Source organism: Catharus ustulatus (genome assembly GCF_009819885.2).
Source record: "Catharus ustulatus isolate bCatUst1 chromosome Z unlocalized genomic scaffold, bCatUst1.pri.v2 scaffold_29_arrow_ctg1, whole genome shotgun sequence".
Lineage (NCBI taxonomy): Eukaryota > Metazoa > Chordata > Aves > Passeriformes > Turdidae > Catharus > Catharus ustulatus.
The window spans coordinates 7,230,772-7,444,196 of NW_024879446.1; the positions used below are offsets into that span (position 1 = coordinate 7,230,772).

Here is a 213,425-nt window from a genome sequence, read left to right on the forward strand (position 1 = left end):
TGGCAGCGCCGAACTGGGCCACCTGACCCCGTCAGCAGCCCCTAGCAGGCCAAGCCTGCACAGCCTTAGTTGAGCCAGTAAACCCCGCCATGCCGTGGTTCTGTTAGTATTTGGCAACTTTGTTGCACGCGGGTCCTCGCTGCGAACGACAGAGCGGCTTATATTCAGGTGCGGCTTATTTATGGACAAAGAACGAAATATTTGCCAACACCCAGGGATGCGGCTTATACTCAGTGCGGCTTGTATTCGTGAATTTACTGTACCCTAGGACTTTTAAATTCAGAGCAGTGCAGTCATTGAAATATTGAGAAGTAATTTAATGTGTCTTGTTTTCTAAACTTGTATGTGACTGATCAGCTCTGTATCCCTTGTTTCACTAATGTTCTTGTCTAAAATCACAGAGCTCTAAATGACCATAATGGGCATGGCAGTGAGTGCTAAATCTGTACCTCATGGTGCTTGCTAGTTCACATTTTGATCAAGTGTGGGGAATATGTGACCTACAGCTAGCTAAACATATTGTTTCTCACAGGTCCAGCTGAGTCACTGAAATGTGTCTGCATGTCTCAGGATACCAAACCTGTGATTATTGCTTTGGAAAAAGTAGCCAGAGCCAATTAATGAGACATCATATAACTTCTAAACTAAATGATGGCTATAAATGATAATTTTCAACTGAGATGTTGGCAACTTATTAGAAACAACTTTGAGATAAGATAAAGTGTATAGGAATTACGTATCTGAATTTGTTTCTAAGGCTATCCTTCAGCCTGTGGACAACATACTGGTTTCAGGAAGAAGGGATTGTTTTATCAGAAGTAAAACTGTACCTTTGTCTTGCCCTTTGTTTTGCAACATGGCTTTGAGGTCTTTTTGATGATATGGATCCTCTTGTCTAAGCCCTGTAATATCCTTGCCTTGAACAATGTATGGGCCATCTGCCTCAGTGACAGTATCCTTTAAAATTTTGTGTGGTCATGGTGAGATTGCTGCTGGTACTGAGCAAGGAAATCTGTGGGTTTTCTTAATTCTTTCAGTTTGTGTGAGGAATGGAAGGAGAAGGTGGTCCTTGTATTTGTAAAACCACAATGGAATCCCACAATGACAGTGAACAATCCTACTATCTTTGTCTAATCTCCTCTTCATGCAAAACCAAAACCAGAACCAAACCCAACAAAACAAAAAAAGCTATCATCAGAGCTGACTCAAACTTAGGCCTTGGTGACAAATATTATTGTCCTCTTCTTTGTTTAGCCCACAATCCTGTACAGCTTTTCTTTTCATGTGCTGACAGACACACTCACTGCATAGTTTTAAGTCCTGAAATATGCACACAGAGATTGTTTTCTATTAAAAAAACAGTGCTAATCCCTTCATATAGTATAACTTTGTTTTTCTCCAGCATTCTCCATCAAAATTTTATCAAAAAGTTTAATGATTGATGTTAAACTTCACCCAGACAGCTGTGATGTTGTTAGTTATTGCAGGCTCCCTGGGGGTGATGTTTAGTACAGAAATCCTTCTGTACAGCCTCCCTGTGCAGTGATCTCCAACAGACCCCTTGTTTGCTCTGACTAATGACATACCAGCCTTCATTTAAGGAAAAGTTGATAAAAGCAGTTTTTAAGAAAAAAAAAAAGCTGCTGAGTTATTTGATACAGCAAATTTCTGAGCTGATTAGCAAGCCCTAGGCTATAAGCAGTGCTTGAAATCCTAAATCAACACTTCAGACATTTCATTGGATGATGCAAGTTAAGGAAAGAGGCTGTTTACTATTCCTTTGCAACCTAGGATCAATGGAAAGCAAAAGCAGAGGACACCCATCACAGTCAGAGAAACCAGTAATAGTTTTGGAGAAGGAAGAAAAACTGTGCATTAATTTTTCTCTGAACATCCTGTGCAGCACGTTTGTCATGTATCTGGATCAAAGAATGGTATAAAGAGACAATGCAGAAGAGCATGTCAATTCATTAACTCAGGAAAATAGTTGCTTATATGCTCCTGTCTTAGCCATATCTCCTTAAAATGCAACTACAGCTTTTAAAACAGGATGTTGACCTCTAGCATGAATAAAAGATCCTGCCCTTCCTTAACACTTTTGTCCTACTGTGACAGTAGTTGTGCAATGTGACCAGAGCAAAGGACAGCAAAGAGCTGGGACAGCAAAATTTCATAGAAACAGACAGTGCTACATGTCCTTGCAAGGTGCAACTCTACTTCAGAGTGATACTATGGACATTGGAAAAGTAGTATCACTGTATGATACACAGATAATATTTATTATTGAATAAAGTTAAGAGGCTGTGTTTCTGGGTCTGAAATTTTCGTCTTCCAGCCCTCTAACTTCCCTTGCCTCCTCCTTGGTTTATCCATTGCCGCATCCAAAACAGGAAGTTCTTCCAAGTGAGCTAGCGGCATATTATGCTTTTTGATCTTCCTTTTTATTTTGCAATTTAAAATCTCAATGTTCCTTAATCCTCCATAGGACTGCTCATTTTGCTGCAGAGCAAAAATTTAAGCCAGCTGTTGAGAGTAGTTGAAATGCTGCTGCTTACACAGGAAACAACTGGCAGAGAAATGCAGTTTTAGTCAGAACTTGTGCTCCTTGGTTAAAAGGCAGTTGGTCTTTTCAGGGTGCTCAGAATTGGTACCTTTGTCTGCAGTCTATAGCAGGGCGAGGGTTGCTGTAGATGTCAGGAAGGGATGAAGGTTGTTCTTGGAACACTGTGTTGGATACCAAGGATTTCATCTCTGGTTGTTTGGTTTAGTTTTCAAGCAAGCAGCATTTTACTTTTATATATATATATATATATATACACACATACACATAGTTCTGTGTGTACTACAGTGCAATCTATTTTGTCCCTGGTGGAAGGTGGAAATGTGGAAAGGCAAGGGCAGGAAAAAAAACCACTGAGGGATAACTGGCAAATGTCTTTGTCAACTAGAATGGAAGCAGCTCAATGCATGAAGTATTATTGATGATTTTCAAAAGCAAGGGCATGAGAATCAGAATTTTCTGGGTTGCCAGATGTTGGAACCCAGGACATCCCTCTGACTGCCCTGAATGGCTTGAGACCCTGGCAGGGAGCTCAGAGACCTTGGCACACAACCCAGAACCCCTGTGCCTTTGATTCCAACATATGGAAAAAATTACCACCTTTGTATGAAGAGTTACAAGTCACAAAAAATGAGTAGAGTATAAGTTAGATTATCACAGGGTGGAAAAGTAAATTTTTAAGATTTTTTAGAATGGGGATTCAGGGTCAAGACGGAGAAATTTGGGCATGTTCTGTCCTTCTTTCTCCTTCTTCTTGGCATCCATCTTTGGGGTGATGATAGCAGGTTTTGATTGGTTTAGAGCAGAACTGGACTGTACAACATAGGTGATAGCTATTGGAAAATAACTATAAATAATGTTCATGTGGTTTGTAGTATAAAAAGATAATACCACCCTGAAGGCGGGCAGTGTGCTTCTGACTGACCTGATGAACGGGCCTCGGCTGGTCGGGGAGAGAATTTGCTAGATAAGATAAAATAAACAACCTCGGAAACCGCAGGCGACAACTCCTGACTCTTTCTTTGGTGCTCGGGCTGGGTAACAGAGACTTTTAAACACACCCAGGTGGTCATCTCGAGCTCCTGAGAGGCCACTGAGAGCCAGAGTTGCCGTAAGGTTGCTGCAGGATCAGGGAGAGATGAAGTATGCGCTGGAAAACTTGTAGTGGGTTGTGGAAAACAGTTGGCAGTAACTAAAAAATAGCAGGGGCTACTTTTCCTTGTTTCAAATGCAGAGGAATAAATCAATTGCATTGTTCTTCCTTCACACAAAACAGACCCTTACTAGGTAGTTAGACTGTATTTACTGTAACACTGATTTCCAGCCTTGGCTTCCAAGAATTACTGTCTCATGTTCTTGCAAGGATCATCCCAAAAAACTAACCAAGTTGGCACAAAATTTATTTCAGCCTACTTGTGCTAGGAATTAGATAATTTCAAATGTATGCAGCTTTCCTGTCCTTTTTTTTTTTTTTTTTTTAATATGTGGGATATTATTTTCTTCCTATTTCAATTCCCAGTACTAATTCTGGACATTGTTTGCATGTAGCTGGAGCCTTCTGACTGACAACAGAAGCTGTACTGGAGCAAACAAGGTGTTGAGGGTCCCAGGCAGAACAGTGACGTGGGAGAAATTAATGTAAGAAAAGAGTTAAGAGCACACAACTTCAATGTCTTTTCTATAACCAGGGCAACTCTAGCATTCACTCTTAAGTGCATCACTGCTATTTACCAGGGTGCAGAACATCTGACAACTACTTTATTTCACATTTTAAATGAACTTGAGCAGTTCAAGAGTGTTTTGTTTTGGTTTGTTTTTCTCCTTTTGGATTTCATCCATCATTGTGCAGGGTTTGTTAGTCCTTCTCCTTGGTTACTCAAACCTTTCTCAAAGACTTATTGGCTTGAAATGTTCTTTGCTCCCTCTCTGCCTAAAAGTGTCTCACAGTCCTTCCTGGAAATCTGTTAGCTATAAAACTGTGTAATTCCACAGTTATTGGAGGCTTTGGGCCTCTGTGTCAAGCACTGGATGCATTTAAATTTCAGTTTCAGTGGGGCTCTTCAGTTTAGTATTAACTGGCTTTTCCCCATGCTGCAGTCGCTGGACTGCAAATTTTGCCTGGAATATACCTGCATAACAGTGACTACAGCAAAGTTTTTATCCCTCATTCCCAATCTTCTGACTGCTCTTTGATCATCATCATTTTTTAATTTTTTTTTCCTCCACAGTGAATTTTCTCTGCCTTTGTTTTCCCCCTTGCTTTCTCCTTGGTTAGGCTTAGTCTCTATTAGGAGGTTTGCTTCTGTTACCTGAGAAAGGAAGCAAGAGGATTTGGGACTGTAGAAAAGGGGTTGTACATTGGTTTGCATCCTCTGCCTGATTCTAACTTCTCTACTTGTTGCTGTGTGGCCACAGGGTGGCTGACATGGGGATCTGTCTTCTTCAATTCCCAAATCATACAGAAACTCTTCTTTCAATGTGCCCAGAAAAGGTTGTAAGAGCAGGAATATGTCTTGGGGGAGAGAAGTGACAGATTTCTTAGGGTAAACTTTTATTTGGTTTCTGTTTTCTTTTCCCTTCCAACAGAAATGCAGAAATTCTGGCCTTTTTAACCCAAAGAGAAGAAAAGCAATTAAAAGGTGCGAATCTAATTATTGCCTTGGCTTAGAGTGAGTTTCTGCAGGGAGTGAAACTAACCTGGCAGGAATTTGGATTATATTATTTGCATAGGACAAAACCATTGCTGCTTTGAGTTTTGGAGGAGGTGACAGCATGCCTTTCTAGACTACATGTGCTTCTCCAGTTTTGCATATTGGCCTTTCAGATTAGTCAACGGTGACTCCTGATACTTTACACCTTGAAGGGTAGCATTTTATGCAGAACATTTTCTCTTTTTAAAATTTTTTTTTCTAAATTGCTTGTCAATTATGGCCATAGACTGAGCAAAGGTTGGGTGAATAGTCTTTTAATACCTTCCAGACAATTTATATTTTACTATGGAAGAAACGAGAATTTCCATGTTCCTTCCCCTCCCTTTCTTGCTTGTATTGGCTGCTATATTACCACTTGCAAAATATTTTTATTTTTTTGCTGCAGCAGAAGTCCAGCTGAAACCAGAGTTCCATGTTCATTAGCCAGACAGGTGTGTAGATGTTGCTTTACAGGCAGTGTTGCAGAAGGACCTTTATTAGGTGTACCTGGGATAAGTGGTGTCCAGTTCCCTGGAGTTCAGAGGAGGTTTCCTTTGTCTCAAGGCTTTTTTAGTGTGGCATGAAATGACAGCAAACCTTCTTGAGGCTTTTGCATGTTTCACCATTTTCTTCTTTGAAATCTTAGGTGCTCTTTCAAAAACTGGACAGGAGATGTTACGAAGTATGCATATTGTAGACGTGCAGTACCCTAAAATACTATTCCATTTTGCTGTACATTTTGTCTCATGAGGAGGAAGAAGACTGGTTGGTAAGGGAGAAATATGGCAGAAAACGCCACTTTTTTACTCTCATTTTGCTCCATTCTTTTCACTGGACAGTATTTGCCCCGGAAAGCAACAGGGGTTTTGTCCTGAAACTTCAAAAACTCCATTTCAAAGTGTCTGAAAAGACCTTTAGTGTATAAGGTCTGTTTTAATCTGTTGTTACTTAAGCTACCTGCAGTAACATAAAATAATACTTTTTTCAGGTTAAAAAAAAAAAAAAAAAGATGTAAAAGGAAGAAGGTTAGCTGATGAAACACAAAAGAATTAAGCAGGAGTGCTGACTCACTAACTTGCTTTTTGTTTGGATTTAACCTGTAGAAGGGGGAGTGGTTGGATGCTCAGCTGGGGTCTCAGGAGTGAGCCCTTAGGCTCCTTGTGGAACACAGCAGGGAAGAGCCTGCTCTCTATCCTGCCCATCACTGCAGCTCCACAGACTTGGCACAGCTTTCAGGGAGCAGATGTTCAAGATAGCCCAAGCCATTTACAGTAATTTCACGACCATAAGGCACACCGGACTATAAGGTGCACCCCCCTGGGAGTCGGCAAATTTCTCAACTTTGTAGGTCATATAAGGCGCACTGGACTATAAGGCACACCTTTTTTTTCAGCGAGGATCCGCCTCCGGCACCCCCCGCACAGTTGCTGGCTGAGGTCCCGTGGGTCCCCGGGCCCTCCTGCACCTGGCAGCTGCAGTGCCGCGGGGCCACTCCCCTCTCACAGCCTGGCACGGCCGTGGGGCCACTCCCCCTCACAGCCCAGCACGGCCCTGCAGCTGCTCCCCCTCACAGCCCAGCACAACCCAGCTGCCGCTTCCCCTCACAGCCCAGCACAGCCTGGCTGCTGCTCCCCCTCACAGCCCAGCACAGCCCAGTTGCCACTCCCCCTCACAGCCCAGCATGGCCGCGGGGCCACTCCCCTCTCACAGCCTGGCACAGCCACAGGGCCGCTCCCCCTCACAGCCCGGCTGCCACTCCCCCTCACAGCCCAGCACTGCCGTGGGGCCACTCCCCTCTTGCAGCCCAGCACAGCTGCAGGGTTGCTCCCCCTCGCGGCTCACACTTCCAGGGTGGCAAATTTCCGAACTTTGTACACTATATGAGGCGCACCAGACTATAAGGTGCACTTCTGGATTCGGGCCAAAATTTTAGTCCAAAGGGTGCACCTTATAGTCGTAAAATTACTGTATTCCCACAACCTGCACAATGTGTATAGTGCAGAAATGTATTAAATATGTGAGAGTTTCAACTACTCTTAAAATACTTTAAACTGCTGTTTAACTACTGCTCTCTGCTGTTCTTGATTGCTGGTTTAATGATGCTGTATCAAACCCTGAAGGGAAACTGGCCAGGGTTGGAGGAATGGGACTTTATGAGATGAAAAACAGTATCAGCACAAAAAAATGAGAGGATGAATTGGGGAATAGGTAAGAAGCACCTTCTAATCTGCACAGAAGGTTCAAAAATTAGTTTCCAAGATGGATACTGGGGTATTTAAGAGCATTTATTTTGTAAGACAAATCTTGAGCAGTTTATGATTCAAACTGATGTTTCAAGCATGTGGGGCTGAAAGTCAGGATTTTTTCCTTCGTTTTTCTTCCAGTGCAAAGGTTTTAATAATTACATGTCCTTTTAAAATTTCCAAACTGTGCACACAATATTTTGTTGGCGGGTTTGTTGCAGTTTATATTGGACTTGATTAGAGTGCAGGTGTATGTTTTACGATGTTGTTGATGGATGTGTCGTAATTGTGCAGGATGGGAAACCATGAACATAAGAACATGACATTTTTCATAATGAATGACTAAACAGTATAAGAAGTGCTTGCATAAATATCAAAAAGAATTTTAATACCTTATCCATAGTAGCAGGAACATCAGAGGAGGGAGGAAAGAGAGAACATACTTACTGTGGTTTGGGTGCTATTTTGTATTTTAGCATAGTTTTTCCAGTGGATTCTCTTTAGTCTCAGAAGAGTAGATTTGATTTTTCAATTTGGTTATAAGGCATCTGAGAGCTTTCAAATGGTGCTGAAACCAGGGACAGTTGTGAAAATTGGCAGTTACCGATGGTATCCACATCCCTTTAAAAAATACATTTAAAGCTTCTGTGTCTGTTGGGTACTTGTCTAAGTGCACATGAATGTGGGAAGGAAGGGGCTCCTGTTTGCAAGAAAAGTTCTTTGTGGTAATTGGGAGGTGCAAGGGGTACAGATGTGTCCTGCATGTAGTTACAAGGGTAGTGACAAATCAACAGTCTTGAAAAGTCCTTGACAGATCAGAGCCATCACCTGACTGGGATCTAAGAGAAACCTGTAATGTTCTTTCCAGTCTTCAAACCTGAGTCTGGAGGCACAGAAGCCTTGAAATAACTTTTCATCAACCACCAGGCCAGTTCCAGTTACAACAAGGGACAGTCAGAGGAACCTGGAGATGGAAGACCACTCACTTACCAAACACATTGAGTTTGAATACTATGCCTGATACAAAGCAGATTTGTGGTGTAAATGAGCCTTCCATGACCTCAGTAGCTTCATTAGCTCCAGCAACAGTGAGAGACACTGACTGAGGCAGCCTGGCTGGGATCCCTGCTAAGGGCACTGCTTTCCCCTGAGCCAGCTTGGTGACAGCATCACTGGAGGGCCCACCCAAAACCTCCTTAGTTCCTGGATACAACCACATGTGAAGGTGATACAAAATTCCCTAAATTCAGAAGCATTCAAACCTTAACAGCATTTTTTGTTCGAGAGTTGTGTCTTTAGCTTACTTGTGTCTGAGCCTCAGAGGAGGAATGCTATGTTTAGAGGGGGAACTAGTTCATATTTTAACTACTCCATGTGGATTTAGTACTCACATAGTCACATAGTAGTCACATAGTGACTAGGTGTCACAGTAGTGATAGAAAAAGCACATCTCTCCCCTCCCCCCAACTCTTTTGTAATGCATCTCTGAAGCAAAGCTTACAAAAGAAAAGAAAAATTAAGTGGTTGACTTTGATCTTCATGAACAAGAAATTAGAAAAAGGAAGACACCTAAGATACTTACAGTAAAACTTCTTTGTACTTAAGTTTGCTTTTCTGCAAGCATTTTACTGTTCTTTGAAGCCCCATTTTACTGTTGGATTTCTGTGAAGTCTGTTCCCGCAGCTTTCGGCATGAGTGAGGGGTGTGCGATGAAGGGTGATGGATGAAGCCATGGGACCATCTGGAGAGTAGCTGACACCTCCCTGCTCTGAGCCAGAGTGGCCCTGATGGCCAGACCTGGCTGCCCACTGCACCCACCTACCCTGAAGCTGGCCTCTCCTCCACAGACAGGGGCCTCTGGGCTCGCTCGCCCCGGCCCCGTTCCTGCCGCGGCGCTGGCCGGGCACAGAGAGCGTGCCCCACTCCCGCCGCAGCGCCAGCCGGGCACGGAGACAGCGCCCCGCTCATGCCGCGGCGCCGGCCGAGGACGGAGCACCCCCTGCTCCGCCACGGCGGCGGAGGGCGGGGGCAGAGCCCCCCCCCCCTCCTCCCCGAGCCACGACAATGGTGGCGTGGGGCCCCCGTCGGCTCCCCGAACTGCGGCAATGGCGGCGCGGGCTCCCCCTCTCCTTCCCGAGCCGCGGCAATGGCGGCACGGGGCCCCCGCCTGCTCCCCAAGCCGCGGCAATGGCAGCGCGGGGTCCCCCCATTTCTCCCCCGATCTGCGGCAGAGGAGGGAAGAGAGCTGTCCTGCCTCTCTCCCGCCCCCCATGCTTCCTGCAGGGAGCCAGGGCAACAGAGTAACACTTTGTAACAATCACAAAATGCCAGCTTTTACTGGCAGGTTCTTGGCTCGGCGCCCTGGCTGGTACGTCTGGGGTTGTAAATGTCAGAAAATTATTCACATATTAGCCGCCCCCGAGTATTAGCCGCACTTCCGGGTTTCCACCAAAATTTTTGTCAAATTGCTGTGGCTTGTATTCATGAAATTACTGTAATTGCCTTCCTCTCTGCTGCAGCAGTGACAGGGTTCACGCCCAGCAATGAAATGCCTTTGACGCATTGCCTATTGTGCAATCAATAGCAAGGAAATTCAATGTGCTTGCAGTGACAAGGGGCAAAGTAATAGCTGTGGGGAGGGAAGGAAAGGTAACAGCTGTAACACCCGTAACACCCCTGGCTGCCTCTCCCCCGGGCTGCGCTTGCCTACAGGATGACCACAGAAGAAAAATACCTGTTTTTAAAAATAATGTTTGCACAGAAACCAGCTGTAAATACCTTGGGCAGCACCGTTAGGCTGCAGTTTGTCAAGTGTGTCTGTTGTGATTGTAGCTCTAACAAGAGCTCTGCTGATGTGTTTTTCATGTAGCCTTTATTGCCTTTATTCGCCCTCAGTTCAAAGACCAGCTGTGAAGATTGCACTGAATTTTTTAATAATCTCTGCTAATGCATAAGTAATGCTTACTGACTTACATGAGAGTTGGTCCTATTTCTTACTGAAAAACATTTCATTTTTATTAGGTGATGCAAAAAAACCCCTATTAGCAACGATTACGATTCAATAAAAGGTTTCACTTTCATTTTGCTGCTTTATTTCCTCTCATAATCATGTAAGTTGGTGACTACCTTCTTTAAAAAAATAAAAAGAAGTAAAAACCAAAAACCCAATAACAAAACACATGTCCAATATCCTGCCAGAAACCTCTCAAAAAAAGATTAACCAATACTTCCAGCACAGAACTCCTGCTGATTGAAGATGAAAAGATTTAATGGTGGATACAGACTTTAAGGAAAAGCCTAAATATTAACACAAGCATCAAGATGCCGTCTTGAAGAGGTGGTATGCAGGTCCTTAGTATAATAATAATGATTTTTCATGTTGCTGGAACTTTTTCCTCTAGCTTTTACCACAGACACTGGTGGACACACCTCCTATCAAATGTAGCAGAGTACAGATGACCTCCTGCATGTGCAGGCAAGGTAATGAGGAAGTTTGATTGGGTGCCTAATTCTGAGCTTCTTAATGCAAAAAGCATTTGGTGTGAAATGGCTCTTCTGCCTTGGAAGGCAAGGTGCCACAGGTGGGTTTTCCACTCCTCTGCCCTGTCTTCCCTACAACACAGGTGTGTGGCACCCAGCTTGCCCATACACTATAGGTTATTTAGCCTATCAGCCCTTTTCCTTCATAGCTGTATTTGTGCCCAAGCTGCCTGTATACCCTGCTCCATCTACTTGTAAAAATAAAATTGTATTTTAAAACTATCTGAACCTTAGAAAGCTGTTGGCTCTTTCTGGTCCTCAGAATTTGCATAGATGGGCAAATAAACAGCCATAAGTATGTAAAGAATTCTTGTTCAAAACAGCCAAAAGCCCTAAATATCTCAAACACCTGAAAATTTAACATCTCTTTTAACTTTTATTTTTGGTGTGAGTAATAACATCTGCATAATCAGAGAAGAATCTGGTGACTACAAAGTCTTTTGTTCATGGCATCAACTGCTGTCAGACAGAATGATGAAAGAGCAGTTTTTTAATATTTTACTGAGAAGATAAGGCTGGTGTTTCTTTTCAGGTCCTGCATAATGCTTCTTACTATCTTTCACTGGTTTCTTCCCTAAATAAGAATTAAAGACTAGTGCCATCTAACCAGAATTCTTGCTAAAGGGAGGAGTAAGAACCATACAGGAAAACGCATTGTTCAGAAGAACTACAGTAATTTTACGACTATAAGGTGCACCCTTTTGACTAAACTTTTGATCAAAACCCAGAAGTATGCCTTATAATCCGGTCTGCCTTATATATGGACAAAGGTCCAAAGTTTTCCAGCCCGGAAGTGCGAACCTAGAGCCGCGCCAGCCATGGGAGCTGAGCCACAAGCTGAGCCGTAAGCCGCACTGGCTGCACCAGCTGTGAGAGCAGCGAGAGCTGTGCCAGCTGGTGCCGGGGGCAGGCGGGAGTGCTGGGGCCCACACATGGGGAGACTACACCAATCCGTGAAAAATATTTCCATATTGAGCATCTGCCAGTCAATTCTGTGATCGCGTGATTCCGTTACCAATTCATTACTTTGTTGAGCACGGATCCTTGCTGAAAAAAGAAAAGTGCACCTTATAGTCCGGTGAGCCTTATATATGGACAAAGTTCGGAAATTTGCTGACACCCAGAGGTGCACCTTATAATCTGGTGCACCTTATGGTCGTGAAGTTGCTGTAATTTGTCCCTGTACTGAATATTTCTGTCCTTTTTTCTGAGGATTTGATATCCTCTCTCAGGCTCAGAAGTCCCAGATTTTCTGGAGAGCCATTCCCTTTGGCAGTGATGCCACAGTCAGGTCTCTGTGACATAACCTGATCCAAATGGCACACAACATGTCAACCTCCTGTCATTTTTTCACTTGGCACGCTGCAGTGTGCTGTTCATTCTCGAAAAAAACAGCAAAAAAAAGGAAGACTCAGAAATGTGTTTTCTGACATACAAATTGGGCTCCCTTGGGAAACAGCCTTGCTGTCGAAAGGGAGGGTGCAGATATGTCTGCTTGTTGCATGTGGAGTGTCAGTGACACTGAAGTACTATAATGTCCTTCTCAATCCTAGATTATGAAGAATTTCTCCAGAAAGAAGACAGAAACACAGAAAGAGCATACTTATTCCTAGTGAGGCTGTGGAAGTATTTTTGAAGCAAAGCAAGTTTTCCACAAGAAGAAATATCTTCAAGGTTTAGCAACAGATTGGTTCTTGTCTACTGCTGCCTTTAAAAATATATTTTAAGACTAATTACTTAGTTGTCACATAATGAACTTGTTTAGAAATGTAGAAAGAAAGCGCTTCATGTAGTTTTTGTGAATTTGTGATGTTAAAAAAATCGGTAGTTGATCTGAGAATAGAAGAAAAGCACAGTTGAATACTCAAGAAGCAGAATGCAGAAGTGGAGGAGCTACCTGGCTGCTCTCAGTATAGCGAGGGAAACAATATCGAAGCATTGCCTTGGATGTTCAGAACTGGGCTCTAGTGGCCTCTGAGAGGAGCAGCTGCCAAACCCCATGTTTGGATCCCTGTTACTTGACCTCACACCTAGAATAGCAAAAGAGGGGAGATACTCAGAGCTAAAAGCCAGGTTCCTGGCCTGACCATCTGGGATGGCTACCAGTAGAAGTCATTGTCAGTTTAGGACCTGCCACTAGAACAGCTGCTGTGTTTGCTTGGGACTGCAGCTGTTGGTGTGTCAGCAGCATAAATCTGCTTCCCAGCAGAGCCTTTCCAGCTTTTGGCAACAGTCAAGAGCCTTAATCACACTCCTGGATGGTTGCTCAAATGCTGGGAGACCACACAGTGGTGTGTTATTCCATGCAGTGCTTCCATCCTTGGCCTTGGTGTTGGAAACAGAAATTAAGTGCCAAGGTCTCTGCATGGTCTTCCTTAGTTCATGTGAAGGTGTGGTGCTTCAAGTATTGACTGAGTTTATTGTATTCCCTGTACTGAAAAGAGGGAAGTAACCACATGAGCAGTGATGCAATGGGACCATTGGATGCTACATTTTGTTTTGCATCTCTCTAGCATCAGAAGTTTAAAGTGTCCAAAGAAGTAGTTGAGTGTTAAAACCCATGCAGATAGAATTATTGGTGTTTTGCTCAAGTCACTGAAAAGTGCAGAGATGGAGCAGGCCCACAGTGATGTCACAGGGCTGGGTGTTGTGTGCTGAATTCCTGCAGCACACATAGAGCACTATTTCCATATGCTCACACAGGTGTACTTGTTCTTCTGGCTTATGTTGTTGCTGAATATTGTCTGCACAGCTTCCATCACTCTTGCCACGACTCTCTCTTCAAACACCAACACGATCAGAAAAAAAACAACCCACAGACGTCTTGGAGCCAGCTCTTAGCAGTGACGACAGTCTCATTCCCTTCTTGCTGTCTTACAAGTACATCTGTTAATAAGAAATTAAAACGTAAATGCCAGTGAAATCTTGTCAGGCACACCTAGGTGTCTCAGGAAGGGCGTGGTGCTGAAAGGACAACATTTCCTATGGACTGGAGTAGGGCAGCTGAAGTCAGATTTATTCAGAGTGTCTTGTCAGGAAAAAAATACACATCTGAGTATGAATGTGCGCCTGTAAGGATGGTGGGTTCTCTGTTTCTTACTTTCCACATTCCATTGCTTTCCTTCCTGTGCCCTTTGAGGAGCACAGGCCTGTCATGCCTGCCCATTTGAAGCATTACAGTAGCCTATCTGACCTCAAATGATGTGTCGTGGTGCAGCTTTTGCTGGTGGCTATGTAATGGATGGGTTATTCTCAATGGGAATATGAGAGTCACAAATCATTTCCACACAGAGACCTGAGAAATCACATTGTAGACTTAAAGGCCAGTGGAAAGTCAACAAAATGCCCTTGGGCCTGAGCAAACTTTTGTCCTGGATCACAGGGATCACTAAGTTTGAGAGAAATAGATGTGTCATTGGAAATTATTTTTCTGCTTCTGAGATGAAATATTTTTGTTCTATATAAAAATAAATACCTGCGATTTAGTTGAGATTACCAATTTGTTGGGCAAGCAATAGATAATGTTCAAGGCTGGAGCCTCAGGCTTACTGATAACTGTCTCCAGTGAAGGATCCATGGAGTCTGGGTAGACTGATATTCATGAGCTGCTGACCATGGTCCATGTCTTGGAGCCTCCTCCTAGCATGTGCTGGTGGTGCTGGCCATGGCTACCATGTAAAAAAGTTGAATATGCTAAGCAAGAGCCAGGCATTAGTTTATCTTTCAACAAGTGAAACAAACAAGACTTAGTCATATCAGTTCTAAGAGGAAAGCCAATCTTCTTAATGCAAAGTATATGCAATTCATTATTCATTTTGGTGAATAGCAGAGTGCACCTTGCTGTGCAGACCAGCTGCTCATTTATAAAATTGATTATGCATTCTCTAAAACCATCTCTAGGGAGTAGCTAAATTGTGTCCATTGCCACCAAAGTCTTTGATGTCCCTGTGGCTGAAGAATATTATAATAACTTATTATAATAAGGAATAACAGAAATATAGGCTATGTTCTGATTTTTGATGTTTGTCAGATTTTGCTTGCCTCACAAAGTTTCAGGAGAATGTGTTTCTGGCATAAAAGCTGCCCTTAACCTCACAGCAGGAGCATCCCAAGATGTCTTGGGATTTGAAGGCTACTTTTGTATTTAAAAAAGGTAAGAATTTATCTGCTTCAAAATTTTTCTTCCATAATAAGCAGATGCATGGATCAAATAATAAAATATTGAATCTTCAATTCTATTGTTTTAATCTGACTTCACCATTATCTCTGTGAAGAGTAAAACAGAGAGAAGAAGGAGCATTGATGATGACAACACTATGAAAAGATCTAGCAATTTAGTGTTTGCCCTATATATCAAACAGCTGGGCATAAAACTGTCGGAACTTTGACTTTTCTGCAATTTTTTGGCACATTTTTTTTCTTAAACTTTTTCTTAATGAACTATTCAATCTCCCCTTAATAAAAACTCCCCTGTACCACCGTAGATGAGCATCAGAATCTAAAGCAGATACTGCTTACAAGTGGATCATGAAGAAACTGCAGAAAAGCTTAAAAGTTGCACAGGTTTTCCCATGTCCTAGCTTTAAGTTCACTTAAACACTGCATTTCACATTAATTTTGTAATTAGAGGAGTTATACCTATAAACCTAATAGGCCCTGACTGACAGTTCTGGCATATGTTATTTATGCTTTTTAAGTCATCTACACACTTTGGCTTTCATGAACAGCTTTAGGGTGTCATTTTCAGCTCAGAGGAGGGACAGGCCTGTGGAAAGATGCAGGATGCTGGTGCTGCTAAGTCAAAGACAACTATTGGCATAGACAGCCGTTCTGAAGGAGCAGATTGAACCCTTTGAGGGGAGGGTCTGGTGTCATCTCCATGCTTAGCCAAGTGTCTCCTGCACATTTCTGAATTAAGCACATCTTTGAGCCCCAAAATGGATCTTTTCCCAATTCACTAGCCAGAGCTGGAACTGGGGTTGCAGGGAGGGAATTTCCTTTGTTCCAAGGCCTTCCCCGGCAGCCCTAAAAGCCAAGGTCACAAGTGTTGGGCAAGGGCTTTTCTCTCTGCTCCTCCCTGTTGTGAAGATATAGGCTTCATGGGGCTGGAGGAGGTGGTCCAGTGACTGATGTAAGCACCTTCAGGATGCCTACATTGCTTATTTTATTTTATCCTTCCACCACTGCCCTGAGGAGCAGTCCTGACCACCTGCTTCTTCCAACCAGCACATCTGCAGCTCTTTCACAAAAATCAGTTTCAGACTTGTGGGGTCAGAGTGTGAAGTGTGACTGCTGCTGTGAGCTGCACCCTAAGGAGATGCATGAGCACTCCCTCAGACCTGTTCAGGCTCAGAATTTAGATACCTAAACCTCTGGATCCCTAGCTGTGAGTGAAATAGAGCTGTCTAGCTCTATCGCATTTCAAGGTTCTCTTATTATATTTAGCTAGATCCAGGCCAGTTTTTTCAGTTTCAGACTCAGGGCAATAGAGTAGTGGAAAGTATTTTTGAATGCACAGGGCTGTTGTTTAGTTGAGGGAAGGTCTTTAGGACCCTTGGGGTAAGTGCTTAGTACGTATTTGCCTGACTTTATAGGGGCTGTGACTTCCATGTCTTAATGTTAACAGGATGGGCTTTCATAGCTACTGACTACAGACTAAATTTTAGCAACAGGGTTATCCTACTAACCCTTCTCTGTACTTTCTCTTTAGTGAATTGCAGTCGGCAGTGCAAGCTTTTAAGATAGAAAGTAGAAAAATATTTCAATATACTCCAGGTGTTGCTAATGCAATTTCATTTTTCTTTCAGTTGTCAGAGAATTAATCCATCATGAGTTGAAAATGTCTCTTGAAGATACATGCTTCTTTCCATTACAGCATGGTCAAATGCCAGCCTGTTCCTTTGAGGATTCTTTTGAATATTCTAAGCCTAGCTGGTAGCTTGATTTTATTCTTCTCCAACTTCTTTTTGGAACAGATTAGGTCATTGAAAGCTATGGGAGCTTAGTTATTAGAAAAATAGAGCACAGTATCTCATTATTCTGTATTCTCAAGACAGAACTATTTCTTTAGTCCTGATGCATTTCTGCACACTAGCAGCCGTGTTTTTAGTGTAGCAGACCTGCAGAGGGAGATGGAGGAGGAGATGAATAATAATGAAATTGCATTAAAGAACTCTGTGTGCTGCAGTGTTAGTCGTGTGTGCATGTGTCATCATCGACTTGTGTATTTTCTGTGGTTATCGTGTCTCTTGAGGTGTAATGTGTACAGCTGTAATCCAGACCATATCAGTGAGATTACTGTATTTTTGCATTTTTTTTATGGCTGGAACGTAAGTTCAAGGAGAACTGAACACTAGCTGCAGAGTGTGATGGAGACAGTCCTTCTAACTGTTTACCTATCAGAAGCTTATCATAAAATTCTGGCACTGGTGAATGTTCATATTCAGTGACCTGTAATGGTCCTTGTGCTCCATGCTGAGCAAGTGCATATTATTGCAGATAAACTCAGACCTATTTTTAGGGAGTAGATCTACCAAAAATCTTAAATATGGCAATACTTGGCTTTTGATCCCTCTATGGTGCTTGGCTAAGTGAGGTTTCCAGTGTGTGGAGTTGGTGGAAACATAGGGATCCAGGAGAACATTTATGGAAGTCAGCAGGCCTAGTGTGCCTCTAAATTGACTATGCAGAAAAAGGAAAAAAACCCCAGAACAACTCTCTCCCTCCCTGTTTTTCCACAAATTCTCCACATCACCAGGCTGAAGGCAGACACATTCTTCTGCTTGGTCTCCTCAGATGTGAGCCTCTTCTGTGTCTCTGAGAAAGATCATTCTCTCCTTCATTTAATAAAAATGGTATTTCTACCAAAAATCAGAAGAGGATTTTTACCCAAGTATCAAAATATCTTTGCATGCACAGTGTTTGGATCTAAAAGGGAAAAAAAGAACTGATCCAGCTTTGACATGCAAATTCTGGTTGTCTAGAAAAAGGACTCCAAAAAAGCAATGCTATCCAGGATCAAAACTTCTGTGCCCAAATTTCTTTTGTGTGGAGTTTTTCCAGCTGTACAGTACCTGCAAGGTTAGGGCTCACAAGTCAGCAAGGCATAAAAAGTCCCAAGTGAAAAACTTGAACTGAAATACAAAATGAGATGTTATGGTCATCTGGGAATTGGGGAGCATCTACCTTAGAGCATTTTCTTACTGCAGGCCATGAGGTTTTATAGGATAGGATGTGCCCGCATGGCCAGATTTGGCATCTCAAGAACATGGAAATGCTGTGATCTGCTGTTTAAAGTGGTCCTTGTGCACCAGTGTCCTTTGGGATCTTGTGAGAAGTCTTAAATCAACTTTTTCATCTTTTCAATATCAAGTCTTTAAACCGTACTTCTAAACTGTACCAAATGTAGGACTGTTCAAAGGCCCTGCTCTTCAAGGCTCCTTTCTTTGGCCTCATTCCTATTTCACTGCTGTGACACTTAAAATGAGGGAATCTGATGACCCTGTGCTGCTCAGTGTTTGGCAGTCACAGGTTTTCAAACAATGTATTTCTATTATTTGGAGGCCAGGCATCACTGAGCAGAACAGGTTTAGCTGCAATAACTCTTTCTAAAATTATCCTGCTAATAAATTAGTCTCAGCAGAATTGTACCAGATTTGTGTGCAATCCCATACTGTGCTGTCTTCTGTTCCAATACACACTTGGGAAATTCAGGGGATGAGCTTTGGACTTACACCTCATCCACTTATCATTACTGGGAGATGGTGGGGAAAAGGGAACAACTATATTCTATCAGAAAAAACCCCAGGTACCTCAGTCCCACTTAGGAACCAGACCTGTAAATTGCCTTATGTGCTATAAACTCCTTCTTTAGTCAGCAACTAAATCTTGCAAATCACAGTGCTGCGCCAGTGCGCAGACTTCTTAACAACACCATGTAATGTGCAGGTACCAAAAATCCCATCTTTCTTCCTGGTTTTGGGTCTTCAAATAAGGTGCAACTGAAGGAAGCATTAGATAGTGGAAGAAGTTCTTCAAATAGGACTGTTCATACTTAATGTTACTGACAGAATCTCAAAACATTAGCTTATATTTTTTAAGACATAATAATGTTCTCTTAACAAAGTTCTCAGCCCATTTCAACATCTCCTTGCGCTTCTATCCTCTAGGTTACTCCTTCAATATCTTCTGATATGCAAAAGGTAAACATAAAAGTAATGCAAAACTGTGAGTGAGGATCATACAGAGATTATTTCCAGAAATTAAAAAAAACCCCAAATAAATAAAAGTGGGTCTCCCCTTGCTGTGTGAGAGTATTTTGAATTGGGTCTATTCCCAAAAGCAGTGTTACTAGAGTTGGTCTTCCACTTGGTTACAGAAGAAAATGAAGAAACACAACTTGTAAGTATCAAATAAAATGAGACAGCTTGATACAAATATTTTACATTTATTGGAAGAGTACAGTAAAAAGGGGACTGCAGATTCATTAGTGGTAACTGGTCCAAAGGAGAAGACAAAGGACTATTCAAAAAAGGTCTGCAGTTCACAAGAATACTGAAAATCTGTTACATAACAGCCTAGGAAAATAAAAAGTTAGCTTGAGTTCTAAAGTGTAACTTTAAAGTATATAAAAAATTGGCAAATAAATAAAGTTAAAATGCAGATCTATTTAAAATTATAAAGGACCAACAACTGGCAATTGTATAACATAGTTACCATTTTCAGACTTGATTAAAAGCCAGATACACTCACAAATGTTGTTTCTTTTTTTTTTTTAATTTTATTTTACATGTACAGTAATTTCATGAATACAAGCCGCACCATTTTGACCAAAATTTTGCTCCTACACCGGAAATGTGGCTTATACTCAGGAGTGGCCAATATGTGAATAATTTTCTGACATTTTCAACCTCGGGAGTGCAAACTGAGTCAGTGCAAACTGCAAAGTTGAGCACCTGCCAGTAAAACCCTGCATATATGCAGTTGTTACAAATTGGTTACTCTGTTGCGCGGCGGGTGGAGCTGCTCTTTGCAGGTAGCACAGGGGGTGGGGAAGGCGGGGCAGCTCTCTCCTGCTGGCCCCGCGGCTTGGGGGAGGCAGGGGCTCTCTCCTGCTTGGCCCTGCAGCTCGGGGGAAGCAGGGGCTCTCTCCTGCTGGCCTCGCGGCTCAGGGGGAGGCAGGGGCTCTCTCCTGCTGGCCCCATGACTTGGGGGGAGGCAGGGGCTCTCTCCTGCTGGCCCTGTGGCCCGGGGAGAGGCAGGGGGCTCTGTGCTGCTGGCCCTGCGGCTTGGGGGGCTCCCGTCCCCACATGCCACCGCTGCAGGAGCGGAGCGGCTCCATCCCCACCTCCTACCACCACTGCGGGTGCCAGTGGGCTCTGTGCCCCCCCCGCCACCGCGGCGCAGCGCCGGGCCGGGGCAAGCGAGCCCACAGGCAGCGGCGGCCGGGCCCGAGCGGCCCCATCGAGTGGCAGTGCCGAGCTGGGCCACCCAGCCCTGTCGGCAGCCCCGAGCCCTCATGGCCCGAGCCGAGCCAGTAAACCCCGCCCTGCCGTGATTCTGTTATTATTTGGCAACTTTGTTGCACGCGGGTCCTCCCTGCGAACGACACAGCGGCTTATACTCAGTGCAGCTTGTATTCGTGAAATTACTGTACTTCAGGGAAGAAGGACCCATTTCCAGTGTTATGTATTATCGATCTGTTTCACAAATATATTATTTTTAAACAAGAAAGAGCATAAAAGGTGCTTTACCTGATATTGCTGGTGCATATTTTGGCACAAAATTGAGAACTGAATAGACACCTAAAGACATCTGCAAATGGTATCTGTGCCCACTCAAGGCTACTGGTGACAAAATTCTGGCTTCCGAAGGCAGGTCAATGATGAGAATTTCCCTCCTTCCCTAACACCCTTCCTCTGTCTCCAGTTGCCAACATTTACACAAAGGAATTTTAAAATCAGCAGTAATTTTAACGTCAGCAGTCCTACAAGCCCAGCACAAGTTTCCTCCCTGTAAGTCCTTTAACAGAAGGTACAAGTCAGGTTTTTAATGCTGGCTTTTTCTATAGGAGTCTGCTTGCCTTTTCTGTCCTGTGTGATGAACCTAGGTCATAGGTTTTTTTCCTATTACATGTTCTCAGCAGCTGAGTGAAAATTAAGTGGGAAGCTTGGCTGAAAAACAAATTAACTTGTGATTTACAGGTAATGGTACAATTAACACTGGAAACAGACATGCTAACAGATTTCAGTTGAGACCCAGTGCAAGATCAGTTAGCTGTACATAACAATAATGCTTATCTTCTGGAATTGGAAGTCTCAGCACTTCATAGTGAGGAGGGGTGTATAATTATCAGTATAAGTAAATGTTGTATGCTGCAGTGAATTCAAATTTCTGAAAGCAAAATGATGAAAATTAACACTATCTGAAAAGGTCTGTTAAGAAGAAGAATGTTTGCAACAACGCTTAGGTGGAATTAAGTAATTGCTGATTCTGAACATACTGTTCCAATTTGGCCTGATATTAAAATGTCAAGGAGCATATTTAGCTTTATAATTCTCCCTGTGTGGAACAGAATGCTCTGTATTGTAAATCAAGCAGTCACGAATGTTGTTCCTCTGACGTATTTTATGATGTGGACAAATCATGATACAGTTAGAGTCTGCAGTTTCATTAAAAATATGATTTGAACAATGTGCTTCACTCGGATTCATGGTTACTTCCATTTTCATACAAACACATTGCCCTAGGTATCAAAGTGTAACATCACCACAGCACTTCTGAAATAAACAAAAGCAGGAGTGTATTTGGACTTTTCTGTCACCAGGATAACTTCTTTCGGTAGGTGAAAGGGTGCCCTCTGTGGCACATGGAGCCTTCAGAATTAGGAAATATTTGGGAGATGCAACAATACAAATTATTACAGCAGAGCTCAGCTGGAAGTGTAAGATTACTGCAGCTCTCTTTAAAGAGCAGAAAAGATTCTTTGAGGATTGAGGCAACTCAGAGTCAATTGTTTACATTTAATCCAAGAATTTTGCATTTTTACTTGCATGTAACGACGTAATTCTTCATATGTTAAGAAAGACTGAGCTAACTGAAAAGAGTACGGAGCATCCTTTTTTTTAGTAATGGAGATTTCTGGCTCATACTTTCAACACCTGTAATGCACAGGGAATCACTGATCTGATCTTTCTTTTAAAAAGCCTAATTGCCTTATATTGATGAAGAGTTTTAATGGCTGGCTCACTTACAGTGTTCACAAAACTTAGGTTCTTATCTATAAATATTTGTGTTTCTAAAACTAGATGAAAGTTCTGAAGAGTAGCAAATCTGAATTTTTTCCAAGTGCTCTCTGGTCAGTGTGAATCCTAGGTTACCATACTGGTTCAGAGGCTGTATTTATCTATAAATAATAATTCAATTAACTCAAGTTGTATTTACAAGGTGTTCCACTCTCGGAGACAGAGGAAGAAAAAAATCTAGTTCACACTCTTCCATGTTTTCTATTTATGACCTCAGTCAACTATAATTTAGGGTTTCATTCATTCATTTTTTAAAGTTATACCTAACAATTTTTCATATGGAGAAGGCATATGGATCTGAGATCTCTAAATGAACTACCCTTCCATAGCTACACCTCCAAAACAACATTGTAGCTAGTGACCTAATTAGTCTTTCATCTCCCCCTGCCGCCTCAAATAAACCATCTGAAAATTCTAAGTCCTGCCTACATGTCTGAGAAAATGTGCTCTGAAACAGTCAACAATATACAACTGTCTGAAAATGAAACAACTCTGAGTTAACACCCAAGTTCTATACCTGATCATATATTCCAGCTGAAATTTTTACATCAAAGCAAAAGGGACATAATGGTAACTTAGGGTTGTTGGTGGAGGTAGCATTCCCTGGGAGAGAAAAGTAAATACATCTCTGAACCTTTCTGTGTTATAGAGTAGTAGTAAGGCTGGAAAACAGAAATTTCTTTTGCTTATTTGACAGAGAAGCAAAATCAAGTTGGATTCTAGGGCTGAAACTGTGACAGTTTAAAGACAGCGGTTTCCAGCTCCTGTTCTATGTGGTACTTATTATAATTAACACAATGACTCTGATAACTGAATGTGAAGATACCAGGCCCATCTTGCTGGAATTTTCAATGCGAGAATCTTCCCTTCCTTGAAATTGCAGATCTCAGCAAAATAAAGTTGGGTATTAGTAACACACTAACAGGCAATTCTGCAATGCATGTGAGAAAAGAAATGGTAGTAATACTTGACTGTTCATAATGTGACAAGTGAAAGGATTCTTCCATTCAACTTGGAGCTTTTTACCTTTAAACTTTATTTGTTTATAATGGGAAGCTACCCCAGGAAATAGTTAATCTTCAATAAACTTAATAGGCTCCTGAGGTTGATTCATACTCCTAGTAAGTTTTTCCTGATGATTAAGGACTGCTTTTTTGTTTGTTTTGTTTTTCAGCAAATCTGCAAAAGGAAACTGGAATAAAACATTTTTAATAGAGCTGATATTTCAAATTGAGCAGATCTCTTAAAAACACAAGGTTGTTTAGAACTTCAGGACTACTGGACTTGCCCTGTACTTGCCATGTACCTTCTAATTACTAATTGAGGTCCTGTAGTACTAGAAGTGAAGGACTGCATGAAAAACATTCTAAGAAGAATAAAAAGCATAACTTAATTGGTAGCAGGGGTATTCTTCCCTTATTTGCCTAGGAAGAAAGCTTCCAACAGTATCTGAAGGCCTTTTGTGCTTTAGGAAAAAAAAAAAAAAAGGTAAACTCTTCCTTTAATAGCAAACTATTTTATGCTTAGCCATAAAAATGTTACAATCCAAGTGCACTGGCACAAACAATTCCTTCTAGTGCCTACAAACAGGACAGTTGTTACAGAAAGTGGACTCTCTCAGCTACTTTCTCTTTATTTAATCATTATAACGAGTTATTATTTGTGACAATCAACTATTTTAAGAACTGCTGAATACCATGTTTGATGGTACCATTTACACACCAGCTTAGGTCTTCAAATATTGCACTCCCTCAAGTCTGTCAAGAGCACTGACATTTAAAGGATATGACAGCAAGAATACTGGAAACAGGGCCAGTATTTAACCACTGTTTAAATCTGTGCAGCAGAACATCTTAGAAAATTGGAGGGGAGACATTTGTAAATGCTTCTGAGATTTGGTTACACTGCAACCTCAAAAACATGTGGGTTTTTTTTCCTTCTTGTTTTCTTTATTACCTTCACAATGGGTACAAAAAGGGTAACAAAATAGTTATAAAGAGACAAAAAATGGGTAACTTCATAGTCAATTTTAATTTATGTGCTCGTAGGATTTAAGTAAGCATAACAGGTGGTCAAAAACATGAATGAAAAAATACTTCAGTATGAATAACCTAATATTTCCTTAACCAGTTTTCTCTTTCCTGTCATTATGAATGGGCTTTACCAGCTGCAGTTCTCACTGATGGCCTTCTGGTGATGCACTTTCCAATAGCAATTTCCAAAAAAGTTTTAGGCAATTCTGCAAAATGGCATAAGAAGAAATGCAATATAACTGTAGTTGATGAATGAAAAGCTACTTCATTGGTTTTCACAGAAACTAATGAAAATGCACACTTCAAATATAATGCCTGTGTGGGATGCTAACTCTACAACATCACCTTTTGCTTCCAGGTTTGTTTCGAGACAAAATACTTTTCACTATTTTACTTTTCATAAAATAACAAAGGTTAGAAAACCTTATGGTTTCACTGATGACTGGACTTGGAAGCTAATAGGTGTTTATTTTCCACTAAAAACAAACTAAGGATGCACTTTTCAATGTCAGAGCAATTTTCTTAAAATAATGAATGCAATTTCTAGGAAAAATAAGAAAATAAGAGATACCCTGTTGAATTCCCTCTCATGTTACAAGCTGAGGATAACAGTATTCAGAGTTTCCTACATTTAACAATGTAAAATAATTCAGGATTCCCTCAGGGTCCCTCTGGTTGTGACACTGCCAGTGTAGCAACCTACCCTGAAACCCATGCTTGCAGAAGCTTAACTTCTTTTTAAGTTCTCTATGATAAACACAGTACATGAGACAAATTACCAGGATCTGTCTAACCAGGTAAGATTAACCTGACAAGATTAAGTCATCAAAAGGCCATGGAGAGAGATACTGCAGCTTTGCTTTCTTAGTGCCATAATTTCATGGCATGGCAGGCTTGCTTGTGAATGCTCCTGTGAGAAGCCTACAGTATCTATGGGTATGGATTCCACTTCCTAAATTGAATAGTTTCAACAATTACAAGTCAGACATGATGAACAAATTCTGCCACAAACCGTTAAATTAATGATACAAAAAGTTTAAATAATTGAAAAGACATGTACCTGTGATGAAATTTATTCTACACCTATAAAGCCATTCTGGTATTCTCCCAAAATATCACCAGTTTTGAACTGAACTGGTGCCTACTTCAGTAATAGCAACAAATTTTTCTAATGCTGTAGAAATCCCCCGTTTTAAAAAGACTTTAAATTTAAACAGAAGTGTGATATATATGTATGGAGGTCAACTATTTCCTAATAAAATGTTAGTACTGTTTTTATCTTTCTGTGAGAGTCAGGATGCTGACTGGTTAATTTATGACAAATAAAACAGTATTTTATTTTATCTGAATAAAGCACTATTTCTTCCTGTCAAGAGGGCATGTGGCCAAGAAACAGTCCATCTCCCTGGATATTTAACTCTCCAGAAAACTATGAATGCTGACACTGTTATCCTTTCTTGCAGACTTCAGGGATGCATATGTAAGGAAATGCAGTTGGATGAATCTCAGATTTTCCCAAATGATTGTGAAACATTTCTCAAATCTTAGTACACTTGCATTAGCATACTAGCAAATTAAGGCACAGACTCTGTGTACTACTTAGAAGCATACAAACTAACAAGAACATTTCCTATTGCTCTTGAAAAATATCTCTGGGCTACTTGAAGCACAGAACTAAGTAAATATAACCAGTACACTTACAATGAAGTTTTAATTTATGCCACCAAGTTTTCCAAGCACTACACTTTCATGAGTATGTGTATATATATTCACTTCCTTCTCTCCAAGGAAAAAAAATTACTTAACAAAATGCAAGAAGCACTTTCCTTACAGCTGGATACTGACAGAACCACCTCAAATTCAGGCGATGTGCTCCCACACAACCATTCACTGTTGTAGTCAGATACTAATTCCTATGTCACAGACAAATTCTTCTACACTACACACATTTTGGTCACACATAGCCCTAAACCACCACTCAGAACTACTGCAAATATACTTTCGAGAGCAAAAGATGATGTGGACAATAGAAAAGCCATCCTAACAGGAATAAAAATGTAATGTAGCCACTGACTTCACTACATCTCAATTCCACTGTAACACTACAACATAAGGCTAATTAACATTCCAGAAGCTGTGTTACTTACAATCCCTGTTTCTTACTTGCATTAGCAGCAACTGGTATCCCTTGATCTGAACATTTTAGTAAATTCCTAGAAATGTTTTAAGCACCTTAATGCTGGAACTCAGACCGGGACATGATAACTTGTTCCTATTTCTATGCAGAGCCCTAGAAAACAATTCCAGCTGCAAAGAGGACTCAGAGTCAAAGTAACAAATGGTGCACTTCCTCCCTCTCCTATCTAGTAAATTTTTATTCTGGCTTTTTTTTTAATATATATTTATATGTATATATATACAAACACAAGGTTTATATTCTTGGTGCATTTAAACCTTGTTTATCCCCAGTCTTTTGATACTTGATTGCAATAATGTAGAAAAAATAGAAGGTTAGTATTTCTACTCTGCTGTTCCCTGTCAGAGGCTTTAAACACACTTCTTTACTTTTGGCTGTTTGAGCAACTTCCTCATGCCATACAGAAGTAGTATTTCCCTTTGGACATTATGCATGAAATGTTCTTCTGTTCAGAATAAACTTTTCATCCAGCTGCATTCTGAGAATTTTTACGAATTTAAGGAAAAACATCAGGGTCAAAAGCAAACCTAGCAACATATTCTTTAGCTGCTCTACTATCAAGAATATTTGTTATCTGCTGCTATCATTAATAAACCTCTTTTTCTTGGCTTACTACATTCACATATTATTTGGAAGACAGATAGTTTGCACTATTTCTTAACATAGGCAGTCAAGACTTTATATTGGTCTTTTTTTTCTACAATAAACATAGGTCACCATAAAAGAAACATACTACTGAATTCTGATGGCATTGAAGGACAAAAAAGGCATGATTTAAGTAGATCACATAAAAAGTCAGAAGTATTTCTATTGTATGGTAATAAATGCACAAATAATTCAACTACCAAAATTTTCTGGAGTTTTCCATTCAGTAAGCATGTTTGCATCCAGAATCTAACTGAGCTTCATGCTTAAAACACAGTATCACCTAAATATATCAGATGCAGATAGGATTTTTTAAAAAAAAAGCTTCTAGTAGAAATACTTGTCAAAACTGTCCTCAGTTTTAAGGCCATCATGTATGACAATCCCCACATTAATATGCTGCCATACAGGACAGGGATAGCAGAGTGAGAGCACAGTTTAAAGTAGAATACCTCTGAAAAATGTCACTAGCAGTTATTTGCTGTGAAACAGATAGAAGCCACAGTCCCTTAAATTTATAGTATGTGCTTTCCTATGTACATGTAACCTCAATTACAGTACTACTGTGACTGGATATATAGCATTTCGCAGTATATATCTTTAATGCAGGTGTAGACATCATTAACGATGGAACATCAGTTAATTTCAAAGTAATCCTAGAAGAATATTGCAAATAATGCTGTATAAATGCATAGTGTTTGAGGGAAACAATTATTCACTGGAAAATAAAGTCCCAGACATTGAGTTTGGCACTTTGTCATCACTACGTCACTTTCTTTTTGATTGAAGACAACTCTTTCTGAATCTCACTGAATTTTGGCCGGTTTTCAGGTTTGTAGTCCCAGCATCTCTGCATTATTTTATATATTTCTTCTGGACATTTTTGTGGTGCAGACATTCGGTAGCCTGGTACACAGAAAAAGTGGAGAAAACTTTTAGTACTGAAAACTGATGCATATTGACAAATCCAAAAAGGTAAGAGAAAAGTTCAAGATAATTTCATTTGAAAAGACCTTCAAGGCAATATGATGAACATCTTCAATACATAACCTATACAAGAGAGATAATTATGAAACTAATTAAAGCTTGGGTACCAGTGACATTTAAGTTGGGCATGCTAAACTGTCAGTTTGCTGCACATCCCTAATAGCAGCAATTGCATAGATTTCTTTCCCGTATCTTAGGGAGCAGCTACCTTCTTGTTTTCAGTTGCATTTCCTTACTTCCTCACAGTGAGGAAACTGATAATAAAAAATAAGATGGGAGTAAATTTCCTTGCTCTTTTTGAAGATGTATCAACTTTTATTCTCACATTTTTTCCCTTTTCTGGGTCCTTGAGGAAGTCCCTCCCCATTTGCACTTCAGTAATTAATTTTCCTTCCTCTGTTTTTCTTAACTTTTGTATCTTTCCATCTTATCTCAACTCTCTTTCTCTTTTGATTTGCTTAGATAGGCAGTGGCTTCCACATCTCTCTGCTGCCGTCAACCAATGGAGTTCTCTGACTTGGCAATGAGCAGGAGAATGGACAATCATTTAAGTAAATTAGCAGCTAATCATTCAAAAGTCACAGGTAAGTGGCTATTCAGGCATATCATCAATACCCTGGACCACAGAGATGCACTCACAGCAGTGAAGACAATTTCCCAATGACTAGGAAGTTGGGAAAAATGCTAGGAGGATTGTATGTATGAACAAGGAGCTCCTTGTAATGAGAGAATACCAAAACACTGTCTGAGTCTCCAAGCATGAAGTCAAGAAAGACAAAGCCCAGAAGCAATTGATTCTGGCCAGGGGTGTCAGAGACAACAAGCAGGCTTCTTAACTATGCAGGGGACAAAAGGAAGGCTTGAAAAAATGTGTGCCCTCTGCTGAATGAGGCGCTTGTCAACTCAGCAACACAGGAGAGGGACAGGGACAGGGTAGGGTACCAAATACTTTCTTCATCTCAGCCTCTACTAGCAAGACCACCCTTCAGGAATCCCAAGCTCCAGAGATTAGTGGGAAAGGCTGGAACAAGGAAGATGTACCCTTGGTTGAACAGGACCTGGTCCTTAATCACACTAGACCTGCTTAAGTCCAGGGGCACTCATGCACCCATGAGTGCTGAGAGAATGGACTGATGTCTCTGCTACACCATTCCCAATAATCTTTCCTACATGACTTTGACTACTGGGAGGACTACCCGGAGACAGGAGTAAAGCAAATGTTACTCCTATCTTCAAGTCAGAGCATCCAGGGACCTGCAGGCTGGTCAGCATCACCTTGATTCCAGAAGGTGATGGAGCACCTAATGCTGTAACCAATTTCCAAGCACCTGAAGTACAAGAAAGTCATCAGGAGTAAGCATGAAGAAAGTATGGGAAATCTGGGAAACAGTCTGTCAGGAAAGGCCCTGGGGTTCCTGCTGGACACCTAGGGCTGAGCATGCACCAGCATGAGCTCTTTCAGCAAAGAATGCTGATGGCACACTGGGCTGCACTAGAAAGAGTCTTACAGCAGGTTGAGGAAGATCATCTGCCCCCTCTGAGGCCATCTGGAGTGCTGGGTCCAGTTTCTGGGCTTCCCAGTACAAAACAGACACAAGAACAATGGAGAGAGTCCCATGAAAGATCACCAAGATGATAGAGGCAGTGAAGCATCTCTCACTTCTATGAAGAAATACTGAGTGAGTTGGAGCAGCTCACTCTGGAGAGGAGAAAGTTTAGAAGATCTCAGCAATGTATATCAACATCGGCAGGGAAGGTGCAAAGAGCATGGGTCTAGGCTCTTTCCATGCAGCACACACTGAAACACAGGAAATTCCTCCTGAGCATCAGGAAACACTTTGTTCCCTGTAAGGGTGACTGAGAACAGAGAGGGAGACTGCCCAGAGAGGTAGTGCATCTTCATTCATGGAGATATGCAAAAGCCATGTGGATGAGATCCTGCTTGAGCTGGGTGGTTGGACCAGATGGCATTCAGAGGTGCCTGCACACCTCAGCCTTTCTTTGACTGTGTGATTCCACAAATTATTTACCACATGTAGCTCTGAGCAAATGACAAGCAGCGCACAGCGATGTGCAGTGGACTCTACAGCTAAATGCTGCTCTGTGACTCCAGACCCACTGCACAGGTCTCCGTATCTCTCTTTCCAAAGAATAGCATGAAGACACTGACTTCTTAAAACAGGTAAATCTGAGAAACATTTTTGCTTCTTTCATACTGCATGCATCTGCTCTTGTAAGTTCAAACAAGAGTGGCTTGGCCTCTAGGATTTGATTTGGCCTTTAAGGAGAAAATTTACTATCACCTACAGTGCTTATAAAACTATAACAAACACTGACAATATGTGTAAAACAGCAAACCAGAGTTTTTTTGTTTGTTTGTAATTTGTTTTGTTTTAAATAATTTTGAAGTTTTACTAGCTTAGAACCTGTCTATAAATTATACAGTAGTTCTATGTAGGGAAGGAACAGTTATGAAATGGTACTAAAGACGATAAAAATAAATCAAAGTCCTGAAATCCTGTTCACAGTTATTTGCTGTTTTAAGTAAAAGCCTTTTGAATACTTTGTAAAAGAGAAATGCAGCTTGCAATGCTCAGTTAGCTTAGCATTCTTCCCCATAACTGCTAAATCTTTCTGTGAAATGATTTAGTAAAGAAGATGGAATGATACAGACTTTTTTTCTGGCAGTTTACAATATTTATACCTGCATTAGCATAATCGTAAATAATTAATTCTGTTCAAGCTTCTGCTTTGTACAGCAGTAAATCCCTCCTTTCCATCTCACCTGTTAGTTCTGCAACAATGAAAGTCAGCATGCTGTAAGTCTTCCAACCTTTAAGTTACTGGTCAGTGTATTCCTTTTTCCTCAAAAGGTCTATATATACCACCCTACTCCTCCTAGAGAGCTAGATTCAGCAATTTAGAAAACCTCACATTGTTTTTGCTGAAGTAGCAACAAAACTTGTACTTTGTTGGCTATTTTATACTTTTCCTTACAATTTATCCAGCATTTCTTTCACTCCCTATGAATAATTACCTTTTTCAACTTGCTCTCGTGCTTGTTGGTTGGTCATTCCAGGGTATGGGCATACTCCTAAACTGAAGGTTTCCCACAAAAGTATTCCAAAGCTCCATACATCACTCTCAGATGTGTATCTCCCTAAGAAAGGGAAAGCAAACCTTCAATTAACATACAGAGAAATTGGTATTTCAGATAATTATGGCCCAGATTTCCTGTAAAGGTAGAAGTGGTGCATTGGCAAGCTTCAGGCTAAACAAAGCTGTAGCTACTAATAAAACATTCTGCAAATTTCACAGTCTCCAGTATTTCAAAGAATGAATGAATTACATTAAGGCCGATACTTTGGAATAACATAAGCTAATCTTAAGTTTTATGGTTATACACAGATCATACTTGTCTGTCATGCGAGATAAGAATTTCTTTCCTTTTTAATGTACAAAAATATTTTCCTTTTAATATAAAAGGACAGCAAAAAGTCAGGGTTTCCCCCTTAATTTACAACTGCTTTCAATTCTAAATATTCTTCAAAAAATTACCTTTCCCAGTTCTCCATTTTGGCATGGCAGTGTTTATTCTGAGAGGAGCTACTACCAACACTGTAAGGTGAAGAAGGCCTAGTTCTCACGCTTTGAGAAATGGATCTCTGAAAATCAAAGTATGGCTGGATCCTGTGAAGCTGACACACTCAATTGGTTTAAGAAAAAAATCAGGCCTACTGGTTCCATTGCCTCCAAATATGCTTCAGAGGTTGCAAAAGAGATAACTGATAAATAGTGGAATTCTAAGCCTCTTCGGGGAATGATAGCTTTCTATTATAGCAAAAAGGAGACTTTTTTAGCAGGTATTTCTATTGTCTCTGATAGATTCACATTAGAAAATTATGACTTGTAGCCTTTTGCAGCAGAATCGGTGAAAATGTTACCTTAATAATTAATTGTCAACATTAATTTCAACATTTTTCAGGTTCTTTCAACATGTTCTTCTTTGTTTCATACTATTACAGTAGTTTCACGAATACAAGCTGCACGGAGTATAAGCCGCACTTCTGGTGCCTCGACAATGTTGCTGTCTTTGTCAATAGATAAGCCGCATCCCGAATATTAGCTGCACTTTCGTTCGTAGCGAGAATCCGTGTGCAGTTTTCACAAATTGGCCAATTAGTAACAGGATCGCGGCATAGCGGGGTTTACTGGCTTGGGGCGGGGCCAGGAAGGCTCGGCCCGCTCATGGTTGCCGATGGGGTTGGCCGGGTGGTGCTGCAGCTGCCGCCGGGCTCACTGGCCCCCCTCTCCCGTCAGCACCGCCTTGCTGCCGCGTTTGCTCGCCCTGCCAGCAGGGCAGCCGCCTCCGCCGCTGCCAGGCAGGCCGGCTGCCCCGCTGCCGCGTTTGCTCGCCCGGCCGGAGGGCTGCCGCTGCCACCGGGCTCGCTGGCCCCCCTCTCCCGTCAGCACCACCCCGCTGCCGTGTTTGCTCGACCTGCCAGCAGGCCAGCCACCGCCACCGCTGCCAGGCACGCCGGCCACCCCGTGCCATGTTTGCTCGCCCGGCCGGCAGGGCTGCCGCCGCTGCCAGGCTCTGCCGGTGGGGTGGCCGCCGCCAGGCTCGCCAGCCGCCCCCTCCCATCTGCACCGCCGCCGCGTTTGCTTGCCCTGGCCGGCACTGCAGGCCCCCGCACCGCTGGGCTCCCCCACACTGCTGGCCCCGATTCTGCTGGGCTTCCCCCGCTGCCAGGCAGCCCCACCCACCGGCCTTCCTGCTTCTGCCATGCTCCCCTGCACTGCTAGCCCCAGTTCTCCCAGGCTCCCCCGCCCTGCTGGCCCGGGCTCTGCCGCCCCCCCTGCCCCGCCCTGCTGGCCCAGGCTCTGCCGCCCGCCCCCCACACTGCTGGCCCTGCCTCTGCCAGGCTTTCCCACCTCAGCCGGGGCCGGCCGGGCTCCAGCTTGGCTTGGGGCTGCCGCGGGCTCTCACTTCCGTGTTGGCAGCTTTTAGAATATTGTTCATGTATTAGCCGCCCTCGAATATTAGCCGCACTTCCGGGTTTCCACCAAACTTTTGGTCAAATTGGTGCGGCTTGTATTTGTGAAATTACTGTACTTTGTATTTATGCATCTTTATTCTTTAAAAACAACACTTTTGAATGTATTCTTTCTTTATCTCTAATCATCAAAAAAGCCAAATTAAGCCACATCTGACTAGGAAAAAAAGGAAAATACATGTAAATTATAGTGACAGTTGACAACAATGACAACTGTTCTGACGTCAGGAAATTCAGTTTACTCTTAGCTAAATATCACTTCCAGATGTGCTGTTAGCTTGTGTGCCTTGTAGTTGGCAATTACAGATATTCACTATGCTCTTTGGAGTAAGATTAGTTTTCTTGTCTGTTTATCAACTCCCCACAGCCGGGCATCCAGTAATTTAGCACTTTTCACGGAAAGCATTCAGCAGATACGAGATACGTGATTAGCTGTTTTCTTTTTTAAAGAAAGTACAATTACAAGTTCTGTACAGTTAATTATATTTTCTACTATTACACTATCTGAGGGGGAAAAAGAAGATCTGTTTAGAAAAAATTCCCAAGTCCTCTCCATGTTACTATTAACATCACAAATAACTCAAAATATTGTAGGGAGAAAGCATATATACTAAATGTATTTTAATTTTGAATGATTGGGAAGTAAAAATACCCCATAATTATTCTAAACATGTCCTGGTTTTCTTGGGGTAGAATTACAGTAATTTCACGACTATAAGGCGCACCCCTTTTGACTAAAATCTTGGTCTGAACCCGGAAGTGCGCCTTATAGTCCGGTGCGCCCTATATAATGTACAAAGTTGCGAAATTTGCCAACCTGTTTAAAAGTTTCATAGAAATGAGTGATTTTTCTCTATTTTGTTAGTGTTTTGATTCTTTTAGGCTGCGTTTAAAGGCTACTCTGATATGTTGCAAAGGTTTGGAAATTCAGCACCTTTCCTGTAAACCCATGTGTTGGGGGTTGGGGGAGTTTTTTACTCTTTCCTCGGTGGAGAAACTTTTTCACATTATCCTGGATGGACAACTCCATTATCCTTTTAATTGCTCAAGATGAAGGGGTGCAGATGGATGGTTGTGGGATGTTTTGTTATTCCGGGCGACTCTTTCGCCAACCCGAACGCGGAGGAGAGAGGTTTTTTTCTCCACGGAGGAATCTGCCCTGTACTGTGACACTGTTGAAGCATTCTGTTTCTGAGCTCAGCACTGAGAACTGGGACGCAAGCGGTGAGCGGAGTTTTTTTTCCTTCACCCTTCTCTAACCTGGGACAGCCCTGGCGCTGCCACCTTGCTTTCCTGCTCCTGCGGCTGCTACGCCTGAGGAGACTACTGGGAGCGTGCATGTAATGAAATGTCCTTTGTTATCAAATCCTGCTAATTAAGTGCTTACAGACACTGAGTGCAAAGAGTTACTCGTTAGCATCTCTTCCTGTTGAGTAAACAAAGAGGAGCTCCCAGGAGACTACAGAGACAGAACAATATCAGAGGACGTGCTGAGAAAGACGACAACAGCAGATCTGAGTCGTGGGTAAGCAGCCCCGAACCGCGGCAGCCCTGAACCGCGGGCAGCACAACCTCCTCCCCACAGGTCCCAGTTCCCTCCCCACGGCTGCGGGCACTCCCGAGCAGCCCCCAAACTGCGGGCACTCCTGAGCAGCCCCACAACCACGGGCACTCCCAAGCCACCCGGAACCACGGCAGCCCCGAGCCACCCCGAACCGCGGGCAGTCCTGAGCCACTCCAAACCGCGGCAGCCTCGAGGCACACCAGCCAGCGCCGGGGGTGGGAGGGAGCGCTGGGCCTGCCCGTGCACTGGGAGGGCGCCTGGGGTTGCATTTAAAGGATACACCAATCTGTTAAAATGTTTCCAAATTGAGCACCTGCCAGTAAATGCGTGATGGCGCAATTCCGTTACTCATTTGTTTCTTTGTTTTGTGCAGCATGGATCCTTGCTGCAAAAAAAAAGTGCGCCTTATAGTCCGGTGCGCCTTATATAATGTACAAAGTTGCAAAATTTGCCGACTCCTGGAGGTGTGCCTTATAATCTGGTGTGCCTTATAGTCGTGAAATTACTGTAATTGTATTCAGAGTGGTAGGCTCTGTTTTTTATTTGTGCTGAACACAGGGTTGATAATTCAGACATGTTTTTGTTGTTGTTGAGCAGGGATTGCACAGAGCCAAGGCCTTCCCTGCTTTGCACACTGCTACCCCTGGCAAAAGGGTTGGGAGTGCCTGGGAGGTTGGGAGGGGACACAGCCAGGAGAGGTGACCCCAAACTGACCAAAGGGATATTCCAGACCATATGACATCACAATATATAAAGTGAGGGGAATAAGAAGGAAAGCATGGACACGTGGAGTGATGGGGTTTGACCTCCCAATAATTGTGCAAATGTCTCTGAACAGCACCCACAGAATCCAAGGCTCCATTTCTCAAAAACTCCAGTGGCATCTGAATTTTGCTTCTGACTTCTGACACAATGCCTTAACCACTTCTTTTGCCCTAATCTGGTTTCTAGCCTTCACAACTTGTGTTTTTTCTTAATTTAACGTACTTTAGTGACGGCTCTTAATTTGTCATATGCACTGACTTTAGCAGGGACTTTTTTGTAGCTTCTTAAGCACGTTAGCATTCATGTAACGGCCAAATGATCCCATTCCTCATTTTCCTCCAACCTTTGAATCTTGATATTCAGGACTGACCAGGCCAGTGGTTACCAAGAAATTTTGAAATACTGCAGATTTAGTTTTATTTCATTTTGATATCTTAAAAACCTCCAATCTTACCTACACAAATTATTGCATTTCTTATGATCTTATTATTAGAATGGAAAATAATGAAACACAATCCAGTAAGTTTTACTCATATCTTTTAAGGGAGTGGAAAAAACTATCCTTCCAAAACACAGAGAAATCTTTCATGATATTTTGAAAGTTGAATATTGGCTCCTGAACATATTAACAGACATTTGAGAGAGCTTATTTCCCAAACATTACAGAAAATTACTTATAGCTGCTGGAATATGTGTGTGCTTCAGGAAGCACAAAATAAGTAGATGTAATCAACAATCCCCTCTTCTGTATTGTGCAGAAAAAAAAACACACTCAGCAGTACAAAGTGAAGGTGTTGCCAGAAGAGCTTGTTTCCTGCTAAATGTAGCCAACAGGACCACATATGATTATAAGGATAAGTTTCCATAACACATCAAAAACACTGTATGCATTTCCAAAGTAACAAAAATAAAAATCCAAACCACCTTTTTTAGTGGATCAAACACTCAAGAGAGCTAAGTGTTCACCAGTGAATGCTGGCAACACTAACACCTCTTAGAATAGTTGGTAATACAGGATCAATTACTGCCACTGAATTTACTGTCAGCTTTTTAAAGGGAAGATCTGCTTTACTGTGTGTTGGGGGTTGGGGGAGTTTTTACTCTTTCCCTCAGTGGAGAAAATTTTTCCCATTAGCATGTCAAAGGAACCTGGACTGGGCAACTCTCTGTTTTCTAATTACTCAAGACAAAAGAGAGGGTGGGGATGAATAGCTGTAAGTTGCTTTGTCCTTGTGAGGAGCCACTCACGCTTGCTGGCCTGAACGCGGAGGAACTTGTTTTTTCTCCATGGTGCAACCAGGCCCTGCATTCCGACACTGCTACAGCTTCCTGCTTCTGAGAACAGTGCTGAGAACCAGGACACAAAGGGTGAGCGGAGGTTTCTTTTCCTTTACCTTTCTCCCACCTGGGACCCCCCTGCCACTGTTGCCTGCCTGCTCCTGCAGTTGCCGCGACTGAGAGAAGACAAAAAAGCCACTCCGCCCCTGCTCCACCGGGACCGTGTGGAGGAGGAGGGCGCCTGACTGGACAAAAGGATTGAGACTGAGTTTTGTTCTGTTTTGTCACTGATCTGTTCATAGCAGATATTGTTCTTGTTTGTCTTGTAGATGTATAAGTAAAGAACTGTTATTCCTAAACCCATACCTTTTGCTGAGAAACCCTTAATTTCCAAATTATAGTAAACTGGGAGAGAGGGAATTTTCACTCTCCATTTTGGGAAAAAACTCTCGCCTTTTTCTTTTCTGGCAATACTGTCCCCTAAACCAGGACACTGTGGTATGTCATTAACTGCTGCAAAAGTGCTAATGAAAGGAAGCATTCTGCTATTAATCGTAATTCACAAACTTACTATTTTCAATGCACGATTTCCAAAAAAAGGCATTAAGATATGGTAGAAATATTTATAGGCATTTCAAATGAAGACTTTAAAAACATTTTATTCTGCGTACTCAACTAAAGAACTGGTTTCGAGAAGTACATTAAAAACATGCCATCATTTATTATATCTGCTGCTTCTTCACAGACTAATTTACCTAGCAGAACTTATTTTTCTAGTTTCATATAAGCAAAAAAATCAAAGAGAAGCAGCTTCTGTTTCTGTTCTGGAACTGTTACCAATACAGTGTGGATCACTTCCCTCAGTGAAAAATAATGCATTTTTATCCCCAATATAACAACCCAGTGATACACAAAAATGCAGGTAAAGAAAAACTGCACTTAAAACAAAACAAAACAAAACAAAAGGACTATATTTTCCACCAAAGCAAGGAGTTACCAACACAGTATTTTAGAACATTAACATTTTCTATTGTTTTCAATGAGGGACCATAAATATGTAGAACTTGCCATTCATTTTGCTAACAATCATAATTTAGATGACTGATGAGAGTGTCTACAAGAATGAGTCAGCAACAGAACCAAAGCACTCTGCTATTGCTGCATAATAGCAATTCTGATGCTGCTGCCCTATTATTTTTCAGTGGTAAAACTGCTTTTTACATAAATCAGACTGAAATATTAAAATTATTTTAAATATCATTAATTTGAACAGGGGGAAAATAATTCTATGTATATACTCAAATATTGTGGCTCTGGTGCTCTTTACTGTACTTTAAATTTCTCTTTTTTTTAATCAAGAAAATCCAGTTATGTTCTTACCATAGTTCAGAGCTTCTGGAGCAGTCCACTTGATTGGAATCTGCTTTAGGCCTGATGATGAGTACACACCATCATCCTCTTGTCGGGACATCCCAAAATCGCTTATTTTCAAAATGTTGCTTTCACCTACCAAGCAGTTCCTTGCAGCCAGGTCTCTAAATAAGAAAAAGAAATAAACACCCACATTTTCACAGGTTTGAAAGTAGTTGGAAGTTGTTCAAACTAACTGAGCCACTCAGCCAAGATGGTCATGCCTCTCAGAGGTTTATTTACAAAAGGGTAAAAAACACTTCACAGCAGTTGCGGCGAAACAGAAGTGAGGGAAGGGAAAAAAAATGTCAGAAATAATCCTATGAAGAAGTGAGGGGAGCAGATGCTGGAGCTGCTCTAAGTGCTTGAGCAGAGATTCTCCTGCAGTCCATGGAGAGGAGTCACAGTGGAGCAGGGGAGGAGAGCAAGGCTGAAGGAGTGGAGCTATTACGGACAGACCAGAACCTCCATTCCCTACTCAACCCTTGGGGGAGGAGGTGAAGGATTCCAGAATGAAGAAGTGCCTCAGAAGAAGGGAAGGGAGAAAGGTACTTCAGTTTTTGTCTTTTACTTCTCACCATCCAAATCTATTTTAATTTGCAATACATTAAATTCATGTTACCCAAGTTCAGTCTGTTTTGCTATGATGGTAATTGGTGGGCGATTTCCTTGTCTTGACCTCCAGGTTTTTCTGTCTTATTTTATTTCTCTGTCTTGTTTAGTATGGGGAGTGAGAAAGTTTCTGTGTGGGTGTCTGGCAGCCAGGCAAAGTTAACCCATTACAACTGCCCTTTGTGGTCACAGAAATAAACCCTAGATTAATGAATCGGATCCTATTTAAAATGAAATAGATTTTGAGGAAGTGTCCTGAAATATATTCAGGATGTGTTCCAGGGAGAAACCTGAGAAACAGCTCCATCTTCCCTCTGCCCACTAGAGCTTCTATCAAAAATTAAAAGCTACTCAGCATAGAAAAGAAATTTTGGCAATGGATTAGAAGCTCAGAAAGTTAACTCCCTCCTTTCATCTCAAATTTGTTTATTTTCTTAGATTAGGATACATGCAGTAATACCTGATAAAAGACCTACCGTGGGTTCTCTACATGCTAATAATATATTATAAACATACTATATGTGTGTTAAATTTCAGTGGTTCAAAGCTTATTAAAATACAACATAATAAAATACATATTATTATTCCCATTGTAATGTAATAAATATAGGAAATTTTTAAAGGGAGAGATATGTTAAACAAGAGGATTAATTCTATAACATAAGGAACATCATGGCCAAAATATTTTTAAACTAAACTTACTGTGTTTTTGTTTAGCTTAAATAGCTAATATGCTCACAAATGGCCTACATGAATATTCCAGAAAAACTACATTAACTTTGATATTTTGAATTGGAGCTGTAGCATTGTTCTGAAGTGAAAAGTCCTGAGCACTTAATGCACATTCATTGGTTTTTGAAGAATGAATTTGGTGCATGCAAACCACATTTCTCTTGGAAGAAACTAACTTAGAATTCTGCTGATGATGTGCACAAAATTTGTTTCTCCAGCTATGGAATTTTGTTTCTATGGATTTTGTTTCTACAGCTAACGCAGAAAGATCTGAACCAGTGCCAAACAGCTTCCAACATTACCCATGGTAATGACAAAGGACTGAACTACATTTAACCCAAACTAAAAGTCTTGAGCCCTATTTAAGGATGCTGGAGCGCATACATCCACTTTACACACATACATACATACATACATACATACATACATACATACATACATACATACATACCAATGCATTCATATTGATATTGGGCTATTTTATTCAATATGTAGACAGAGCCTAGGTATGACCCTAAATATTATAATTGATTCTTGATTTAAGAATTTTAACACATTTGACTCAAGCAGCTTTTCTGCCATTAATAACTCTAGAGTTTGAGTGATAAAAAAGAAGTTATTCTTGTGGTTTGAGAAGATGGACCACTAAAAAATCTGAACTCGCAGGCACCAGCTGAAGATGTGCACAAAGGCATAAAACAGCTCAGTTTTATATAATTGCATTATATAGTTTGATGTTAGTATATGGTATTGTTACATACAACTACATAGGTTAAAGCAAGTGAGCTGCAAAACAAAATCAAATTGTTATTATTTATACTCAAGTATGCAAAAAGAATTGCCAAGGAACTTGAGGCATTTACGACTTAGGTTCCAATCATACTTCAGTAATTAGGCTTTTTATTGTGTTACTCAATATAGTTTAGATGTTGCAACTGATGCACATAAGGAATGGAAAAGGTAATGAGATTTTATCTCAGAGAAAATTTACAGTACACTGAAATCACAGGCATCTCCCTACCTGAAGTCTGACCTAGTATTTAAACATATTGAGTCAGGTTAAGAAATATCTGTATACTGAGTTGCATTAGGTTTATTCTTCATGCGTAAGTCTCATTTTTAGGGAAAGCAGATTGTAAATAATATGCACAATATAGCACTTAAAGACTGCTGTCAGTTTCCATAATTTTTGCCAGTTTTGTAAATAGAATATATGAGTGTTCTTTTTCATTCAGAATCATCTAGAGAAAAAGCTTTTCCTCCCTACTGAAAATTGACTAAAACACTTCCATGAAAATCAACTGGTATTTGTGGAAGTTCATAAAGACTGTGACCCTCTGTTCAGGAGGTATGTAAATTAGCACTACAAAGAACAAATTAAATGTTTGCACATTAGGAGTCTCACAGCATTGATACCTTTTTCTCCTTTCAGTTAAAACTCTCACATTTTTTATGCTATAAAATACTCTGTTTTGCTTTCAATCAATCACTTCTGTTAATAAAGTCTTGTAAGCATTTCATATATTTACATCTGACACAAGCAAATTTGCCTTTTTCCATCTTCATATGTATGATATGCTCTTTCACTTATTTAGAAAATACTTTAGATGTGATAATTTCATTCCTCAGACATAGATTTGTTCCAAAGTTAGATTATCTTGTTCGTATTTCTACTGTCATTTTACATCTGTTTTATATCTTCTGTGATTTGTTGCCTAATTTTACAGATAATTTTTAAATGTATTTGCATGCTTAAAAGCATTTTTAAAACAGTTACACTGAAAGCTACAGCTACCTCAGCTTTTGGGGTTTTTTTACTATTATTCTGATGGTTTGGCTAAGATTTTTCTGTATTTTTCAAATAAATTCTTCACTGTTCCTCATTATTTCTGACAGCTTCCCTGAAAAGGATGTTCATATTCTTCAGTCTAGATACAAGAGAAAGACACAGAAGATGCTTTTAGTCAATGTAATTTATTACAGAATTTATAGCTAGAGTCTGAAAAAAGAAATGGCATCAGCAACTATTACTCTAATTGCTTTAAAATAAAAAATGATTACAATAACTTTCTTCCAGTTTCCATGATTCTAAATAATTTATATTTTCTACAGATAGGAATTCTAGTCTAATATGGTTAAAGGGTTTATACAGACGCTTTACTCCTTAACCTTCCATAAAAAATACACACAGTGGAGTTTATCCTCCATATGTAGGATAAACAACATGAGTTAGGGGGAAACATGAAAATATGAGTACAGAGGTCTGATGACCAAAATTAACAACAAGGAGTCAAAATTAAAGATTACATCAGTGTTAAGCATTTATAGTAAACCATGGCCCTTCCTACATGGACACTAAAAAACCAAACTAAATCAAACAACTAAACAACAAACCCCCAAAAAACGACAACAAAATCCCCATACACCAATCCCCAAACAAAAAAACTCCCCCAAAATCAACTACAGTCTATTTTTCTTCTTTCCCCTGAAAAACTAGTGAGTTCTATTTGCTTTCTCTTCCTTCTACCTAATGTACCCTAAAGCTAACATCCTGAAGAAATACAGAGATTATTGCATGAAATTAGGTGTCTGTTTGGGATTTTTTTTTCTCATAAAGCATTTGCTACTTAAAGCAGTAATTCCATAAAGTCAATATTTAACACAGAAAGCAAGAAAATATTCTTATTCACATAGTGAAAGCTCTACAAATTGGGCACACATTACACTGAGGTGCTACAGAGTAAGTTCCTTAGTAAAGGAAAAGCTGACTCTCACTATTTACAGTAAATTCACGAATACAAGCCGCACTGAATATAAGCCACATCTCTGGGTGTTGGCAAATATTTTGTTTTTTGTCCATAAATAAGCTGCACCCGAGTATAAGCCACTCTGTCGTTCGCAGCGAGGACCCGCGTGCAACAAAGTTGCCAAATAGTAACAGAACAGCGGAAGGGCAGGGTTTACTGGCTCGGCTCGGGCTGTGCAGGCTCGGCCTGCTCAGGGCTGCTGACGGGGCCAGGTAGGCCAGCCTGGCGCTGCCGCTTGGCGGGGCCACTGGGGGCCAGCCGCCGCTGCCACTGGGCTCGGTCACCACGGCCTGGCGCTGCCCTGTGGTGGCAGGCGGGGATGGAGCCCGCCTCGCTCCCGCGGCGGCGGCGGTGGGCGGGGATGGAGCCCCCCGCCGCCTCCCAGAGCCGCGGTAGTGGCGGCATGGGTCCCCTGCCACCTCCCAGAGCCGCGGCAATCGTGGCCCGGGTCCCCTCCCTTCTCCCCGAACCGCGGCAATGGCGGCCCGAGTCCCCCGCCGCCTCCCCGGGCCACCGCAATGGCGTCACAGGGCCACCCTGTCTCTTCCCTGGGCTGCGGCAGAGAAGGGATGGAAAGAGCTCTCCCTCCTCTCTCCCCGCCCCTCATGCTGCCTGCAGGCAGCCAGGCTCCACCCACGGTGTAACAGAGTAACAATTTGTAACAATCGCGAAATGCCGACTTTGCAGCTGCTCGGCTCGGCACTCTGGCTGGCACTTCTGAGGTTGTAAATGTCAGAAAATTATTCACATATTAGCCGCTCCTGAGTATTAGCCGCATTTTCGGTTTAGGAGCAAAATCTTAGCCAAATTGGTGCGGCTTGTATTCGTGAAATTACTGTAATACCAAGATGTAAATTCCTAGTACTGCTAGAAACAAAGCTTCTTTCCCCCAACTACAAGCAAAAAGTGGGATGTACAGTAATTTCACGAATTTAAGGCGCACCCTTTTGACTAAAATTTTGGCCCGAACCCGGAAGTGTGCCTTATAGTCCAGTGTGCCTTATATAGGGACAAAGTTCGGAAATTTGCCAACCCGGAAGTGTGAGCTGCGAGGGAAACCGGCAGGGCCACAGCTGCCAGGTGGAGGCAGGGCTCCAGGGTTGTGGCTGCCGGGTGGAGGCGGGGCCGTGGGGCCGCGGCTGCCAGGTGCAGGCAAGCCCGGGGCCCCGTGGCTGCTGGGTGCAGGCGAGCCCAGGGGCCCGCGGCACCACTCCTGCCAGGTACAGGCAGGCCCGTGGTGTCGCTCCTGCTGGGTGCAGGGCAGCCCAGGGCCCATGGCTGCCTGGTTGAGGCGGGGCCTCGGCCAGCAACCGTGCGGGGGGAGCTGGGGGCAGATCCTCACTGCAAAAAAAAAGTGTGCCTTATAATTCAGTGCGCCTTATGGTTGTGAAATTATTGTAATTTGAAAACTTCCTTTTTAAGCACTGCTATGCAATCTCTAAAAATACAAACAGGACACCTCCTAGGGATCTCTATACGGATTGAATCTCAAGCTGTAAGACAGAGCTCATAGGACTTTTGCTAAAAATTTAACAGCCAGTTCAAGGAGGAAGTAGAGGCAATTTCTCTGTGCTGGGAGCTGTCACCACCTAGATTCACGTCTGTCAGTAAAGACATAAACCTTATAAACCTTTTTCAAAGGACATTCTTACACTCCACACCCCACAGGATCTGCAGAACAAGTATTACTTAGCATTGCAATGGAATTCCATAATGAAAAGCAAATCAAAACAAGAGAGTAAACTCCTCATTACTAAACCAGCAGCACAGACTGCCTCACTGAACTAATTAGCCATTTTATAGTCCATCCCTGGATCATACAGTTAAAATACTCTTAGGTGATAAAAGTAAGTACAGTAATTTCACGAATACAAGCCGCACCAATTTGACTAAGATTTTGCTCCTAAACCGAAAATGCGGCTAATAATCAGGAGCGGCTAATACAACCTCAGAAGTGCCTGCCAGAGTGCTGAGCCGAGCAGCTGCAAAGTCGGCATTTTGCGATTGTTACAAATCGCTACTCTGTTGCACTGCGGGTGGAGCCTGGCTCCCTGTAGGCAGCACGGGGGGCGGGGAGAGAGGAGGGAGAGCTCTCTTTCCTCCTCTGCCACAGCCCAGGGGAGAGACGGGGGGGGCCCGGCGCCGCCATTGCCGCGGCCCGGGGAGGAGAGGGGGGACCCGGGCCGCCCCTACCGCAGCCCGGGGAGGAGAGGGGGGACCCGGGCCGCCCCTACCGCGGCCCGGGGAGGGGGGGGGAAGCCCGCGCCGCCATTGCTGCGGCCCAGGGAGGGGGGGGGAAGCCGGCGCCGCCATTGCTGCGGCCCAGGGAGGGGGGGGGGGAAGCGCGCGCCGCCATTGCTGCGGCTCGGGGAGCCGACAGGAGCCCCGCGCAAGCCATTGCTGTGGCCCGGGGAGCCGACGGGAGCCCCGCGCAGCCATTGCCGCGGCTCGGGGAGCCGACGGGGTGCTTTGTCCCCACCCGCCGCCGCCGCGGCAGGAGCGGGGAAACTCCGTCCCTGCCCGCCGCCGGCGCCACGGGCGCGGGAAAGCTCCGTCCCCGCCCGCCACCGCTGCCGTAGGAGCAGGGGAAGCTCCGTCCCTGCCTGCCACCGCGGGGCAGCGCCGACCCGGGGTGACCGAGCCCAGTGGCAGCGGCGGCCGGCCCCGAGCGGCAGCACCGGGCTGGCCCACCTGGCCCCGTCAGCGGCCCCTAGTGGGCCGAGCCTGCACAGCCTTAGCTCAGCCAGTAAACCCCGCCCTCCCGCGGTTCTGTTAGTAATTGCACGCGGGTCCTCACTGCGAACGACAAAGCGGCTTATATTCGTGTGCGGTTTATCTATGGACAAAAACCGAAATATTTGCCAACATCCAGAGATGCGGCTTATATTCAGTGCGGCTTGTATTCGTGAATTTACTGTAATTAATTAGTGAACAAGATATCTGTTTATCTCCTGTGCACATTAAATTAAATGAAAACAGTCTATTACCTAAACACAAAAAAAGGGGCGGGAAGTGAAACTACAAGATAAATTGCTGGGGCTTTTGTGAACTGTAAGATACTACCACACCTTCATTTATGCAATTTCCAGTAGTGTCTAAATCAAAACACAGTAATTTGTAAATCTATTTCAGCACTTTCTTGATATGTGCCTGCTAATTTTGCTGCATGTGGAGAGTACAACAAATAACAAGTGCCTAGTAACAGACTGGGAAAATACCAGAGGGTTAGAAGAACATCCTTTCAAGTATTCTGTGTTTGCATCCCCCTTTTAACTTTGATTTATTTCTTTACATTATTTTAGCTATTATGAATACCAATGGAGCCATATTACAGTAATTTCATGAATACAAGCTGCACCAATTGGACTAAGATTTTGCTCCTAAACTGGAAATGTGGCTAATACTCAGGAGCGGCTAATATGTGAATAATTTTCTGACATTTACAACCTCAGAAGTGCCAGCCAGAGTGCCGAGCCGAGCAGCTGCAAAGTCGGCATTTCGCGATTGTTACAAATTGTTACTCTGTTGCACCATGGGTGGAGCCTGACTGCCTGCAGGCAGCACGGGGGGCGGGGAGAGAGGAGGGAGAGCTCTTTCCATCCCTTCTCTGCCGCAGCCCGGGGAAGAGACAGGGTGGCCCTGTGACGCCATTGCGGTGGCCCGGGGAGGCGGCGGGGGACTCGTGCCGCCATTGCCACGGCTCTGGGAGGCGGCGGGGGCCCTGCGCCGCCATTGTTGCGGCTCGGGGAGAAGGGAGGGGACCCGTGCTGCCATTGCCGTGGCTCTGGGAGGTGGTGGGGGACCCACGCTGCCATTGCTGCAGCTCTGGGAGGCGGTGGGGGACCCGGGCCGCCACTGCTGCGTCTCTGGGAGGTGGCGGGGGGCTCCGTCCCTGCCTGCCACCATAGGGCAGCGCCGGGCCGTGGTGACCGAGTCCAGTGGCAGCAGCGGCTGGCCCCCAGTGGCCCCGCCGAGCGGCAGCGCCGAGCTGGGCTACCTGGCCCCATCGGCAGCCCCAAGCGGGCTGAGCCTGCACAGCCCGAGCTGAGCCAGTAAACCCCGCCCTGCCGCCGTTCTGTTACTATTTGGCAACTTTGTTGCACGCGGGTCCTCGCTGCGAATGACAGAGTGGCTTATACTCGGGTGCGGCTTATTTATGGACAAAAAACGAAATATTTGCCAACACCCAGAGATGCGGCTTATATTCAGTGCGGCTTGTATTCGTGAATTTACTGTAACTAAAATGCTAATAACCTCTCCTAGTTCCTCATATATAATGCAAGTCCATCTTCATATCCACACACAAACAGTGCTGGCAAATCAGAGAAACCCAAAGTTGGATACAGTAGTGATTTCTCAATAATGTCAGATGCTCTGCTTGCCATACACAGTTTTGGATATTTGGATATTCCTCTCAACTACAAAATAAGCAACTTTACTGACCTCACATCACTGGTGACCTTCAATTACTCTTTCTAAAGCACTTTGAACTTAAGGATTTTAAATTTCTTTTGCAAAAGGAACTCAAAAGCTAAAAAGTAACAAAACAACCCCCAGTAGCTGAACATAACCGTCAACTTATTGTCTGCCACTCAGATACGACGTGAGGGACTGTACAGATCTATTGACACATTAGGAAACTTTTATCTTTGAGTTTTATTTTGGTAAGCTACTGTGTGCCCTCCATTTTCCTAGCAGGGCAAGATTTCTGTGCCAGCAATTTTAAAAGAGATAAAGAAGGGGATACTAGACAATGAGCACTTTCTGAAGATAATCAAAGTAGTAAACTATGAAGATGGAAACGAAACAATAAATTGCTGCATCATCTATTCCTCCCTCTTTTTTCCTATTTCTGAGGTTGTCTTCACAATTCCTGCTCCTGGAACAGAAACATTCCTATCAGCAGCATCTAAATGTTTTTTATCTGCATTGTTTCTCGACTGTTTTAGAACTTAATAGTTATTGCCTGTATTCTTCTGAACAGTTATTTTGATGAAAATGGCATCACAGTCATTTTGGTCTGTATCAGTCCTCTATGTATTGATATTGATGTAGATTTTCATAACCAATTTTTCCTCTGCACTGCTGATTACGTGTAATATGCTGAACAAAATGTCTAATTTTCTTTTGTCTCGTGCTGTATCTTGAAACAAAGGTTTGCAATCCAATTTCTTTTGTGTGCTCATTTTAGTGAAAAACTTAGGGTCTGGGCAGTCATAAAAATTGAAGATACCCAACTTCATGGAGATCCTAAATATAAGAGTGACTGGAAAATGTAAAAAGCCTTCTGGAAATCCTTAATGACAGGACAGACAGAGGAATACCACCTCTGCTGGGTTCCATGCAACCTTTCCTAAGTTCTTAGGTTTCATTAGAAACATTACAGAACATAAGGAAAAATATGAGTACATTTAAGAAACATGTAAGATTTTTAACAGTCCTGAAAAATGTCTTTGATATTAACTAAATTATAGGGGAAATTAAATGCCAAAAAATTATCCAAGATGTACCAGAATACAAGTTTACATTTTGTGCTTGATAAAATTACAGTGGACTTAAATCACAATCACAATCCATCCATTTCCATAACCAGTCATACAAGTAGATTGTATTACTGATAGGAAGAAAAATACCATTTTCAATCAAAATTTTTCACTGTATCATTCACAGAAGCTATTAAACTGAAACACAACAGCAAAGCACAAAATTGTGCTAACAAGTGCATTTTTATTCTAATATCATGGTTTTATTCAACTCATGTGAAAACATAAATATTGTTACAATGAGTGTCTTTGCCCTTATTTAGACCAGGAGGATCACTCAATTTAGTTCTTAATTCTGAATTTAATTTTGGATTAACTTCTTTCTTCTTCTATTCTATAGTATAATGTCAAAATGTAATTGATTTCTCAGCACAGATGCATTAAATACTGATTTAACTTCTTTACAAAACTGGAAACATCTGAAGAGGCAGACCAGATACGATCAAAGGTCGTATTTTCCAGTCTATCATATATCAGTGATAGAAAAGACTATGTGCTGGATTTAAAGAGAATGTCTAAAGCAGAGTGGCTGCTATCACTGATTATGTGACAACTAAGGTTTTTAGAAAATAAACTTTTTGTTCTATTAAACAAAGTAATTTTCTAGTGTTAATATGACAATATAGTAAGTTCAAATGACTAATAATGCAAAACAGAGCATATGGAATTGAATAACACTGCAGGTGCCCAAGAAACAAAAAAATTCAAAAGCATAATTATAATATGGATCATTTTTCCCACCTTTTCCACTAGAATGAAATAAAATAGCACAATAATACAGTATTTGCAGGGTTTTTCAAGTCCTAGTGAAAAAGGGAGTATTTCAAAGTCTTCTCAGACTAGATTTAAGTACAGTAATTTCACGACTATAAGGCGCACTCTTTTGACTAAAATTTTGATTGAAAACCGAAAGTGTGCCTTATAATCTGGTGCGCCTTATATATGGACAAAGTTCGGAAATTTGTCAACCTGGAAGTGTGAGCCACAAGTTGAGCCACGCCAGCCAGCACCGGGGGTGGCCAGGAGTGCCTGCACATGGGGAGGGTGCCTGGGGCTGCGTTTAAAAGCTATGCCAATCTGTGAAAAATGTTTGCAAATTGAGCACCTGCCAGTAAACCCCATGATCGTGCGATTCCATTACTAATTTGTTACCTTGCTGGGCGCGGATCCTTGCTGCAAAAAAAAAAAGTGCGCCTTATAGTCCAGTGTGCCTTATATATGGACAAAGTTCGGAAATTTGCTGATACCCAGAAGTGCGCCTTATAATCTGGTGCGCCTTATAGTTGTGAAATTACTGTACTTGCCACAGGTGAATATCAAAGTTCATCTGAAACAGGTAGCAACTCTATTGCTTTTTCTTCTATAAAAATCTTATGCTATCTCATGAAGTCATCTGTTTGTTATACAAATGTCCTTTCCCTGGAAAATCCAGAGTTCTATATTTAGAAACAGCCCCTCTTTTTCTCTGAGCAGCCTCTGGTTGCTCTCTGTTGAAACATGTTCACTCATGTACAGGGTTGACTACCATGGATCTGAGTGTTCCTTGTCTTGCCAGGATTCAAAGTTTCTTGGAGATGTGCTTAATTTAAACACAGGAAGATAATGAACTATCAGAAAACTATTGCCAAGATTTACTGCACTTGGCTAATATTCTGTAAAATACTAATCTTCCATTACACAGGAAGTTTGTAGGAAAACAAGATCCTCTTTGCCATTTAAGGTTACATTCATTTTAGCATTTTTTGTGAGCAAAGTTTATAAAATTACTCAAGTTCAGCTAGTTGTCTGCTAAATATTTAAAATCTCCCTGCTTAAAGAATCATGAGTAGGAAATTTCTTAGAAGGTGATAAAATATAGGGCAACAAACTGGAGTTGCCTGCTTTCATTTAACAGCTTTGTAATGATCTGAGGGAAAAGTCAAACAGTAATTTAATTAAATTTCCAGATAATATCAAATTAGGCACAGCTGCAAGCAACAGTAAGGGCAAATAAATAAAAAGAAAGAAGGAAAGGCGAGGAGAGAGAGGGGAGAGAAAGGGAGAGGGAGGAGATATACCTGCTGGAATAATATTGTATTCTGAAAAATTAAACCTAAATACAAACATTCAATAAAAAATAGTACTAGGCAATCACGTAGAAAGAGAAGACAACCTAATGAGATAAGGATTCCAATTAAATAGAAGTATTGGAATTAAACTGAGCATCAGAAAATAAAAGCTCATTATCTACTAGATTGTGAGAAATCTGTCTAGGAAAAATAAGAAATTCTGTATTATTAATACAGTTACTTAATAAACCAAAACAAGTTTGACAGGTGTACTGACCAGTGTTTGTTTCAAAGAGATGGATTAAGTAAATTAATCCAACTTTTTACTGACTTGAAGTAAACATTACAATTGTCAGATGCCCTGGAATCTATTGGTACACTACCAGGCATATAGTACACAACAAAAAGGTAGTGGTCAAAGAGGGAGAGACTTTAAAAATTATTGATTTCCTAGATTCGTGTATTTGTTTGTTTTATCCTATATGAAAACGTGAGTTTTTCAACCAATCGCACATTTGGGGAAACAACTATATTTCAAATGCAATTGACCCAAACTGCTAATTTCTATATAGAAAAGGACTACAGACTGCCAGCTGGGTACAGGTAGACTCCCATGAAGTGAGAATGACACAGCTGCTGCTGAGTCTTCTCAGATTTCCATTATATGCAGTTATAGGCATTTATTTGTGATTAGAGATAGTCTGGTTTCATGTGTCAAATGTGGTCCCACACTGTGTGTAGCAAAGCTATCACACAAATTTTGGCTTCCTCAACTGCAGGTTTCTTTGAGGGAGTACCAGTTTCTCCTTTCTTCTAACCCTGGCTGGTGTCAGCAGCACATCAGTGGCACTTCAGAGCCCAGCTCCACTTTTGGACATCTCCTGTAAAGGGCTTGAAACATCAGTAGAGGTGAACTGTGCAGTTCTAAAGAATACATTAACACCATCACAAGAAAATACTGGCCCACTGTCAAATCGTAAAGATTACTAAGCTCTGTGTAAGTTACTATGAAATATTTCCCAAAGGGGAACTGAGGCACTTCAATTTAATAGCTCCTTGATAGTTAAAAGAGTAGAAACCGTCTGCTTAAGGAAAAAACGTGTCTTTGACATAGAAGAATCTTCCATTACTTTTACAGTCTTCTGAGAGCTTTGTCTGGCTATCTCTGAAAGTTATAATGCTGCCCTGAGGTTAGAGATGCTTATTGACTTACAAAAGTAAAAACAACTGGTTTCAATTTGCAATGTAAGTCCAGCTGTGTTACAGAAAATTAATAACATATACAGAAGTTTAATAACTCTTTTGAAATTAAAATGTATTAAGAAATAAGCAGCATAGACAAATATATTTGTAACCACAATACTAATATTTCATAATTGAGTTCTGCCAAAAAAAAAAAGACAATAGCAGCACAGGAGACCCTGTCATCTCAACTTTGCTCCCTGCTTGGGATACTCAGAATTTTCATGCATGACCCCAGAAGAAGAGTAAGAAACTAGTCCAGATAATCTCATACAAGAGAGCATGGTCTGCACAAGCAATGATGGGCAGGAAGGGTGGCTTCCTGGAAGCAGATGAGAAGGCAGAGAGATCTATGATACCAAGCAGGAAGGACAGTCAAGTATGTTAGCGAATAGGCCTGGAGATGTTTATAACCAACTAACTACTAAGATGCAATATTCAGAGCAGTACAGTTCAAACCTTGCCTATTGAGCATATGTAGGCTAATTGATCTTACTGATCTCCAAGATCAAAATTATTCACAAGCAGAAGCCTATCAAATCAAGTGGTTTTACTTATATCCTCCTAACTTCTACATAAAGTTTGGTTTTTTTTCAACTGGGGCTTGGTTGTAGCAGTGGGGAGCAAAGTGACACGGACTCCCCTCCTGCAACCGCAGCAGCTCGCTTTATTGCAGAAACCGCCCCCTTTGTACCTTTAATCTCCACCGGACATCAACGGAACCAAATCGAGGCCTCACAGAACTCAACATAAGGAGGGCACCCATTGGCTGGCTCAGCCGCCGTGCTGTGGCCAACGTGCCCTTCCACCCAATCAGCTTCCCGCTCTTACGCTGTCCCTGCGTTCCTCCAGCCAATCACGATCTCACTCCCAGCTGTCACTCAGTTGACTCCGCCCTCCCTCACAACTGTGGCTCACCTGTCAGTGCCTCCTTCCCGTGCAGCTGCAGCTCGGCCTTTTCCACTGGGCCTTCTGGTTAGCACAAGCCTTCACCGCTTTAACACTTGGCCCTTACTCCACTCATCTATCTTTATTTCCCAAACCCAGAACACTTGATGAAATATCTGATATCCAGCACTGCCAGGAGCTTTTTATGTCACGCTTGAATGACGCAGCTGAAATCTATGAGCATTTACAGTAATTTCATGACTATAAGGTGCACCCTTTTGACTAAGATTTTGGTCCAAACCTGGAAGCGCGCCTTATAGTCCGGTGCACCTTATATAATATACAAAGTTCGGAAATTTGCCAACACATAAGTGTGAGCCGTGACCCGTGGGGGGAGCTGGCATGGCCGTGGCAGCTGGGTGGAGGCGGGGCTGGTGGGGTCGTGGTGCTGCAGCAGCCAGGTGAAGGCAGGACGGCGGGGCCGCAGTGCCATGGCAGCTGGGTGGAGGCGGGCCTGGGGGTCTGCGGCACCCCTCCTGCCGGGTGGAAGCGGGCCTGCGGGGCCGCGTTGTCGTGGTAGCCAGGTGGAGGCGGGCCCGAGGGCCCGCGGCGCCCCTCCTGCCGGGTACAGGCCTGCCCGGGGCCCCACGGCCGTCAGGTGGAGGTGGGCCCACAGGGCCGCATGGCCGTGGCAGCCAGTTAGTGGTGGGCCCAGGCGCCCATGGCGCCCTTTCTGCCAGATACAGGTAGGCCCGGGGCCCCATGGGTGCCGGGTGGAGGTGGGTCCGGTGGCCTGCAGGGCTGCTTCTGCCAGGTACAGGCGGGCCCAGGGGCCCATGGCTGCCGGGTTGAGGCAGGGCCTCGGCCAGAAACTGCACAGGGGAAGCTGAGGACGGATCCTCGCTGCAAAAAAAAAAGTGCGCCCTATAGTCTGGTGCGCCTTATGGTTGTGAAATTACTGTAAATACTGTAACATGACTCAACAATTCTCATAGCTCCATGTACCTTGATGATCTCCATCTATCTTCCAAACTGGTTAACATGACAGGATGGCCTTCCTTACTGTTTACTGCCTTGCATAAGGATTTTGAAATAGCCTTTGACATGGAGTAAGTCCTTACTAGAGTCAAAACTAGCAGTGATAAAAAAATTGTTCCATAAAAACGTCTCCATGCACTACAGTTCTGCTGAACTCTAGGAGAAAAGAGGCCGAGAACAGCAGAGCAATGACAAAAAGAGAACAAAACATGCATTTAGCTTTCTGTGTGTTTTATTTTACTCATCCTCAGCAAGTGTTATTCCTTTCAGACAGTTTTAACTTGATCAGTTAGCTTTATGAGAAAAATGTCCTTTTTTACAGAGAGAGCTGGAAAACAGCCTTCTCTTTATTATTTGATATGCAGAACTATATGCAGCTAACAATGCTGAATAGGATACATCAGTGGTAAAACTACAATAATGTAAAGGTTGCAGGCACTTCTGAAAAACCTCCTGAGGTGGTGGTAAAAAACAGAGTAAGGTACATCATCATTAGTACTATCTGGAAAAATAGTGGATAAACATTTTGTCAAATCTACAAAATAGGTGTAACCTAGTAAGCACACATATATATATAAATATTTATATGTATGTATTGTATAAAACTCAGAAAAGGGAAGTATGTTTTTCTTCCAGAAAACAATTTGGGACTTAATGACTTAGTGACTCAGAGAGCCACCCTAAACCTCACTTCTGGAGCAACTGCTGTAGTTGACTGCATTCTCCCCTTTCTCCACCTAATTCTTCTGCTTTTGTCTTATCCTATCATCTGTTGTTCATCATCTACTAATACCTCCTTTGCCCATTGCACAAATGGAATTCTGCAGCCCTTCTTTCTTAGAAATTAACTGCATTTCACCCACTGCTCTCCACTGTGCCAGGACTATTAGAGTAGAGAAAATATTATTTACGCTATCCAGAAGAGCTATCTGATTTCATGGTTAGCACAACAGCTTCCACAAACACTAACTGCATATCATTTTTATATTAGTTTCAATAGCCTGTAACTTTCATTTTCTCATTTTTGCTTCTTAATGAAAGAGAGCCTGTTGCTCTCTTGCAGTGAGTAGATTTATTATTCAAAAATTGTTATTCAAATTATTTTACTGAGTAATACTTGTCTAATATTTATCAACAAGAAAGTGATATTGCAGTAAATAATGAATATAGCACAATATTGTTACACTTGAAATGTTACTGTTTGTTAAACAGAATGAGATAGTCTAAGAAAATTTGCTTCAATTTCTTTCAGTCTTATTTCCTTCATTCCTAGAAAAGTTTACTCATTTTTTAGGAGTGAGCTTTCTGTATCAGGGATATCTCACAAGAAAAAGATAGATTAATTCAATAAGTATTTTTCATACTATGCAACTTCTGTGACAAGAAAAAAATCTAAATCTCCTCATCTGAAATTTCTTACAAATTGTTTACAACCTAAGAATTTATTCTCATGTAAGCCTTTTTATAATTAGGTTTTGATACTTCATGTTTCTCCTCACCATCTATAAAAATAATATTTTATAGTTAGCAAGTTCTAACAATTTAATTTTGGTTTTATACAGAACAACTGCCTCCTTAGAATAAAATAGACACACTTATAAAAGAGGAGATCATGTAACTATATTCATTATATACAACATTTTGTTACATTTTGAACCCTGTGTTGCTCTTTTGGATTCTCTGATGCTTCCTGGAACCTAGACAGGAATTCAGCATTATCCGAGATTTCAGGGAACAGATTCATTGCTATTCACTTAAACATCTAAGAGCAGAAATATCAGCTAGCAAGTAATACAATGGTACCTATGCAATACGCACTTTACTTACGCAATAATGAGAACAAAAATATTTCCTTCTTAACAAATTTTCCTTTCGTATATTTTTTCCCCTCACTTGCATCTTACCCAGTTGTGCAGTAACATCTGGACGGGTAGGGACAATGTAAAAGAAAGGCTTGAAACCTCAGAAGGAGAAGCCCTGGACTATCAGAAGGTACAGTAATCTTAAAAAGTTTAGGATTTAGGATAATTTTCTTACAAAATATTATCCCTGAAATGGCACATTTCTGCCCCTTTATATTTGGACACAACATAGGCCCCTTAGCAAGGATTTTTCATGCTCTTCCTTGTGAGACTAAGACCTCAGGTCACATATAAGTTATACATAAACACTCAATGTTTCTTAAAAATACAAGAGTCAGCTGACCAGCATGAAGAATTTGCCTTCTAATAGTAAACATCCAGTCTCTAATTGCTAACTGACAGGTGAGATGTACAAAACAGAAAGCAAAGCTAGAACCCATAAATTTCTAGTTATTGTGAAAAGTACAGTAAATTCACGAATACAAGCCGCACTGAATATAAGCCGCATCACTGGGTGTTGGCAAACATTTTGGTTTTTGTCCATAGATAAGCCGCACCCGAATATAAGCCGCTTTGTCGTTCGCAGCGAGGACCCGCGTGCAATTAGTAACAGAACCGCGGCAGGGCGGGGTTTACTGGCTGAGCTAAAGCTGTGCAGGCTCGGCCCGCTAGGGGCCGCTGACGGGGCCAGGTGGGCCAGCACGGTGCTGCAGCTCGGGGCCGGCCGCCGCTGCCACTGGGCTCGGTCACCCTGGGTCGGCGCTGCCCCGCGGTGGCAGGCAGGGACGGAGCTTCCCCCGCTCCTACGGCAGCGGCGGCGGGCAGGGACGGAGCTTTCCCGCGCCCGTGGCGCCGGCGGCGGGCAGGGACGGAGTTTCCCCGCTCCTGCCGCGGCGGCGGCGGGCGGGGACAAAGCACCCCGTCGGCTCCCCGAGCCGCGGCAATGGCTGCGCGGGGCTCCCGTCGGCTCCCCGAGCCGCGGCAATGGCGGCGCGCGCTTCCACCCCCCTCCCCAGGCCGCGGCAATGGCTGCGTGGGGCTCCTGTCGGCTCCCCGAGCCGCAGCAATGGCGGCGCGCACTTCCGCTCCCCTCCCCGGGCCGCAGCAATGGCGGCGCGCGCTTCCCCCCCCCTCCCCGGGCCGCAGCAATGGCGGCGCGGGCTTCCCCCCCCCTCCCCGGGCCGCGGTAGGGGCGGCCCGGGTCCCCCCTCTCCTCCCCGGGCCGCAGCAGGGGCGGCCCGGGTCTCCCCTCTCCTCCCCGGGCCGCGGCAATGGCGGCGCCGGGCGCCCCCCGTCTCTCCCCTGGGCTGTGGCAGAGGAGGAAAGAGAGCTCTCCCGCCTCTCTCCCCGCCCCCCGTGCTGCCTACAGGGAGCCAGGCTCCACCCGCAGTGCAACAGAGTAGCGATTTGTAACAATCGCAAAATGCCGACTTTGCAGCTGCTTGGCTCAGCACTCTGGCAGGCACTTCTGAGGTTGTATTAGCCGCTCCTGATTATTAGCCGCATTTTCGGTTTAGGAGCAAAATCTTAGTCAAATTGGTGCGGCTTGTATTCGTGAAATTACTGTAATAGCAATATTGACACTACATTTTTAAACATCTAGGTGTACAAAATAATTCTGCAGTAACATGTCAACCAATTTAATGAATGCTATCTTTAGTTTAACTCTACCTGACATTTTACATCATCATTCTAGAAAAAACTGAAATACTGAAATACTGAAAGCTCAGAGGTCTGAAATAACTGGGTATATTCCCCATTTTATGGAGAACACATAAAAGATGATAATCACATACTGAATAGGGACCACTAGAGAAACCTTTCAATAAAATGAAAATATCAGCCTCATTGAAGCTTTTCACAGACATTTCAAAACATTAATATAAAGAACTATATTTAACTGATCATACTGGATTATCCCTGACGTCATTCAGTTGATATACAGGCTGTGCTATCTTTAGACATAAAATGGAAGCTAAAGGAAATGTCAATTACGCAAAAATAAAGATGAAACATTGTAACTGCCTTTTCAAAAGAAAATACAAACATGGAAAGAAAAGGCAATTTTCCTTTATTTATTTAATATAAAGAAACATCAATTTGCCATTAGAAGCTAAGGAACAGTATAATCTAATATCCCACACAAAACTGGACTCTGGGAATATTAATTATTAATATTAGTCTCAAAATGACCACAGTTGAACAAGAACTTTCTTTTCCACTAGTATGAATAGGTGCCTTATAATTTAATATTCTAAAAGAAGAGTGGTAAGTGGTAGAGATAATTAGTACTGGAAAATCCCTGTGGCAGACAAAACCCATCCTAATAGCAGCTGAATAAAGTACCATGTTATTCCTAAGGAAAACAAAGCACCAGGGCTTCCAGATCAATCATTAATGTAACAATCATCAAGTTAATATAATACTTTGTGTAGTCTGTTTATTTAATTGCATTTCTATTTAACACAGTAACATGAAAAAGTCACAATTCAAGTATGTATTTCCTACACAGTGTGACCACTAACCCCTCTGGTAACAGAACTACCTTGAGCACACACCAGGAATACATGAAACATAGCATGGTCTTATGGCAACAGAATGGAGTGGAGATTTACAGTAAACAAAAATGTATTCAGACCTTTCTTATATCACATGCTGGCCATCCTAACCCATATATCTGTTACTCTAATTACAAGCCTTGTGAAGCTATGGAAAAGCTCAATCTGTGATGCCTAGTTGCTTTTAATATAGTCTGGGATGAATTTCAAATAAAGCACACAAGGGGAAGCAGTATCAACCATTACAACAAATACACAGCATCCACAAAGGAAAAACTGTATTTCTCTTCCTTTTAAATTCTTTTGTTTCCAGCTATGTCAAAATCCAATAGCTTAGGGAAACAGATAATAGATTAGAAGAAAGTTCAATTTTTATTCAGAAGCAGCTCTTCACCATAGTTCACAGGCTTTTTCATTACAGTATACTTAGAATTCAATAATCATTCTAATTGATTATAAAGAGTTTAAAATATACAGTGTTCATGGACTTGGATACTCATGTTTCCTGGTTTTTTTCCTTAAAGCTTTCAGATTAGATTCTTACAAGCTTACTAAAAAATGATAACCATCCTGCTCAAATAAGATCTCAGACAACCAAAAGTACTAACTCAGAACTGATCCAAATTTAATAGTACAGTAATTTCACGATTATAAGCCGCACTGAGTATAAGCCGCACTTCTGGGTTTCACAACTTTTTGTTTTTTTGTCCATATATAAGCCGCACCTGATTATAAGCCGCATGTTACAATACCGAGTGTGATAAAAGGTATCTGTTCTATCACCATCTGTTGAGGGTGGGGACAGTGATCCTTATCTCAATGGCAGATATTCTGCTAATGGGTCATCCATTGAAACCAGGCAGTGCATTGTTCTTTATCTTTTCACACCCCATCCTTCCTCCAGGGAGTCATTGTCTGCTAATGGCCCATTGAGTCCCACTGTGTGACTGATAAAATTACTGCATCCCATTGAAAGTTGCTCCAACCAGGGGGAAGAGGCCAACATTTCTTACCAAGATAAAAACAGAGGCTTTGGGACACTAAGGGAGCCCCTGTCTCCACTGGACTCCAGAGGAAAACCGGATTTCTCCACATCACCACTGGACCTCCAGAGGGAAACTGCACCTTGTACAGGAGCACTGCTCCAACTGAGCCACATCTGTCACTGCAGGAGGATGCAGCCACCATTTAATGGGACTGCTACCAACACCCTGCCTGACAGGGTGTCAGGTTGTACTCTGACTTTGTCAGGGTTTGGAGTTTGTTTCTTTGTAGTACTGTATTTCTATTTTAATTTCCCTAGAAAAGAACTGTTATTCCTAATTTCCATATTTTTGCCTGAAAGCCCCTTGATTTCCAAATGATAATAATTTGGAGGGAGGGGGTTTACATTCTCCATTTCAAAGAGAAGTTCCTGCCTTTCTCAGCAGACACCTGTCCTCCAAACTAAAACAGCAACTTTTTGTTCTTTGTCCATATATAAGCCGCACCTGATTATAAGCCGCACTTGGGGTTCGGACCAAAATTTTAGTCAAAATGGTGCGGCTTATAACCGTGAAATTACTGTAAATGGATCTCTAGGATCAAACCACACTTACAATGTGACAGTTGGGAAAAAAAAGGAGGGAAGTATGCCTTGAAAACCCATTCTTAAAAGCTGAAACCTGGTATATAATACTCTATAATATTTTTCTATATGGTAAACTTAGTGAAATGTAGCAGTGTTCACCTACTCCTCCTGGATGACAGCAGTTAAAATGCCCCATATTAGTTACTTTAGGGTTGGAAACACCTCATTTTTAAGAAACACAGTCATGTGAAAACTATAACAAAAATTTTCTGGAGCATTAGAAAGCAGTGACACATTTGTCTTTATCAATATTATGCTCTGAAATGCAGTTTTAATAGCAATGATGAAAGAAAGATCATGGCAGACCAAATACCCCAACAGCACCTGTGGAGTGTTGGCATTAGTGCGTTGAGGGGTAAGCAGCATCGCTGTTCTGGAAACAGTGCTTCCTTTATTTGTTTAGAAACATCTGGGGAGTCCCAAGAGCATCTTTACTGAACTCAGGTTTTTTTGGAAAGAGTTGGTAGACAGATCCTTATTTACCTACAATGGAACTATCAGAAGGACGGTTTTGTAATCTTGCAAATGGGTCCTCCATTAGTACCGCTTATGGCCAACAGAACAAATAAAACATGTATAAAACTGGCAATGCTTTAATTGCACAGTATCTTTATAATCTAATAAAGTCAGTGGAAATACTTATTTTTGTGGAAAGAACGTTACGAGTTAAGAGGCAACAGACAAGGTTGCATAAGGCATGTCCATATTAAGAAATAAAAGCTAAATATATGGCAATGTGCCAATTAAATTCAAAGTTTGACTAAAAAATATTTTATAGATATGGTAGAGTAAGTTTCAGTGGTTTTTTTTAACTAACAATATAGCTTATATAAAGTGGTCTGCAGAAAGTAGCAGCTATTCATCAGTTTCCATTTCTGTTTTTATCTTTAAACAGAATGGAAATATTTCTTTCATATTGAAAAAAAATGCTTTGAAACATCATTTTATATAAAGCAAAGACATAATCTTAAAGGATCAAAATGATGATTACTCACTACATTTATGGGGTGTTTCAACTGTAGGACTGACAATTCTCTGAAAAACTTATTCATTGAAACAGGATCAACAGATAATATCAATACAGTAGCACATATTTTTCTTTCATTCAGTCATAAATAAAGAAAGCTATAGAAATGGAATCTCACATCAGCGTTTTATAAAAGTAATTCTGAAGGAATCATAAAAAGATAATTAATAATGGCAAATTAATCCTTGCATTAAACCTCAGAGTTGAGGTGGTTTCCCACCAAAATGCAGTCTTTCTTTATAAGTCATACACTATCAGAGAAAATTACAGAAACTTCAATGAAGACCTCAGACATTGCAACTGGCCAGGAGCAATATTCAGAGAAATGTGCTCAAGGAGGCCAAGCTGCTGCAGAACAGAACGAAAGCCATCATTCCAGGGAGCATGGGGTTTTGTGTAGCCTCCCAATGGCATGCACAGAGAAGCGTTTAGCTACTGTCTTCCATAGGATTTAGGTAGAAAAATTAAGCAGACAGGTTGTTCCTCCTTCTTAGGAAGGAGATCTGCTCCATTTTGGAGTTCAAGCGTCATTGTCCTGCTCCTAGGAGAGTCCAATCCCTCCTGAAACACACAGAAATGCGCAGCACCTTTGCTAAACTGTAAAAGATCACTTTTCATCCTTTTTGTGGCAGCTGAACTATTGTTCCAGGTAGAAACAGAAGATTCACAGGAAATGAAATACCAACTTAACTATTTAGAATAGTTAAGTTCATGGTTATGAAAGGGTTTTGACACTTTTTATGAAAATTCTATACATTAACAGTTACCAGACTTGAGAAGAAAAAAACTGATAGCAGAGATCAGCTAAACTAGATTTGTAGCCCGGAAGCAAGCATGTTCCTAGCATTTTATATGTACTACAGTAATTTAACGATTATAAGCCGCACCATTTTGACTAAAATTTTGATCCCAACCCAGAAATGCGGCTTACACTCAGGAGCGGCCAATATATGAAAGAAGTTCTGAAATTTCCCTATCCGGAAGTGCAAGCCAAAGTGCAGAGGCGAGTACCTGCCAGTAAAACCCGGGATTGCGCAATTATTACAAATTGGTTACTCTGTTGCGTGGCAGGTGGAGGCGGGCTCCGTGCTTTTGGCAGCGCGGGGGGAAAGGTAGGGGGCTCCCTGCTGCCGGCCCCGCGGCCCAGGGCAGAGGTGGGGGCTCCGTCCCCGCCTGCTGCTGTTGGTGCTGGCGGGCTCAGTCCCCGCCTACTGCCGTGGGTGCCAGCAGGCTCCCACTGGCACCACAGGGCAGTGCCGGGCTGGGGCAAGTGAGCCCAGCGGCGGCAGCGGCAGCCAGCCCTGAGTGGCCCCACCGAGCAGCAGCGCCGAGCTGGGCCACCTGGTCCCATTGGCAGCCCTGAGCGGGCCGAGCCCGCCTGGCCCCGAGCCAAATGAGTAAACCCTGCTATCCTGTGATTCAGTTACTAATTCGTTACTTTGTTGCACACGGGTCCTCGCTGCGAATGAGAGTGCAGCTTGTGATCAGGTGTGGCTTATATATGGACAAAGATGTAGACATTGCCAACATCCCGAGGTGCAGCTCATAATCAGGTGCGGCTTGTAATTGTGAAATTACTGTAATTAAATTAAATTTTACATATCTAATGAAAATTGTAGAAATCCCGAATTAATATCCACCAAGTCAGGATTTCATAACATGAAAGTAAACCAGATTTAACAAAACACAGGGTTTTACATGGATTTAACACAACACAGCTACAAAACCAAGGCAAAAAGAAGCAGCAGCAATATGACTAAAAATGGAAGAACTGGACCGGAGAACATGATCATCTTGCCAACCAACACATCTTTAATTCAGAATATGGTACACTTCCAGAAAACAAATTCATTGACTGAAAGGAAAATTTGACCTTGAATTCAGGGACCTTGGTCCCTGTTGCCTCACACTCATAGTGCATCTATTGCAAATAGGGTCAACCTGATCTTGCAGAAGATGTCCCTGTACATCCAGTAGTCCAACAGAAATTGCAGCTTCCCCCCTACAGGCCCCCAAGATTGCTTTGAAAACTAAACATAAATTATGGACAAATGAATTCACCACATGCAAATCAAATACTGTATGAAAGGCCACTCAGAAATGCTTATTAAACCAACACTAATTATCACATCTCCATCCTTACCTTCTGTTTCCAATTAACAGAAAAATGGAACTTTCTAAACAATAGGATATGGTAATAATGAAAGCAAGAAATACTTCTTCAACTCAAGTTAATTAAATGGGGATGAAATGACTACATTCTTCTGTGCATGTTCAATCACCCTTTTTATTTTTATTTTTTTAATAACATCTCTTCATGCATCTTTTTTTTCCCCTGAAAGGGTAGTCATTTCTGTTCTTTAGAGAGAGCAAAGAACAAGTGCTATCTGGATGCTAGAGAAAATGGAAATGTAGATCAAATAATCATTCAATCATTACTTACATGCCAATGCAAGCATTTTCACCTAGTGAAATAGCTAACACATAAAAAACAGAAAAAAACTAGCACATTATTTGTGGCACTGTCCCAACTTGAAATTGTAAATTAAAGTGTAATTCAGAAAATAATTTCCAAAATCCAATACAAATTTGGGTAGAATTTCAAAATATAAAGGCTAAGTGTAGCTACTGCAGTTACAAGTTAAGAGCAGCATTGAAAATAATGTGAATAAACCCATGAGTAGCCCTAATTTTCCTTAGCAGGTGACTGTAAGGGTCAGTCCAAAGTTTCCCTGATCTGCCTCACGACCATCATCAGAGACTAAAACCCTGAGACCCCACCACTCACTCTGGACAGGAGTTTCCGGCCTGGCCAAGGTGGATGCTTGCCAAAGCACTGTTCTGCAGATGTGTGCTGTACTGTCACGGTACGCTGCGTTCGAGCAGGTATGGGCCGGGAGGGCAGTGTTTTCTACACCTGCTCCTCAGAGCAAAGGGCCTCTGCACACAATAGTCCATAAATTTCCCCACTTTTTGGCCAGAGGCCACGCGCCTTGTAAAAGGACTATAAAAAGATGACTTTCTGAAGAGACTTTTGAGATCTGTTTCTCCCCACGGACGGAAGATGCATCTATTGGTTGAAGACCACGAAGACATCGTCCCATCTGTTGGTAGCTATTCTCCATCCTTCTCTCTCTCTCTCTCCCTCTTTTTACTTTGTTTCCTTTATCTCTCTCTCTCCTTTATCGCAAAACTGAGCTGTTGGCACTCAATAAAGTGCATTGCTGTTTGCTGTTGAATAAAATCTGAGTCTCCTCTTTGTCTTTTGCACCCTGAGGTCAAACGAACCTTCACAGCTCCCACTCGTGTTGAGCAGATCATGACAGTAACCAAATACGCATGGTACTAAATTAGTCACCTAAACGACTAAAAAAAGGACGTGGGATTCTGAAAAAATCTTTTATCAGCAAATTGAATACTGTAGAAAGACAACAGCATGAAGAAAACCAATTTAATTTTACTACAATCTCTGTAATAGAAACTATTTCTAATCACACATTACTGATCTTTAAGCAATAGCAATCAAAACCTGTGGACCTTTAAACAAATTAAAAGACTTAAGTTTTTTTAACCACTGCTTAGTCCACTGTCTCTAAGCAATTTTCTCATCTCCTTCTTATCTGAGAACCACTTTCAGTAGATGTATCTTATGACAACAAAAGAACAAGTTTAACTTTCTTTCAGAAAACCACTCGTTTTAGCTTCTTCCTGCTATGAATTAAATTTTTCCATTCCCATTTATGCTGTTAAACTTACACATGACTAATCTGTCCTACCTGACCTAAAAAGGAGGGAGCAAAGGCTCCCAGAGTCCCTGTACAGATCATGAAGCCACATGGTTGCACTTTCAGTGCTTGGGAAATTCCAGCGGGGTTCTGAGTCACAACACCCAAGAACTTGCTCATGGAGCACAACACAGCTTGACTTTTCCCTGTTTTTCTGGGCATCTGTGGCACACAGGAGTTCTAGACTGCTGCACCTCCAGCCATTCCCCAGGGTGTCCAGAAATCTTGGATCAGTGCTCAAACAGGGAAGAGACCTAGCAAAATTCTGTGTATGATAAGCCTCCTAAATTACAGTGTAGCCATTGGTCAAACACATTTTGAAACTTCATGAGCTACTTTCCTAGAGTAAGCACTTGAAATCAACCTGTGTTAGTAATTATAAGTCAAACCAAGCAACACAAGTTCCTTTACAGTTACTGCAAAAATCACCAAACTTGGTTAGTTGCTTGCCTAATTCTGAAATTTTCATTATATTTGCCTCTCAAATTTAGAAGAATTAACTCATAAATAAAGTAAGCACATGCTATGGCTAACCACATAAACCAAAAGAAAATGTTGTATACCGAAGAAAGTAAGACTGTTAAACTAATACTGGAAATGCATATTTTGATTCATTAACCTGTGTGCTTCATAAAAGCAAGCAGTTTTCCTGGACACATGGTTTGCTTGCTTGGTTACATTTTAAAACTCTTTTTTTTTTTTAATTCAGAATTCCTAAAATTTCGGGTTCTTTCTTTAAGGAATAGCGTTCTGTGATAACCTTCTGTGACAATAAATAAATTTTAGTAACTTTTTAGAAATTAAAAAGTAAACAAGGGGAAAGAAATTCCGAAATGTTACCCAGGCTGTGTGCACTGGCAAATGTGTGGCACTAACAAAAAAGGTCAGATTTCAGTTTTTTCTGGACTTGGGAACTACATGACATATTTGTATTCTGATTTCCAACTGAAAACAAAGAAACAATGAAATCTTCATACAATAGAACAATACTCCACATATCTTCTCTCTGAAACACGTTCTCTGGATCACTATTAGCTTTGTAAACAGATCTTAGGAGTAGCAAATTTCTAGAGATACTGTGAAGCCATGTTGTCATCTATAGCTTCTAGAACAGTTATATTCCACATACCTGAGCAAAAATACCATTTTCCCAGTGTTAAAAAATAATTATAAAACTATTTATATTTTAGGCAGCACACTATCGTATAATGAATAAATACTGTATTTTTTTTCAGAAATTACAATTACAAACTTCAGTTATCCAGCTACTATTTTTATCTTTGGTTTAATTTTCTAAGAACACAAGAGCTTAAATAGGCATTTCAGATTTAACACTGATGTGTTACAGGAATTATTAAGCACAAGAGTATTTATGAAGCTAGTGTAAATCACTAATGCTGTTACTTGCTCTGATTTTTAGGCCATTATATCCTTGACAAACAGAGCCAGGTTGAAACACATTCTGTTATGACAGAATGCTTACAATCCTTTTCTTGGATTTCCCTAAGGGAATAGTACATAGTTTTAGGTCATGAGATACAGGGGTTTTTTTCTCTCTTTTTTTCTTTCTCTCTTTTTCTCTCCTTTTTTTTCTCTCTGTTTCTTACACATCATGATCTTGCAGAATTGTTTCAATTAACTTGATGTGCAGGATTGCAACTGAAATCACTGCTGATAAAAATCTAAGAGAAATGCCATTCAGGTCTCTGATAAATCCCAAATGAACTGATTTTGTAAGAGAGGTGTCACACAGCTCACCTACAGATGCTCCACAACGTGTAAGACATCAACATCACAAATGAAAACCTGTTCTCCATTAATTTTGTAAAATGGATCATCATTATGTATATCTTGTATTTCAGCCACAGCATTAAGCAGGGTATATATTGCACTATTCTGAGAGAAAAAAAAACAGGTGGAAAATAATTCCATCCCCTTTGATACAAATGGAGTATAAACAGCAATGGCAGAGTCAAACTGGAGAAGAAACAAGAAAAAGGAATTGTAGGAGCAGAAATAAGAAAATCCAACAGCATAATGCTAAATATTCTTCTGTATTTCAGAGAGAGCAGTCCAGACTATTAATATTTTAATACACAGAACTTTAGCTCTTCTGTATTATCTGAGAAACCAGTGGATTTTTCTTACCTTATGTGTAGGTTCAGTAGGTATTTGTAAATTTCAGAAATTACAAGAGCCTCACAGGCTGCTTCTTGCTATAATTCATTCTCACTATGAATCAGGCTCCTTATAATGCATATCATTGTGGTGAAAAATAATTTTTAACTTCTATTAATAGCACTAGATAACGCATAATGTAGTATTTTTTAACCAAATGAGTATTTTTAATTAGACAAGCAATAATGACCAGTGTTCAGAAAAAGTGTATTTTTTCTTAAATTGGAGGGGTTTGTGAGAATGAACACCTCACACCTGTTAACACCTTGCATTTCCACTGGGCAAAGGTACAATTGTGAGAAAAAAATCTTCCTTACCTATGTATACAGTTTTTAGATTCAAGATATGCCATACCAGAGGCAGCATCTAATGAAAATTTCACCAACTGTTTGGTTTTCAGTTCATCCTTCTTTTTTCTTAGGAATGACAGGAAATCACCGCCTAGAAAATCAGACAGATTGACAGTGAGATAGACTGATAGGATACTCACATTTATCTCTCATAAGGGGACCAAGACCAAACAAAATGCAGGTTATTAAATGTTCTCCTCATCCCATCAGTTTGAGGCTAGTACAAGAAAAAGGAAAGAACACATTTTCAAAAATATGTTTTCTCTTAAATATTATGTGCTTAAAAGTGAAAATTGCACAACCTGCCTTTGATATACCTATTCTTCACCAGTGTACATTAAATACAGACTCACTTAAAAAATGTTGGTAAAAACAACTGATAATCCGTGATACATATTCTTCTCTAATCACAGAGTTATTGATTGTGAATAAAAATGTTAGGTCCTATTAGCTACATGAAAGTAATTACTTTCTAACTGATCATTTACAGTGATCTTTCTCAAATTCTTTACTGATGTGCTGGAGGAGTGATGAAGTGTTTTCTTCTTGGGTAGTCTTAGCTGGACATTTGACCAGGGCAGTGGAAGGTGAACAGCTATTACTGCGCCTTCAGAGTTTTCTGCCTTGGAGGACCAAAGCCATTGTTCTTCCATCTGAGAAGTGAGAGGGGTCAGGATGGAGAATTTCCAAAAAGCAAACTGTGTTAACAAAAAAATATCTGAAAAAGTGATTTAGGACAAGGTGAGCTGGAAGAATATTACACAAACACTGGGAAGTCATGTTCTGATTGATATAAATGTATTACAGATTTTTCTAAAATATACATTTTTAAAATATATTATTTGATAGTGAGTAGTCAGTCATTGCTCCAGTATTTGCTTCCTTTCATTTAGGACTGAACTGACTACTAGGATTCATTCTTGCAAGCTGTTACACATTTTATATACTGCCTTTTCTTAGCAATGAGAAATGATGGTATTATATTAAAAGTTTCATATGTGATTTTTTAGGAGGTTATCTATATATATATTTCATAGCATAAGAAATAAAATAAGACAATATTAAAGAAAAAAATCAAATGTGTAATAGAACTGTCCAGTTACAGAAGTGTAACTGCAATGCCTTCAGACATTATATTGGAGCTGCCCTTTATTCCCAGACTGAGTAACACACAGATGGGAAAGCAAAAGGTGACTAGACTGCCTTGACTCTAAAGCCAGTTTGAAATACCCTATACTTTTAAATTCCAGTGAAAAAGGACAGATGATTACTGCAAACTGGACTGGTTAATAATCACCTTTTCTTTAATCTGAGAGGTTACTGACATAGTTTGGTAACTGGTAAAAAGTAGGTATTGCCAATGGGAAGTAAGATAGACACTCCAATTAATTATGTGTCATTTCTTGTGCATGTAAACATAATTATTCTAGTTACAGCAGACAGTTAAAAATAATTTTTAAGAAATTCACTCCTCCAACATACACAACAAGTTGGTGAAAATTTTGTTATTTATGTGCTGAGACCTCACTGCTCTCTACGCAGGAATAATCTTTTAACAAGAAAGTATGACTACATGCCTTTATGAATGTGAAGTATTCCCTTCTTGACGAACAGTGGCATTATTTGCATGAGAGCAGTGAATCAAGTTAGTTTATGAAAATATATTTAAGACCTTAAAAGTAATTTAAGATTTTAAAAAAACCTCTACGGTCAATCAATCAATGTTTCAATACTGAAGATTAAGAATTGCTGACAGCTTCCTGTAGGAAGAACTAAAAAGACAGATAAACTCAGTTTAATATTCTGGGAAAACAAAATAAATAAAAAAACAAACAAACAAAAAAGAAAAAAACCACAAACATGCAAAAAACCCACAGAAACAAATCCCCCCAAAATCATGCAAAAATTCTGTCTAAAAAGGCTTGCTATAACAACATCAGTATAAACTATAATCCTCACAATTCATATTCTTTGTATAAATAAGTTCATGCTCTTCACAATCAATAGTGAAACTATCTGTTCTCAAGTATCAAGGTATTAAAGAAAACAAGGAAACTTATGACAAACTTTAAACAAAAGAAAACCCAACCATATCCATTAAATAATACGTTATAAATTAATTTCCAATGTGCTCAGATAATCAGATTAATATCTCAATTTTCAACAATTTGTTTCTAAATGATATTAAAAGCTGCTCAGTCCCTTACATCAGAGTATGTCAAACTCACAAAGCACGTCTGTTACTTGCCAATGCAATTCACTACCATCAGGAACTGAATTAAACGTGCTGATTTTCAGTGACATGCACGAAATTCTAGGATTTCCAGCAAAAACAGCACCGTATGTCGAGCTGTATACAATGCACTTGATGCCTTTCACCAAAATAGTGTTTTAATTACATTACTTTAATCTGTTACAGAGTTTTCGTAGCTGTTCTGTTTTCTTGTATCTATCCTTGCATAGAAATTGCAAAAACATTGTCGTGGTTTTGGTTCAACTAGGCAGAAACACCAATTTCATGTAGTGGGTTTGGTTCGCCAATTTTGAAATTTCTGGGCCAATGCACCAATTTATGTCGTGGGTTCAGTGTTGGCCAAATTGCCAACAGTGCATCCACTAGAGTGATTTACTCATTTCCTGCTGTGAGATAGGATTAGGAGGAAGGCAAAACAGGCTCAAACTTTAAAGGGTACAAAGAAAAACTCTATCACTAGAAACTACAAGAAAAATTAATAAGAATCAGAATAAAACTTTCAGAACACTTCTCCTCCCTCCACAATTTCTTTTCTTTCACACCAACCATGTATGGAAACAAATCAGCCAGTTTACTATCTCTGAAAATATTCTTTTACCAATTTACTTGGGAGAGGATCTTCTCTCTTCAATCTATAGAGATTTCTCCACAAGAAAGTTTTCTCATGGTCTCTATGTCACAGTGATCAGCCACTCAGCAGAATGGAAATCTGATCACTATGTAAAAATCCCTTCCGTGAAAAGCAAGGACTGAGGACCATATCAACTTATGGGGCACACTTTAAGGATTATAAGGGTTCAAACAAAAGCCCTCTTTGTCTTAAAAAACAGAGGTCTTTCTTCTCTTCCCTGGGGGGCAGCAGGGGCCTTCATCTCTCCACTTTATTCAAACCTATGAGATCACAGCCATTTCAACATTCGCTTACTTCAGCACAAATGCCTCTGCTCATATTAACAATTAGGACATTCATGCACCCCATAACGCCTTTCTGAGTTATAGGGAAATGAGAGTCTCTTCTCCATAGCTTAAAAAAAAAGAGAAACTTCAGTCCAAGAGTGAGGTATGTCCATCAATCCCTTCCATCTGGGACCTGATTTTCTTCCTTCTGTCTGACCCTGGTGCATTCATGCTATTTTTGTGTGCATCTTCAACTTAGTCCTTTTCTTTCACTCAGGAGGGAGAGCAAGTCTCTGCAAGTCTCATTCTGGACAGTGAAAGAGTTAATGCTGGAGTAGTTGGGGTGGAGAATTTCAGGCCGCGCTGGGGGCTGGGCCAAGATAGCAGGGGCCCATCGAGAAAGGGTGGTGGCTGCTCTGGCTGCATGACTATTTTTTGGCATTTGCTATCTTCAGTTCTAGCCGCGGGCTGATAAGTCTTCCCTCCCCATGCCTGGCGGGAAAAGGGTGGGGGGCTTTGCCAGAACAGGGCCCAGCTGTGTCTCCCCCCGGCTGTACAGGTACCGCGGTGGGGCGGGCCCGGCCGGCCCAGAGCCGCTCCAGGCCAGGGAGCCTGTGCCGGCGGAGGGGAGGAAACCTGGATCTTAACAACCGTGTAGACTTGCCCTTCCCCCTTCTGTCGGGGGCCCCGTTCCCAGGGGCCTGCCCGAGCCCTACATCAGAGTCCGCCCCCCCCTGCCCGGGCCAGTGTTACCTGTACTGAGGTAAGAACGGAAAGAGAGCTTTCCTGCGGTTTGTTCATTTTATAATTTGAATTTCACAGAGGCGTGCCCATCTGTCAGCATTTTAAACAGTTGTCAGTTCTCAAAGCCAATCACTTGATTGGCTTTTGTCAGACATAGAAGAAGCCTAGCTGCACCTCTCAGAAAAATCACTTCCATGTCTTTAGTGCCAAATCAGCACAAACATCTGCTAAATATTGTTTAATATTAATTTAAAAGCAGTGTTAGTAGCAGACAAAACAGCCAATTGACACTCATCTCACTCTATAAAATATATGCAATGTTTAGGCTAAATCTCTTTAGGCCTCATCAATGTGTTACTAACATAGAGTTAACTGTCCTTTAAGTAATAGAGTTACTCCTCAGTAAATTCTGACTTACTGTGGTAAATGTTACAGTATTCATCTTCACAGCAAAGCATCCACATGAATATCTTCAAGGCTGAATTAAGAGTATTACTCTTCAGTGCAGAGCTGTGGTTAGGTAATATCTTTATGTACTTTAAAAAATAAGTTTTAATATGAAAAGCCCTAATTCACTATTTGCAGCACATAGTGTCAGAGCTTTATTTCCAATGTAATAGCTGTTGATAAAAATGAAATAAACAGAGCAATTAGACTATGAAAAAACTGCTATGAAATTAGATGACTACACAATAGTAAGCAATGCCTTCTCTTTTGTGTGGAATTTCCATTGAATTCTGCATGGCTACCTGTTATTCCAGTTAATGGCCCACACCACCGCTAGAAAATGTGGTATGCTCTAACAACACTTAAAAATTACTACAAAATTAGACCATAATATATGTATAATATTATGTATAAGCAGAGATGGCTTGCCTGTTTTGGGTTTATAGGAAGATAAATACCAGTACTGGAGTCTCTTCCTAGTACAAAAGAATTCCTTTACTAAGTAGATGACAAAATGTAGTTCATAAGCAGAAGCTCCATGACAGCAGCCTGTTACAACTGGGTTCCTGAACACAGCCCTTGATGTATTTTGTTGTGAATGGGAACTATTTCTCATTACATGCAAGAATTCTGAGTGTGAAAATAGCATATATCAGCAATTTCTAGTGTTAACTGTGCTTTACAGCATAAACTTCTTGTTGTACAGTAAGTGGCATTATCATGGCAATAAAACAGTTCACTCCACTGCACACAAAACAATCAAGCTATTGCTTTGAAAAGGAAAAATAACCCGTGATCTATGAGAAGAAACCAAAAATGCAAGTAACAACAATGAAAAATGTTAAAGAGGTTTACAAAGTATGTAGTTAGGGCAATCTCTGATGTGACTGCATTTATAATCAACTATGACCACATATTTCAGTATTTTCCTGGGCTGGTATCCACAGTGAAAACCTACCTGCTTGCTCTAGGCATCATTCTGACAACCATTCTGACACTGAACACCAGTAAAATATGTTTTAAAATGATGATGGCAAATCTCCTACTGAATTGGTATATAGACATAGGTTGTTTATAAATTGTATCTCTATCTCATATCCTAATAATATTATAAATTATTATACAGATATTAATAAAAGTATTAATACCAATTATTACAAGTGATATGGAGTTATATATATTATTATTCACATATAAATGTTAGTAAAGTAGAATTTTCTTTGTTATATAGCCTTTTTAACTGTCTATTTAAAGAGGTCCTTTAATTTTTCTTTTATTTATACACACATTCATCATGCAGATGTGTCTTGCTTGTGGCCACACATCCTAATGGTCATCTAACCCAGGGGACCTTTAGAATTCAGTATTCCTAACAGTTTTACAGGCCATTGCAATATTATTGAAATTATAGTAATTTCATGCGTATAAGGCGCACCCTTTAGACTAAAATTTTGGTCTGAACCCGGAAGTGTGCCTTATAACCCGGAGCACCTTATGTATTGAAAAAGTTTGGAAATTTGCCAACCCGGAAGTGCGAGCCTACAGCAGCCCCGAGCCGAGCTAAGTCCGCCCAGCCCTGAGCCGAGCCAGTAAACCCCATAATCACACGATTCCATTACTAATTCATTACTTTGTTGCGCATGGATCCTCACTGCAAAAAAAAAAGTGCACCTTATACACCAGCGTGCCTTATATATGGACAAAGTTGCGAAATTAGCCAACACCCAGCAGTGTGCTTTATACTCTGGTGTGCGTTATAGTAGTGAAATTACTGTACCTTTACCTGCACCTGTAAGTACAGTAATTTCACAACCATAAGGTGCTCAATTTGCATTTTTCACAGATTGGTGTAGCTTTTAAATGCAGCCCCAAGCGCCCTCCCCGTGCGTGGGGCCTGACATTCCTGCCCACCCCTAGCTGGTGAGGCGGGGCTCAGGGCAGCTGAGGCTCGCAGCTGCCATGGTTTGGGATGGCCACGGCTCACACCTCGGCGCTGCTGTGGTTCAGGCTGGCTCAGTGCCGCCACGGCTCGGGACCATCCGCGGCTTGGGACCGTCTGCAGCTCGGGGCGGCACAGAGCTGCCCGCTCCCTCTCTCCCCGCGCGGCTCCTGCTAGCCAGGGGCTGCCCGGTCCTGCCCAGCCCACGCAGCTCCTGCTGGCCGGGGGCTGCCTGGTCCCACCCACCCTGCACAGCTCCTGCTGGTCACGGCCGCCTGCTCCTGCCCCTCCTCATGGCTTGGCTCATGGCTTGCACTTCCAGGTTGGCAAATTTTGCAACTTTGTACATCATATAAGGTGCACCGGATTATAAGGCGCACTTCGGGTTCGGACCAAAATTTTAGTCAAAAGGGTGCGCCTTATAGTCGTGAAATTACTGTATTTATAAATTTGAGAATTTAAATGGTCACTATTTCAAGTAGTCTTAAAGCTATTTATTCCTTTATTGCCCAGTATCTTAATCCCATATACATGGGATCTAAAACACAAACCCAAATGGAGCCACTTACAACTATGATTTTAAAATAGTAAACATGCATCTCTAGGAAATTCTAGAAGAGAAATTTTTAAGTATGTAAGAAGCTATTTGACAAACTAATTAAAATACAAGGGTTTAAAAATGCAAAAACACTCTCATTCAATAAGGTACTGTGCCTCCACTTTTCAACTAATGCATCATTTGTGTGCAATGCAGCACTTTCCCCTTTTTTTTTCCTTTTATTTTATATATGTAGTAACAGAATCTGTATATAAATCTGTTTATTTTTCTAACTGCTTACAGAGTACTATTGTGAAATCCAGTTAAAACTTTATTTTTCCTGTTAAGCAAAGAAAGTAAAAGTTTTTATAACCATGCAAAGTGTTGGAAATGTAATATTAACAATGGCAGTGATGAGAGCCAAGGACAGGAACAGCAGCAGCAGAAGAAGTAAACACAGAGAAAACGTGGCTTGTACCAGAACTGTGCTGTGGATGACTTTTTAGCAGACAACCTTTGATGAGACCAGAACAGAGATGACTCACAAGCACAAAATAACTGCATTGTGATAAAATGAAAATGAGAAGAAGGTTACAACACATTTATATGTGCTATTTTCACTTCTTTTCAACAGGATGACAGACCACTGATATATGATAATCAAAATAAAGGAATTGACTATGCTCAGCAGTCCTGCTTTAAATTTCAGGTGGATCAAGTAAGGTAGAGCATGTAGCCAATATCCCATGTAAAATAAGTGCTTGTCCAAAACAGTCTGTCATCACCTGGTGAGACACCTGTCATCATCATGGTGAGACATCAACAGCTAGCATCCCTTGTCTTCTGTGCTGCCAATATAACACTAACCAGACTACCTGGACTCCTATGTTTTAGTACTGTGGCTGTAAGGAAACCCACTCTGTGTGCACAGATAAAACCTACTTCAGAAGTTTATTGAAAGGAAAATCATCTTTCTCCAGGAGGTCTTACATTCTTCAATAAATAATTCCTCTAACTGTATTATGCTCAATAATCCATAATTAAAGGCCTTGGAAATGATTCCAGATTAGAGAGACATGACAGCTGATGTGAAACAGAATATACCTGAAGAACAGAGGGTTTTTTAATGTAAAGAAAAACAACAAAGACGTTTTAAACACAGACACATTGAGTAGCTACTATAGCAAAAACTGTTCTAGGCAAAGGAAAAATAAAAGTGAATAACAATGAATAAAAACAATATGAATAAACATGAATAAACATGACTATCAATAAATAAAATCAATACAGAAGTTTTTGCAACTACCTCTCCTGGGTTACAATACAGGGTGTGATAAAAGGTATCCTATCACCATCTGTTGAGGGTGGGGGCAGTGATCCTTATCTCTGTGGGAGATAGTCTGCTATTGGGCCATCCATTGAAACCCATCCTTCTTCCAGTGAGTCATTTTCTGCTAATGGCCCATTGAGTCCCGCTGTGTCACTGATAAAATTACTTCATCCCATTGGAAGTTCCTCCAGCCACAGGGAAGAGCTCAACATTTCTCACCAAGATAAAAACAGAGGTTTTGGGACACTAAGGTAGCCCTTTCTCCACTGGACTCCAGAGGGAAACTGGATTTCTCCACATCACCACTGGACCTCTGGAGGGAAACTGCACCTTCTACAGGAGCACTGCTTCAACTGAACCACATCTGTCACTACAAAAGGACTACAGCCACCATTTAATTGGACTGCAACCAACACCCTGCCTGACGCTGTGTCAGGTTGTACTCTGACTTTATCAGGGCTTGGGGTTTGTTCCTTTGTAGTACTGTATTTCTATTTTACAGTAATTTCATGAATACAAGCCGCAGCAATTTGACAAAAAATTTGGTGGAAACCCGGAAGTGCGGCTAATAGTTGGGGGCGGCTAATATGTGAATAATTTTCTGACATTTACAACCCCAGACGTGCCAGCCAGGGCGCTGAGCCAAGCACCTGCCAGTAAAAGCCGGCATTCCGCGATTGTTACAGTGTTACTGTGTTGCCCTGGCTCCCTGCAGGCAGCACGGGGGGCGGGGAGAGAGGCAGGAGAGCTCTCTTTCCTCCTCTGCCGCAGCCCAGGGGAGAGACGGGGTGGCCCCGCGCCGCCATTGCCGCGGCTCGGAGAGGAGCGGGGGGGGCCGCGCTGTCATTGCCGCGGCCTGGGGAGGACGGGGGGGGGCACGCCGCCATTGCCGCGGCCCGGGGAGGAGGGCAATGGGGCTGCTCCGTGCCCGGCCAGCGCCGCGGCGTGAGCGGGGCGCTCTCTCCGTGCCCGGCCAGCGCCGCGGCGTGAGCGGGGCGTGCTCTCCGTGCCCGGCCAACGCCGCGGCGTGAGCGGGGCGCTCTCTCCGTGCCCGGCCAGCGCCGCGGCGTGAGCGGGACCAGGGCAAGCGAACCCAGAGGCAGCGGCCAGCCCTGAGTGGCAGTGCCGGGCTGGGCCACCTGGCCCTGTCAGCAGCCCCTAGCGGGCCGAGCCTGCACAGCCTTAGTTGAGCCAGTAAACCCCGCCATGCCGCGGTTCTGTTAGTATTTGGCAACTTTGTTGCATGCGGGTCCTCGCTGTGAACGACAGAGCGGCTTATATTCAGGTGCGGCTTATTTATGGACAAAAAACGAAATATTTACCAAGACCCAGAGATGCAGCTTATACTCAGTGCAGCTTGTATTCGTGAATTTACTGTAATTTCCCTAGAAAAGAACTGTTAATCCTAATTCCCATATCTTTGCCTAAGAGCACCTTAATTTCAAAATTATAATTTGGAGGGAGGGGGTTTACATTCTCCATTTCAAAGAGAGGCTCCTGTCTTTCTTAGCAGACACCTGTCCTCCAAACTAGGACACTACCAAAACACTTCGCTAATTTTTAATGATTGGTTATTTTTATTCAGTATAAAAATTGATTTTCTAGTTTCAGCTACTTGCTGATTTGCTTTTCTGCAATATTGATACAAAATATACTAACATGAAAGCCTAGCATATATGAAGAGATAAAAATCCAACCGCAGTCTAAAATGCTACAATCAAAGGAGAACAGAGCTTTGGTCCTGTTTTACTAAACAGTAGCTCTGAACCAAAAAGGATTTTTAATCACCGCAACCTACACCCTTACAAAGGAATCTGACTTTTCTTACTAATCTGGAATCCACGAAGCAAAGAGAGAGGAAAAGACCCATATGCATTATAGGGCTGCATGCAAGGCAAGGAAGAAGAAACAGGGTCTGTGTGTGTGCATGTATTGCACAAGGGCTGGTGAGGAGAGGGAAAAGGTGGACACACAAAGAGAAGGAATCCGTGGGAGGTTATCTGGGTCTTTGACTGAAATGCTCAACAAGAGGAGATGGCACAGGCAGAAGCACAGCAAATTGCAGAGACACAGAGACAAGTCAAAATAGAAGCTGGAAACTTAAGAGGATGAAGTAAGAGATAAAAACTAGAGAAGCGGACAGGTGTCTCTGTGAATAGAAACTGTAGGGTAGACAGAAAGTGCCTTCTCTGACCAGTAATAACGAGAAGATAACTTATTTAGCTAGAAACAGAGAACTGAATAGAAAAAAATGCCATCACTGCACCTTATCTCTAATTGGAATTTGACTGACCCCTTTTTTGTTGTTGTGTTGATTTTGGACAGCATGCAGTAACGACTCAGGATGTGACTGCAAGATAGGACTCAGATCTGAAGTCTGCTCAAACAAGGCAGCTACAGAGAATGTACAGTAATTTCACGAATACAAGCCACACCATTTTGATTTAGATTTTGCTCTCAAACCGGAAATGCGGCTAATATTCAGGAGCGGCTAATATGTGAATAATTTTCTGACATTTACAACCCTAGAAGTGCCAGCCAGGGTGCCGAGCCAAGCGCCTGCCAGTAAAACCCAGGATTTCGCGATTGTTACAAATTGGATACTGTGTTGTGCGGCGGGTGGGGCCAGCACAGCGCCAGCAGCGTGGGGGGAGGGAGGGAGGCAGGGGAGTTCCCTACTTCAGGCAGGGGAGAGACTGTGCTGACATCCCCACGGCTCGGGGAGGTGGTGGGGGGCTCCGCCCCTGCTCTCCACCGCCGCGGCGGGAGCAGGGGGCGCTCTGTGCTCGCCCGCCGCCACCGTGGCGGGAGCAGGGCGTGTGCTCCGTGCCCGCCCACTGCCGCCGCGTCGGGAGCGGGCCCGGGGCGAGCAACCCCAGAGGCGGCGACCAGCCCCGAGAGACCCCCACCGAGCAGCCCCACCGAACTGGGCCACCTGGCCCCATCAGCAGACCCTAGCGGGCCGAGCCTGCACAGCCCGAGCCGAGCTAGTAAACCTCGCCCTGCTGCGGGTCTGTTACTATTTGGCAACTTTATTGCATGCGGGTCCTCGCTGCGAACAACAGAGTGGCTTATATTCAGGTGCGGCTTATTTATGGACAAAAAACGAAATATTTGCCAACACCCAGAGATGCGGCTTATACTCAGTGCGGCTTGTATTCGTGAAATCACTGTACAACTGATGCAACCAATGGGTCAGATCCTGCAAACTTTACTAAAGTTTTAGGGACTCTCTAAAGAGAAGGAATTAGAAAAAACCAATGATCTCTATAGAGATCTCACTGCCTCCAGAAACAGGAAAGAGAAAAAAACACACCAAAGTAGAAAAAGCAGCAGCTGAATCACACAATGTGAAACTAAAAGTTCACATATTTCCCAGCATCAATCAGCATTCCAGGACTGTGTATCAAGTCAGTGGCACCTCAGAGAGAGAAGGTCTAATCTAAGGCTCAAGTAAGCCATAATATACATGATATACAGTAATTTCACAATTTCATGATTATAAGCCGCACCATTTTGACTAAAATTTTGCTCCCAAACCGGAAGTGTGGCTTACATTTAGGAGCAGCTTATATATGAACAAATTTTGGAAATTTCCCAGCCCGGAAATCCGAGCCAGCAGCAGCACCGAAGTGGAGCCCGCCCGGCCCTGGGTGGCAGCGGGGCAGTGGCAGCACAGCAGCAGCGCTGCCCGGCCCCAGGGGGCATGGCAGCGGCAGCGGCTGGGCACAACCCTCTCCCTCCTCCCAGCGGCACTGGCCAGGGACGCCCCTCTCCCTCTTCCCAGCAGCACTGGCCAGGGACGCCTCTCTCCCTCTTCCTGGCGGCACTGGCCAGGGACGCCTCTCTCCCTCTTCCTGGCGGCACTGGCCAGGGACGCCTCTCTCCCTCTTCCCACCGGCACTGGCCAGGGACGTCCCTCTCCCTCCTCCTGGCGGCAGCAGCCAGGGACGCCCCTCTGCCTCCTCCCGGCAGCAGCGGCCAGGCACGCAGCTCCCCTGCCTCCCAGCAGCAGCGGCGAGCAGGGCTGGGGCTGCTCCCTGGCGGCTGCCCTGAGCAGGGCCGAGCCAGTAAACCCCGTGATCCCACAATTCTGTTACTATTTGGCAACTTTGTGAAAGTTGCACACGGATCCTGTCAACGAAAGTGCAGCTTACAATCCATTGTGGCTTATATATGGAGGAAAAACGAAACATTGCGACACCCTGGAAGTTGAGCTTATAATCGGTGCGGCTTGTAATCGTGAAATTACTGTACTCTTAATATCTGCTCTCATTTATCCAAGAAGATACTTAGTTAAGCAGAAAAGATCAAGACAATATGAATATTGTACTTCATATTAATACATAAATAATACACATCTCAGTCTCAGAACTGAGTTTTTACTCATAAATGGGTCAACTGGCTCCAGTGCAAGTAACAAGACAAATGTACAACGTCAGCTACGATTTGGTGCTATACTCTGAATTATCACTGCATGCAGAAAATAAAAGCAATTCCACTAAAGTAATTTAAGATTTATTAAATTGTATCAGTTCCTCAGTGGCACCTATAATGGATCTATAGGTACTTCTTCACTTTATACCCTGGACCCCTCTTTTCCAAGAAAAGCCAAAAAGTGAGCCTGGTAGGCCCAGCAAGACACCAGGCATTCTTTGCAGTTTCTGACATAACATACCCTTTGGAAGTTAAGAAGTGCTGTAATATATAGAAAGTAGCAATGGAGTCACATTTCAGAAGAAAGGGAGTGAATAAACCAAGCCAGACCAAAGCAAACCGCAGGTAGGACAGCATAAACAGGGTTCAAGAGGTAACCTCAGAGCTTGGGTTAATTATCATAGAATTCCTTGGGTTGGAAAAGACTTCCAATTTCCAAAAGATCATCAAGTTCAACCTTCAACCACACACCACCATGCCCACTAAGCCATATCTAGAAGGTCCAGGTTTAGTAATTTTCTGAGTACAGTAATTTCACGATTACAAGCTGCACTGACTATAAGCCGCATCGCCGGGTGTTGGCAAACATTTCGTTCTTTGTCCATATACAAGCCGCACCCAATTATAAGCCTCTCTGTCATTCGCAGCGAGGGCCCACATGCAGCAAAGTTGCCAAATAGTAACAGAATCGCAGGATGGCAGGGTTTACTGGCTCGGCTTGGGCCGTGAGGGCTCGGGGCTGCTGACGGGGCCAGGTGGCCCAGCTCGGCGCTGCCGCTTGGCGGGGCCGCTCTGGGCTGGCCGCCGCTGGGCTCGCTTGCCCCGGCGCTGCGCCCCAGTGGCAGGGGGGCACGGAGCCCGCCGGCACCCGCGGCGGTGGTGGGAGGCGGGGATGGAGCCTGCCGGCACCCATGGCGGTGGCAGGCGGGGACAGGAGCCCCATGCCTCCCTGCAAGCCGCAGGGCCAGCAGGAGGGAGCCCCCTCATCCCCCCCCAGGCCACAGGGCCAGCAGGAGGGAGCCCCCTCATCCCCCCCCGAGCCACAGGGCCAGCAGGAGGGAGCTCCCCCGCCTCTCCCGGGCTGCGCTGCCTGAAGGAGGGAGCCCCTGCCTCTCCCCGGGCCAAGGGGCCAGCAGGACGGAGACCCCTGTGTCTCCCCTGGGCTGCGCTGCCTGAAGGAGGGAGTCCCCTGCCTTCCCCCACCCCCGCGCTGCTTGCTTGGAGGCCGGCTCCACCTGCTGCGCAACAGAGTAACCAATTTGTAACAATCGCGAAATGCTGGGTTTTACTGGCAGGTTGCTCGAATAGGCGCCTCGGTTTGCACTTCCGGGGTTGGAAATGTCAGAAAATTATTCACATATTAGCTGCTCCTGAGTGTAAGCGTCATTTCCAGTGTGGGAGCAAAATTTTAGTCAAAATGGTGTGGCTTGTAATCGTGAAATTACTGTACTTCCAGGGGTGATGACTCTGGGTACAGGCACAACAGAAATGGCCACGCTCATTCCGGTTCTGCCTGGGAGTCAGGACAGCTCACATCGAGCAGTGCCGCACCTGAGCTAATAGAACCTGTCACCTCTGATTTGTTTCTGCATCAGTGGCACAGGCAATCTGCATCCCAAATGATTCAGAACAGACCTCTACAGGTTACTTTATCCAGCTGCAAAGACAGAAATTATGACCTTGCTAAACTCCCCCTTGGAAGCTGGATACACATGTCTAGAAAAAAGCTGAAACCTTATTCTGACATTCTTCCCATGCTATTGGATTACCAGGTATTTCCTAGCTGTTTACATTTACAGGTGTAGCTCTACCTCTTTCCAGCTGCCAGCATTCAAAATGTATCAACATGAGGTAGATAAAACAAGGAACACAAACTCACTGCTAAATTAAAAAGTAAGTTGCTTTTTCTAAAAAGCATGTATCTATTATCAGAAAGCATGTATCTATTATCAGAAAGGATATCAGGAAGGCACACTGGTACTTCAGTGAAATGCAATGCATTAGCAGGAGAATGAAAAATGTCCATTAATAAACATTAGGGAGAGGGGGTGAGAATCAGTTAAGGGCATATCACTGCTATCAGAACAGATCACTGATACAACAGACTAAATATGGTCTGTGGCCACAGAATGGACCAGGAGACAAGAGACAACTGCTGGGAAATTATTTGGAACTGTCTGAGGCAAGGATTTGGTACAGGAAGATCATCTAGTTTTCATAATATCATAATATATAATACCCTCATCATGGATCATATTAGCATAATGCATATGCTAGAGGAAGCTATATTAAGACTCAACAGACAAGACAGACACTTCAAGTGCCTATATTTGAATGCCTGATATAGCAGAAATAAAATTATTCCAAAATATTTTTCGGGTTTTTATTTTAACTATGTTGGTTACAAAAATGCTTGAATATATAGAAATCTGAAAAAGAGAAAGCAGGCTACCAACTTGAGGTTAAACATTCTAGGTTCTAAAGGGAGCAGGTCACAAAACACATGAAAGTTTCTTTCTACTACCTTGAATCAAGCACTGGAACATACAAAGATGTTTGCATTTACTTTTAATTAAACAAATCTTTCCAGAGAGAGCTGGTGGAGGCATGATGACGGTGCTTATCTTTCACACTCTCTGCTGGAGGGACAGAGGTACCACGGGAAGATTCTACAAGGTAAGATGCTGAAATAGTTGCATAAAGTGATAACTGCACCACAGGATTGCCCATGTATACTCAAAACGCCCCATTCTAAAACACACATTTCAGGGATGTGCCAAGTTCTTGCCACTAAATTAAATTCTCCTTTCACAACTGACTAAGATTCAAGTAAATTGAAATTATCATAAAGAAGAAGAAAGAATGTTGTAGCTTAGGATTGCTTTTTGCACCATACGGATTACATTTGATCTTGATTTGCTCTTCCCTTAAAGGAAGAGGAACAAACATTCAAATTTTTAATGGGGCTCCTGCAGTTCCTTTTAGATTACATGGCAGATTATGATAAATTATAAGCAAATGAAAATGCAGTTAAATAATCCTGAGTATTGCAATGAATTATAACCCACTTTGTCATGCATGATCACCAAAAAAGAAGTTGGGGGAGAACGATGACAGAAAGAGTAAAAGAGAAGGGCAATTTAGATTCTTTTTTTCCTGTCTTTTTCCACAAAAAAATGAGTTCGCTCTGAAAAGAACAAGAAGCAGGCTCTGTAGCCCCTTCAGCATTTTCCTGATAAATCTTTTCCACATCCCAACAAAATTCAGCATTCCTTTTTCTCAGGTTGTCAGTCTGGACTTTGGCAGTATTCCAGGCAGTCTTTCTGATCATCTTATAAACCTGCTATAAATGAGCTGTTATGAAAATTCATTATGCCCCGTGTGGCCTTAAGAGACAAAAGCAAAAAGTTCTTTTGCTGTTCTGAATACCAAAGCAGCTTCTCATAATTATTTCTCTTTCTTCAGTTTTAAGGTCAACAATAAAGCACAAAAATCCCACTGGGACACAAAGAAAAAAAAAAAAAGAAAAAAGAAAAAAAATATATTAGTATAATGCTATTTTTCAGACTGACTTTACAAGTAACATTCTTTCTTACACAGCATTATAAACTCTTGCATGAAGTTCTGCTCTTTCTCATGGGGCAACCATACCTGACAAAGGTTTATCTACATTAGAAAATTCCAGTGGTTGCAAGTATGCAGCAATTCTCCCTGACCAGCTTTAGGACTCGTGTTGCACATTTACTGCATTATTTTTCAATCAGGTCAGTCAAGTCCATAGGACAATACAAACTCACAGCTCTATACTACCATCAAACTTTTGGCAAGTCTCAACATATGGGGTTTCTTTGCCCAAAATTCATAGGCAATTGTTATTTTACTTCTTTTATCTTTTTTAGGATAAACTGCGTATTTAAAGTTTATCACAACAGATTAATAAAAAGTTACTGTGCTTGGTTATGAAATAATGCAATATTCCTATTTTAGATCAGAAGATGCCAGCAAAAAACCACCAAATGTGACCTCTGCAGTAAACCTTATCAAACCATTATAAAGAACATTCCACTATAAAGCAGTAAAAATTAGGAAGACTATTACAAAGAAAACAACTTATAGCAACCTATATGGTATTCAGAGTCCTTCAAGATACTAACATGTTGCAACAGTCTGATTTATCTAAGCAACAGGTTTTTTAACAGTCTTAATATTTTCAAACTAGGAACCACAGTACCTAGAGAATAGTTATTTCTAGAGAAAGAGTCATAGGTTATACACGAAAGGGAAATCTCTGTGATAAGTTCTCCATTAACAACAAAATGTTTTAATAGAAAGACAATTTCTAAGCAGAGTTGTTTTTTCATTTCTTGGTCTACTAAAAATTTCACAGAAGAAAACCAGGCCATGGTTAAGATTCAGGGGGTTTTATCATTACAGGGTAGTGGGAAAGCCATCCAGCAACTACAGCACTGAGCCCTTATAAGGATGTGAGCTGTCTACTGTATTAGTTAGTATTTCAATGTCATTTAGGTAAAGAAGAATAAAATTAATTATTTACAAGAGTGCTCTAAAGGTTATTGCAAATTTATCCATTGTGCAACCACAAAAAATTTAAAACCATCTGCTTGGCTAAATTCCCTTTTCACAGAGGCTAGCTAGCATAACTTAAGCCTGCAAATCAGATTTGTGTATAGATCTCAACTTAAAAATACACAAAACCATAAGAAAAATAGTTTATTCATTCATTTACCATGGCTATCTTTGTAATTTTGGGAAGGCGAGGGGAGGAAAGGCAGGACAATTTGTTTAGGATTTAAAAAAGATCTTTTAGCAACTCTTTGCAAATTCCTGAATGGTGTTTTTAGGTCACATTTCTTGCATACATGTAACTTTCCTTATATACATGAAGGAAATTGCTGCTACATACATTTTAGCTTCTGTTTATATATGACAAAGAACACTATACTTAGTTTATTTTTTCAACAATTAAAAAAATAGAAAGCAATAATAAATCTAAATTTATTCTACAATAAATAAACAGCGCACACATTCTGTACAAGATGTTCCTTCACACTTGCAGAGAAACCAGCAAAAATACCTGTAGGACAAGACTCAGGAGAGAAGAGACCTGGCTCTCTAAAAACCCAGCCAAGAGCAGGGAGATCAGATGCATTTTCCTATATACGCATCCCTTAAGGAGAGATCTATATAACATACATAGACATTATATTAAGACCTTTTTCTAATGCCTTGGTAGGTGGATTGCAAAAAGGATCAAGTCCTTCCTTCTGTACTGGAGTAATCTATAATGGATTGAGACTGGGAGGACATGTACAGTGAGATCAGCATGACCAACAGCAAGTGAACAGTAAGTCAATGATATTTTCATCTCACTAATATGTAGTTAGTTGTGTTCAAGGCCAGGTGAGATGGGACCGAGCAATCTGTTCTAGTAGAAGGTGTCCCTGCCCATGGCAGGGGGTTAGAACTAGATGATCTTCAAGACCCCATCCAACCCAAACCATTCTATGATTCTATGTATCCATAACATGCTACATTGTTAATTATTCCAGTTAATCCTTCTACATCACCCTTCTTGACATTTCTTCATCACTACGATTCTTACCCCAGGACAATTATAGGACATGTCACTTATGTTAACACCCCCCACACCACCCCTCAAGAAAAGGGTCTACTGCAAAGAATGTTGTCTTCTTTTGACAACTTTGTTTCTCTGTTATTTGCTGGCAATCTTTCGACTATTTTTGCATGTAACAAGGGATGAACACAAAACAAAAGATGTATCTGCAAACTTTCTTTACTGTTTTCACTGCCTTTATCCATATGCATGGTTTTTAATTCTATTTACACTTGCAATGAAGATATCTCTGCAGAGCCAGTTTATGACAGAATCACTAACAGAGTAGCACCTCTCTATGTAAAGTTGTAAGTTTCAAAATACATTCCTAATACCCAAATAAATTAAGACTCGGAATGCAAAGCAGAATTAGCTGCTATGGAACCACACCACAGGAGTCTCAAAAGACACAGTAAGTGTACAGCCTACATGTATTTGGTATATAAAAATGGCAGAACATTTGCAAGCACTAGACAGAAGTCAGAACACACACGAGAAGTCTCTTGTTTTATGGAGATGCTTCTAATTTTATCCTCAGGGAAAAAAACTGTCAGACATTTATAAATTACATGTGTTCTCAGCCATACATTCACAGAATACAATTCTACGTGAAAACTTGACATTTTCAGTTATTAAATATTATGTCAGAGTCAAACTGCTCAAACACCTTGAAACATAAGACAAAATAATGAAGATACTGAGAAGCTTAGTGTTAAGTGGAAGACAAGTTTACCACTATCCTGTTCCTCAAAGGGCAGCACTATTCAGAATGCTATTAACACAAGTCAGAGCACTGTTAACTACAGTTTTTTGTAATCTCATTCAAACATGTCACTAGACAGAGAAAAACAGTAACATCAGAATCACTGCTTCTCTATTCATCTAAGTGATTTGACTTTTCTCTGGCATCCTTATCTTTTCTGCTGATTTGGTCAGTCTCTTGGTGTGCCAAGATGTAAGAGCGTGTGGGAGGCGTGATGGTTTGAAGGCAGTCCCGTGTTTATGAGGGCAGAGCAGAGCAGCCAGCCCTGGGGAGTTACAGACCATTGAAATAAGGCAACAATTCTCTTTGCAAGAAGCTTCTTTCTGAAGCAAATTCAAATCCAAGAATATTTGGATAGACTTGAACTGCAAAACAGGCATGAGAATCAGAGAAAAATTCTCACTCAATTCCTCCTCAATTCATTAGCATGTTTCAACAATTTGTACAAGGCTCTGAAAAACCTGAACCAGAACAATAAAGGTGTTAAAAGATCAGGATTTACTTTTATATTCAGAGATGTCTGGAGAAGCTGATTACTAAAGTACCCCTTAAAATAGAGGACACTGCTTTCAGTCCCGTTTTAATAAAGTTATTGTGCATACCACTATAATAATCTAATAAAATCGAATTCAATAAAGGCAGAAAACTCCAAAGGTCAAATACTTCATCAGTGCTCTCATTCTACAGCCAGTATTCAAGAATTATAAGCAATCTAAGTCTTCCTGAATAAAATGGCTCTTAAAGCAGCTTGTTGTATAATTTTGAAGACAAATCCAGTGATATATAAAACAAATGCACTGTTGCAAATTAAGCAGTACTGGAGGCTACCAAACCAACACATTTTCCAGTTGCTAAGAAAATCAACAAAGAGGTGAAATTGCCCAAAAGCTGTTAACACCCCAACAATTTGAACTTCACTTTAGCCATTGTTAAATAAAATTAACTCGATTCCAAAAATATATCAAAAACCAAACAATACATTCTGGTAAAGAAAAAAAAAGTATATTACTAAAGGTCACCTAAACATGAGTGCAGTAATTTCATGAGTATAAGCCGCACCCTTTTGACTAAAATTTTGGTCCCAACCCAGAAATGCAGCTCATACTCCGGAGCAGCCAATATATGGATGAAGTTCAGAAATTTGCCAACCCAGAAGTGCGAGCCGCGAGAGCCACAAAGCCCCGGCAGCCGCGGAGCCCCGCCAACCCCACCATCCCTTGCATCACCCACCGCGTCCCTGCCCGGCCCGTGCCTGGGGCCGTGCAGTGTTGCGGGCACGCTGAGGCCCTGCAACCCCCGGCGCCACTTACCCCACGCACATAGCGTGGTTGCGCACCCCAGTGGGCCTGGACTCTGTGCTCCTGCCTGCTGCTGCGCAGCACCGGGGGCAGGGGCTGGGCAGCGGCACCTCCGCCTGCAGGGTCCCTCCAGGTGGCTTTGCCAGGCTTGCAGCCCCCGACACTGGCGGGCCCAGGCTCCACGCTCCCGCCCTCTGCTGCGCAGCACCCGGGTCAAGGCACTGGCCCAGCCAGCGAGCAGTGGGGCTGCCCGGCGCTGGCACCACCCCAGCACCGGGGTGGGCTGACATGGCACTTGGGGGTCTCCGCTGCTCGCCAGGAAACTTTCCCACCTGCGGCCCCCGCCACCTCTGACATCCCGGGGAAGCAGGTCCCCAGCCTGCCCGGCCCCGCTGCCCTCGCCCCCCCTGGGTGAGAGCGGAGCCAGCAAGTTTAATAAAAGTGAGTGATTTTTCTCTGTATTGTTTTTAGTTTTTAGGCTGCGTTTAAAGGCTACCCCAATCCGTGCAAAATGTTTGAAAATTGAGCACCTGCTGGTAAAACCCATGATCTCATGATTGCTACTAATTCATTACTTTGTGGCCCGCAGATCCTCGCTGCGAACGAAAGTGCAGCTTATACTCTGGTGTGGCTTATATATGGACAAAGAACGAAAAGTTGCCAACACCCAGAAGTGTGGCTTATACTCTGGTGCACCTTATACTCATCAAATTACTGTAATTAAAATTGAGACATTACCCAGACATCAAGTTTCTTTAAATACTTCATAATATGCACTACCTAACTCTATTTTTAAAAGAAATACCATTTAATATCTCATCAGGAAAATAATTTAGCTTCTTTTTTCTTTAAAGGCTATAGTAAAATTCTCAAAAGATTTGTGGAGCTCAACCACTCCAAAGCTAGTAGAACTCAGCATTTTCAAAGATTTGCAACACAGATGACTTTCGACATCAGACACAAGAATGCAGAATAAGATAAATAGGAAACAATAAATTTCACATTATGGAAACAATGAAACCTATGTAAATATGTTGGGGGAAAAAAGCAAAAAAACAATTACCTGGAACAAGTTCCATAACGATATATATAGGCTGTCGTTGAGTGCAAACTCCTATAAGTTTTACAATATTAGGATGATCATACTGTTTGAGTATTCTGCAAAACACAAAGTAAGTTTATTATATTAATAAACTTTATTGTACAGGGTGATTAAATATTACAGAAAAAGATCTTAAACCCTTAATATTACTTTAATGGAGGATGTCACTATTGTTATCAAAGAAAAAATATGATTACTGTTATCAAAATCAATGTAACAGATCAATCACCACTGTGTTTGAAATAAAAATCATAACTGATTCCCTAATAAATAAAATTATTGTAATTTAACCATTTGTCTATGTGAAATTTATCTATATAACTGAAAAATGGCCTGACAGGTTTGCAGTTTCTTAAGAACTCTTGTATTTAATCAGAATTTCGGTGGTGGACCAGAAGCAGAACTACATCAAAACAGCATGCACAGCATGCCTACATGCTTCTCTGCTGCACTGTTCAAAAGCACACTTGTTCTAATTTCAGTTTGAGAGATTAATTAATAAAATATGTTTTAGAGGACTTTGAGGACAGCAGTTTTGAGAATTAAATGAAAACATTTACCTCTTTTGACATAATGCTTTAATAAGAACATTTTCAGCCTAGAACAGCCTTTTATGATATGTAAGTGAAATGAAGAGCAAGAAAAAAATTCTACAGAGAGCTTGTAACTTTAATGTTCCTTCTGATACTTGCTGGCTCAAAAACACTTCCTCTTTTTCCCCTTTTTCCTAGGATCAAGAGTAAAATACTAACTTTCCTGGTACACACATATTTAATGAAAAATAACACATTCAATTTTTTCCCATTAATGTCAAACTGCTTAACAAATCACATATCTCTGCCATTGCCAAGTTGCAAGTTGTTTAAAGTGATGCAATAGATAGGGTGGCTGATCTTCATTCTATAAATGCAGATAGCGTCTTTTATTTTTCAATACTGATCATACTTGTTTGAGAGTGGAAATTAAAATCTATGAAGCTTCATCGCAAGAAGAAGCAAAGTAGTTTCAAAATTATGACATGTATCTCAAGACAGCCCTCCCTCATGAGTTTCAGAACCTACCCATGCACATCAGCTGTCACTCAGAATATTTTGCACATTGTGTCATGAGCGTAACTTGAAAAAAAGCATATAATCTCATGTTGATTGATGCAGTATAAAACACCTGTACTGGAGCAAACTCTTCTTACAAAGAGAAAGTTCCTAATGGGAATTTTCCCCACTACAAAAATTAATCTGGGCAGATTTGATCACCTCTATTAGCCATACATGTGTGGCAAGAGGTAGGCCTGGTATAATCACACTTAAATTAACATCTTCTACTCTTCTTATCCCAATTCTCATGGCACATCTAAGTAGTTCTAAATGAAAGCACTTAAGATAACAAAATTTTATTTTACAGGCATGGCTTCCTTTGTCAAAAGAGATGGTTTCAGCAAGTGCAGATGCTACTGCATTCACACACTAAAATTGCCAGTGTTCAGTTACCAGGGTGACAGCTGTGGAATGTACTGAGGGAGAGAAAGGAAAGAAAAGTTTGGCAACAGCTTTTTTAAATTTTTCAGGTCAGGTTTTGTAAATGCATCTGGTGATAAAAACTGCAAAAACTGCCACAAGTAATTTTAGAGAACCTACCTGGCTTCTGACAGAAATTTTATTTTCAGTTCCTGAGGAAGATCTTCTTTGCAAGTTTTTACAGCAACAGTAGTTTTATCCTTTAATGTTCCTTTATACACCTCACCAAAATTACCCTGAAATCAGAGTAAAGAAGATCCTTCTAGGTAAATAAAATCTTAATGAATTACCTGAAAAAATAATGCAGGCAGCTATTGAAACTGGAACAGAACTTTGGAATGTGTTTAAGAAACCAAATGAGATTTTCTTCCATCGTCTACCCCAACCAAAGCCAAAGCTGTTCATTCTGACACAGTACATCTATTATATGGACACAGTGTATGCATTTTGGTTTCACCTTGCTGGAAAGAGGAAAAAACTACCATTAATTAAGTAATTAGGATTTTCTCATAAAACCTCTTAGTAATTTCTCAAATCAACTGACAGTGATTGTAGTACTTTGTTCTTCTTATTCTTACTCCTGTGCTCTTTCATTTTCACACTATTGTATTTTGTAAATAGTTTTTAATTTGCAGTCTGAAAGAGACCAAAAACTAATCTCAAAAACTGTGACAAAATAACACAAACATTCTCATATATAAGAAAGAAAAAATGGAAAATACAAATAATGAAAATATTGAATATTAATTTTTATCATAAATAAAACCCACTGCAAAATGTATTGTTGTATCTAGTAATCCAGAATTTCTTTAAAAACCAAGTTCAGCACTGCTCTATAAACGCAAATCAGCAAGGTTTCCATTTGGACAAGACTTTAGAAAACAGCACCTGTTATAACAGACATTTTAGGTAGTGAACAACATACACCCAAGGCAAGTTAGGGTTTTTTTTTCAGCTTTCATAGAAGAAAAATGAAGTAATAAATTCCATAATATAAGTGTCCACCAGATGAATTTTTTATTTAATAAAAACAAAAAGAAAATTAATTAAGGCACAAATTGAAGGAAATTGTGAGGTATAAAACACTGGCATCAATGAAAAAAACTCTCAAGAGAAGGAAACAAGAAGAAAACTATTGATCTCAAACATTTAGTTAAGCTTTGTAGTTCCCAAAGAATAAGCATAACTCAATTTTGAAACTATGTCGGATTAATTTCCACATATACTACACTTCTGTGTCCTGGTATCTGAGGCTTCAAGTGACTTCAAAAAAGTCTGCGGGATATGTTTTCCTTCCTTTCCTGAGTGATGATGATTTCATTACATCATGCAGATGAATTTTGTGTTGCCAAAGAAAGATGACAGAAGAGTGAAAAAAGAAACTCACAATATAGTAATGAGCAATTAGCAAGGAAAGAAATGTAGGGTTGAACACATCTGCGGAATTTTTTTCATTACCCTGGGACAAGATGTATCTGGCAAGTGAGGCTTAGGATCTCTGGCAGCCCTTCTAAAGAACTTCCAGAGGCTAGCACACTACCTCTCAGATCTGAAATAGCATCAGGCACCCAAGGTAAGCAGATGAGTTGCTCCCAGTCCACTTTTCTTCTACCCTTCTGATCAGAAGTATTTAACAGTGAAACCTGAACCCACCCTAAGCCTTATTTAAGTCTTGAAAATGCTTTAATTCTATATTGAAGTATTATCAGATACATGCTTTTTAGTATAACATATTCCTAGTATGCAACTTTCATTTTGTGAAGTATTATAGAATTAATGCTGAGTAAATAAACTGATGATTCACTCTTGAGGTGAAGGAAAATCATCTTTCCTAAAGCTTGCATCTTTTACACATTAAAATTTCATGGTTTCTTCCTCATCTTTTCCAAGCCACTTAAAGTTTTGTAGACTCTTTTAGATTTCTCACTTCTGTGGTGAATGGGTATACAGTTTAGTTCACATTTTGTTATACAGACGCCGTCGTTCACGTCATTCTTATCTTTTTTAGTATGACTACATCTTCTTAGAGATGAATGCATAATATTCATGCTGTGTTCCAAGAAAAATTTTTAGCCTGTTCTATATTTTTAAAAAAATATCCTTCTACAATCAATTCAAAATTCTCAGTTGCCTTCAAAGAATGTTAAAAATGTTTCATGCCAAAAACATGCAATACACATGTAAATTGAATTTACTAAAATGCTTTTCAAATTGCTTTAACTGTCTTTAAGCATCAAAAGTAATTACAGTAATTTCACGAATACAAGCCGCACCAATTTGACCAAAAGTTTGGTGGAAACCCGGAAGTGCGGTTAATATTCGAGGGCGGCTAATACATGAACAATATTCTAAAAGCTGCCAACATGGAAGTGAGAGCCCGCGGCAGCCCCAAGCCAAGCTGGAGCCCGGCCGGCCCCGGCTGAGGTGGGAAAGCCTGGCAGAGGCGGGGCCAGCAGTGCGGGGGGCGGGCGGCAGAGCCTGGGCCAGCAGGGCGGGGCAGGGGGGGCGGCAGAGCCCGGGCCAGCAGGGCAGGGAAGCCTGGGAGAACTGGGGCTAGCAGTGCAGGGGAGCATGGCAGAAGCAGGAAGCCCAGCGGGTGGGGCTGCCTGGCAGCGGGGGAAGCCCAGCAGACTCAGAGCCAGCAGCGTGGGGGAGCCCGGCAGTGCGGGGGCCTGCAGTGCCGGCCAGGGCGAGCAAACGCGGCGGCGGTGCAGACGGGAGGGGGCGGCCGGCGAGCCTGGCGGCGGCCACCCCACTGGCAGAGCCTGGCAGCGGTGGCAGCCCTGCCGGCCGGGCGAGCAAACATGGCGCGGGGCAGCCGGCGTGCCTGGCAGCGGCGGCTGGCCCGCCGGCAGGACGAGCAAACACGGCAGCGGGGCGGTGCTGACGGGAGAGGGGGGCCAGCGAGCCCGGCGGCGGCGGCAGCCCTCCGGCCGGGCGAGCAAACGCGGCAGCGGGGCAGCCGGCGTGCGTGGCAGCAGCGGCGGCTGGCCCGCCGGCAGGGCGAGTAAACGCAGCAGCAGGGCGGCCGGCATGCCTGGCAGCGGCGGCGGCAGCTGGCCCGCCGGCAGGGCGAGTAAACGCAGCAGCAGGGCGGCCGGTGTGCCTGGCAGCGGCGGCGGCGGCGGTTGGCCCGCCGGCAGGGCGAGTAAACGCAGCAGCGGGGCGGTCGGTGTGCCTGGCAGCGGCGGCGGCGGCTGGCCCGCCAGCAGTACGAGCAAACGCGGCAGCGGGGCGGTGCTGATGGGAGAGGGGGGCCAGCGAGCCCGGCGGCGGCTGCAGCACCACCCGGCCGGCCCCGTCGGCAACCATGAGCGGGCCGAGCCTGCCTGGCCCCGCCCCGAGCCAGTAAAGCCTGCTATGCCGCGATCCTGTTACTAATTGGCCCATTTGTGAAAGCTGCGCACGGATTCTCGCTACGAACGAAAGTGCGGCTAATATTCGGGGTGCGGCTTATCTATTGACAAAGACAGCAACATTGTTGAGGCACCGGAAGTGCGGCTTATACTCCGTGCGGGTTTGTATTCGTGAAACTACTGTAATATTTACTTTTTAGCAATTCAAAGCTTTTTTGTGGCTGGAACATCTTTATTTTTCTCCCTTGATACTGTTAAAGAATGTGAAGATCTTGTAGTACCTGCAATTTATGAAGGCACAGCTCATTCTGGTCATACTTTTTGTCATTGTACACTGACAAAGAGATTTTATCCCTGGTAACAGAAGTTTATGGCAGTATTTAATTCCCCCACTTCCTGAATTTCTTATTGATCTTTTTAGTGTATTTTGTAATTAGAACACAATTACTGCTATGATTTGTCTCTTCCTCATTTAGCCTTATTTTTTTCATTTTTTGGAAAATCTTTTCAAACCCTGTGTCCAGAGTAGCACCCAAAATAGTCTTTGCAGGTGCAAAGTTGCTAAAAATGTGAGGAGATTTTAAAGACTTGTAGCTCCTAAGCAGACTTCGTAAACTACATGTTTATGAACTACAGGAGAAGTAATATAAGATAATTAATTCGTATTAAAATATGATACGATATGATACGATATATTAATTTATAAGATAATACAATTAATTTCACAAATAAGATTGTGAAATTACCTAATTTGTGAATGAGTGAAAATAATCATACACAAGCAATTAGCATTTGTTTTAATAATGATTTAGTCATCTCATCATATCAAATTTTATACATAAATACATAAACATACACCTATATCCGTACATGTTTTTATTTATATTTTGCAACATTTTTCTCAGACTACAGAAAATAAAACAGACACATCATGTTTCATAGAAATCTAGTTAGCTCAAAACCCTTCCTAAAGAGAAAAATAAGCATGCTAGTCACATACTTTCAGCACAACCATTATAATGTTTATTAGCAAGTGTGATTTACATCTGTTTAAAGTATAAAGCTGTCTTGTGTATTAGTGTAAAAAAAGACATAAAACTGCATACCACAGTAATTTAAAAGAAAAGGTATACAGGAATAGCTTAATGATTACAGTAAACTCACTCAAATGTTATTTAGCTCACTCTATTACTTACTTTGCCCAGTAGTTCCCCCAGTGTGACATCTTCATGATTGAGAACCCATTTCTTATCCTATGAAAAGGAAAAAAGAATTTTCAGTCAGTGCAAATATGCAAGATACAGTTTCTCTAAGATACATTTCAGTAGAAATGGAGCTGAAGAAGTATTACATTTAGAACACTCAATCATGAACATTCCAAGAAGTTTTAAAGCTAAGCATTTATAATGCAAGAGTTTAGAAATCTTGCTATACAATATAATAGTGAGTGATACCAAATAGCAAATTTTTGTTAGAAATTAAGCCAATGTGATGGTATGTACATAGATAAGCACTACACAAAGATTCACTCAAGTTCTGGAAATTATATTTAGCATCCTGATTTAAAAAATTTGTCAAGTGAAAATAGATATGAAAACTTCATTTTAGTATACAAAGCAACTTACTCCTAAATCAAAAAAATTCCCACGTTTTTCCTCAGTGCACATGGAAATGAACTGATCTTTCGACTGCTCAACAAGACACATATTTGCATCTCTTACATCTTCTCTGGCAGAAATATTATAGGCAACTGCTTGAAAAGATAACACATGCCAGATAAGCATTTTGTCCAGGCATTGGCCATCCCCCTGTGTTGGGCACCTGCATCCAGTCTGGGCCTTCTCATTCAAGAAGGCCACTGAGGGACTGGAGTGTGTCCAGAAGAGGGCAGCAGGGCTGGGGAAGGTTCTGGAGCACAAGTGTGATGGGGAGCAGCTGAGGCAGCTGGGGATGTTCAGACTGAAGAAAAGGAGGCTGAAGCCAGGTGGGGATCGGTCTCTTCTGCCACATCCCAAATGAAAGGATGAGAAGAAATGGCTTTAAATAGTGCCAGGGGAGGTTCAGATTAGAAATTAGAAAAAAATTCTTCACTCAGAGAGTGGTTAGAAATTGGAGTAAGCTGCCTAGGGTGGTGGCAAAGTCAGCCTCTCTGGAGATTTTTTGTCGAACGTGAATTCACCAAATCAAAAAAGGGGTGGGGATCATTGCTGTCGTGGTTTCTATGCTTTTGTTCCTAAGTATAATGCCACAAGTGTGCATTCTAAAGACTCTCTGAATGCCTTTATTAACCCAAACTCCCAGCACACAGCCCCATCCCAAGAACTCCAGAACCTCACCACCATGCTGCATGATGGAAACCAATCTTTACTATTTCTCTTCCCTGTGTGGGAAACTGTGAGACTTAGGAGGAAATTCGCAATATACAGTAATTTTTTTCCCCCTATACACAAGATTATTCTTAAAACTACCACTTCACTGATCAAACATCACAAGAAATGTATTTCCTTCATCTCCTCCTTTTGATACTTTTTGCTGAATGTCTCATTCAGAAGCTGTTATACTACAAACAGATAGGAAGTGCCATTAAACTGCATACTCTTTTAATAATAATACTCAGGTTTAAGAAAACAATTTGCAAAAAAAGCTGTAAAAACATTAAACACACAAAAATGACTACTTAGAGGTATTAACATCATGGTTTTTACAATTGAAATGGGGAGGGGTAAAGCAAAAAAATTAAAGAATTAAAATTTGATTTTTTACTGCTTAACTCGAAGAATTCTGTACTTCGGTGAATACATTTTTTAATAAACTGACAATATGATATTTCAAAAGCTTGTTTATGAAGGAAAAAAAAAATCTGATTAATTATTCAGAGAACTAACCAAAGAAAATAACACCTTAAACTGGAATCAAATAATCTGTTGAAGGGTTTATCATTGCATCTGTACATTAACCATTACCAGTACTTTTTATGAAAGCCTGCAGTCATTTCTTATAGCACTTTAACTCATTTGTTAATTTATTGTGCTTTTGCCAGATTTTTCACAATCAAAGAGTAATTCAAAGTTTGATAAGCTGTTTGATGTAACTCCTATAAACTACACAAAAGCAGTTTCTTCAGCAGACAGTACAAAAAAAATCTAACAGAAGAGTAATGTACATTATACCAGTGTACAATTCTGGCACTAAAAAAGAAACAAACCAAATTTTCTAATTTGCCATGTGTTAGATACCAATCTAAATAGTGTTCAAAACACATTGTCATTCATTCAGATAAACTGCCTTTAATAAGTAAAGTATAATATGAACAGTAAGGTCAACAACAACAAGACATTCTACACTGCAAGTTTGCGGTCCCACTAAACCTACTTGACTTGCCCTGAGTTTAATATGACATCATTCAATAATCTGAATAGCTGTCAATAATTAAAAACCTCAATAAGGCAAACAAATCAATGGATAAATAAAAGCACATCATAAAAAAAGGTTATGTAATAGTCATATCTCTGTCTGATCATGAAGTTCATGATCTCCTCTAAGTGCTTAATTCTGATTGTGAATAAAATGTAAGGATTTTTTCCAGTTATCAAATGCCATTACTCTACAGATTAATTATGTGTGCAAACGACAAAAGAAATATGACAGCAAAATGGAACATACAAAATGTTCTTGAATGTAGATCAACAGACACTTTAATGCACATCAGTCCAAGTCACAGAAATTTTCATTTCAGTAGTTAGTTGCTTCTAAATCAAACAGAGCAAATCCAGCACATTTTTGTACCTAATCGAACTTATCTGAGTGACAGCGAACAGAGCTCCTAAGACTATTAATACCCATTACAATTTTATCCCGAAGGAAGCTGTTTATGATGCAGCCTCTTCTTATGACAGCACTATAAATCTCTCTTTACCTTGTGCTTGTTCAGATTTTTCTCTTGTTAATTTTGTACCTCAGAATATAAAAGCGCTTTGGGAAAATTCAGTCACACAAATTAGCACTTGAGGATACTAATTTTTAATCTTAATTATATATCTTATTTCCAAATGGAATTACGTGGGAAATCCACAAGCTTTACGACATTCTACGTAATTTCTGTCCTCTGGCTTCCCCCGGGAGGAGAAACGCAATTACAGTAATTTCACGACCATAAGGCGTACCAGACTATAAGGCGCACTCCCCCGGATTCAGCAAAATTCGCAACTTTGTAGATCAGATAAGGTGCACCGGACTATAAGGCGCACTCTTTTTTTGCAGCGAGGCTCCGTCCCCAGCTCCCCCCGCGCGCTTGCTGGCCGAGGCCCCGCCTCAACCCGGCAGCCATTGGCCCCTGGGCCTGCCTGTACCTGGCAGGGCCGGGCTATGCCCGCCGCCGCTCTGGGCAGCATCCCCAGGGCCCCGCTGTTCCGGGAGTTCCCTGGCGCTCCGGGTGTCACACACTCCCCGGCGCACTGGGAACCCCACACTGCTGGCGCACTCCGGGAGTCTCCTGGCGCTCCGGGTGACCCAATGCTGGCAGGCTTGCCCTGTGCCGCCGCTGCCCCGATTAAGGCGGCTTTCCCCCTCCCCGCGCAGCAGCCACTCCAATTCCGGCGGCTTTCCCCCTCCCCACGCGGCAGCCGCTCTGATTCCGGCGGCTTTCCCCCTCCCCGCGCGGCAGCCGCTCTGATTCCGGCGGCTTTCGCCCCCCCCGCGCGGCGGTCGCTGTGATTCCAGTGGCTTTCCCCCTTCCCGTGTGGTAGCCGCTCCAATTCCGGCAGCTTTTGCCCCCACCGCGCGGCGGCCGCTCTGATTCCGGCGGCTTTCCCCATCCCCGTGCGGGGGGGCGCCCTGATGCCGGCGGGGTCACCCCAATGCCGGCGGCTTTCCACCTCCCCGTGCAGGGGGGCGCCCCGATTCCGGCTGCTTTCCCCCTTCCTGTGTGGCAGCCGCTCCAATTCCAGCAGCTTTTGCCCCCCCCCCCCCCCCCCCCCCCCACCGCGCGGCGGCTGCTCTGATTTCGGTGGCTTTCCCCCTCCCTGTGCGGGGGGGCACCCCAATGCCGGCGGGCGCACACTTCCGGGGTGACAAATGTCGCAACTTTGTACATCAGATAAGGCGCACCAGACTATAAGGTGCACTTCCGGTTTCAGGGGAAAATTTTAGTCAAAAGGGTGCACCTTATAGTCGTGAAATTACTGTACATGAACAACACATTTCAAGCACAGGTTTACTAATAAGATGCTGGGAATCCTATCAGTGTATATTACCTTTGGAGGTATCTATACATCTGTTGTCAAACACTGAGAAACAAGTTGTCAACCAGTCAATTCACGAAGGGGAGAACTTGGTCAGCCTTGACAGTTACCCTTCCCCAATAGCCAGGTACTTGATAACACACATCACACTGAAGGTTTTTATATGCAGCAGCTTGCTAATGACTACCTTTCCAGACTCCATGCAGCTACCCAACACACTTGTCTGATTTCAACAAACATAAGCATTGTCAAAGAGAAGAGTTATTTCAAAAGTTAATTGTAACTGACAAAAACCAAACCCCAAACAGATCAGTAATTAAAGAAATAAAACTTTCATTTGTGAGAAGGAATACTTAAAAATAACCAGAGATGTCTCCTTTTACTCATAAAATGAAGTATTCTGGGTATACAGCATTCTTTTCTGGATATGTAGGATTCCTTTTATAATGTTAAGGTGTTTCATGGTTCCCTAGATCATGATAAGGTTCAAAACTTGAACAGCTAACAAAGAATCAATTGTTCATCAATCCTTACTTCAGCAAGCATACAGTGGAGTTGTGTGCAAGCCACTGAGAACAGTTTGAACAGCAGATGGTTGCTGTAGAAAATGAAATCTCATTTTTCCTCTTCCGAGCTATGAGACTGAAATGTTATCACTATTACCCTAAACATCTTCAAAGTATGTAAGCGCATTGTTTTCTCCTGCCTATCTCCCTTCATTAGGAGAAACTACATCAAAAAGATCACACATTACTATGACAGGAAGAAAACTTAAAAATTATCTGCAGTAAATTTTAACAGCTTTCAATAAAATAGAAAAATAGTCGTGAGCTAATAATTAGTGCTCAAATTCCCTTAGCATTATTTTTCTATACTTCTCAGTAACAATTTCAATCATTAAGAATTCTAAAATGGTACTTTTTCAAAATAAAAACCAGCAGTAAAGCAATTAGATAGTAAACTTAAAAACATGTTTTGAGAATTAGGTATGAATTTGAGCCTCAGTTTAAAATATTTGGTTCAAAATTTCTTACCTTTTCTAAAAGGAGAGAGAAAAGGGAGGGGAAAAAAGGCACCTGTGGTTGTATTCAGTTTCAGAGAACCATCAAACGAAACCTAGATTCTAACCAAAACTCCACAGCAAGATTTTACAGAGGAAGAGTGAGGAACTTCTGATCAGGTTCCAATACAGTATGAGTAATTAAGACCTTTATGTTATCACAGTTATTTACTCAGCTCATGTTCTCTGCCTAATTCAGAAGGCAGTATCTACAGCAAACACTGTCACTATTTTTCATCTTAATTGTAGATGTAACAAAACTGAAAAAGGATAAAAAACTCTAGAGGCTGGAAACTTCAGTTGATTTAGGAGACCCAGAAGGAATCAACCAAAACCGAAACTTACTGTTTTAAGAGAACTGAAAACATATGATTTTCCAATCTTAAGAATCTACCTGAGCACAGCATGTGGCATTTATGAAAAACCTATATATTACTCCCCTTTGCCTCATCCCAGTACAGTAATTTCATGATTATAAGCCGCACCATTTTGACTAAAGTTTTGGTCCGTACCCAGAAGTGTGGCTTGAATTCCGGAGTGGCTTATGTATGAATGATTTTCAGAAATTTTCAAACCTGGAATTGAGAGCCTGCAGCAGCAACGAGCCGAGCCAGAGCCCATGTGGCCCTGGCGACAGGGCGGCACTTCCGATCTGAGCCCATTATATTTCTCTGTATGTTTTTCGGTGTTTTCAGTCTTGTGCGGCTGAGTTGCCGCCCCACTCTCCGCCTGCCCAAGCGGCTGCCCTGCTCTCCACCTGCCCAAGCGGCTGCCCTGCTCTCCGCTCGCCCAAGCAGCTGAGTGGCCCTCTGCCCGCCCAAGCGGCTGCCCGGCTGCGAGGCTGAGTGGCTGTTTGAAGGCATCACGGATCCATTAAAAATGGCTTGTAAAACAACCACGCTATTGTTCATATCTTCTTCCGCTCATAAATAAAACTTGCAGGATATGCTGCCACAGCTACTGTCTATCTTTTTTCACTTGGAAAGAATGTTTCCAAGGTCAGCACCTGCCAGTAAACCCCGCGATTCTGTTACTAATTGGCAACTCTGTGGAAGTTGCATGGGGATCCTTGCTGTGAATGAAAGTGCGGCTTACAATCCGGTGCGGTTTATTTATGGAGGAAAAATGAAACACTGCCGACACCCTGCAAACGAAAGTGTGGCTTATAATCGGTGCGGCTTGTAATCATGAAATTACTGTACATTAATCGTTAACATTTTTCTAAAATACTTCAAAATAGAGGGATATTGTCAACATCTGAGGAGTCAAGTGCATAAAACACACATGATGCCTGTTTCTTCATGTTTAAAGCAGAAAAAATGCATTAAAATACTTTGGAAAGTATTATTTGCTCTCATTCTTCCAAGTTAAAAAGGAAATATCTGTAGTAAGAATTACTGCAGCTAGGGGCTATTTTTCCGCATCAACAAAAATGGAAAGTTAATATTTCATTTTCAATACTAAGGATAATTGGAGTAAAAGTCTTTTTATGGCTAAGAAAATCAGAATTGCAGACAATTTTCATCAGATGGGTATTCAAATCTCACTTATCAGGACTTGATGAACTAAACCAAAAAAAAAGTAACAGCTGTGTACATGTGGATAGGCCCTATCAATTTAGGAATGAGTTGTCTTTTTAGAGAAGTACTATTTTTGATACTACCTATGCCAGTGGATCTAATGCCAGTGGATCTATTGTTCATATCAATTTCATGAATCATAAACTATGTGTTCCAAGACCTACAGAAATAAAGGTAGGGGGTGAAAAAGATTTTTCATAAGAAAAGTGAGTTTTACAGGAGGGGTTTTGCAAATCCTCACTGGTAACTTCTTTAAAACTGTTTCAGAATAAAGATTCATGAGCTGTAAAAATTGTTATGGAAGCTGCTTTGCATTATTAAGCCACACTGATGAAACTCAATGTGAGCTGTAAAACAGAATAATAGCACAGACAGATTTAGCTCCTTGGGAAAAAAGTACTATTTTATCTGACTGTTTACTGTTACATAAATAACTGTGAAGTTAAACCCTCCTGCTAAACCGAATTCTAAATGATCATCGAACAGGAGGGGAGAAGTACGATTTGGAAAAGCTATTGTGCAATTTATAAACTAAAGGAATTACCTCAGATTACCTGCACAGCTGTTCTTTGACCATTTTTTGTTGAAGATAAGTAGACAAAATGACTGTACAATTCAACATACAATATCCATTTTCCTCAGGGCTTTTTTCACAGTACATCCCTAATCTTATGTTCTCTTATTCATGCAAGGGCTAAAATGATGCAGAGGATATTTCAGGAAAAAGACAGGAAATAAATAAAAACAAAGAAGTTTTAAAAACCAACTGAGGAAAAGAAAAAGACATAGAATGTGAAACCCCTGACCACAGGAAAAGGCAAGTCAAGTTTATGTCAAAACCATCATATTTCAAGCACATTAAAACACATATTATTCCTCTCTACTGAATACAGTAAAATCAGCTACCAGAGACAACATACTCTGAATTACCTGTTAACCAAATATATTTAAACAGAAAAATTATCAGCTCTGGATCAGATATGCCCCACTAAACAGTGAAAGTCATCTGTACACTCAAAGGCAAACAAAACAATGTGATAATGTGTTTTTTCATTTAAACAATCCATGTGATTTAAACATAGAGGAATGGAAAAACAGGGTCACATTATGCATGCACAACACCTTCCCCAAACACTTGAGTTATTAAAATAGGCGAAAATATTTTCCCATATGTGCAAACACATTTTTACTTCTGCCCACACATGAAAAGGTGTGTCAAATGGGATTGGGGGAACTACAGGTGTCTGTAAAAATGTCCAAGAGAATCTCCTTGAACTATCATAAGATGCTTAGCCACATACTTAGTTGCCATCCTGACTTAACTTCAAAAATATCCAGTTGTTTTCAGTTAGATGATTTCTTTACCCCAGGAAGAGAAACACTTAATTCATCCCTCAAAAATTATGTCTAAATTACAGTGGTCATCATGGAATACCTTTCAGAGTGCTACAGTTCCACATTAGTGCTTCCACCAAATTACCTTTTCTGTTCAAAGGAAAACACCAAGATCCTTCATCCTATGCTTTTCTAGCCACACCTGCTCATTTTGCACCATCTTTCATATCTTCAGATAACATGTTAAAACCACTGAATTGGAACAAAATTTCAAATAATCAGCTATATTAGCTAATTTGTAACAGTGAGAGCACAGGAAACAGCAAAGCCAGAAGGAAAGGAAACTGCAGTCTTAACTTGTGAGATTTTAGTGTACCAGTGAGCTTGGCCTGCATTCCAAGAAAGACAGATGTTGGCTTTTAATCAGAAGTCATACAACATTACACAGATGCCAAGAGTTTAAAAGAAGCATGCTGCACTGGGTTTTTTACATCAGATGCGTAAGTTCTTTAACAAGATGTTGTAGTTTCTCACATACAACTCACTCATTATTCAGACACCAACAGCACCGGACAATTTTTTAGTGACAGAAAAAAGAGCCAATCAATGAAGGACACACCAAATAGCTCTCCTAGATATTAGCAGATTCTATTATTACTTTAGTAATCTTCTGAATGTGGTCTTCAGCAATCTTTTTTCTCCTGTATTAGTGACAGAATTTTCCTGTGTGATCTGAAACAATCTACTCTTTGTTGCTGCGCTGGTTCTGGCTGGAGTAATGCTGTTCACTGTAGCTAAGTATGGGATTATATTTTGGTTTTAAATGTTAAATTATTCTCTTGACAAAGATGATTATACATGAAGCAATCTTTACGGCATGAAATGTGCACATTCGTCTCTAAAATTAAACATGAAATGTAAAACAGTGGACATTAATGTTTTGAAGAATTCACCACCTATTCTAGCAGCTGCACAAGTAGCTGGGAGAGCACACAGTCAAGACAACTGACCCCAAGCAGACCAAAGGGATATCCCATCCCATATCACACTTAGCACATAAAGCTAAGACAAAAAGAAGCAAAAAGGGCAAAAAGAAGGAAGGGAGATGTTTGTAGTGAAGTGTTTTTCTTCCCAAGACATTGTTACATGCAATGCAGCTCTGCTTTCCTGGAAATGGCTGAACACCTGTCCAGCAATAGGAAGCAGTGAATTTATTCCTTGTTTTGCTTTTGTTTTTACTTATTAAACTGTCTGTATCTCAACCTATGACTTCTGAAGTTCTGGCCTTCTGATTCTCTCCACCATCCTACCATAGGGGAAGTGAATGCTCAGTTGTGCTGGGCTTAGTTGCAACTTACTGCATCTTTTGCATCTTTTTCTAAAACTCAAAACTCTGAGAATTAATTATGCAGTGCCCTCCTCAATGTGTCAAAACTCTTTTTGAATAAAATGGCCTACAATTAAGGAAATACTATTCATACTTTTAATTTAAAATATGAGCACAAGAAGTAAGGGAAAAATCGACATCTTCATGTCATGGTGTCTGGAGCTGTGCTCCCCCAGTTGCAGAACTTTGCTCTTACCCTTGTCGATCTGCATGAGGTCACTGTCAAACCCTTTCTCCAGCCTGTTCAGGTCCCTCTGGATGGCCTCTTGACCCTCTGGTGTATCAGCCTCACCACAAAGACTGGTCTCATCAGTAAAACTGCTCGTGTCCCATCACCCAGCTTGTTAATGAAGAAGTGGATGAAGGAAGGACTGGACACAGTACTGACCCTGGGGGTACAGCAGTAGTTACTGGCCTCCAATTAGATTTTGTACCACTGATCACCACCCTCTGGGGGTGATCTTGAGTTTAGTAATACATGATCTAAATCACTGGCAACTCACGGAAGAAATCCATGGCAGAAAGGATAGAATTGAGTACAGTATTTACCTTGCAATTAAGGATTCCTGAAGCCCTATCTACTCTCACCCCTGAATTCCTCCTTAATCAACATTTAAATAAACAGATCTTCTTGAGAATTCAGACAATATTACATACATCAGACGCACAGACCTGATTTAAGAAAACGTACACTTCTTACCCTGTAGCTCCTTTTGTGTGTATCCTTTGCTCCTCCACAGCTGAAACGTCATTTCACTCCTTTTTAACATTTTGTTCCACTTAAATTGGTGGAGGCTAAAATACTTAAGCAACACAAGCTATTTCACAGTACCCCACTAAGTCTACAAAGAAATTTAAGAGCACAGCACTCATTCCTGTTCTTAATCTACACTGTTTTTTGACCCATAAGAGCCCACATTCAAGGAAGGTTATGTGCTTGTCAGCCACATACAGTAAATTCACGAATACAAGCCGCACTGAGTATAAGCCACATCTCTGAGTGTTGGCAAACATTTCGGTTTTTGTCCATAGATAAGCCGCACCCGAATATAAGCCGCTTTGTCGCTCGCAGCGAGGACCCGCGTGCAATTAGTAACAGAACCGCGGGAGGGCGGGGTTTACTGGCTGAGCTAAGGCTGTGCAGGCTCGGCCCGCTAGGGGCCGCTGACGGGGCCAGGTGGGCCAGCACGGTGCTGCAGCTCGGGGCCGGCCGCCGCTGCCACTGGGCTCGGTCACCCCGGGTCGGCGCTGCCCCGCGGTGGCAGGCAGGGACGGAGCTTCCCCTGCTCCTACGGCAGCGGCGGCGGGCGGGGACATAGCTTTCCCGCGCCTGTGGCGCCGGCGGCGGGCAGGGACAGAGTTTCCCCACTCCTGCCGCGGCGGCGGCGGGCGGGGACAAAGCACCCCGTTGGCTCCCCGAGCCGCGGCAATGGCTGCGCGGGGCTCCCGTCGGCTCCCCGGGCCGCAGCAATGGCAGCGCGGGGCTCCCGTCGGCTCCCCGAGCCGCAGCGATGGCGGTGCGGGCTTCCACCCCCCTCCCCGGGCTGCGGCAATGGCGGCGCGGGCTTCCCCCCCCCTCCCCGGGCCACGGTAGGGGCAGCCCGGGTCCCCCCTCTCCTCCCCGGGCCGCAGCAATGGCGGCGCGGGCTTCCACCCCCCTCCCCAGGCCGCGGCAATGGCGGCACGGGCTTCCCCCCCCTCCCCGGGCCGCGGTAGGGGCGGCCCGGGTCCCCCCTCTCCTCCCCGGGCCGCAGCAATGGCGGCGCGGGCTTCCACCCCCCTCCCCGGGCCGCGGCAATGACGGCGCGGGCTTCCCCCCCCCTCCCCGGGCCGCGGTAGGGGTGGCCCGGGTCCCCCCTCTCCTCCCCGGGCCGCGGCAATGGCGGCGCCGGGCCCCCCCCGTCTCTCCACTGGGCTGTGGCAGAGGAGGAAAGAGAGCTCTCCCGCCTCTCTCCCCGCCCCCCGTGCTGCCTACAGGAAGCCAGGCTCCACCCGCGGTGCAACAGAGTAGCGATTTGTAACAATCGCAAAATGCCGACTTTGCAGCTGCTCGGCTCAGCACTCTGGCAGGCACTTCTGAGGTTGTATTAGCCGCACCTGATTATTAGTCGCATTTCTGGTTTAGGAGCAAAATCTTAGTCAAATTGGTGCGGCTTGTATTCGTGAAATTACTGTACTATGAAAATACTGAAAACTCAAGGTATTATCTGCACTGAAGTAATCATGACTGCACTAGTGAAAACAAGAAGAACATAATTAGAGGACTACAAAAAGTTTACAACTCACAATCTTATATAAAATTAGGAAATTTATATAAAATTAAGGGAAAATTTGGGGATGTTTGAACTCCAAATATGCGGAAGAACTCAGAATCCATAAAAAACCCCAGTATGTTTGTTCAGCTGAAAAGCTGTTGCAATCATACACAATTCTAATAAAATTTTTTATTGTGCTGTAACACAAACTTTAGTAAAACTAAATTATTTTTGATGAAGGATGCTTTAAATTAAGTAATTTATTCTCTTAGCTACCAATTATCTAAAAACTTCCTCTAAAATATTGCATTTAAAGATTTTCACCCCTTCCTAACAACAAACCTTCTTTTTTAATAAGAATGGCTTGCTTCCATATCTTGCTTCATAAATTTATTTTTTCTACTTCCTACCGTTTCAGTTGTATTTGAGATAACTAATTTTGTTCAATTTGCACTCCCCACAGCAACATGGCATTCTATATTTTTTTAATATAAAAATTGTACAGAGAGCAGGAATGTACATGTTGATGAGGTTTCCATTTAAAGGTTCAAGGACAGAGATTTTTCTTTATGAAATTGGTCAAAAATTACATTGTGTTTGTTAAAATAAAATTCATATACTTGATAAAATACATTTTTCTTCTAGGTTTGAGTATAATGCTGACACCTTATAGGAGTGTTATCTTTCAATTTTAATCTAAACCTGATCATAGAAAGAAATACCAGAAAAACAAGACCGAACAAGAAACATTCAATAGAGCAGATATTTATTGCCATGGCCTCTAAAAAAAACCAACAGAAAACCTTTATCAGTGAATATAAAACAATCCTTGTTATTCTTTGTTCAAGTAGCCTTATCTGCCTCCATTATTACAATGCATTTTAATGAGATTTTTTTGAGACAATAAATCCTTTCAATTTTGAAAATAGTCAATATACCTGAAATTATACATAAATTGGTTCAGTAGCTAGTTAGCACAAGGAGAAAATTACTCTCTTTTTTTCCTTTTCTCTACAGGATGTCATGTCTTGACAAGCACAGGTCATCATTAAGGGTGATGCATGCCTTTTGTTACCTGACAGAAATATTGCAATATTCTCTGCTAAAAAATGTTAGAAGCAAATCCTGTGACACTTCTCCAAATTCTGAAGAAATAAGAACATAACTGAAAAACATCTCTAACATAAAGGCATGAAACTCTGCTTTTAAATGTCAATAGCTGCAGGCTACTGATTCATTTTGTGCATATTCAACACATTCATTTCCAGTAAGTATGTATTTCACAAATTATAAACACTCGCTTTTAATGGTGAATTCAATTTCCTTAAAGAAAATTGAAGATATATTTTGACATTTAAAAATGCATGTATTAGACATTAACCACACCCATAAGAATTCCAGCTTTAGGCCAAAAACTAACACCCAAAGACTACAACCACTTTGCTTCTTGGCATTCCTACAGAACACCCAGCCAAACTGGTGGGTGTCACACAGGTGATCCAGAGTGCCACAGGAATCCTCTTTGGAGTGACAAATCTAGCCAAGGTAGAGCTGCAATAACTGCATCACTCCCTGCTACAGGCCGCTTCTGCCTTTCAGATCTCTGCTCCTCAAGGCTTGTCCTCAGGTAAAACAGACTCAAGATGATCTTCCCCACAGGCAGCACCATTACTGCCACTGTTTCTCACTGCAGCATCTTAATTGTCTCCAGACATGAGATGAGCATGTATAATTGTGTGATAACATTACTTTGTGATAAACTTGGCCTTTGTAAGTCTCCTTGTTTCTATCCAGTATCTCCCAGCAGACATGGTTCCCTGAAGCTGAGCCTGTCCCGCACCCACCTTCACTTCCTCTTCATGTGCTTTGCGGGCCTGAGGGGCACACACTGCATGTACTCTGAGCATGTGCTGTCTGCAAACGTGAACCTCAGCTTGCTTCACTAAAATAGAACAACCCCCCCCCCCCAGGAAATCCACCAGCAAAAAACTGGCATCATGACAGCTTTCTCCTAATGGATTTTCATGAAGATCTTTGACTTAAATTTCTAGCTCTTCAGAATTTCTTTCCATATTTAACTCATCAATATATTTACACCTTGCAAGATACCATTAGATCTGCAGAGAATTCTCATGTAATTTCACACTTATTTATCAGCATTTATTCATATACTAAGAAATACCAGGGTGTTTTTTTTTTCTGTCAGCACTTCTCTTTCATCATTTATGATCCATACCATTTTCCTACATACACAAAATGTATCAAACCATATCACAGGCTTGTCTGTCACATAAAAATAGATCCAGAACTTAAAAATGAAAGTTACTAGTAATGAACACATGGCCTAACTCACCTGACAAAGGAGCAGTTAATTTTGTTCCATAAGCTCAGAATTTGAATTAACTACAGAGCATCCATATACCACGACTATTTCTGCACTAGTGAAATAGTAGCAGATCTCCAGAGTGAATCAATTAATGCTCAGAATCTGAAACGTGTTTAGAGGAAAAGCATTATTTCAGGCTAGATCTTTCCTGGTTCTGAAAACTGAATTGCCTCCCATGAGCAGTTTGTGCATCCTGGGCAGACTTGTGTATTTATGATCCAAGTGAAAACTTTAATTCAGGTACACTTAAATAAAAATGGTATTCCTTATTTTTTTTATTCTCTTTCTGAAGCACATTCACAACTTAATCTGTAAAAGTGTAAAAAAATGTATGTATTTCAAGAAATCTAAAAACCTCTAAAACAGGTCAAAGATGTTAGAAGGTTAAAATACATCCAGTATGGTTAAAACAGGATTTTAATTAATAAAGTCCTTGGGTGTGCTCTGAGTTACTCAGGGGATTTACATACTAGTCAGTCCATGAAAAACAACCTGAAGAACATAATGTGCATTTTTTCCTCGAAGATTATAAATAAATATGAGACACTTTTCCATTAAAGAAGTTACTTGCACATATTTTTTTAATGCCCTCGGTTTTTCTAATTTGAATTCTATTATTACAGAATCATTAAAATTCTAAGCAGGCAATTTGGTCTACATGAAATGGGACATGGGACAGGCCTTTTGTGACACAATTAAGCCTGTTCCTTTCAAGGGCAATGTCACAGAAGGCGAATATTAATTTTACTAATACAGTAAAGGAGAATGGATGACTATGGGAAGAAAGTAAAGCAAAAACAAACTAAAAAGCATAGCTTTATTTTTTTTTCTGTGAAATTTGTCATATTTAAATTTCTAAAGAGGTTATTACAGGGACAGCAATTTGCATAAAAAGATTAAAGATTACATGAAATGACAATGACTGCTATGCAGCTATGATGTGAACAAAGCAAAAACAGTCTTTGCAGATGTCAAATGAACTTTGAGGATATTATTAAAGACATCTTGGTAAGAGTAGACTATGCATAAATTACCCCCAACACTAGGTGTCAGAGTGTACATGCTACTTCTGAAAATGACTTAAAATGTCTCTACTTTCCCATATGAAAGCCAGAGTTCCATGCAAATTAAAAGGGAAAGCTCACAACAGTCTTCTGTTTCATTCTGAAGTACTTCTTCAGAATACAGCAAATAGTTTCTATCAGATGGGAGAACTAAAACAACCAAAAAATTATAGCCCAAACCAAAACAATTTAACTATTTTTGAGAACAGCTGCTCTAAAAAATTCAAATCACTAACTAATCACTAGCTAACACCCTTTTCAACCTGCCTTATTTGGCCAAATTAAGCTCCCTCTTGCTCCCTCCGGTTCAGAGGAGAACCATCAGAGCTGCTGCTTGGAGGGGAATTCGCTGCTGCTGCCACCGCCGGAGCGGCGATGGTGAAATTACCTGGAATGCCATTTGGGAATATACTTCTTACAAGACAGGTACTAGAAAAAGTATTTGGCTATAGTTATACAAGACGATGGATAAATTGAACTAACTCTATGGAAAAAAAGATACAAAATTGAACAAAAAAGGCGGGAATAAGAAACTCTCTTCAAAGTAAGCAACAGAGAATGAAGAGATGCTATTTTTTAAAGATTATGTGTTTTAGAGATTATGTATTCCAATCTAACAGACAGTAACTAAGATTATGTTATAATATGCTATACTGTTGTTTTACATTTGCTAAAACAGGGCTGGTTTCACAGTATGTACAGTCAGGAAACAGAAAGAGCATTACACATTTAAAACAAACACAGTATTAAAGAGGGAGAGAGAAATTTGCAAACAGATTTTAAAAGATCACATTTTGAGCTTAACCACCCCTTATTTGTCGCTTAAACAATTTATATGAAAAAGAACTATATTCACATATCAAAATTAATTTCCCATGCTTTCTCATGTGATCTAAAATGAATATAAGCTGTAATTTATGTTCAATGAACCATCAGTTTAGTAATCAGCAAGACAGTAACATAAAATGTGTATTTCCAATGTCAAATTCTTAAAACTTTAAAATTATATAGAATAATTAAGGGCAGATTAAGTGCAATTTTGAGAAAAAAGAACATGCTGGACTTTCTTAAGATTATTAGCAGAAAAGAACTAGGACCCTGGATCAGCTAACTAATGGTGAAATACAAATTGTCATACTTCCTAAAATCTTGTTGAATACAGGCTTGAAAACAGTCTTGAAAAAATATATCAAAAACAAAGAGTTTATCCATAATTAAGATGCAAAGATATTAGTGGAGTTGGCTTATGAATGAAATATCAACTAGGTAGTTACTAAATGCTAAACTGCTGGAAGAAGTGAAAGGAGACTCTTAAAACACTGATATAGTTTAATATGTAGCCCTTTTTATTTCCATCCTGAAAGACTCTCTCCTTGATTAAAAAGGGAAATTTTGTTTTAAATTTTCATTTATGCTGGAATATCAATACCTTTTCTTGTGTCTAACTTATTTTTCTGATATAAAACAGAGACAAAATGAAGTTGTCATAAGTCTTCCAAATTTCATGAGACCTTCTCTACTATATAAAAGAAATTTGTTACTTTATAGAAGGAAGGGCAATAAACTACTACTTTGAATTACTTAGTAGGAAAATCCAAATGTGAAACTGAAAAGTACAAGAATACTTGGTAAGAAGTTAAACGCCATTCTTTCAAAATAGCAGAAATTCATAATAAGAATCAGGATGGAGAGTTGTTTTAAGTGAATGTATTGCACAGAGATGAGAAGTTTGAAAGAGATCAGGAACAGAGTCACAAAATGAGCAAAAATGAAAAATCTTCTGAGGAGCTTCACAGGATCTTATTTGAATAATAATAGAAACACCCTAAAATTATTGTCAGTTAAATAAAGGTTCTGGAATGTATGCATTACCTTAACAACAGGATTAAGCAGAACAACACCCGACTTCTTTGTAATAACCTGCTTTGTTGTGTAATGATGTTCTATGAGCTGAGGAATAGTTGGAAAACCAGTTCCTTCAAAACGATATTGATTCTGTATGGAGGCAAAAGGAAAAATTTATTTCTCTATAAGCAATAGTTTGAACAAGAAACTGCAAAAGTGCTTTACCAAACTTTCTTCACCAGTAACAATACTGAATAAAATGTACACTTTTTTAGAGTTCTTTTAGATTCCTTTTCTGACCTATTGAATACCATTTATACTAACTTAACTGGAATGACAGTTAGGAAAATGATAAATTAATAAATGCAAAAATCACTGTATCAGTCATTTAAAGCAATATGATTAAATAACAATTTAAACTCTTCACTTAAACAGATAGGCCAGTTAAAATCAAATCTACTACAGAGTGAAATAAAAATATTCTAAGCCAGAATAAGCAACACCAACTTCTGCATTATTTCTAAATATTACGGCAAGCAAACTAAAATACCTTTATGATAAAACAGACAACAAGAGATAAACAGGAAATACATAATACTATCCTAATCTCATCTTCCTTCATTTATTGTCTCCTAAAATGAGTAAATCCCTGGCATAGAGTACAGGATGCATGATTGGTCTTTTTATTAAAAGTATTTATCAGGAGAGTCTAAACAAGCTAGAGACAAAGGTAAATCATACATAGGCTTCAACGAGAAATTGGGCAGTTGATTGTGAAACACGATAAAGGCTCTTGCTTTCGTAAGATTCAGCACCTACAGTTAGAGAGCTTTTCCCACAAGGCAATAGTTGCCATAAGCCAGCCTGACAAAGCAACAATGAACAAGTACTGCAATTTAAAAAACCCAGAGCACAGATGGTGATTCAAGTTCACACAACTGGGTATGAACACCTCTACCACTGGCATGCATCGTTCCTGCCCCCCCAGGGCTGAATTCCTTGCATAGTGCATTCTAAGCATTCTAAGGTCATTATTTTCCTGTAGGGTTAAAGCATTAACTTCCTGAAACCTGTCATTGCAGTTGGTAAGGACAATTGGGTCATGTCAGCTGTTTTTAACATTCACAGATCTCTATCATAAAAATGCTTCCATAGTCTGAACACTTTGTTGTTTATTAAATATTGACTCAGCTTTGATTGACTACTAATACTAGCTCTCATTTCTTTCAAATAAGCTCCTTCATACTTCTGTGCTGATGATCAAAAAACCATGCTGTTCTACGAGTCTCCTCAGCACAACCACCACTATTGCCTATTAGTTCCTCCTTTCAGACCCAGTCATGTGCTCATCTGCTGCCATTTATATAAAACCTTCAGAGAAGGCAGTGTCCTTACATTTACACCCAATCCTGATCCTTACTAAGATCACTAACAAACAAAAATTTTAAAATGGCACAGCCTCAAATAAGAAAAAGTGAAAACAATGGTAGCCCTGAATGACAGTAGTAAATTTTGATGCTCAAAGCTGAATGATTACAGTAAATTCACAAAAACAAGCCGCACTGAGTATAAGCCGTATCTCTGGGTGTCGGCAAATATTTCGTTTTTTGTCCATAAATAAGCCGCACCCGAGTATAAGCCACTCTGTCGTTCACAGCGAGGACCCGCGTGCAACAAAGTTGCCAAATAGTAACAGAACGGCGGCAGGGCAGGCTTTACTGGCTCGGCTCGGGCTGTGCAGGCTTGGCCCACTAGGGGCTGCCGACGGGGCCAGGTAGCCCAGCCCAGCGCTGCCGCTCGGCAGGACCACTGGGGGCCAGCCGCCGCTGCCACTGGGCTCGGTCACCACGGCCCGGTGCTGCCCTGTGGTGGCAGGCAGGGACGGAGCCCCTCCCACTCCCGCGGCGGTGGGCGGGGACGGAGCCCCCCGCCACCTCCCCGAGCCGCGGCAGTGGCGGCCCGGGTCCCCCGCCACCTCCCAGAGCCGTGGCAGTGGCAGCCCGGGTCACCCCCCCTCCTCCCAGAGCCGCGGCAATGGCGGCGCGGGTGCCCCGCTGCCTCCCAGAGCCACGGCAGTGGCGGCCTGGGTCCCCCGCCACCTCCCAGAGCCGCGGCAGTGGCGGTCTGGGTCCCCCGCCGCCTCCCAGAGCCGCGACAATGGTGGCGCGGGGCCCCCCCGTCTCTTCCCCGGGCTGCGGCAGAGGAGGGAAGGAAAGAGCTCTCCCTCCTCTCTCCTCGCCCCCCGTGCTGCCTGCAGGGAGCCAGGCTCCACCTGCAGTGCAACAGAGTTACAAATTGTAACAATCGCAAAATGCCGACTTTGCAGCTGCTCGGCTCGGCACTCTGGTTGGCACTTCTGAGGTTGTAAACGTCAGAAAATTATTCACATATTAGCCGCTCCTGAGTATTAGCTGCATTTCCAGTTTAGGAGCAAAATCTTAGTCAAATTGGTACGGCTTGTATTCGTGAAATTAATGTAATTAATTTATCACACACATAGTTGTATCAAGATTAGTTTTTAAAATAATGGTAAAACCAGAGACAAAACACTTTTACAACTAAAGGATTGCTGTTAAAACTAATGTCCTACTCTGATCTTCAGTACTTGATTCAGAAGAAAATATGGAGGGAGATCTGTCAACATCCAAGAGTGTGGTTTGACCAGTCAAAGACCCAAATCCACACTGTTTATACCAGTGTAAACAAACAAATCCTTTGTACTAAACTCTCCTTGAACTTGTCTACAAAAACATTAATGAATAAATCCCTTTCTATATGAACCTAACACTTCCAATATCTACTTCCCAGAACTTAATGAGTTTTTTCTCATTCTCAGAAAATTTATCCCATAGGAATACATATAGAGTACTGAACATCTTTAAGAAAACAAAGTGTTGACTTCCATGACTGACAAGAAAATTACCACAAGTTAATCCCAAGACCAGATGAACATAATGGTCCATTGGTAAATGTACAAGCAGATAAGTGTCTTGACCTGACAATGCTGGGACTGTCCAAGCTATGCAATATTAAACAGTTGTTACATTTAAAATGTAACTGCTAGAGAAAGTACAGAATTATGGAGATAAACATAGCTTGTTTTATTTGCTTTGGTGGAACACCCTCCCCCTATCCCACCCACTCAGAAGAAGAGTCAGCTTAGAGGTAGGTAGGCCCCAAAGTAATACTTGGAACTTGGACTTGAAAGTCCAATCCATCTTTTTGAAGATTTACTTGCCACATATAATGATTTGCACAAAATTATTTCAATTAGACAAAATACATAATGTGCATTTATTTCTGCTGGGTCAGATCAGGGAGCACTAAACATCATGTAGGACTCTAGGTAAAGGTAATTTTACTGCTTTTATTTTCTCATTTAGTGCTCTGACACATCAAAATAGTTTAAGGTTATAAAATCAAAATAAAATACACACTGTGTGTTCACTTCTACAAGGAAAATTCTAAGTGAGAACTAATGAACACTTTCCAGTATAAGTGTCTATAATCATTAATCCTAGAGAAGCATTTCAACCTCTCTGAAGTTTGAAAAATATCACTGCTTCTCATTAAAAGGAAATAAACCAGGTACACAATATTAAGTTACCTCAGGCATGTTGCATCATCTGGGAATTCAGACAATGAAACTCCCTCAGTGTAATATCATTAGGTGATTAAATTTGAGAATTTTTCTGTATATGGGAGACTTTATTACAAGACAGCAAAGAGACGGTAATACTGAATCAAAACTGAGAATGATTTCCTGCAATTTAATACATTGGTAGAAAAATTTCTACCAAAAACAAGCAATGCATTAAGAAGAATAAAAATAAATTCACTGCATGAAGGTGGATAACAATTAATATATTGTTCATTAAGTAATCAATTTTTCCTCAGAGCAACAAGGGGGTCAATTAGAAGCATACACACTGTGCAACATCCAAAAGTGTTTGTGTTATACTGAACAAAACAATAACCATAGGACTAAATAGAAAATAAGCATATCAAGCAACAGGGACTTCATTTCTCATATATATAAAAATCAACACAGATTATTTTCTTCTGCATGGCTGTTTCCATTTTTCTGGAATATGCAGTAGGATCTTTATAGTCTGAATTAGAAGTAGCCTAATTTGCATAAACTATGAAAAAGAGCAACCAAATAACCAATAACCAAATGTACATGCATAAATAAAGAGTAACAACTTCCAAATCTCAAAACCTTTACAGAAATATCTTGGGTTTTCAGTGTAAGACAAAAGATACTGAATAACTTGATACTTCATACTTTTCCTTTGCTTCCCAAAATGACCTTTACCCCCGATTCCTGCACTGATGGAAATATTTCCAACACATTTCATATTTTCACATAAAGGTTAAATCTATTTGCTATAGTAAGCTATGTAGATCCTAAATTGAATATTCAGTACTATATCAGAGACGTACATCAGCATATTGTATGATAAAGTGTCTCCGTTGTCCATCTGAAAACACAGAAAGGACATATTCACCAGGTTTCCCGTGGCTCTCTCGCACCAAGAAGTCTCCTTGCTGTTTTAACAGCTCCTGGGCTTCTATTCTTGGAATTGCACCATGATACCAGTCTTGCTCAGCCAATGGTTTCTCAGTGGTTGAGATTACATCAAAGAACTTGGGAAAAATATTGAAGAAAAACGTTACTATAATAGTACACTTCTTGAGTTTACTTGTACATGAAAAGTATCACAAACAACTGTAATTTATGTTTTATGAATCTAAACTATGCATTTCTAGTAACCAAAAAGATCAAGGCTATTACAGCTCTTACACTTGCACAAAAGTATATTGAATATTTTCTTTTCTGTTTACCTGAAAAATGAATATATCAAAAGAAAAAGTTTAAGGAATCATCCATAAAACCATGTAATTTTTTATCTGGCTTGCTATTTTTTGTAAGCCATACTGACCAACTCTTTCTTTCACATTCTGACATACTATTCACAACTGAAAATTCATCATTTCTCAATTCAGACAGAAACTTTTCAGACACGAAACCATACCAAATTCACTCATACAAAGCACTTGAATTGGATAAACTGTTTTCACAGAATTTATCAATTGCATCCCCAATCAATTAATAATTTTGAGACTTTTTTCCTAGCATGTACCCTGTAGTGCAGAACACACACCTGGGTGTAGTGTTCTTATGAACTCTATGATAAGAGTTTTCTGAAGACACAAAGATGGTAAGGAATTATTTTCACTAAGTGGAATTGGCTGCAAATGGAAGCTCCTAGCTGTAAGTAGAAGTTAATGAATTTTCATCTATGATTTCACACATTCATTTTAACATGCCTACATAATTTAAGAAAACAGTGAAGTAAACTTTGTATTTTGTCACTGACCACTTCAGATTTAGTTGTTATGGGTAGGAAGGCAAGCCCTCCTTTAAGCTCTATGTAATTCAAAAACATTGCCAGAGCTCATAGAAATTCTCACAGCCACAGTGGTAGAACTCTGAATAACGTAACAGCGCACATTTTGAGCAGAACAGGTATGTGAATGTTCCCCAGCCTCCTGAACTGCACCTAGGTGTAACATCATGGAGATCTACATCTCACTGAAGGACAAAAGATGCAAGCAAAGCACACCATTCTGAATTAACCTCTGCCATTGCTCTGCCCTGATAATACTCCAGGTTGGAGGCCATCTGTACATTTCAGGTTTGCTTCAGAAGATACTTAGATTACAACGCCTCACCTAGTCCAAAAAATACTAGGAATGGTCTCAGACGCTCAGAGTGGAAATGAGCAGACCCAAGAATGGGAATCTATGCAGAAATTCTTGTTTCCAAATATCTGCAATTCTTCAGCATTTGCACAAATTTTTAGCTATTAAAAATGCCTTTGTTGGCTTCTGGTTGCTCAAGTTACACTTCAAAGGACTAGTTTAGTCCAGGATCTTGATGGAAAACTGGAGAGCACATTTAAGAACCTGACAGACCTTTGTGTTCTCAGACATCAAGAGACACACAGAGAATCATCATGGATGAAATTCTCACCAAGCAGAATTTCAGACCTGAGATTTGAAACCAGCACTATAAACAACAGGTTCATCACTAGAAACAGTGAGTGTGCTCTTTTAAAGAGTCAGAGATAGGAAGGACTGTGTAAGAAATAACTATAGTTTGAACACAAATTGCACAGAATTTTTAGAGGCAAAAGTTGCTCTACAAGGTTATGTGTTTATCAGCACAGTGACCTGCTAAAAAGCAGATATATTGATTGGCCAAGAAGTTAGTCACATGTTTCAATTTCATCAAGAGTTAAAGGTATCTCAGGTGAAAGCTGTCCACCACTGTTAAATGACATTATGTAATTTTCTTTCACAAATTCCTGAAAGAAAGAGAACAGCTTTCAGAATATTAAACAATGTTATTTACTTGAACATTTATTGTTAAAGATGCTGAGCTTGACTTAAAAGAAAATCTAGACTTCTCCTATGTTCAGAGTAGCAAACTCTTAAACATAGGAGCAGATTCCTACTTGAGGGGCAATGTTCCTAAGGATAAAAGGACAGTACAGGATTACTAATCTAATTCATGGCCTTCACAAAAGAAAGTTAAAAAAAAAAAAACAACCTGTCATAGCTTAAGCTTAAGAAGGAAGCCACCAGATTTTAATATCTGCTTATGTACAAACTGGGTGCAGGCTGAGGCACCATTCAGACAATCAGAATCAAATCCCAAAACAAAACCTCTTAAGAGCTCTTATGACAGTGAAAGAGTTTATGGAAGGAAAACAGCATTTTAGACATAGATAATGATGGTGCTGCCTATAACTCTATAATCAATTTTTCCTCTCTTTGAAATTTGATTGAAATATTATTTATTACTTAGAAAGAAACAGTGGAAATTCCACAGTTTTCTCTGTTGATTATCCTTCACTTTATCTTTACTTTTTATCATACCAAGGTGTTTTTTTCTGATGAAGTAGGCGGCAATTATTCTTGTCCTGAGTGTTATTAAAATTGCATTATTTTTATGAATAAGTCTTCTGATTCCAACATATTTTCTCTATGATACAATACTGACCCTGACTGGTTACAGAATAAAACATGGCTGAAGGCCCAGAAAAAACAGTAACAGTGCAGGATATATATCTACTTTAATATTGACTTCAACTCAATAGTTTACCACTATTAGGACTAGTACTTCTACTGCATTTTATAGTTAGAATTAGATGATAGATTAGTCTTAGAGGAAAACAGAGGAGGAAAAAAATGAAATTCCTACCTCTTTTCTTTAAACTCTACTTAAATAACACTTAGCAAGTCAATACCACATGTTTATATTCTAGGCATTAATGTTTCACAATCTCATTTGGGGGATGGATCTCTTGCTCATTTGTATGTACACTTACAGAAGCATTCAATGATCCAACAGCCTAAATGAAGAAATATTGCTTCCAGGATTTTTGTTGATAATTTGCCTGGAATATAACAAATTAACCAAATACTGCAAAAAGAAAGGAACTCACGCTGCAGATTTCACCACCTCCTCCCTTCCCCCTCACTTTTTTTTTGCCTTTTTTTCCCCTCAAGATTTCCACTTACTGTCACATTTCACTCATCAATTATTGGGTGGGGCTGGTGGGTGTGTATATATTTATATAGTTATATATTTAATATATAGATCTTATATATTGTTATAGATTATTTATATTACTTAAACATATCTATATTACTAATCTATTTAATCACACTTTTTCTTCTGTAAGGAGATGGCCTCATGTATTTTGCCATGCTCATCATGGGTCTAGTACTGTCCTCTTTCCTTATGTTGGGCCCCTTTCTCTCTCCCTGTTTAACAATCCATTAAAACATATGCTCTTCTCCAATACTAAAAAGAAGCAGTTCTCAGCTACTTCCCTTATTTCAAGAGAAAAGATGAACAAACAGCAGTGTGTTGTTTCTAACACTGAAAAATTGTATATTATTCTTGCACTTGCATTACCAATTAAATAAAAATAATAATGGGATTGATATTTTATTACCCTAATAGTAAGTTCAGTTTTGTCTTTTTGTATATATTCTGAATGCAAATGTTCAGTAATCGCTTATTTTCCATCTTTGAACAAGCAAAACATTTTCTCAAGACATCTTTTCTTTCACAGTGTAAAAGAGTAGCACTGACACAAATGAGAATGTAAAGCAATAAATTTAGGTTGGTAACTTGAGACAATACTCTAAGGAATATTCTGTCTCTGTTTACCTGGCTCATTCCTACATGCTAATAATATACCATCTGAAACAAGCATTAATTCCACCTATAATCCTATAAACAATACAAAAAAAAATCCTATAAACAAAAGCAGATGTTTGTGTCAAGCTCAAATGTCTTGTACCAAAAAAAATACGCAGAAGGGCAGAAGCTGGCATTCATGATGCAACTTGTTCTGACTCTTCATTCAGATTATTCACAGCATTTAATTTACTGGCATGTGAAGATTACCCCCAGTGTTGTGTTTCCTCTGCTCATTTGATTAAACTTCTATATCGTGCTCTTGTACAATATTGGCTTGCATTTCATTCAAGAAAAAAACTACCTGAATCCTTAGCCTTGTTTCTTTCTCTTCAAATTATGTACATTTTTTCCTGTATTACTTCTTACTTTCTTATTCTGAGAGCATATACAGAATTACAGCATCAACACAGAAAAAGTAAAAACTTCTGTCCACTTTTAGAATGGCATGGTTTCCCTATGACTTTTTTTCAGATAACATATAAAAAAGTCGTCCTCTTTAATTCATACAAACAAAACTAAGTTTCTCCCACCACTTAAAAATACTGGACAGTGTTTTTAATACAGCACCACATTTAAACCAAGAAAGATATTGCTCCATTTCCAAAGTATTAATAAATTTAAAAATTATAGTAATTTCATAACTACAAGGCACACCCTTTTGACTAAAATTTTGGCCTAAACCCGGAAGTGCGCCTTATAGTGCAGTGTGTCTTATATATGGACAAAGTTCGGAAATTTGCCAACCCAGAAGTGTGAGCCGCGAGCAGCTGCTCACGGGGGCAGCTGGCAGGGCCACGGCCAGTGGATGCAGGCAGGGCCACGGGGCTGCAGTGCCACAGCTGCTGGGTGGAGGCGGAACCGTGGTGCCGCGGCTGCTGGGTGGAGGCAGGGCTGCGGGACCATGGCTGCCAGGTGGAGGCAGGCCCGCAGGGCTGCGGCGCCGTGGCAGCCAGGTGGAGGTGGGGCTGCGGGGCCGCGACTGCTGGGTGGAGGCGGGGCCGTGGCCAGCAACTGCGCAGGGGGAGCCGGCTGCGGATCCTCGCTGCAAAAAAATAGTGCGCCTTATAGTCCGGTGTGCCTTATATATGCGCAAAAGTTCGGAAATTTGCTGACACCCGGAAGTGCGCCTTATAATCTGGTGCGCCTTGTAGTCATGAAATTACTGTAAATATTTAGAAATACTTCGAAAATTTTTAATTAAATTAATTTAATTAAATTAAAAGAAACAATTTGAAAACAGGTGGGTAAGATCACATTTTAGACCAAACTATATGAGAGGATCAGTACCAGTCCTTTTCCAAATCAGCTTTGTGATCCCTTTTTGTCCCGGTCTCTTTAAGAAAATGACAATTTTTAATGTACATTAATATTAGTTTATAATATACATTCAATAATCACTTTGAATATTTTTTTTGATGGATAATAAGTTTTAAGTACCAGTTTATATATTTAGCAATTAAGCATGGTTACACAGTTGTCGGGAGAACAACTGACCACATTTAGTAGCTAAGCACTAATTTGTGAAGCAAATATTAGCTACAGGTAATCAAGATTGCACTTGTTACTCAGATTTTACTTTCTGAATCTTCGTTCTTCCAAATATATTCCAAGGTTTCATCCATTTTATCTACCATGTATCTACAGTCAGATTTACATCAGCTTCCATGAAATGAAAATCAGAGTGTGGCCATAGGTTATTTAAAATGATACATTAAGCCAATTGACTTTTTGACATAGACTTCCTCTGATTTATTCTAAATGTTTTATTTTGGTCTTCCTCTTGAGATTTTTTTCTCTTCCAGTTTTTCTCTGAAGCAGTTTCAGGTAGGTTTTTTCTGTGGTTTATAGAAGGCCTTTGGTTTATTTTGAGGTCGTAAGTTTTATAATACATAGAAATAGAGATGAATTCTGTGTCTCACATAAAAAACAGAGGTCACAGAAATACACATTTTAATCAATTTTTACTATGAATTGCTGCCATTTTACAACAACTTGAACTTTTATAAAACAAAGAGCACAATAATGTGGAGATTTTGTTTAACATCCAGGATATATTAATATTTTAGCAAGGTTTTTCCTGTTACTTTTCAAATGTCATGCAATTTTCATGTTTTTCACAGGAAAAACCATTCTACCCTAATTTTATCTCATGATCATATTTAATTTTCCATTCCTTCATCACTTTCTACAGTTGTGCTCTGTATACATATGTATATTTACACATATGTAACAATTATCTCTTTTACCCATTCTGGATAGGCAGAAGAGATAATAATCCTCTTTATTTTTCCCTCTTAATTCTTTAATGGGTCCTGGGATGTAATCCTGCAGCATAAAATAGAAGACCCATTGCTTCTGAAGTTTTTTCAAGAATGTTACTTTGAGCTTATATTTCAGGTGCCAAGATTGCAATTAAAAGGCAATTCTAAACAATTTTTAAAACTGTGCCCAATTTTCTTGCAGGGTTGCTTGATTTATTTTGCTTGGTTTTTGAGTTGTTTTGGTTTGACTTTATGTTGGGAGGCTTATGGTGATCAAGATGTTAAAGAAAAAGGCAGAAGATGGTTTTCAATTACTGTCTGACGGATCCCCAAGTAGGTGCTCAAGGATTCTAATTAACCTTGCAAGCTTTCATACGAAACACACAAAAGGAAATACAAATGTAAAAGAAACAAGGACATTTGTTCAGCAATTACAGAATTTGAACGAAAGCTCACTGTACCTCAGAATTTCAACAACCATTTTTAGTGGGGTTTTAAGCAAGATCTATAACAGTTACTTAAATAGTACAAGAAGTAGTAGCAATAGTAACAACATGTTTATATACATTGGAACTTTTTATAACAAATATGGAGAATACAATTATTGCGACAATTGGTAAAACACGTATGGCCATCTAACCTACTACAGATTATTATCAGACAGAGCATTTCAACAAAACCAGCCTCATTGGGAATATTCCGAATAATATAGCACCACTCTGAGAGCTGCAAAGAAGATACAAACTGTGATTCTCCTAAAGTGTAGTAAGTTGTTATGACACACTTGTAATGTAATTTTTGTCCATTCAGATGGAAATGCACGATGTTTCAAGAAAAAAGATATCTTATTTAAGCTGTAAAAATAACAGAATATGTCACAACACTACACTATTGTTACCACTTACCGATGATGAACCCAACATGGATTTTGGAGACCTTATGATTCCAGCTATGGAATGACGTATAGTGTCAAATCTTGAGACTTTATCCTTCTTGTCCTAGGAGAAAGGCCAGAATCTTCAGTGAAAAAAAGCACAAGATGATTGATTTATGGAGAATGTGCAATATAGAATCCTGAATTTCACTTAAATAAAAGACAAGGGCTGAACTCCTACTGATACAAGCCAGGAAGTAATCAACATCAGCAGGATTAAGCGCAGATGAATTTAATCACTTACAAATTCTGGACAGTAATTTCACGATTATAAGCCGCACCATTTTGACTAAAATTTTGCTCCCAAACCGTTTCACTGTTTTTGTGATTTGGCTACGGAACTGTGTGGAAATTGCAAATACAGAGAACTCTCAGGGCCCTGTGCATACAGGCTCAGAAACACAGACGGATACAATGTCTGACCTAAGACCTCTGAGAAAGCTTATGGAATAAGAACACTGACAGTGAAATAGACATAAAACAAGAATGTAAGTTTGTAGTTTAAGTAGAAATATGTTTTAAGCAAACAGAAACATACATTATGTAAGCAAAGCAATATGCTAAGTAAGAGAATTACAGATTTTAAAGTTTAGCAACAGAACCTGTTACAATGTTTGTTAGTTAGAAGCTAAAGATGTATCAATGTAGATTTGTGAAGCATTAAATGATTTGTTAAAAAATGACGCATTGCGGCAAAGCCACGAAAAGCAAAGCAATTAATGGTTGATGGAAAAAGATGCTAACAAGTTTCATGGCAGTATGTGATTGGCTAAAAAACTAACACAAGGCATTGTAAAAAAGACAGCTTCTGATATTATGGCATTAAATGTAACATCTTTAATGTCTCAGCCTTCTATGAGACTGACTCCGTGAGGCAATAAACCATATTTTAAAAAGCCTCTCAGTTGCCCCGTCTCTTGTGATTTTGATCTGGTAGCACTGGTCCTCAGATATTTTGATTAAAACTACAGTAATTTCACGACTATAAGGCGCACGCTTTTGACTAAAATTTTCCCCCGAAACCGGAAGTGTGCCTTGTAGTCCAGTGTGCCTTATCTGATGTACAAAGTTGCGACATTTGCCACCCCAGAAGTGTGAACCCGCAACAGTCCCCAGACAAGCAGAGCCCGCCTGGCGGTGGCATCAGGCCAGCGCTGGGCTGGGGCGAGCCTGGTGGCATCGGGGCAGAGGCCACACGGTGGCGGGGGAAAGCACGGTGGCGCAGCCCGGGCTGGGGGGCGAAGCCGCCGGCATTGGGGAGGTGGCCCCGCGGGGCGGGCCCGCCGGCATCGGGGCGTCCGGCAGGCCCGCTGGCATTGGGGTGGCCGCCACGCTGGGTGGAGGGAAAGCCACTGGAATCGGGGCAGTGGTGGCACAGGGCAAGCCTGCCAGCATCGGGTCACCCGGAGCACCAGGGGACTCCTGGAGCGCACCAGTAGCGCGGGGTTCCCAGTGTGCCACGGGGGCGCGTGACACCCGGAGTGCCAGGGAACTCCCGGAGCAGCGGGGCCCCAGGGACGCTGCACGGAGCGGTGGTGGACATAGCCCAGCCCCGGGGACGCTGCACTGAGCAGAGGCGGACATAGCCCAGCCCCAGGGAGGCTGCATGCAGCGGTGGCGGGCATGGCCAATGGGGGGCCAATGGCTGCCGGGTTGAGGCGGGGCCTCGGTCAGCAACCACACAGGGGGAGCTGGAGGCGGATCTTTGCTGCCAAAAAAAAGTGCGCCTTATAGTCTGGTGCACCTTACATGATCTACAAAGTTGCCAAATTTGCCGACTCCCTGGGGGTGCGCCTTATAGTCCAGTATGCCTTATGGTCATGAAATTGCTGTATTTCAGAACAGTACAAGGCCACTAAGATAAAACCAGACAGGGAAATTCCAGCAGCTAGTGCTAACGATCTGTTCAATGAACATACAAATGAGACAGGCATACAGATAGCATCTACCAGAGCAATTAATATAGTTTTCGCAAAGTGAATGCTAGTTTCCTTTCTTGATTGAAGATACACTTTCCCTGAAGAAAAAGGTGCTGAACAACATTCATCTTAAGGCTTCATATTTAGGTAACGGACAGAACAAGGAATATTTTTGGTTTTTTTTAAGTCTATAAAATTATGGTGTGGGAATGAAGTTTTGTGATTCACAAGCAGTAACTTTTCAAAATAGAGAAAATAGCTTTCTGAAAATTATTGTCTGCATTAGTCACTTCAGTAGTGGACATTAAAAGTTAATGAAGAGCAGCCCCAAAAGCATGTCATACACTTGTACTGCAACATTAACTATGGTCTGCCAACTGACGAGTGGATATACTAACCACAAAAATCTTCATGTGTCTGTTTTATAGATATTAGCACTTACTGAGAGATGTAAACGCTGATATATTAAAATTTGAGCATACAGCAGAACATAGCCAATAACACTAAAATCTATGATTTGATTTCAGAAATAAGACTAATGTTGTTCCTCAAAAGACTGTTCTCTTTTTTTTTGTCCCATTTATGATAGATCTAGATATCACAGGAAGACCATATGTTGACAACCAGATAAAGAATCATGCCATCTTTACCAAAAACACAGAGTACTTTAAATTATTAATATGGCACTCACACACAAAATCAGTTGCTGGTTGAATATAAAATGATAACTTGAGTTGAGTAGGTCATCTCTTTGGAGTCCCTTTCCAGGAATTATAATATACATTTTCTTAGTTTTCTGTTATAGATATCTAGAAGTGTGCAGAGCCATGTAGATATAATATAGGTATTAAAATTTTAAATAATCAAAGATAATTTAAAGTATCTCAAGTGAAGCCAATTAAACAATACAGCTATTAAAAAATAATTTTATGATTAAGGTAGCATTTTTTTTTCTAAACACAAGTAACACCTTCAAAGGAGCAGAAATTATGCATAACTGATATACACATATTATAGAACACTGCATGGGATGCAAATTAATGTTCCCTATCCTAAATTGCAGGGCCTAGCCTGAAAAACAAGACTTACCAGTGTGAAATTTGAGTTATATTTTCTCAGACCAAAGGCATATCCCAGACTACGCCAATGGAGTAACAGCCCGTAAGAAAAAGAGAATGACAATTCTTCAGAGCATGTCTTTGTACTCTGAAGATCTGTAGAGTAAGATCAGCCCTACTAGTCAAGATGTGTTGTTCCTACATGCAACAGACATGGAAGGATTTTCCTTCCATATTTTTCAGTTGTTTTCTGAATCTATACAACCTATTACAATGCCCTACTGTAACAACCAGTTGCACAACTTAATTATACATTTTTGAAGAAACGTGTTTATGGACTTGTTTTGAATAATTTGCCTATTGTGGTTATTTTATGAGCCCTACTTCTTGCTTCTGCAAACAGAGAACAGTCATTATTCCTTAATCACTTCCGTGTGTATCCCCACACCCAACACACTGAACACATTTTTATTACATTCCCTTTAACAGCACTTCTCAAGTCTGTAAAGCTCAATCTACTTATTTACTAATTCTACAGAAGCTCCTCCACATATCTGAGCATTATTATTTTGTCTTTCTGAATCTCCTGCATCAGTTTTCTAATTAAGGGAGCTGAAAATATAATTGGTTACATGAAGCCAAACTCTTCTGTGGTACACAGCCAAAGGACAATTTGTGTTAAGAGAAATGCCAGTCAGATACTGAAAAAAACCCAAAAACTTCATAATGAGAACAGTGATCAAATACTGAAACAGGTTTCCCAGAGAGACTTCCATCACTGGAGATGCTAGAACCTCAACACGCATAAGGCACTTTGCAGCCTGATATAACACTAAAGATGGTCCTGCTCTGAACAAGAAGCAGGACCAGATGGTCCCCTGAGATCTTTTCCAATTTAAATTATTCAGCAGTTCTGTGGCATCTGGGAAGCCGGTGCACATCAATTTATACTACAGACTGGTCTGCAGGAATGTAGTAACACAATACAGTGTTAATATTAAAAGTTAGAAATAATATGTACAATTCGTAAAAAGTTCAGGAATTGATTCACCATCAAAAACATTTGTTTTCTTTCAAAATAAAGCTTTTTTCTCTTATGATTACTTTTAAGCATTTTATTCCTTATATACCACATCGTGAAGTTACAACAGAGGCTAAGAAGTAATTTTCTTTTTTTTTTTTTCCCCAGGAAAACAGTAAGAAATAGTATTAAGCAAGAGATTGGTGAAATATTTGGAGACCAAAACCTGAAATATCTTTGGCAGATTTTACTACGGAAAAGTTCAGACATCAGCAAATACTCTGTGCAAATAGATTAACTTTTTTTAAATAATTATGGTTACTACAATATTATAGACTCCCTTGTTGGGGGTTGATATTTCTTTTACTCATTGCCTGTGGATTTTTTTCCATTGAGTTGCTAAAGAAGCACTGTTGGTTAAGTACTTGAGATAGGGGAGGGGGAACCCCTCTGGTTTTTGGGAGTTTTTCCTGCAGAGAGGGACAGAGACACTGTGAGATTAGAAGCAGGTAAAAGGAGAGCAGTGAGGGCAGTTGCTGCTCTCTCTTGCTCGCTCTTGACTTTGGAGGAGGTGGTCGCTGCTACCACCACCATAGCCCAGCCAGGAGCTGCCTCCTCTGCTGCTGCTGGACCCCGCACCCCTGCCCTGCCAGGACACCCTGCCATTTCCACTGGCTGTTTCCAAAAATCCTGCTGGAGCACCAGACCAGACCTGCCGCAAGGTTCATGAAGCAAAGCCTCTCTTTTCCATCCCTTTCCATCCAGGCCCAGCCGCCATCACCGCGCGCTCCCCGAGCCCGCGTCACAGCACCCCCTGCAGGCGCGCGGGGATCATCGCCCCTGCCCCGCCCCCCAGGAGCCACCAGCGCCCCCTGCCGGATGTAATGGGAACTGTTCCAAGGGGAAAGTGCCTGGCTGGGAGCGCTGAGCTGGGCTCCTGCTCTGCTCGGTGTTGGTGACACAGCAAGGGGGTTCAGTTTGCCTTGTTGTACACACTGGTAAAGAACTGCTGTTCCTGTCCTCTGTCTTTGCCTGAGAGACCCTTAATTTCAAATTATAATAATTCAGAGGGAGGGGGTTTACATTCTCCATATCAAGGGAGGGCCCTACTCTCCCTAGCAGTCACCTGTCTTTCCAACAGAGACACCTTTGCTTTCTTTTTTGACTCCCTATCTACCATAATAGAATGTATGGTTAAGTTGCTCTCCCCTGTTTTCTCTTTTAATTAAGACTTTCAGAAGGCTAATTTTTCAAGCTGTATATGAAATGTCAGGGAAATGTCACCTTCATCTTTTAAATAATTAGCAAATCTTCCAAACACACGGACATGTATTAAATGTCTTGACTAAAGTCGAGCACCTCTTAATGGGGGTTAGCAATAATGTTTCCAGAAACACAGTACATTTTAACTCTTATATACACCTAACAGCTTTTTTTATTTTTGAAAATATGATACTTTGATTTCCCCAAATTATCATCAAAAATGTCAACAGTTCTCTAGAGAAAAGGATGACTAAATGCACCTCAACACCCAAGCTGAGGCACCAAGATCTTGTATAAAAACTATTTTGGTGGAAGGAAAAAGTATCCAGACAAGGGCTTTTGCAATGCAGATAGGCCTCTGAAACTAAGTATTCCTTCTCTGCTTAATGATTGTACCTCTAAACAACTAAAATCCAAGACACATCCATTCATTGATCAGACAATGATGCCAAGTAAATTACACCTGATTTCAATAAAGGCAATTCAACAATCCAATTAAGACTTTTGAAATCTTACAGACAAATTTAGAACAAATACATACTTTTTAAAATTTAAATGCTATTACCATATTTAACTGTGGAAACGTAACAGGGAAAATTAAAACCTCCATTGTTTAAAAACCTCAGACTTGCCTGTATATTTTCAGATACAATTTCAAGAGCACTGTTATTAATCAACAATGCCATTATTAATAGAATGTACAAAAAATTATTAATTATTAATAATTTTACTTCTTTCAAGTAATAAAAACCTATTTAATTTCAGTCTGTACAGCACTTGCTGTATATGAAAGCGAACTACCTTTTCACGGCATGGTCCTTCTCTTCCTTGTTTGCCATTGCCACATCACAGTAACAGACCTCCAAACATACCCACAAGCTCTTTCTTGCTATAATTCTGCGTAAGCTTATGAAGTTGCAATGGGAGAACATTAAACAGACTGCACTGAATACTCATAGCTCTACTGCAGTACCTAATGTTCACAAAAGCAAGCAAGCCAACATCTTACATCCACTGGCAGCTCCTAACTCGAAGAACCAATGGCATGAAAAAAAACAATGGTATGATGAAATGGCTGCTGGTGAAGGTCAGCATCTGACAGGACAACATGCTCAACATTCATGCTGTGTTGCTGCTGCTCCAAGAAAACCAAACATAACAAGTCAAAAAGCAGGGAATAAATATGCATCCACAAACCATTTCAATGTAAAAATTCTTAGGAGTATTTTTGAATCAAAAAGGCTAATTTTATTCTTTAATAATGAAATAGTTTCAAGTTTTTATGACCCAAATTTCCAGAAAAACAGAGAAATGCCGTAATGCTTGATGTTTTAATCCAGATCAACACTACAGTTGCTATCTGAAGTGGTAAAGTCTTCAAATTGAAATACCTTTTCAAACTGGTTATATACACCTATGCACACAAAGACTAGTCTTGCCATCCTCCTTTCAAGTCAAAAAAGAAAAAAATGAAACAAAACAAAACCTCAACTAGAACGAAGATTCTTGCTAAGGTAATGGAAGAAATGGATTTTTTCCACATAGACATGTGTTATGCAGCATTACTCTTATTTGGAAAACAGCTTCTCTTTAACTAGATTGTAACAAAACAGCAACTGAAAACATCAGTATTCCTCCACTAGAGATGGGAATTTGTGCAGAAAACAGATTTTATGTCCCGAAGTTTTCATACACTCATTTATTCACAGAAACAGGATAAAGGTAGAGTGTGCAAAAATTGCAGTATTCTGTAATGGCACTTCCTCAACAGAATGGTGAAATTTTACATGCACAGTAGTTAGCTTCAGTTTTAAAAAAGCTAACAAGAAATTTTTAAAAAACAGTAAGTATTACTCAAGGACTAACAGAACTTCATTACAACTACTGGCCTAATATAAAGAGCTAGAGTCATCACTATATGGGCTGATAACAAAAAGCCACAGGTGAAGAACCTCTAGGCTACATTTTACAAGAGGCATACAAAATTTTCCAGTGAAAATGACTGAAGATCTAAGCTATGCATACACCACTCAAGACAATGAACTCGGCAGATTAAGCAAATACAAACACAACGTCCATTACACTTTTACATGAGGATCCAGAGTGGTAAACATAAAGTCTTGCAAAAAAAATATCCAAAATACCTCAACTCCTAATGTTCTCTGCAACAGACTGCAGCTGAAGTAAGGAAGTGATGAAGATCACCCACGGCTACCACAAGGCATGTTGGTGAATTCCTGAAGAGCAGTGTGCATGCCAAAGAACGCAATCTGGAACTGGAAATTGTCTTTACTAGCCACAAACTTAAAATAACATTAACAGGCTTGCCATAAACCCATATATACTTACACATCCTGCAGACTGAGAAGGACAAACTATTTTCTTTTTCTCATTACAACCTGTGTTGGCTATTTTAAAACTCTAAAACTCCCAGACAGGAAGCCAAGCCACATTTCAGTAGAGAACAAAACAAAAACCATTCTCAGTCTTTTATTTCAGATCTGCACAGGCAAAGCTTCTCTGGTCTCACTGAGTACAATGGCATCAGTATCTTTCCAAAATGTCATCTCATAAAGCAAATCCGTATAGCAGTTTGTAGGCAGGGGATTACAAGTCAGCAAAGAAGAAAGTTACAGCTATGAGCTGCAAGTATGTGATTTATTTCCACCATGCACATTGGTTAAAAGATGCTCGAGTAAAATTCAGAGACTGCAGAACTAAGGTAAAAGGACAGTGAGAAGGAGAGTTGGTTTCTTCCTAGAGATTCTGAAAAAAACCCCAAAAATTTGCCTGACCTCAATCAAGTAAAGATTCCATTGAAAACATGACTTTCTAATGAGGACTGCATCTCTTTAGAGTTCAGTATTTCATATCCAAAGAAGACGTGGGAAGACAACTGAATGAACTGAGTGATGTATCAACTAAAGGGAAAAGTAAAGCTCTTGGAACAAGTACTTTGTGCATCAGACAATGAAGCAGCTGATGCTGCTACCAAGTGTGCCAGCTGGGGGTTAGTCAGCCCAAAATATATCTAAATGCAGTATTTATAAACATAGTATGAATTGACTATGGCATTTGTTCACAACACCAGTCAATTACTTTAGTAAGAATGCACTACTCACTAACAGGAGGAATGACAGTCTTTCCAGATCTAATTACAGTAATTTCATGACTATAAGGCGCACCCTTCTGACTAAAATTTTGCCCCGAACCTGGAAGTGCGCCTTATAGTCTGGTGCACCTTATATGATACACAAAGTTGCGACATTTGCCACCCTGGAAGTGTGAGTCGCAATGGGGGGGTGGCATCATGGGAGCGCCGAGCCGCAAAGGGGGGTCGGAGCAGGCGGCCACGGCTGGCAGGAGCTGTGTGGGGAGGGAGGGAGCTGCCGCCGGCCCCGGCCCGGGTGCCACCGGCTGCGGGGAAAGCGAAGCGCTGCCGGCCATGGCGGGAGCGAAGAGCTGCCAGGCGCCACCCGCTTTGTGCCACCACTGCTCTGTGTACCGCCCGCTCTGCACCACGGCCGCTCAGGCAGTGCCCGCTCTGTAGCACGGCAAGCACCGCCTGCTCCGTAGTGCGGCCGTTCCGAGCGGTGCCCGCTCCATATCGCAGCGTGCGGTCCGCTCCCTAGCGCGGCCCCTCTGAGTGGCGCCGGCTCCGTACCACGGTGCATGCCGCTCGCTCCGTAGCGCGGCAAACGCCACCCGCTCCATGCCGCTGCCGCTCTGAGCGGTACCTGCTCCGAGCCAAGCCTTGCCAGCCGGCGCTGCAGGCAGGCGGGAGTACTGGGGACCGCACACGGGGAGGGTGCCTGGGACTGCATTTAAAGGCTACACCAATCTGTAAAAAATGTTTCCAATTTGAGCACATGCCAGTAAACTCCACGATCACAGGTTTCCGTTACTAATTCGTTACTTTGTTGAGCGCGGCATGGATCTTCCCGGCAAAAAAAAAAGCGCGCCCTATAGTCCGGTGCGCCTTATATGATCTACAAAGTTGTGAATTTTGTTGACTCCCGGGGGGTGCGCCTTATGGTTGTGAAATTACTGTAAATATATTCAAACTCTGTTGGATCTGGTTGGTTTTCAGCCTCATTTACACTCAGTAATGCCTGCTAAAGATTAGTGCCTTACAAAGCTAGTGGTTTTAGGCATTTAAGTCAAGAAAGTCTGGTTCCTTGAATGGGTTAAATGTATTGCAGCAGCTGTATCCTGAACAGCTGTTGGAGAAGCAATGGACAAAAGCTGACATGTAAAGAACAGAGAGTAAGAACAGCATCACTATATTGCATGACCTTGAAATCCATAAATCCTCCTACAGTTCACAAGACACCAAGAATTAAACATCTCATAGTTGAGGGATCCCAGACTGCAAGCAGGGACCTGCAGCCCAACTTCAGCAGAGGTAGATGCCAACCGACAAAAAACACTGTTCTCTGGGGGGATCAGTTGTGGAAACCCACAAATTTTCACCTAACTTCAAAGGAAATTCTTACAGTTGGGAGAAAAATCCTGTCATTGTACCAGAGGGGCATTGCCTTTGTGTTTGTCATCACACTGTTCTGACTGGTACAAGGTAATATTTCTTCAATTCTGCCCTCTACACACTGGCATCTACTAATCAAAATTCCTCTTTTAATTCATTAACTGGCTCAAGGTGACTCACTGACTGCCTCTAATGAAACCACCTGGCAAATGTTTTATCAAGCGCCAAGAAAGAGCATTACATGTTATTTGATCAGGCAGGATGTGAAGCCCTCTTCTTCTCCACTAAACGGTGTTACTAAATATGGTCTGGTGATTGTAACCTGTTTGGAAAATCATACTGTGAGAGGATGCATTTGTTTTACCACAATAAAACAAAGTTTCACGGAGACGACCCTAAAGAGCTTCAGTCAGATGGGACATGATGGCAAGTTCTTAGCCAAATCCACATTTGTGTTAGATGGGTTAAGCAATAAAACGGAACATTTCAGAATTGGAAAGAGCTTGCAGTATGCCTAGATTCAAATCTGATCAATTATTTCTGTCTGACAGTTGTTTGGCAGGGTAGTCAAGAATATGATGTTTGTTTTTGGTTTTGACAGATATTTGTTTATGCACAAATCAGCCTGCATGTTAATAGATAAAATGATAGACCAACTTTGTGACAGCTTGAGGACAACTTGAGCACCATAACTGAGGTAGACTTAATGAGTAATCTTTGCAGGGTGCCAAAACAACAAATATCTGTCAATTTAAACAACAAAACAACAAAAATGCAAACCCTCAAAACTGGCAGTGTTCAAATTCTACTCCGAGTAAAGTCTGTGGTCCACTGAACTCATGCACAGATCACAGCTACAAATCATAGACAAACAATTTTGAAAATATAGACATCACAGACAACAGCATCAGTGTGTAAGTCTTAGTGACGGAACCAAGTAAAAGATTTCAATCCTATTCAAGCTAAGACTCATAAATTTATCTAGTATGATGAGACAAAATAAATAAGGCAGCGTTTCTACAGAAATGCTCATTAGTTAATCATTAGTTACTAGTTCAGTCAATAGATTCTCTTTTTTACTTCAGTCATTACTTATTTAAAAGGGTCTGAACAACCATGCAGTGTTCCCTTAAAGTTCGTAAGTTGTACTTATTTGGCATGCTCAAGCTGCTCGTTGAATCAAAGATCAGTCTCCTCTGTACAGAAGAAACTGCTTTGGCACCCACACCCCTCTTCCCCGAAAAAAAAAATAATTTCAAGTTTATGGATATAGTTATACATGACTCAATGCACCAACTTCTTAAAAGAAATGTTGAAGAAAATAACTGATCAAATACTTCAGTCGTGTTGGTTGAAAATCCTATTTTTCCTCACTATTTTTATTACATATTATAAAGATACATATTTCATTATCCCACAGTTCCTGAGACACTTAATGCCAAGATCAAATTTTACATACAACTATCCACAAAACTAGTGTTTAATTTACATTTTATATATAAAAATCCCTATGGAGTGAACAGATCAAATAGACAAAAGCAGCAGCACCTGAAGCAGACCGAAACCTTCCAACACACAGCTTTGGATACTACTACAAAACAGTCTGAGAAGAAAACAACTTCATTTTTGTCAAAAATCCACTTCATTGGCCTGTACAAAAATTACTCTAAAACAAACAATTCCTTCATTAATGGTACTGGAACTTGAATGATCCCGAAGTGAGCACAACCCCACTGTAACAGGATGCTATTAGGCAGGAAATGTTGACAATTCCCACTTTCAGGTTTGTCTTCCCCCTACCTCCTACAGAGAAAACATCTCCCCTTTATGCTATAACAGCAAACAAATTAACATAAAAAATTGAATTTATATCAGCTGCACTGAACTTCGATTTTCCTTGAGGATGTGGATTTTTTTTCAGACTGACAAAATAGAAATGTACCTAAAAGGTTTCTGTTTTTTTTAACCCAGAAGTTACTTCGTCAACTTTTCTGATTTTATAAACCTGAAGTTACTTTGTTGGGTTTTTTCTGTTTCATTGCTTCTAGCTCAGAAGTTACTTCTAAATTTTTTATTTTTAGAATTCTCCAAATACATCTCCCTCACCTAAAAGTCATATAAAAATCTGCATCCTCTTTCAGTATAATTGCCAGTTCAGTCACATCAGTTTCTTCTGTACTGCAACATTCACTGCATTACACTGAATTCAGAATAAACAATCACCATGTTCAACTGCTCTAGACAGCAGCTAGCACAGAAGACAAAAATTTCAGGTTAACATGATATACAAACTGTCAAACATTTAATTTTGGCACTCTCAACCCCTAACCAATATATTTGTGCTTCCATTTTTCTCTTTCTCTTATCAACAGTTCTTTGTCTTCATTATTACAGCAGTTGCTCAGTAAATGCTACAGGTTTCCAGAGTGAGACAATTTCACTAGATGATTTTCACTAGTTAGATATTGTGCAAGTCCTCATTGTTACAGAGTTCTAGCAAAACTAGGTGAATTTAATCTACAGGCAAATGACAGAAGTTTGTATTACATATAAAGTCAAATATTAAGTGATTTTATTTCTTATCATTCAGAGCCAAGATCTAGAAATAAAAGAATTCATTCTAAGACATACAAGAAAAAAAATCTGCAGATATATTATAGCTCAGGCTATAACACTTCTACACTGTATTTTTCTTTTCATACTATTTATGCTTTAATTTAGCACTCAATTTACCACAGTGGCAACATGTGTTGATAAAGTCAGAGTCACAGTCTCACAGAAAAACTATCTCATGAAATTACACTGACAACTGCTTTGTCTCCAGTCCTTTCTTCAGGATGAGTCAGTCCTACACGAGTACACTGTTGGTCGCTCCAATCCTATGTTTGGTCCTGTGTCCTGGACAGACTTTGAACCCTCGCGATAGTCTCGCACTCAGCACTGTCTCTGATCTCTTTTCATTTTGCTCCTGATAGGACTCCCAAACACATTCTGAACCTGACTAAATGCTCTGCTCTGGAGCTCTGGAGCTGCCGGTGTCTGGCTCTGCTACCCTGTCCTGTATTTGTTTATTTTTTCTTTTTTCTCCCCTTACTTTTACTAATCTATACTTAGCTTCTAGACACCACCAACTCTTGCTATTTTCAGAAACTTGAAAAAAAAAATCAGATTTAAAAAAATAATTTTGCTTGCAGAAAGATTTTGCATTACAGTAATTTCACAAATACAAGCCGCAGCAATTTGACAAAAATTTTGGTGGAAACCCAGAAGTGCGGCTAATAGTCGGGGGCGGCTAATATGTGAATAATTTTCTGACATTTACAACCCCAGACGTGCCAGCCAGGGCGCCGAGCCAAGCACCTGCCAGTAAAAGCCGGCATTTCGCAATTGTTACAGTGTTACTGTGTTGCCCTGGCTCCCTGTAGGCAGCACGGGGGGTGGGGAGAGAGGCGGGAGAGCTCTCTTCTTTCCTCCTCTGCCGCAGCCCAGGGGAGGACGGGTGGGGGGGGGGGGCACCGCCATTGTCGCGGCCCGGGGAGGACGGGGGGGGGGGAAGTGCGCCGCCATTGCCGTGGCCCGGGGAGCCGACGGGGGCCCTGCACCGCCATTGCCGCGGCCCGGGGAGGACGGGGGGGGCCGCGCCGTCATTGCCGCGGCCCAGGGAGCCGACGGGGGGGGGCACCGCCATTGCCGCGGCTCTGGGAGCCGACGGGAGCCCTGCGCAGCCATTGCCGCGGCCCGGGGAGGGGGGGGGAAGTGCGTGCCACCATTGCCGCGGCTCGGGGAGCCGACGGGAGCCCCGCACAGCCATTGCTGTGGCCCGGGGAGGCAGGTGGAAGCGCGCCATCGCCATTGCCGCGGCTCGGGGAGCCGACGGGAGCCCCGCGCAGCCATTGCCGCGGCTCGGGGAGGAGGCAGGGTGCTTTGTCCGCGCCCGTCGCCGGCGCCACGGGCGCGGGAAAGCTCCGTCCCCGCCCGCTGCCGCTGCCGTAGGAGTGGGGGAAGCTCTGTCCCTGCCTGCCAACGCGGGGCAGCGCCGACCCGGGGTGACCGAGCCCAGTGGCAGCGGCGGGTGGCCCCGAGCGGCAGCGCCGGGCTGGGCCACCTGGCCCCATCAGCGGCCTCTAGCGGGCCAAGCCTGCACAGCCTTAGCTCAGCCAGTAAACCCCGCCCTCCCACGGTTCTGTTACTAATTGCACGCGGGTGCTTGCTGCGAACAACAGAGCGGCCTATATTCGGGTGCGGCTTATTTATGGACAAAAACCGAAATATTTGCCAACACGCAGAGATGCGGCTTATACTCAGTGTGGCTTGTATTCGTGAATTTACTGTAACTTCCAGAAAACAAACCTGCTTTTGGTCCACAAAATCCTATAGTGCTCTAAAAATAAAGACCTCAATTGTTTTCCAAGAATGACAAATCTCCATGCATCTTGGTTGTGATACTCTAAGTTTTCTTTCTTCTCTAGGATGAGGACATCAGTTTCATAAGTTCCTAGATATCTGCTATTATCTTCATGCAAATGTCACTGCCTTTCTTGTATTACTCTAATACAATAGCCAAATAAAAATAAAGTTTCTGATGACCTATTTCTGTACCTCCCTGAAAAGAAATTGAGATAAGTAATCCTGAAATTTTTTTACAAGGTTACAATAACCACCACTATCTCACACAGAACTTTAATTTTCCCTACCATTAAAGACTATTTTGAACTAAGATTCTCAATGTCTGTTGGAAAGGGGGTTTCACCTTTTTGAGTATTAATATCCAGAGATATTTATGGCCTAGGTTACCTAAGATAACTACATGGCACTGGCAGACTTGAGTCACCACTTCATGTCACAGGCAGGATACCTTAAGCAATCTAAAAATAGGCATTAGTGCTGATGTTCAGGCACCTGGATCTCAAATTGACAAGAAATGTTCAGCATCTATCCCACTGCTAGAAAAAAACAAAAAGGAGTATTTGAAACATGCTCTATCATTTACCCCACTGTGAAAAACTCAGTAATGGTAAAAAAAAAAAGACAAACAAACAAACAAAAATCCAAACTAAATTAAAAAAAAGTTTAAAAAATAGGCCTGTAACTTAAAGACAGTGGTCTGTAAATTGGATTGGTATTCCGGTTTCTCAAGTCTCTAGCAGGAGAGAACTTACCCACACAGCAGAAAAATCAGAAGATAAGCATAAAATCAAACACTTCAATCTGGCAAAAAACTACCAGTGACACTACATTAAAAACATAAATTCTAATTCCAATAATTATTTTATAGCAGATTTTAGGAGTTCAGAAGCATGATAATTGCCTCTAATGAAAATGGTATTTTTAATCAGCAACGCGAATAGAGGAAAGCGGAGAAGTGATTTGAAGTACCCAAATTTCATCACATTAGCTCCTGAGCTTTGCCTAGAGGTTATGAGAAGTTAGCAATCACACTGATTCAGTCCCATCGCTATGGAAAAGATGCAAGATGGCAATGACAATGATTCTGGCAAAGAATTATTATTTCTCGCCCAGCACACATAGAAACAGATGCTGGATACCAGTATGGGATTTCTCTTCAAAAGGAAACTTCTGTGTCAAGCTTTCCTAAACCACAGAGAAGATTCTGATTGAAATAACAAATCCCCAGTGGATATGCAGTTCTGTAACATTACTATGGTGAAGCCTGCTTCCTCAAGGAAGAAATGAAAGCTCTTGAAATATTTATGACAGCTCAAGAGAGATTTACGTACTTATCTCAAGTGCTCAGAACTCTCCTTCTTACGGAGAGGGTAAACTAATTCTGCACTTCAAATATTCTAAGAGTTCTGTTTCTGTGAATGATCCACTTCTCTCAATTCCTCAAGAATTTTGCTTATAGTTCTAATTTTGCTTTTCCCCAAGGTTATTTTTCAACATTTTTTGATATGCTAACTTTAAGAAATAGTCAAATTCTGAGCCTTAGTGTGTGAACTTAGCACAATCTTTTACATCAGAAGTTCCTAGGCATGTTCAGTGGCAAGAATCTTGTAAGCTCCACTGACCCTGTCATCCTGTAAATTCTGGACATGTCAGTGGGACAAAGTACGACTGGTTTTATCTGTATACTACTTTAGTATCTCCTTAGTATTGTTCTTCCTCTGATATATGTCCATCAGGTAGCTGGGATTTACAAAAGGAAGAAACAGAAACTAGAACATATTCACTGTGAGAGAAAGATGAATAGAATTCATTCTCTCCACACTTCCTAAAAGCATCTGACATTTCGGGCACTTTTGATCCATGTCAAATTTTGGCTGTCAGCCAGAAACACAGGCCCAAGTCAGCAAGCTTGGACAGTGGCTGTAAGCAAAACTGAACTTCAGCTGTCCAGGCAACTACCAAACAAAACCGTTCATTTAGAGGTCTTTTACGAATAAATACACAAAATTTCTACAGCATGATTGCACTGGCAGCGTTTCCTCGGCAGAGACTAAAATAAAAGAAAGGATAAGGATATCAATGCTGCACGGACTAACTCTGGCCCTGGGTCAATTGACAAGAAAGTTAAAATCTTGCAATAATGTGAAGGAAGTGTACAAGACTGACAAATATATAAACCAAATTACTGTGAAGGGCTCCCCTACCATGCTCTAATACAACTTAGTATTATATAGATGTCAAGAGCCTCTAATCAGTAGAGAATTACTTACAAGGACAGATAAGGGAGATGGTTGGTGATGCATTACAGAGGACAAGAGTGAGTGCATTCTTCTGAATCAGTAAGAAAAATGAAAAATTTATCTCTACTGTTACACTTTCTGCTATTGTGGCAATGACCTGTCACAGAAGGCAATTACTTCCTTGCATCTATTTCAAAATAAAGAACCTGCATAATCTGAGATAGCAGGGGAAAAGCAACCCCCAAGAGTGTGGTAGTTCTCTCAGCAGATTATGCTTCATGACCTTGTGATCCAACAACTAAAATTTAAGCAATGAAGCATCTTTAATCAAATAGCAAACTCCTGCAAAGTCTCTTTCTACATATCTATGTAACTGACAGTATAAATTAAAGACATACAAATTGATTAAATTTGTCAATTACTATTTTAGTTGAGAGTTCTGAACACATTCACTTCAAAACTAAACCTGCAGAAGAAGACTCTGGCTATTGGTTTGTTGATCGTACTAATTAGAGCACCAAGTATTGGATTCTAGGAAGGAAGGACGGAAAGATAAAATATTCACAAATAGGCAGAACAATTTACAAACAAATTAAGCAGCACTTTAGCTGTTTCATATATATAGTACTTTTTTTCCTTCCGAAATGACTGAGAACTAATTTTTTAATTACCACAAACTTCACTAAAAGCTGGCTTATCTTACTTTTAAAGCAATCACTAAGGATAATATCTCTGATGCCTTTTAAAAAGGAAAAACAACAAAAGCATTTAGATATGAGGTCAACTTTTTTTTTTTTCAAGAGATAAAACCATTTTCTGCTGTGCACAGTTTTAAGTCTGGAACTCTACTGGCACAAGGTATTACAACATCCCAATGGTTGTACCATGGTGCTTCAGCTTGCCTCTGCCCTATATATTTCTCACAAGATCATGCTTATTCAGCCATAACTACTCTTCTCGCACTGAGCTCCACCTGCTAACAAGTCTCTCAAGTGTTGCAGAGTTTGCACACCAAGTCTCAGTTTTGTCAATCAGCTCCAGGAAAATGCTGCAGTATGCAAAATAAATCTACATTAAACACCTCTACAGTGAGAACAGCATGTAATTTCAAACACAAGCAGCTCAAGTAGCTTCCAGTTACTGGTTAATTTTCATAACGTGACATAACACTTCAGATACTACTACATTTTTGTCAAAATATATCCGTTTACTGGGAAAAACTTTTTTTAGGTTATTATTTAGCTAACAACTGTTTTTCAGTATCTCCATATTTTAAGTACAGAAGAAAATGTGAACTATTAATCTCCCATTAACACAATGAATAGCATAAATGCATAACTCTAAGGCGCTCAAAACCAAGATTTTATACTTGTAGTGCCATCAGCATTATAATTATCTCTGTCTTGTATGGATAAGTTGGGAGAAAAGTGTAACTGCTAGTAATAATAAATTGTTTCATTTTTCCATATACAATAACAAAACTGTTAAATGCAATGTTCAGAAATAACAAAAAATACATTTTTGTTTCCCTCCATGCTATGATATCCAGGACGAAAAAAAGAGAATACTTTGGCAATTTCCATTATTTCCTAAAATGAGCAAATATCTACCAATACACGGCAAAAATTTCCAAAAATATATTGACTAAGACGAATCATATTGAAGACACTAACAGAATACAAAACTTCTTACAATAAAGAGACACAAAAAAGAACAAGGAAACTTAGTTAAAACATTCACATAACATTACACTCTCTATAAAAACATATCTAACAGCATTTCAGAATTTCAGTCCTTGTTAGTATTCTATCATACAGCTCCTAATGTAAGAGAAGGGAAACAAAACAATTTGCAATCTATTCTACCATGAAATTGGCTCTATTTATAGATATAAATACTTAGGAGATATGAAACAAAATTGCTTTGCATACTCTCTTCCAAATTTTAAATTACAAAGCAAAAAAATTACTTGTGATTTGAGGACACAAAAATTTACTTCATATGGATGCCAGAAACACAAGCCAACTAGGAATTTCTAATTCTTGGGGAAAAAAATTGAAAAACAAGTGTTTACAATTAATTTCTAAAGAGGAATAAATAACCACATTCAAGTGTATCAGAGTAATATTTAGATGAACTGCTCTCAGAAAAAGTGAAGAAACCTTAATAAATTTATAGCTGAAGAAACAGTCATCCTCTTGAACGGTACCAGGATGAGCAATCAGCAGCAAGAACATTTCATTTTTCATCTTTTATGGCCCTATGTTTTTGAGGAGTTTTACTGAAAAAAAATAAATCCCATTTTAAAAATCACCAGGATGTTTATTTAAAGAAATAACCCATCAGAATATTATTTTTTCATCTTGAGATATAGTCAAGACTGCTAGGTCAGGGCAATGCCAGACATGAGTACAGACTGGGAGAAGGAAGAACCATCAAGAGCAGCCCTGCAGAGAAGGACTTCGGGGTGCTGGTAAACAAATGCTGAACATAGGCTGACATGGGGCACTTGCAGCCCAAAGCATCAACCTGGGCTACAACATCCTGGGCCATACCCAAAGCACCATCAGCAGTAGAATGACGGAGGTGACTTGTTCCCTGTACTCTGCCCCTGTGAGATTCCACCTTGAAAACTGCATCCAGGCCTGGAATCTTCAACACAAGAAAGAGATGGAACAAACCCAGAGCAAAACCACTAAACTCATCACAGGGCCAGAACAGCTCTGCTATGACACAGGCTGCAACAGAGTTGCTCAGCCTGGAGAAGGAAAGAAGATCTCCAGGAATATCTCACTGAAGCTCTTAAAGGAAGCTCATAAGAAAGATGGAAGCTGACTCTTCACACTGGCAGACAGTGATAAGATAATGACAAACAATCCAAGTCTAAAAGGGCAGAGGCTCCAGCACGTAAGCAGAGTGTTGCTTAGCCAGGAACACAGCTCTGGCACAAGATATGAGAGAGCAGACAGCCCCAGTACTGACAATGACCACCCAACACCACCTACATTCTCTCTGCTCCAGTGCAAGGTGACAGCAGTGGTCCTTTCATGTGCAGAGACAAGATGCCTCACTGCTTCTGACTCACTGAAATGACCAGCTCAGGAAGAGGCTGTGTGAGAAAAACGCCCCAGGAGTCTGCAGTACCTCTCAACATTTCTACTGTGTGAAATGCTGCGCAGATAGCCCCAGGTGTAAGGGCTTATCCAACATCACAGGCATAAAATCATTTAACTCTCATCTCAAACCCCTTCTCAGAAAACAAGGCCAAATCAACACCATCAGGCACAATTAGCTCTCATCTTTTTTCAAGTCCAAAAGCTGGTATAACTCTTTACTGAGGTGCAGGAGCTCCTGCAGGTCCTAACTGAAAAATCAGCATGAGCAGCAGGATGAACAGGATCCAGTGCAGGCTGCAGTAGATCATGGCTATTTCCTTCTGGGGCAACATATGCTGATCCCAAGGCAGCCTCAGTATCAATACCCTGCATGTAAATGCTGTATCCTGTACATGCTGAACTTGACTTAACTGTGGAAATAAAGTTGCCTGCTGTCCTGGGGTGACATTATGGTGGCTTATATCCCCAGTTGTGTGTTCTATTTAAGCGAAAGTTTGTTTTGTCTGCTTATCAGTTGGCTCCCCTCCCCCATCATCTGTGCTTGGGAGGCTAGCTCTGTTGGCACAGGTTGGCTCTGGTTGCTTGCTGCTTTGGCTGCTTTTGCTTGCTTTTGCTAGCTTTAGTTTTGCTTTTACTTATTAGTTAGGCAGTCTAATCTCTTTCCGTGGACTGTTCTTTGTTCTTTCCCCCCCTTTCCTTTCTGTATACTTTTCTGAACCTGTTTGGACTGGACCTGGATCACCGAGGAACACCAGGACCCTGCAATTGAGATCTGCAGCAGCCACTCTCAGCACCGAAGACTGACACTATCCACAGGAGAGATTTCCCTGAGTTTGTCACCCTTTCACACCGGTGAAAGAGTTTTTTTGACATCCGGGGTTGTTAATTTTCTTCTCTTGTGTTGGGGAGTGTTTTGTTTAATTAATAAACAGGTTTTTTTCACTTTTCCTCTGAGGAAATTCTTCCTGAACCCAGTGGTGGGGGAGGAGTCTTGGGGGGTTTGGTTTTTTTCCTCCTGGGGGCTCCTCCAGGAGGTTTTTCCCTAAATTTGCCCTAAACTAGCACAGAAATTTGGCACCCAACGTGGGGCAAGAGAAAGTGGAAAAAACTTTGTTCTAATAATGTTGTTTGAATTTATAATGTCTCTAGGGGTGGAGGCCTGCATGTATTTTTGCTCTTTAGGGTTTTTTGAGGTCTTAATACCTCTGTGGTCCCTGGGTTTATTTTCTCATCCAGAAATAGCTCCAGTGTTTTCCCTAATACGCAGTTTCTGTAGTAGAGGGGCAATGACTAGAATATCCATCGGGCTGGGCTTAGTTGTAATGGCTTGTAGGAGGTTTATAAAGACGTTGGAGTCTGTTCCAGGAATGTATGGTTCATGGTTATGGTTATGTGCCCAGTTTGTTAGAGGAGAAGCAGGGGATGAGGCTTTTCAGTCTTTGTTTTCCTTCATCTCCCCTGAATTTTTTACATCCCTATTAGAGTATGTTCAGTTTCCCCTGACTGCTAAAGAGGCCATCTTTCTGCTGTTGAATCTAGTAACCTTTCTTTATACAGTCTGCAGCTTCTATAAGACAAGAGCTGAGATTTCTAGAGGGGCTGATGAGACTCCTGATTTAGGACTAGAGTCAAGTGTGAGGAATCCTGAGTGGTGTGGGAAATGGGAGCATATAGGCCAAATCTTAAAGGAATTTTCTGACCCTATAGTCTGGGATTTTCCACCTGAACAAATTCAGAACCCAGATGAGGTGGCAAAATACCTGAAAGAGAAGTGCCATGGTAACTCCAAGGAGGAAAAGATCATTGCAGTGAGCTGGTCCCTGGCATATGCTTATCGCACCCTGTTAGATACTGTAGGGCAAAGGGGACAGGGAGATAAATCAGCCACAATCCCAGTCACTCAGGCTGCAGCCAACACCCCAGGTTTGAGGTCAGCAGCTAAACCAGACAGTAAGCCTCAAACAATGGCTGTTGCTACTAGCACGAGAAGTTGGAAGTCCACAGACAAGACCAATCGACCAGTGGATGATGATGATGAGGAGGATGCAGGAGAAGGACCCTCAGTGCCTCCTGACAACATAAAACCAGGAGTCAAAGCAACTGGTACAAGATCAGAGGCCAATATTGAGTCCTTTTCCCTAAAGGACCTCCGTGGTCTAAGAAAGGATTACACTTGATGACCTGATGAGTCTATAATTAGTTGGTTGGTCCATCTTTGGGATGCTGCAGGCGTGGCTACAATTCTGGACAGCACTGAAGCGAGGCATTTGGGATCCCTGTCACATGATCCTGTCATCGACCAAGGAATGATGAGGGGGACTAACCCTCACAGCCTCTGGGCATGGGTCCTGGACAGTGTAGCACAAAGATACCTGTGTGCAGACAATCTTTATATGCATCAGACACAGTGGAAGACTATAGAACAAGGGATCCAACGCCTGAGAGAAATGGCAGTGGCAGAGATTATCTTCTCAGATGACATAACAACTAGGAATCCAGACTTGGTACCATGTACATCTGTGATGTGGTGAAAACTTGTGCGACTTGGGCCACATGAATATGCTTCTGCTTTGGCAATAATGAAGCAGGATGAGAGGGATGAGACCATGCTCGATATGGCGAAGAAGCTCCGAGCATATGCAGATGCTGTACATGGTCCAACACATGCCAGAATCGCAGCTGTGGAAACACGTCTGCAGAAATTAGAAGACAAGATAGAGGAGAACCATAAGAGACTCAGGGATGAGATTAAGGAGGACCTTCTCCAAATCTCGGCTGCAACAATTACAGGTCCTGGTATCCAATGCAGACGTTCCCCTGATGGGGAGAGAAGGTACACCCCACGGGCTGAGCTGTGGTTCTTCCTGCGTGATTGTGGAGAAAACATGAGGAGATGGGATGGAAAATCTACTGCTGCTCTGGCACAACGGGTGCATGAATTGAAGGAAGGCAAGACTCAAAAAGGAAGTTCCACCAAAAGGAGAGCAGCTCCAGCTGCCCGTAGCCAAATTGCCAAGCATACTGATAATGATGATATGTCCAATCCCCTTGAAGGAACCTCCAAAACATGTGCCCAAGGGAAGAAGGATAAACAGGCTTAGAGGGGCCCTGCCTCTAGCCAGGGTGAGGCAAGTGAAAATCGTGTTTTCTGGACTGTGTGGATTCGTTGGCCCGGCACATTGGAACCACAAAAGTATAAAGCTTTGGTTGATACTGGTGCACAATGTACATTAGTCCCATCAAGATATGTGGGGGTAGAATCTGTCTCTATTGCTGGCGTGACAGGAGGATCACAGGACTTTACCTTGGTGGAAGCTGAAGTGAGTCTGACTGGAAAGGAATGGAAAAAACACCCTATTGAGACTGGCCCAGAGGCCCCATGCATTTTAGGCATAGATTATCTCCGAAGGGGGTATTTTAAAGACCCAAAAGGATTCAGGTGGGCATTTGGGATAGCAGCTGTGGTGACAGAGGGCATCCAGCAACTGAACACCTTACCTGGACTGTCCGAGAATCCAACTACAGTAGGACTTCTGAAGGGAGAAGAGCAAAAGGTACCAATTGCCACTTCAACAGTGCATCGCCGATAATATAGAACAACTCGAGATGCTGTAGTTCCCATCCATAAGATGATCCGAGAGCTAGAGAACCAAGAAGTGGTCAGCAAAACCCACTCACCCTTCAACAGCCCCATCTGGCCTGTGCGTAAAGCTGAAGGGGAATGGAGATTGACAGTAGATTATCGTGCGTTGAATGAAGTGACTCCACCACTTAGTGCTGCTGTGCCGGACATGTTGGAACTGCAGTACGAGCTGGAATCCAAGGCAGCAAAGTGGTATGCCACTATTGATATCGCCAATGCATTTTTCTCCATTCCTCTGGCAGCAGAATGCAGGCCTCAGTTTGCCTTTACATGGAGGGGTGTGCAGTACACCTGGAATGGTCTGCCCCAGGGGTGGAAGCACAGTTCTACCATCTGTCATGGACTGATCCAGGCTGCACTAGAAAAGGGTGAGGCTCCAGAAGATCTACAATATATTGATGACATCATTGTGTGGGGGAACACACAGCAGCAGAAGTATTTGAGAAAGGAGAGAAAATCATCCGAATCCTCCTGGAAGCCGGCTTTGCCGTCAAGAAGAGTAAAGTTAAGGGACCTGCTCGGTAGATCCAGTTCCTGAGAGTGAAGTGGCAAGATAGGCGGTGTCAGATTCCTACTGATGTCATTGACAAAATTACAGCTATGTCCCCACCAACCAACAAGAAGGAGACACAAGCTTTCCTAGGCGCCATAGGTTTTTGGAGGATGCACATTCCTGAGTACAGTCAGATTGTGCGCCCTCTTTACATGGTTACCTGCAAGAAGAATGATTTCCATTGGGGCCCTGAGCAGCAACAAGCTTTTGCCCAGATAAAGCAGGAAACTGCTCATGCCGTAGCCCTTGGCCCAGTCAGGACAGGACCAGATGTAAAGAATGTGCTCTACTCTGCAGCTGGGAGCCATAGTTTATCCTGGAGCCTGTGGCAGAAGGTGCCTGATGAGACGAGGCCGACCTCTGGGATTCTGGAGTCAGAGCTACAGGGGGTCGGAAGGTAACTATACCCCAACAGAGAAGGAGATCTTGGCCGCCTATGAAGGAGTCCAAGCTGCCTCAGAAGTGATCGGCACAGAAGCACAACTCCTCCTTGCACCCTGACTACCAGTGCTGGGGTGGATGTTCAGAGGAAAGGTTCCCTCCACCCACCATGCCACCAGTGCTACATGGAGCAAGTGGATTGCCCTTATCACACAGCGCACCCGGACTGGAAAACTGAATCGCCCTGGGATTTTGGAAGTAATTACAAATTGGCCCGAAGGTGAAAGTTTTGGTGTCACAGATGAGGAACAAGAACCAGTGACACGGGCTGAAGAAGCTCCGCCATACAACCAACTGCCAGCAGAGGAAACCCGTTACGCTTTATTCACCGACGGTTCCTGTCGCATCGTAGGGATGAATCGGAGGTGGAATGCAGCTGTATGGAGCCCCACACAACGGGTCGCAGAGGCCACTGAAGGAGAGGGTGGATCAAGCCATTTTGCTGAACTCAAAGCCATTCAGCTTGCCCTAGACATTGTAGAAAGAGAGAAGTGGCCAAAGCTTTATCTGTACACTGATTCCTGGATGGTAGCCAATGCTTTGTGGGGATGGCTGGAGAGATGGAAAGAGGCAAACTGGCAGCGTAGAGGAAAATCAATTTGGGCTGCTGAAGAATGGAAAGACATTGCTACCCAGTTAGAGAAACTACCTGTGAAGGTTCGCCATGTAGATGCCCATGTCCCCAGAAGTAGAGCTAATGAAGAGCAGCAAAACAATCAGAAGGTAGATCAGGCTGCAAAGATAGGGGTGTCAAATATAGACCTCGATTGGGAACACAAGGGAGAATTGTTCCTAGCACGATGGGCCCATGATGCCTCAGGCCATCAGGGTAGAGATGCCACCTGTAAGTGGGCACGAGACCAAGGGGTGGATCTAACTATGGACAGTATCTCTCAGGTTATCCATGACTGTGAGACGTGCACTGCCATCAAACAGGCCAAGCGGGTGAAGCCCATCTGATATGGGGGGCATTGGACCAAGTACAAGTACGGGGAGGCCTGGCAGATTGACTACATCACACTGCCTCAGACCCGCCAAGGCAAGCGCTACGTGCTGACCATGGTGGAAGCCACCATGGGATGGCTAGAAACCTACCCTGTGTCTCATGCTACAGCCCGTAACACCATCCTGAGCCTTGAGAAACAGGTCCTTTGGAGGCATGGTACCCCTGAGAGGATTGAGTCAGACAATGGGACTCATTTCAAGAACAGCCTTATCAACACCTGGGCCAGGGAACATGGCATTGAGTGGGTGTACCACATCCCTTACCATGCACCAGCTGCAGGTAAAGTAGAGAGGTACAATGGATTGTTAAAAACCACTTTGAAAGCATTGGGTGGGGGCTCTTTTAGAAACTGGGAGCAGCATTTAGCAAAGGCCACCTGGTTAGTTAACACATGAGGCTCCACCAACCGAGTAGGTCCTGCCCGGTCTGAGTCCCTTTATATAATAGATGGAGATAAAGTCCCAGTGGCCCATGTCAGAGGTTTGTTAGGGAAGACAGTATGGATAAATTTTGCCTCGAGAACAGACAAACCCATTCGTGGGATTGTCTTTGCTCAGGGACCAGGTTGTACATGGTGGGTAATGCAGAGGGATGGATGTGTACCTCAGGGAGATCTGATTGTGGGGTAAGAGTCATATACAAATATGATTGTTTGATGAAGTTTTTACATGGTGTTTAGTAGTGGACTCACAATATGGAGATAAGGGGTGGAATGTCCTGGGGTGACGTTATGGTGGCTTGTATTTTTTCCTCCTGGGGGCTCCTCCAGCAGGTTTTTCCCTAAATTTGCCCTAAACTAGCACACCTGCTTTCACAGTTAATTCTGTTTTCAGTCCTATTCAGTCTCAACTACAAGCCAAGGACATCCGCATTTGGCACCCACAAAATACGTGTCCAAAAGTAGCTGAGCCCTTCTGGCAAGCTTTGCCTTGAAGAAGCAAGGAAAGAGGTAATGTTGCAAAATTTTTTCTTCAAATGAAGAAAACATCACACATCATGACAGGTCTTCTCTGCAAGGCAGCTTGAATGATCAGCATTATTTTCATAAAAGATGAAGGCACTCTGAACTCTCAGATAACACAGGCCAGATGGAAATACATAAACCAGAGCAAGTTACTTAAAATACAAAATCCATGTTAAAAATTAATGTTAACATTATCCCTGATGTAGAAATGCATCCCTGAATTATCTTCTCAAGTTCGCATTATAGTAAATTTTACTTATCGGTTTTAAAAAATAAAACAACAAAACCCCACATTATTCTCTATTTCTATTATTCTCATATTTCTCTATTTCAGCTTATACAACGTGACTCAGCGTGGTAAATACTTCTGCCTCCTTTTGTACCATTTTGCTCGTCCTGTTTTACCTTCTCCCTGAGAAGCTGACCAGACTGCCTCTTATTATGGCCCCTTCTAATTGTTCTCATGGTTTTTCTCTGCAACCTTACATTGGGTTAAAGTGGCAAGATTTTGTAAAGGGGTGCATCCTGCTGTAGTGGAAGGTGTTGAAAGGGGTTTGAATTAGGGCATCTTGGAAGTCCCTTCCAACCCAAACCATCCTATGACTGTATGTTCCCCCTTCCCCTGCCCTCCTGCAGAAGCCACCATGTCCTGAGTACAGAACCAGTCACCCTGTGCCATCTGCCCCAGGGCACTGTAGGCCCACCAGTGGCTGCACTGGAGGTGACGAGCCCTCACTCCTTGCAGGTGAAACAGTGCTAGTAGTGATGGATGCGTCTCTGTCCTGTTGACCCTCTGTAGGCCTGCCCTCAGCACACAGGATTATTTTCTCCCACCCACTGAAACAGAGGATTAGACATCAGAAAGCGGACTTCAGTAATCTTGAGCTGAAGGGGAAGAGTACCACTCATATGACTAGACTCATAATCTCAGCTAACCCTAGCAGACACTAATCACTAGCACTACTACAGCATACGGTAATAAATAACTAATATGCCTGCCCCAAAATGATTCCAAACCTCCTCATCTTTTACAATCATTATCCTGATTCTTCTTTTCTCTTTCTTCATCTTTTTGTACTCCTTCCAGGTCACAACAAGCATACAAACTTCATAAAATAATGTACCAGTGTAAATGCCAACCACCTCATAGTGGTTTGTAAATATTGAACAGCAGTGGAAGCAAGAGAATGCTGACTATCAAGTATAATTGTAGAACGGGAGTCCAACGGTTTCACAAACAGAGGGAGAAAAAAGCTTTCCTCTCAGAAACAGCCATTTAATTATCATTTCACAGAACTACTGCCCCATGGCCAAAAAGAATGTCAGGCTAAACCTCAAAGATAAAAAGTCATAAGTATCTCCTATGTCAAAACTAGTCCACAAACGCCAACACTACTGTTTTTCCTTTCAGTAAACACGTACTGTTTGCTTTTTTATGTGGCCTAAAAACTCTGCACACAGTTGCATACAACTGAGAAAAGGAAGTCACACAAAATATTAGCACAGTAAGGTACTTACTTAAACTATATGAGGTCTCATCAGACAAAAAAAAAATTCCTTTTAATTATTACAAGCATGCAAACATTTAAAAATAAGTTGCAAAGAAACCAATGTTCGTTTCGGTGTATGAGAAAAGTAATCACAGTACATAAAATTAATCTCTCAGTTACATATTACACATACACATGCAGCAATTCCAAGAGCTTTTGCTGTTAATTTTCTATCTACAACTGTAAATGTATTTCCTCAACACAGCAAAAGAAATCACCAATAGTTACTCAGTAACATTTACTAAATCCATGTAAGGATTATGACTTTTCTTTATAAAACAGTGTAACAAAAATCTAAGCATCAAGCGTAAAGAAGACCAATCCAAGTCCCTAGACACAGATTGTTATGAGTTACTGCCACTTAAAAAGAAAAAAATGTCATGCAACTGAACTTCTTGTTCAAACAAGTCTCCAGAAATGCAAAGTGAAGTCCACTAACTTTAAATCACCTCAGTGAGTATCTTGATACTCTGATCCCAGGTCTGAAGTACAATGGCAGTGCTATTCAGTAAAACAGATTTAAAACTTACCATAGAAGTCACTGATCTGGCATCTTCTTCGTAATTCACTACAGGTGGTGGCTCTTTCCCATCATTCTCTTGAACCTTTTGTTCCAGTAGTTCTTTCTGGGCTGCAAATTTTGCCTCAGAACATCTTAATTGCTGTACTGTTTGCTTAAGTTCTTCAAGTGCTTGCTTTTGGCTCAACAAGAGCACAACACTGCAAGGAAAAATAACCATTTAAAAATGTACATGTTTCAAAATACTTTAAATGCTTCATAAAAGCTGGAGGGCAAAAAAAGCACGACAATTTCTCAACATAATCATTTATTCAAAGGTGAAGCACTTTTCAAGGCAACAAGATAATGCAAGCAAACACTCATTCTCTTCTCTCTATCACAAAAACACCCATTCTTTCTATCACAAAAATCATGTTTAATAAATATGGGTGAATTTATAAACACTGGGGTTCCCCCTCCCTTACAGGATAAGTAAATTTTACATCATGATTTCAAGTGATGAGAAATTCTTTCTAATCAGAGTAGTGAATTTTCAGTAATAATTTGCAGTAATAATTTGCAATATTAAACTCACCTCACATCCAGTATAAATTCATATAGCATCACATAACAGATATCTGTTTTTACTTCTGCACCAGTATTTCTGGACTGTGTTATAACTGTCTTAGGAAGCTAAATAAACTTCTTTATGGGGAGCTAAAAGCAACTTTTCATCTTCTGCTAATTTTTATAGTTCTTCTCTGAATACCGCTTGTACTCATGAATACTCGAGGCTGTCGTGATTAAATATTGAAGGACAGGCACCTAGAGCATCTGCAGGTACCCAGATGACTATTATCCCAAAAATCTGCCAAAACCAAAGACTGACAGACACTGCCTAAGAGACAGAATAACTCACAGCGTAATACAGACACCCTTAAAAGCACTCAACCAGTGCCCAATGACATGTGGTCTACAGGAGATGCAGAGCTCTCTGTCTAAAGAGCAGATGAAGGAGGTAAATGGACCAGAACTATGAATAATGAGGACAATATGAAGAAAAATCACAGTATGATGCTGCTCTGTAGGTTCAGGATAATCCCTTGAAGACAAGCCCTCCTGCAAGCCCTACCCTTGGAGAAAAAAGGAAAGGCAAAAGTTATTCATACAGGGATTGATCCTTCACAAACTGATGATCAGCCAAATGAGTATTCAAGTAGGTTTCAAAGTCACAGGGGAAATCACCTGCCATAAAATCCTCTTTGGCAGAAAAAGATACAAATTATATCCATAGAGATGAACATTATATCAAGTCACTAATTAGAAAAACTCTGCACCATCAGCAAAATGATCCTTCATTCAAAAAGCGTAAATGTGAGGTATGCAGACACAATTCTCAAATCTGAAACTGAGATTTGGCATAAGCTCGCACGTATTTTAAAGCATCAGAGAAGCAAATGAACAATTATCCTGAAGTTATCATGAAGACAATGTATTTTCATGTGGTCTCCCTAATGAGAGAAAAAGGACATCACCATGTAAAAATAATAGGTTTCAACCATCAGTAAGGCTTTGGTGAATACATACTGGCTGGAGTGACATCCTCAAATACAGAATGGTTTCAACAAATCAGGACACAGCAATAGCAAGACATATTCTGCTAGTGAAAAACCACTCACAAACTAGTCTCTTTCTGAACCATGGCAAAATGGATTACAATCTGATCAGTTTCCCAGTGCTTGCCTCTCCAGTCACGCACCAGGAACTAGAATCTATAAAATTATTTGCCTGTGGCCTGCACAAGTGCAAACTTTAAAATCCTTGTTGCTAGTAATAGCTATTAGCAACTTCACACAGAGAGATCTTATGTGAAAGATTCCTGAAGTCCAAGGCAACATATGAGAAAGTGGTAAAAAGGTGAACTAAATCAAAACCCAAATATTCAATATGGTATCATGTTGAAAGGACAGATGGCACTCTTGACATATACATATATAAATAAAATACAATTTAAAAGTTTTCTGTTTGAACATAATATCATCATTTGAAGATGGAAAGGGATATTAGTGCCGGAATAATGGTACCAAGACATTGCCATAAGGTATAACCTTATGCAGTCATGATTAAACCCAATGCAACAGTTGGACAAGATATTCTGGGGACAGTAAGAACACGCTGAAACATCCTGATCACCCTGCACTGCAGCTAAAAGGAGAAAAGGGAGTTTGTTGGAGGCGGGCATGATCAATGACAAATTAGAGCAAGGATGGTTTCAGGGAAGCCTTCACTGTACAACCAGATATCTAAGCCAGATTCCCTGCCTTTTAGTAAGACAAACAGGTATTGGTGCACTTTGAATTGAAATCATCTCCTCAACACCACAAACATCTCTAAAGGATCAGTCAGAGAGGCCTTCACACAGTAAGAAATTCAGCAATGGCCTAAACTATTTTCAGAGAGTGATAACAAGTAACAAATACTGAGGGGGAAAAAACCAAACAACATCCCGTCAAACTCAACTAGTTTAAATATAGTTTATCCTTTAAGTAGCACACAGGAAAGAAGACAAGTCAAGAACCAAAAACTGGAAAATGCACTGTGGGGACATGTGAACTTCATCGAATAAATTACACGAAATATCTAATCGAAACACTGATATCAGATACACAAATAAAGTTTTGGATGTGAATTAAATACTATACAATGTTTCATGTGACAAGGTTCAGTCAACAAAGAGCATCAAGACTTCTTCACTGAACGAAGGATTACCTGAAGGACTTGCACTCCAATTCACTACCGTTACTGTAAATGAGTATTTATGACCAAATTAGTAAGATTAGGATTGACTGCAACATGAATCAGAAAAATATCACTCCAGACAAAAGGCTTCTTTATCTGTTGTGTTGACATTAGTTTAGAAGTGTATGTGAATATTTTTCCTAACCAAAGGTAGAAGAAAAACCTAAAGATGTTGCCCAAGAATGATTCTTTATAATAATAATAATAATTTATGGTGCAGTAACACACTCACTAATCTCCCACCTTTGGTATTTACTACGCAGTACTAGAGGATATGAGATTTACATTCTTTACATTTACACTGTTGTAAAGGAAATGCAAGGAAGAATGAACTTAACCTGACAAGTTGCAAACATACTACTGCATAAGAAAGATTCTGAAAGCCTTTCACAGAACTACACCTACACAAGGAATTCCGTCAAACAGCAAGGCAACTGAACTCACTCATTTTCTTAGATCAAGCTGAATTGAATTAATGAAAGGTCCAGCTCTTGAGCCATGCCAAACTTATAGAGCTGCTCAATTCTTCAATAAGATGTGGTCTGCAGTGGGCAAGGGTTATTCTAGAGACAAGAAACTAACTTGCTGTTTTTCACAGTAATTGCTAAACACAAAAGCAGAAAAAGATTAGTGAAGGTTATTTCTCACATGCAATGTGTATTGCATTATAGACATTTTTTCCCCCTCAAATTATATTTTGTATTTTAAAATTTAATTTCAACTTACTCAGATTTCTTTTCACATGTCTTAGACGACTCTTCTATTTTTTTCTCTAGCTCCAAAACAAGTTCCTCTTTGCTCAAAAGGGTTTGTTGTGTCTGCATCAGTTCTTCTATTACTGTTTTTAACCTGTAAAAGAGATTTCAGAAACCCAAGCTGTGAATGTATAAACTGTATGTATCTGGAACACTGTAACCTTTTTCCTGAAGTTGTAAAGAAACAATATTTTTCAGATTATGATACTCTGTGCTGGGGGTGATAGCTTTTTTCTTTTTTCATGCGGCTAGACCTTTACATTATTAATCTGAATTAGAGATTCTATACGAGCATATATATACATATATATATATATATATATATATATATATATATATACAAGGTTACAGAATGATCTCCTGCCTACAGGTTCTCCTACCACAAAAATATTTTTTCCTGAATATGTGATGAGTACCATGAATTAATGCCTTTCTAACATATTGCTAATTTATGAAATGCTTTAAAAAAGACAAAACCCTTCCAACTCATAAAGCATGTTTTAAATAAATACACAGAATCAGTAGTTGGGTTGTATTTCTGTTATAATAAGGATTGTGTCTTTGCCTTCAAAATCATCCTTTTTAGGTTACAATCTCTGGCAATGGTTAATTCAAAGTAAAGAGAAACTGTACACAACCACTCAAAACTAAAAGAGAAGTACTATACTTTAAAACCATTACTGATACTTCATAATTATCCTGGTAAATATTCCAATAACAAAAAAAAAATTCCATGAATCTACAACATCTGCATTCAGAACAATGCAAGTAAATGGCTTACATAATGACGACTTCCAAAATGTGTATCAATCAAGAAATCCTTAAGTCAAAACAACCTCTTATAAATAAACAAGCATATACATCTTGTTTCCTTTTTGTCTTTATCTACTCATCTTTCTTACTTTATTTCCCCTGTATTTTCAAGCCAAATTTCAATAAAATTACTGAAGACTGGAACACAAGCAAAACATACGTAGTAATTACCACTGCAAAGATCTACAGCTCAAAACTATTCCAGACGAAGGAATGGCACACCCAACTCTCTAAATATCTAAGAGGCACATTCCACATGTGCATATATACCAAACTGAATGACTTGGTTCTAAACACTGAATCATTTCTCTCGTCCCAATATATTTTATACAATGTTGATTATATACGACCTGTACTCAGTCTTGCATTTTATTCTAGGAGACTAAAATTAATTTAAAAAGTTACAGAGTAAATGACCAAAATTTAATTTCCAAAAGACAAACTTTCTACATGTGTTTATTTTGAGATAAGACAAATATTTAAAACATTTCCCTCAAAGTAACATCCTCACAGCTCTGCTTTTCGTATACATTTTTATTAGTTTTAGGCTGTCAAAATCTCTATGCTGAACTTCTCAATGTTTTCTTATACTGGATCTCCAACTTATTACCAACTAACTTTTTTATTTTAATACCTTGCTAAAGAAAGTACACTAACTTCATGATTATAAGCCGCACCATTTTGACTAAAATTTTGGTCCAAACCCAAAGTGCGGCTTATTATCAAGTGTGACTTATATATGGACAAAGAACAAAAAGTTGCTGTTTTAGTTTGGAGGACAGGTGTCTGCTGAGAAAGGCAGGAACTTCTCTTTGAAATGAAGAATGTAAACCCCCTCCCTCCTGATTATTATAATTTTGAAATCAAGGGGCCTTCAGGCAAAGATATGGGAATTAGGAATAACAGTTCTTTTCTAGGGAAATTAAAATAGAAATACAGTACTACAAAGAAACAAACTCCAAGCCCTGACAAAGTCAGAGTACAACCTGACACCCTGTCAGGCAGGGCGTTGGTTGCAGTCCCATTAAATGGTGGTTGCAGTCCTCTTGCAGTGACAGATGTGATTCAGTTGAAGCAGTGGTTCTGTAGAAGGTGCAGTTTCCCTCTGGAGGTCCAGTGGCGATGTGGAGAAATCCAGTTTTCCTCTGGAGCCCAGTGGAGAAAGGGGCTCCCTTAGTGTCCCAAAACCTCTGTTTTTATTTTGGTAAGAAATGTTGGGCTCTTCTCCCTTGGCTGGAGCAACTTCCAATGGGATGAAGTAATTTTATCAGTCCCACAGTGGGACTCAATGCGCCATTAGCAGAAAATGACTCGCTGGAGGACGGGTAGGTTGTGAAAAGATAAAGAACAATGCCCTGCCTGGTTTCAATGGACGGCCCATTAGCAGAATATCTCCCACAGAGATAAGGATCACTGCCCCCACCCTCAACAGATGGTGATAGAATAGATACCTTTTATCACACTCTGTATTGTAACATGTGGCTTATAATCAGGTGCGGCTTATAACTGTGACATTACTGGGATTTAAAAAGATTAACTGCTTTTTTATCAGTTTTCTAAACAAAATTTTAAGCTACACTGCATTTGCTTAACAACTGATTTACAGGAAGCAAGTGTTTTATCTAATGATCAAGAATCAATAGTCAAGAAATTAAAACCAAATTGGTAAGACTTCATCAGTAGTAGGAATGAGTATATACATGCAACTACAACATCTTCATCATTTCACCACTTCAAAAATATTAGATTTTGTATTTTATATTGCAGCACCATATTAAAACATTAAGTTGATGAAGTTCTTCCTGAAACTTCTGAGATATTTCAGGACATTTTTTTTTTAATCTTAGAGAAAAGGGAAAAAAGATACCATTTACACCAAAATCCCTTGCCTCCTTGCACTCAACATCTATTCTTTGATTAAACAATAACTTTCATTCAAACTGGTTACAGCTGACAATTCTGCATCTGTCTTGTATCATCTTGGCTGTAGCTTGACGAAGGAATTTTCTTGTGGTGTCATATTTGCCTTCTGGATACAATCAGTTTACAAAAGGGTTTCTATGACTTAACAGTTAATCACTATAACACTTTAAAAATCACACAACAACCCTACCTGGAAAGCTTCATTTCATATTTCTTTAGCTATAAGTCTGTTCTGATGCAATTATCACTTAAAATAAATGCATGATCTCAGAGAACTTATATTTCAGAAGAATGGGATATTACTATGCTCATTGATCAACCCTCAGTTTTTCTATTTGCTCCTCTCAGCTTTTAATGCAAGTCCCTTCAAAGCATAAACTTTTATTCTGCTACACTTCTTAGAATTTCTCATTATTATTCAGTGAAATCTATGAATATTTTTCAGGAGATGCCATAATTCATTCCTTAGAAGTTTAGCTAGTCAACACTGACTGTTAACTACCTCCCTTTGTCAAAATTTTATTTATAAATGTAAGTTTACCTTAAAATGTAAAAACCAGTTTTCTCACCATGCTCCCTTAAAATATACATTGTTGAAACTGTTAAATAGTTACATATGGAAAGCCATCATTTTTTCATTGCATACTCAATAAAACAACTTATTCAACTAAACATTATTGACTATAAATCAGTATGTCTTTGAATGTTTTCCATGTTTGAGAAATAAATCCACCATGTGCACTTATTTTATTTGGTAGATACTGAAGGTAGTTCTCCTCTGCAGAAACATAATGCAGCATTTTAAAGCTCCATGACCACGATTTTAACACTGAAGATCAAAAGTCAAATTTCTGTTGTTTCATCATGTACAGAGATGGCTTTTTAAAAGTCATCAACTATGGATAAACGATGTAGCACGCTTCTCTTACTTGTGTAATAATCCAATTCTCTTACTTGCTAATAATCCAAAGTTTTATTTATGCAGTGGGGGAAAATAATCCAAAGCTTTATTTATGTAGAGAATGAGCATAGTTCAAAAATTACCACTACCACTCAGAAATGAAATATTGGAAATACACGATTCCCTGAAAACACCTGAGGCTTGAGGAGCTGTTCTGCTCAGAAAATCAAATTCAATGCCTCTCTAGGATTTGTTAAAACCATAGCAGAGTACGAAGACAGGAAACCTTGGAAGGCCTCCCTCTAAACTCCAAATTTCACAGGATGACCTGTGAAATTCTAATCTTTCATCTCAAAACAAATATAATAACCTTGAAAACATTCAAATAAAGGCAATCAGATGCATAAAGGATGAGTAAATTTTGCAAAAGCACAGACTAAAGCTAAAAGATCTCTCTGAAAGAGATCACAAAGCACAAATTGAACAAAAATTTACATTTTCATGGGCAGAAACGAATAGATTGTTCCTCTTCTCTTCCAAAACAAAAGCCTAAGAGCCATAAAATGAAAAAAAGAGCAGCAGGTTTACAAGTACTTCCAAGGACTTGACAAACTAGATCCACAGCCATTAAAGACATTTATCTCAAAATATTTCAAAGGTGAAAATTATGGGAGGCTGAGAAAATTGCATTGTATGAACGTCCTGGTTTTGTTCTCCTCACAAGACTTTTCCCTGCTGTCTAACATGGGAATGAAGAAAGCTGGGCATCTTTGGTCTGACATAAAATGGTTTAATGTTTCTCTCAGAATCCTAAATCTATACCAGAAAGTGAACACCTTAAAGATGACAACAACACTTAAAAGAGCTACCTGATTCCAGAAATAATGACACACTAAAATTTCTCACTCAAATTTTCAAAACCAGTGGATTGATGCAAGTAGATGAATGTAAGCTTTGCAAAAGAACACAATGACAATTGTACTGAAAATGCATACATGTAGGTAAATATATAGACATACATTTATAACACAATTGAATATTTAATCAGAAATGTTAATTAGAAAAGCAGCATATCATCTCTTTTATTTATATATGCTGCTGCCTATTTCTAAAAATTTGGTACAAAAGGTAAGCCAAACGAGAATTTTTTTTTTAAGCGATGGAAGGTAGAATCTTTGGAAAGTTTTAATTCTATTGAAAAGGGAGGCTCTCTATCTATATATTTATTGTTACTGTGCTGAAGTACATTAAGTTGTACAACATCTACAGCGCTTACGCAGGAATAATGTCAATATAGTAAATTATGTAGAATATACCAAAAAGAGAAACATGTTTAAAGGAATTGGGTGGGGGGGGGTTTAATTATCATGGGATCCTCTCATAAGATAAAGATCTAAGGAGGCAATTAAAAAAAAATTCAATACTTATAAATGGAATAGATTTACAAAAAGTAATCAAATTATATAGGAAAAAAAAGAGAGGATGATTCAAAGCCTTAAAAAGAAATTAATTAAATCCAGAATTTCTGTCATGTTGAGAAAACACAGGGATTAGAGTAACCTGCAGAAGACACTGAAATATGTTTACATTTGAAATATTTCACTCTGATTTTGGCTTTCAGAGAAACCTACAACAAATAAGGATCATAATTTGATTGAGTAAATGAAATAAATAAAAATAAATAATAAATAAAAACCCAAATGCAGAAATTCCCACAATATACCATTGATGTCTTATTTGCATCAGTTATACTTTCTAAAGGGAAAATACTTCAAATAAATCAAACATGAGCTGAAATACAGTAGACTCAGCAAAAACATCATCAACCAATGAAATTCTGAATTTCCTATTTTTAATGCATGATTAACAGTTGCAATCTTACAAGTGACCACACAAGACCACTTTATGTCAAAAACTGAGGTTAATAATATACAAATATAATAATCTCAGTAGTCTATTCGTTAACCATAACAAATGCTTAAAGGTGAACTTGCTAAAAGTAATGAAAATATTCAACTAGGTAATATATTAACAAAACACATAGAGAGGTAGTTCATCACCCTGAATAGCCAAAAGCTAGTGAAATGTTATACAAAAGCTACATCTGCATTACTAAGCTAATGTATTCTAAAGGTTACAATAATGAATAACAATCTCCTTTAGAAAACAAAAGCAAATACTTAAAAAACAAAATAAATTAATTTATTAATAAAAATTATCTACTCAGTGATTTAAATCATTGACCACATAACTCTACTCAGTGGTTTCATCAAATATTTTGCTGTTTTTCCTAGGGTAGTAATGCAAAGCACTTTTGGGAAAATTAACCAGCATGTTCCCAAGGAGGACTCATGGTACATTTGGGGCATTTTATTAACTGCCACAGAGAACAACACACATTAAAAATAATAGTAAGTTTTTGAGGAGACAGAGGAGATGTGCAAAACAGTAGAACCAGCATAGGAAAGAGTTTGTAGCCTGAAAATGCTACATTTAGAAAATTAATCTTAAAAATAGAAATATAGCCATGCCAGGATCAGGGTGAGCATAGATATAACATAGAATAGTATTTCCAAAGGACAAAAGATTTGTGGAGACTTACATGACTTGCAAACTTTCTGCTGTTAAATTATTCCACATTATCTCATTAGCTTGAAGGTTTTCATTTTCTTCTAGTAATGATGTATCAAACTCTATTTCTTGTTCAACAACTTCTGATGACCTAATGTAGTAAACAGTTATTTTAATTTCAAGATCTTTAATTTCAAGATCTATGATCTTTGAGCAGATCATAGAGCAAATCTGTTTGATTTTTTGACAAGTTTTGAAGTATTTTATTAACTAGATTACAGTTAAAATTATATATGAAATAAAAGGATAGATAGCAATTAGATATATATTCTTTTTCCAGTGAAAAAAAATCATAATTCTAAAATCTCATGAGATAATAAAACACATTACAATTCTTTGAATAAACTTCACAGTACAATCAAGGTTCTCAAAGACTATCCACGTGAATGGGTGACTCTTATCTGCTTCCATCATAAACTTGCACGTGACGACCACCAATTCAAACGTAGCAACAAAACAATGATGCAAGAAGTCTTAGAGCTATTTCTTCATAAACTAAATCAGAGAAATAGTTCCATAAATGGGAAATACACTTTTCAACAAAGAACTTTCTTGCATTATCTGCATGCTCTGAAGTCTCAACCTGTAATAACTGCAGAGTACAAAGGTACATAGAGTTGACTTTAAACTAGAACAAGTTTAGCCCAGATGCAAATTGCATCCAAATATACAGTAAATTGGCTTGTGTTGAGTCTAGACTGCAATACGTAGTCTGCTTCCTGTACCAAAGTTACGGCTCTTCTCATGTACAGTAATTTCACGGCTATAAGGCGCACCCTTTTGACTAAAATTTTGGCCCGAACCCGGAAGTGTGCCTTATAGTCCAGTGCGTCTTATATATGGACAAAGTTCAGAATTTTGCCAACTCGGAAACGTGAGCCACGAGCCGCAGGGGGAGCTGGCAGGGCCGCAGCTGCCAGGTGGAGGCAGGGTCACGGGGCTGAGGTTGCCGGGTGCAGGCGAGCCTGGGGGCCCGCGGTTGCTAGCTGCAGGCGAGCCCGGTGGCCCGTGGCGCCACTTCTGCTGGGTAAAAGCGGGTCTGGGGGCCCATGGCTGCTGGGTACAGGCGAGCCCAGGGGCCTGCGGCACCACGGCTGTCAGGTGCAGGGGGGCCCACAGTGCCGTGGTCACCAGGTAGAGGCGGAGCCTCGGCCAGTAACCTCGCAGGGGGAGCCGGCAGCGGATCCTCGCTGCAAAAAAAAAAAAAACAAGCGTGCCTTATAGTCCAGTGCGCCTTATATATTGGCAAAAGTTCGGAAATTCGCCGACACCAGAAGTGCGCCTTATAATCCGGTGCGTCTTATAGTTGTGAAATTACTGTAACTGGAAATTCATTTTTCTAGAACCAGCCAAAAACAGACTGTTCAACCAACTTTCTGCATGTGCAAAGTTTGTACAGTTTTCAAATTAGGATGAAGTTTTACAAGTCTTTACAAGTAACAATGTAAAAGGAATCAAACAGAAGCAAATTCCTCCAAACACTTACGCAATTGCAGTTTAATGCAGGGTTTTCTCAAGAAGAAACACGAGATCAAAATGCTTACCTGTGAGTATCTATGAAGTCATTATACTCAGAGTTAGGGTCTATTTGTTCCACCGAGGTTTGGATCTCTTTATGAACATTCACAATCTCCTCTGTTACAAGGCTAGTGATCTCACTATACTCATCCAAGATCCCTTTTCTAGAGAGAAAAAAAAAATTCTAGTGTATAACAAGTCACTGAAGGCACAGATGGCATTGAAGGTGCTTCAATTTTCTATTTGCTGTTTCTACAAACTCTTGTGGCAACTGGCTAAAAAGGGAAAAATAAGATAATTTATCATTCAAGATAAAAATGCATCACCTGAGGCCATTCCTCTACAGGTTGAGGCTGGCTAGGGTCTCTTAAGACCATGTTCCTTCTGTTGATTTCAGTGCACCAACACACAGCATAGCCAAATTTAAAACTGAAAAGATTACAATAAAAGGAATGTATGGAGCTCGGTGACGATGCTCTTCTACATACAAGACTTGCCACACTTACTTGTTACAACCTACAGTGAAGATTTTCATGTTTCATGACAAAACATACTCTGGCGTAAGGCAAAATGCTTTACAGAAATGGGTGCATTTCCTTCCAACAATGGTTTTCCATATTGTTTCAATTTTTTTTATATATATGATTTTTCATTCAAACAAAAATAGGCATAAATCACAAATAAGCATATATTTACAAGAGGAAGAAAATTAACCAAGAAGTTGCTGTGAGAAAGTACAAGCCACTCAACCTTGTCTTTACCTACTTCCAAGAGTGGGAAAAACCAAATGAAAAGTGAATGTCAGAGGAAGAGGTGGTACTGAGGCACTACTCTTAATACCATCCAATGACATATACTCGGAACACCCTTCTGTATTCCTTCATAATGTAACTTCATAATTATCTCCTATTTCATGTACATCTCTGATAAATTTGCTAGCTTGCCAGGATCTGAAGCATGGTGGCCACTCATAAAACACTGATTAATTTTGCCTAGCCAAATATGCAGAGAAAAAAGTACAAATACATTTTTCCTGGATAAGATCTCAAGTTACGCTTGCTCTGTAAAAAAGATGGTATGATTGGAATTTTTCAGTGCACTTGTTCTGAGCAGAAAACAAGAGAAGGCATTAAATCTTGTATTTTCTGAGAATACCATGTGTGAACAGGTTCCAGAAAATACTTCATGAAACGTGATGAAAAGACAGCTCAACATCAACTACAGCAATGCCATATCTAAGAGAAAGGAAATCTATATGACTTACAATGACAAAAAAAGGAAAAAAATCATTAGCAATATTAATTTATATTTTTTCCAGTTTAAAAAACTAATTCACCCACAAAATTAGGGTTATTGAGGAAGTTTTGTTTCACAGAGCTTTTTACACTAAGCTCTACACCTGAAATCAGCATCTCTATGTACACCAAAGTTATTATAACACAGTAAGTTTCCAATACATTCAGAACTCACAAAAATGTCTATGTAGTGACAAAAGTATTTTTTACACGTTTTTACTCCAGGTAGAGCAAAGATGAGCCGTTTCAATAAGTTCTTGTTCCATCATGTATTTCTTCAGTTAATTATTCTAAAAAAATCACCTTAATAAGAGCACACACATTTAACTGTAGCCTTTTGTTGTGATCTTACATACAAAACTAAAAGGACAGTACAGGGAGTACTACAAAGGTTTATTTCAATATCAGCACCTGAACCAAAAATTGAAAATTATACTGCATAGGGAAGCTAATGATGCCTGCACCATGTAAAGTGTGGAATCCCCCAATGCATCCACACTTCCTATGCACTGAAAACAAGACAAACACTGACTTCAGAATAGGCAAGAAAATGAATTACAGTGTTACACATCTAAATGAAGCACACTTACCAAAAAAGGTAATTACCTTTTTTTTTTAAACCAAGACAAGGAGGCAGCATGATGGTTACAAACCAGAAAGGAGGGCTAAAAGTCCACAATACCTGTTCTCAAATAGCATCAGTTTCTACATACTCTCTAATGATGTAAAAATGATCTTTTAGGAAAGAGGTAATAGTATTTTTAAGGGGAGACTCCTTACAGTGCGATCAAGTTTACAGTAATTTCATGATTATAAGCCACAGTGACTATAAGCCGCAGCTCCGGGCGTCAGCAACATTTCGTTCTTTGTCCATACAGAAGCCACACCTGATTATAAGCTGCTCTGTCGTTCGCAGCGAGGACCCGCGTGCAACAAAGTTGCCAATTAGTAACAGAATCACGGGATCGCAGGGTTTAGTGGCTTGGCTTGGGCTATGCGGGCTTGGCCCTCTCGGGACTGCCAACGAGGCCAAGTGGCCCAGCTCGGCACTGCTGCTTGGCAGGACCACTCGGGGCTGGTTGCCACCACCGCCGGGCTCACTCACCCCCGCCCGACGCTGCCCTGAGGTGGCAGGCAGGGACGGAGCCCGCCGGTACCCATGGCGGCGGTAGCAGGAGGGGAAGGAGCCCCCTCGCTTCCACAGCGGCAGGTGGGGACGGATCCTGCCTGCTCCTGCGGCGGTAGGCAGGGGTGGGAGCCCCCCGCCTCCCCCCCAGGCCATGGGGATGGCAGCACGGAGGCCCCCACCTCTGCCCCAGGCCGCGGGGCTGGCAGGAGGGAGCCCCCACCTCCCCCAGGGGCCGTGGGGCTGGCAGGAGGGAGCCCCTGCCTCCCCCCGGAGCCGTGCGGCCAGCAGCACGGAGCCCCCCGCCTCTCCCGTGGGCTGCGCTGCCTGAAGGAGGGAGCCCCCTGCCTCCCCCCGCCACGCTGCCGGCATGGAGCACACCTCCACCCGCCATGCAACAGAGTAACCAATTTGTAACAATTGCACAATCCCGGGTTTTGCTGGCAGGTGCTCAGCTTAGCACCTTGGCTGCACTTCCGGGGTTGGAAATTTCAGAAAATTTTTCACATATTAGCCGCTCCTGAGCGTAAGCCGCGTTTCTGGGGTGAGAGCAAAATTTTAGTCAAAATGGTGCGGCTTATAATCGTGAAAATACTGTAGATAATCCTGTTAATTCTCCCACGCATATCACTGACAATGCATCTGGCTGGGCCCTCCTTCACAATCACTTTCAAATCAGTTGGCTGGTTTTAATCAAATTTGTTCCTGGTAGAATTCCATAATAATGACTGCCAGAGAGGAAATAAACTTTATATAGTCTATAAGCTGAAGGAAAAATCATGAGCTCAAATAGAAACACATTGCAGACAATCTGTAAGATTTTATAAGAAGATGGTGTCTTGTTGGTAGCTTGGCAAGCACTCAGAACTACCGTTTGCATCACTTGGATAGACTATTTTCAACTGTTATTCCCTGATATATAATTAATAAGTGTCTTAGGTTGCAATACAAGAGGTGACCAAAGGTATGTATTCTATTACCATCTGTTAAAACCAGGTGGGGCAGTCATCTTTATCTTTTTCACAACCCATCCTTCCTCCATGAACATATCTTCTGCTAATGGCTCACTGAGTCCCACTGTATGACTGATAAAGTTATATCATCCCACTGGGAGATGCTCCAGCCAGGGGGAGGAGCCAAGCATTTCCTACCTGGATAAAAACTGAGATTTGGAACATCAGAGTAGCCTTCTTTCCACTGGGTTCCAGAGGAAAAATGGACCTTTCCATATCATTACCGACATTTGGAGGAAAACTGCACCCTTCTACAGGACCACTGCTTCAACTGAACCACATCTGTCACTCCAGGAGAACTGCAGCCACCATTGAATCGGACTGCTACCAACACCCTGACTGATGGGGTGTCAGGTTGTATTCTGATTCTTGTCAGTGTTTTGGGCTTGTTTTGTGTTGTACTGTATTTCTATTTTAGTTTTCCTACTAAAGAACTGCTATTTCCATTTCTCATATCTTTTCCTGAGAGCCCGTTAATTTTAAAATTATAACAATTTGGAGGGAGGGGGTTTTACCTTCTCCATTTCAAAGAAAGGCTCCTGTCTTTCTTAGCAGACACCCATCTTCCAAACCAGGATATCACGGTTTCTTATTTTCAACTATTCCTATACATTAGTTAGAATACCACACACAGAAAATTGCACAAGTTAGAAATATATAACAGTATATCTTACAGGGCTTTAATCATTTCTTCTTGCATCTTCTGTAGTGAGTCAAGTAACAGAGGAAGTGTAGTATCATAATATTGGTGCTGGTGTAATTGTGCTCCTTTCAGTGCCAACACATACTGGTTATGCAACATATGAAGTTTCATAGTGGCTTTTTCACACCGATCTTTGGCTTTCTCTGTCTCCCTTCCTGAGAGAAAACAAAAAAAAAATGCAAATGGTGATTTAAAAGTATACAGGACTATAGATGACATACCTAGTAGATTTATGGTAAGTTTGCCCCTATTTCGACAGTAATTTTTAAGGTAGTTCTCTGAGGAAGCTAAAATCCAACCACTTTCAGATAATTAGTATGATCAAATGTCTATGTTTTCTAATTAACAAACTATGTAAGAAAAAAGTTATTTTCATTGGGTAGAAATATGAGAATTCCTTATCTAAACGTATAGTTCATTTGTGAATGTGGTTCATTAAAACCACAAGTATAAAAATAACATACCTATCAAAAAGAAAGAAATCTCAGACGCATTACTATCTCAAAGGTTTTATTTAATTTGCAAAATAATATTTTTAAAAGAGAAAGATATGTCTTACTACACTAGAGTCACTAAAAACATATTCTTTTTTTGTATTCAAACATTCCTATTACTACACATAATCCTAATAAAGCAATGATGCAATCAGTCTACATATGAGCAGCTGAACCCTCACACCGTTACTCCTGTTCAAAATGGGCAGCTTCTCTCCTACACCTTAACATTTCCCCATCACATTGATATCCTGATCAGGAGGTTTGGTTCTATAGCCTCAGCTATGCAACACTAAGACTGGGAAGTCCTCAAGTTGAAGCTGACAGTACCAGTTGAGGGTTTGTAGAGTTACAAGGTACTTCAAGAGGTTACCTATCCCATTCTTTGCCACAGTAACTGTACAGCTATGTGGGTATGTTATCAACCACAAATCCAAAAAACAGCCCCATAACAGCTACTGTCAAGAAAATCAACTCTATTTCAGCCATAACCAGAACAGACACACAACCTTCTAATGACGTCTTTGCTGCCTTCTTGATATTTATCAAGTACCTCCTTACTTTTTCAGGAACTAAGATTATTTTAAATTAATTTCATATCTGCAAATATCAAGTCCAGAGTCACAACTACCTGCACAGATTAGATAGGCTACCTAAGACAAACATTTCAGACCACTGCATTTCTCACAAATTAAAAATAATTATACAAATTATTATAAAATAATTAGTAAGGAAAAATATGTCTACTACCCATCACAAAGCAGTTGAGAAAAAATAAGATATAAGCATTTATAGTTAAGTGGCAAAACAGCTGCTTGAAAGCAGACCTTGAAGAACTGTGTCATATAAGGAGTACACAAGGAACTGTGAACTCAAATCAAAACAGAGCCACATTAAAGGCATGCTAAAAAAAAGTTGAGAGAAAACCAGTAACAAATCCTCTTTCATATACATTGGAGTCAGCAAGCTTGTCAGAAAACGGAAACAACTATCACCATATAAAAGGAACTTCTGTGATCACTACCCCAGACCTTCAGAGATTTCCAGGATGAAATATTACTTTGTGCAAGAGTCAATAAATCTTTTTTCTGAGGTGTCAGAAGAAGAGGTTGTTGAGAATAAATGAAATGAGAACAAATTATGAGGACTGGATGGTGCTTAGCTTTGAAACTTTAAAGGCACTTGGGAATGTTTTAGCTGAAATAATGTCATTAGTTTATACAGAAGGAAGAAGGCACTCAATGGAGAGTCCCACAAATATCAGCTGGACTCCATTAGATGAGGTGATGAAAATGATGATGATGATGTTGTCCAAAAGCAGTAAATAGGGAAACCAAATATGAACAACTGGAAAATAAGCTGTTGTGGTTGGACACTAGCCAAAAGCCAGACACCCATGAAAGTCGCTTGCCCACCTTCCCCTGCCACAGATGGGCAGAAAGAGAAAAATTTAAGAAGGCTTCAAGAGTTAAGAACCAGAAGAAAACACTCCAAGGGCAAAACAGGCTCAGCTTAGAAGTACAAAGTGAATTTAGTAGTAACTAAATCCAGGGAGGATAATGAGAACTAAAATAAGCCCTTAAAAAAACTTTTTCCCTCCAACTCCTCCCTCCTTCCCACTGACAGCTCAGGGAGACATGGCATGGGGGTTTTGGTCGGTACATCACCGAGATTTTCTTTCTCTGCTCCGGAAGTCCTTCCCCTCTGAGGCCGTGGGGTCCTTCCCACGGGAGACAGCTCTCCATGAACTTCCCCAGCACAGGCCCACTCTCACAAGCAGCAGCCATACCACATCTGCTGCAGCATGAACTCCCCCCATTGCCACACAGCCCTCACAAAACTGCTGTGGCATTGCTTTCTCTTCCACAGGGTGCAGTCCTCCAAGGACAGGTTGCTCCTGGAAGCAGCGCCCCTCTGTCCCCCCAGTCTCCCACAGGATCACAGCCTCCTCCAGGCATCCACCTGCTCCAGCATGGGCACCTCCCCACAGGCTGGGGTAGATCTCTGCATTCCCCATGAATACCATGGGCTGAGTGGCACAGCTGCTTCACCATGGTCATCACCAGGGCCTGTAGAGGTATCTTTGCTCCAGTGCCTGGAGCACCTCCTGCCCCTCCTTCTCCACTGACCCTGGTGTCTCTGTGTTGTTCTCCTTACATGTTCTCACCGCCTCCTCTTCTCTAGCTGGAATTAATACTGCGCCCCACTTTGTTTTGATTTTCTTCTTAAATATGCCACCACAGAGGTGTTAACCGGCCCCATTTTGGCCAGCAGCATGTCCATCCTCAGAGCCATCAGGGATTGGTTCTGCCGGACACGGTGGAAGCTTCTGGCAGCTTCTCACAGAAGCCACTTCTGTGGCTCACCTGTTACCAAAAACCAGGCCACGCAAAACCAGTACAAAATCCTTGAGAGGTACTAATTAAAACAATGGTAAATTACAGAATGAATATTTAAAGAGATGCACATAAGTAGAAAACTATTCCAGTTTAGTAGTCCAAAATGCACATAGAAATGAGATCTTGGGGTCGGTACAGCAAGATTGATGGAAATGTAAACTTACTGTTCAGCAGCCGCTGAACACAATGTTATTTAGCAAAGGAGCAGACTGGGCTGTTAGGCCACTGATTAAATCCAATTAAAATTATGCAATTTATTATTATCAAGGAGGATGCATTTGAGATGCAAAAGGTTTAGAGAAGGGCATTAACCATCAGAAAGGTAGGAAAGATAAATATAGAAACAATAACTACAGAGAGGTCCTGAAGCATAGGACTCTGAGGAGAAACATGCAAGAAGAGATACAGTTAACAGACCCGCACAACCTCTTTCAATGTAAAAACAATATGGCATTATATGGAAAGAGCAAAAACAAAGACCTTCTCCAATGAGTACGCAACTAACCTACATATTCTTTTAGTAAAAGTTATCAGAAGCAAAACACCCTTATGTGGTTTAACAGTGAATGGACAGATGTACGCAAAAAAAAAAAAAAAATCCTGAAGAGCTACTAAGAACTAGAACAGCACTTTTGACTCAGGAACTCCCTTGGTAACACATTACCACGAAGCTGAAGCACATTTCTATCAGTTTGTACTCTCGTATGGCTCTCTAGACACTTACTACCTCACACCACTGTCAGCTAGATTTCAAACACAACACAGATTAATAAAAATAATTTTAAAAGGATATTATGGCTTTCATTTAACTGAAAACAATCCAGCTGCTGACCTAATTTTGCACATGGAAAGTACAGATTTCTTACATCATGATTTATCTGAGTTGCTCTGTCAAAGAAAGACAGAACACATATCCAGAGCTGTCACCAGAGAATAATTTTTCATGTAGGTATGAATGAAACAACCCACTTTAAAAATTTTTGTAGAACTGTTTTGGAGAGATAACATTCGCAAGTCTATCTTAAACTTTAGCCATAGACATAGCAGGTTTTGTCTTTGGCAAACATCTAAATTCATGTTTCATTAGGAAACCAATTTTTTTTTAATATCCCTCCAAAAAAACTCCACACTATTTCTAATAACATTTATAAGGGGAGAGATAATCCAACACATCAGAATAACATCCCAGATTAATATCTCAAATATGCATGACACCAGCACATCAACATAACGGGATGGTGTAAAATCCCATCTTCTCATTTGCCTTAGGAACTAAACTCCTCCTCAGCTAATTTCAGAGTACCATACACAGATTTGTCTCTAAATACAGTAGGCTAAGAGACAACCTGGTCATCTTCAGAGTTAAACATAAACACTACAGAACACGGAGAAGGAGAGGCATACTGGGGAAATACTGGAAGGTGACTGGAGAGGGTTTGGAAGTGAAGGGAACAAGTCATGTACAGGTCATGTACAGCTACAGGATGAAGACTGGATGAAAAAGGAGAGGACACAGCTGTTGGAAGACAAGGCTGAAATGTTTTGTTTGCCAGTCCATTGTGAGACAGCCAGAATAGTCAGGCAAGGGGGTAGCAGAGGCAAAAATGCTGCATTATTTCTTGGGTTATCCTGTGTTTGGTTATTCTTACTCAAGCATGCCCTATATCAAATAATCTAAAATTATCTCCATATGTTACTGTTTAAGAGCTGCAAGTTGTCTATTCATGTGTTTAAAATATATTCCTTATCAGTTTTCAGCTTATGAAATCTCACCTCATGCACCATCAGTATGAAATCATACTATGTACCATCAGTAGGGGATTGTCACCTGTGAACTGCAAACCACCATCAACAGTTAAACTAAACTGAAAAATTACACTAAAATTATCAAATCCAGATAATTAACAATTTAGTAATACTATTTCCCTCAGAAACCTCATTAACCTCCAAACTATCTAATTTTCCCATCTGTTTTAAGGACTAAATATCTTCACTATACATTATTCCTCAGCAGAACACCTCAACTAATTGTAAGATAAATTATCATAGTTGTAATATTATTTTTATATCATAATTTATTTTTTAAAGTAGCAAAATGCAGTGCGGCAGCATACAGTTGTTCTACATGTCAATTAGTACAGAGAAAAACATCCAATTTTCTTTATCTCTATAATGAATTTAATAAATAGATCTAATTATAATTCTGTTGCCATCAGCTGTTGACAAAACTGTTTAATATTAATAGAAATTACAGTAAATTCACGAATACAAGCCGCACTGAGTATAAGCCGCATCGCTGGGTGTTGGCAAACATTTTGTTTTTTGTCCATAAATAAGCCGCACCCGTGTATAAGCCGCTCTGTGTTCGCAGCGAGGACCTGCGTGCAACAAAGTTGACAATTAGTAACAGAATCGCAGCAGGGCGGGGTTTACTGGCTCGGGAGGGCTCGAGGTTGCCGACAGGGCTAGGTGGCCCAGCTCGGCGCTGCCACTCAGCAGGACTGCTCGGGGCCAGCCGCCGCCACCACTGGGCTCGGTCACCCCGGTCCAGCGCTGCTCCGCGGCGGCAGGGGGGGCACAGAGCCCACCGGCACCTGTGGCGGTCATGGGAGTCAGGGATGGAGCCTGCCTGCTCCTGCGGAGGCGGCATGCGGGGATGGGAGCCCCCCGAGCTGCGGGGCCAAGTGGAGAGAGCCCCTGCCTTCTCCGAGCCGTGGGGCCAGCAGGAGAGAGCTGCCCACCTTCCCCTGAGCCGCGGGGCCAAGCAGAGAGAGCTGCCTGGTTTCCCCGAGCCGCGGCACCAGCAGGAGAGAGCTGCCCGCCTTTCCCCAAGCCGCGGGGTCAAGCGGAGAGAGTTGCCCGCCTTCCCCCGAGCCGTGGGGACAAGCAGGAGAGAGCTGCCCGCCTTCCCCCAAGCCGTGGGGACAAGCAGGAGAGAGCTGCCCGCCTTCCCCACCCCCTGTGCTGCCTGCACAGAGCAGCTCCACCCGTCGCGCAACAAAGTAACCAATTTGTAACAACCACGCAAATGCAGGGTTTTACTGGCAGGAGCTCGACTTTGCAGTTTGCACTGACTTGGTTTGCACTCCCAGGGTTGAAAATGTCAGAAAATTATTCACATATTGGCCGCACCTGAATATTAGCCGCATTCCCGGTATGGGAGCAAAATTTTGGTCAAAACAGTGTGGCTTGTATTCGTGAAATTACTGTAACTGCGTATACAATATGTCAAACCATAAACTGAACTGTAAAGCTTGCAAAATTCAATTATGAAAGTTTCGCATTTACAAAGAAAAGACTGGCATTCTTTTTCAATCATTCTGGAGTGTAGCATTTCAATTACTAATAGAAACTCATCTAAGATTTTACGGCACACAGTACAACACAGTCATCCAGGAAAATAATGTTTTAGTCTATTTTCAATTAAAAGGTAGATTTGTTCATCCAAAGTTTTTGCAATCATTAGACTCTTGTGGCCTAATAATCACCTAGAATGGAAGAAAAAATACTGGATTGGACAATAAAATGAGAAAAATTTCAGCTCATAATGTTCACTTCACCTTTTTAAAGTAAGTATCAATGTACAGCACAAATGCCTCAGGGAAGCTGACCTTAAGGAAATAAATACTGCAAACAGAGAAAGTTTTCACACATATTTTGGATTTAAAAGAAATAATTATGCCAATGAGCTCAGGTTTTTACCCTCTTACAATTCCTTCCAGCTAGACCTTCAGCCTTTCCAAAGTGATGACAAAGTGTGCATAAAAGGGGCAACAGGGATCACTATAAAGGCTTAGCTCACAACAGACAAACTAAACAGACTATAAATAGATTTATAGCTCCTGGTATTGAAAGGTGGTCTTTCACTTCAGCGCACAGTGAATGCCATCCCATGTAGATACACCAATGACACAATATTTCATAAGCCCAGATTTTGACAATTAATTTAATTTAGTTTCAAAAGGAGCCAATGACACATCTGATGTCACAATACATGGTTATATCCCTTCAACAGAAACACAGTGAGAAACTTTAAATACACTAGAACTGTGGAAACAGACAAATAAAAACAGAAGGACAAGCTGAGTAGCTACACGAGTAACAAGAAGGAATAAAGTCTTTATGCATAAAGAAAACTATTGCTAACAAACCACAGAAAATGAGGACTAAAATGCATACCAAGAACTCCCATAACTGTCTCTTGTAGTTTAGGGACTGTGAAAAGCAAACCCATCCAAATTTCTGGACACAAGGAACATAAGTACAGGGAAAAGTAGGAGAGGCAATGTCATAAGAAATGTGGGCACCAATGACACTGCCAGTGGAAAGAAAACTGGACAGTACCAAAAGTGACTACCGAGCTCTGGGGGCAGACATGAAAAGCATGAAGGACCAGGCTGTGTCCTCCTTAATCCTGACAGTGAAGGTGTGGTGGGTTTAGTGCTCGCTAAATTGCCAGTGGATCCACTGGAATTATTTATGCATTTCTGCTGTGAGATAGGATTAGGATGAAGGCCAAAGCAGGCTCAAACTTTGAAGAGTATAAAGAAGAACTTTATTAACAGAAACTAAAAGAAAACATAAGAATCAGAATAAAACCTTCAGAACACTTCTTCCCCCGCACCCTCTTTTCTTTCACACTGACAATACAGACAAATCAGCCAATTCACCATCTCTAATATAGTCTTTCTCCAATCCACTTAAGGAGAGCAGTCTCTCTCTTCACTTTATGGAGTCTTCTCCCCAAGAGACATTTTTCTCATGGCTTCAATTTCCACAAATAGCAGTCACCCAGTAAATCTGCAATTGTGAAATTCCTCCCATTTTTTCAGCCACGTCAACTGATGGTGCATATGTTAAGGATAGAGCAGGTCAAGAAAAGGCTCTCTTAATGTAACCCTTCTCCCCTGGGGTGAAGGGCATCACATTTTCTCTCTCTCTCTCTCCCTCTCCCTGTTCAAACTTCTCATGCGATCACAGTTACTTCAAAATCTGCTTACTTCAGCACAAATGCCTTTGCTCACATCTACATTATGAAAGCTCTACAACCCCAGAGGCCTTCCAAGAGTTACAGGGAAACAAGAGAATCTCATGTATCAATCATATCTTCTCCACAGCTTACAAGACAATTTCAGTCCAAGATATCTTCTTGTCCCTGCCCATCAAGGACCTAACTCTTCCATCTTAACCTAACTTTGATGTCTCCGAGGTGTCTCTAAGCTTTACCTCTGTCTTTTTCTGTCACTCAAGAGACACGATGGAAGGTCTGCAAGTCTCATCTGTGCAATGAAAGACTTCACATCTTGCCCAAGGTCTGCAGATGATCATGCAGATGGACCCTGCCAGGTCATGGCTGGGAGCTGCTTACGGCATAAAGTCCCTTGGCAGCCACCTGGTGGGGAGACTATGATCTCAGCAGCCAGGTTAGCACACAGGGGAGCATCTGCGGGTTGACGGCTCCCCCTCCCTCTGCCCGGTAGTTTCTGGTGAGACTCAGCAGCAGCATCATCAGAGCAGGGGGGGGCCCAGCCAGAATGGGGCTGGCTCAGTGTGGCCCCCTCCAACCCCCTTGGCTGGCTTCATTACCTTCACTCACGCAGAAGAATGAAAGAAAGAGAACTCTCCGGAGTTTGTTCATCTTTACATGTGTGTTCACAAAGGAGCATTAACTTTTTCATTGGCGTAACAATCTGTCAATATTAAAAATCAGACACTGATTGGTTTTAAAGATCTAAAGGAAGCTGCCAAGGTCCTTACAGGAAATTAATTCCATAACTAGTTCCTTTCCTTTCTTACCAAAAAAAACCAAATTACTATTAACCCACAGAAGGGAAAAGGTGCAAGGACAGCACTGACAATACAGGCTGCTAAGTAGCTGCAGAACCAGTGTTAGCCACAGGGGTCTGGACTCTACAACCATGGGACTCTTTTTGCAGACCACTGTCTGCTTAAAAGATAGGAAATCCCTTCCTAAGCAGGGTAAAAGTAGTTTTGCCAGTAAGATGACTGATCTTATTAGAAGGGCTTTAAACAAGAAATTACACAGGACTGAGAGGGTGATCCACAGTCCTGAGGAAGCAATGAAGGAGTCTGCTAAGGAAAGGGCATGGTAAGATGGGAAGGAATCAATCACAAAGAAAACAAAACAGTAGGTGCAGGTGGGTAAGAAGGCTCCTACAAAAGCACCAATGTGAGAAATGTCCTCAAATCCTTTCCAGGACCTCAACATGCTGGGATGTATGCAGTGTGGGCGATAAACATGGTGAGTCTGGTGTCTGTGTGCAGCTGCAGGGCCAGAATGTTGACAGGATCACAGAGCTATGGACTGAACTAGTCTGAAGTCTCCTGGGGAAAAGTAGCCCAGGAAGTCAAATAGAGGAAGTTGCCCTTTACATGAGAGAGCAGCTGGAGTGCATAGAGCACAGCCTCAGGATGGATGAGGAGTGACAGAGAAGGAGCAACCTCATGGGTTAGGATTAAAGAGGGAACAGGCTCCTTTTCCCACAGAAAGCTAAGCAGCTTGGCTTCAGTTATTGCCATTTTGTGCATCAAAATCACACCAAGTATCACAGTATTTGATTACAGAATATTTTAAAATGGAAGAAGGGGAGAGAATCAGAGCTTTTGCCATTTTTCCTCTTTTCTCTTTTTTTTTTAAGGAAGCAACAATCCTCCTCTGAATAAGTACCTAAATCTTGAGCATATAATAATTTTTAAGACAGAAAATCTGTCTAAATCAGTTTTACTTAGAAACTTCTATTTTTGTAAATACCAGCACTAAACTATAGAGCTGTCAATGATCTTCAACGCATTTACACTGCTCGTGACTGCAGTTTTTCAGTAATTTTCCAGAGCTGCATTTATCTTTCCATCTACACATATTTTCAGCACTTTCAACCAGAGAGACAACTTCTGAGTATTTTTCTGCCTTTACATTTGTTTATCAATAACAAAATTCCAATACAGTCACTTCCTTATTTATTTCAACTTTGGAGATACACTTTTTCACAGAGCATTATTTAATTCTGCCTGGAAAAGAACACCTCATTACAATATTTGCTTACATTATGGTACTGAACACACTGAACATATTCCTTACACTCATGAATGAGACAACCATGGTTTTCAAATAGCTCTTTTTCTAGCAACACATTTTTTTAAAACAATGAAATATTTTTACATTAGAGAGTCATAAAACTTAATTCACTTGCTCTACAGATGAAACAGGAGCAAAAAACAAGTGGGACTGCAACATGGTCTTTGTATCATTTGTACTAACTTAGTAAGGACTAAGCATTTAAATTACACCAAATAATTTAAAAGCCTGGATACGATGGAAAAAATAACTACAGTAATTTCAGGACTATAAGACGCACCGGACTATAAGGCACACTTTTTTTGCCGCGAGGATACATGTGCAACAAAGTAACAAATTAATAATGGAATCACGCAATCACTAGGTTTACTGGCAGGTGCTCAATTTGCAAATATTTTTCACAGATTGGCGTAGCCTTTAAACGCAGCCCCAGGCACCCTCCCTGTGCTGTGGACCCGGGCTCTCCCACCTGCACCCAGCGCTGGCTGGTGCGCCTTGGCTCGCGCCTTTTCCTCTTGCGGCCAGCCACCGTGGCCGCCGCCTTTCCCCCTCACAGCCAGGCTGCCACCCCCCCTCACAGCTCACACTTCTGGGTTGACAAATTTCCAAACTTTGTCCATATATAAGGCACACCAGATCCTAAAGTGCACTTTCGGATTTTGATCAAAATTTTAGGCTTTAAGGTGCACCTTACAGTTGTGAAATTACAGTAGTTTCACGAATACAAGCCGCACGGATTATAAGCCGCACCCCCGGTGCCTCGACAATGTTGCTGTCTTTGTCAATAGATAAGCCGCACCCCAAATATTAGCCGCACTTTCGTTCGTCGCGAGAATCCGTGCGCAGCTTTCACAAATTGGCCAATTAGTAACAGGATCGCGGCATAGCGGGCTTTACTGGCTCGGGGCGGGGCCAGGCAGGCTCGGCCCGCTCATGGTTGCCGACGGGGCCGGGTGGCCCAGCTCAGCGCCACGGCTCGGCGGGGCTGGTCGGGTGGTGCTGCCGCCGCCGCCAGGCTCGCTGCCCGCCCCGCGCCGCATTCGCTCGCCCGGCCGGCGGGCTGCTGCCGCCGCCGCCGCCAGGTTCGCCGCCCGCCCCGCGCCGCGTTCGCTCACCCCGCGCTGCGTTCGCTCGCCCCGCGCCGCGTTCACTCGCCCGGCCGGCAGGGCTGCCGCCGCCGCCAGCCTCGCCGGTCGCCCCCTCCCGTCTGCACCGCCACCGCGTTTCCTCGCCCTGGCCGGCACTGCAGGCCCCTGCACCGCCAGGCTCCCCCACGCTGCTGGCCCCGATTCTGCTGGGCTTCCCCCGCTGCCAGGCAGCCCCACCCGTCGGCCTTCCTGCTTCTGCCATGCTCCCCTGCACTGCTAGCCCCAGTTCTCCCGGGCTCCCCCGCCCTGCTGGCCCGGGCTCTGCCGCCCCCCCTGCCCCGCCCTGCTGGCTCAGGTTCTGCCGCCCGCCCCCCACACTGCTGGCCCCGCCTCTGCCAGGCTTTCCCACCTCTGCCAGGGCCGGCCGGGCTCCAGTTTGGCTTGGGGCTGCCGCGGGCTCTCACTTCCGTGTTGGCAGCTTTTAGAATTTTGTTAATGTATTAGCCGCCCCAGAATATTGGCCGCACTTCCGGGTTTCCACCAAAATTTTGGTCAAATTGGTGCGGCTTGTATTCGTGAAATTACTGTACTGTATTTTTATGCACCAAACCAGTGTAGTTATGTATATTTATGTTAATTGATTCCCAACACTGAAGAGCGCATTACACAACTTAGAGAGAGTTCTTGAGAAAAAAATCATTGCACCCTTCTTTTGGAGGCAACCTTGCAATTTATCCAGTTCTATTTCCTCACAGTTTGTTCAGTTTCCCAGGTTTTCACTGCTCAATAGCAAAGACACAGGTTATAGAACTTGCTCTGTAATTGATTACTCTACATTACTCATTTAACTGACTTCAGGACCTTCCTGACACAAATGATCTCCTTGAATTCCATATTCTGTAGTGCAATGCTAGAAACATCTAAATATCATAGGTGATTATGAAAATTAATTCCTCATACAATAGTTCTTATTGATGCAAATAAAAACACCAGTAACATGACTTTCGAAGCATTTGGACTCCTACACTGAGCCTGGCTTAATTTTCCTATGGCAAGGCTAGGCTAGGATATTTCAGTCGGAAGGGACCTACAAGAATCATGAAGTTAAACTGCCAATCAATTCAGAGCTAGCAAAAAATTAAAGCATGTTTTGGAGGTCATTGTCCAAATGACAGCTGAACACTGACAGGCTTGACATCTGAGAAACCTGTTCCAGTGTTCAAACACTCTCTCAATGAAGAAATGCATCCTAACATCAAGCTGTGAGCCCTTCCCATGTGTCCTGTCACTGAATCCCAGGGAGGAGATCAGCACATCCCTCTCCACTTCCCCTCCCCAGGAAGCTGCGGAGAGAGTAGTGAGGTCACCCCTCAGCCTCCTTTCCTCCAAACTGGACAAACCCAGACTGCCCAGATGCCCCTCACTGGACAGCCCTTCCAGTAGCTCCACTGCTCCTCTGGGTGAATCCCAGTGCCTTCACATCCCTCCTAGATTGTGAGGCCCAGAACTGCTCTCAGTGCTCTAGTGCCTTGCCAACACTCAATACAGAAGACAATCTGTTGACTGTCTGGTTGTGCTGTGTTTGATGCATCCCAGGATGACACCTGTCACCCTGCTGACAGATGTGGAGCCTACTGGTCACCAACACCCCAAGTCCCTTTCTGCAGGGCTGCTCTCCAGCCACTCCACTCCCAATTTAGACTTTTAAATATTCCTATCTACAAAGCAACTGCTGCCAATGAACTAGAATAGCTTTGACTGTTAGTTCTGTCTCTGAAAGCATACTTGGAAATATAGTGGGTCACCAGCCTTATCATCACTCAGCAAATCAAGAGATATGAAAACAGTCATCTCATTTAACATAGGCTTTACAAAACCAAAATCACAAAGACAGACAGAAACAAGACAGATCTTCACATTCAATCTAAAACGTCTTTTCTCCTTAATTTCTTGCAAGATTGTTACATGAATGTGTTTCTTCAACAAAATCACTTATTTCTTTCTCCACTCAAGCAGTTTCTGAGATGAGGATAAGAAGTTTCTCCCAATAATTACGTAACAAATTAATGATTGCAAATAAATAATAGTTTTCTGTTGGGGAAAAAAAGCCCAAAACTATTTGCTTATATTTAAAGAGTTCAAATTTACAGAACACCACATCTAATCTTCTGAGTTAAGAATTAGTTCACCAAAGCTATCAGCTTAATCTTAAGTAACATAGCATAACAATAGTAAAAATGAATGTTCTGTCTTTTGAACTGCTGTCAGATATTGCCAGGGTGAGCTATTAAGCACCTCTAGCTAATTCTCTGTCCTGTGCATGCTGGTCTGTGAGGAGAGCACAGTCCTGGGGCTGCATGTCTGTGTTAACAAGAAACAGTATGTCCAAGTTGGTCCCACATTCTACAAGAAGTCACCATGATCTCTTTGCACTCCCTGGGGTTTCCTGCTCGACAAGCTTTATTTTACACAGAAGAAACAACCCTACCCCTCCTTCCAAGCAAAAGCACTGGTAGTAGATGCACGTTGAAACACAGAGCAAAGCATTAATTTTAAATCTATGTGGCCTGCTCATCTCTGTGAGTAACACAGACCAGTTCAGCCAGTGATACTTGTTTTGTCTTAACAATATGAGATTTTCAGCCAAAACCAAGCTTAAAAAACATCCTACTAGAAGTATCCCTCATTGCAGCAACTACAGGCAACACATGCTACCAGGAAATGTAGTTGCATAATAACAATTTTAAAGGCATCTCAGAATGAATGCACCAGCTACCTAATAAGAATTTTCTGACCTCTTGGCAATTACAAAGAACAGTAGGACAATAATTAGATTTAATAAAAGCCTTTTTAACAGCTTCCTTATTTATCACAGATGTGAGCTTATGGTGCTATGAAACTTCAGTATGTACGACAGAAGTCACATCAATTCTGAAGTCTTAAATCACTTGAGTTTCAGGGAAAACATTCTTCCAGCAGAAGCAATGTGGTATAATGATAGGTGTACACTTAATATTTCTAGGCTCCTCTAAATCATAACGTTTTCAGGGAACACAAGCCTAAAGAAATCTGGTGCAGTATTTTTTATGCTGCTATAGCAGTATAAAATGAAATTATGACATTGAATACTTAGAATCAGTGTATTTTTCCTTTACTATTTATTTCAGAGCCACTATGTCACATAAGAGCACCGTAACTTGTTTTCTACATTCTACCAGTAATGAATAAGACTACAATAAACACTTGTAGTTAATATATTTACCCAAAATTAAAATTCAGTATGAACATCCCAAAGCTACAATGGCTCTGTTCCAAGTTGCAGTATTTCCTCATATATGAGCAACTGTTTTACACTTCAATATCTAACACCAAAATTAGCTACAAAATCAGATGCTAAATTTTATTAATGCATTTCAACCTTTTATAAAAGCTGCAATGAACTGAGTAAATCATTGCTTCATGTAAACATTATTTCCCTATTTATAGAGCAGTAAGTAATGCTTAATCAAAAAATTCAAGGATGAAAATATTTGAAACTCCCACAGACACACCGAACTACACTTAATAGAGATGCACAAAAATAACTGTGCAAACAGTAAACTTAAGTGGAAGCAGTTACTGGTCCAACCAAGTGAGATTCAAAATGCAATGAAATATTACACTCGATGCTAACAGTTGTCCTACAGTCTCCATTTTGTATTCTTAATACATTATTCATTGAATTATTTCAGAAGACTTGTGACTTCTTCAGTGAAACCATGCTTTTTCCATCTGGTACAAATTTTGGCTTGATGTGCTTTTCTATAGCAGCAACATCAACATGCCACATCCTAACCACCTTGTTACTCAGCATCACTGATTAGCACAGCCCTGTAAACTCAGACTTGTATACACTCTTGGACCCTTATTTTGGACTGCTGTTTTAAGATGTTTACACTGTTTTTTTTTCTCAATATCACACATCTAGATCATTTCACAGAGCTGTCCATTTCATTATAGAAAAAAATATTATAAGGTTTTGGTTTATATTTTGTTCCAAAGACTGCTGCATGCCCTATGACTCCAATGCCCCAGTTCTGCAACATGCTCTGCATTCCCAGTACACATAGTTTGTGGAGCATTTTAACAAAGTTTTCTAATCTAGAAGAGACTATCATACCCAATCTGTCCATAGAGTTCCAAAAACTGAAGCATGTCCCATTAAAGAGGCACTGGACTAGTTCAGCTTGCTGACTTCATCATCTCTCAGCCTGTTATCTCTTACCATAAAAATGTAACAATGAATGACTGGGAAAAAATGGGCAGAAAACTATAATTCAAATGACTAACATCAACCAGACTGCCTGACACCTGGAGCTTCCATGCCCAAGAAAAACCAACCAGACTGCGTTTGTGATTCCTATGGTAATCACTGGTGCAGAAAGGGGCAGGTATGCATGACTGACTTGGGTAAGGGTTAGAACAAACAAAATAAATCAGTCGTTTCTGATTGATCCATCAGGCAGACACTGGTAGCCACAAGGCAGTGCAACCCAGCCCAAGGTAGAAGGCTCAGTGGTGCTCCCTCTGCAACACAACTGTTCCACTGCTTCCCTTCATGCACAAGCAGAAGCAGTGCTAGCAGATGGTTCCCCAGAACAGTTTCTAGGACACAATCTCAGACATTTTCACCTTTCCCCAGATCTGCACAGCACAATGAAGCTCCTGCATTCCTTCAGAAACCAGTTCCCTTTTCCCCACTAAAAACTATACAAAAATTCCCTCCACATGTTCTACCCATTGCACAAACACTGACAAAACCCGTAACTAACCAGTATTATTATTCAGTCCTTAAGGCTTACTGTTCTTTCCAATGGTCCTCCTAGTGTTTTCACCAAGAGATGAAAACACCTGTAAACCTTGCATTAGGGTGTCATTGATTCTAAGTGACTGCCCACTTTGTTGATGCAAAGTAGCACACAGAGAGAAATTCAAGCTTACCTCAGCATACTTCCTGATTCCAGAAAATCATTAACATCATCTTCTACTGTACAAACTTCACCAGCCTTTACCCTTATCAGTTAACATCCTCTACCATGTGTGTTTAGGCCAGAGCTTAATATCATTTTTAATAACTCAACCAGAAAACTGCAATTCTTTTCAGAAGCTGAAGAACCAGTTGTACCTCTTTCACTAGCAGCTCTAACAAACCTACTCTCTCATCAGAAAGCAGCTTTGCTATTCCAAGACAAAGCTGAAAAAGTCATGACATTTCAAAATCACTACTCTTGCAAAACAGAGACATTTGTCAGACACTACTCTGTGGTTATGGTTCTTGGTTATGCCCTCCCACTATCTTGGTAAGCAGTTTCTTCTCTTGTTTTCAGTAATTCTTGAAATCCTGAAAAACTGAACCAGTTTGTACATTAACAAAAGTAATATATCCTAGTAGCACATAATCTGAGTAACCTTAGCTTACTGAATAAAGAATACTCTGCAATAACAAAGCATTGCAATTTTAAGACTTCCCTAACTTTTCACTTCACCAGCGAACCAGTTTGACAACTTAAAACTCAGAAATACCATGAGTTGAAAAAAAATTCAAGTGGATCAGCTGACCCACAGCTGATAAACAACCATAGTAGCTTATGAAATGCATAAGTATTTGTAAACAGGAACAGGGCCTGGGATGCAGCAGGAGAAAAGCAATTACGCAACTTTTGGGAAAAAAACATTTTTATGGGCATCAGTGTTTGCAAAAAACAGACTTACAGTAATATTTTAGCAGAAATTAAATTAAGTAGGAATTATAATAAGAAAAACATTAGATAAAAGCCTGAAAGAGAAGGTCAAAGAAAACCACAGGAGGTAAGTGTCTTAAAAACAATTTATGTTTGCTGTCTATTTGAAGAAACATTGATTTAGTTAATCAAAACCACATCAAAACATCACAGCTGCTGACAGCCAAAACACTCCTTTATTCCAATGGGAAAGTTTGGTGTTTCTGGAATAGAGAATGACCAGGAAGAGAGGATAAAACAGGCTAAAAATAACATACTAAGATCCGAACAGCCTATTATTTTTCCATGATATGTTCTACATACAACAGTGTTAAGCAGCTACTTGACTATAAATCGAGTAATCAAATTAACTCATATACAGAAAACATGGAACTGGGTGAAATTAACATCCATTTTTATTTTTAAGTGTTTATGAACTTCAGTAAAAGAAAAAGAACGGTAGTTCATCAGTGCTAACTGAGCATAACTACCCTGCTGTTTTGTCCAAATTTGAGACAAATCTGGAAAGAAACAATCTCTCCCCACTGAGAGCTACATATAATTACACTACAATTACATATTACATATAACTACCCTATAATTACACTATAAGAGAACCAAGAACATTGATCATTTAGGCACTCATACAAAACCTTAAGTTGGATCTTGGAATTACACTTAGATACTGCCATTCAGTCAATTTTCACTAAAGGAACAAATGAAAATCTTAGAAGGACACATCAAAACAACTATTAGCAAGATATTTCAATACATAATAGAACAAAGGTTCTCTTTTTATCTCATAATTCCAGCACAATTGAACAGGAATCAAAATCCATGCAGACTGAACACATCATTCCCTACCAAAAAAAACATCTCTGCGTGCAAATGATTTATTTTCCTCATTTAGCTGAGGCTGACAAAGGTTTGATGTGTTTCACTGACAAGAACTGATGCTGATGCCACTGTAGCAACAATAATAATTCACAGGAAAGTAGGCTGCAGCTACAACAGGTGAGACCAGAGTCCATCTGAGCAATTTTAGTTTTCAAAAATATCCACTGAAGGAATAATACAAGAACTTAAAAGAATCACCATTTATATTTTATTAATTTTAAAAAGAGCATACCAAGCATACATGGTGACAATCAGCTCTGGCTTACTTAAGACACTAAATAAACTTTTACATTGTCATCAAGTAGCTCAAAAAAATTACCTTGTTTCATTGTAAGAGTTTTAGCAGGTTTGAAAAGGACAGTAATAAATACACAAAATCAAGTGAATCGTACCTTTCGCCACAGCTTCTTTATACTTTTCTTTGGCAGAATTTACTTCTTTTATTAGTTGCCTGTAGCTAGATTTAAGTTTCTCTAGTTCTGTCTTTGTGACCTTTAAGAAAATAGAAATATAAAAAGCATTAAAAAAACTTATTTTCAACACATTTTAAAAAAATTAGTAAAACAGAATTAACAGAATTCATTATACAAAACAAGGATGCTAAACTTTCCACTGGCTTGAGAAAATTTTAGCAGAATATTACATGGCGTAATTACACAGTGCAAATTACATGATGCAAATTACATGGTGCAAAATCAAATTAATAAATGCAAGGAATTAAGTAAGAGGCCCAAGACACAAATCCCCATTCACATCAATGTAATTAAAAATACATTTAGAAAATTCAGCTAATCATCAACAATATTCCATTTCAATTACAAGGCAAAAAAATCCATAAAAAAGATGCTTAACAGATCATACTAGCTTAAAATGTCCTACACATAGGAAGGAACTTCTTCAGCACCTAAAAAAAAGCAGAATTTTTAGATATTACACTGCATACAAATGACTAAGGAAGAGCAACCTAGCATGAAATAATCCACCCAAAAGAGTCTGGACTGCTACGAGCACTCATTAACAAAAGTTTACAGTGCACTGGTCCCATCAATGTCTAGAGTGAAATTAGAACAGGAAAAGAGATGGAATTGAGAAGTATCACACAAGAATTATCCTCTACTAGAAGAGCTTTTCCAGTGTTATCTGTCCACGGAAACTCATATGGAAGAAACTTTTCCATCTTTGCCTGGTCAGCTAGCAGGAAAGAAAATCTGTGTAGAAAATTATTAAAATTTAAACTAAGCATTCTATGTATCATCCAGTACACTTTTACAACAGCATGAACAAAAACAAAAAAAAATACACTTTTAATATTATTCAACATAGAGAATTGTAACCAATTTATCAAGCACAGATGAACAGAATACCTTGTACATCTCTGCTTCAATTTGTTGATGAACACCTACAAAACTCTTCTTAACTTGCTGCTTATCTTTGATCATCATTGTAAGCCTGTGCAAGGGCCCAGAATTAAGATCCTCTGCATGTGTCTTCATTATTTTGCTCAGCTGTTCTGTTTGCTGTACCACGAGCAACCAAGACTACAAAAAAGTCAGAACAGAAAAGCACTTATTTATTTCAGCTCACAAACAATGAATAAGAACTGTGAGAAAAGATACATCATTGTTTAAAAAATTCAGCAAAAGCGCTAATTTTAAACTTACCCAAATGCATTTGAAATCCTCCTGTAACAACAAAATCATACCTCAATCTTACTTATAAAATCATAAAAAAGCACAAGAGACAAAAACACAGCATTAATGCTCACCCTTCAGCACTGTCCTAGTATTTCTGAACACCAAAGAAAGCACTGCAGCTTTATTTTTTTTAAATACACCCCAAACACCCCTGAGAACCATGCTCCTACATCCTCTGTCCTCTAGTTTCCCCTCACAGTTGCTCTGCCCGAAGTGACTTCCACCTTTGTCTGAATACTTGACAGTAGTACTCCTTTGAGAGGTGATGGTTTAAGAGGATACCATTACATCAGCTGCTTCACACAGCAGCATCAGCCAGACCACCAGAACCAAAGCACAAACAGACACAACATTCATCTGTCACTGTAACCCAGCATCCTTCTGTACCCTTGCTTTAATAGCTTCATTGGACATTCTGTCAGTTTTCAGGACAGCTTAATGTGCTGTGTGTGGCTTCGAATACAGATACACATCTACAGGTAACACAGACACAAATGTCAAATTAAACTTCAAATAAAAGCCTTGGTTACCCTCAAGTTTGATGTCACACATTGGATTCCTTAAAGATAACTCCCCGACAATGACTGCTGTGCTGCAGCTAAGATTTCAGAGTGGCTACATGCCACAGAATTACAAGGTTTTGAAAGCAGCTATGATACCGGCATTTATCTTACTCTTGCTACAACAAAAATCAGCCCGAGATAAAAACTTCAGAAAATTAATTTGTTTGTTAGGTTAGGGGCTTCTTTATATCCTGTATACAAACACATTTACCTAATACTTCCATGTCTACATGACAATGATGCAACAGAAACTGGATTCTAGGGAACAAAACGAAAGACAATTGATTCTCCAATATATTTGATAATCTTCAACATTTCCTCCAGCATGTAAATATCCCACAGATTGGCAGAAAGCAATCTAGACTGCTTAAAGTGTGGTGTCACAAAACAAGGTCTAAAGCTTCACTGCAATGGCTGGAGACAATTTCAGAAGCCATACTGCAAAGTAGCATAGGATAAAAAAGCATTGAACACCTGTGTGAGAAGAATGGGCCTTTGTGGTTACAGAAAAGCTGATAAAAGTGCCCTTAGAGATGAAAATCTAGTTAAGAGTCATCCAAGGCTGATTTATTACTAATGAGACAACAACTTTTTAATCCTGAAAAATCACACCAAAAGCATTTATCAACAGTACAGGTATTCTAAGAAAATGGTTAGTTTAAAATTTACCAAATGAGCTTAAATAAGCCAGAAACATAGCAATTACTTCCCTTTCTACTAAAAAAAACCCTTCATATATCCCTGTTCTTCACATCACTCTTTCCATCAAGAAAATACAAAAGTGATGTTTCCATAGGGAAATAGCAGTAAAGCAGGATTTCTGTGTTTCATATGATTAGATTTTATTATTTTAAATTATGAGAAGGTAAAGCTTCAGTAATACAGATTTATATGGGAAAAAAAAGCTGGGTGGGAACAGGAGAAAAGGTAAAACATTTCCTTCCACAGAAAATGACCACAATCCAACAAATGCAATAAAACACATTATTGTTTGATTTGTTTGGTTTAACACTATTTTTCAGACATCTACACAAGAGCTGACTGAAAGCTCTTAAAAATACCTCTTTCCTAGCTTTACCAGTTGGTGCTACCATGCCTTTCCAGCAAGTTTCTTGTCTCCACGTGAAAAAAATACAAAAGACAGATTTTCCCAAGCACCATTTCTAAGTGCTCATTCTTACCATACACTTAGAGATCAAAACAAACAACCACAACAAAACCTGCAAAAAAATAAATAACTTGCTATTGGGTTTTAATGTCACAAAATGTCAAATAATAACACAATACCAAATACAGATATTTTGTATCTTAGAAGATGTAAGAAACTAGACTCATGTCCCATAACATTTGCATCATTCTTTGATTCTGTAAAAAAAAACAGGTAGAGAGAAAAAAGCATCACAACAGAGTAAAATAAATTAAAATGAGATTAGCAAATTTTTTAATCAATAATTCAGGCTTTTCAACTGCCAAAACCAGTAAGACAATATGTCACTACACAACTTCAAAATTCAAGGTGTCAGTGAAATCTTAAGGCAAGCCCATAAAAAGATCTGCCAGTCCATATGAATATTTTTGCTGTGACATAAAGGAAGTAGAAATCAGCAATGTGACTTAGGAAAAAATCACACCTCCTTAAGAAAAAAAAAAAAAAAGGGAATGAAAATTTTGCTGATGGACAACCTGAGTGCCTCTCTTCAAAACAAGATTTCAAAATGTGACATGCACACCTCTTTCCAAGCCAAAGAGAACTTAAGAATGGCTTAAGTCAGATCTCCGGAAATTTTTAATTTATCTGCACACAAGAAGTGCTCATGTTATTTACATGAACTGTTCCTAGACTGAGATACTTATGTGAAAGTTAATGGTTGTTTATACCTTATAACGCTAAAAACTCTGGGCCAATTAAAAAAAAGGGTAGTACTTCAATTTACAAGGCAAGAATTATTGTGGGGGAGGGAAGCAACAACAGAACACATTATATATAAACACTGCACAGTGCTGAAGCAGGCCAGCTATAGCAGCACTGCTTTCAAGCCACACACAGCCACTTTAACCCTGTATACATCCATCCTGCTGCACAAGGGGCAGTCCTGCTCTTAATGCTACACCACAGCCACTATCCAAGCAGCCACCCTAAAAGTCCATGACATAAAAATTGCTTTGTATAAAATTTAATCTGACCCAGAAAGGGTGTTTTCCTGCAGAGAGAAAATGAGGATTCACACCAGACTGAAGGCAGTGGGTAACCACTGCTACAGAGCAAAGTCCAAGAACTAAATAAGCCATCAAAACAGAATAGTCTTCTCCTGTCAGTACAGAATCTAGGTGTGGAGTAAAACATTCAAACAGGTGATGAAAGAAGTTTGTTTCATCATTACATTTACCTAGACTTGCTCTAAATCTGAAAACCAGTAATTTGGAGAACAAACAATCTTACCTTTTTTAAAAGTTAGCACAGTCATTTTAAACAGAATAGAAAATAACCTCACAATTATGAGAAACATTCTGAATTAGTGTTTTGTTCTTACAACATGTGCTGCAGTGTAACAGCTGGAATTCTAGGCTTTGCCTTTGCCTTTTTCTATTTCTGTCACAAATTCTATATAACATAAACAATAGCTCCTATCTTAAAAGAACGGCTTACTACGCTTACTATAGCATACTTGATTTTCAAAGCACTAAACAAAGCAGACAGCTCAACCTATTTATGTAAAATACTGAATTTTAAAAATTGGGATTGATTCTCATTCAGTTAATTTTTTCACAGCAAGACTAGAGTTTAACTTCTGCGTATTTCACTGAGAAACTAAAATAACAGATTTAAACACTTTGGCAACATTAACTCTCAAGAAACTGAATGGACAGGAATCCAACTCAACCCAAAATAACAAAAAATAAACACAGAACCCAGGGATATTCCAAATTCAAAATATTTCAGACTTACCTTGGACACGTTGCTGATATAATCCAATTGACAAGCACTCTCTTTATCTACTTGGTTACAAAGATTCTGTAAAGTGGATGCATATTCTTTATCACTTTTTACTCTCATTACCATAAATTTCTTCACTGTTTCCAGCAGCCGTAGTTCCCAGTCTTGCAGTTTTAATAAAGCATCATGAGAATACTTCAGGTCACCTCCAAACCCCATTTTTTAAGGCACTATATACCACACAGGGGAAAATACAGGCTCTTCAGCACATCTGAAAGGAGAACAGGACTGATAAAACAACTATCAAAAGAAAAACTTCTGATGGGACAAAGAGCAAATACTGATGCCTGAACTCTGAAATAAACTAATCATAAGATTAACTACATACATTTACCTCCTCAGTGTAAATTGAAAGGAGGCTCAGAGCACTGTTTTGAACACCAGACTCTGACTGGAAAATGTTTCAAACTTAGAACTGCACTGCAACTTTCATTTCTGAAAAAATGTCCCTCCCTAACTTAAAGTACAGTATGAAAGAAAACACAACAGCATCTAAGACAAATGCAGAAGACCAATCTACATATTTAACTACGTAAGTACAGCTAACAGTATCTCCAGAGAAGCCGCCAACTACACTTTTCTACTCCAGGTGACCTGAAACATTTGTTAGTCATGTTTACTATCCTAAGAGCACAGAAAAATCCAAATAAAACAGTAGCTCTCAGGCACTGCATTTACAGGAAATTGGTAGCTACTTAGAAATTAGCTTGCTCCTAAACCCAATATTAACAGGCCATTAAACCTGCAGATTCAGCCTTCCAAAAACCAGAAAATAACACAAAGCCCAACCATACACTGGTCCCTTTGTCAGAGCACTATACCCTAAGACAGTCCAGACTTACAAATTGACATAAAGTAAGATTGATAAACATGTAAGATATGCTGCCTAATGAAATCCTGTAGCAGAACCAAAGGTCAAAGGCACATTGGTAGAGTTAGCTCTGAAATACCTGCATCTGATGCTGATAAACACACAGCTACATTGTGGAAGAGCTGAAACCACACAAAGAAGTAATTCCTAAACACTCTTGCACAAGGTTTTGTAATGAGGGCTGAACCCTCTTTTCTGTGTAACCACCAATGACCTGTTTCTTATACTAACCAGCTTTGACTACGTAAGATAAACTTATATAAACTGCAACCCTCAACTCGACTGCATTGCAGCCACAGCCTATTCACTAATTCATGCACTACAGCAGTCTTGGCTCTTTTTAACACAGAAATACCAATTTCTTCACAGGTTTTGCACATTATCACTTGAATTAGAGGTGTTCTACAAACATTAACAGATTTATCTTCCTAGCAGTCCACTGAGGGAAGCAGCATTAATATTCTTATTTTACATTAAGAACTGAGACACACAAACTAACGTCAGCACTGTGGCAGCTCATACCAGTATGTACAAGGCTTAAAGACAGACTTTTCAGAGTGCCTAGCATTTTTAGCATGTTAGGTATTAAGAAAAAATAAATATGTTATTGGCTTCAGTTACCGCACACAATTTCTGAAGATTTTGCAAATCAGAACCTCAAGAAGCCTGTGAAATAAGCCTCATGTACTATGTGTTTATTCTTAGGAACACAAACCATGCTACATAACAAAAGAAGATCCAATAAAGGAAACTAGAACAGCGCCACATTACTATGTATCTGCACAATACAGAAAAGTCAAGGATGTATGAGTAACTTTAAACCTTTCATAAACTCTTTAATTTGAAGCTGTATATTTTAGTCAGAATTACTCCTGGTGGCTAGGAATTCAGTCATACACAGAAAAAGTAAATAGTTCATGTTGGGTATATTTATGAACTATGTCATTATTAGTAGCATTAATGAATTTACCTCCACAGTTAAAATTCAGGAATACTCTTGCAGAACTACAAATATTTTAGCAACATGAACCAAAGAAAAAAATACTAAAGCCCCTGACACAACTAAAGCTGCACTAGGGAATTTCTGATGCTCTTTAGATCTAAATCGACTTTTATGATTTTTCGTTTTTCTCCTACCCCATTTTAGCACATTACCAAACTCTCCTAGCACAATAGCCATAAGAAAAGATAGTATCCTTGTTTTCTTACATCCAGATTTAGAAGAGATGGGAACTGAATCTCACAGTGAAGTTTGGCCGTATGTATGAGTAAAGTAATGGCTTGCTCGCTTTTACCCTAGCCTATGCTTCTTACTGAGAGGTAGTATGGCAAGGGAAGGAGGAAATATTCTCAGCATGTGATATTTCAGTCTTTTTCTAGTGACTTACAAAGGAGTCATAAGATGACAAAAATCAATATCTCGCTCCAGCCTCATAAGCTGCTCTTCACAAAGCAGTAATCAGAGTTTTTTACTGTGAATGAGCAACCAGATCTCAAACTGTTCTAATTTGAGTTACCAAAGACAATTTAAAATTTCTCTCAACCACCAACACAGTGATGTAGTCAGATTCCAAACAAAGCAATTAAATTTTGTCAGCCTAACAATGAGAAACTTCAATGGTAGTCACATAATCCTTCAATATCGTAACACTCCCCTCAGGAAATAAAGCCAGTATTTCAGTTAGTGATGTTCCTAGATTCCAGCAGCAACTCTGAAAACCAGTTTCCACAACCAATGAACATTTAATTTAAAGACTGCAATCTGCCTGTGACACATGAAAGTGGTCATGCTCTGTCAGACACTGACTGAAATCAAATGAGCAAAGAGGAACAGAGTATGTACAATGCAAAACTTTCGTAAGTTGCTCTCCTATGCTTAAAACAGCTGTGCCTTCTGCTACATAATGCCATCAATTACATCCAAAGTAGTGACAGATAATAATGACGATCTTTACACGTCATTTGGAACTTGTGGTTTCACAGTACCAGTGACGAGGCAGGCAACTAAAAAACCAAAAACCTGAAAGTACATCTGGCCCTCAGTTAAATTCAGAATAGGAAAGCACATCATAGATCTGGATTCTCTCACTCTTCACATGCTTTCTATGAATTTAGATTATTCCTAAATCTGTATGGGCTCCAAATCATAGAGAATACAGAATGTCTTTTATTTTGCAAACACTTTCTACAAACATTAAAAATAAGTCAAAATCAGAAAAGAAAGAGGATTTGGATTCAGGAGACAAAATCAAGGCTTCTGTACCAAACTAAAAGCAATTTTACAATACATTATCAATTTGTAAGACAGTACATCTCAATTTCTCAATGTGAGGCTTACAGTAGTTATATTCCACTAAAATAAAGAAACAAATAATTCTTAGCACTCCATCCACACCTTAAACAAAAATTAGACAGTCAGACAATTTACATTTCTGTTAGTGTAGGATCTACTAGAATACACAAGACCACGAAACACAAAAGACATGCATTACCTACCATTTGTTTATACCAATCACATATTCATAAGATCATCTTTGTATGCATAGATATGATGTATACAACATAAACTAGCAAAACTAATCCTTCTGCAGAGTCTTTGCCAACAATAAATATCTGAAGTGGTAATACAAGTTAGTCCTAGATTATTTCAAAGCTCAAAGTGAAGCAGGTAGCTAATATTCAGGAAGGGTTTTCTGCAAAGCATAACTTAGCTCACATACCTTAAAAGTTTTCTTTCAGAAATGTCCTTTAAGTACAGTTTTCCTATATCAGCAGCTATTTCCTCTGATTTTCACCTACTGAAATAAACTTTTTTTTTTCTTTTCTGGAGACTCTGTGAAAGAAAAACATATCAAATTTCTTTTTACTATCTCAGCATTTTCAAATATGTTGCCAAACTCAGACTTAGGTAAGTTGCCCTGCGTTTTCTGACTATTACCAGAATCGAGCTGCTTTTTTATAAAAATATAGACAGTTCAACTAAAAGAAAAGAGCATATTTCTCAAATGATGGCTCGTAGTAGTATGCTATCACTTCATACACATCATTTTGAGTGAAGAAATAATTTTGCCTCTATACATGTAAGAGAATTTTTTTTTAAAATTCTTGGAATTTCTTATTACGAATGCATTGTAGCTGAAAAATTATGACAATTTTATTTATTTCTGAACCTTGCCCTTGATAAAACGAAAACAGAAACCCATTAACAAGAAAAACGAAAGCATCGAAGGCCAAAGTTTGTTATATGAAAATCAAGTTAGTACTAGAATTTTCATAAAAGTGGAAGAAAATAAGTGACAAGAGAAAGGAACCACTCAAGACACATACATTTCTATCTGGCTCTAACTAGTCTAATATCTAGAAAATTAACAGGTCAGGAAGTTAGGATGACTAGAACGACCAAGATTCCAAGTTGTAACTCTAGACTGCAATTTAGGTGAAGCAAACTGACACATAACGGTTTTGAAGATTTATATTAAGGGAAAAAAATAGTGAATTTTAAAAAATTATAAGGAACAAGCTTTGCACACAGCTTACAAGTGCAAGCTATACTGTATAATCTCTACACATGGACTCAGGATAAGCATTCACTCACAATCTCATGCTAGAACGTCCAACTTCAGATGAGACATTCCATAACAGTTTAGCAATGCCCTCATGGGAAAAAACACAAAAAGCAAAACTGAAAGAAAGACACAGTGTGTAGGGGTGAAGAAAGCAAAACTATTTCCAAAATCTCTGTTATTTAAAACAAAGTAGTGATCACAGACACATTTATAAAATCTTCCAAAGGGCAAGAAAGTCCATATTCAAGCAGGCACTATTTAGTATTCCTTTCTGGCTACTTAGTGACATTCAAGAAACAAAGAACTGCGTAATATAAATACAAAACTTCTATTCTCCATGACCAAAAAAAGAAAAGACTAAGTGATACTAGGATTCAGGGCACTGTAAAGGAACAGCAGCTATGCAAGGAGACACAAAAGGAGGAAAAAAGTGCAGGAGGTTGCAAGTGTTATAAAATTCATCACATTTCTAAAAAACAGACATAAAATCATTTGTTCCAAAGTTGCAAAACCCAAGGGAAAGTCTCCACTAGCAAAAACATACAAGTAGGAACAAAACGTTACCAGTAAAGTAAAGTTACAAGTTAAAGTAAATTAGGCTTCAGTCCTTCTAACACATATACAAACCAGACTGTCACTGGACAGGAACACAGGTCCTAGTCCCATTCAAATGGGACTTGTGAAAGTGGAACAAACATCAACACCAACATCTGGGCACGTGCCAGTTTCAAGCAGATGTTAAAGTAAGTGGAAAAATGAAGCCATTCAAAAAATTCCATTTATCAAATAAAACAACAGATTGGAGCCACTTCAACAGAAAAAAGTTCCATCTTCAACTCTCTGAACACAAACAAGACACACCTTTTCTTTCACTTTTTTTTTCTTTTTAAGGAACTACTCTATCACACATTTTGGGGTGCAGAATTTTGTTTGTCAGTATGAAAATTAAATGCAAACCCAACTTTTCTTTAGAATTCCAGTTACTATTGATGATGTTATGATACTACGGCATTTTTTTCATCACACAGGTCATTAGTAGAACTTAAAGCTGGTAATGCAAGTCCAATATGGGTCTGATTGATAGGCGTACACTAGCTAGTACATGGAAGCATAATAAAGGTTTCCAATGAATTGCACAGCCATCTGTCAGAGGCCAATAAAATCTCACAGAATTTCCACTGCTATTTCTGAGAATATATATATGCAGCAATTGAATATATAGCAGAAGCTGATAGTTTACAAACATCTTACTACCTCAATCCAATAATTCACTAGCTAATGGAGATATAAAAGACAAACTTATAAGAAGATAAAGACAGAACAGAAAACCTGTATGACCTGGTTTTTTTCTGAAATTACTACCAAGACAGTAAAGGCAAATCACCAAAACAGATCCTCTTCAGATTCAGGATATATAGGGCATTTTCTAAAAATGAAGCATCTGAGAAGCAATAAAAAATATCAAATCAACAGCAAAAATTCACCAGAGTCGGATGCTATTGAGCCAAAGCATTGAAGAATCAGCCATCAAATTTCCAAATTATTAATTCTGCAAAAACTTAGGTTTAAGGCAAGCCAAGCAAAGAAGAATCAAGACTGGAAAATAAATCAATTTTTCTTCAGATGTGACAAGGCAATCAGAAGAAGCACAACATAGTCCGACTCTGATACTACACAAGGTGGCTAAAACCATGCCCAAGAATCTGTAGACTAGAATAATTCAAAAAGAAAACAAAACAAAAAAATTCAGCTTTTGCAGTGCAAAACCATTTTTCACAATTTGAAGAATCCTGTGAAAGCATCAAGGATCCTCAGGATCATGGAAAAAGTGTTGGAAGTGGGAAATTTCTGCTGACATCTCTGACAGGAAACTACTAGAGAACTGAAGACCTTGCAGGGTAAGACTTTAAAAAAAAGATTGACAGGGGAGAGAGCTCAGAAGCCTCACCATCATCTGTGCCAGCTCTTGAGCTGCTCTTAAGAATGGTTACCTGCCTATATGTCATCACAGAAGCATCTGTGTTTTATACTAAATTATCATAATTAATCAAAACCCACAGGTAATTACTAAACTTGCCAAACCTTAGAACACTGAGTAGCAAGCACAGAAAACAGCAGATGAAGTCACATGTCAATAAATGCAATGTAATACACTGGTAGGAGTTATTTAATAACAGTACCAGAAAAAGTTGTAGCAGTATCTAATGCCTTCAAAAACATTTGTTCAGTGCTTTCAAGCAGTCAGGTTAGAAACCATCCAGGATATTAGACTATTTTTTTAATGAAGGGAAGGGAAAACATAGCATGTTCTTATGCTGCTGATGCATTAGTGGTATTCCTGTATGCTCAAGTTCTATCCCATGAAAAACATAAAGCACCAAAAAAGACAGATAATATTGATCATAGCATGGAGCACCTTACACACAGAAAAACAGAATTTTTAGCTCACAAAACAGGTAAGAATGACAGGTGTAAGATAGAAGTACACCAAAAGAAAAAATCATTATAGCAAGAAGTGATACGATATGTCAGATGCCTGAAGTGTTTTCAAGAAGAACTTGAGAACATCAAATTAAATTTTAAAAAACTTGTTTTCATGTCCTTCTTTGCCCAGTAAACAATTAAATGAGATAATTCAATGCCTAAAGACATTTCTGAGACCATGAAACAAAGAAGTACAGGATTATTATAAAAATTCATTTAAAAAACAGATCTGTAGAACAGCAAGAGTTCCATCTCAAGATGATACTAAACTGTAAAAGCGGAATAGGAACTATTACTCTACATTTGTGCCAACAGCCCCTGCTTATCTGACAGTAGCAAGAACTCAGCTACATATATTTGGTCATATACAAACATCCTCAAACAGTGAACTTCCATTCTCCCATCCCTGCACATGTAGGAAGACCACACTTTTCCTTAGCAGTTCCTCCTGCAGCTGTGATGTTATTAAAAATAAATGCAAATAAGAAACAGTGGGCTCCATCAAAGAACAGAATTTACACTTATCCGCAGTCTTAAAAAAAAAAAAAAAAAAGAAAAAGAAAAAAGAAAAACAGATAAAAGTCCAGAAACAGCTCTCAGATTTTCTGCCTAGAATCAGAAGACACATTTTTAATTTTTTCCAATCTTTCATTTTAAATCATTTTCTAAACCACTTCTATCCTATAAACACCCTGTAATTGGTCTCCATCTCACTTAAGAAGTCAGAAGCTGCAACAGTGGGGTACTGTAGGACCAACTAACTTTGACAAGAACAGAGAGATTACAGTAATTTCACGATTATAAGGCACACCATTTTGACTAAAGTTTTAGTCCGTACCCGGAAGTATGGCTTGTACTCTGGAGCGGCTTATATACGAACGATGTTCAGAAGTTTTCCAACCCAGAAGTAAGAGCCCGCAGCTGCCCCGAGCCGAGCCGGAGCCCACGCGGCCCCGGCAGCGAAGCGGCACCGCCGATCCAAGCCCATCATAGTTCTCTGTATTTTTTCAGCGTTTTCAGTCTTGTGCAGCTGCGCGGCTCCCCGGCCGCCCGCCTGCCCGGCCGCCCACGCAGGTACCCAGCTCCCAGCCTGCCCGCCCAGCTCTCCAGCCGCCCGCCTGCATGGCTGCCCGGCTTTCCGGTCGCTTGGCTCCCCACCTGCATGGTTCCCCGCCCACCCGCGTGGCGCCCGGCTCTCGGGTCACCCAGCTCTCGATCTGCCTGCCCACCCACACAGTTGTACGGCTGCCCAGGTGGATTCACTGGAAATGTCTGTAAAATGACCACACTATTGTTCATATATTTTTCCACTTGTTAATAAAACTTGCAGGATACACTGCCACAGCTATTGTCTGTATCTTTTTTCACTTGGAAATAATGTTTCCAAGGTTGGCATCTGACAGTAAACCCCGTGATCCCATTACTAATTGGCAACTTCCTGAAAGTTCGCTGTGAACGAAAGTGCGGCTTATAATCAGGTGCGGTTTATATACGGACAAAGACCTAAACGTTGCTGACACCCGGACATGCGGCTTATAATCAGGTCCAGCTTATAATCGTGAAATTACTGTAGTTCAAATTGCTTTCAAGCTCCTTACTCAAGTGCTCACCCTCTTCCTAACAACTTGACAATATATCCTTATTTGTTCATTATCTAAAAAATTAATGTTCTTTTTCCATAGAACTTCCTCCTCCCCCACCACACATTCATTTTGTCCAGCCTACAGACAGCCAGTGATCTTTCATACTCACTGACCTTTGCTTTGTTCCAGATCACATCTCCCATTTGCCAAGACTATTCTAAACAGTAGTCTTATTCTCCACCACACCTTCAGATGTTTGCTATTTCCCAAGGCCTGGTAACTTGTTCAGAACATTCTTTATCATCTCAGGCCCTCTGTGAAAGAATGGGCAAAGGGTAGAGCTGATATTTGGTAGTGAACCATGCAGTAACTGCTTTTTAGGTGCAGTTACTCAACCAGTTTTGTTTCCACCCAGTAGAAGTTTCTACCCCACAGTCACAGCTATTTAGCTATTTAGCAAGACTCAGGAGGCAGAAAAACAAGAAGGTCCAATCAGATACAAGTAAGGAAGAAAACAGCTAGTCTAGCTGACACAAGTCACATCCTGTCACTAATGGTTCAAGATTCTTTTGTTCTTTTGTTAACTCTGAAAAATTGACAAAATAAGCCACACACCCTTTTTTTGCTTTCAAATGGAAACACACCTAGCTTCTCGTTACCTTTCATGTGTTTACAAGGAAAAAAAACAAGTTTTCCTTCCTCTATTTTCCCAAGAATTACACTTTTCCTAAATTCAGCTCCAGGACTCAAGGAAAGTCAAAGAAACGCATGGCCTCAATAGAGAGTTCCTGACCAACAAATTTTCACTGAACTCTCAATTCTGCAGTGTTGCAACATGCATCTCAACACTAGATCCTAAAAGAAAAAACTATTAAGTAGGGTAAAGTTGCGAAAAGTGACTGTCACAGGGCAGGTACTGTGCACCTCCAGCCCTGCTAACCAATTCTACCAGCTGAAAAGAAGGACTTCCAGAATTACGAAGAAATACATTGTGTTAAAATGTCCAAATATTGGCCACAAATTGAAAACAGAATAAAAAATACATCAGTGACTCATGCTCAGTTAAAGAGTGTATTATATAGTATTAAAGAAACTTCTGAGCAAAAAAGAGCAGCTAAAGAATATTAAACTACTGCATTTTCAAGAGATTTCTTGTCTTAGATGACTAGTGAAGGTAGAAACAATGTCTAGAAAAAGTCAACACTGAAATTAAAAAGTACCTGTAGTAACCATCTTTACTTAAGAGTTATTCTAAGCACCATTAACTTGTTTCTCTGCTGGTTTCTTTTAGGTATTTAGATTTCAATTAGATACCAAGTTCTTCAGTCTGAAGGTAGGAAGCAGTCTTCCTTATTTGAAAAAATACCCCAAACCTCTGAAAGTAGCATTTCACATTTTGAGGAATACATGGTAACTTGGAATTAACACACATAAAATTGACATACAAACCCTCAGTACCAAGGCTGCTTATGTAAGTACAGTAATTTCATGACTATAAGGCGCACTCTAGTGACCAAAATTTTCCCCCAACCCAGAAGTGCGCCTTACAGTCCGGTGCGCCTTATATGACGTATAAAGTTGCGACATTTGCCAACCCAGAAGTGCGAGCCACAATGGGGGGGGAGGTGCCGCAGGAGCACCGAGTCACAAGGCGGGGCGTCACCGGCCGGCCCCCTCCACGCAGGCTGGGTGTCACCGGCCAGTCCCCTCCACGCAGGATGGGTGTCACCGGCCAGCCCCCTCCGCACAGGCTGGGCGTCACCAGCCAGCCCCCTGCTAGCCCCCTCCGTACAGGCTGGGCATCACCAGCCAACCCCATCCGCACGGGCTGGGTGTCACCAGCCAGCCCCCAGCCAGGCCCGCAGAGCGGGCTGGGCGGTGCCAGCCAGCCTTAGGCTGGCAGCAGCCGCACAGGGAGAGAGGGATCGGCCAGCCTCCAGCCAGCCCCCACAGTGCGCGCTGGGTGGCCCCGGTCAGGCACCAGCCAGCCCCCACCGCACAGGCTGGGCAGCACCAGCCAGCCTTAGGCCAGCAGCAGCCGCACAGGGAGAGAGGGACCAGCCAGCCTCCATCCAGCAGCAGTCGCACAGGGAGAGAGGGAGCGGCCAGGCCCCAGCCAGCCCCCGCAGTATGGGCTGGGCGGTGCCGGCCAGGCACTGGCCGGGCACCAGCCAGCCCCCACCACGCAGGCTTGGTGGCACCAGCCTGGCACCAGCCAGCCCCCCACCACGCGGGCTTGGCGGCACCAGCCTGGCACCAGCCAGCCCCCCACCAGCCCCCGCCGCGTGGGCCAGGCGGCACTGGCCAGCCCCCGGCCAGCAGCAGTCGCACAGGGAGAGAGGGAGTGGGCAGCCCCCGGCCAGCAGGAGCCGCGTGGGGAGAGGGAGCAGGCTGCGCCACGCCACCCAGAGCCGCGAATGGTCCCGAGCCGTGGCGGCCCCGAGCCATCCTGAACCGCAGCAACCCTGAGGTGTGAGCCGCGGCCCCCCCGAGCCCCACCTCGCCAGCCGGGGGCGGATGGGAGTGCCAGACCCTGCGTGCGGGGAGGGTGCTTCGGGCTGCGATTAAAGGTTACACCAATCTGTGAAAAATGTTTCCAAATAGAGCACATGCCAGTAAACTCCAGGTGGGATTCCGTTACTAATTAGTTACTTTGTTGTGCACGTTACGGATCTTCAAGGCAAAAAAACCAGTGTGCCTTATAGTCCAGTGCACCTTATATGATCTACAAAGTTGCAAAATTTGCCGACTCCCAGGGGGTGCACCTTAAGTCTGGTGTGCCTTATGGTCGTGAAATTACCGTATTTCTTCAGGGGAACAAGACTGAAGAATTCTCCAACTGAACATCTCTCATCATCACTTCTTCTGAAGACTTCAGATCCCAAAATTCTGGCTGCAGCAATTGCACATTTCAATTTAGAAATACAGAGTACTACTAGAAGCTTCCCCCATTAGCACTGTCTTAGCTCTCCAGATTTAAAAACAGCCATTGGAAAAGATAAATCCACAGGGTATGAAATACCTCAAAAAGTCTAGAGGCATTTAATTTCTTCCTATGACCCAGTATCAGCCAGAACATCTCACTTCAGACAAAACAATTAGATAACAAATCTGACATTAGTCCATAATACATGACAATAGTGGTCTCCCCAGGAGAAACATAATCTAGTTCCAAGTATTTACTGCTTTCAGGATGTTTGTTCTTTCCTCCTTCATTAAACTAATTACATCTTTCTGGTTCATTAAGTTACTTACTTAACTCGCTGTTCATTCAGTCGAGGTCACTTATTTCCTTGGCATCATTGTACTGATGCCTTAAGTTCTAGCTTTTCTATTTTTCAAGTTTTGTACTGCATTGGTGTGTGACTCTGAACTTCATATAAAGTGGAAGCAAGTTCTCTTCACAGTTTAGTTCGACAAAACAATCATTTTCCAATCTGAGAACCAAGGACACTGCTGCAGCTTCAGGCCCAAAAAGTGTAAACAGTAGTGAATTGAGGAGAGCAGTCGGGGAGGATGAGACTTCATACTGGAGCTGTAATTGGACAACTAACCCAAATATGTAAATGAGCCAAAACTATAAAACTCATGACTTGGGATCCATATTGGTTGCAGCCACAGCCAGACTGTTGTACTGCCCAAGGTGTATCGTCCAAAGGCCTTTTAATAAATACTACTTTATTCCTTTAACACTGTCTAGCCCCTCTTCTAGGTAGCCTCTCTAGGCATCAGTACATTAATGTAGTCTGACTATACAGTATTTTCTACAGAAAATACTGGTCATGAAGACCACAGGTCTGTGACAGAGTTCTGTCTCTTCCCAACTGCTGATATTCCAGGCTGTTGCACTGCAGGAAGTATAAAATATCATGTGGTTCAGCAAAAGGTGTTGCCTCAAACCTTTGTTTACTGTTTCTGAACTAAATTACTGCTCCTTCCTATGCTCCATATCCTAAAAGATACCATGACTCCCTGTGTTAAATGGAATACAGTTAGTCTCACCAGAAATGCAGATGGACTGAACTATGTATTTGTACCTTTTTACATGCTTTACATGCTTTAAATGCATAAAAAATTTTAATACATACATTCTACACATATACACACATATATACCAAAATATATGATGAAACCTACCTATTATTTTCTTAGTTCCAGTCAGTTTTGTTTGGGTACCATCAGCCATCCTAGTTATAAAGAACACTCCTTCTGAGGGATATTACCTTCATTAGAAAAGTACAGTAATTTCACGAATACAAGCCGCACCAATTTGACCAAAATTTTGGTGGAAACCCGGAAGTGCGGCCAATATTCCGGGGTGGCTAATACATTAACAAAATTCTAAAAGCTGCCAACACGGAAGTGAGAGCCCGCGGCAGCCCCAAGCCAAGCTGGAGCCCGGCCGGCCCCGGCAGAGGTGAGAAAGCCTGGCAGAGGCGGGGCCAGCAGTGTGGGGGGCGGGTGGCAGAGCCTGAGCCAGCAGGGCGGGGGAGCCCGGGAGAACTGGGGCTAGCAGTGCAGGGGAGCATGACAGAAGCAGGAAGGCCAACAGGTGGGGCTGCCTGGCAGCGGGGGAAGCCCAGCAGAATCGGGGCCAGCAGCGTGGGGGAGCCCGGCAGTGCGGGGGCCTGCAGTGCCGGCCAGGGCGAGGAAACGCGGCGGCGGTGCAGACGGGAGGGGGCAGCCGGTGAGCCCGGCGGCGGCGGTAGCCCTGCCGGCCGGGCGAGCGAACGCGGCGCGGGGCGGCCGGCGAGCCCGGCGGCGGCGGCGGCAGCCCGCCGGCCGGGCGAGCGAACGCGGCGCGGGGCGGGCGGCGAGCCCGGCGGCGGCGGCGGCCGCCCGCCGGCCGGGCGAGCGAACGCGGCGCGGGGCGGGTGGCGAGCCCGGCAGCGGCGGCCCGCCGGCCGGGCAAGCGAACGCGGTGCGGGGCGGGCGGCAAGCCCGGCGGCGGCGGCGGCAGCCCTGCCGGCAGGGCTAGCGAACGCGGCGCGGGGTGGCCGGCGAGCCCGGCGGCGGCGGCGGCAGCCCGCCGGCCAGGCGAGCGAACGCGGCGCGGGGTGGCCGGCGAGCCCGGCGGCGGCGGCGGCAGCCCTGCCAGCCCGGCGAGCGAACGCGGCAGCGGGGCGGTGCTGATGGGAGAGGGGGGCCAGCGAGCCCGGTGGCGGTGGCAGCCCTGCCGGCAGGGCGAGCGAACGCGGCGCGGGGCGGTGCTGACGGGAGAGGGGGGCCAGCGAGCCCGGCGGCGGCGGCAGCACCACCCGGCCAGCCCCACCGAGCCGTGGCGCTGAGCTGGGCCACCCAGTCCCGTCGGCAACCATGAGCGGGCCGAGCCTGCCTGGCCCCGCCCCGAGCCAGTAAACCCCGCTATGCCACGATCCTGTTACTAATTGGCCAATTTGTGAAAGCTGCGCACGGATTCTCGCGACGAACAAAAGTGCGGCTAATATTCGGGTTGCGGCTTATCTATTGACAAAGACAGCAACATTGTCGAGGCACCGGAAGTGCGGCTTATAATCCGTGCGGCTTGTATTCATGAAACTACTGTATAAGCTTTAATTAATGGATGCTATGACAAACAGGTAAAAGTGTTAGAGGTACAATCTTCCAGGTGTCTGGACAAGTGGTCCGAAGTGCATGTGTTTGGAATCTTCACATGGAAATTTATTTGCATAAATAAGATTCAGCTATTTGATCTTTATTGCAATCGATCATTATTTAATATCCAGTCTTTCCTTCTGCCTCTCAAAATTATTCTTTCCAGAAATTATACCAGGCAGCCAATATTTCATTTAAAAGGACAATATTCTTCATAACATAGCACCACTCAGAAACAAGTTAGAGATGACAATAACGTTGTACTGTAGACATGGGTTATTTAGCTCCCTCAGAATTCTTGCCTCTGACAGCTGAAGGGAATTTGACTGTATCTCTAAACCTGAAATCCCAACTTAATCTGAGAAAAATTCTGTAGAGGGACACACATGTTACTGTAATGGCCAAATATTGACAACCATCTGCTCAATCAGAGCTCTGGAAACAGCAGCTCCCCCTGAAAATCAGACTGACCACACCCATCACTGCTAATCTCTACCTCCCCCCTTTAGGCTCCGCAAGCCTGGATGGGGTGACTAGAGCACAAGAAGTCATCACGTCACAGCCCATTAGACTGATTTTCTGCACAGGGGATGCACTGAATGCTTCCTGGAAACAGGAAGCCTTGAGGCACAAGGCATATAGGGACAGGATACCTGCTGATTGCTCTGCAAAAGCCACAAATCTGCTGCAATGAGTTTCCATATTGTGGCTGAAACAGAGCCTGGAGAAAAGTCTCATCAGCAATGGGTTGGCTTCCTTTAAGAGGCTACCACCTGGCTCCAGAGAAACAGAGCTAGAAGGCATGCAGCACAGAGAACCAAGAGACCATGGAGGACCACAAGGACAGACTCAGACTGAGATTTTGACCTCAGTAAGAATGGCATATAACTACCTTCTCAAATATTAAAAAAAAAAAAAACATGTAGATAAATCATGTTATTTGGATGTCAATTACATTTATTAAAACAGTCGCTTCAAATTTACTTAGAGATTTTGTACTCCAATTTCACCATTCACTTAATCCAAAAGGCAGAACTGGGTATTATATAGCTTTCCTCTATTTTGTTACAGACCCTTTAGAACTGTTTGCTTTTTCAGATGCACACTTCAACTACCAACAGTTTTCTGTATTTGGCAAATTAGGCATTTCCTTTTGAAATCCTAATCCATCTGAACTTCAGTTTATCTACCATATCAGATGTTTCAGAAAAGTCAGGAGGAAACACAGCATTCACAGCATTGACATAAAATATTCTCTGTTTTTTAACCAGTGAACAGCTGCTGCAAATTTGAACGATTTCTCTTTAACACTGCAATTCTCAAATTTTGCTTATTGTTCTAAATAAGCTTACTATGTTCTAATTAAGCTTACTATGCTTAAGCTGTCACATTTTTGAACTTAGCCACTTTGCCTGACTGTACCCCTTATCTGTACTTCCTGAAACTTAGAGTACAAATGCTGTGCGTTACTATTTTACACTCATGAACATTTCAAAGCAGAAGCCACAACTAGGAAGTCAGATGCTATCTGAAAGACACACGAAACATAGAAAGGAATCTTTCGCATAATTCTAAAAAGCAGTATTTGAGAAGACACAATAGCAATATACTACAGTGATCATATTTTAACAAATTTATATAATGAAACAGTAGATAAATTTTATGTATTCAAAAAAATCAGGATTTATCCTATGATGCTACTCCTACTTGTTTATAGGTTTACCAAAAGCGAATTTTGTGATTTACAAGTGTAGTAGCTAACCAGTTGAGCCATTATTAATAGGTTGTCTGAGTATTAAAGTGATAAATATTCAATAAAATAATTCCTGTCTTACTAAATAACCATTAAATCTATGTCCTTTCCAGTTCTCTATTAAGAGAGAAAACAACTTCTAACTGCCACTCTCAATTCAAACAGCAAACATTATAAATATGATGACAGACAACATAAGCTATAATATGCTGTCAATGTATGGAATAAGATTTTCCAAATTTTCTAAAGCAAAAAGTTAGGTATAAACAGAACTAGCAAAAAGCAGAAAAGCTGACAAACCAAGTACAAAATTAGATGACCCACAAAATAAGGATGCAAACCCTCTTGGGAATATGCACTGTGTATTTGTGTACAGTAATTTCATGATTATAAACCACACAATTTTGACTAAAATTTTGGTCTAAACCTGGAGTGCGTCTTATAATCAGGTGCCGCTTATATATGGACAAAGAACTGTTTTAGTTTGGAGGACAAGTGTCTGCTGAGAAAGGCAGGAGCTTCTCTTTGAAACGGAGAATGTAAACCCCCTCCCTTCAAATTATTATAATTTTGAAATCAAGGGGCTTTCAGGCAAAAATATGGGAATTAGGAATAACAGTTCTTTACTAGGGAAATTAAAATAGAAATACAGTACTACAAAGGAACAAACTCCAAACCCTGACAAAGTCAGAGTACAACCTGACACCCTGTCAGGCAGAGTGTTGGTAGCAGTTTGATTAAATGGTGGTTGCAGTCCTCTTGCAGTGACAGATGTGGTTCAGTTGAAGCAGTGCTCCTGTAGAAGGTGCAGTTTCCCTCCGGAGGTCCAGTGGTGATGTGAAGAAATCCAGTTTTCCTCTGGAGTCCAGTGGAGAAAGGGGCTACCTTAGTGTCCCAAAACCTCTGTTTTTATTTTGGTAAGAAATGTTGGGCTCTTCTCCCCTGGCTGGAGCAACTCCCAATGGGATGAAGTAATTTTATCAGTCACACAGTGGGACTCAATGGGCCATTAGCAGAAAATGACTTGCTGGAGGAAGAATGAGTTGTGAAAAGATAAAGAACAATGCCCTGCCTGGCTTCAATGGACGGCTCATTAGCAGAATATCTGCTGTTGAGATAAGGATCACTGCCCCCATCCTCAACAGATGGTGATAGAATAGATACCTTTTATCACACTCTGTATGATAACATGCAGCTTATAATCAGATGCGGCTCATATATGGACAAAGAACGAAAAGTTGCTGACATGTGGAAGTGCGGCTTATACTCAGTGCGGCTTATAATCGCGAAATTACTGTAATTACTTTCATAGTGCTTTTCTCCAGAAATGCCCAACTCATTTATTAGAGAGGATGGAGTAGATGGAGTACTCTGAGTATGTTTCAGCACTGTTGGAGGGGCTCATCTTCAGGTCTCTTATCAGACTCATTGCTATCATTGTGTGCCTCCCATTTACTAAACAGGCAATTTCAGGGAACAAATGGCTCATGATTGATGCACTTTTACACTGTTCTGGCTTTAACTTCTGCTTCTGGCAAAGACTGCGTACATAATATGCAACAATTCACAAACTTTTCACTGGTTGCCACTACTTACAAGATAACTGAATTTTCGTTAGGTCTTTATTATGGTAATTTAGTTTTATGTTTAAGCCTAATTTCTTAATGTCTCAGCTCTTCATTGTGAAATAAATCACTTACAGAAGCACAGCATAAAAAAAAGTTGTGACCCTCTTAAGATCAAGTAATGACAATTGCAAGACAGATACCTGTTTCAGACCAAGATTTGAATATCATACAGAAATACGCAAAATACATGAGAATCATTAAGTACCTATTCACTGAGTATTTTCTTACAAGCTCATACTAAGAGAGGATTGCAAGTGGACTACAGTATTTTGTAAGCAATACCTAAAGGACAGATTAACAGTGTACACGATTGTTCTACTTCCTCCTCAACAGCTGACAGTTTCACATGTTTGTCTTAATGGAGAGTTACATTACACAAAGCTCTCACAGTATGCAGTTAGCTCCATTACACCACATTTACCCTGTCAACAACCTCAAGGAATTATTTGGTCCAAGTAGTAACTGTCCCCTCAGCAGAAAATAAGAGCAGCCATATCAGAAATCCTAACAAATCCTTGCGCCTTTTTGCTCAAGGTGCAAGCAAGCCCACAATATAAACAAGATTCTAAAGAGCCAACTAGCACTCTCCAAAGATCAGTAATTCTGCCAAAACCGTACATGAGGACAGAAATCAGCCACTGAACTGCGGTAAAGTTATGAGAATAAGCAGTTGTCTCTACAAACTAATATGACACACATCTGAGTATTGTAAGCAGGTTAGTAAGAAACCCAGGTATGAAGAAAGTCAGAAATTATATGTGGTTAAAACACCTGACATTATCTCTCAATTGCAGAAGGAATACAAGTGCAATACAAGGAAGCTCTCTACTATAGAGCAAACAGCAAATCTGAAATCCAAAGTTGAATGATGTCACGAGGTACAGTTCACTCACACTGATTAGTGCTGATTAAAAACAGCACTAAGCTCTAAATTATTGGGAATATATTTTTATTATCATCAGGGAAACACACAGGAATTTAAAAGTTCCCTATTATTTCAGACTCCTTACACCAAACTGAATTCCGCATTTAAACTTGCAGGAGAAAATATAAAAGAATTACAGCAATGATCACAAATACAACTCCATGCTACAAGCTGACAGCAGCCAAAGCCTTCCATCCAATGAAGCTGCCCTATAAGAAAAAGAAATAATAATCCCATACACAAAAATAAAATCCATTTTAGAAAGACTCGTGCTGGTTTTTAAGATTCCTCACCAAAACTTCCTATGTACTATATGAGACTGTACACATAGCTCCTAAAATGAGAGGTTACTATCTTCTCTCAAACCCTGGAAACAAAGCTATGAATTTCACCGATTCACTACTGTGAAGAAGTTCCCAAAATAAACCTGGGCAAAGAAATGTTACATTTACCTGTTACAAATGTTAAACAGCAGGAACTTTCTGCAATTTTCATGTGTCAAATTTTAAATCCTTTAACTCCCTAATAAAATAGTGAATACTTAACAATTCCAAGACTATGTCTCTAGAGTAGAATAAAGCTCTCCACTAAGTTTTTGAAATCCATTTTCACAAGGCAAATACATCAACAATCTAAATAGGTTAGGACTAAGTGGGCAGTTATATCTCAGAATAGGAGCATATATGCAGTTTACTTCCCTCTGGAACGCATTTAGGCTTTCTTCTCTTCTCTTACTGCTTTGCTTCTCCTCCCCACCAGCAAAAAAAAACTCTTTTCCTTTTCCTTTTCCTAGACCTTCTTCCCACACACTGCAAAAAAAAACTCCTCCCTGTGAAGTGATGACCTCATGCTCCCAACCCATCTCCTTGTATGGAGCAATTCAGGGCTTGCTGCCAGCTCTCTCCGCTTTCAGCCTGACATGGCAAACATACCTTCCTTCACCCTGCTGCTTCCCAGCTGGGGAACACCGAGGACAGGCAGCAATGGGGAGGGCAGACCGGGCAAGGAAAGCGAGTTTCCAATGGACAAAGAACAGGCCACCACATACCTGCCCCACTCTCGCATTCAACACAACTTCACACCACCAAAGCACCTCTGCTCTCCACAGCAGGAAGAATGATACTGAACATTTTAAGTATGGAAATACAGCCCATGTTACTCAACTGCAGTGTACCTCCTTTAGCTTCTTACCTCCCTTTTATGCTCTTAGTTAACTATCTCTAACTCAGTGAAGCAAATGTCACCTCTCCTCCTTTTTTAACAAAGGCCATCTCATCTTTGCATCACTAAAGTTCTTTGATAATGAAATCGGCCGAACATCTTGTTCACACAGTGATACATTCTTTTATCTTTTTTAGATAGTTAATCTTTAAGCTCTATCAAACAACCCCAGAAAAACTGAAAAATTCTGTTCTCTGTATTGTTCATTACCTTCTCCAGCCTGTCTTGCTTTCAAGTGTCAGAATTATATCTACATGAACACTTTATACACTGGCAATCCAAGCTGATCAGCTATGAAGGACTCAGTTGTGACACAAAGTTACAGTTGTAGAAAATCAGGAAATGTGATGGATAACTGAGCTTTTGCTCAGCTAGTAAGTGACCTTGTAGATACATGACTTAATCTTCTTCCTCAAAGAAATATGTCCAAACCCCAACTTTACTGGGGTCAATATTCCACACATGTATATTTTAAAGTTGTTAACTGTACTGATAACTTCTGTCAACACATTACAAGGCATTTATAAAATGAGGGAACATACATTGGTATCACCAACAATAACCATTACTCTAACTCAACCTACAATGTGTCCGTCATTTGCAATTTGCTTTGACTGTGAGCAGATGATGTGTGAATGTTCGATCTCCTCGAGATTCTCAAAGACTAGCACTTACATAAAATAAACTGCAATCTTCTTGTTAGGTATTATTTAGCAAGTCAAATTAACTGATTTTAATAAACTTATTTTAAGACCCAGTAAGTTTTTTTGGTCAGGAAGTTTCATGTATCACTCCTGCTTTTTTCACGCTACAACTTCTTGAAGAAATCTGCAGTACAATAGATCACAGCACCAGAGCCACTTTTAGCAGGTCTGTTTCAAAGCAGGAAAAAGTTATTTCACCTACAGCGAAGCAGTGGTGCCCTCCTGCAAAGAAAAAAATGTGCTGGCTTGTTTTAAAGGTCTTACAAAACCCTTGTCCTCACAAAGTATGTGTCACATCAGGGGTGTATGCCCGTGTAAAGTCCAACCAAACAGAAACATACTTAAACATGAAAACCTTCTGTGTAATCCATTCTCGAAAACCAAATATGAGTATTCAATAGCTGTGTAGATACCAAAATCTCAAACACAAAAAGCATTAAAACGCACAGAGAAAGCGCCAGGGCAGCGGGACTAAGAAGGCCCAATGCAGGCTCCAACACTAGTGCAGAAGTTCAGGCAGCCGCTGCGCTGTACAGAACTGTCAGGCGGCACCGAGGAGGAAGGGAACTCAAAACCCCAAACCGACTCCCTCGGGCTACTGCATTTATTGGGAAGCGGGATGGTCACACTGGCGGTGCTCGGCTCGTCCACCCAGCACTTCCAGCCCGGCCGGAGCACGGGAAGGGAGCAGACACGCCCGGCACGCCGGACCGGGGCCGAACCCGCCCTCCGCCTGCCCCCGCCAGGACCTCGGCGGCGGACGAGGGGAGGGGGCGAGATCTGCGCCCGCCGCGCTGCCCCGGCCCCGCCGGGGCGGAGCCGCCGCTGGGCGAGCGGCGCCTCTGACACCTCCCCGCGGGACGCCACCGGGACGCGACCGGATGCAGTCGCCGCCGCCGCCGCCCCGCCGGAGCGAACGGCGAGCGGCGCCGGTGCCCGCCCTGCCCCGCCCCGCCCCGTCTGCAGGTAGAGCCGGCGCGGGGCCCGCCCGCACCCCCGTGCCGGCCGGGGGTCCCGGTGCTCCCGGTGCTCCCGCTGTTCCCGGCGCTCCCGGGGGTCTCGGGCCGGGGCGGGCGCGGCGCCGGCGGGGCCAGGGCGGCCAGACCCCTGCGCGGGCGCGGCGCTGGCGGAGGTGCGGGCGGTGCGCGCGGACCATCCCTACCTGACAAGCCGACCCCCTCCGCCGCCGCGCGCGTCACGGACCCCGCCCGCGCCGTGTGACCCCGCGCGGGCCAATGCGCGCGGCGCCGCCCCCCACCCCGCCGGCCAATGGCGGCGCGGTCCGCCTCCCGCTGACGCGCGCGCGGGGGCGGGGGCGCGCGCCCCCGAACGCCTGCCGCGCGCCTCCGTCTCCCGGCAACGCTCCCCGCCCCTCCCGCGGGCCCCCGGCGTCCCGGCGCCGCGACACCGCGGGACACCTGTAGGGACGCCTCTGGGGACACCCCCAGGACACCTCTGGGGACACCCCCGGGACACCTGTGGGACATCTCTAGGACACCTCTGGGATCTCCCTGGGGACACCTGTGGGACATCTCTAGGACACCTCTGGGATATCCCTGGGTACACCCCCGGGACACCTCTGGGGACACCCCCGGGACACCCCCGCATCCCCTCGGGTCCCTGCACACACGGGAGGCGTGTGAGGCTCAGCGGTGCGGGATGCTGAGACAGAAACTTCTGGGCGGAATTTCCGCGGCTACTCGGGCAGGCGGACGAGGAGTCCCTGTGGATTGATGCTTCGGCGGCTCAGCGTCAGAGAGAGGCAGCGAGAAGTGAAAAAAGAAAGGGGATGAAAAAGAAAATTGGATGTGGAAGGAAAAAAAGGGGGGGAAATATAAGTGGCATAAATTAAAAAGGAGGAGGGGGGTAAGAAAGGAAAAAGGAGAAAAGGGGGAAGAAAAAGAAAACAAAAGGGAAAAGAAGGGGGAAACGGAAGAAAAAAGTCAAAGGGAAGAGAAAAAAGGTCAGGAAAAAAGAAAGGGGGAAAAAAGTAGGAGGAAAAGGAAGGGAATAAAAGACAGGTGGGAGGGGGAACCTGGAAGTTAAAGGGCAAAAAAAGAAGAGTAAGAAGGAGGGGGGAGGTGGGGAAGGGGAAAGAAAAGAAAAAGAGGGAGAAAAATCCAAAAATCCCCTACCTTGATAGGTTTCAGGAAAACTCATGAATATTAAGGCTTTTTATACTGTCTTTTAGAATAGATTATGCTCAAAGCAAATTTAAAAAAAAAAAAAACCAAACAATTTAATGTAGTAACAATAACAAAGTCTGGTTGCACAATCCATTTCACAGATACTGAAGAGTCCCTTAACAGTTTAGATTAGATTTACAGATAAGTATCCATTTTTCTTTTCCTTTTTATTTTCTTTATTTTTTTTCTCCTGAGAGGTTGATTGACTTGGGTATTTAGGAAAGACCCTGGAAACAGAGATGTGCACAGAGGAGTAGTATTCCACTTCATGGCTTCTTTTTAGACTAAAGTGTTTAAAGAGCGCTAATGAAACTTTGCTGTGTGCAGTTTTCTACCTCTGTTTAAGCCATTCACACCTTTTATCCCAAACAGCTTATAGAAATAGTTTCCTTTATTTACCTGTTTATTAAATAAGAAAAAATTACATTCCTTTGTACCTCATCTCTGTGCGCCTTGGTGCAAACAATTTTAACAAATTTGCATAGTACTGAAGGGATAAAAAAGCTATTTAGCTGTAGTAGAAAATGGGGGTTTAAGATGTGTTACATTTGTAGACTTTCAACTGTGTTAGATCTTGGATAAAAATCTTATATACTAATATTGAATTCACTGTAAGAAGTCATCAGACTGTTTTATGACAAACCTGAGCCAATCTTGGTTCAACTATATTCAAACACAGACTATTTTATTGGGCAGGTATCTTGTCAGTCTCATGTGCCTATGGAAGATGTTGTGTGATTTTTGTCTGCAGTTCATTTTAGCTGGCCTTGAGACTCTTCAGCTTCATGAAAAATGATAAGCAGTGGTATAGGGGTAGAAAAACCCTTCCTCATTAGTTTTCTGATTAGGATTTTTTTAACTTTATCAAAGAACCTGCTTGATTTTTGGGGAAGAAGGGATTCTATATGCTTTTTTATGTAACAGGGTGGCTTTTTTTCCATGAGGCTTTCATATATTTGTTAAGATTAAAAAGCGATAGTCATACTATACTATACTATAGTCACTGCAGTGTAGTGTAGACATATGCAATATATTTTGAAAATCAAGCTTTAATAATTTAATTTTATATAGAAAGTGAAATTATTAGTTAAATAGAAAAAGCTTTATAAGTTTGTCAGCGATTGAAATCCAAATTAGCAAATGTATTTGTGAAGGGATCCTCCTCCCAGTCTTCCAGTTCTGCACACATTCCTTCTCTCACCGCAGTACATATTTCCTTTGCCCCTTTCCTCCCAAGCCTGGCCCAGGGCCCACTGCCTAAGTACAAAAGAGAGAAGAGATAAAAAGGATCAGGAAAATGGATGTATTCTTGCCTCAACACATTCTGACAGTCCCAGGATGTACTTTCTTCTAGCCTCTCCCCTTTGCTCCTGTAGAAGGACGCTCTGCCTAAGTGGAGGTAAAATAGCTCAAACTTCACCCTTTTTGCAAAAATTATCAGTAGTAGATGGTGAAGGGGCCTCATGCTGTGTTTGGTGTTGAATAATCAACCTGATTCATCAGTCCCAAAGTGAAACATTCTGAGGATGTGAAGAACAACGTTTCCTGATGGAAACTAGCTCTGAGGATGTGAGGATGAGGTGAGGATGTGGCAGGTGAAGTTGCTGTTAGAGGGACCAGCAAGTCATAGTGCTGATAAGTTATCTCAAGCTGCTGAGGTAATGCTGCAGGCCCAGAGACATCTGACTGTGAATCACCTTGTACCACAAGAGCCCAACCCCTCTTTTTAATTGCAGGGAGTTCTAACATACTACTTCTCTGAGTAAGAAAGATTCCACCCTTGATTGGGGATGCCCCTCAAGACTATTCCTGAAGGCTGAGCAA

The 213,425-nt window shown here is 41.2% G+C and overlaps 1 protein-coding gene across 5 annotated transcripts; it reads right to left on the reverse strand.

The window, feature by feature from the left end:
- Window positions 1–21,641: 21,641 nt before the first annotated feature.
- FER (FER tyrosine kinase) lies at window positions 21,642–210,641 on the reverse strand. 5 transcript variants are annotated; one of them, XM_033086516.1, is made up of 20 exons: window positions 210,578–210,641; window positions 192,677–192,789; window positions 189,038–189,296; window positions 185,198–185,371; window positions 184,226–184,325; window positions 166,072–166,255; window positions 161,990–162,127; window positions 160,417–160,536; window positions 154,149–154,271; window positions 150,655–150,844; window positions 122,429–122,521; window positions 115,425–115,628; window positions 111,006–111,128; window positions 94,023–94,079; window positions 89,591–89,706; window positions 87,918–88,012; window positions 66,540–66,663; window positions 38,243–38,397; window positions 31,236–31,358; window positions 21,642–28,117 (listed from the first exon to the last, which is right to left on the reverse strand). In XM_033086516.1, the coding sequence occupies exons 3-20, from the start codon at window positions 189,242–189,244 to the stop codon at window positions 27,975–27,977; spliced, it is 2,469 nt and encodes an 822-aa protein (XP_032942407.1). In that variant the 5' UTR covers window positions 189,245–189,296; window positions 192,677–192,789; window positions 210,578–210,641; the 3' UTR covers window positions 21,642–27,974. The 5 variants fall into 5 exon arrangements, with proteins under 5 accessions (XP_032942407.1, XP_032942408.1, XP_032942409.1 ...); XM_033086517.2 differs by lacking the exon at window positions 210,578–210,641 and adding an exon at window positions 193,552–194,673; XM_033086518.1 differs by lacking the exon at window positions 192,677–192,789 and having other exon boundaries at window positions 210,578–210,605.
- Between the last annotated feature and the right edge of the window lie 2,784 nt (window positions 210,642–213,425).

Excerpts from the sequence above, each read along its gene's own strand:
- FER (XM_033086516.1), bottom strand. The coding sequence starts at position 189,244 with ATGGGGTTTGGAGGTGACCTGAAGTATTCTCATGATGCTTTATTAAAA. Across the intron at positions 111,129-115,424 it reads TTATCATACAATATGCTGAT|AATCAATATCGTTTTGAAGG; the intron begins GTACGTCTCTGA and ends GCCTCCATACAG. Across the intron at positions 28,118-31,235 it reads ACGAGAGCAAGTTGAAAAAG|GCTACCGAATGTCTGCACCA; the intron begins GTAATTATTCAT and ends TCTGTGTACCAG.